We start from the raw sequence: 288,358 nt of genomic DNA on the forward strand, positions 1-288,358 counted from the left end.
GTTAAACAAAATAAAAGAAGAAGAGAAGAAACAAACATAAAAATCACCTTTTGGACACAGCAATGTCAGAAATAAAGTACTTATTTTATTTGCAGCAGTTATAATAATCAGTCAGTAATCAGGACCAATACAGGCTTACACCCCACCCAAACAAAGAGCCAGTAGAACTTGTGGCTCAAGAAAAAATTCAATTGGTAAAAGATCACATGAATGTCTCCATTTACAAAGTTCACTTAATCTCATTAACAATAAAAGGCTTTGATTTTTATTTTTCCATGAATTCTTTGACAGAAGCAAAAACTATAAGCAGATAAATATACATGGGGAGAAATGAACTCACAACTCCTGTTCATTTTCCCCTGCTACTTCCTGTGAATCTGAATCAGCTACGAGTGTACACTATACCGTCTGCTGAATGACTCAGTGCACAAGGCTTCTCCTCGGCTTGTCTAATACAGTGTAAACTTTTAACATGCACCCCAGCAGATGAAGCCTCTCCCAGAGTTCAGCCCACAAAGAGTCAAATCACAGGAAAGGTTGAGAACTCCACAGTGTATAAGACCTTATTGCATTGACACATTTGGCACAAGAGCAAACATCTCATAGTAAAAATAATCTTAATGTGGATACTGTCTATTTACGCCTCGCACACCTAGTGATCAAAATGGACAAGAAATGTCAGGACAAAAAAAAATAAAATCACACATTGTCTCATAGAAGTGGCAAAACAGAGCTACAAGTAAAATAAAGATGAAAGGAGTCATTACATAGATTTTGCTAAAGGCTCGGCCCTGACATGGTATATTCTGATTCCTGACCAGCTGACACTGACATGCAGCTCCTATCACTGAACCAAGCGCTGATATCAACTCAGACAGTATGATCATCGCTCATGACTTATAATGAAAATAATCAGGACTGCGTTTCCTTTGGAAGTCTGACACACTGGAATCCAAGCTGGTACGCGTTGTGTGTGTGTGTGTGTGTGAGTACGGGGTAAAACTACGGTTATTAGCCTACATGCCAATAGAGCCAGCTCTTTGCATATCAGTGTGAGCACAAACAGCTCAAAAATATATATATTTTCATCAAAACAGCGACAAAACACAGTTCTGTCAGGAAGTCGAGCATATGACAGGTATATAAATTCAGATTCTGATTGTAACAGCGACTGGCAGCAAGTGCTGAAAAACTCCAGATAAAAGAAAGCATGCATCTAATCCAAATGCACAACCACATTATTAAATCTCGAAACAGCCATATTGTTAGATTTTAATACAGCGATAGAGTCACAAGAGAAACAATGGTGAAACATGGAAACAATGCAGAACTGAAGCATTATTTATACTAAATCAAATTCTTCTGATTTAAATCTGCGGGATAACATACAGCAGTAGGATCAACTTTATTTTGGCTTGTTTTAAATCGCACCCTCGGTTCAAAATTAACCATAGTACACATATTCTTACTGACCTACTTTCATTATGAGTGGCAAACATTTAACTTTATTTGAATGTAAATGACACAACACACACTGTGCAGCGGGAAAGTAAAAACGGAGTTCCACGTTGCTTCAGGAAATGTTTCGTTAAAGTTAAAAGGGCACAAATGTGAATGTAATGTATGCTGAAACTGAGAAAACATTTTCATAGTACAACAGTAGAAAAATAAGGACTGGCTAATATTTTGCCGACTCCTGTAAAATGCACCTTAAGACGGTCTCATCAAGAGATCTGTGGTTGGAGTGTGCGATGAGTTTGAACTGTTTTTGTTTTTTTTAAGAAGAGACGAGGACTGAGGGGTTCAGTGTGTGTCTGTATCTGTGTACATTTCGAGTGTTTAATGGTTATTTTAAATGGCACCTCAAAAGCTAGAAAAATACATCTTTTTCATAGATTACACTCATTGGCCTAGCACAGGGTATTCAACACTCAACATATTTTAAAACTGCTTACATCAACTCTCCATGGTCCATGCAATCAAGCAGTTTCACATCTGCATAAAACCACCTTAAGGTGCAAGGTCTAGCCCTGCGATGGGGGAATAAAATCATTTACAAATCAGGGCTCCTAACTCGACCCTCACGTGATTATATATGTACACACGCACGAGGGGAAATTATTTTCTTTGCTGCACACAGGAAGAAAACGCTAAATAAAAATCTCTTTGGGCTCTGTTAAAAAGGTCTTTAGCAAAAGTGTGAAATGCCAAGCCTGAGAGGTTGGATATCCAGGGAAGTCCCTTCATCGTCAATAAAAGTCAGAGACATTCCTCACCCTTCTGATGTCATCCACCAGCACATCAACGCCCTCAGTCTTAAAAAAAAACACTTCACTGACTCATACATGCTAGACATGTGATGGCACACACATCCACACGTGCATTCAGACATGTAAATAACGTATAAGACGCGTGTACACACATTTGTACTCAAACACACAGTCTAACTGAAGAGTTTGATGAAGCAGCCTTGGCAGTAGGGCTTATCATTCTGCTCCTTGAAGGTGCCTTTGTTCAGCTGCTTCAGGCAGAAAGCGCACACAAAGTGCTCCGGGTGGAACTTCTTGCCCATGGCAGTGATGCAGCGGCCAGTGATGGGCTTCTGGCAGCCGGAGCACAGTGAGCCACGCCGCTCGTGGTAGTGCGCCTCGCAATACGGCTGGCCGTCGTGGTCAAAGAAGCTGCCGTTAATGAAAGGGGTGAAGCACTCCTGGAAAATCAGAAGTAAAGAGGGAGAATTTATGATAATGGGTCAACACAAATTGTTGAGGTTCATTACAGATGGAGTCGAGTGACTCACCCTGCAGACGAAGCACTCAGGGTGCCAGAGTGAGTTGAGAGCTGAGATGTAGTTCTCCAGGATGGCGCGGGCACAGCCACCACATTTTGGAGCAAACATGTCAAAGTAGTCCTTTCTGCAGAACGCCTTTCCATCCTTCTCATGGAAACCTAGAGGGCAGCAAAGATGCACAGTGACTCACTGTGTAAGCTTCTTTTGATAACAAAAATTCAACATTGCTTTTGTCCAAAACAAGACAGGTGTTGTGTTAGTAATTTATGAGCAGTTTGTACCCTCTGGTCCAAAAAAGGCTCCGCACTGGGCACAGAAGAAGTGCTCTGGATGCCAAGTCTTGTCCAAAGCAGTCACTACTTTCTGTGAAACAAAGGAGAGCCAAATGGTCAGTCATTCAATTTCTGCTTAAAGGTGTGGCCATAAACAATCGGGGAAAAGGTGGTTACTCATGTTGAATAATCATGTATGTTTGTCATTATGTGAGAAAGTCAGAGGCCAGGAGAGGGCAGGCAGAGTCCACAGAGGCAGTGTGGGAGGTGCTGGAATGCTACGACTGTTAGAACATGTTTTCCAGGACTGATAGCCTCATCGAGGGTCTGAGCAAAGACGGTGTCATATGCTAGTTTGTAAAGCCCCTTAAAGTAAATTGGGATTTGTGATTCTAGGATATAGAAATAAATGTGACTTGACACATGGTTTCAAAACACCTGCTCAGTTTCTGCAGTACGGCAAGAATGACTCACTGAACCACTGTTACGACCCCTCTACATGTGAGAACACATGGGATTCTTGGCTTTGCCACCAGGGGGTGCAGTGATGAAAGGGAGGGTTTTCTGTGGTGGGTGGGGGGCAAATTTAAACATTCATCATCTTTATGGATAGATACAGAGCAACTAAATTTAGCATATTACAACAGGGGGCAAAAATACAACATGTTAATGTGCATCAACAAAGTAAATCAGAAAATCAGGGCCACAATTTTTAAACAATTGAGCAATTCACAATCAAACACTATTCAATATAAACACGTATATCTATACAGTCTCCAACACAAAAAGTCTTTTATGGTTTTCTTTATTTAGAAATTTAAAGAGGATGCAACCTCACACATACCCCTGATAGACAGACAGAAAGAACAAACAAATGGACTTGGAAACCTTGGCAGTGACACATGTTGGTCTTTCCCAAGGTTATTGCCCACTGTCTAGTTCTTTCCCTACTTAAGGCACTGTGTGTGTGTGTGTGTGTGTGTGTGTGTGTGTGAGCTGAAAACCCCCATTGGGAGTGTGTCACTGAGGATAAGGCTGAGCGCTGACAAGTCAGAGGAGAGTCGGATGCATTGCGATGGATATATGACTTACTCTGTCCGCATGTACGAAGCAAATAGAAGTCCTTCAGTTCTACTGCCTCTTGGATTGTGTGTGCGTGTGTGTACCGCTCTAATCAGCTGTCAATGTTTGCTTGAGAAATAAATGCAATTTCCGACATGTAGTGATTTTTCCAGGAAGGCCTTAATCCATTAAGTTATGAATAAATAAATATCATTATCCAGCCCCCCATGGTACACATGCTAATGTATGTGTATATGTGTGTGCGTGTGCGTGTTAATGTATGCATTACTAACATCCAGTATGGGTCCATTACAGTAGTGGCATCGCGGTGAGAACAGGTTATGGTAGTCCTTCTCACAGTAAGGCTGCCCCTCCCGCTCAAAGAAGTTCCTGGAGCCTATCTCGTCCTGGCAGTGGGTGCACACAAAGTGCTCGGGGTGCCACGTTCTGCCCATGGCCGTCACCACCTGGTGTGGGGACACAGCACATTAAATTAAAATGAGCTTCTGAGGGGAAAAAAACTAGCTCAGCAGAGAAAATCAATGCAGCCTTGCATGCAAGAAGCAGAGGGGATACTGCAAAACAGCAGCAGGTGCAGCTGTCATACATTTTTTACAAATTTTAAACATTTATGTTTATATAGCCAAAATAACCCCTGTCCATTTAACAAAAAAAATATGTCTATGCTTCTTTAAAGTCTCAAAGTAAGAAACTTATATTCCTCCACTTAATGACTGGCCTGAGCCTTAAGACATCAGCACAGCCTGAGATATGATGAACAACTCCTTCAACCTGGGAAAATAAATCTGGAGTTCAATATTTCTTCCAACCACCACCATGATTCAGTGTTATCATTACCTGGCCTACGATGGGTTTCTTGCAGGCTCCACAGACGCCTTTAGCCACCGTCTGGACTCCGAGTCTGTTGAGGTCGGACTGCAGGCTGCCCAGCATGTTATCCAGTTTGTTGGCAGGTTTGGGAGGACCAGTGGGGGAAGTCTTTCCCTGGGACTGGATCTGATGGAGACGGAAGATAATAATGGTTTCACTATAGCATTCAGATGTATGACGAGTGGATAAAAATAACAGAAATCTGCTTCTGCTTAATAGCATTGCAGCAAATAAAATATTTATTAACTAGAATAAGCTGATGACATTCAGTCAGAGGTTAGAGTTTATAATGTCTTTGTTTGTGTGGGTCCAGTGACCACTGTTCTTTATCAAATCAGTGTTCGGTATATGTTCTTGTCATTTGGATGATCGTTTCTTTGTACTTACCTCCATTTCATGTTAAATTATTTAGTAAACCTAATATAATTCTCACATGTTACTTCCTTTTTAATTGTTCATTAAAATAGTCTTACCCTGAATTGCTGGTAGTACAACAAACTGGGGTGGGCGATCTAAGATCTAAAATGCGATCTTTTTCCTCAATTTTAAAATGTCTTGTAGACTTTAGCCAGACTTGACATACCTATAAATCTCTCAATTTACACCATTAAATCACAATATTGCATTAAAGGTAGTTCCATTCAGGCAAAAGCTCCTAATCAGCCTTGCTTCTAGGCTAGCTACGACTCATGTTTCATTATTTACAATACATCACCCAAGAAAGAATAATTTATCCATTCAATGCATAACTCAATTGGTTTGTTCACATTGCAAAGATATACTAGTCAGTGAGGATATGTGGAGGTCGGAAACAGAAGTTAAAAGGACATTTAATATCTCAACTTCTACGATTCGCCTGAAAAGTAGATTGTGGACCCATTCAAGATGAATCAGGGTCTGAAATCATCAGATCACCCACCCAAACATCAAGCAAGCGATCTGATATCTGAGGTGACATAGAGAGAAATTACTAAAACAAGCACTGGACATATTAACCAGGATAACATATGTTCTCATCAAAACTAATCCATCATCCTTTGATGATGACTCTCTAATATCAGAAGTGTGTGTGACTGTGTGTTTGGATCTGTCTGGCTACTGTAATGTAAGCAAACACAGACCTTCTCAGATGGTGGGGTTATTGGAGCTTCATGACTCTTACATTCCTCTGAGAGAGAAAATAGCATCTCTGCTCCACGTATTCTCTCACACACACGCACAAAAATGACCCAGCTTACCTTTGACCAAATAAAGTAGCCACTGGGCCTTTGACCTGAATGCAACCATTTTCTAGCCTTCATGTCAATCGTCTAGAAGTCTTCATCTAAACTGATTCAATAAAGACACTATGGATTCTAAAAGAGGTGACGGTACATGGCACTCAACTTCAACATGCTGGTATCTAACCTAGTGGGGCCTGTTGACGGAAGTCTTGTGGGAGATGCTATAACTGTGGTGGTAACTGTGCTGTCATGTGGCAGATTAGGTTTCAGTTGCACTGCGAGCCTTCCATTCCTGCGCATGGCAGGACAGTTAGTGTAACGGGAACACTGGGGGGTTACACTCCTCCTGGCCCTAAGCCCTTAAACTCTCCTCTCCACTCTGAACACACAGCCCTTGGCGCAGTCAGATGTCAGAATTAGAAATGGGGCTCAGTCTCGCCAGCCTGAATGTCAGCACCAGTCATAACCTGGACTGACTGGCTTTCAGACAAAGCTTTAAAAAGGTTAAAAAAAAAGGTGTTGCAACCGGGCGTGAAAGGACGCCCGAGGTCGAAAACAGAGCCGATGACCAGCCAAGTTATGTAGCTCACATACATACAGAGGTGCAGCTGCTTGGATTCGTACCAAATAACTCACACATGCACTCAAGGAAATAACTCTAAGTGTAAAAGAAAGTGGTTTGAGAGTATGAGGTGGTTTGAGAGTATGAGGTGAGAGATAGGGAGAGGTGAAGAGGAGAGGTGATCCGTGCCTGCATTGGAGGGAAGATGGGGTCGTACTCGGTCTGACAACCCACTGATACAAAGACCTTGAGAGGTGGAGGTGGTGTGATGGGCTTGGGAGGGGGGCTAGGTGATGGAGGCGGGGGTTGGACAGGTGGAGGTGTGGGCTCCCTGGGAGGAGGTGTGGGCTCCTTGGGGGGTGGAGGAGTAGGCTCCCTGGGGGGTGGAGGGGTAGGTTCTCTAGGAGGGGGAGGGGTTGGAGGGGGAGGAGGTAGTGGTGGAGGTGTCTGCTTGACTGGGGCTGGCTTTTTGGGTGCTGGGGGAGATTGCAGAGAGGGGAGGACTTTTCTCTGTGGGGCAGGAGATTCTGGAGGGAGGATGATCTGGGGGAAAGAAGGGAAAAAGGGAAAGAGCAAAGAGAGGAGAGCAAACAGATAATACACAAAAAGGGGTCAGAATGAAGAAAATGAAATGGTAATAGAAACAAAGTTGGCACCACAAACTGAACTGTTTACTGCCAAAGACTAATTATTGTTTTCTGGAAATGTGATGAATAATCATATATATTGAATTATTGCCAGTTAATGTCTTGACCATAAGGCAAACAAACAAAACCAAACCATCAGAGGGACAAATAATTCCTGACTCTTGGTCTGACTTGACCTTCCGTGTGCCTTTAATGTCTACCTTATCGACTGATGGATTCACCCCTTCCTCCCTTGTTCGCTGTGGGTTGGACATAACGATGACTCCCTCTGTCATCCAATCATCGGGCTGTTGTTTACGCCGGATGCTCCGCTCCGCTCGGCCAATTCCCAGTTTCCCCTGCAGCTCCTCAATGAGTCGGTCTTGTGAGTTGCTCTTGTGCACAATTATCGGCCCCATTTTACGTCGCAACATTCCCTCCCTGAACATTGGATGCACGTTGGAGGTCTCTTTGGTGCGGCGGATAACTGACTTGAGCTGAAGAGTAGATGATATGAGGAGGTGTGGGAAGCTGGGTTTGTGCCATTCACCGCAAAGTCCATGTCGGATCACAAACACAAGCAGGACAGGCCCGGCACAGGACGTCTCATTCAAGTGGCAAAAATGCTCAAGCACTGGCTCCAGAATATACCAAAGTGTTCTGGAGGTTTTGTCAGGCACTCCAATCAAATTTAGCTGCAGAAGCAAATCACAGCCTTCCATTCCATTCAAATTCATTCTCTACTGTCAAGTCTACTTGAAACTACTCAGGTATCTGTGGCACGGCATGCTGGACAGCTAAAGTCAAACAACACAGGTCTATCACAAAATGCTTGCACATAAGTCTGCAAAGCAAGGCCAAAGATCAGAGAAGCAAAGTTCTTGTATGTTTCTTAATCAAACGTTCTTGGTGCGTATGTGCATTAGCAAAAAAGAAAATATCCACCCTACTGTTTTTGCATTGACACATCAGTGATTGAAAACACATTTTTTGCATCATCCAATCGTTGCGTAAACATGACAGGCCGGGCCCTGTGACTAACACAGCAGCCTCAACTGAGGCAAGTGGAGACGTGCGGAAACATCCTCTCAGCAAAGCTTTCAACATCAGCCACAAATAGTCTCTACAGGGAGAATTCTCCCTCAAGCCATTTTGCAATTGCTATGCAATGACACCACATGCATCACACCACATGGATGGAGGAATTTTTCCTCATCAAAACACTTGTGTTGTTGTACTTTTGCACAGCTCCTTGTGTACTTGTAGGAGCTGCTCTCCCAAAATAAGCTTAGTCAGCAAGGAGAGAAACACTTTCCTTGAACAATTATCCGGCACTGCCATTCTACAATTATCGTCAGAGATAATCAATATCTTAGGCCACATGGCCGAGTAATATAAAGACCACATGGGGTACTAAAGCCTCTCAAGTTTTATGCCAGCAGCTTATTTTGGGAGAGTCAGGTTGAGCGTCCTACTTGGCCAGAAGCAGATAGTCTCTCCACAGCAGAGGGCTGCTGTGAGGGCAGGTCCAGGATTGCATCTGGTGTCCCGGGGCAGGTGGAGGGGGTGAAACACTCGTCCATCCAGCTGGACTCAGTCATAGGTGTCAGGGTTCCCTCTCGACTGAGATCGGGGTAAATTCCGTCCTCCTCCTCCTCCCAAGACCTGTAGTCATCTCCAGGCAAAATGAAGGCAGGTGGCTGGTTCTCACTCAGTTGGGTGGTGTCGGGGGATAAAAGTTTGTTTAAAGCATCATCCAATAAAGGCTCCCGACATGGCCATGTTAAATCCAGTATATCACCTCCCTGCCTTTCTGAAGGGGGGGGAGAGAGGCTTTTTGATGGTATAGCAGCAAGTTGAACTGGTGAAGCTCTGGGACTGCTGGTGCCCTGAACTGTGTACATTTTTCTGGTGACTAAAGCAGGGCTCTTGAGAAATGCAGTTTCAGTATTTGGAACCGTTATTGGACTTGAAAGACTTGGGAGTATTATTGGGCTAGTATTCTTTGGCAATGTTTCAGGACTAGAACACTTTGGTATACTAGCTGGACTAGAGATAATAGGTACTGTCACAGGACTTGAAAGTCTTGGAATTGAAACTGGACTAGCACACTTGGGAATTGTTTCTGGACTAGCACTGTTTGGGATGGTTATCGAACTCGACACAGCAGGGATTGGCACTGGACTTACACATTTTGGAACTGGACTTGAAAGCCTAGGAACTGTGACTGGACTAGCAGTCTTCACCTCTGGACTAGGACTTACAGGAACTGGACTGTCGTTTTTACGGATTGGGCTTGGACTCTTGTCAGACTGACTTAGACTGGACCATTTAAGATCAGGTGGACTCGAACTCTTGGCTCTAAGAATGGGACTACGATTCATAGACACTGTGACAGGACTAGGGCTCTTCGAAACAACTACTGGACTTGAACTCTTTCCAAGTGGACTTGAGACTTTACTGACTGACATATGTGTAGGATTGTTGCATTCAGTTTGACTAGGAGGATTTACAGTACTAGAGATACTGAGACTCTCCACATGAGAGATCTCAGAGATGACACTGCCACTGTCATCTATCTGTTTGATCTGGGAGTAATGAAGGCTCTTGGACGATGCAATCACTACACTGGAACCAGATGAAGCTGTAGGGGCTGAACTACCATCTTCATCTATATGAAGTTCCAGTGGAAGAGGGGTACAGGAGGGAGTAGTGAAACTAGAAGGTAGAAGAGTATCCACTGAACCATTAATAGGATTTATAGATGGGGTGGTTACTGCTTGTACAACTGGTGAACCAGCTACCAATGAAGGGTCTACTGCCTCCTGATTCACAGACAGCTGAGAGCCAGACTGAATAGGGTGCAATAATGTAAAGTTTGCAATGTCCAAACAAAGACAAGACATACACAGTAGTGGAGAAAAGAGAAAGAGAGTAGGGAAAACAGATTGAGAATGAAGGGAAGGAACTGAAAGTTGTCTCACACACAAAGCCAAGCAGGGGCAGAGCTCACTCAATTGCCTTAAGAAATCGTTCCTAAAATACCCTTATCTTAAAATAAACAAAATAAACTTGATCAGTATAATTGTTGCCCTCAGACATCCTGGGTCAGATAGAACCACTTAAAATCTCAAAAGTCACTAGAAACAGAACTGATCATTGTAATCTTCATCAAGATAATATTTATTGCTATGTGTTGATGGGCTTTAAGGGGAAATTGTATTGGATTACATTATGCAATATTGTCAACTTAAGTTGATTTTGCAACCCCACAACTTCCTCCACAAAATTCATACAAATAAAGCACAAAAAAAAAATCTAAAATGTCATCTGGTATAAGAATTTGATCATGTATGACACAAGTTTAATTATATACTATTTCAAAGTTGGTTAATTAGTGGTCAGTTTTAAAATATTTTTTGTTCTAACAAAAAAAGCCCAGTCCAAAATAAAGGCCAAAGTTAAAAAAACAGTTCTTTCTTTGTTGACGTCAAATCAATATCAATCATTTCAACATGCAAAGGCTTACAGTTGTCAGTGAAATCTATGATATTATCTATGATATAGTGGAAATATTGAAAAGACACTTACAACATGGCAATACATTTACCAGTCGTGCAAAACCCTAAACATCTGTAGCACAGTCTTAAGGAGTTGCACAATGGCAAATATAAACACCATTCATCAATTCCACAAAGTCTTATGACCCAACACCCACCCACTTGTGAGGCATACTCACATTGCTTTGGACTTTGAAGTCAGACAGGGAGGCCATTAGCTCATCCAGCTCTCGTGTGGCAGAGGAGGCAGACATTCTGGCTTGCTGCTGTGCTGGTGTTTCCTCTTGTCCATCTATTTGTTCATCTGACACAACCAAAGGTGTGGGACTGAAGAGGAAAAGGACGCAATCAAGTAAATTTTGGGTCTTTTTCACGTTAAACATTGATACCTACTTTAAATTTAACGATTCGTTGCTTACATAGGTGAGGGCACAGAACTTTCCAGCTCATCCAGAAGGCTCTCTACACTTGGTCGTACGTCCTCTATTCCTCGAGTTGCTGTACTGCGTTTGGGTTTCTCCATCACAGGTGGTGCAGTCTTGCCTGCAGTCGAGACTCCATTCTCCTGGATATTGTGGATGATGCTGCTGGCAGGCAGTGGGGGAGCTGCTTCTTCTATTACAGAGGAAAAATGCTAAATGAATTTCCTTCAGTGCATTAGCTTATTGTATTGTAAACACCAAAACACAGTGGAGAGAAGGAAGGGTCAATACCACAAAAACAAAAGTGCCAAATTTAGATAATGACATCTGAGAAACATTAGCATGTTATTTAAACTGCAAAGTAATCTCTTTAGTTACCTTCTGTGGCGAAGGCAGGGGTGCTTTGCTGGACAGCGTTAAGCTCCAGCAGCAGGCGGTCCAGCTCAGACAGGTTGCTGCCCAAAGATGAGTTCATGGCAACAGCTGATGACTCACTGCTCTTCTGCTTATTAGGGAAACTGTGCAGAGTAGAGACAAGAACCAATATTTAGCATCAACAGAGATGTGGACTGAGAGGGTGGCTGTATTTCCATACTGACATATTTTGGACAGTGTTTATGGCTCACTAATGAGTCAAATGCCAAAATGACAAAGACCTTGAGTTTAATGTCTGTGTTTGAGTCAGTAAAACATTATGTACCCACTTTTAATGTCTTCCTTGTAGTTGGTACAATATGGCTGAGATGTTTCACAACCATGGTGCAAAGCAAATTTATCTAGAGTCCCTTCACTTTTGAGGGTACAAGTTATTATGAGACCGTTTATAAACTGTTGATCCAACTAACACGATCCCAAGACCTACCTGTATACGTGGTCCTCTTCACCAATGGCTTGGGTTGGACTACCGCTATCTCTAGACCAGGGACTTCTCTGAGCTGAGCTGAAAGACTGCAGACAGGAAGTGAAGTTAATAAAGAGTTTTCAGAGGACCATTAACAAATAAAGCAACTAATTTGTTTTTTTTATAGCTAAATCAAACAAATTCTTAATTGAATTGCATGTGTGCATTTACCTCTGTTTCATCTAGTCCATTTTGCTCAGAGGGCGTGGGTGGGACTTGGGGTGGAGAGCAGCTGTCTTGCTGGGTCTGACCCCCGACAGGGAAGGAGTAGGCGGTCTCGTCAGACAGGAAGAGCGGACGCTTGGAAATGTGGGATGTTGTGGACTCAAGGTCCGCCAACAAAGCATCTACGGAAATACAAAACACAGATGTAACATCACGCTGAAGCTAATTATATTCTCAGACAGGATCGGGTGAAAGGAGAGCCTAAGTATACTGTAAGACAACAGGGTTTTTGTCAAATGGTATAGGTTTTTGCTATTACATTTTTAATGAAGTAGCGATTCTTTCTTCAGCTTTTTAGATATGTTCTGTGCACGTAAAAGATCTTGAAAGTTAAAAAGGTCCACATCAACAGACGGTCCTCTCTCAAAGAAAACACTGTTCCTGTAATGCCTCGTCAGTAGTCCTGCCTTTAATTCTGTGACTTTGTGACATCACACTACGACACAGTCACACATTTGCATAATTTATGCCTAGCAGCTAGTTTTGCATGTAGGAATTGATTCAGCACAGCTGCTCTGTTGTTAGCAGTGCCAGCTCAGGCATGTGTGAGCTGACCAATCAGAGCAGACTGGGTATATTGGAGGGCAGGGCTTAAACAGACAGGAGCTAAAACAGAGCATCCCTGACAGAGGGGGAATACAGTGCTGCAGTGCTGGACAATATGAGAAAACTCATGTGTCTTTTTGAGCATTTAAGAATGTAAACCTATTCTAGTAATAACCCAAAATAAAATGATGAGCCTGAAAATAAGCATAATATGTCTCCTTTAAATACTTCTCATTGTATTAGCCACTGTGGACAGCGTTGCAGATTAGTAAACAGTCTGCTTTAAGGCAATATTAGATTTACAGGATTTTTGTAAGTAACTTCATTTTTCAGGTATCTAATCCACTGCATTAACCTAAAACTGACCCTTTCCTTTAGTAACAATAATTGGTTTCTCATTGAAATTTCCAGAAAATGTATATCATGATATTAATCACCACTGCAAAAAAATACAGAAGAAACATCCAACTAATTCAACGTTAGGATTCTCTACTTTATATCTAGTATTTGGCAGTCAAAACTTGCAGCTGCAATCACACAGGATTAAAAAATTACAGCTTCTTTCGCAATCGGTGAAACACACATGTGTGCTGACTGACATCAGGGGTGGTGGAGTTGTAAAAGTTGAATCATGCAGACTGTAATAGCCACTCCTTCAGTTACTCATTGACCCTGGTCTGCCTGGAGTCTTGACATGTCTTAAAATGAAGAGTCACTGTCAAGTGTGCGACGGGGTCATCCATGCCCATATTTACCATCTTCACACCAACAGCTACCAGGTCTGCTTTAAGGGGTTATTTAGTACCTTGGGAGGAACACAGGCCAGGGAAACAACTACTAATTTAGGAGGCCTAACCAGTAGGTAGAAGGACACATAACATTATAGGGGATTTAATGAAGAGCGCAGACTGTATTACTGAATACTTGGGCTTATTTTAGCGTGCTCATTCACCACAGCAGTGTTTAGTTTCTCTTGCAGAATTTCACAAGTCCTAAAAAATAAAACCCTCAATTTAGTAATGTCTACTCTATTAGTACAAACTTACTGTTTCTAAATAGTTACAAATTTTCTATTATGCCGATATATTTAATGCTGTTAAGGACAATGATGTTGTCAATATGAAGTTTATAAACTTATATATAACCAACCAAATAGTTAGAAACAGCAAATGTACAGACCAATTCGATGAAGTTTAATTCCCCTGAAAACTAGTCAAACTGCACTAAACTGTGAAGTTTTTAACATTCTTTACCTTATACTGCAATATCGCCAGTATATAGCAATACATATGTACCAAAACCCAACTACAGCTGAGCTCCATCCTAAAATAAGCATTGGGGCAAGAAAGCCAAACTATAGCTAAAGTAACATGTATATGAGACATACCTTAGAAAAAGATAAGATGGCCCGAGGAAGTGAAGAGGAGATAATACAGAAAAAAGAAGAAGTCGAGGAGGAAGAGGGCAACCCAAACAGACTGTCTGCCAGGCAGGAACTGCCTTTCTTAACTCTACCATCAGTATAAGAGAACAAGAGACAAGGAGGAGGGGGAGAGTGGGTTGTAAGAGCAGAGGAGAGGGTCAGTATAGAGAGGAGAAGGAGGGGTTAAAATAAATGCCAGCGAGTAAGGTACCCCCCCTCCCATTGCTATGCCAGCTCCAACCTAGCTGCCTGAAAGCTATAGTAAGAGACACTACTCACGCAAATGACGACCCACGTTACAGCAGATGACGGCGTACACGCACCGACGTGAAATGAGGAAAGTTGAAAGCAAGCAGAGCTCTTATCAGTGGAGGCACGGCCCAACAAAGGGAGTGGTATCACAAAGGTATATTAAGGTATAATCAGCCCCTCCTTCACAGTGTCAGCACACACTCTGCTCAGGTTACTCATGACTCACTTTTACCACATTTTAATGCTACGTGATGCTACATTAAATTTAGTCTGCAAGTCCAATACAGATCAGATTATTAAAACATGTGATGTCACCATTCTGCACAACTAGTATCATTCGTACAGTACGTAACCTGGGCTGTAATGTTTTCCAGACTGAGAGGAGACACAGCAGAAGCAGAGCCAGATCCACTTGGCCCAACTTCGCATTAGCATGGTTAGCATGGTTAACATGCCAGTTGACTGGGTTTCACAGCGGAGACTCCGTTCCGGACACAGAAGCCCGAGCACATTCCACAGAGCTTCATTATGGATACAGCACAGCCCGCTGTTTACACTACTGCAGCCAGCTCTGTGCCTGGCAGCAGCAAAAACACACCCATACAAGTGAAGAGGCAGAGACAACGCAACTGTCAATATTTAGAGTTCACACCAAGTATGGCGTATGATAAAAACCAACCATTCAAAGATGTCCAACAGGCAGGTGCACTTGACACTGCAGTCTCAAGGCTCTGATACTGGTCCAAAAAAAGGGGGAAGTTAACAAATGTGTGAACTTGTGTGAGATTTTCCTGTGTTTAATATGTACAGGCTCTGACTTCTTCCTTCCAACATTTCCCACGATGCAGCAGATTTTCATTGCATTGACATCAACACTAAGAGACACGGATATACTTTTACAACTACAAATATACACATCAAGAGGTACAAACTGGATCAGACATCCATTTAGGATGAAATGAAAACAGGCCAAATCATAATTTAGATGCCATCACATATTTCTCTGAAATCCTCCATAAATAAAATGGAGGCATATCTGAAGGCTTCAGTAAATATGTGCTGCTGATGTCAGAACAAAGTTTTACTGCAGCTCAGGAGGAGGAGACCTCAGTCAACAGATGTTAGTCCAGATGGTTTACACAAGAGATGTTAATCAACTTAGCTCTCGAGCTGAACTGGCTTTAACCCTGTTAGAAAGATGCTGCTGTGCCAAAACAGAGCTATACTTAAACACTAACCTCCAAGCTATATGAAATGCATATTCTGTGGAGACCAACTGTCCGAGAGTGCTTGCATCAAAATTCAAGGCAAGTTAATTAACTATCAGCTGCTCATTTCTCTCACCAAAGTTGTTGGAATACATTCCTATAATTTAGAGGATATGAACAAAACATAAAAGACAGAAACTAGCAGCTTGAGGGCTGCCTTTGTTCACTGAAAACTGCGTGCTAGGCATGCTCTGGCCCATCCACAAACTACACAAACACACAGAGGTGTGTCAGCCTCCTCTGCCAAGGGAACATACCGTGACACAGACTCTAGTGCAGAGTACAGACTAGCTCCCCAGTGACCAAAAATGGAACTACAATAAAATGAGGAACTCATGAGTGACACCCAAGTGCTACATCTTTAAAAACGAGCCTCCTGAATCTTTCTTTGTAAGGAGAGGCATGAACTTTTGGAGATTTCAGCATATATTAGCATATTTTTTCACATGAGATAACACTTCTGTTTGATGTGCAAAGTAAAACCTTGAGAGACCCAAGTTCCTGAGAAGCAGGCAGCTGCAAGAGGGTCACAGATCTTCTCCTGCCTACCTAAAATAAGCTACATCCAGATCTGACAAACTGCCTATTTCAATTAAAACACAGTCCGGCATATTAATCAACCAGCATTCTGTTAGCTCCCATGTCCGCAAGATTAAATATGACATAGCAGGGCACAGCTGGGCTCAAACAATGAGGAATGGCGGTAGGAGCGTCGAGAGAGATAGTGAGTCAAACTGGGAAGTGTGTGTGAGTGTGTGTGTGTGTGTGCATGGCGCAGGAGGCAAATCCTCAGAGGCTAGAATGTGGGTTGACGCAGATTAAGGAGCCTCCCTTCCTCCCAGATGAATGGTGTGCATTTTAATTACACAAACGCTGCTCCGCATGGGGCTCATTACAGGAGAGAGAGAGGGAGAGAGATAAAAAAGGGGACTGGGAAGATTGTGGTGGCAGAGGAAGGGATGAAAAAGACAGGAAAATTAGAAATGAAAGGGAGGGGGAACGCAGGGGAAATGAGGGTATGGAGAGGAAGCCATTTGAGGAGTCAACAGCAAAAGGAAGGACAGATGTTTGCATTTAAATTGTGGCCTTTCATAGTCAAAATCAGCGTAAAAAGATATTTTAAAAACTGAGACAAAGCACTACTTTTACTCAGAGTTTTGGTCATTAAAAGTCCTGAACGTCAGCAGAGTGAAAACTCACATATCCCTGACAGGACATCCTGCCTGCTTGAGCTCTTATCAGTGCTGACCACTGCATGGAATGAATCAATGCTGTCCTACCTACTACCAACACATCTCTTGTTTATTTAGCCTTGCTCATAGCAGTTCATTTCAGGGAGTATGTCCTATCAAACGTAACAAAGCACGTCTTTTAACAACCTGCAGGGGGTGATGTCGAGTTGCGTGTGAGATCCGAGCACACCCCTGGCTTCTCTCTCCTAGGGGCTGGTGGGGGTATACAGAGCAGGCTTTATCTGCCAAGGTTCATAAATGCCGAGGCATTCGCTGAGATATGAGCTGACACCAAAGTGAAACTAACAGGATGAATATCAGCTGCAGGAATCTGTCTGTGCAGCAGGTTTACCTGTGTTCCCTGACCTCCTTTTCCGCATCTCCCTACTCTCATTCCTTTAATTTCTTTCCCTCTTGCCTATCTGATGTGTTGCAAGGTGCGCGCCGGTTGATATGAATTCCTGACATGCCGCAGCTCGTCTTCAAAATATGTGGGAAAGAGTGAGAGATGGAGAGAAATGTGAGGTGCACATGAGCTACAGAAGATAAGAGCAATGAGGAGGGACTAAAGACAAGATAGGACAGATGAAAGAAAAATAAATACCAGGTGTTAGACAAAGAAATCTGCATATAGTCTAGAGTTGCAACGATCGGTTGGTTAATTGATTAGTTGGTTGAAAGAAAATGAATCAGCATCTATTTTGATCAGCAGTTCAGTTAGATTTCAAGCAAAAATGTATTAGTTCCAGCTTTTTAGATGTGAGGATTTGCTGCTTTTCTTTGTCATGCATGACGGTAAAGGAAGAGACTTTAGGTTTTGGACTGTTGGTTGGACAAAAGAAGCAATTTGAGGACGTCTGGGAAATTGTGATGATCATTTTTCACAAATTTTTCACATTTAATGATTTAATTATTTTTTCACATTTAATGATTAATCATGAAAATAATCAATGAAGATCATTAGTTGTAGCCCTAACATAGTCGTTTTTGAGTATCAGGGAGTATCTGAATGTGATATTTGAAAAATAAAGATGTAAAAACAATCTGTAATATGAGGAACAACCTTCAGCTACTAGTCTGCGTGCGAGTGTGTGTTGACATGAAGTGACAGCCTTTCATGTTCTGTTTTGAGGGAGAGGTGGCCTGTGAATGTGACACAAGCTGACAGACCATCACGGAGATGATGAATCCCTCTCGTTGCTTCCACCAGAAGGAAAAGAAAAATCAGGACAAGATGGGCGCACACGCACATGCACATGCACATGCACTTACACTTTCCTCCCCTCTGGGCTCGTGTTAGACAGCAGAAGGCCTGTGCCTGTGTTCATTTGGAGCGCTTCAGCGGGCACGCAGAATTAAATCACACCGGAGACACACACACAGGTGCACCAGTAGAACAACAGCACTGCACACAGGTGCCTCTCAGCTAGGCTGCCTGCACATACCAGAGACGGACTGAGGCATCCAGGCTCACTATAAATACATTCCCGCCCGACCCTGACCTGTGGGAGCACAGACGCACAGTAGATGATGGATGGCTGGCCGGTCAAAGCAACAGTGGGACATTACAGACCACCCAACCAGCCTGTACTAAGAATTACATTACATTTAAGGTACAGATATTCCTAATGACTAATTTCCCTGACGTTTAAACTTAAAGTGTAAACAGTTTCAAAGTGGTATTATTGATGGCGCCGCTGTCTCAAAGACAACAAGATTGTTTCTGTTTTCCTCGGAGTCGCAATTACCAACAACACAGGACAAAACATGACCTTTAGTCATTTAGTCTATAATGGAGACAATGAAAGCAGATAGATAGAAATAGTGCCAGGCTGCCATTTGACTCAGAACAGTCAAAACTGATCCCACTTTAACATTTTCTGAAAAAATATTGCACATCTTAGCCATAATAGTTGACTGGCATTGTTTACATTAGTAACAAATGCTAAGTTTTAATAAGTAAATTAATAATACATAAAATAATAATAATGGTAATAATTTAACCTACTAATATTTCTGCTTCCAACTAGTGAGGGTAGCAACGTTTAATCGACTAGTTGACTAAACAGGCAAATCGCTTTACAGTACTCATACACCTCTGTCTCATACACTTATACTGGTATATGGAGATCCGAGTTGGAGTTTCCTTATGTTTAGATCAATGGAGTGCTACTGCCACAAATGCTATTAAAAGGGAAATGGCACTACAGCCCACACTTGCAATTAAGTCATAGAATACGACTGCTGACAAAGCAGCTTGTACACTCCACTCTAAACTATTCAATACAATTATAGCAAGCTGTTCAGACACATGCAATCCAAAACTTAATACAGCACTCAAGAAAAAAACATTGTAATGCGAAGTGACTGAATCCCCTGATGAAAGACGCTGCCCGTGGGATTGTGGATATGGTCACATTAGTATGACTTAAAGTACAGTGTGGCCTCACGCTGCCTCAGCATGACAATTTCTCATTAAGAAAAATGACACTTCTGTGCACGCAAGAAGTGCATGCAGAGCAAGCTGACACAAATTTTCAGCTCTATGACAGATGCTGCAACAACAAACTTTAACTACATGAAGCGAAGAGCCCTCCTGCTGGTTAACACAAACTCTGTGTATGAGCTCATCTTCCCCAGTTTGATTGCAGCCAGGAAACCTTGGTTGCGTACCATCTCTCACTCACCATGTTCCCTGACTGTATCTACACCACAGATAGCCTCTGAAAAAGGTAAACGGCAAGCGGCAGCTGTTTTAAGCAAAAAAAAGAAAAAAACATAGCTTATATCAACTGTATATTACCAGCCCAGTACCAAATGGCAGACAGACAAAGGTACTGACCACCTGGAGAGCCAGCTAGAGGTAGAGACCAAAAACAGAGCTATAAGAGAGTAAATATTTGACTTAAATTCGTCTGGTGGCCAGAAACATGACCGTGTTGCTATGTATATCTGCTGAATGTGTAAGTAGGCCACTGTTGGCTAGCAAGGCCGCTATATCAACTTGGAGGTGATAAATGTCAGTGCTGTGTTGACAGCTTGTTCTGCTGCCCACACATAGCCAAGAAATAATTTAAAGGAATAGTCTGCCCAGAGTTAGAGGATACCACTCTTATGTTTGCAGTGAGTGTGAAGTTTGAGCTAAGAGAGGATTAGCCTAGCTTAGCATAAAGACGGAAGACAGGAGCAAAAGCTAACAACGCTGTCTCTAAAGATGTGTTGTGTCTTATTTTTTTATTCTGTCTAAACAGAGCAAGGATAGCTGTTTTTCCCTAGTTTCCATCTTTAGGTTAAGCCAAGCCAGGCTAACCACCTCCTGGCTCAAGCTCCATACTTGACACATAGACATGAGAGGGGTATTGATCTTAATATCTTACTATGGGCGAGAAAATTAATAAACATATTTCCCCAAATGTTTTTCAAATAGCATCAATGCTTTTAACCGAACAACCACTTTAATACTCACATACTGAGAAGATTGCATTCACCCAATTCTTTTAAAATATACATATTACCAAACCGATTAGCCTACATGGCCCTTAATTCTTGCGTGGGTGTGACTGCCCCACACAAATGACAGTTAACTATTCACCAGCCTGACACCTCATCTCTGTTCATTTGCACTGAGAAACTAACACCTTTTAAGCCTGCTGACAAGTCTGCTTTCCTGTAAATGACTGCATCTGACCTCAACACATACGATAAAAAAGCTGCAGTCTACGATGTGTCAATAGGGAGGGGTCAGATATCCTTCTCTATCTTGTAGGTCTTACCAAGAAACACTGCTAAGCACAAAGGCGTACCATGTAATCAGGCATGAGAGAAAATAAGAGTAGGTCATGCACTATATTATTTTAAGTCATTTTAAATAGACGCTGTAACTCATGCAGATTACGAACATTATCTTTACCTCTCCACAGTCCATTTAATTGTTGGATTTTTCTGTTTTTCAACCATTCAGCATCTATTCATCTACTATATTCACAATATACGATGTAACCGTATCTTCTAAAGTAGTCTAACTTCACAACATCCACCGTGCATCTGTTATACGTCAAGCAGCGATGCCTTAAACTGGATGATGTGATTTTGTATCACTTCTTAATTAGTATTTGTATGTCTTCTTTAATAACCGCTTCTATTGTTCTGTCATGGCTTGTGAGTCGTGTTTGAGCTGTTTTCTAATCCTTGCTGCAGTGCCCACGGGGACAATAAACATCTACTGAACTGAATCACCACATTTGAGTGAAATCATTAATTAAAGGATTTCTGAATGTATGAATAATGCATGAACACGCTATAAGAACTGAGAAAAGTGAATTTGAAAGTGAGACAAGAGTATCTGTAACTCAAACAGCACCAGTCAAAAGATAAAAGACACTCTCCTCTCGCTGTCTCCCACCTACCTCCCCTCTCCTATTCCCCACAGTGAGAGGCTTACGGAGGAACAGAGAGGTAGTTTGTGGGCGCAAAAGCTTTCCTGTGGTTTACACGTTGCCCCTGTGGTTATTTTGAGCATCTGTGCGCTTGCAGCAGTGGTGAAAGCAGTACTGTGGGCGGATTTATTAAAGACGGTATGACCGATTGCTTATTTTGGAGTGTTTTGTTGGACTGCAAACAAAATCTAAATGTGTTTGGTACTTCACTTTTGACTGAAAATAACATCTAAACTAGAGCTACAATGAAAATTAATGGCCATTATAATCGATCAGTCATATTTTTCAAGCAAAAGAGTCAAACATTTGCTGGTTCCAGCTCCTTAATTGTAAGGATTTGCTGCTTTTCTTTGTCATTTATGATTGTAAGAGAGGACAAAAGAAGCAATTTAAAGACGTCACTTAGGGCTGAGGAGCATTTTGACCCTTTTTTTGACATTTTATAGACAAAAGGAGTAACTGATAACTCATTAAATATAATAATGCAAATAATCATGAGTTGCCGCCCTAATCTAAACCATACACACTATGGAGCCAAAAGGAAAAGAAAGGTTAAGCAAAAGTGGAAGGAAAACTATCCAGTGAAATATTGATGTTAAAATTCAAGACATTTTCCCATTCATCAGCAGTACTGTTAGACAGGAAATCCTTAGCATTTGTCCTGTGGGGCTGCCACTCCACTTGCTACGAGACAAATTCACTTTACTGGTGTGATTGAGGACAGCATGTCGCAACATGCTGCAACATACTGTCTGCACCAACCGGGGCCTCCTCTCTAGAAATCTTTTACTACCATTCTTACTTGTCAAGGCTCTATTTCCAAAGTCAAGAATCGATATTTGAGCTACTTTCCTTTGCATGCTTTAAACATTATTCAGCAAATGAAAGTGGCAAAAAAATAGACGGTTAGATGGATGGATGGACATTTTTCTGCCATTCCTTTAATCAGTTCTGCCTGGTTCTGTCTTTTCTGGGTTGAAGTAGGTCACAGCACCAGAAACAAGCTGCTCTTTGTCCCCCTCCGGCAGGACAAGGACAGAGGGAAGAGGATGGAGAGGAGGGTTTGTGAGGTCGGCAAAGCAGGCCAAATCATTCCACTGGAAAACAGTCAGCTCCGAGTGGGTGCCAGAACCCGCATATGTGTGTGTATGCATGTGTGTGTAAACTCTTGTTAAGCTCACACCCCTATAAACCTGTGGAGTAGTAATCCTGACCTAAGCATCACTGACGCTGTCATTAACCCGAGTGGGGTCTAGATCTGGCTCTCTGAATGATCCTCTTTAACAAGCCAGATGCTGATTGTAAATCCAGCTAAAGCACAAGCAATCTGAAACACACACACACGCATATACTAATGCTCATTTTCGCTCACATGCGCACACTCACTTGTTCTCCACCCCCTCCAACTTCTCAATGCATCAAAGACCTTCATTGTGGTGGCTTTATTTCCCCAAATAGGGCAGTACCAGCAGTGTGTCAGTGATTATTTAAACCTGCGCCAAGGCCAGAGGAAACCTGCTGGGCACAAACCCATTTCCTAATAAAACATCGATGTGTTATCTAAGCCTGCAGAAGAAATGACATTTAGGAGCCAATTAGAGGGAAGCCTGAAAACCCATGCAGGTGTATTTGAAAGGGCATCTGTCATTGAAAGAGCTCCATTTCATATGACAAATAAGCATTCATTGAGCTGCAGCACAGAGCCAATGTTTTTACAGCCTTTTCAAACACTGAAGTTGTTTCCCTTTTTGCGCTACCGAACATATTTTGCAATTACTGTGGCATCTTTATATTCTATGCTAAACTGTTATACCAACTGTTTTCCTATTACAGCTTGCATCAGAGGATCAGCAGCATCGTATCATGCGAGCTGTCAGTCACTGTCAGACTCAATCTCACAAAGTCAGCAGGGAAATCAGTTCATCAGAGGATATTGGAAGGCTGATAACAGCTTTAGGGATATGTGTATAGTATAAACTCCAAAGCAGCATTGGTTAATCAATTTATTTCAGCCATTTTCTAAGAAAAAGACAAAATAAGACATTTGATACCTCATACATAGGGATGGGCAACTAATCAAATTTTATTCTAAATTACAATTTTGGCTTCTAACCATGTGAAACAAGACAACTGAGATCAAATGTTTATTTTGCCACATTCGGTTTTGCAATGTCGCTCTTGTTTTGACTCTTGTTGTAAGTCCAGCGCTCCTATTTCATTTACAACAATGCACATTTACCCTTTTCTAAAAGCCCAAACTCACTGCCAGCCAGGCTGTATGTTTAGTTCAGCTCACTGCGGTCAAGTGAGCCATTGTTTGTGATTTTGATTTTGATGCAGGTCTATCTACGGCATTACAGTACCGGTGCTTGGGGGGGGGCGTAAAAAAGACGAGGCAATCCATTCACATTTTATACACCAATTAAAAGCGAGGTTATCAGACACATCATACAGTATATCCAATAAGTCTTTATATTCACTGTATTATATTATTGTTATAAAAATGTGTTTGTGTTTGTTTTCAGTTTAATTATATTTAAAGTTAAAATGTACATTTTTAAAAAGGTCCAATGTGTAGGATTAAGTGGCATCAAGCTTGAGGTCTCAGATTGCAACCAACTGAACACCCCTCGTCTCACTCTCCCCTACAGTGGCTGCAAACAATGTGAAAGGCCTTCACTAGAGCCAGTGTTTCATTTGTCTGTTTGGGGCTATCTCGAAACATGGCGGTGCAAAATGGTGGACTAATGAAACAATCATGTTAAATAATCATGATCTCAATATTCACCAAAACAAATGCAGCAGATCATTTTGCCCTACAAATACATGATACAAAATGCGTTGTAACTGAGTCTTATCTTCTCATTTTGCCTCATTTCTTCATTGATCAAATGTGAAACAGCGAAAAAACCTCAAGAAAGCAAAAGACCACAAGCAAACCAGTTCCTCCTGCTCACATTAAGGAAGTCACCAAAAATAGGACAGGATGAGGCACATTCACAAGTTAGTATGACTAGCATGATGTCTGCGACCTACAGTGGGCTATTGTGTTGGTTGACCAATACAACACTAGAAAGGTCACGCAGGGCACTTCCTGCCATGAAACATGTCTGGCTGGAGAAGAAACTGCCCAATAAAAAGGGGCTCATTGAGCTCAGCTGACAAAAAGCAGGACAGAGGAACATGACTGACATACGCAGTAACTACTTTGTATGACATGCTCGTCTATAATTAAAACTACACAGATCCTGACCACAGCAAGGTTTTGCTTGAATCCAAATGGGTCTAAATATGTTTTTTGGCTAGAAAGTCTATATCCACATAAACATCAGTTCCAGAGACCTACAGTAGCTGTTCGGATATCGACCCTGCAGGCTGTTGTCACGGAGCGCTAAACCCATGAGAGATGACATGACGGTTGGCTGAGTGTGGAGCTGTCGCTGCTTAGTCAGCTTCCCCTTCAGAGCTGTCTGTCCACACCGGCAGTCTGCGATCAGGAGCGTGTATGAATGTTCAGTGTGTCCGCATGTGTGTGTGCTTTATTTGTGTGCTTACACCATATGTTTCAAAGCCCTGCAGCACTTTCATTTTAAAGTCAAACAGATGGACAAACGCTGGAGGAGATACAGGGGATTCTCTCAAGCCTTTAGATGCTACATTGATTCTGTGTGTGAGTTATATGCATGTGTCGAACACAAGAGACTTATCATCCAGTGCAGGCCTGCCCCTTGTTGCATTAAGCCGGGGGGGTTACTGAAGATGTAATTTGCAACAACAGCTTGCCAGGTTTTTTGAGCTCGAGTGAAGAGGAAGTTAACTTGAGGGGGATTTTTGCAAATGGGAAGTTCTAAATCCAGACTGACTTTACACTTAACAGTACTCGAGTGATTCAGCATTACATTTCCATCTAGTTTGGGGACTTGCAAGAGTATGTAAGGCCGAGATGTCCTGACTTTTAGTCCCTAGTGTTGGTCAAGCTCCAAAAACACTGGATCCTACACTTCCCATAATGCATCTCAATAGAAAATTTTGTTCGAACCTCCCTGCCTAGAAAAATGGCCTGGTGTTTCAAAAATCTACACCCCCAGTTTGTAACTCAGACTTTCTGTTAAAATGTAAAACCTCAAGTCCTAGTTGAGATACCTTTTAAAGGAATAGTTCAGCACATTTTAGTACATACTCTTATTTGCTTGTCAGGCAAAAGGATTGATGCCACTCTTGTTGCTGTATGCCAAGTGTGTAGTTGGAGCCATCAGCCAGTTAGGTGCACAAGGTGCATCTAAAAGTAACAAAATCAACTATCTGCCACCTCTAAGGATCACTAGTTAACACTGGTTAAAGCAAAATAATTACATGTTTTGGACTATTTATTAGCTGGGAGATTTACTAGGCTGGCACATAACCTGGGTAGAATTTGTTACCTTTGGACACAGCCAGGCTAGCTATATCTACCTGTTTCCTCTTTTTATACTAAGCTAAGATAACTAGCTTCTACCTGTAGCTTCATACTTAGCATACAGATATGAGAGTGGTTTCAATTTTCTCATCTACTGTCCACCAAGACAGCAAATAAACACATTTCCTCAAATATCACACTATTTATTTAAAGGTGCAATATGTAAGAATTCTAGTTGAAAACATTCAAAAATGAAATAAAATTATCACCAGAATGGGAAAGAAAAAACAGTTTGACGGAATCTCAAAGACACCTATGTGTAATGTTGCATGTCTATTGAGGGTAGCATGCTAACCAGCTAGCCCCTAGGCAATTTGTATCACAAGTAGTGATAGTCCGATAATAAACAACACCAGCACTCCCCTGATGCAGGCAGAGTCGGCTAATACGACCACTAGCTGCAAATGTATTTGAGCTCACGAGCTAACAGCAGCTAAAATGAGCAGCAGTTAGCAGTTCCTCTGGTGATATGCCGCCCTCTTTTTGTTTGAATTCAACAGGTGGACAATTCTTACATATTGCACCTTTAAAGTTTCTCTATTTTAAAAGATCAAAGGGAAAACAGCATTTTTTTGGTCATATTAACAAAACGTAAGTCACATATGCAGTTTTTTCCTGATACTGAGTTCTCCTAAAACACATGTTTGTGACTCCTGAACACTGGCTTCCTTTGTAGATTCCTTCAAAACCAGAACTAGTTCGCTGGTTATTATGAATCAGGCACAACAGAGTTGGTGAGCCATAAGTACAGCATAATTTAAAGGAAGTGGAAGGTTGACTTATGTTGACAACAACAGTGACTGACGAGGCTCGAGTGCTAGTAGGCTCGGAGAAATTAGGTTATCATACAAACTGTGTCCCTGACAGAGTGAAAAAACTACCACTTAGGCATAAACGCCATCCATGTCACAGTCTGATATGGAGAATGTAGAGGAGTTGTCACACATCCACACGTGAGCGGTTTGATGTTTCTTTTGGTGTTTAAACAATGAACCAACCTAAATTTAGACTTGGGTGAGTATCTAGGCTACATCAGATCTCATTTGGAGTTGGTGAAAAACTACTCTGCCCACGCCCACTCCAGGAGTGACATTTCCATCGCTGCAGCTGCTACGTTCACAAGGCTCTGGGGAATCACTTCACTTCAAATGATGCCACTAAGGCGACAGTAAAACAAATCAGTGAATGGTTACTGTGTTTGCAGACATGAAAAGGAAATACTGAAAGGTACTGCGGCTCAAAGTCAGTAAAAGGAAGTAAACTTTGGAGGCTATTTGACATTCATGTCCTGTTGGTGCAGGCCCAGAGCGCTGAAGCAGGGAGCAACGCTTGGCAGCACTGATAGCTGAGGAGGGGAGGTCAATGAAAGTTTGCCTCAGAACATGCCACAGCATCTAAACTGCAAAGACCACATAAATAAAAGGAGGCACAAATGATATCAAATCCAAGCCTAGCATAAGAAAAGAAAGCTTTTTATATCCAATTTTCCAATTCTGACTTTCATTACTGACTGGAGTTAAAGACCTGATGATTGCCAGCGATCAAGCGTCACAATCAACTTTCATCCAAGTCTTCCGAAAAGGCTAATCTGCTCTCCTGCAAACTCAAGCCAGCTTTAAACTGTCAATAGATTGCAGCCTGCAGCTTCCTATGTGGTTCACCACAGGAATGGAGGGGAGTGGGGAGAGAGAGGGTGGGGCAGTGCAGTGTTTAAGGAGGATAAATTCTGGCTGAGGCCCAATCCCTGCATGTGGGCTGATCCGCACCGACGCCCTGCCTGTGAGCAGCGCTAGGCTGCGCCCAAGAAAGTGTCTGGAGATCGCAAACTGAGTGCGCAACCATGATTTTCGAATCACACCAATGGAGCTGTTAGAGAGAGCGCAACCCTGTTAGTTAGAGTCACTGCTTTGGGGCAATGTGGGAAGAAGGAGGATTGGAAGAAACAAACAATAAAAGTGAGGGAAAGGGTTAAAGAGAGGTGCCTTTCGGTAGGTGGAAGGTGCTGCTGGCTCAGCACTTGAGAAGAAGGAGTCCTCTGCTAAAAATGTGTGTAGGTTTTGTTGTCCTCTCTGGGGTCTGAGGTGGAGGACTCCCTGTACTGAATCACTTCAGCTCTTTGGGAGGAGCTTCAGTAGATCCACAGCTGCATTTGAACCATTTTAAAACTTTAACACATTCAATTCCCACCAGCAGATGAAGGAAAAATTCCCAGCCCATCAGCACCACCCATATGGACCGAGAAAACAACACTGAGCAAGTTTGTGTGCCACATTTTTACCCATCTCTGCTAAAACGATGACAGGATTTACAACCCTGTGACATGGTAATTACACTGGGTTGTGTAACACTCTTTTTTTAAGCAGCTACTTTAAGGAAAGCCCTTCACCCTTGTAAGCTGAGAGGGTATCCATAAATATTGACTGGATATTGTATGACCAATATTCTTGGTGCGGTATCACGCTCGCCACCAAGATGTCAACCAGAGAACTGGGTTTCTACCCACATGGAGATGTTTGATTCAGGTGTGGAGCCAACATGATTGCATCGACTAAGGAAATGCAAAACAGAGGCAGTCTGAGTCGTCCTGTCTGGAATGAGAATGAAAAGTTAACGTGCTGTAGAACAGAGCCGCATCTCTTATCTGAGCACAGGTCCGCCTATCTGGATGGCCTTTTGCAAGACATTTATCATCTTTGACTTTATGTATTCAAGTATTTTTTTTTAGCACCCAATGAACTTGACTCCTTCCGTGCATTACACGGACGTCCTGCTAAACTTAACCTTACAGTTGCCAGGGTAAAACTCAAACCCTCGTAACTATTGAGAGCTTTCCTTCTGCTTTTGGTTACGCTGCATGCTTTTACACCACCAAGGAGGATCTGCGTAGCTGTTTGAAACATGTTTCTTCATTCACGAGCAAGAATTTGAAAGTATTAACCAAAAAAATAATAGCAAGGGAGCAGTTATCTAGAGAGCCAGGTTGTGCTGAGCTCTACACATCCTCCCTGTCACCACAGCCTGCCCTCAGGCATTAGATTTTCTGCTGTCACCAAGCTTGTCATAATTCACTGAGTTAAGCTCATCTTTATGGGCAGGACGACAGCAAAGCTCTCCTGAATTCATCTGCAGCTGTATACGTGGGCAAACACAGCACTGGTGTGACAATCAGCTGAAACGAGGGCTGAATTGGCTGCCAGTGGCTTTAAATGGGGCTACAGAGGTTGGATGTTTTTGATCAGAGAAGCCAGCTGTTACCACCCCACCTGCAGTGGAGGCAGTTATGCAACCCTGACAAATCACCAGGAGGGAATCAATAGTGTCTCATCAGATGTCAAAGTAGCCGATCGGTGGTCAGATATACACGTTTCCAGCCTGTTTTGAGCATGAAAAAGTTGCAGGAGCCCTCTGTAGCCTGTATCGTGCGGAGTTAAGTGGGGAGATTATGGGGTGAAACTCGCCATCAAACGCTGCCAATACATCAGACACAGCTCGGTTTCCCCTCAAAGACGGGTTTTCCTCTACAAAGACCAGCTAACACACATGTTAATTAGGCTAATTATCGCAGCGAGTCTGGTGCCAGTGGTTCCTTGTGTCAGCACGCGGGGCCTTTCCGGGCAGTAACCTCGCGCTGGGCTCAGCTCGACCTGTGTAACTTAAGCTACCTGGACGGACCGCCGACCCAAACAGACAACTACGGTCAAAAAACCTCGTTGAAAACCTTTGTTTAGCTGAACAAACACCCAACTCTCGCATTGTGTGTTTGCGCTAACAGCTTACACACACACACACACGCTGTGTAAATGTTGCGTTCACGGCGAGCGAACTTACCTAAATCATCCATGTTGGCCGGAAATCGTTCCAAGGAACCGGACCGGTCCTCGTCTGTCGATCACAGCGGGACGAGAAGCAGCCGTTTCAGCCCCCAGTCGCCAAATCTCCGATCCCAGATCTCCCTGGCTGGACGTAGCGAAGTTTTCAAGTTCCCCTGCTGCTCGACGAGCCTCAAACACACTCACAAGCACACACATACCCTCCCTGCTGCCCCCCTGGAGTCTCCACCAGTCCACACATCCAGCCCCCTGCCTGCCCACCAGACCCTACACACAGGGACCGGCGGCATCTAGCGGCGGAGAGTGGTACTGCAGCACCACAGCTGGAATGTGCGGTTAATTAGTGATTTCAGAGAAGCACAAAGGAGCTGTAATGTTCACTACGTATGTATTATATATAACTTTCAAATTATCTTTATATTTTTATATTTTATTTACGTTTTTCATTCAATTAGTCCCTTATCTTTTGTCTCTTCCCTCCAGGGCATCAATAGTCCTATATAATCTTGTTGCAGCTAGACATTATCTACACCAAGACAATCTGAATGAATGATGTCAAACAAGAATTTTGCATCCAAATATTTAATACAACTCAGATTTTCTTTAAGAATTGACTTTTTACTATGAGAAACAATTGCAAATGGAATTAAAATAGCTTGACCTAATAATAAATAAAAAATTTAAAAGAAGAAGTGTTCTTTTGCTCTCACAGTTCAGGATTAATGAGTAAAAATGTAAATGTAATGTTAGAAATGGCTGGCACTTAAATAAGTAATCAGGTGTCTCTCTGCCTATTCTCAAAATTTCCAACAATCTTCAGATTAAAAAGATAAATAAAAATAGAAAATGAAACAATAGAAAAGAACAAATTGACTCTTTAGGCCCTTCGTCCACTGTGATTCATATCCCAGTGATATCAGAACATAACTGGCCTAGTAATGGCTGTACATTGAAATATAAAGAGCCAGGGCTTGCCTCACTGACCCCATATTCAGTACAAGTCTCTACTTCTCATGGAATAATAATCCATTACTTCTCACTGGTGGATATAGACTAAATGTCACTTAAGAACTGTATTAAATCTCAATATAAATCTATGTGAGAGAGTGTTAATTGCAACCTCAGCACACTGTACAATGCTTCTCCTGATCAATGATTGGTGTAATAGTCCTACAATTATCCTGCAGGGATTCAAAGTGTGTGTGCTCAGCAGCAGTGATATTGTCCTGACCGTATTGTGGCTTTACATAGGTTTTTATGTATTTCATGTCATCTCCTCAAGACTTCTCTGTCCTTTTGTCTTGCTGCACGAAGATTTATAGGTTTGCTTTCGATTAATTACTTGATATTTAATATTTATTAAGCCTGTAGAATTTATTTTTCATAAGGGCATGTTGTAGGATATCAGCATTATATCCCTTGTTGATTGGTTTTTCAAAGCCCATTTGATTTATTTCATCTTTCGTTTTCCTCACTGACCACTAGGGGGCGCTCTTGTACAAATGAATACAGACTTTCAGTGTCCGTGAGAGTTACCAATCAATATGCAATTTTTTTTTTATATTATATAGTCTTACATGACTTTAGTCTTTTATTTCGAAGCCTTTATGTTTCACAAATGTTCTGCTTGATTTTTATTCCAACATGATGTTGTTGATTTAAAGATATAATGTCTTAATTTATTACATTCAATTTTGATATTATTATTACTCGTATAAACCTCAAACAGTGAATAAACAAACTGCTTCATCAACTAATCACCAGTTATGCTGGATCGTATGTCTTTAGATCAAAATGGCAACAGACATGTTAAACGATCAATATAAGAAGCTGCAGGAGACAAATGACCAACATAAGAACCTCCTCAGCCAGCAGGAGGGTCATTTTGTCTCTCTGAATAAGGAGGTTAACTACTAGACTATAATTTGCCATATTCTATAACACTGAAGGCTCTTGACTAAAGATCAGAGCGATTTATAGTGTGTGTTTTTATTTTTGATCAGACACAGTATGGTCAGATATGTAGCCTACGGCAGCTAGTTTTAGCGTTCAACCAAATCATGCAACGTTATTATTTACTTAGTTAAAGGTGCGATATGTAAGAATTGGCCCACCTGTCAAATACATTCTCAAAACAAATTTGGGGTAACACATCACCGTAGTAACGGCCAACTGCTGCTAACTGAAGCTGCCCTTAGCTTGTTAGCTTTGTTAGCCGTGCAGCAAGTTGTTCACACTGGGAGCTTAGAGAACTGGGCAACGGTGGCATTTAAACCACTAGCACCGGAGCTTTTGATGGAGATGGGTGGGGGCTAGCTGGTTAGCATGCTAACATCAGTAGATATCTCTGCAACATATAGACGTCATAGCGTTAAAACAGTTATATCTCGACATTGAGATATTTGCTTATCACAGACATATCGGTATGGACTTATATGTTGTTCTATGTGCGTAAATATAAAAACTTCAAAAGTGACTGATGTATCAATATCAGAATTTCTTATTACCTAATAGCGGCATTGACACCAAAAATCCAGTATCAGTCTGGCTCTTATATTTACACATATTTGCTGAACAGGAGCTGTAGAGTAGGAGTTGTAGCTCCATTGTCAGGCACTGTGCATTAAAAGGGCTACAGTTTCTTCACTGTTCAAGCAATACGCATTTGAACATCTTTAACACCCTTTCAGCTAAAAGACAGCCCTTTAAACTCAATGTGTCTCTGTATAGTTACAGAGCGCATTGTATGTATTGTGTCTTCTTTCCTGTGTGGCTCCAGATAACTGTAGCACAGAGCGAGATTCAACGGTCCCAGGAGGCATCCTCAAACAATGAGGGAAACACAGGAAACCTATTGTCATCTTAAGAAACAAACTCAACCAGGTGCTAACGCTCACAAAACCACAAAATCTTGATTCTGACTTAGTTTTTTTACACACTGTGCTACTATGTTGAGCTTATTTAAATACAATCCCAATTTATAAGCACATGAATAATTTATGATTTCTTCATGTTATCATTATTTTTACTAGCCCTAATTTTAAACTACTATCTACCATCCCAACCCCTGAACAAGAACGTTATTGATTAAAAACAAGAACGTTATTGATTAAAAACAAGAACGTTATTGATTAAATACAAGGCCCACCCTGACTTTAACACAAATTTCAGTGCTCAGATCAACTCTAATTCTTCCCTTGTCCTCTATAGAACAATATTACGCTTGATGAGTTGATGTGCAGCAACATGGAGTACACTGTAAAGACATCGCTCACCTGCTGCAGAAGGGCATAGGATGCAATATGGAAGAGAAATGTAGCAGACAGATAATTGAAGTAGAAAACATCACAGAGACACTGGAGGAGAGCTTAACCCTCGCTCTCAACCAGAGGTACATTTTTCTTGTGTGCAGATGAAATGGTGTATTGGTAGAGATGAGTCATGATACATAATGTCTGTTTGTTATGCTACAGGTCAGAGGCCAAGAATATAATTCAGAGGGCGATGGAGAGCATCGAGGTTGAGACAGTTCACCAGGCAACAGATGAATCTGAAGACCATGAAGCCAAACTGTACACTTTCATGGAGAGGAAGGTCCAGGGAGTGATACCTGTAGGAGATGATGAAGACTCCAAGGAAAGAAGTATAATTTGCGTAAGGAATCGTGTATAACATAGCATCTTGATCAAGGCTTAAACAGACTTGGTCTCCATCTTGACCCCAAGCACATATTATAATTTCAAGTTTTTTAAAATCAAAATCTGACATGTTAATTACTTGTTGAAATTTCATTGGTCATTTCAAAACAGCGATGTGAGGACATAGTCAAGAAGCTGGAGATGTACGAGCAGGGCCACAGCACGCTGCTGAGATCACCAGAGAAAGAGACCTGAGTCAGATAGCCTGCATGTTTGCATCATACATCAACGAGCTGCAACATGAGCAAGAACTGCATGGGCAAGATGATATGAAGGCACGTTCATGTCCTGTCAACATGCTTGCAGACAGTTTAACCGAGTGTGTGTTTTGTTTATATTCATGGGTTTCTCCTACAGAGTGAAACGTTGTTCCTGGTGGAAGAGAAAAAAGGGCATGATGAGCAGAGTAAGAGCGAGCTTCAGGATCGAGAGGTGAGTCATTGTCTGACTTATACACATTATGCATTGCTGTAAATATAACTGCGTCCTGGTTTATCTTCTGACGCAGTGTTTGTTAATGTCTGTAGCTGACTAGGATTATAATTACATGTAATTATTGTATAATTTTAGGTAGCTCACAAGAAATAGACTCGGATCCAAGCTGTTTCCTAGCAACATGTTTTCAGGTACAAACCTTATACCTCCGTGATCTCAACTCTCATGGAACTAATAAACACCTTTGTTTGTTTGATAAGAAAATGTTTTGATATTATCCCATACACGTTAACGTTCACCAAACAATGACAATTCTGTCATCTACTCATTCTCACGATGATGGAAAGCGAGGTGAAGTTTCATAGTCCACAAAACATTTCTGGAGCTTCTGTTACAGACTGTGTGGTTGTTGTGAAACAGGGCTCAGCAGGTCTCCTTCACACGCAAGTCAAAATCCGTCTGATCAGACGGAGAATGGTGCTGTCACATCCTTCAGCTTCTCACTGCAGTCAAACAGCCTCCTGCATACTTCTGATGATGGCGATAAACAAGACATGACAGCATCACACCCTGGTTCTTTATTCTATGTCAGTGGTGCCCAGACTTTTCCCCTTGGAGGGCCAAAACTAAAATTTAATGGTGGACCGCAGGCCAAAAGCAAACACCAATCTTATTAAGATGCCAAATGGTACTTTATGGATGCCCTGAGAGGCAAGTGAGAAAAGCCAATCCTGGCAATCCATTTTCTAAGTCTGATCTAAAATGTTTTCTCTACTGTGTTCATAAATTAAGAAATACGTGAAAAAAAGCTTTGCCAGAGTTCCCTGAGTTGACTGACTTCCTGCACAGTGTCACTCTGCCTGCAATGCTCATAACAATAACACAAAAGAAATTCGATGATTAGGGATCTTACATATTTAAAGAGCATTTTACCTCACAAAAAGTAAAGCAGCATAAACAGCGATTCACATTATAAATGTCTTTTTTGACCTCATGGTGGGCCAACTTTAGGCAGCCCTGCTCTATGCAGTATGCAGTGATTTATTTATCCAAAAACTACATGCAGTTTTTATATTAAAGTCATTTTAATCAGATGAGTCAGCAGTTCTCCAACTTTTTCATATCAGGGACCCGAAATCTGACAAAAATTAGACCACAGATCTCCATCTGATAAGATTTTCTCCCAGGATCCCTCATCTTTTAGATGTTTTATTACAGAAAGTGAATGTGTGTTACTTATGGATGGAATTAAAGTGACAATAGTGTTATTCCCCTCAAGGACCACACTTTGAGAACCACTGGTATGAGTCATACTGAGACTGCCTGTGTCACATCTGAGAGCAAAAATGTTAAAACTGCATTAATTGTTTGGGGGTTTTTTTGCTCCCCGATATTCACCAGCTAGTTGTTGTTGCTGGACATGTACTGTTTGATGCCTGCTGCAGCTGGAAACAAGGTCAATGAAAAACCAAAAGAAAGAGTGAAAATGTTCGGTGATAATTCTCTGTGAGTTTGTCACAAAAGATCTCTTTCACTTACTCATTACAACTATTATATCACCCTTTTTTTACATAAAGAGAACTGATTAGTGCAGCTTTAAACAGGCAATAGACAAGTAAATGTTGATTTCACATTATAATGGATATAGAACAATAACACCATCAGCGCTTAGATTGGTTCCCTCCAAGTTTCCCTCCTTCAATAGCCACGGTTTGTTCCTAGAGACTGTTAAAACAGAACCCATGATGTGAGCTCACATGCCTGGGTTGATCCCAGCACTTATCCCTCACCATTCCCTACATTACTCCTCTCCAGAAGGCAATACTTTAGTCTGGGGTTGACAAGCCGACCCCCCCACCCTACCCTGGGCCCTCCAGCTGGAACACCCAGGGATTTTCTCACCCCGCCAAGGTCTGGCAAGCGGGGTAGACTAGGGTGGCGAGGATCACTCGGTGGCATCCTATTGTGTGCCTGTCACCCAAAGTCCACAGTATAACATTACCCTGCTCGCATCATCGCAGCACTAAAATAACAACAGGGCTTTATCTCACTTAAGTCCTCTGTTTCAGTAGCCAAACATTTTAATGCACCCACACAATACACGCAGGTGCACGCGCACACACACACACACACACAATCAGTGCCACACACATGTTTGGACTGATCTCTTGGGGATACAGAGGACCACCAACTGCACGTCCGCTATTGTCAAGTACACACATTCACTACCTAACATGGAGTTAAAAGACCAGCTGGTATAGCAGTGTTATGATGATGCCACTTACAGGAATATAACGTGTTTGCATTGTCTCTATACCGTTTTCTCCCCCTCAGCATCTTGATAAATGCTTCAGAACAATCAGAATAAGAGGCTGGCTATTGTCTTTCAAAACTTTTATTAGACGAACATGCACAGACCTAACAAATGGATATTTTCGATGAAAAGTAAAGGTGGTTTTGAGTGTATAAAATGATCAGGAAGAATAATTTAATTAGTCAGGAACATGATGTGGAAAAAGCTGAAAGGGAGCAAGACAGCTAGCTATGTGGATGCTGTTGATTTGTCCGTTTTTGGGGCCTGGAACAGAACATTTTGCCTTGATCCTCTTGTGCTCTTGAGAGAGTACCAAAATAAAGATGCGTAAATACACCACAGTCCATGTCTCCTTCCAGTGCAGTGGGGCAGCTTCAAGTCACATACGGGCAAAAAGACGGACTCTATTTGATGTTGACGAAAAAAAAGTTACTCCTGGTCCTTTTCCTCTCCGTGGGTGATGATGTGAACCAGGTTCTTGTAGTCCAGATTCCCTGCCACATCTGGGGGGAAGGCAGCGAACATCTGCTCCATCTAACCAACAAAAAGCAGATATTATCCATTTTAGCACAAAACACAGCTCAGTGTGCATGAAGAGGTGTGGCGATGATTCACTGAAGGGTTTTGTTTTCGTGGTGTGAAAATGTATTTGATGTGGATGTAGACAATTGTCATGATGACGTTCATCCTGCTGTGCTTTTTAGACTCATCGTCACACACAGAGCAATCTGACATAATAATGGTAATTGTTGTAAAAGGACGACAATGTACCTCTTCAGGGGAGAATCGGTCTGCTTGTGTCGTTAGCATCTGTGTCACGCTGAACAGGAAAAAGAGAAGAAGAAAAAAACAGCGATGATGAGACCTGCGTTCAAATTTTAATGGTGTTATTATTGTGGAGTCGAACAGGGATGAACGACTGCTTTGAGACTCAGATGCAGCAATAAATTGGGTGAAAGCTTAAATAACAGCCTTTGCAATACATTTTTATATTTTAAACTGATGTGGTGCGAGGAGTGGAGAGTCACTTACTAGTCCTTCCTCAGCACACCTTTCCCCTCAGGGTCGAAGACTTTAAACGCGTTGAGGATGGTCTCCTCTGGATCAGCACCTGGATACATTAAAACAGTCAGTACAGTTCCCCTGTAACAATCTGTAACACTGTAAAATTGGTGGAGTTACCCTTTAAATATTCTCTAGCTTGTGTGTCTTTACCTTTCAGCTTCTCACCGAACATGGTGAGGAAGACAGTGAAGTTGACTGGGCCAGGAGCCTCTTTGAGCATATCATCGATCTCCTCCTGTTTCACGTTGAGACGTCCTGCGGTGCCAAACATTGAACATGAACGTACAAGTAGATTCAGATTCAGACCTTGAGTTTTGTTAATTCTATGTAATGTTGTTCGTTAATGATTACTCTATAAAAAGTAATGTACTCACACCATCTTGTCAGACTGAATGTAGCTGATGTCAACATACCTAGAGCGGCAAAAGTGTCCCTCAGGTCGTTCTTGTCTATGAAGCCGTCTCTGTTCTGGTCCATGATAGTGAAGGCCTGAAGCAAGTACACATGTAAATGAGTCTCTCTGCCTTGAGAAGTGATGGTTGCAGGCAGATCGCAGCCTCATGCCTTTAGCCCACTTATCAGAAAGTAAAATCCCAGTCACACACTGACTTTCCTCCCTTGAATATTTTGTGTGCCATCTTTATAGGTGAACACTCTTAAGTATTTATAACCTGCGAGCCGCCCCTGGGGGTTTAGCTCGGCATCCAGGGCATGCCCAGCAGTTTATCTGCGGCCTAATCACTGATGACACAGTCTGGATGTCTGGGCACCATTGACTCTCATACCAGCATACCACGAGCCTCACTGCTGCCAAGCCGGGGGCAGGAAAATAGACAGGTGGACATACTACGACGATGAACAATGGAAATGGAAAGACAGAGGAGAGGATGTAAAAGAAGAAGAAGAAGAAATAGACAGCTCTGTGCGTGTTGCTGTGTGTTTTCAAGACAGAAAAGACTTGAAACGTTACGCTCGAAAAAGAGGGCTAACATGCATATTCATACACCATTTCCACAGTCCATCTCAGCCAAATGTAAATCAGCAAAATAAAGATTAGTTGAGCAGCTTTCACCTCTTTGAATTCTTGGATCTGAGCCTGCTCAAACATGGAGAACACATTGGAGTTGGCTCCCTCTGCTGTCCTCTTCTTGGCTTTCTTGGGGGCCTTTTGGCACAAAAAGAGGAGGAGAGATGAAGCGGACAATGTGCCTGTTGAGGTAAAGCTACAGATAGTGCACATCAGAGATTGTAGGGCTTAATAACAGAAAGTTGAGGTAAAAAGTGTTGGGCCAGTGTTTTAAAAAGTGCATAAGCTTCATTCAGTTTGATCTTCACAAGATCAAAATCTGCAGAAATGAGTCAGCAAATAAAACAGTGTACTTTCGATTTAAAAATAATCCGTGTTTGCTTTAAATGTCACATGCATTAAATGTAGCCTGTACATAGCGACACATTCAATGTGTGGTGAAAAGTTGGTAAAAATGACAACTTTTCAGCAGAGTCACCATCGAAAGTTTGCGTTATTTACTTAGTATTCATCTCATTAAGCCAATCATTCGTCACAGGAAAGTGGTTTTAAATGATTGCACTCATCCGTCTAAAATAAAGCCATCATCCTTGGAGCCAAAAAAGAAAGAAAAAAAAGAAAAAAAAAATCAGGTCCCACATCTGTCCTTGCACCTCAAATGACACACGCACACACTAACACACACACACACACTTACCATGGCTGAGCAGCTGGGAGGTCAGTCCAACAATGATGCCAGTGAACAATGGGGAGATTGTGGGTAGCCTTTTGTAGCCCCAACCCTCAGCTCCACTGGACGATATTTATAAACTATGTCCTCTTTAGGAAGTGACAGGTAAATGATGCTTCATACAGCACATACAGTACGCACACCCCTCTGTAGTAGCCACTCACCCCGTGTTGTCATGGCTGACATTGGACAAAGAGATTGGAATAACTGGTTTAGAATATCAAGCTCAGACTGAAGGTTAAAGCACTTAATCACTTTAAAACTGCCCTCTGTCCACAGACCACTGTCTTGACCGTGTAAACTGCAGACAACCGTGGCATCAACTCAGTGAATGTGATGTTAAATACGCAAGACAAAGGAGACAATGTGAAAGCTGCTGGGCTGGTTTCAAAGTCTGTTGTTTCTTCTTCTTATTTTGTCTAAATAACCTGGATGTTACTTCCACAACAGGTGGGAGAAAGTCTCAGATTTGCTCTGAATAAGGCAGAAATCTGGTTGTTCTCTTCCAGCTGACCATTTTTTCTGACCTTTTCTACTCCTACCTAGAGCAGCCTTTTAAAACTTTTTCTTTTAAAACAGAATTTCAGAAATCTGACCAGACTTTCAAAAATTGTGTGGGATTTGAATTGGGCGATCCAGCCCATTCTAAAAAGAATATTAAATGCAGTCTGAAGTGGACTGAAAACTGAGGCAATGTTGAGGCTAGCTGGAAGCTGAGAATTAGAACAAGCCTCCTGCAAGCCCGCCTACTGCATTAAATATAACTTAGACATTGTGATGCAACTGGTGTCGAAGAAGGTGAAATACATTTAACTTCTCTTTAATATAGAATACACACTTCAAAAAGGTCCTAATTCTGGCTATTTTACCATGTGTTTTATTAATCGTCACCATTCCTTCTTAAATAAAACTAACCAAAATGAATAAACACTGCAGAAAATAAGAACATTTTGGATATATAGGAGGCATATATATATAATGTTAATGTAGTTAACAGGTAGAAATATTTTACGACAAGACAGAGGTCCATCTGAAGAACTGGATCTCAAACTTTAAAAGATCTTTGACCAGCAAAAGTTTCAAAACCTGAGCTGTCAAAGTCTCTTTCCAAGGACTTGCATTGTGAGAGTGAACAGACCTATTTTCACTGACAAAATCTTTATGAACTTTAGATTTAATATTCTGATTTGTGTATCAATCATTTCTTGTCCTCGCTGGATACATGGCGCGATGAGAGAGCGTGAAAATCACCAGCCTGTTCAGCGTGTAATTTATTGACCTGTCAGGACTGTGTTACCGCCAACCTTTAGTCACATTTCTCACATGCTTCTTCACGTGGTTGGCTCCGGCTTACTTTTCCCAGACTTTGTCACAGTACAGTACGGCACAGCACACACTAGTTATCAGAGCTCATTTATTCATTAAAGGTAAATGCACTGGCTGACATTTACGCCAATGAAATATTTGACTGGATGCTTTCTCACCTACACTGGCTTCTCTTCTACTGGAGCCAGAGGATGAAAAAAGCAACCACAGCTCAGGTTGTTCACTCTGTCTGTGAAACAAATTAACATTGAGGAATCATTGATCGTTTAAATTCTTTCAATGGGCCGAGGGAGAAGTTGCATCAAAGGCATGTTTACACCTGGCATTAACACGTGCCATGGGTAATCCAATCACAAGTGAACAGTGCAGGCACACCTGTCCTCGCACTGCTGAATGCCCCCAAGACACATTGAGATCAGATTGTCAGGCCACATTTGGAGGTGGTCTGGGAGGCACATCGTCACATTGTTTTAGCAGTGTGCACGCACATTTGTCCACACTGACAGACTGTATGACATCCTCTGTGAAACAAGAAGCAGGCACAACCACAGGCAAAACGGATCCTCTTTCGATACGCCGTCTGATTTCCATTTGGTTCACTGTAACGCAGGTGGCAAAACGTATTCTCTTTGAAACTGGCCAAAACCGCAACTTAATGTTGTACTATTGAAATGTAAAATGGTACTGGTGCTGGTATCCCAAGCGAATTTAATTGACTGATTTCCTGCAGTTTTCCTGAGTTAAATTCTGCCCGCCGTGCTCAGATTATGGAAAAATTATAAAAAGCAGATGTGAAAAAACAGTTTGAACTGATTTCACTATTGAACTGGTGACAGTGACATCCCCAGACTCCCTTAAAAAATCAGTCCCATGTAAAAAACATTTTGTCAGTCTGCTGTGGCATTGCTGTAATGGCCTGCCTTCTACTCCATCTTAGGATGCCTCTGATCAACTTGCTTTAAAGAGCTTGTGAAACTAAGCTCAGCGTTGTCAACAGCAGTGGGTGCGACATTCTCAAGTGCAACAGTGCTGACACTGAACGTGTCCTTACAATGTGCTATGTCCCTCTGCACCATTAACAAGTCATCCGGTATCACTTGTGGCTCTCAGGTCAAGAAAAGTGACAGTCTGTGAAAATGAGGTGAATGGGCTGGGGTTAGGAGCGGGTGATCTATATAAAGAGAGGCGCTGAAAGCCTCCCTGTGCTCAGTCCACTCACTGTCACTTAAAACGCTGTTGATGAACTAACAGCAGATGTCAGCGGTGTCGTCTCACAGTGCAGTGTGTACACGGAGGTCAGAATTAGAAGAGTTATTGTTAACCTTAAGAGCAGATGCTATTGTTGAAAAGCTCTCTCCTTCTGCTCCTCTCAGATTCTGACCCGAGCAGCCGCTGCAGCTACTGTGACTGGAATGGCAGGCCATCGCCGCATTGGCTGAGCGCTGGGATCAGACACCTATAAATAGACTAACCTCTTCGAACACAATGGACGTGGACAAATGGTCGTTTCGCAGGCAGCCTCAAGTGTAAGTGGTGAGGAGACAGCACGAGGGAAAAGGGCTTCAAATCTGACCGCTTTTCTCTTCCGTGTCTGTAATTTATAAAAACTAAATGAAGGATGTTGGTCGTTCAGGCACACAAGCACAACATAAGGAGGTAAAAAGTAGAAATGAAAGACAATGGTTATAATATTTAATATTCTGTGACAAAATCTCTACAGGGAACGCTAATAAAACATTTGTTAGCAGACATCACTATCATATCCAGCGTTACGGCATTATGATTCAGGATCATGTGAAAAGAAATTCAAAAGAATAGAAAAATAAAAGTGATTGGGAAATCCTTGTTGTATAGAGTCCTATAAAGAGCAGTGGCAAACTTGTGCAATCTGTAGCATTGGGTGCTTTCTGTTGAACACTTGTGACCAATGAATCAGTCGCCTCTTCTTGGCTTTAATACATTCAGGAAGATTTTTATGTCTAAAAAGACCCAAAGTGGATTCAGATAGTCGAAGAAACATCTCGGTATTGAGTGCTTCATTGTTAACAGACACACTGGGCAAGTTAAGGTGTGTAAATATTCCAAAAACACTGCGAGAAATATTACATTTTAAAAAATGTAGAGCTGCTACTTATGATTTTTTTCATTATGGATTAATACGCCAATTATTTTCACATTAAGCTATTTATCGTTTAGTGAATAATTCTTTACACAGTTTCCAAGAGCCCAAAACCCAAAGACTCTTCCTTTACGATCATAAATGACAAAGAAAAGCAGTAAATTCTTACATTTAAGAAGCTGGAGCCAGCAAATGTTTGAGATTCATGCTTTGAATAGTTGGCAATTACTTTTCTTTCGTTCGACTAGAACCGACTGATCGTTGCAGCTCTTGTCAAGTGCAAGCACCTTGTTAACGAGGGCAAAAATGTGGACGGATTTTAGTGTCTTTCGAGGTTGGACTGTCTCTTTAACTTGCCAAGAGTGTCTTAGCATAAGAAAAGAATTATAATCATATGACTACTGTGCAAATAGGTAAGAGATAAAAGAAAGGAGATGTTATTCACGTGCTTCGTTGCTAAATCGCGGAATAAAAATATAAAATATAAATGAGGCAGAAGCAGAAGACAACACTCCGTTTCATTTCAGATATACATATCCATGCCATTTACGAATCAGGAGAAAAACAAAGATTATTTTCATCTTCACCTTGGAACAATTTCTGGTTATATACAATATAAGGGACATTGTACAAAAAGAAATGCTCAAATACTATGTTGTAAGCTTCAAACATGATCTTTTCCCCCCTCCTGTCATATAGTTCAGCACTGAGGTTTTGCCTTTGACAGATGGAAGTGCATACACGAGTTGGATCCAGATACAATCACTCACTTGTTTGGACATGTTAAAAGAATACTCATTGGACATTCAAGAGGACACGTAATCACTTTTTTTCTTTAACAAAAATAGACATGGCTTATCCAGCCTTGAAATTCCTTCTCAATATATATAAAATTATGTCTCGTCTATTTACAGTCAGATAGCGTTCTGAAGGATTAGAAAGTCCTGCTGAGGATTGTGGGTAGTGCAGTTTTTTTTTTGTGTCGACCTATCCGAGGGCGAACATCATCTGGTGTGTGGTTCTACAGGGCAGGGAGGCTTCATTTATTTAAATTTGATTTAAATTTGTTTGTGCTCCAGTCAAGTCCTGTCACCGTTAACTAACCACAGCCTCGACAGAAGACTGAAGTTAGCATAGAATGATTGTAATTAACTGATAATGATTGTGTGTTGACACGTCTGCGCCGGCTGGAGCCAGAAATGCTTTCAGATATCCTCTCCTGCCCTGATCTGTGGCTACTGTGGACAGAGTTGAGTGTGGGAAAAGGGCCAGATGTGTTACTACCGTTTTGTGTGAACCTCTGCCATTTGTAGTCAGTAGTGACTGACTTTGTAAGTATTTAGGCTTTGTAAGATTAAGTTGCTACGGCTGTGCTTATCTATCAAAGTCACTACTGTCTGGTGTTAACTGAAACTAGCAAAACCCACTGAGTCAGGCCTAAAGTTGAGAACATGAACCAGATTTTGTTTTTGAAGAAGAAATCAAATCGAATAATGGACCCCTTCGCATATATTCAATTATATCTCTATAAACCCTGCTCAAAAAGTTCTTAAATATGGCATTTTGTTGACCTTTATTGACTCGGGTCAGTTCATTGAGAAAAATAACCTGATTCTAATGACATCTATTTATTTCTCTCTCTTGTTCTCTCTCTGTTCTGACGGCAACAGATGTTTTCCTCTGTGGGTTTGTCAGCTTAGATGTGTGGCAGTGTTTCATCATGAGTTGGTGACATTCTCACTGGTTCTCTGCTCCCTTCTTTCCCTTTTCTTCCCAAGTTCTCTGTCTATGCTGGGTATGGATGGCTCTGCTGTCTGCTCAAACAGATGATTGGTCCCAAACCTGGAGGACAAAGGCAAAAACATAAAGGCAGGTTAATACATACACATACAGTATATGGACTAGCAGTTAGATTGTTATCAATATTATTATAAGAAAATTACAAGTCATTTAAGTTCACGTCTCTTTAAAGTGATAGTTCAGGTCCTTTGATGTAGGGTTATATGAGGTAGACAGCCCTTTCCTTTGGCACTACATTCCCTCAACCTTACAACGTCTGTATTCCTACGCACAAGCACAGCTGTGCCTGCCGCGCACTGTATTACGCCACAGATCAGCTGTTGGGTTGGACTGTCAGCTGCTGTCAGAGGCAATGTTAAGTGCCAAAAATGTTAAAAATATATCGTACACTTAAACACATATACATACATATATAAATACGCGCACGCACACACACGGACACACACTTTGAGATGGGCCTTCTTTGAGGTGGATAAAATACGTCTTAATGTTGGTACCATTTAGCAGTACAATGCTCTGCTTCCCTGTCGGTGTTACATGCTGCTTCTCCACACAGGGGGAGAGCTGGCGGTCATCTACTGCAGGTAATACACTGACTAGAGATAAGTACCTCATGCAGCCTCACATCAAAAGACCCAGACTATCAGTAGTGCATCATCTGCAGACAGGAACTGCAGAATAGTAAATAAAAGAAGAAGATTGACACACCTTGTTAACAGGGTTTATGGGCGTGCGACCAGAGCCAGTATGAAGCCTTTGGCGCTCTTCGTATCGCCCAGGCGACCTCTCCCTACGAACGTCCATCATCCTGCCAGGAGAGCGTTCCATTCGAGGGTCTGCCATGGCCCGGCCCGGGGAGCGCTCTAACCGAGGGTCAGCCATGGCCCTGCCTGGAGACCCCCCTATCCGACTCTCCAGCATCCTGCCGGGAGACTTCTCTCTCTCCAGAGGACGGCTGGGGGACTTGTCCCGTCGAAACTCTGTGCGAGCCTCTCGGTAGCGGTGAGGTGTGCCGGGATCTCCGTGAGTAAGGGGATTGGCTGCCAGCCTTTTAGAGATGTGCTCGTTGTAGGAAGGAGGGCCACGCTTGTTCGGGCTGTTAGGGAGGAACCGAGGCATAAAGACGGACAGGGAGCATTGGTCAAAGGAAAAGGTATTGTGTGTCTCGGGTCATGGGCTTTGCTTGGCACCGCCAGGTCAGTCAACAGATGTGGTGAGGATGAGGATGATGGTGATGGTGCATGATTGTGGCAGTAAGGACACCACTTACTGGCAGTGGCAGTGAGGATCACTTACTCAATCTGGTTTTCTAAATGAGAAATAGAGTCGGTGGCTGACAACAATAACTACAGAGCAAAGCTTTGACTGACTTGTAAGGCCAGTTCTCATTATTGGCTCAGTTGTTAGTGAGCTTCAAATTGTAACAGACGAGTCCCAGGACATAAAGGCAGGAAGTCAGTCTTTATTCAGCAATTTCCTTTCTACATTTGACAGGAGGCATTGTAATTTAAAAAAGACAAATGTTATGATTTGTTACAGATAAAAAATGAACTCCTCCTCCTGTAAAAAGCAAAATGAAGGTGTTACTGTCCTTTTTTATAATCAAATTAAACAGCAAGGCCAATATTTAACTATCACCGCCTGTGGATGCCAACCTGTGCCCAGCAGTGCCAGCAAGTCCCAATGACCCTTCAACAACACCAGTGTACATGAGATAAAGGAATGAGGTGTGCTTTTACTCTACAGTTTGTGACTAATGGTGAAGACCAAACCACAACAAAAATAAATCAATGAATAAGCAAATTCTCAGGAAAACTGCAAAACAAATCAAATTCCACTCTGCAGGACTTTCATCCGTTTCATTTCCCTTTGATAGACAAATAAAGGCACGGCATAATACATTAACCAGTATGTTGTAGTGCAGGTGTCATTTAAACCATATGTATTGTCCCAAAGTCCTGATTGGCAAATTAAATATAGAGCGAATACAGAGTTATTAGGGTTACAATTTATTTGTGCATTATGTTAATTTATTAATACATTCATTTATACTAATGTATCTGAGCCTCAAATGTGTTCACTAAATTGCCACACAAGATTGGACCTCCACATGCAGTAACATTATATAAAACAGGAAATGGGCATCGACAGTATTATATATATTATATATTTGGGTATTAACTCAGTGTAATTTTGTAAACTAGTTAACTTAGAGAATGGGAGGGAGGTGTGAGCTGAGGCATGATAATAAACGGTGTATGTCCTCACCTGCGTCCAGAGCCGTTGCGCTGCAGGTCTCCCATACCCTCTGTGCTCTGGACCAGGTTGCCTTTGCAGCAAATGACCCGCAGTTTGTTCTGGTAGGAAGAGGCCAGGTAGATGGCTCCAGAGGAGATGGCTGGGCCAAGGTAGCGTGGGTTTGGGATATCCAGGTGTGCATATGAGTGGGGCCTGGACAGAGATAACAACATTATACAGTGTATCCCTTGACAGAGATAAGAACATTAGAAACTGTATCCATTAGAACAGCAGTGACTGAAATAGATGATTCTTGTAAAGCTGGTTACTGAGCCCTGGCAGTAATGGGAAATTAACATTTCCATCACTACAATATGCAGTGATGCCAAGTGAAGATCCATAAAATGATGACTACAGGGAGAAAACTAATTAGTCTAAACCCTAAGTGATGCACTGGTACTGAAAAGGGAGCAGAAGGCAGTCTTACCCCAGAGCAGCATGTCCCTGAATTTCAATAACGTCCAGAGAGTTGAAGTAGGTCACAAACAGGTAGGGTTCTCTATAGGCTGAGATACAAAAAAATACACTTAACATCACATCATAAATCATGTATTGACCATGTAGGAAAGAAAGACATTTCGAGAGTGACACTAACCGAATGAAAGAGGCAGGCGGCTCCATTTGATATCATCAGTTCTACTCCTGCGGCCGTACGAATCCACAAACACACCAAACTCTGTAAGAAAAATTCCAGGTTTCAGACAAATCTGCCTATTTCTAGATGTTAAAAATGAAGCTGTGACGTAGGAAACAAAAAGCATGAGAGCAGTTATCGATACATCGATTTTCTCACACTAACAGTTACATTTTTGGCTCCTTTGCCGGTATAAGTATTGACAAGCTCAACTGCATATACACGTGTGCCCACACAGACAGATATAAATGTCTAACCATGGAAACAGAGCAGGTACTCGTCCTTCTGTGGAGACGTGGTGACTTGTATGATGGAGATGGGGAAGCTGTGTGAGGACGCGGCGAAGACGGCTGAAGCTAGCGTCACATCGTTTTTATCCAGGAACTCTGTGGAAAGAAATCATGTCAGCTTGTTCAGGTGTGAATGTTGAAACCTCACAGCGACACAACACATATTAGAGTCAAAGGTTTATACAGAGGGGCAATCATGGAAATCTCTTTTTAATCACAGCATAAATCAGAAAATAGTGTCAACAGCTATAAAAAAAACAACACTTTTTTTTGTAGAAAGGGAATAAATTGTTACTTAAAATCAGGTTATTCATGATATATTAACAAACCATATAAAACCTTCAGAATACAGATACAGGAATAAAACTGGAAGGTTTGGTGGATGTAAGTGCTGGAGATTTTGGCTCCGAGTATTAGAAAAACACATTTTCAGGAGTAGCCTTTAAATGTATGTGTTATTAAATACATTTTTAGACAAAAATGGTGGATGGGGAAAGTAAATCACCATGAAAGTTCCCCAGTTGATTACTGACATTAAGACAACTATTTTTGTACCACAAGTTTTCGGCTACTTCAAGTTTAAATATGCAAAGTAAGCCAACTAATTAAATATGCACTGATTTGCATAAATGTCCTGAAAACTAGTCTGACAAAAGATGTTATGGAAGCAAAAAAGCCCCAAATTGGCCAGTGCATGAAAAAACCTGCAGTGTCTCTCCAAATATCAATACAGGATTTGTGCTAGGACTTGGTTATATTCCCTTAAAATGATATTTCCAATTTTTTGTACTATATTGCCATTCGCAAATATAAATCTTGGTATTTTGAAATCTCCTCCAAAGCACTTCATAAATGCTAGGATTGGGCGTCAAAATCAAAAATCAAGATAATTATGCAAATATTGTAGGGATGATTAATTGGTACTTATCACAAAATAATGAGATTTTGGATAAATAATCATTAGTATTGTGGATAATAAAATATATAATTAGAAGTATTATGGAAAGCTCAGAAAATTACACCACTATACTGTAATGCTGCCTTTAAAAACAGGAAAAGACAACACTTATACCACATTATGATATCATGATATCTAAAATTTAAGGCAATATATGGTCTCATATGATAATAACAATATATCGATTTATCTTTATTATGCCCAGCCCTAACTTATACGTATAAATCACAATGGTGGGTGACCTACCTTCCAGCACATACTGCTTCATCTCAATCTCATAGAACTTGTTGGTGCCGATAATGATGCTGTAGCCAGTGAAGTGGATACAGCTGCAGGGCTCTGATGTCTCGATCTCCTGCAAAAACAAACAAAAGTTCAACACTTTTTACCAAGTCGTTACTCCCTGAAGCAGAACAGACACTGCCTTTCGTTTCCTGACATTAACATCTAACAACCTTTAAGGCCCACTCACCTTTCTGATGCAGAACTTGTTCAGGCTTTCATTAAGTCGCAGAATTGTAATCTTATTGGGCATAGCAGCACAGATACAGGTCCCATTATCAATCTGTAAAGAAAGATCAACACCGCAGTGCTATTAGTGTGGTGTTGAGCCCATTAACTCTGACTAAATAACAGCCTGACTAAAGGGAATTTCTCAGAATAACTAACAACAACAAGTTAATCCACCTTTCCAGAGGAGAAGAGGTGGCATCCCTTGACTGTCTCAAAGATGAAGGGGTTGAGGTCGGGCTGAGCCGGAAGATGGGACTGCGACAAAGACTGTTTCACTTTCTTGATCTCCACCAGACACAAGGCCCTGTCCTCTCCTGGATGACACAACAAACACACCACGTACAATCAAAAACACAAGCAATCTCCTGTTTACCTGAGTGACTTTGCACACTATTTATCCTCTACATCCTATTTTCAACAACAACTAATAGATCAGAGAGAAAAATACTAATATAGTATGGAAATACTAGCTTTCCCTGACAGAAAATAACAAAAAATGTCTGCCTCAATTACTGTAGGTATAAAAGGCTCCATTTAATATCATGGACTGACCAGTGATCATCAGCAGCTTATCGAGCTCCTTTAAGATCTGGATCTGGAAGACGGATGTCAGCCCGGGGATGTGGGTCAAAGAGTTCTTTATGACGTTCAGAGCATACAAACCCTCCTCAGAGCCGACCAACACGATCTGAGGGAAAGGTAGATCACAGACTGTGAGCATTGCTGGTTTACTTTATTTAAGTCATTACGTTCCTGTTGATGGTGCAGAGGTTTGGTCCATGTACCTGGTCAGTGAGAGGCAGGGTGCAGTTGATGTCCAAACGGTCGTCACCCTCCAGCTTCAGCAGAGAGTTTCCCAGAAGTTTCTATAGAGACAAAAAGCAGAAAGAGAGAGAGAGAGAGACATGGAGCAGAGGGAGGGGGCACGTTAGGCAGATCTTCCACAAATTAGCTGCTTTAGAGCAAGAAAAGATGACTCAGCAAGAATGAACAGCCAGAGACCTGTTACCAGCTCTGTTATCTGAATCAGTTAATTCATCCTTCACTCTTATTACTTATAATTCAAATGTAAGCTGAGGATGCCTGCATAAGTGAACTGACATCATTTCTCCAAAGACAAAACACAAAGACACTACTTTTAATATGGGACAAGTCTTGTCTGATATTTGTCAACAATACCCTAAAAACTGCTCTAAAAAGACCCAAGTTTCAAAGAAAAAATTATCATATTTTATGATTTTGCCAAGTATAAACATCATTATCTCCAATTCTTTTTCCTTCAAGTTTGGTATATCAAAAAATAACCCAAATATGTCAGACTTGTTTAATGTTGTCTGAACACAAACAGCCTTAAATAGAACTTCCCTACACACACACAGTACAATACACAATAAAATTAAAGTCAATATTTAAATCAAAATATCCAATCAAAGACAAAAGTAAACAAGACTGAGAATTGAGCGAGCATTTGATGCAAACTTTTAGTACTCCAGTACTCTAGTACTAGTTTCTGATAATCCGTGCTGCGGACACAATTTGGTCCGCATTTCTAAAACTATAATTATTGTCTGGGTGGCCATAGAAACAACAGCAGTCATGGAAAGTAGCAATATAATAAAGTGCCTTTTCAAATTGTTGTGGATTCAGTGTTTAAAGCTTTATGGATGCCGTTTCCCTCAGGCTTTACAGTATGAATTACCATATAATGCCAGACAGCTTATTATGATAAGTGCTGCAGTCTGACATGAACCAACTGAGTTGAAAAAGGGTGGGGCTAGAAATGCATACATTATGTGGCCAAAAGTATGCAGACACCAATATCCACATACTTTTCTTTTATGTACTTTTGTCCTGGGGCTGCTTTTCACGGTTTGGATACCTCAGTTTCAGCTAATGGAAACAATAATGCTCCAGATGATATTTTAAAGAATAATGTGATTCCAGCTTTGTGGCAACAGTTCAGAGAAGGCCTTTTGGATAACACTTAACGAGGCCATCACTTACAATACATTCACTGCTACCATCGCAGAGATGTGGTATCAAAGCACATACCGCTCGTTTCAAAGACAGCTTTTATCCTCAGGAACTAAGACTATTTTTCTGCAGCTTCTAACCCCCTGGGTTCTAGTTATTCAAGACTGCCTATTATTTTTTTATGCACGTCTTTATGCTGTAACATAGAGTGGTTCTAACTTTAATAGTGACTGTATACTGTGTATACTGTACTTTGTACATGTTGATTTGATTGCTTATGGAAATGACCTGTTGGCATTTTAATGCACATGACAATACATTCCTTGAATCCTGTCAAAATATGACAATGGTCCTTATCACAAAATTAGGACAAGAAATGGCTTTCCCAGTTACTCACTTTACTAAACTGGCCTGCAGAGTCCTGACATCAACCATATTAAACAACTTTGGGACGAATTAGAATTTGTGAAAAGCTTTCCAGAAATGTGGAGCCTATTAATGCCCATTTCTGGAAAATGGAAAAAAGATTATTTTCTTTTCTTTCTTTCTTTTTGTTTTGATATTCTAAAGATTTGGGGATTTGATGTTTAGCAGTCACATATGTTTATAATGTTAACGTGGGTATTCAAATACTTTTAGCCATGATATGTATTTTGCTGTAAGGCAAAAAGTTGCATGTTGAACATTTAAATGCATTAGGGATGGACCGATATGTATTTTCAGGGCCGATAATGATACAGATTATTAGTAAGTGTGCAGATAACAAATATTTTAGTGTCAAAATTTAGAATAATCAGTGATGGAATGTAACTTACAAAAATGTACTCCTATTACTATACTTATTATTTCAATTTTCTGCAACTTTATACTTCCACTCCACCACCTTTATTTGATATCTTTAGTTACTGGTTCAGATTATTCAGTGTTAATATGCTATTACTTGTAATGTGTAACCAATCAGATAGTGCTGTGGGCAGGACATTGAGTGAGAGCACAGAGTGGTGTCTATAACACCAATACCAATAATCTGAAAGATACTGAATATCACCCCTGGTAATCGGCCAGGCCAATAATCGGTCTATCCCTGAAATGTATATTTGAATAGGTGATAAAAATAACAAGGCAGGGGTAACACTTTTTGAAAATGCTGACACACAGTTTAGAGAAAATGTAGCACTATTTCCAAAGGTCATTTATCACAGAATGGGAAACTGCTCCTAAAGCAGCAGTAAACACACCAACACCACCAGCAGAAGCCTGCACACTGAAGTCAAGCTCAGGTTGTTAAAGGAGTGTGTACGTGTGTCTTTCATGTTTCAGTGATGACACAGCAGTGCATGGCTTTTGCAGAAGCATGCATGACATAGCATATGACACAAGGCCAGAGGTGCACAGCAGTGCCTATTCACATCCATGCACTATATAAGTTTATGAGTGTATGAGATAATGATGTGTGTGTTTGACACAGGGCAGTTCCTTTCTGTGGAACATACTGTGTAACTCAGCTTTGGACTGTGTTGACCTGCTCTGAACAGCACCAGTGTTGTATGCGTAGATGTGTACAGCTACTGCATGCTCAGCCGGTCGGTCGACTGAAGCCCAAGCGTTCGTGCAGCTACTTACTGTACCTGAACCAGAGGGGATAGGTTCTTCTGTCTTTTAGCAACACCTGCCTATAATATGATCCACACAACCGAGTTGAATGGAGATACAAACGCACAGTATAACCACATCAACAAAAATGATGACAACACACAAATAGGAGACGTGGATGTTGAGAACATGCAGAGAGAGAAAGAAGAGGGAGGGAGAGAAAAAGAAGTGAAGGCACTGGCTGATGTTTAATGGAGGCATTCAGTTTATTTTACCCAAACAATACAGCCACCCTTGGATAAAGTTACTATTAGAAATGTGCATAATAAGTGAGCGTGTCTCTTATAAAGGAGACACTGGGCTTTCTTTCTTACAAATCCATTCAAATTCTGAACCCTATCAGGACTGACATAAGCAGAAAAATGCAATACTTACAGCATCAGCATCCACTTTGTCTCTAGATCCACGACTGCCACCAACCACAGACTCCAGTACAGCCACCCAGCGCTGCTTGTCGGGGAAGCTGGGAGCCATGAAGTATAAGGACTGGCCAGGCCAGCAGGTGGTGTGGGGATGTGACTCCAGCTTCAGGACATACGGGATGTCTGTGTACGGACACAAAGAGATGGATTGGTTGGCAACTTGCTAACAGCTTAATTTCACAGCTGAACAGAAGTGTTGACATTTGGTTTTATTTTGAATATTTTGAAATTATATTTAGATGGGCTATGTGAATCTAATTTAAGACTTGGGGGGTGGATGATGCACTTAAACTCCTTCAATAGACAGAGTGTAGCAGGATTATTTGGTATTGATCCAGTACCTGACTTGGCAGTGTTGATGAGCTCAGAGGTTCCAACAGCTCCATGAACGGTCACCTCTCCATCAGGCAGACAGAGCTCGAACTCCTCCTCAGCTTTTATACAGTCTAGAAGACAGACACCACATTATTTTTTATATGTTGGATAGTGCTGCACTGATGTAGCCTTCGAACCAGACAATATGTCTGGCAGATTTCCCTGCTTCCTGGTTTGTGGCAGACCAGTCACAACCATTTATCCAAAGCGGGGCGGGTTCGATATGATAACTGACAGAGAAGCATCACTGGTCCAGATTTGAAAAGTCACTTGTTTTCCTACTCTGACTGGTTGTAGGTCTATCTAATTGCATTGAGTCTGTTTAGGCTCATGACACTCCAACCAAACTGTCAAACTAGGCTGTGCTAATAAAATATAAACAAAGATTCTGTTACTGCATTGCTTCAGATGTATCCAGAAACACGTTTTAATGCAATTTGAGAGAGTCAGTAATCAGGCGACCATTTTTACAATGCTCGAAAACCAACCAATCACTGCCCAACACTACGTCACATTTTTCATTACTCTGATTGGTTGTAGGTCTGTCCAATTGCGTCTAGAGGTATTTTGGTCTGCAACCTTTGATAATGCCCCTTGGCAATCGAAAATGAACTCAGAGGTTCCAGACTACAGGCTGGTATTGATCTATATGGGAATATAAATACCTACATGGTTACAAACTGTCTCATTAAGGAATCGATCAGTGATGTTTTATGTCAAGTTTAAAATGTATTTTTCTATTAAAAACTGAAGTACTGACCTTCTCTGGGCTCAGTTTCATAAATGAATACTTTGGTTCCATCCAGCACCACATATTTCCTCTCCCAGCCCTGTTGACCACGCTTGCCATGTCTGTGTGAGCAAGCACACAAATGCACACTACTGTCAAAGTTGTGAGAAAACATATGTAAGCGTGGTAGTAAGCCACGGAGGTCTGAGGTTACCTTGGCTGCTTCATCCATCCCTCCAAGCGAACATGCCCACTGGCCTCTTTAACCTGCAGGGCAGGAGAGTTTGCCTTTTCTCGACACAAAGCCTCTGAAAAGTGAGTGGCGTACTCAGCTGGCAGACCACAGGTGGCCGGAAGACATGGCGAGCACTTAGGGTGACACAGGGTGTGACACTCTATAACACAACAAGAGACAAGAGAGCGGGGGGATAAATGTTAGTGTGGGGTATGGTTAAGAGATTTTCAAAGACTCATTTTATCACAACAGACTCATGTAAACACAACAAAATATACAAATAGCGATCATAGTTTTTTGACCATGATCAATAACTGACAATGACAAAGCAACCGTTATTGTGCTTCATATTTCTCTTTTCTGGGAATCATGAAACTAGAGCTTTTAATTACAGCCAAAACAAGACAAATCTCATTCCACTATGTGACAGAGACTAATGCGAGGCTACAAGAACTATTTCTAGTTTGTTTGTTGAGTCAGGCCAATAAATGTGTCTTCTGAAATATCGTCACATTCAGCGACAGTGCAGGACACAAACCTAGACAAGTGGCAGCCTGTCGTCCAAAATGCACAGTGTCCAGGCAGACGGCACACTTGGCAGCCCGCATGTTGAGGCCCACAGTGAAACGATGAGGGATGTTGTGGTGCATTCTCTCTTTTACACGACGACCAAACTCTGCAATGCAAAAAGGGAAGAAGAGGTGCAGAGATAGTTACTGAAAGAGAAATATGACACCATAATATGTTGTTGTATCAGTTGAGAAGCATATGAGACTTGTTTTTTTCAAGCGGCATGGGGCAATTTGAGCAATGAGTGAATTCTTTTTGAGAGCAGATATTAGGCATATCAAGTATATTATAATAGTCAGTCAGAATCAGATTATGCATGCCAATGATCATGGGATGCATTAACATGTTTCTGGGTGAAAAGCTCCCTATCCAACCATATGCTATCTAAATCATGGTTCCAGAACAATGCTAAAATAAATAAAAAGTACATCACATTCAACTTGACCTTTCAGAACAAAGCCTTTGGTCAAGTTACAGTCAGCTTGACAGCAGGACAATAAGACGGATGGACAGTATGATATGAGCATGTGTGTGTGAACAGTATAACATGCATGTAGATGAGCTTATACATGTGAGAAGACACCGTGGTGACTGCTAACTTACTTTCAAAGGTGACCCTCCTCTTTTCTGTGAGGAGCAAGAGGAAAGAGACAGAAAGGAGAGAGCAGTCTAACAATAGCTATGTGAAAGTAAACGAACACGGAGAGTCAGGAGCCTGAATCATAAAGCAAGTTACACTCAGTCAGGCTTCCAAACATGTGTCCAGGGTGTATACAGGTATCAGACACGGAAATGTAATGTTTTTCAAGACCTGATCCAGATCATTTTAAATCAAATTTAAAACAGATTTTTGGACAAATTGTGTTTTTGGTGCAAGGGTATGTAGTATATATATCAGGTCCAATGCAGAAGTAGGCTTTATGCAGGAATATGGTTATTAGAGTGTGTTAGGTTAATTCTACATTTTGCCACCAGGTAAGTAAAAGTATAAAATATAAAGACAGTATAAGGTTCAGTGCTAGGTTCTACATCTAGATTTAGAAAGAGCTTAGCTCATTTTATTAAAATATATTAGTCATTTCAAATTAAAAGATGGATAAATGACATTAGATAATATTTTTATGCCAACTAAGACATCTGTTATGTGTGGCTCAGACTATAACAAATAAGGAAGCACATGCAAGGGATAAACTAAATAAAAGCTTTAAGATGAAAAATGTAGCTTCTTACAAAGAAATCGGCTAGGAAAGTATTCTTAGTTAACTCAGATAATGCCATAATATATACAGAAGATCAAAAGACTCGAAAGAAAAATGATGGGGACGTCACACCTCGTTATTTCAAATTTAAGACCATTTAATGACTTTTACAGCCTAATATTTATAGAATTGAATTTTAGACACTAAGACTTTTTCAGGGCCTGCAGACACTGATAAAATTGTGTTTTATTATACATTATGATATTATCCACTGAACCTGCTACTCAGCTATGATATATGCAGCAAGATTCAGTTTCCATGGTGATCAACCCCACAGAAAGGGTAATTTAGCTTTGTGATTGCAGAAAGCCTGGATTAAAACCAATGTTACCTGGATAATCCACTATTCTTACTTTGTGAGACAGGGCAAAGCAGGATTACAATGTTAGCTGGATAATGCACAGTGAATGAAAAAAGTGATTTTTGTTTAACTTCAGTCCATGTCCCTGGTTTGGAGCGAGTTCCAGGTTTAACATGTACTGAGCACAGTTATCCAACTTTATTCAACATCATAATCCTGGTTATGAGACAGGCCATAGAGAGAACACACACATAAACACACCACATAAACAAAATAAGTGAACAGAGAATCCATTTGTGTTGACACTGATAGCATAAGGGTGAACAACTCCTGCGAGGAAATCTGCGGCTGCAGAACAGGAGATCCTAGGGTCAAGTTCAGGCTCATGGGCTCCAGTGAGTTCACCTGTGTGTTTGTGTATGTGTGTGTGACTAACCTTCAGGTGTGGAAGTCTCCTTGGAGCGGGTCGAGGGGTTGAGCAGGCTGCTGGGGTTGGGCTGATGTTCTGGGGATTTGACAATGGCTGACATGAGGATCTGATGTCGAGCCTGGGCCGGTGTGGAAGGAGCCACGTGTTCCTGGGCTTTGAAATGAGCTGCTGCATCATCATAAACAAACAACCTAACATTAGATCAGTCATAGCTTTTAAGCTGGAAATATCTGGCTCCATTACAAAAACAGATTCTGAGATGAATCTCATAGGACCTGGCAGGTGTAGGTAATGGAGCAGGACGCTGCCATGGCAACTCTGCTAAAATATGACTAGGAACAGATAAGGGAGGAGGCACAAAACAGGATTTTCTGAACGGACTTAGGCGGCCATTTCTCATCTCAGATAGCAGAACTTGTATGCTGGTATTAGTTTCTATGACAAAATATGATTATCTGATTTAAATTAACACCTTTGACTCTGTGCCAACAATGATTGCAAACTGAGTCTTCAAAAAAGTCTGAGTCTACAAAACAGGAGGTTTTCCCCCTTTCTACGTTAGGATGATAATCAAGGGTCAGCTACAGAGTTTCATGTCTTGCTACCACGGAGTGCCATAAAATATAAAGCCACTGTCATATCTGGTGCAGTAACTGTGGTGCAGCATACTCAGACCTACCCTCTTCTCTGAGGGACCGTAGCTCTATTCTCATCTTCTGCAGAGCCTCCTCCAGCTCTGCACACCTTGAGCGCTCCTTCTCCAAAGCCATTTTCATGTCACCATACTGCAGGGGAACTGCTGGCTGGGCCTGTGGAACCAGAGCCCCGTTAGTCGTGGTGCCCACATCCTCCCTGCGCCGACCGAATATACCCTGTTAAGAAAGGGAAGATTTCACTATACAAGAATAATACAATATGTGTGATTATTTTTAGATAGAAGCTGTTTATCAATCTAATTTGGCTTATAGTCATCGTAAAACATATTCCCAGACCTTCTTTTTCTTTGTCGGCTGGTCCATTTTGGCCTGGAGGAAGTCAATGAGTTTGGTCTGCTGGGAGATTGTGCCCTCCATCTTCACCTTCTCATGGGAATATACAGCCTGCAGGAAGGAAAACAGATCTTCAGAGAAGGAAATACCTCCGACTACAACTTGAAAAGAATTCCCTTTGAGAACACATGAATTAGGAGTCCTATATTCTCTTGGTCCCCCCTGAGATTCCTTGTTACTTACCAACACCATTCACACTATTTTAATATCTAACTAGGACTCATTTTCTCCCTAGAGACTGCTGTATTTCATCGAATTGCTGAGGTATTACATTGCGCACCTGTATATTCTCCAGTTGGTACTCCAGATCTGTCCTCTCAGTCTTGAGCATGTCGGTCTGGTCCAGGGCGTCCTGCAGGCCTTGGGTCAGACGGAATATGTGGCTCTTCTGGAGGTCCATTTGTTGCTGGAGCTTCCCTTGCTGTGGGGACACCAGCATGCATTTAATCAGCCATTTTTCAGAAATATAATTCACTCAATTTAGAGAAAACTTTGGGGTTTCTTTTAACATCTGGCTTGGTTTTATGTTTGTGAATGACTGAGTCAAAGGGGACATGAATACAGGTGTATGTTTATGCGACCATATTTCATTTTCTACCTCTTCCATCAGCCTCTGTTTCAATTCTCTCTCCGTCTCCAGTTTCTGTTGTAAGCTGCGGGCGTTCATCTCCAGCATGGCATGTTTTTTCTCCAGATCATTGAGCTGTGAATAAATGTTAAATCTTCAAAACTTTAAGTGGAACACCACAACCACAAACAAATATTTGTTGTTTCACTTTAAGGGATTAAAGTTAGATCATAAGTTAGACACAGAAAAACACTTGTGACTCACAGTATCAGACAGACTTTCAGCCTTCAGTCTTTGCTCCTTCAAGGCCTGCTGTAAGGCCAGTATCTCAGCCTTGTGCTCTTTGACTGCCAGCTCCACTGCTTGGCGAGACTCACTGCTGCGCTGGTCTGCACGCAGCCTGTGACCAACACATTAACAAGTCTTACAATACCAATACATTTTAGTGCCTGAGGAACATCATAGTGCAATCATTCTTGTGTATACTGACACATTGTAAGTACATTTCACACCTGTTCTGCTTCTCATTGTCCAGCAGTCTCTGCAGGTCTCTGGTGCGTCTCTCGGCTTGGCTTTTTTCATCCTCCAGGGCTCCTCTCCAAGCCTCCCACTGCCTCTCCTTCTCCAGCAGCTCGTCGTTTAGGGACTCCAGCTCCACCACCTGCTCCTCCAGCATGCTGCATGTGGTCTTCAGTGTCTCTATGTTCTGGGAGGTTAAACAAAAGCGCAGATTGAAGAGAACACCTCTTACACTTTGAAACCAAGTGATTGTTGTCTCTCTTGCATTATTTCAGTGGTTGCACACCATCTTACCTGAAGCCTAGCTGAAAAATGTAAACTGTCTACAATCCATTTTTACTTTCCACTATATCTACCAATATGAGGTACTGTAGGTATACAGATAATTATATTCAAGAGCTTTGAAGTGTGAGTGTGTTACCTGTTTCTGGTTGTTGAGGTGCATCTCGCGGTCAGCCACCTCCCTCCTCAGCCTGTCCACTTCCTGGCTGAGCTGCATCTGGTCCTCCCTCTCGTCTGAGGCTTCATCAAGCTGTTTGGACAGGTAGAAGTTCTGGCGGTTCAGCTCAGCGTTCTCCTGACTCAGCTGTGTGAGCTGCTCCTCCAGGTCAGTGATCACCTGAGGCAAAACAAACAGGTAGAAAGGGGTGTGTGAGCCCTGAACTGATGAGATATTTTTTAGGTTCTGGACACAAAAGCAAGCAAAAAGAATCATACCAAGTAATAGCACAGCTGGGTTATTTAAAATTAGCAGCTTTACAATTACACTAATTAATGCGTACCCAGATAATAGACTTCCAAAATCCCATCAGTAAGAAACGTTTGTTTTCCATGTATGAATTAGGACAAGGATGTTTAATAAGGTGAGTCAAATATCAACTAGCACCTCTTAGGAGTTTAATCTGAAAGCTGATTGAACATTGTTTTCCAACTACGAATTATCCCTGTCATCTATTTGTTACAGTAAGTGTAAAAAATGTGTACAGGCTTCATTGACTCAAGTACTTGGGCAAAGCTGGAAAATGCCTTAGGAAAGCCAGCTTTTTCAAAGACTTGATTCAGTAAACTACATTGCTACATCATGAGCCTCAGAGTTGAACATGAATCACCATACATTTGAAGGTCTTTTGAAACCATTTGAAAATTGCTCTGCTGCTGCTGAAAGCAGAGACAAAGGGCCGTGGCAGCACTTACTGAGCAGCTGTCTCTCAAGGCATCAAACTTGCGCTGAATTTCATCTCTGTGATTCTGTGAGAAACAAGAACAAATGAAGAGCGAAAAATCGAACACATGCAACTGCTGTATTAAAAGGCATAATATGCAGGATTTGTTATTTGCTGTTTTTAAACACATAAGGGTTGCTTAGAAACAACCCAAAGCATTGGTATTTGACAACCTTGGAATGAGACTCATCGAGTATCTTTCTCCAGAATTTCTGATGCCCAGAAATGTCTAAAAGACAGCAAAATGAAAATACAGGCAGAGGGCAGGGTCGCTGCAGATACAGTCACCGCCACACACTTCTAGAGGGTCATAAGTGATGATTCAGAGGGATTATCTTTGCATGAGTTTTTTTTTTAGGAAACTCCTGCACAGCATACCCTTAAATTATCTAAAATTACCTTCCTTTGGACCGCATCCACCATAATGATCGCCCTCATCTAAAAATATTTATTTTGAACATATGTGCACCTGTATTTCTATGACTCACTCTGATTGCACACATATGTGATTACACGTGTTTGTCTCACCCTGAGGGCGGTGATCTCCTCCTCAGCCTCAGCAGTGGTCTCCTCCAGCTCTGTCTTTGCCTGCTGCAGCTGGCTCTCCAGGGCGAGACGTGCAGCCTGCAGGCTGCTAATCTGGGACTCGCGCTCCTGCAGGGAGAGGGTCAACTCTGACACCTGTCTCTTGATCTCCAGCTTCTCTTCTTCGTGCTCTAGGCCCATCTACAAGGAAACAGGAGCAGGGTAAATGCTGTGTGTATATTGCAGTGTAAATCAGACTTGAAACAGATTGTATTTGCATTTTAATTTTAACCTGCTTAGAGTGCCAGATGGTAGGCGTTTCAGGACATTAGGGTGATTCAGAAATTGGGAAAAAAAACTGGCTAAAAACATAGAGGACTGCTTTAAATCATTTGACCCACATCTCTCTGTTGTGCTAAAACTCTCTCCTATGATTGATATGAACTTGAGAATATCAGTTACATATATAACTACAAATAGGCTACCTTTGCTTTCATGTTAGAGCCTATTTCAAGACTTTTCAGGAACTTCTTTGATGCCATCTTGAATTTAAGACCAATTAAAAGAACAAAGTAACGAAGCAAGGCTGAAAAAGTATTACATTAATCTGAAATCATTCAAGCTGAATAGGCAGTATAAGAAAAGGGACAAAAGGAGAATAATTAGAGGATGTCAGGGGACACAAGTCTAACCAACAGATATAGAAACGCAGATGCAAACCCTGCTACTAAGTGGAAAAACTGTACAGCAAAAACTAAAAGTGCACTGTGAAAAATAAGACCTTGGGTAATTGGACTTAAACTGTCATACAAGTTAAGAACTAAAAATAAAAGTATTAAAGACATTCTCAAGCTTTTCAGGAGGAACACACACACTCTGAGCTGATAAAGTGAAAAAAAGTAAAGTAGAGTTGAGACACACTTTGCATTTAGCTTTTCCACAGGACTCTGACTGCCACAGATTGGAACTGTCTCATCTGAAAGTACATATTTGTGTGTGGGAGAGGGCAGTGTGTGTGTGTGTGTGTGTGTGTGTGTGTGTGTGTGTGTGTGTGTTTGTACGCAAGGTTACAGAAAGGCCAGCAATTAGTGCCAATCTGTGTATAACGTCTCAGTGGGGAAGAGAGTGTGGAGGTAGAGATATGACATCCAGTCAGCAGGCTGTCCACCAGTCACATCGGCAGACAGCACACCAGGAGGGTGAGAGCTCTCCAGTGGGAGAAAGAGGGCACTGCGGTTCTCAATTATGTCAAAACATCTTGTTTTTAGTTCACACTGGATGCACGTATTAGCTAATGGATTTTGTGGTGCATTTCACCAAGAGGTGGAGCAACATTATGTACTTTAAAAGCTCCAATTTAGTTTAATGCATTATCAAGTATTCACAGGTGAGTGTCAACCATCTAACAACCACTTTTCTTTTCTTCTTTAATTAACTTTAGAGGGATAGGTCACCCCAGGATCAAAATATTTGTCGTCTTACCTGTAGTGATATTTGTTCATCTAGTTTGTTTTGATGTGAGATATCAGCTGTAGAGATGTCTGCCTTCTCTTCAATATAATTGAACTAGATGGCAGCTTGTGCTGCTCAAGCTCCAAAAACATGCATTTGAAACACTCAACAGCAATGTCTCTTTCCAGAAATCATGACTCAGAAGATAATCCAGACCTTGTTGTGGGCAGCTTCACGTAGGAACTATTTCCTCTCTACCAAATTACACCGTTTCACTGTGCGTACATATACTTATGTGTACAGGCCCAATGGCAATTTTGTGGAGGTGCCATTACAGACCTACAGCATTTAATTAGCTGTTTATCTGAAAGGGATCTGAGTTCGCTAACTGATCAGCTGCCTTAATCCCTTTTGTGGATAGTAATAATGAAAGGCTACACTGTGAGCTGGTTAAAGTGAATTACTTAATCTTGAGCTAACAGATTAGGAGCCGTGTCTCTGCTTCCTGTTGCCTCACCTCCCGCAGCCGACTTTCAAGCTCCATCAGCCTGGTCCTCTTGGTCTGCTCCTGTTGACTCATCTTCTCCAGATGCTCCTCCAGTTTGGCATTCTGGGCCTCCAGCTTGCCCGCCTGAGACTCCAAATAGAACTTTTGCTGCCGAAGCTCTGAGATCATCTCCTCCTGGGCTTTCCTGACAAAAATACACACAAAGATGCCTATTTAGAAGCAGGCATCTTTCAAAACTGCTGCGCTATTCATTGCATTTATTCAACTTTTAAATGCTGAATAAGTGCTATGAAAACTGCTACAGTTTTTAGATTAGAGATTTAAAGAGAAAACAAATTAGTAATGTAAGCCAACAATTCAACTGATGAATTGCAGCGAATTCATTCATTCAGTAAACAAAAAGTAAGTTAAGTCAAGTGACAACATTTACTTTTTCCTAACATGAGTATGTTAAAATTAATTCAACTAATCTTAGCCTAGACATATACATGTTGAAGCTGCATTGTATGTATATATGCTGCATTGTATTGCAAGTCGGAAAACAATATTTCCAAGTACTTCCAACTTCAAATCAAAAAGCATCCTAGTGTATCTGCTCTGAAAAATAATAACGGCTGCTGCAAACTGGTATTTGAATGGCAAGTCTGCGAACTACACAAGCAACTACAGAAGGTGATATAACAGTTAAAGGCACTTAAAAAAAGACAGGAGGAGTCGGCTCCTAACACATACTCTCAAAGACTTCTATAGATCACAAATCAACTGAATGAAAGTGAAAATGACATCCACAAAGTTGCATCTACTGCATGTTTAACAAAACACTAAATAAACTAAAAGTGCTGCCATTTTTGCCCCCTTATTTACACATCCAGCAGTTGGAGCAACATTATCATTCATTTGGAGTCCTGTTTCAGGCCAACGGCAGAATGAAAGTCCAATATTCACCCTCATTCAGCTCTGTTTTGCTCTCTTACCAACCTCTCTAAACTCCTTTAGCTAGTTAGCCAGACGCTAACTGCGTCTGCTGTTCGGTGCTGAGCAGGTAGCGTAAGCGTACTGTGGGTTTTTAAAGCTTCTTTGCTGAAAAGAGCTGCTTGCTGCAACAGGAAACTATGCTATGTCAGCAAAGAGAGTCAAGCAAAACAGTAAAGTTACGGACGCCTAAATCTCAGAGTTGGTTCAGGCTATTATTCGTTTGATATTGGCACACTGTTTTCACATTCTCATTCGATTTTGTTGTTATATTATTAAAATTAAGCACCGATTATGACTGCTTTAACCTAAGGGATGGTAGAAAGTTTACACACAAGGGAAACAGATGAGCCATGGTGCACAAAGATTTACGTGCACACTAATGAAGCAATTGGAGGCTCGAGGAGACATTCAGTGTAGGTGGGGGGCTCTCATAAAAGCACAGTGTGGGCAAGAGGTCTAGTTAACTCACATATTCTTCTGGGTGTAGATGCTGCTGTTAGCAGCCAGCTTGTTAGCCTCTGACAGCTCAGCGATGCGCTGCTCCAGGTTCTTCATCTTGGAATCCATAGCATTAATTGTCTGCAAGGAGTCAAAACAACATGGTGGAAATCACATCTCAACAAACAGGCTCAGATATATAGATATATCCCCCTTTGACTGATATCCAAATCCTCATGAACCACGGTGCACAGCAGCAATTTTTTTTTCTCCATAGGAAACAGAATTTTGTGCTGTAGTGAAATCCTATTAGAGTCCATTAAGGTGTTGCCTGAATCTTCTACTGTCAATGTCAGATGACTGCCTCTAAAAGCTTCTTAACTGCCTAAATTCTACCACATTAACCAGATTAGGACTTGAGCCCAGGCTTTACAGTGCAACATCGAGTATACTGCAATTTAATCCAACTGTACATTCCAATACATTTGAACCACTATAACAAATTACTGTGTAAAGAAACAAGAAAACATTGATGGGTCTGGTTGTCAAATTCTGATAATTAATTCAGAGGAGAATGAAAAGGTAGGTAAACAACTTTAACCGAAACAGCATATAACAGTATATTGGACTTGTATAATATAATTAAAGGGGGAAAAGTTAAAATCAGACTATTATATACAATCTTGCTGTTTCTAATATTTCAAAGTGATTCGGTAAAACAATGAATGCCTGACTGGATATCTTTTTTTTTTTTTTTAAAGGCCTGTTCTGTTTCCTTACTGCTTTCTGTTCACTGATGAGTTTGCAGTTCTCCCTGGACTCCTCCTCCTGCTGGGCCCTTCTGGCCTCGAGGCTCTCCTTGTCGGCCAGGTCTTCCTTCATCTGAGCCTCTAGAACCTTTGGTCAGACAGAACCAGAAAATGTTACATTTGCTAATTTTAATTTGACAAATTCACACTTTGGTTAAAGTCTGTAATTTGCTATTTGATAAAGCGATCATTAAAAAAAAAAAAAAAAAAAAAAAAATCACACTGACATAGTTGTGAATGTACAATCTGGTTTGGAAGCAGTAATTAGCATGATGTAGAATTTCACTGTGAAACTTGACAGCTCTGACTCATATGACACCACAACACCAGCAGGACTGACAAAGAACTACTACACTTACTGTATATATGAACATTCTCAGATAGGCCTGTCATAATAAATATGCTATCTACTTATCCTACACATCTTATCGATATACAGTATGTGGATGACCTCATTATTGCCTGCAGTTTTTGTCACCAGAACCCTAGAGTTCAATTTGTCTATTCACTTTGGTTGTGTATTTTTATTTTATTATGTTTGATTTGTTTAGGCAATATTAATATTTTTTCACATGTCAGAAGTCTTAGAGGGCTATTCTTAGATGTATAGTTTTCAATAACTTGAAAATCTGATGGATGGCTCACCTTGATTTTGTCTTCAAAAAGCCTCTCCTTTTGAACCAGTTGGGTTTCCATCCTCTGGGCTGTCGACTGGGCATCCCGCAGGTTTTCCTCCAGTTCCTGTAGGGAATAACATTATAAATATAACCGGACATGTCTATAACCATGAATCCAAAAAAACACCCAAAATTTCTCACAATAATGTAAATGAAATCCAGTATAGCTTTATTTGTATGAAACATACAAACACACAAACTATCACTTATCACTAATTAATGTAGCCTCAAACCCTGGATTCACAAAAGACATGACATCCTAATCTACTGAAAAACAGCCTGAAAACTATTCTAATAGTTCTACTCTAACATCGAATACGCTTGAATCAAAAGAAAAGAAAAAACTTGCATGGAAAAGCTGGAAATCCAAAAGTCGGCTGTTGCGATGCCTGCTCATGCTGACGCTGGCAAGATTACGTGTATGTTAAAATTCATATATGTAAAGACTAGTAGCAATGTGTGAGGGCTAAGCCAGCAGGGAGCTCTCTAAAGAGAAGTGTGAGCGGTGTGTACATGTGCACTCTGAGATAACTGATGAGGATAGACTGGGAGAGAGCTGGATGAATGAGGAGGGGTGGTCAGGGGGGTGAAATTAGGGGCTGAGGGGGTCAGAGTATTAGCAAGCCTTATCTCTAGCTCTCTCACCAGGATCTTTTCAGCCATCTGCTGGATCTGCTGGGATTTGGTCTGAATGTCATCTTTCAGCTTATTCTCCCTTCGCTCGACCATCTCCAACCTTTTTACCTGGTTTTCCAGGGTCTTCCTGCCCTCCTGCTTACACAACAAAAACATTAATATAAGACTAACCACACAAAAAAGAGCGACTTGTATCTGGATATCATATTTAACCAACAAGGCAGCATTATTTAACATTCTTGCATGATTTATCACTGTGAGTTTACTCTGGTACCTCTGTCTCTCTCAGGCGACGTTTTAAAGTGTCACTAGAGTCGGTTTTGCCTCGCAAGCGCTCCAGGTCTCGTTCCAGACGCTCTTTGGCCTGCCGGACATTCTGCAGCAGCTCAGTGGCTTCTGTGCTCGCTTTCACCGCCTGGAGGAGGTCAGGAGGTCAAAGGCTGTAAGAGGCTCTCAAGACACATGTCTTGATATGCTTGGGCAATTCTTACCCACAGAGACACTGAACATAAAAGCTTCTCTAGGGAATAAACTGAGAACTACAGGAAGCTGCAGAGATTGTAAAACATGCTAAATTCTGTATATACATAAGCTCTATTGGTCTGCTTTTCAGACTATAAGGAGATATGACAAATACAAAGCATTCACTTTGCTTAAAGAACAAATAATAACCTGATCAACCTCTGAATAAATGTTTTCTTATAATGATGGTAACTAAGTCAATAATTAATTCACCTTGCACAGTTTGTCCTGAAGCTCCTGAATTTTCACCTGCTGCTCAGAATTGGTCTGAAAAAACAAAGCACAGTGAACTCAGTCAAGAAACTACAGCTCCAAGCATGCAGATTAATCTGAGAAGCCTGATTTTTTTACCTTCTCTAGTTTAGAGAGAAGCTCCTCCACATCGGCCTTGCCCTGCTCTTTAGCCTGAAAAATAATTGGCATGCAGTGGAGAGAATGATCAATAAAGTACAATCCAGTGGCAAAGGGGCAAGCACAGTAGCACTGGCAGCACCCTAACCCTCTTGTTCTTCCTGAATGATCCCCAACAGTATCCAGGCCAAGAAAGAGATGTAATCACCACAGCAGCATGCCCTGGTTCTGGGGTCTCCTCCCAGAACACGTAATGTGTCCAGAACACGTCCAACATGGGGGCATTTAGAGGGCTTCCAAACCATGTGACCAAACAATTTCAAGTGAGGTTGTTTGGGCCACAATTTGTGTAGACATTGACGTATACTGTTGACTGCAGTGTTCACAAATAGCATAAATAAATTACTTGGACTAAAGTTATTTTTGAGTTTTGAAGTATTTGTAAATCAGTGGCTTTGATATATTGCACATAAATAGATTATTTTTAGGCTGAGAATGAATATCAAATATTCTCAGGTCACTTTGAGGCACCAACAAGCACAATCATATTGTAGCATCAAATGTAATGTGTTTTGCAAGAAAACATTTGGCATTTACTGCAAGTCCATTATCTATTACATTACCTAAGTGGTCCGCAATTTGAGATTAAATTTTGCTGGGTTGATAGAATCCAGTTTTATCAAACACGGCAAAACAAACCAAAAAGGAAAGGGTAGCATAATTTGTATGATTGCAGATTGTTTGCTTGGCTCTTTTAAAACAAGGATAAGACTTAAATGACTGAGCGACAAAAAACAAAACACAAATCAACCTCTTCTCTCTCAGCATTAGGTATTTGTCCCATTGTGAGATAGTTTAATACAGAATACACATTTTATCTGTCTGCTTTTGATGTTTTGAGTTGGTACATTTACAGCTGCTCAAAGCATAGAGTGACTTGACAAATATCTGCATTGACATTGAATGACCAACGAGCATCTCTGGCGCAAACGTACCTTCTGGATTCTCTGCTGGTACTCCACAGCTTTCCTTTTGAGTTCCTCACTTGTATTCCTGGAGTCTCTAAGTTCGGCTTCGTAGAGGTCGCTGCGGCGTCGGGCAGCTGACAGGTCCTCCTCCAGCTGCCTGATGGTAACCTGCATCTCCTCCAGCTGGGCATGGTACTCCTAAGACAGCACAGTGATCATCGATATGGGAGAAAAACTGCTCTCTGAACATCAACTGTATCTTCATGAACATGTGACTGCTGATTGCATATAATTGACATTTTAAAACCTGCCAAAGGACTTTGAGCTGTGATCACACTCATTTTGTACAAGCTGGAGACAAATGACTATTGTCATCTAAGTGAGAAGAGCAGTTTTTATTTTCTTGGAAAACGTATTTTTCTTTCGCAGGAAAAGCAAACTGCTTTGTTTTCAAACATTTTTCGAGGACACAACAAGCCATGACATTTTAAAATGTTTTAACATATGCCAACTTTCAGAAGTGCAGTTTCTTTTTTTTAAATAGGTCTACCATTTTACGTTTGCTTTTTCTGCAAAAAACAAAACAAAAAAAACACTAGCAAGTTTTCTTGTGTACGTTTTGACAAGATACAACAGCAGTAGGAGTTTGGCACAGCTCGTACAGAGGAACAGAGCTCTTAGGACAGGCAACGATTGCTGCCAATGCTACACAGACAAAGATATACTTCACTGATGTGCTGACGCTATTTTTCGTGGTGCAGTTCTATAGAAACTGCAGTGCACTGCAGTAATGACTATTTATCACCGAAAGAGTCAAAACCTAAGATAACAACTCAAGGATTACCACTTCAAAGGTGTAGTTGGCAACTATGCACTACGTTGATTACAAGTGAAAGGAAAATAAATGCTTACGTCCATGAAAATCTTTGCAAAGACAACATGTTACACTGATGGTGCTCACTCTTTGATTCGTCACTTCCTGTTCGCTGATTTTAGACCAATGAACAATGAACTTGTTAATGAGGGATGATGTGTTGTATCTGTTACAGCCCAGATTTCATTTATGCTGATGAGTGTTTTTGTCTGTAAAAATATTTCCGAATTCAACGTTAATTTGTGTTTGGAATCAGAAATCTTGATTAAAAAAATGTAAGTGCTGTGTGTCTTTCCCCTGGGAGGAGGGTGGCTGAATCTCTTGAGTAATGTCTCCTGCACTTTTGTACCTTGCAGGGATGCCATCTGCAGGGACGACCTTTATGAGTGTGGAGGACAAGGGAGTCCTCAGTGGGGAAGCCCTGCCTGTGAAGCAGGGACACACCGAGTAACGTATAATCTCTGTCGCTTCTGCTACTTATTTATCAGCTATAATGGCGTAAACACAACGCTGCGGAAAGTGGAAGAATTTCCTAAAATAAAACCAGGCTTTGCAAATGCAATATAAAGGCATTTCCTCCCTTTCACTACATATTTTTTAACTATAAATACCTTGAAGTGTTTATAAAAAATCTCCAAATGCACCACATCATTATCGTGATGAGTGGGAGGAGACGAAGGATCATACCAATGAGAAGATTTACATACTTGCTCTTTAATTTCCTGCAGCTTGTTGCTCTGTTCGCGGATGTCGTGCAGCAGCTGCATGGCCTTGTCATCCTCTCTGGAGACCTCCACACGTGCCTCCTCCAAGCTTCGCTTCAAGCTCTGCAAACACATATGTGCACACAAACTCAAGGCTGCTGTTCGTTCAAATCAATACTGATTTTGGAGGTGTCGAGGACGGCGACAAAACCAATGTGAAAAACAACACATTCCTTTAAATTCTGCACACATGCAGACAGAGTTGTTATTATGACTCACACTGCACTCAGTAATGTAGGTGGCGAGGTCTTGCTCCAGGATGCTCCTCTGAGTCTCGGATGCCTTGAGCTCCACATCCTTCTGGTGCAGCACTGACTCCAGGTCAGTCATTTTACGCTGGAACCTGGAGATCTCCTGCTCCATCTGGTTCCAGAGAGCACACCACAGTTAGTTTATTTGCAAATGTACTGAAGTTAGACAACTTACAACAATATTTAGAGGTTTGTGTTACATCTCTTGCCTTAATGCAGCAGAAATGAAGAGACATAATCATCAGCCCCATATTCTGATGAATACCGATTTATTTGACCCCATTTTCACCCAAATCAGAAGGCTTCAAGAAAAAAAAATGTTGTAATGGTGTACACACAACATAATTAACTTGGCTTCTTACAGAAGCACCAGAAGCCTGCTTGATCCATGTTAAGCCACCCAGCCAGAATAAACTCAGGACGTCTGGTAATAAAACCCATGATGGAACCATCTTTTACTATGAACAAAGTTCTACAATATGGATATACAAAAATACAGTTTCAAAGTTTCCAGTCAACCATCAGTGGTCTTATTTTAAATCATGTCTGGATTGCTTGATTGCGCTGCATTTGCAATTGAAAATAAGAATAACGGGTTTGTCATAAAGGCTAGAAATGAATTACTGAAACATAAACAAAAGCACAAAAAAGGCAGAAAAGGTTCAGCCTCACCTTGTGACATTTGTCTTGAGTTTCTTGTAATTCTCTGCTTTTAAGGTGCAGCTTCTTTTCCATGGAGTTGGTCTTAGCAGGAGAGTTGAGGCCTGCAGAGACTGACCTGACAACACATATATATATAGAGAGAGATGTTAAGTTCTGTTTAAGCCAAACGCAAACAATACATGCCTCATTTGCATAGCAAACATCAAAGTAAACATGATGCACCCGATGTGTGAATACCACTGCTTCTCACTTAGTCTGTCTAGACAGGTATATCACCAAATTTAAGCAAATGTAGATTATAAAAGCATACATGAAGACATGTAAGAATGTAGAGAACACTCAAAAATATCGCAAATCATATCAGTTGAACATAAAGAGGGTATGTGAACGCTTCATCATGCCACATCATGTAACAGCGAGCCTTGACAGTATTGTAGTTGTAATTAAGCTGGCTGAAATGCAGACACAACACCCACACATCATAAATGAGCAACAGACACTGAGAGCATAAAAAAAAAGTATTGAATACAGTTTCCTTTTTAAAGAAAAGTCCTCTGAATAATATCTTGTCATAACAATAAGAATACTGACAACAATTTGGATAACATTCAACAGTATTGAGTATTTTTTGAAGTGAGAAAGAGCAGAGAATATTTTATTCATCGTGGTACATAAACAGACCACATGAGCAAAACAGCAGTGCAGACCTGGGAATAACTGCTGTTTGCCTGACAAAATAATGTGACAGGAGAATTTGGGCTATGCTTTTGCTTGGGGTTGGTCTGTAGTGAGTCTGTTGCACTCATTTTTCTTGTTTATGTAAGGTGATGTCCTATTTTGTTTCCATTCTTAGGGAATAATTGAGAGCACAAAGTCATTTTTCACCTTTCTCTTGACCGGAGAACAGACAGAAACAGAAGTCTTGTAAATAAATGAATGGCTCCGTATGAATGAGTTCACAAATACCGCAGTGGGATCTTTAATAAAGTTGACTCAGTCTGAGTCACAGTGTTAAAAATAATCACGAAAGCGAGCACTGCTCCCTTCGCCTCTGCATCGAAAACATCCCCCTGACATACACACGCACATTGACAGTATGGATATACAGTATATATGGAGATAGTGTAAAGAAACGCACACACATTTGGCTCATATCAATGACAAAACAGCAACACCCTGAAGAGTCTATTTCACAGGAATCTAAATGAAGAAGCAAATTTAGCTGAATCTGCCAATTAAAAATTAATGTTAGACATAAAAATTCATTAAGTTCTCCAGTGCTGAGTTGAACAGTTTTGGGGGGCTACTGTACAGATAATATGACAATTTAAATGTTCCCAGCTGAGGTTTTAATGCATTCAGTTGTATGATTTTTCCATTAATCTGTGTCTTTCTTAAAACTGTCAAAGACAGTGGTGAATTCAAACTCTGAGTATGGAGGGAGGATGGATCTCTTCCTCACCCTCTTCTACTGTTTCCCCTCACTCACTTTTTGTTATGCATGCTTTCAATTGAAAATCACGATGAATATAAATATTGTGTTGAATGTGGTCAGGGTAATATGTGTACTGTTCTAACAATCACAGGGCCAAAACACAAAATAAATATTTTTTATGAGAGAAAAAATGCCCGGCCAGTCTTCTCCTGACTGGGGAATGTGATAGTTGTCATGTCTTTGTACTGTGGAGGGAAAATAAATGAGTAGCCAGTGCAGACTGCATTATTGAAGAGAATCAAAGAGACGAGGGATTCAGGGAAAGGATGCAAGTTAAAGGCTCTGCAGCACTGATCAGGTAAAGAAACGGAACAGAACACATATATTCACATAATAATGCACACGCTGAAGAAAATGCAGACAAACACACAACAGAACAGACAACACAATGAATACAATGAGAACCTTCAGTCATTTTTGAGAAAGTGAAAATCACCACTCACTGTAATTTGTCATTTCAATCCTTTGCTTAAACCAGACCAAGAAAAAAACACCAAAAAACAATGTTGGAGGAACCAATAATCAAATCTCATCATGTCTGTTCAAATCAGAATCTGGAACACAGTGGCCCACATAGAGTTGATTAGTACACTTTAAGAAATGATTTCCAAAGAAGATGGGATAATCTGAACCCCAGATAACACAGTGAAAAATTAACAACTTTTTGTTCAAGCTTGTTTTAGTACAAAGTTACCTCTCTAATACATAGGCAGACCTTTTAATGTACCATCTAAGAAGTCACAGGTGACTGAAACATGCGTGCATGTGACCTTATTAATTATGCTTAATTAGGTTGTGTTGTCGAGTATAAACAATGCATCTGCTGTGGAGCAAAAACAGGCTACACAATTTTATTCAACAATTTGGTCATTTAGATTTGTTTTTTTGTGTTCAAATGGAGATTTTGGCAGTACATCCTCCAAAGACCACGACCGTCCTCAGCTGATTACCTGAACATTTGGTCATTAATCAATGAGATACCATGCCATGGTGCGATTCCGACCAGATGATGGCAACCAATGAAAAGCAAGTTCGTCACCTGAATTATTAGGAATCATCCTCTGGGGATCATGAATATCAATTATGTGTCCATCTGGCAGTATTCACTCATGGATAGTACTTGCCAAGACATCCTGCTCTTGACTGACTATCTAACTATAGATATACTCAAAAACAGAAACAAAAGCAAAAAGCTAACAAACAAAAATCTTTATGTCAATTGTTCAACATCAAATTCATCTAAAAGAGAATTTTTTGCAGACTATTGAGGAGACAAGAAAGCAGAAGTTTACGAGCCCTCATTCAAGCCACCTTGCAAAGATGTTTTTCTGACAGTAAACGGCAGACAGCTCCTTATAAATTTGAGGCAAGCTGTTAAGGGGATTTTGTTGTTGGGTTCTACAAATGAGGAATTAGACAGACAAGTTCACACAGAATGGAAACCTCCAAAACAAATGATTAGCAATTCATTGTCAGTGGCTCTGGGTTCATTCAGTTCCCTTTTTGGGGTTTGTAATGAAGAATGTGTACACGCATATGCATGCGCCCACGCACAGATTTGACACATTCTATGAGCTCTGAGCTCCTCTTAATCAAATGCAGCAAAAAGAAAATGACTGGCTCCAGTTAAAAACCATGAGCAGATGACTGATGGTGTAACAGCAAGGGACAGAGACATTAGAAGAGGAAGAAAAAAAGAGGAGGAGATGAGACGGGTAAAGATGGGGGTGGGGACTGGGAGAAAAAAACATCACGGTAGTAACCATAGAAATAGATTCTCTCCCCCAATCTGAGCTCTCATCCTTTTCCCTGTCTAATCTGCTAACGCTTTTTCTTCCCTTTCTGTTGCTGCTGCTGCTGCTGTCATGATCCGCAGTCTCCAGGACCATTAACCTGCGAGAGCACTGCCATGGGGCTATAAGAAATGAAACCCATCCTCTTGCATTATTATCAGAGGTTAAGAAGCCAAACACCATTAGGGATGATTACAGTCCCAAAACCCATGCTATAAAAGTCAGAAGCCCATTATGCTGCACAGTAACAGAGAAAAGCACAATAACAGCAGCAAGGGTGGGAGTGTGTCTATGTCTGGGGTTCCACCTCTCAGCAAACCCTCATTGACACACTCAGCCGCATACCAATCAGCGGCATGGCAAGATAATGCCAGCTCACATCCTCCGGTCCATTCATTTGATCTATCTATGCATCGGATCAACTGCGTGTGACCCCCCCCAAGAACATAATCAGGAACCAGAAGAAGGAGAGAGCAGCAGAGAACAGGGAGATCCCTCCCCTCCCTCACTCCTTGTCTGACACAGCATACGGCCAAACCCATTCTGGACCCAACAGGCACAACACTAATGACAGGGACACAACACCAACTGCCCGGGGCACCACACTAGGTCACTCGAAACAAGCTACCTGGAATATGTTGTCATGGTAATGAGGAGTCTGAAGGCAGAAAAGCAGCCAATGGTAGCATGGGGTGTTTAACCAACAAAGGTGTGTTAGAGAGATGTATGCAGGAGGTCTCTGCATTACAGAAGAAAAAAAAAGCCAAACAATGCCTAGTAAACAGGTAGCACTTACTCAGTTTTGGCCAATGTTGTCAACGCTCTGCTGAAGAACCAGCCTAGAAAGGGCAGATCCTGGCCCTGGAAGCCCGCTGGCAGAGCTCCTCGCTGGGCTGCTGAGGCTTGCCGGGGGGCTGCCTGCTCCGGCTCCTCAAAATTAGAGGTGTCATCTTCAGCGTGCAACGCAGGAACAAAAGGCGGGAGAACTGCAGGAGAAAGGATGAGAGGAGGAAGTAAGAGAGGACAAGGGGAAGAAAAGGAAGCAGTGGCTCTCAAAGTAGTAAAAATAAAATGGAAAAAATAAAAAAAAAACACAACAAGGAGAAAAGGGAGAGAAAGGAAGGGAGGAGGAACGGAGGAGAGTGGTGGGAGCCTAGAGTGCGGTAAGTCGCGCGTTGATGCACATGCTGCCTCTCTGTCCCTCCCTCCCTCCTTCTCTCTCTCTCTCATATACACATGCTCGCTCACTCTCCCTCACTGCAGCAGAGCAAGCTAATCAGCTGGAGCCAAAGCTGAAGCATAAAGCTCTATCTGTGTCCAATTATCAATAAATCAATTCTGTATTTTTAATACAAACGTTCGTGCCTGTGAGTCTCTTTTTTGTATTGCATTTATATTTATTACTCAAAGACAATGAATTAAAATAATTAACATTCAGGGGGGGAGGGGGGGAAATCAATAAATCTTCTCTTCAACAAACACAGGCACAAGAAAGCTCTGTATCATAGTCTGCTGATAACAGTGAGGATTTATTTGACTAAATATTCAGCGTTGATGGGGATATTACGAGTGGAAAACAGCTCAGAAGAACTGACCAGCATTACAATGTTTGATAATTGCTTCAGAATCACAGAAAGGACGGTTTATTCATCCAAAGACATGAAGTACTCTGCACAGCAAAAGAAACACTCACCACCCCTGCAGCTATACGTTTGAAATTACAGAGCCACTGTAGAGCTGCGGTTCTTTAATGTGACCGTGCTTCACTGAAAATGTCCATTAATGTGAATGTTAGTGGGGGTTTGTTTTCCCACAGCTGGTCAGGTGAAAATGTCAAACTCTTTGTCATTCAGTCTCGGATCTGATGGCAACAATGACGCTCAACAAACGCACGTGTATTTCCGCCACAGAGAGTGTGTCTGCTGTCGCTAGCGTAAAAAGATTTGTGCTGCGTCTGTTGAGAAGCAGATGAGTTGCAGATCTTTATTCTGTCTGCCGCGCTTCTTGTCTCTGCCTCCCTCCCATTCTCCTCCTCAGGAAAGAGCTGGCCTACTGCCAACGGCAGACAGAATCTCATTATTTTACTACCGACAACACCACTGGCAATGCAAATGCTGTTTTTAGTCCATGTGCAACTGCACGCACGCACGCAGTACACTTATGTGTATTATAAACAACATTAATATTTGACAGCTAGTCATACATCATCTGTCCAGTAATGTGATTACAGCGACACTGTGTCATTTCAAGGCAAATTGAGCATTTTCACAGGAAAGACAGCAGAACAGAGTCTCAAGGGAGAGGAAATCTCCTCACCTTGTCTTAAGTTGTTCCAGTCTACACTGGAGAAGAAAGAGTGACAGCGGAGTCCCTGGAAACCCAGTCGCTCTTTGGCTCCACACAGCAGTCTCTGCAGCAGGTCTACAAACTGCTTACTGGCCCGCGGCTCCTCCGGAAACTTAAGATAACGCTGGGGGCAAACAACATGAACAAGGATTCATTACATAATGAATATACTGATCAGATATTACTAAATCAGACTGTACATTTCCATTGAGAATACTGGGAATGTAAGTAGACAGTTCTTCATTCACATAGAAGTTACAGACCATTGCAGATCACAAGCTGTGATTAATGTCAGTACAGGTAGAGATCAGTACCTGAAAGTTTAGTATGTTGCTGATTGTCTTGGTGGAAGTGCCTTCAGAAAACGGTGACCTGGCATAAATCATCTCATACGCTATGACTCCAAGGGACCACCAGTCACACTCAATGCCGTAGGTGTTGTGAGAGCCCCCGCTCATGGCTGCCAGGACCTCAGGGGAGAGGAAGCCCTGGGTCCCAACAGGCACTGTGGGCGCTGCCACCTGGAACCACATCAATAAAACATGATGATGTCACCTTCAAGCATCCTGAAGTTAATACACAGAACAAACTCTGTAATCTACTTACTGTTTTGTTAGCAGTGAGCCTGGCAGCTGATCCAAAGTCTGCCAGCTTAATGTGACCAGTGCGATCGATGAGAACGTTCTCTGGTTTGACATCTCTGCAAGTGGATAGTTTAGAATGGATTTGATAGTGCTTTTACAGAGCTGTTTGTTGCCTGAGTACCGTTATGTGTCTGACGCTCTGATGATAACAGAATACATTTGTAAACTCCAGCAATGTTTTTGGTGTTACATAACATCACACACATTGCTCCAGGTTAAATTACAATGCTACATTTCTCATGTCTACTTAACTCTTGAGTTAAAGGTACACTATGTACACTTTTACAGGCCTATAAACAGAGATAGAGGCCTTGATGCAAAGAATTGCAGTTTTAAGAGCTAAGATGAGTTTTAGATGTACATATGTTTATATTTATGTTTGCAAACAGAGCAAAATAGGCTTATATTTTGAGTGGGTGGTGGAGTGAGAACAAAAAGACCACACTCCCCATCTAGAAGTCCTACAGTTCAATAATATTGGACTAAATAACCAAGATTGTTACCAAAAAAGTTAGATAGTGCACCTTTAAGAGTAATTGGCCTTCAAAGTGAAAGCAAAAATGCAAACGAAAGAAAGATCTACGAGTAGGCCCCTCACATTAATTACGTTATTGTACAAATATATATCTTACTGTATGTATCTTATCGACTTCTCAATGTGTGTACATGACTTTGATCATTTTTGCTGACTTAAAACAACAATAACATTGCCCAACAAAAAGTATATACCGTGACAGGGCTATGTAAGAGTACCAGGACTAACTTCAGATCTTCAGCCCTCCTTCTTTCATTGTGTTTTTCCTCAAAGCCTTGAAACATCAGTCCTTTATCTGTGGCTGATCTCTTACCTGTGGACATAGCCCAGCTGGTGGACGGCATGAATGGCCTCTACCAGCTCGGCCAAATAGAACTGAGCCATGGTCTCATCAAACTGATCCTCGTATCGGTTTAGCAAGGACATCAGGTCGCCGCCTGGCAAGTACTCCATTGCCTGAAGACACATTTGCATGCAGTCAGAAATTGACAGGGTAAAACTATGGCCAGCACTTGGAATTTGAATTAGATTAAGATGAACATGCTGTTGAAAGATTTATGAATGTCTATAAATAGGCCTATATTTAGAATGAAAACCAACGCAACAAGTGTAGGAGCACGTGTCTGAGCGTACATCAAAGCTCTATTCAGCTTAAGCTTATAGGGTGGTTCTCCTCATTATAGATTCTCGTTATGTAACACAGGATGTAACTATTGCAGATTTATCTGTGATACTGCAGTCAAAGGATTGGTCTTGAATGGCTAAAAATACACCAACAATAACTGCAATAGCCTTGTCTGAGACACAGGCAAAAACAAGGCATGTTTACAGTCAAAACAACATGCCACAACAACAAAAAACCAAGACACCCTAATAAGCATCTTAAAAGTTTGGAAAAACAAATCCACCTCGGTCATGTCTGACTCAAGTTCTCTTTTCTGCTCTCTGCATGCTGAGATGAAAGCCATTGGTCAGGCTGATTTGAGCTATATGGTGGCAGCCATAACAGGCGAGAGCCCCCGGTGCATGAATGGTCGGCGAGTCTGAATGAAGGGGAGCATTCTCCAGTGTTACCTAGCAACAGGGAGACTGGGTGCCTCTCTGACACACGGATAAAGATGGATGCTTTGTATTTTCCTCCATGCTCAGTTAGGGAGCAGGGTGAGACAGAGGGGGAGTGAAAAGAGAGGAGGAGGAAGAATGGAGACATGCATGCAGGGGGCATGATGGGAGGTATGAGGAGAGGGGGTGAGTGAAAGAAAAACAAAGGGCAGTATACAGTGTGCTTTTTTTAACACCCTAAGAAAGTCTAATAGGTCATCAGAGAAAACATGAGCCTTCAAGATGATTACAATGGACACTCTCTGTGAGGACAAAATTGACACTGTGTATAATGGCTGAAGATAAGATGTTTAGAGAGACACATTTTGGGAAACAACTACAGTCAAATGTGAAGATCACCTATTAATTCTTTATATCCACGACAAGTACATCCAGTGATCCAGAGGGTGTTTTACCGATTGCATTTGGAAACGGCTAGCTCTCTTGATTGTTGGATTTTTACCACTGTTTTTCAGTCTAAGTCTCTGGATTGTGGCATTGCGATTTTAGTTGCAGTAAGCTACTAAATCACAGCCAGGCTCAAAGACTGCACTCAGAACCTAAGAGGCCCCATTCGGAAGAGTTGCCAGCATTGAATAATGTTGTTAATCTGAACAAACCCCGGTGACGCATGGCTGTACTGGTGGCTAGCCTGCAAGCTAACATGATGCTAACATGATAACACAACTTTGAAGTAGCTGCAAGGTGAACCCCCCTTTGAAAGAGAATTACAATCCCCGGACTTCAAAGCATTTCTTCTACATATTAAGTTATTCCTCTCAATGCTCACTTCAGATTCCTTCCTATAACATCTCATGTGCTATTCTGACTGATCCACCTGTCCCATTAGTCACATTATGAAAAGCACAACTGTGAAAGAAAACGCAGAAATACAGCTGTCTTGCAGACTGCTTCATATAAAAATAGGCTATGTTGCACTATGAATAAAACAAGTAAAAAAAGAAAGAAAGGAAAACAAGACACTGGGTGTAGAAGCAGGCAACTTATACACATTAAAGATTTCATTTGAGCAATAGCTGGGCCCAGCGACCGCAGTTTTGGTGGATTTTTTTCACTTATGATGGAGATCAGTCTCGGCTTCTAGTTTTTGAGTACAGCAAGGGAAACCGACTATTGTTCTCTTTACCATGTAACTGTGGTTATGATGGCAACCACTGATAATCCTAAAATGCTGGTAAAATATATGAATCGTAGGTAGATCACAAAGCCAACATTGAGGAGTGTCATTTTACCCAAGTAACTGTCAACCAACACAAAGTACACACCAAAAAACATTCCCCTCCGAGGCTATTTGTCTTGAAACCACTATACAAAGATGAATTTTATTGTCTTCTGAGAGACACATAGGTTTGTTTGTCTCCTGCATTGTTATTATAATATAATCAAGTGTTACTCTATTTGAATTAGTTCAGGGTGCTTCTGACAGCTTCTACAACAATTGTTGTATGCCGCTGCTGCTACATAGATTTAAGCTCAGTTAAATAAAAGGAACTGAAGATTTCAAGTGAAAACTCCAACAACTCTAAGTTATCATTCAAAACAGCTGACTTTATAATATGTTACTCTCTGTGAAAGTCACCACACCTATAAAATAACATCATGAACATTAATTTAATCTGCCACAACAAACAATGTTAAACCATATTATCATAGATGGTGCTATTACGGGTGATTTGAATGACTCCAGATCTTTCAGAGAACATAAAAATCTGCAATTAAAACAGTTAACAGTTGTTGAGATGGGACCACAGTAACATCAAGTTATTTTCGGTTAGTATACTTCAGTTAAAAGACCAATAACTCCAGACATATGGAACAACATAAAGGCATGTATGACCCCAGTTTAAAAAATGCATTTTACTCCTACCAAGTACGACATAATGTGTACCATTTGCTTGGCACATGAACGCCCCATTACAACCCTTTGGCCGATGGCAATTTACAAAAGCTGCTTTAAAGCTCTCATATTGTAGAAAGTGAGATTTCCATCTCTTTTTAGATTATTAAGCAGGTCTATGTGCTACATAATTACTGTGAAAGTATCAAAATGTTCAATCCACGGAGACATGCACACAGCTGATTCAGAAGCTGCACCTAAAAATAATATGTCAGGACTTGTGTAAGGTTGTGATGTCACAACTATACAGTCACCACCCTCAGCCACACCCCAGCACAGATGTCACTCCAATAACACAACTGGAGTGGATGTGAAAACATGGTATACGTTTTCTGCTCAGGCCCATGAGAGCTGACCAATCAGAGCAGGCTTATTGGGAGGTGGGGGGCTTAAAGAGACAGGCACCAATACGGAGCATTCAGACAGAGGGTGAACAGACAGAGGTGCTGCAGCAATTGACTGTATCAGAAAAACAATGTGTTTTTTTTTTAACTCTAAAGCATGTAAACATTTTTGAGAAGACACCGAAATCAAAGTATGAACCTGAAAATGAGCATAATATGGGGAGATTCTTCTGTTGAGAACATATGTATGTAAAATAGTGATTTTTGTACATCCTCAAGATCAGAGAAAAATCCTGCAGCCTCACCAGGTAGACGTGTTCTTTATCCTGGAAGGCATGGAGAAGCTGTGGGAACCAGGGACTGCTGTTCAGAGCCAGGATCCTCCGCTCCTCTTCATGAAAAACCACCTGGAGAAGAATTGAAAAGGAATATGCATGAGTACGCAATAGCAATGCTGCAATTGTTACTATGATTAACATATCAGCCATATATCAGGCTACCATCTTAAGTGCTTCAATGGGGTTTAAATGTATTCTAAACTTTGAGGATTCTTTCAGTTGAACCATAGGATACCTTAATGCACATATTACACATGTTGATGATAACAATTGCTGCTTTCCTTTCCTGGTTTCAGTTCATGTTGCTAGTTTTAAAAGTGGATTGCCATTTAGAATTATGTTCTTACAAGTAAGTAGTTACAGGTGGCATGAGCAAACATTTCTTGTTCAGACAAGTTGTTCATTGTATTGCTCACTCCAGACTCATGTCGCAGCTCATGTACTATTCTGACTCAGATCTGCTCTATTAGTCACATGCCAGAGTGCACAGCTGTGAAATGATGTACCCACATTTGTTGCTGTATTTAACCCTACAGCACCCTCCAGTGGGCCTTTTACAGACTGCAACTTTGGGACAGCAAGTAGGTTAACACACAAAAATATGAATGCAAAAATGAAAATCACAACACTTGCATAGTACACTGTATCCTACAACTGAAGCTGTGCACATGTTTTTCTTCTTGACTACTTTCTTATTATTATTCATGTTTATTCTGTGATAAACAGCACAGTTTTGTAGTCAGTATTTGACAGTGCAATATTACATATATATTAAAAAGAAATCCTTAGTTCATTTGAATGTCCATGTCATGGTTATATGAAATGTGTCTAAAGTCATTACTGAACCTTCACAATTCACAAATCATAACTCCTGCAGCAACTGAGCTTGGCTTCAGCTTTTGACAGTGGTTGAAAGAAATGCTCTGAAAAAATAGGCCACCGGAGACATTTTGATTTGTCACAGCAGGAGAAGCACAGGTGTTACTAACAACATTAACAATGGCTTCATGTCCAAGTAAGCCTTGACAGTGTGACAGTGAGCCAGCATGCAGAGTACCAGGACCATGAAACTGAAGCCACTAAATTGAATTCAAAAGCCCTATAATCTATTATTTTCCCCTGTGTTTTTCCTACCGTCACATATAACAATGGCATCCATATAAAAGACCTATAATGTGGAAAAGCCACAACATTGATGAAAAAAGAATGGAAACAACCTTTCTAAAATGTATTTTCTATATTTTACTGTTACAGTATTTCGACTTACTGAAACCATATGAATCTTACATTTTCTTGAGTGCGTAACACTGTCTTGTTCATGACTTTCAGGGCACAAACATCCCCAGTGGCCTTCTCCCGGACCACTTGGACTTCGGCGAAGTGACCGCGACCCACCACTGCACGCACTTCAAAATCATTAAGACACGGCTGCAGATCCTGCAGCTCTGAGACCACTTCAGAAACTGTTTCAGAAGACACACACAACGACACACAGGTTTTACACCAATAGTCTCTGAGGAATGAGGTGAAACAACTGTGGATGGATGTGACAATCAAATATACCACAAATAACATATTCTATTAGAGATACACAGTTACATGCTGGTACAGATATTAAATAAATTGGCTGGTCCTGGTTGGTCTTGAAAACAACATGCCAATATTGGTTATATGGCCTGTATTTGCTAATTGTGGAATACAAATTTCAGTGATCTCTTTTTGGGATGATTTGACATTATGGTGTAAAAACTGCAAAGGAGAAACAGAATAAAAGCATCATGGCATGCAAAACAGCAACTGCCAGATGAAGGTTTAAAAACACAAATAGGTATGCCTTAAACTAACTAACTAATTACTGAAAAAAGTCAATTAATGTGGTGGGGAAAATATTGGACTGGCCACAAATATCAAACAAAGAAATCTTACACGTGTAAAATATATGCTTACACTTCTTGACAAAGTTTGCCACATGATGTATCTTCATAAGTTCTGGGGAGGTACACTCTTGGTACAGAAGCAGCAGAGCCTCCAGAAACTCTTCCCGACCTACAGTGCATCCTCCCTGCTGCCCACACAGGCTGACTCGGCCCTGAGGACAATACATAAACACAGGAAAAGGAAGTCAGCCACTGACAGTTACTGCGGCTGATTTCAAACTGTACAAAGTATTTGAGGCGATGCATATATACTGTTAGCAGAATCGGGACACCTAAGGGACACATTGCTTTACCTGAAACACCTGATTGAGTCGTGAGCTGCGGCTGGTGATGGGCTCCGCAGAGGAAGGCAGCATTTTCAGGCTTCCCTGACTCACATATTTGAACTTCAACATGGCTTCTTGACAACAGATAACCTGAGCAAATGAAACACAGTTGGTCTAAGTGAAAAGAAGTGTGTACTTAAATGTAATATGTTAGCGGGTTAGTGACATTTACGACGGTAGTATGAGGTACAAGCAAGACCAAGGAAATAATCTGTCAACAGATGTCAACAAAGCGTCCCGTTAGCATGCTAAGTTAACGTTGGCTAGCATTGGCTAACTTCGCTAACAGACAAAACGTTAATGCGACACGCATGAGTATCGTTCAGATATATTTACAGAGACAAAACAGTACGGTATAACATTACTCACCAGACTGCCATGCAGGTAACTATAGTTTCAATACACACAGATACATTGACGTGATAGAGAGCACACTGTTTTCCTCTCCGGCAACGTTGGTTCCGGTCAACTTTCAAATTTTGCGCGTTCTCTGCCCACCTCTCGAGCCTGCTGAATGAGGGCAGGGTTTGATTGGTTGGCTGGTATTTTCTGGGCGGGTCCAGCTATTGTTTTAAACCAATGACTGATGTTGAATTGACTGATGTTGAATGAAGGTGGCGTTTGATTGGTTGGCTGGTATTTTATGGGCGGGCGCAGCTGTTGTTTTAAACCAATGACTGACCTTGCACTGTCCCTGTTGCTCGCCTCAACAATGACAGACTCTCAGGAAACCCTCTTACAGAAGAAAGGTATTTTTGATATTTGAATATTATGACTAATTCTAATAATATGACAGATATAGCTGCTGATGATTTTAAATACCTTCTGTAACCAATGTTATATTGTAGGTGAAAAAAGGGGAAGGGTATTGTAATTTTTATTTTTCAGTATTCTATCTTTTCTGGGAGATCAGGGGAGGGTCTTTTAGTGTTTTCTCTTACTTAATAGTCTGTTTTAGTTCAGTCTCCCCTTGCAAGATGTATCATCTATAAAAGAGATCAAGTAGTTACATCAAGAAGATGACTTTACATGCGCCCACAGCTTAGTATGGGTCATAAAGGTGTGTTCTGCATGCAGAAGATCATACCATCTGTGTCAGAGCTTTTATTTTAAAACTCCTAAGACTACTTTGACCTAATTATTCAAACAAGGTTCAGTTAACACATTTTTAAAGCAGTAGGGGAACTTTAATTAAATTATGAATTGTGCAAACTGAAGTGTCCCATAACTGATGATGCCATGTGGGAATTGCCTTCTGTCAGTACTGTAATGCAAATCCACTTGAAATTGAAGTTATTCAAAAATTTGCAGCCAATATCTAACGCAGGACATCACTTTTTAATGAATCTAAATAGAAGATTCAGCCCCCCTCCCCTGTCCTACAATTTTTCTACTGTTCCTAAACTGACCATTAAGTCTAAAAAGGCCCCTTTAACTATAATTACCACACTCTTTTTAATGCTGTATCCCAATCTAAATGGTCACTATTACTCCTTCTTTGCCACACAAACCACCTTGCAATCTTTAGAATACACTCAACAAAGCACATCCCTAATATTCCTTTATGCACGTACAATAATTCACACATTACCAAAATCAGGACCAAAACCTTTATTTCCAACAGATTTACATGTTTATGTTTACATGATTATTGTCAGTTCCAGTTTTCCGAACTTGCTTAGTCAGATATTCTAGGCTAACAAGGGGCATAGTGGAGCGATCAGGGACTGGCAAGCTGCCTTCAGCTTGCCCCAGTTGGTGTAGGAGGTGCTGGAGGTGTGGGTTTTAAGGCTGGGGTTGAGTTTGAGATTTGGGGTTGGGAGCAGGATTAGGGTTGGGAGTAGGGTTGGGATTGGGAGTGGGATTGGGATTTGGATTGGGAGGTGTAGGGGCAGGGGCTGGAGCTGGGGCTGGGGCTGGGGCTGGGGCAGGGGCAGGGGCAGGGGCAGGAGCTGGGGCAATATAGCACCCTCTCTTGTGCCACTGCATGTCCCGCACACGTCGGACGGACTGGATCTGAGGTGCAGCGGCTCCCCAGTCGTTCCAGTGCTTGAATTCTCCCTGCTCAAACACATACTGGCGCCCTCTGTAGCCTGGATACATATATCCCACCCACCTTCAGAGGGGAGAGAAAGAGTAGTGTACATTATTTCTGGGATATGATAATGACATAGTAAGAATACACATTCTCCTTAAACAAAAAATCACTGGGGAGCTTGCAGCTTACGTTCCATTGATAACCTTAGCACTGGCCACACGGTCCTGGAAACCATAAGCCCACAGACTGGGGACATCATCGTCAACAATCTCCATCTTTCTACCTTCATAGCCTGCATTCTCAAACAGGTGGAGTTTATGATCGGCGCTGTCCTGCAGAGACAAACAACAGGTTTGAGCATGACAGTAAGTTACTCCTGCTAATGTTACCAGTAGTTTATGTAAAAAAGTACGTTTACTCAAGCACTGTTATTCAGTAAAAACTGAACTGAACTGTACTTGTAGCTAACTTAAGGATTTCCAATGTATGTTACTTTATACTTACACTGCATTAAGGGGCTAATATTGTACCTTTTTTCAATGCAACATTTGTCTGACAGCTTTAGTTACTTTTCAGATTTTCATATTCTTCCTGTCCAGTAAAAAAAAAAAACAACTATGTTGATTTTGAAAGCGACGAACTGAAGGATCAAGTGTTTCTTTATGGGTTGAGAAAATTCTCCTACTTCTGAAGATAAATAAACTATGAAAAAACCCTCTTGGATTGGGTCAAATAACGCATCGTCACAAGGAAAACTTGAAGATACCTGCTTCTCACAGTACAGTGACGCCACACACACACACACACACACACACACAGTATGATCTTACAAAATGCGATGCACTGCTGTGGATCAAACTACCAAACAGCACATAAAGAAGTTAAAATGAGCTCAACCATAAACATCTACAGCAGTAAAATGCAACATACACATTAACGTGTGAATAATAATGATTTAATGATATTATACAAAGTATAATATTATAGTAGTCAGTCTATATCATAAGTACATTTTGGTGATAATACTTACATACAGGTTTTAAATGCAGGACTTTTTCTTGTATTGGAGTAATTTCACAGTGTGGTTTTAGTACTTTTACTTAAGTAATGGACCTAAATACTTCTTCCATCACTGAATGTTGTACCGGTAATACTGACCACTTTCAGAGGCCTGAATGAGCAGAGGCTGTAGGAACTCTGGCAGTTGGTCCAGGTGCTCCACCGAGGATACTCTCCTTTCTCCAACACAAACTGCTCTCCTGCATAGCCAGGACGCTCAAACCCCACCCATCTGAGGGTACATGGAGAAAAGGCATAATGCATAAACATGCACATTCATCCTTAACAAAGTCAAACAACTAGAAGAGAAGATGCAGAGCAGTAAAAATAAAGGGATTACTCACGGTCCCGACTCAACAATGACTGAGCCGACTCTCTGTGTCTTCTCAAACGCATCTTTACATTCACCAGACAACTCCACCTTCTTTCCACGGAAGTTCTCATACTCAAAAACTGCCAACTGCAAGACAGGTGGAGAGCTGGATGACGTTTGATCTCCGCCATTGCAAAGAGTCACAATTCATTCCATTTCTGACTTATTTCAATACACACACACTTCTTCAATTGGGTACCTTATATGTGGCTCCAGCCCCTCCTTGGCCCTTCTCTGCAGGCAGCTGGTCTGGGGTTCCCTGCTGTTCTGTCATTTTCTTTCTACAAAGCACAGCAATCACTTAGTTTAGTGCCATAAGTGACAACATCAGAGACATTTTAACTCTTTAAAAGAAACCTTTCAAATAGGCTCACTGGTAGGATAAAAATGTCTTCTTTTCAACTGCTTGCAAATAATCTTGTTCACAAATCTAATATATCAGCGAAGCAGTTGCAGACTTTTACTTGTTTGTCACTCAAATCTTGTCAGTTGTATATGTAAGAATAACACATGACTAGTGCACAAAATGCTACTTAAGAAGCAAGCACTTGGATGCAGATAGAAGAGGGGACAGGGAGAGAGTAAAAGAGAAAGGCCTGTCGGAGAGAGGGATGATCTTCATCTTTTGTTTTACCTGGATGGCTTGTGCTTCACTGCACCACGTACAAGCCACGCTCTCCGTCTTTTCTCTTTCTTTTCTCTCTTTCCTGTCTGTCTCAGTGTGAGGGTGTGTGTGGGTGTGGAGGCCTGGCGAGCGGTCGGTTGAGGCCAGTGGGGGTATTTATGGTTTATTTCTGGCCACAGCAGCAAAAAGCCTGTTGATGCAGCAAGTCTGTCGCACCCATTGTGTCCATCACACTGCTTCTCAATAGGCTTGCCCCTCTGTCCCTGGCACACTGGCAAACGCTGCCCAGCTCTGCCCATGCTGCCATCCTGACCATGATCCTATAGTGGGCACACGCACTGACTGCCTGCCAAGAGAATGAACAGAGATCAGTCTCACTCAGCAGTATTGGCCCCACCCAGCTATCTTGCTCTCCAGCTTCCTGTCTTCTACCTGTTTCTTTACCTTTCTCCTCATCCAGCGTACCAACAGCTGCAGCCAACGTGGTTGCTTATAAAATATGAACGAGACTATGTTATTAATATTCCAAGCTGTGTCTTAAAACTGACCTTGTATGCTCAAACTCGCATGCATCATTATGTTCTAGTGCTGCCCACCTTTTGCACTATGGAGTGCAAGTTTACCATTAGGAAACACACACAATCAATTCCAGTTCATAGAAAAGCTTTTAATAAAATTCCCTCAATTTCCTCTTATCATACAGTAGGTTGATCATACATGATTACAGCATTGAAGACAATGAAAAAGGCACAGAAAAGAATCCAGAGCAGATGAATGGATTATTATTATTACTGGGTTACGTTTTTTCCAAAAATGCTGATCCTGATTCTGTTATAGTGTGCACAATAGTGCATCTTTAAGTTTCATGGAAGGTTATTTTAAAAGCAACAGTCTGCAGATATTGTCGTTATGTACGTTTTGCCGCCCCCCACAGTTTCTGAGTGCAACACCACTGTCATAAATACAAACAATTTCTCAAACAGTTTGTTAAACGTAACTCATTACGTCATAACAATGGTATGTGTTGAAAACTTGTATGTTGAAGTAAACATGTATGTAACGCTGTGATGCTACCCCTCTCACAGTGCAGAAACAAGTGATAGAGGAGCGGAGTGGCTGTGACAGAGACACCATTCACCCTGTTACAAGACACTGTACCATCAAAATGATTTTGAAGTATTTTAAGGTAGAAAAGTTACATAATGTTGCTTTAAAGAGATGACAGACAATCATCGTGTAACAAAAAGAAAAACTCCCCTGGCCATGTTAATACAGTTAGGTAGTCAATGATTCTATTGCTTAGACGAACTGTATGGACGGTGATTTGTTATAAATTTTCTTAAAGTGCTTAAAGGTTTACTTGAGACAGTTTGTGATTAGAAAGAAAATATAAAAGGCATTTTGTACAATTATAACTAAATACACACAAGGTGCCATCAATTATTTGTACTCAATATTTTCTGTACATACATGTGTGTTTGTGTGTGGGTACCCTGCTGAAGGCCTAGTGTCGTCCGTCCCTGTTAGTATATGACAGACACATTCAAACATAAGACAGTCGATGGCTTTGCTCTCAATTACACGGGGGTATTTCCCCTCCATTCAGCCTCCGTACAACAGTAGATCAAACATGTACTTGGCATTTAAACATCTTGGCACTCAGCCTTGGCAACACATTTCATTTACAAGTTACAAAAGTTCTTGATGGCCTCCGTGTGCAGGAAAAGTCTCATTTCCCCTCCTGCGTACCTCATTAGAGGTCCAAAATAAGGCACTCAGAGTTCAAAATGGAGCAATCATGGCAATGTATTGTCAGCAGCAGCTGAGATGGGTTGATTCTTGCTGAACAGCATCTGCACTGTGTCTCCTAAAGTAGAGAAAGAAAATTTTCATTGACTTTATGTAATACATTCAACCTTTATCACATCATATGCTGAATAGGTTTCGCTGCAAGTACTCTACACTCACACGAGAGCATTCCTTTTTAGCATGGGCGGCCCAAGTGGCACTCAAATCCACAACCTTGTTATATCGACTTACACTTAGTAATGTGTAAAGGTTATAGCAAAATAAAGCTGCAAGCAGCACAGACAAGTAAGAATAGGAAGCAAAGTCAACTTCATTCAGGTGCAATGAAGATGTTTTTACTTTCTGCACAGTTTTGATCCTGATAAGAGACTTTTTTGTGGCGTTGTGGCCGACTTCCTGTTTCTGTCTTTTCTGTCAGTCTGCATTCAGTAACATGAGTCTTCCTGACAGCACTGCTAGATAGTTATGCTTTTTTTTTTTCACTCCGGTCTCTCAGGATAATGATAAGGTCCCTGAATGTAACTGTGCACATAGGGATCTTTTTCTTCTTTTTAAACTATGCTTCACATAAGGCTCTACACTGTAGCTATTCTTTACGAGACAATACGTGCTCAATTTTTGCTCATACCGTATATCAACAGACCATTGCTCTTTACATGTGAAAAAAGTTCTGCTCCTCATCTCCTGAATATCACAAAGTAACCTGTTCTGCAAACTGAATGACCGTTCAAATAGAAGAAGGATTTCAACTCATTGGCTCATTATGTAGAAAAAAAGCCTTTGGTATTTTAATTATCACCTCATCCATGTCACTCACCTGTCTTCAGCTAAGCCTCGTTGTCATACTGACTCAGACGCTTCTTAGACTTCAGTTCTTTCAGCCAAGCAGGAGAGGAGGCGGCGCTGAACGACACACAGAATCACAGTTCAGAGGAGCGTCATATTTAAAGTGCAGTTTTTGTCTCACCATTTCTATGGTTGTTATATTCTTTTGAAGGGAGCTGTCATGCAATGTTCTTACCCTTCATCCTTGCCACCTATGGGTGGCAGCACAAGTGCAGCCCCTGCAAGATGAGCGGGAACACGGGGAGAGCGGGACAACTGCGAGGGAGACGGTGCTACATCCTCATTTCGACTTTCCGTCTCCTCTCTTCTCTTGTCTTCCTCTGGCTCCTCTCCTCCTCTGGTCCCTCCTCCACCTGTTCTCCTTTTTATCTGAGCCTGAGGGAGCAAGTTAAGTACATTTTATTTGATTCAAATGCCACCCATTTGTTTCACGTCATAAATTATAGAAACTGGAACTCTGAGAGCACTTACTATTAAGGCTGAAGGGCTCAAACCAGGAAAAATGGGGACTCTCTGGGAGGTGGGAGGAGGAGAACAGACCATCTTCGGTTTCGGCTGATCCTCCTCAGAGTCTGACTCCCTTTGCTTGGATAACGCCTCCTTTTCTTCTCCAAACAAAGAGTTAAACATGATCAGTCAGAACATGCAGCAGATCAACATTTACAGACTGTGTTTGATGGAGACACGTAGATTAAAAAACACAGATGCAGTCCTAACCTGTGGAGTCACATGTCCTCCAGTCTGGGCTTTTCTTCTGAGGCGAAACTAAACGTAGTGAGCGTGATGGACGTGATCGACTTCGCCTTCTACCAAGATCCGCCTTCGATCTCTGTGCGCTGGTGTCGAGGAGCGGAGCAGAGCTCTGTAGACAGAAACACACACTTGAGATAGAAGATCATCACATTACACGCAGATATAAATATGCAGAGGAGCATATTTTACCAGGAAGCTATGAAAAATAACAACTGAACTACATTACATTATGTTTGTGGTCAATGATACAGAGGTGACCTGTCACTATTCACAATAGTGGGAGGATTAGAAAGAAAGAATGGCTAACCTCAGGGAATGGAGCCGGTTCAGTTTCTTTGTGATAATCAGTGGTATCACTGTCTTCAGTGGAGCGTTCGGCATCTTGGTCAGGGAAGAGCTGTGGACTGAAGAGAAAGACAGACATTTTAAATCATCTGTGAACACGAACTGAAATGAGAAGGAAAAAAGGCTGTTTGGATGCTGTATTTTAATCCAACTCAGAACGCTCCACTCTGCTAGGTACTGTATTGTGCTTTATTAACCACAAGGGGGCACAGGAAACTTCACTCTTGAAAATACTTCAAAGTACTTGATATCCCATTTTACTGTGTAGCTACACCTGTTTATTCTGTCAGATTGTTTTTGTTTAAAAACACAAATTGCAAGCTGCATGTCTCATTTGGTTGGATTTAAAATGTTGTCTTTGCAAAGTCCAACTCACACTTGCAAAAAAACAAAAAAACAGCAAGCACCAACAATCATTACCATTAGTTCTACTACATGCTCCACTGACACATAAAAGGATAAGACACCAAAAGTAAACCAGGCCCTCCAATCTGCACCTTCTGGCTACTTACTTTAAGACTGTATGTTAAATAGCTATAGGGCTTCAATTTGCAGGTGCACTCAGTTTGAATCAAATCACCTCAGTGTGAAATGAAGACACACCTTTAAACCTGTTCGGTCCTGTAGGTCTCCACCAGTGTAGGTGGAGGAAATAACACCAACGGCAGTTTGTAGTTACAATGTGTATTTCGGTCTGCTCATTCATCATTCATGTATTCAGTTTGGTTGTTTGTTCATACATGTTCTAATGACGTGTTGCAGGACAGGAGTGCCTATTTGTAAACTCGGGGCAAGTCCATCTACCCTGACATCATGAGGGAGCAGTTGTCTGACGTCATACAACAGTAGCAGCCACCATGGGGAGGGTGTAGGGTGTGTTTGTAGTCAACAGTATTTACATAAGGCTGGTGAGTGGAACATTAAGATATGTTTCCAGGTATAAAAGTGAAGTAAAATAAAATGCATAATGACGTCTTCTAGGCTGCACTGCTAAGAGCTCAGTTGTGTGTATACTTGTCAAAGGAACATCAGTCTGTCACGGTTCAGCAGTGTTGTTATTTACTTCTGCCGTCGTGCACCTGGGACACTCGGAGGCCAGAAGGTGGAAATTTCAACTGGGAAATTCCGACCTCTGACTTTGACTGGACTGCAGCACAATTCAGCTGTCATTTCAGGCCCCGACAATCCAACCTCACCTTAGGCTGGGCTCAGACTAAAGAAGTTTTAAAATCCTAACCGCTTTTGCAATTGGGTTGCATCGCGCACATAAGGAGAAACTTTACATACAGGTATGTGCGTTTCTCTAATCTCAAACATGCATACACTGCAAGATTAGAAAATATTGGTGCATCTGACACTAGAGGATATTAACATTGTTGTGCCAGAGGAATCACTGCAGCACCTCATGTGATCTCAAGGGGAGACAAAAGTAAACAAATGGAGACTGGCGCAACAACTTGTTGTAGTAATGTAATGAAAACAAAAGCAGACAGCTTCACAGTCTGGATGAGAACATGTTTGGGGAGATGCGCTCAACATGAGGTCTCCTTTCTTCAGCGAGTACTAGAGGTGAGGTTTTAACTGTCAATCTTAACATTTGTCAACATAAGTATGCTAGCTAACGTTAGCCCCAAGGACTATAATGTTTACTGTTGCGTGGCAACTCCATTAGCTGCTCAGGGATGTCTCTCTAGTTGTTTTTACTGGTCCCACTCAGAAAGTACTGACAATCATTCACATCCAATTCAAATCCTAATAATCCATCATGTTTGATATTATCGGGGCGGCCCCTATGAGTCTATGAGCAGTTTGGGAGGTTTAAGACTGGATCTGTAAACTTCTCACATTACCAGATAATCTGGGCCAAATGTTGGTACCGAGGTCCGAGACCAGATTTCTCCTGTGATTGTTGGGACAGGAAAATTGGGATTAAATCAGCCTAAAGTTCCTATAGTCTGAGACTGGCCTTAGCTTTCCAGCGCTCTGATTATCGTTATCATTATCATTATTGATTTTTTACTGATCTAGTTTTTAACCCTGCTTACTTAGGATTCTGCCCAGCACGGCCCCTTCGTACTTTGACTGCTTATTTGTTTATATCCTCAGATTTTTCTGACTCTTTACATCCAGCGTTGCCATAGTGGGTGTTTTTCTTCGTCATTTATTGTATACATTACGGTCACTCGCCGTAAGACATCATTTATATTTATTCTGCAGAGAGGAAACATGAGTAACCATAATTTCCAACCACCCACTACTTACAAACACACAAGAGCTGTGGCATTTTTGCAAATCAGTATTTTCATTCCGACAGAAACCTCTATGCTTACATCACAACAAAATTTGCTTTACTTTCTTCTTCTCTCTCCCTCTCTCGCTCATTCTCTCCACCTTTATGTGTGTGTGTGTGTGTATGTGTGGGGACTTAAGGCTACTGTCAAGGCCTGTTACCATATTCGTGATACTTGAGCTGTCCCTTTATTTTTTCTTCATTTTCAAGGTGGAGGGCAGAAATGGAAAATAGGTTTATAGCTGCGTTGTATGGTGTAGCCTTCTATCTGTTTTCTAGTGAACATTTGAGTTGTTGTTTAATTATTATGTCATATTGAAAAGTTGTGATGAACCACAGTACTGTTGCTGCTGTTAATGGATTCATTTGTATTGTTTATTAGAGATAATATTTTATCAGTTTGGATGGATTTTGAGTAATAATCTGGCTGGAAAGCATCAAACCAATCTGGCAACCTTGCTCTTGGCTCTTTTTGTCTTTGAACTGTGACACTGCTGGGTTTTTATTGTTACAGTGAAACCTTTTTCCTACCTGTCAGTTTCAGGTGTCTCTTCACCGGCCTCAGTCTGGTGATCTGGCTCAGTGTCTATCAAAGCATCGGTGTCTTTGTCTTCAACGTTTATGGAATAGCTGTTAACCGGGTCCTGAGAGACAGAAGGACAGATAATAGATTAAATGGGGAATTGAACAAGAAAACATTTGATATTGTGGAACATAATTTGCTAAAATCAACCCAGATTTCATGTTGAGCATGCACAGATATCCACCAATCCCACTTTACTTATCTCTCTGTTGGCATAACTGTTTGATCACAGGAAATCAATGTGATGTAAACGTTCTTTTGATCTCCAAATCTGCACATTAGAACTTCACATTGTGGCTCTGCAGCAGTTAGAAAATGGGCCGTGTGCTGAGCCAAGATCACTAACTACAGAGGAAGAGAGGACTGAGGACCAGCCAAGCATGCATCTTTTAATGAGCCGGTCACAGAGGCTGGGCTGTCCTCAATAAACACCATGAGCATGTGTATGCACGCACACGCGCTGGCTTATACCCCTATATGCCTACACACCGACACGCCAAACACGCTCATGCTGTCACGCCCACATGCTGGAATGCATGGTTGCACGCACGCACACACACAGGTTGCACACAAAAGCAGCGTCTGTGCACTTCCTCACAAACATTCCTTTAATCTCACTTGTCTCGGGGCACACAGCAATGTTGTGTTGGCTGATATTGTCACCTGGCTACAAAACAACACTCGAGTAAACACCCCTGGCGTCGGTACGATTTCACACACATTTCATCTCGCAAGTCCGTTTATTACTCAGGACTCAGCTTCATTTGCACAATGCCTGTTATCTGGCCACATCACAGCAGGAATGAATAGGCTTCTAGTGATTTTCCTACAACCACAGACTGATTAGCTGCAGAGAAAAACAGAGTCTGTTGTAGCCGAGTCACAGTCAACAGGATCCAAATTCCAAAAAAAGCTTCTAGTGAATTCAAACAGGAATTTAATTAATTTTTTAATCATTTCCTCTTTGGCAGGAGTACCGTGTGAAAACAGTCGAGTGTATCTCAGTGTCATTTTCAGATTTGAAATACAACAGGCAATCCCCGTATTTGTTAGTCTATTTTTCAGAAATGAAAACTACAATGCCGCAAAAAAAAAATTTCAAAATCGCTGGAATAAAATGAAGGTTAATTCATTATCTACTCACCCCCATGCAGCTGTTAAGTCAGGTTAAGATGTCAATGTTGTCCTCTGCTGTCTCCAAGTGGTCAAAAATGGATTTTTACTGCTTTAAAAGTTCAACCAAAAATGAAGGTGTATTAATCATCTACTCACCTCATGCTGATGGAAAGTTGGGTGAATTTTGGTAGTCTACAAAACATTTCTGGAGATTTACTACAAAAGAACATTGCAGTATTCTCCAAAACAACTGAAGATGGGGAAACGTGACCTTGGATTACACAGGACGAGTTGTATGGAGCCATTTTAGATTTCCTTTACGATGTTTTTTGACAAATTGAAACGTCCCCAGCTGCTTCAGTTGTTTAGGAGAATGCTGCAATGTTGTTTTGCTGTGAAGCTCCAGAAATTTTTTGTGGACTATGAAAATTCACCCAACTTGCCATCAGCATGAGGTGAGTACATAATGAATACATTTTCATTTTAGGGTGAACTTTTAAGCAGTAAAAATCAATTTTTGACCACTTGGAGACAGCAGAGGACAACATTGACATCTTATCACCATATTAAGTGAACGTCGCAAACAGTTGCTATATGCACATCTTGCAGTCGATAGAGGGCAACATTAGCATTCATTCAGAATTCTGTTTCCGGACGACTGACAAATTTAAGTCCATTATTTAGCTCTGTTTTTTTCTTCCACCTACTTATTTGGCTTTTCAGCAACTAAATGCACCATTATGTTCCCCAGCTTACATTTAATGTTATCTGTGTGGCAACTGAAACTGGTGCAGAGCTCTTTTGCAAAAAACATCCATCTGCTGTGGCAGGAAACAAAGTTGAGAATGAAGCAAAACAGTAAAGTTAAGAGTCTAAAAACCAAAACAAAGAGCAGAAAGATGCTCAAATGTCTTGCAAAGCTGAGGAGAGCTGACAATTCCCTGTCTATTTAATCGCAACCATGATTCATGATCTGCTATCGTTTTTGTCATTTTGAGAATGCCCTACAGACAAAAGCCAAACTTGAAATATCCTATGAACTTTTCCATTTGCACCATTATAACACAAAATGGCATTACAGCTCTTCATCCACCATGTTTCATGTTGCATAATTTGCAATCTGTCACCCAAGGTCTTTCACGTGAAGTATTCGTTCAATAATCACAGCCATCAAGTTGGCTACATCACTCTATTGGTACGTTCACGCAACACAGATCTGGTAGTCAGAGCAGTTATCTGAAGTTTGAAAACAGAACTAGAGGACATTAAATACTGCAATCACTACAAGTCCTGAAAAACTGATTGTGGACGCCTTCGAATCCACAATCTAAAATCATCAAATCATCATCATCACCTGCCTGAAAATGTTAATGGGAAATGTCTGTTAGTGCAGCTTCAATCTACATGTGCACAGACCGATACAGAGTTACACAGAAACTCTATCGAGGCATGCTATTAGATACCTTGTTCTACAAGTAATAACTAAACATTTAGGAATGCTGTACAACTAGCAATTCAACAATAACCCCTATGAGTCAAGACATAAACAGATATTATTAGATATTGAAACCCACACGTGAAAACTGCAATAAACCTGTGTTTGTGTGAGTGTACCAGCACAGTATGCTCGGGGGGGGGTGGAGGGTGTGCAAGTCAAAACAGAGTCGGCTTTATTATAGTTTACCTGCACCGCATTTTTGTCACGGTCGATGGAATGTGTACGAGAGCTTGTTTACGGTGTGGTGGAGGGGATAACATCCTATAGATGCCACGGGAACAAATAACTTAGACTCTAATCTAGAATAATGGATGAAGACTGTCAACAAAACATAACCTCTAATAAAGGGAAGTGATGGATCATCAAATTATAAGTGGAAACAGCAAGCAGATTATATTCGCCTTAAAGGCCTGTGTGTCTTGTGTGCACACACACCCACATATATACACAGACACACACACACATTGACACTCACATGCAGGCAGCAGCCACAGTAAACACCTCAAAACTACCGAGACACACTGCAGCATGCATATGTCTCAGAAACGTAATGCAATTTGTTGTATCTCCAAAGCAGGTGATGATAAGATACACAGCCACGAATTAAAATGAACAAATCTGTATCTGTATGTATCTGCTTTTGTGCTGTTGGCGGCAGGATACTTCCTGTAGAACAAAAGGCAGACACAGATGCAGAGGACAGGGACATAAAGAGCCATATTGGGGTAAAAACTGTGTCACACTTTGTTATAGTCCTCTGCTTTATCTCTGACACACACCAAAGACACGGAGGGAAAGGGCATGAGTGTGCACTGATAAAACACTACATTTGGACAACTTTATCAGATAACTGTGTCCTTCCTGAAACAGACTGCAGATGCTGGCTACTTTCCCTTTCTTCACATTTGCATGTTATCTACATGGGTGTGGAAATATTAGACGAGGGAATGAGTTACTTTGGATACATGGAGCTTTGGTGCAAACTGTAAAGAGCAGCTAAACCCTTAGGTAGCTCTAAAAGCTGCTATATTCATTTATAATTGCACCAATGAGCTGGCCTAACCTTTTAAAGGCCCTGCGTGTGAAATACGATAGTCATTAAAAAATTCTATTCGGGAGAGGTGACCTGGATGTCATAAGAGCAGAGCATTCATTAGCATCTTCTGGGTTACAATCAGCTCTTACGGAGCAGCTTTGACTTGCTCTCCTCTGCACAGTCTGCCGACTCCTGATGGAGAAGCGACGCAGGGATCTCCTGCTACGTCGGGCGAAGCTCCGCAACGGTGACATGGCTCTCTGAAACCTTCCTCCTCCATCTCCATCTCCACCTTCTTCTTCTTCTTCCTCTTCTTCCTCTTTATCCTCCTCCTGCTTCTCTTCTGCCGTGCCCCACACCATCTCCAGAGCCCCTTGCAAGGAGCGCCGCACGCTGCCCACCCAGCCCGACACCTGCAGCTGGGCGGCTGACAGCTTTCCTCCAAAGTATTGCATGGTTGAAAAGTTCACACAGCTGGTCCCCTAGAGAAGCTGAGGTTCGGCTTTGTTAGAGATGAAGGGATTTCGTGGGCGAGTCAGAGAGCTGTGTCTGTGACCTCGCTTTCAGGAGGTAAAGAGAACACAAAGTGTCTTCGTAAAAAGGTTTCTGACGTCATACAAAACCAGATATAGTCCATCTTTCATCTGAGCAGGATCCATTCTCTCTCTCCATATTTTTATGGTTCAGGTCACACAAGCTTCCTGGAACAGCTTGTTATTTGCTTTCAGTAAAGAAGTAAATAGTCTGACCAGCCATGTGTTTGCACTGTGACAACACTGTTCCACTGCAGCATTCACTGTGATGGATGTGACATCCTACACAGCAGCGTCCCAAAGAAAGACTTTCCCCTCATCAACCATTTAAAAGACACTGACTAAAATCAAAAAGTTGAAAAAAAAGGGAAAAAATAGACACTTTTCCTGCACACAACAATTCTGACGATTACCTCTTGTCATGTGCACCCTCTGTCTTTCTTTTGCTGAGACTTGTTCTGCAGCAGTCAAGCCTCCTGTTTGCTTGTGCACCTACGTCCCCGTTCACTTCGCGACTCCATTTTCCATTCAGAGAAGAGAAAAAAAAGGAAAAGAAGCGTGGGAAATATGTGCCACTCCAAACATCCAAAGCCAGGTACGGGGAGGTAGATCACCCCTTTATCTCCTCTAGACCTGAGTGATTTCAGTCAAACGTCAAAACAAAGCAGAGGTCTGTGCTCGGATGTGGAAAATCCCAAAGGGAAGGAAGGTGCGGCAGGCTGGGCCAAGGTGCTTTCTGTACCTCCCTCCGCTGCTCTCTTCCCGTAGGTAAATGCAGGTGACTGAATGAAGCAGGTCTTTGTGACAGACGCAGAGCAGAAAACAGGAAGCGTTTGGGAGAGTTGAGAGAAAGTTTGAGCAACAGGGAGCACTGGATGACTGAAAGAATGGACAACTTTCTTCTCTGTGCCGTAGCCCATCCTTTTTTGTGTGTATGTGTGTCACAAAGTGTGTGTGTGTGTGCTGTGTGTGTGTGTAGGGGGGTAATGGGCACTCAAAAACGGGGTGGAGAGACTAAGTAGAGAGACAGAGACAGAAAGAGGGGCACCATGTATGGTCATTCTGACACGCTGCCCTGTTGACCAGATCCAAAAGAGGACATGATGACCACATAGCACCTAGGCTCTTCTCACTAGAAGATCCATCTGTCTGTCTGTCTCTGAGTCAGCAGCCTGAATGAGGGTAGCACGGTTGGCTGCACAGCTTGTGTTTGCCCAGTAAACATTTTCCTCATTCTGCTCTGTTAGAAATAAAAGCTTTTCTCTGACACACAATTGTGTGTTTGCTGTGCAGGTTTTCTTGCAGCACAGACATGGCTGCATGCTATTTATTAAACTATACTTTTTAGTGTTATTCTGGTGATATTATAACAGTGCAAGGTGCTCCACATGAGATAAACTTGTTGGTTTCGGCGATGCAGAATAAGGAAGTGCAGTTTTTAAGAGCAGCAGCGCCTCTCAGTGGTGAAAACAGAGCTGTACTCACATGATCTTGACTAGCAGGGCTTCAATACCAGTGGCCTTACAGCAGCGACGTACAAGGCTCCCGTACAGTAGTTCACTGGTTTTGTTGTTGGGTTGGTTTGTTTGCAGGAGCACGCCGACAGCAAACAGAAACACAATTTTGCAAAGACGCACACAGACATTCACAGAGTTCAGGGCTCCAGAGTTCAGTGTTTTTAAGTCTGCAAAAATGTTGCATGCTCAAACAGGTGCTGACCTGATGTGTCTTGACTGGCACTGTGCTGTCAGCTGTTCATCAATTACTCACTCTCTGCTGAGAATTGTTTGTTTTTGCTGCCTCGTCTCGTTTCAAAATAAAACGTGATGAAGTTTCATTGTCATTATCAGTTCTTACTGGTGCAAGGTGCTCATTTAGTTATATAATGTGTACTTTAAATTGTGTGTAGGCTTTTTTAAAGTGTGTAGTTCGGCTGTAATCTTCACCGTATGTTACCTACAATATGACGAGGCTAACACTGCTAAGGTGACTTTCCCAGCAGCTGACTATTACACTCCCAGCTGATGACGTTTATTTGTGGGTCCACCCAGGAGTGTGCTCACACACGGTTTGTTGACTGCAGCTGTACTACATCTTCAATGGGCCTTTGAATGTGAATCAACTGAAGCAAAAAATAAACTTTGTGTTAGAAGCAGCGCTTTAAGAAGTTAACACTTCTAGCTTCTTGTGTGAAACGCAGACTCACATCTTTACAGACTTCTTTTCAACTCTACTGATGAAAGCAGCCTTGAGCTGTTGGCCATTTCTAAGCAACTTAGTTTTCATATTCATATATATATATATATATATATATATATACATATACATATACATATATATATATATACACAATGAGATTTTGACTATACTTATTCTCTGTGAAGCTACTGGCAGCAAACAGCCTGCTGGTTCCAGCAAGACATGAGTGTGGTTTCACTTTCCTCATCTAACTCTCAACAAGAAACAGAATATGCGCAAACTATACCGGAAAACACCTGACAAATCACTGTACATCATCACACATTGATGAAATCCAAGTACACTTGACTTAACCACAGGCCTGGAATCAAACATTTTACCAAAACCCCTTACAAATCATCACCATTTTTCATCTGTGGGAGCTTTGTCTCAAATCTGAACTGCTCTATTACAAACAGGCTACAAACTCAACATGTGGTGTATTCCATGCTGCTTTCATTAGTTCAGTAAATTGTGGCCACTGCAGCTGACTATCCGAGTGGTAAACTGCAGTAATAGGAAATGCTTAACTTGTTTCATTACAACACCAGCAATACATCAAAAAACGTAGAGGGAGGAACCCTCGCAGAGGTGCCAATCGCTGCAAAACCACAGAGCACACAAACACTCACCCATACCCATAGCTGCTGGAGATACTCCATCCAAGATGCCCATGAGAAATAACCCATCAATCCTTCGTATGTCCATGCCATGTCGTTATCTTTTAAACTGTCTTTGACTTTAAAACTAAATATTTTCTTTATGCATAAATAAGAACAAAGGGAAAGTGAAAGAGACAGTTCAAGGAGGGAGGCACAGGAAGTCGTAACCTCACTTCCTGTTAGATTTCTTACTGTCCTTACCACACATTTGTACATGTTTGATGTACAGTTACTGTTCAGAGAATGCACTAGGCACTGGGAGTAAACTGAGTAAATTGACTGAAAGTACTGGACTACCCTTGCACAAATCTAAACATTTGTGCAACATGGAAAAGAAACTCACTCAGTTTCTCATCCCTGACATATCTTCTTCAGGGGCGGTAATTTGAGAGCACACACTTACCACTGCACACATTCACAGCTCTGTCTTTTTATCGTCACACCTCCTAAGTCAACACTTTCTCTAACACTTTCTACTGACGTTTTGTTTTAGTCTACGAAATAAGCTTTGAGCTGTGAGAAAAGGCGGAAACGACTCGCGATACGTGGCTAGTAGATGTAGATTTTCAGGCCATGCTTGTTTCATTGCTCAGCGTCGCACCCACACGCACACAGACACGCGAGTTCTTAAGCCGTGAGTGAATCAGGCTGAAGCAAGTATGGCAAGATTTTTTTTCCTCGTGATACAGGTATAACAATGTGTTGGTGCAGGTGAGGTGTGTGTGGCTGTCGGGCTGATATGATTCAGTGGAGAAAAAAACACATTTACATGTACACTCCTGTCTCTGCTCTAAACCTCGCCCTCATTCAACAATTAACCCTTTCATATAAATGTGCTGGTGTTGCACTGGAGCTGCAGCGAGAAAAAAAAATGTAACTGCCAACCACTTTGATAGTTGAGTCATTGTTTTGGTCGTTTTTCAGGTTTCAACTTTGCTGGTTCCAGCTTCTTATATGGAAGGATTTGCTGCTTTTCTTTGTAATTTATGATGAATAAATGAAGAGTTTGGGGGTTTTGGGCTGTTGGTTGGACAAAAGAAGCAATTTAAAGACGTCCCTTTGACCAAAACAACAAAGTCTATCAAGCATTGCTACAAATCAAGATGCATTTACCTCATCTTCTTCGTCATCTTCGCTGACTTCATCTTCCCGTGTCTTGTCCTCTGTCTCCCTCTCCTCCTCCTCTTCATCGACCTCCATGTCGATGAGCTGCTTCTCCTCTGGCCTCTGCTCCTCCTCCTCTTCCTCCAGACTTTCCTTGGCTATAAAAGGCTCTGGGCTGGCAGGTCTTTCCACCAGCGCCGGCACTTTATTTTCTAGAGGGCTCACATCCAGGGGCACCAGCAGTTCTACTTCCTCTTTATCCACAGGGTCAGCAGCCCGACTGTGGACGACAGGGCTGGTTTCTGCTTTCGCCTTTGAGCCCCATCTCCTTGGCTTGGCCGAAAAATCATCAAAATCCACCTCGATCACAGGCTTTCTGACGGAGAAGTCATCGTAAACAACTCTCATCTGACTCTCTGTGGGTTTGGAAGTGATTGCTGAGGGGGGAAGTGGTGATTGTGGCACATCTTCAGAGTCAAAGTTGATTAAATTTGGCTCTGCTTTGCCCACCGCGCTCCCTCCTTCCCTGTTGGTCAGCCCATCCCTTCTTCTCTCTTCCTCCATCCGCAGCCTTTCTTCCAGATCTTGCACTCGCTTTCTTTCCAATTCCAATTTTCTTTCCAGCTCCTGCACTCTTTCTGTCTCCATCTGTCTCTTCCTCTCCTCTTCCCGTCTCTCCTCCTCTTTCTGTCTCTCCATTTCCATTTGCCTCATTCTCTCCATCTCCTCTTCTTTTTCTTGCTGCTCTTTGAGCCTCCTAAGCCTCTCTCTCTCCTCCTCTTCCTCCCTCAATCTTTCTTGCTCCATCTCTCTCCTCCTTTCTTCCTCTTTTCTCTCCTCCTCTCTCTGTCTCTCCATTTCCATTTGCCTCATTCTCTCCATCTCTTCTTTTTCTTGCTGCTCTTTGAGCCTCCTAAGCCTCTCTCTCTCCTCCTCTTCCTCCCTCAATCTTTCTTGCTCCATCTGTCTCCTCCTCTCCTCTTCCCGTCTCTCCTCCTCTCTCTGTCTCTCCATTTCCATTTGCCTCATTCTCTCCATCTCCTCTTCTTTTTCTTGCTGCTCTTTGAGCCTCCTAAGCCTCTCTCTCTCCTCCGCTTCCTCCCTCAATCTTTCTTGCTCCATCTGTCTCCTCCTCTCCTCTTCCCGTCTCTCCTCCTCTTTCTGTCTCTCGATTTCTACTTGCCTCATTTTCTCCAACTCTTTTTCCTTTTCTTGCTGCTCTTTCAGCTTCTTCTGCCTCTCTCTCTCCTCCGCCTCCTCCCTCAATCTTTCTTGCTCCATCTCTCTCCTCCTTTCCTCCTCTTTTCTCTCCTCCTCTCTCTGTCTCTCCATTTCTATTTGCCGCCTTCTCTCCATCTCCTCTTCCTTTTCTTGCTGCTCTTTCAGCTTCCTTTGCCTCTCTTTCTCCTCCGCTTCCTCTCTTAACCTTTCTTTCTCCTCCTCCTGTCTGAGTATCTCCTCTTTCTGTCTCGCCCTCTCCCTGTCCTCCTCTCTCTTTCTCTGCCACATCAACTCCACCTCTTTCTCTCTCTCCATCTCTTCTTCTTCTCCTCCCGATCGCTCTGTCTTGTTCACCCATGCTTTTTCCCACTCCTCCTCTCTTTCTTTCTCTTTATTCATTTCCTCCTCTCTCAGTTTTCCCTCCAATCTGTGCTCATCGTGTTCCTGGATCGTTCTCTTGTCCTCCTCTCTCGGCCTCTCTCTTTCTCTTTCCTCCCTCAGCCTCTCCTTTTTCCTCTCCTCCTCCTCCATTCTCTCACGCTCACTCTCCTCCTGCTCGTGTTTAAGTCTCTCCTCCTTTTGTTTCGCCCTCTCCCTTTCCTCTTCTCTCTGTCTCTGCAACATCAGCTCCATCTTTCTTTCCCTCTCCATCTCTTCTTCTCTCAGCCTTTTCTTTTCCCTCTCCTCTTCCTTTAGCCTTTCTCTCTCATACTCCTCCTTCCTCTGTCTCTCCATTTCCTCTTCCTTCAGCCTCTCTCTTTCCCTTTTCACTTCTTCCCTCTGCCTTGCCTTTTCTTTCTCCCTTTCTTCTTCTTCTTCCATCTGTTTCCGCTCCTCCTCTAACTTCAGTCTCGCCTGTTCAATCTCCTCTGCTCTTCTTTTTCTTTCAAACTCCAGGTGCTTCAGTCGTTCTGCCTCTTTCTCTTGCGCCTCATCGTCCTTCTTCTGAAAAGCTTCTACTCTTTTGAAGACAGGCACTGAAACAGGGATGTCCTCCTCACTTTCAGCCTCAGAAGCTTCTTTTTCCTCGTCTTCGCTGGAATCAGACGGTTCGCCCAGGACCAACGGAGGACTACCGTCATCTCTCTCCACAACACCAAAGCGAACAGATCGGCGCTTGACGTTGTTCCTCTTTAGAGGGGCACTCTCACTTACGTCACCTTCATCAGTGGCAGTGTGGCTCTTAGATGGGCTGTGACTGCGTAGTTGGACATCACCCTCTGTTGATTTGTTCTGCATTTGCTCTCCTGATGTCTCTCTTGGACTTTCCGATGACTTATCTTCAACAAGAGCATCTTTAGGTGTTTCCTCTGGGGCCTCTGTGGGTTTTTCAGCGGGTGAAACCTTTGAAAGAAGATCTCCTGCCTGACTGGATGATGTTTCGGCTGCAGGAGGTTCAACAGGTGGTGTTTCTGGAGTTTTCTCTGCTGCTGCTGTTGAAGGCGCCGCTGGCTCGAAGCTGTGGAGAAAAAAGTGCAAGTTTGATGATCCTGCTTGTTTTAGTAGGCTAATAATGAAGCTACAACCAGCAGCCGATTAGCTCAGGCATGGAAACGGGGGGAATAGCTAGCATGGCTCCAGCAGAGACTCCGGACTTCATGTGCCAATTCTGAATTGTAAAGACTTTGAACAGGGCCATGAAAGCAGTTTCCCAATGTTTATGCTAATCTTTGCTTTTTGCTAGGCTATGCTAATCCCCTGCTGTCTCTAGCTTCATATACTGTACACCATACAAACCTCAGCCTTGTACCGATCTTCTCATCTAGCTCTCAGAAAGAGTATTTTGGTTTTGGAACGTTGGCTGGACATAAAAGCAAACTGAAGACGCAATTTTGGTATCTGGAAATTGTGCCAAGCATTTGAACACCTGTGGTTGTACCTGTGGTTGAACCTAGAAATTAAGGTTGTTTTGGTTTTGTTTGCCAGGTTTGAAGGAATGCATCTCTACATTTTAAAAATGTTAAACTTTCTCAGAGAGTATCTTTGTCACGCTGGGAAATCTACAGCACACACTGTTAAAAGTTTGGTAAGGAACTATTTCTTCGGGACTAAGTTCCTATTAAAAATGTTGATTGAGCAATCTCACTTCAACAGTGAGGACACTGTTTTTTTTTGCAACACAAATTGTGGCTTGCACACTAATGTAAAATGTGTTATTTGAGGACATAAATCTGGCCTCAATCTTGATATTTCAAGCAATGTTAATCATTACCACACACCACACAAAACACAGTAAGTAAGGAGACATAAAGGAAACGAAGACAGTGCTGGTGACACTCAAAAGTTCCTGCCAGCAGTTCTAAATTTGCATGAATCTCTCCATGATTGTTTCACAGGAACTGGCAGTGGAAGACAGTGGAGAAATCTTCCTTGTTCAAAGGAAACTAAGACAAAGAAAGCAACATAAAGCACCTATCCACTCTGCAGTGTGACTTCTCTGTTCACAAATGGAGTGCCAGTTTTACCCAAGGAGTACTTCTTATTATACTGAGCAGAAGAGTTCACATTAAAAGCATCAAGTGTGGACGTGAAAAGACTTCTGATCACAAGAGATGAATCTGAAATGAAAGTATAACCCTTGCCAATCATAGCAAGTTAATACGTGCCATTAACCTTGAAATAATACTGCTTGAATGCATTTCCCCTTTTATTCATGCCATTACACATCACCAAACACAAACAGAACGGGTGAAAAAGGCTCACTCACCTCTTAGTTTGGGGTACAACCTGAGGCTTCTTCTCAGTATTTGGACCCCCAGAGTTCATTTCCGTGGCCCAGTTCTTGATTCTCGCCTTCACCCCTCCTGTGCCATTTATCATTTCTGGCTCCTCTCTCTTTGTTGTGACCTCTGGCTTCGCTGACGAGTCAAACAGGCGACTGATTCTGCGTTTTATACTGCCCCCTCCGCCATTATCCTCCGTTAGTCCACCTTCAACACTCGCGCTGTTCGATGTTGCCCGGCTCTGCTCTGGAGCTGAAGGCTCTGGCTTGTTTGCATCATCTTTGGCGCTGGTTCTAGGGATGGTAATATTTGGCTGGGGGGGAACAGATAAGCCACCTGACTCAAACTTCGAGGTGAGCTCCGCAGGCAGGCGCTTCCTGGTGCTGTCCCGTCGAAATTTTGGATTATCTGTAGAGGAAATGTCACTCACTGGTTCTTCGGGCTTTCGGGCAACAGACGTCTGAGTTTCATCCTCCTTCTTTTTTCCATCTTCCTTTTCTGAGTTAGGCACAGTACCTGTGGGTGAAGCAGTTTGTTGCGCTGGATCTGACTTTCCCACATTGAAAACAGGTTTTCCTGCACTAGACTCAGGTTCTCCTACACTAGACTCAGGTTTACCTGCACTAGATTCGGGTTTACCTGCACTAGACTTAGGTTCTCCTACACTAGACTCAGGTTTACCTGCACTAGACTCAGGTTTTCCTGCACTAGACTCAGGTTCTCCTACACTAGACTCAGGTTTACCTGCACTAGATTCAGGTTTACCTGCACTAGACTCAGGTTCTCCTACACTAGACTCAGGTTTTCCTGCACTAGACTCAGGTTCTCCTACACTAGACTCAGGTTTACCTGCACTAGATTCAGGTTTACCTGCACTAGATTCAGGTTTTCCTACACTAGACTCAGGTTTACCTGCACTAGATTCAGGTTTACCTGCACTAGACTCAGGTTTACCTGCACTAGATTCAGGTTTTCCTGCACTAGACTCAGGTTTTCCTGCACTAAGATCAAGAATATCTTCTCCATGTGGACTTGCTTTGCTTTCCGTGGTTATTTTTGGTTGATCTTTGGTGAGCGCACTGACAGAGCTGGGTTTGGAATCAGAGGTTGTGGGTTTCTGAACAGGGGTGGGAAAAGTTGGTCTTCGGACGACCGGGGCCTCAGATTTTCCACTCGGCTGTGCTGTAGTCTTAGAGGTAGCAGTGACAGTCTTTGGGGCCTGAATGGAGCGAAAGGTGGTGTTCTTCTGTGGAGAGAAGGGCTTTGGAGCGAACCGAGGTTTGGTGCCCAGAGCTGGCTTGGGTTTTGTGATGCCACCAGCCTGGGAGGCCTCAACGGAGCTCTCCATATCTGAGTCACTGAAAGAAAAGAGGAAGTATTTAGATGCAGCAAACTACATTGTCACATTAAAAACACACTCTCAGGAGACACAGCCAGCTGCTTAAGTCATTCCTAAGACGACTTGATAAGACTCAGCAGCGCTGAGATGATTTTTGGGGAATTTGGCTAATATATTTATAACTAAAATGCAACATCTTTTGTTTTGCATTGCTTTTTTCATTGTATTTCATTTAAAACACAAGGGAGGAGCAGGAATTAGGGTGTGTGTGTGTGTGTGTGTGTGTGTGTGTGAGAGAGTGTGAGATGGAGAGAGACTGGTGTGGCGAGCCAACGCAAGGCTTTCGTCATCATAACAACACTGGATGGGGACAATTCAGCGCAGGGTCTCATTTACCTGTGTCTGCTCTCGCTCAAGAATCAGCAGGTGATTTTGTGTTGTAAATGGCAAAGACCTACTCTCTCTGATAGGAAAGGCTCACAACACAATTCACTCAGCTGAGATACTGCAAGGAAAGGGAAAGCCATGTATTGTGTATACAGCTCTTGACGTATGACTTTTTCCATTTAAAATAAAACAGCACAGTTATTTCTATAAATTGTCTATTTGTTACCAAAGGATTTATCAGCAATGCAGTTAAAAAAAAAAAAAAAGAAAGAAAGACTGGAACAAGAATGTTTTGTGGAGCATATTGATTTAAAAGGTGCTCCTAATTTCTGTGTTGGTTCTCCAGTTATAGTGGATAAAGTAAGTTCGGAGCCCTGGTCAGGCTGGATTTCTGAGTGCGCATTGCTTCTGCAGCACCCAGAGGGAAAGAGAAACACCAGAAACCATGAAAATACTTCCTGCTTGGATCACTTCCATTTTCTTACATAGTTTTCTCCCTGAATTTACTGATTAATCTACTTAAAAAATATGTTGAAAATGTCAGTTTATCCCTCAAGACCGACCTCTCACTCTCATTTAGTGAGTCTAAACAGAGAGAAATCGAACATATGATTGGTAAATAAAACATGCGCGTACACCTACAGTTTCTGTACTGTCCATCTAGTTGAAGGACAACCTATTTTTTTATGGGCTACTACAACATGGACCACATTTTATTGTTTAAAATAAGTCACATGTCCCTTTCAAGGTTGTACCTATCAAAAATCCATGCCATGTCTCACTAAGTAAAGGTTGTAAAACCCTTTGACAACTTTATTATCACTTCAAAGTGCACGCAGCAAGTTAACATCTGTGCTTGTAATGTGATTAGGTGACACCACTCTCTTCAACACAAGCTGATACGATGTACACTTAATAAAAGTCTTAGAACGTAAGTTTACATGCTGAAAAAAGTAAAGTGTTACTAAATGATAATGAAGTGTGATATCACACTGTTATGTGATTCTGACAGTGGAAACAAAGGGAGCGGTTTGGCAATCTGAAAACCTCTCTTCTTATGAAACACTACTATAGCAGGGATCAATACAGGCAGATAGGAGACATGTTGTCAGAGACTGAGGCAGGCCAGATGAGTCATCACACATCAGGTCTGCAGGGAGGACACAATCCCACCAGATCTCCTTCTCAACCAAAACCTTTGAAACATAAACAAGCTTCTTCTATGTCAGTAACGTCACGTGAGAACAACCGACGCTTACAAAACCACAAGCCAAAATTAAACAAGCCTCTGATAAAGACAACAGTAACATTTCCAAATTTGTCACACCGAATACCACAGGCCATTGTGTTCAGCGTTGTTTCATCTGGTTTGACCTGTAAGACTTTTGAACAAACCGGTAACTTAATGCCACCACAGTTTCAGTGTGTCAGCAAAAATTCTCACTGTGTCACTCTCACGTTATCAATCCACAGCTGGTTTTACATAAACACTTCTGGATCCACTTAGCTCCCCTTGCATGTGATGTGTTTTGTAATAATCTTCCCGCACAACTGCTCAGACAACACAACACCTCTCTGGGTGTGCATGATATTGTGTAATGGGATCAGATGGACGACTAAAGCCAGTGTGTCCACCACCCAGTGATGTCCAGCAATCTGTCCTGTTTGTATCCGTTTCTCAAACAGCTGAATTCCTCAGAAACAAACAGTGTCTCGCAGATAAAGCTGCAGCTGATTGATGGTGTCTGCTGCTTATTTAGGTCACATTAATAGACTGCAGGAGTGAGTGGAAATCATTCTGCAGCAGCACTCAGCAAGAGGGATTTTTTTGTTTCTTTATCTTTGTTTGCCTTCAGTGCCTGTTGCCCTGCCAAGGACAACAACACACGGTGCCTTTCGTTTACATGTCCACCGTATTGTTCATTTACTGCTCTGAGGGATGCTGTGATAAGCTAACCGCGTAGTTTTTGGAGGCAAAAATCGCGACGTAACGACATTAAACGGGTGAAATGACCGTCGTTTGTTTCAGTAGCTGGAAAATGTTTTATTGCTGGGTTGTTAATAAGTCACTAATAACACGCGTCAACGATGAACTCCCAGTCGTTGAACCAGCAGCGTGTCCCCTGCAGCTGGACAAAGGAGCAGTGAGGTAAATGAGCGTAACTTTAATTGAAGCTAGGCTGTCAGTGAGCGTCTCATCAGTGAGGATACAAGTACGCGGATACTCGCGGTCGACACAGAAATATTTACGTTACAGAAACAGTTCATAAACATGGTGCACCTGCTCTCAACATCAGCTTCATTCACTTTCCCACCGAGATATTTCAATTTCGTGAGCGGAATAAAGTTTTCTTTCTTTACCTTTTGTCCTTCACGCAGTCATACAGGTGGAGGAAGGAAGCGGGAAGAAGTCACAATAGAAAATTGTTCCTCAGTTTTCCGCGATCGTCTCGCCCGCTGAGCTGTTGTCACAGGGCTTTTATTTCCCAAGTCATTCACACCAGCGAGACGTCAGACTGCTCCTACACCCAGCAGACACTCCCTCCGGCCGCCACAGGTCGAGCTGCGGTGCCCGGAGACAAGTCACACACGGAGAGAGGCGAGCAGGCAGGAAGTGGCGTCATTTTACTTCAAAATAAAAGCGCAACAATCAGTGTCGAGCCTTGAGCTAATGTGTCATCAATGTTTCACTTTGAGCAGATCAGGGGGTTGTTCTTGATTCCTGTCTGAGGGTCAGGTTGTGAAATAAATAAAAAAGGGCACCAGCTGCATGCGACAGGGCACCAGCATGCATACAGCACACATTTATGGTGGAAAAAAGTTCCTGCGTTATGTTTTGTGCACTTATTTTTGCATATCAGCACGTTTTCTCCACTGGAACACCACCCTAGTGAGTAAGGCACTTATAGGGCATCCAAGGGCCCCCCACTCTTCCCCAAGAGGAAGTCCTAAATGTCAAGCGTCTGGTCATTTTGTGTCTTAAAACTGCAATCTGTAAATTCATACATGTTAAACTATATTCAAGATAACAGAGCAGTGTCTGCTGTGAAGCTTTTTGACTTTGCTTTTGCCTTTGACCTCTGACCAGGTGATATTAGCAAAGAAATTGCAGGGGAAATACAGCTTGTTTCTTGAGTCACTGTCTACTTCTAAGGATGCCTTTTAGTAAGCTTTCAGCGTGACATTTCAGCGGAAATTAATTTAAGCTGAGTATCCAGTAAATAAATGCCATGTAGGACAGAAAACTCAACAAATAAATTGAATGAATGGGCTGAAGTGACTCACAACGATTTGAGATCAAATCAGAAATACAGTTCTACATTGGGCTCTTTTACTTTGACATTTCTGACCGGAAATGCTCTGTAAATTCAGATTGATGAAGATTGACTGCAGTCCTCTGTTCAATTGACTGGACCAACAGGTTCTGACTGAGGCATGGAGCCACTTCACACACAGGGAGAAGGAATGAGACGCACATAGCTCTCACTGCTTGATGCAGAGTGCTGACGCTACCTGCGGCATCTTCACAGCAGGACGTGACCACCAGCTCTCACACAATAAACACTGCTTTGCATAACTCCTGGGACTTTACTGCGGTCATTTGCGTTTTCAGCGCATCAAAGCAGGAAACACCACACAGTGAAAGGAAATTATGTTTGTGCATCCAACACAGTCTATAAAAATGTAAGATTTGGTTATAAATTAAACTATAACCAACAATATAGGCTTTATAAGCATAGCTGGTTAATTAGTAGATTCGTGTGTTGGTTGATTGACAGAGAATTATTTTTAAATTGAAGTTATTTGGATAATCGTTTGAAAAGTCATTTGTGAATATTTGCTGCTTTTCCTTTCAACTATTGTTTTTGATTCATTTAGTAATAATTTTGAGTTTATTTTATTTTAAAGGGGCACTATGTATTTTTGGAGAAGACATTTACCCCACATTTTAATATAATAATAAAAACTCAGACATATTTGTTTTTTCCATAACTGAAGAAACAAGCTGTTCTCAGAGGAAAATAAGGTTCCCAGAACACTGTCTGAAGCTAGAAAGGTGGCAGGGTCCGCCACATATAAACAAAGAAAAACAGTATGACATTGTGTTGTCCTTTAAGGTCAGTTTGTCTATTCAGTTTATTCAGTCATGAAAATGAAGAGTTTGTTTATTTAGTTAGTTTTTTCCCCAAAACTACAAAGTGCACCTTTAACTGTCGGAGATGAAGATGTCTGGATAATTGCATTTTTTGCTATTGTTAGAACTGTTACAGACCAAATAATCAGTCAGTTACTGGAGAAAATAATCAGCAGTTTAATCCATGAAGAAAATAATCTTCAGGTGCAGTCCTGTACAAAATAGTTACATATTAGAGTCAACTCAACCAATTACAACAGTGAAATCCTGGACTTACGTGTAATAAGTCACAATTACCTAATGATATAATATGTAATAGTACACCATTTGCTTTAAATGTAACCCTTGAAGTACATTATACTCGCAGACTTTGACTTAAATAGCATTTTCAATGCAGGGCTTACAGAGAGTAACAGAGTATCTTTACAGTATGTTATTAATACTTTCACTTAAGCATCTGAATACTTCCCATACCAGTGGTTTCCAACATGCAGCATGCAGATGCTACTATAATTAACAACTGGGTTGGGTCTAATTTCCAATAATTTATGGCATTTTATCCCTGATTTAATATTCATTCTGTCCTTACTATGTGAAGAGCATATTACATGTAATTTCTTTATGTTGTACATTCATTTCTTGTGTGAGATGCTGTACAGATAAAGTTTTTATTATCAATATTACTATTATTATATTAAAATAATGCTTTTACATGCTAGTACTTAAGTGGCAATGATTCAACAATATGTTATTTTGGGCTACATTACACTTATTTACACTTCATAAATATTTATTGTAATCTATACGTCAGGACAGTATTTTTACTGCGTTTACCTTGAATAACATATCGTGTGTGTGTATTTTGTGCTTGTCTTGGCAACATTTATGTTTGATATTGTACATGGTCCCTCTACAAATAAAGATGAATGAATGAATGATATTGTGGTATTGCTAAAATAAATAATAAGAACTACAAAAGGCCAACATGTTTCATTATCATTACTATACTCCAGTCTTTATTATCATTAACAGCTGTAGTAGCAGTATTAGTACTACAGTAGTTTGAATACATTTGGATACAGTGTTTGTGAGTATTTCCAGGTGGTCCATCGCCCCCTGGTGGACGTCTCGAGGAACCACTCGACACCCTCCTCACAGGACGGGTTGTCATAGCAACTGTACAGCATGTGCTTACAAAAACAAGAGCTTGACCGCTCACCGACACTTCTGCCGACACTCGACATCCACGACGCCATCTTATTCCTCTAGCATTTATCAGAGGAGGAGACGGAGGAGAGCCGCCGGAACAGAGGGAAGCCGGAGAGCGTGAGAGACGATGAGCGGAGCCAAAGCCCGCAGCGACGCGCCTGTTGCTGAAAATGTCTCCGGCGGCGGGCACAGCACTGCGGCTCCTCCGCGGGACCGCAAGCCTGGCGGAGGGGTTCTGAAGAGGCTCAAGTCCCGGAGGAGCCAGGTGGACAGCAGGCCCGTCACGGAGGAAGACCTGCGGACACAGAGCGGCCACATCACGCCGGAGGATGTGCTCGGACTGCGGGTGGCCACGAGAGGTTTGAGGCTGTCTCCTTCACCGATAATGTCTCTTGTTTACGTGGACGTGGGATGCTTTGTGTGCTACCTGTGCTGCATTAAGTACGCTGTGTGAGCATGATGTCTTGGACAGAATACATTAGATGTACACATTACATAAAAGTAGAGCGGATGACGTCCAGTTTGAGCAGGATCACGTGACTGTCATTTGAAAATACAGACATGATATCACATTTGTGATAATGATCTTAAAATGATAAACATGTGACAACACAAACAGTTGTCAGACGTCATTAGACGACCTTTCACTCACGGAAATACAGTTTCTATTTTTAAGCAGCTAAATAAACACTGGGGATTTAATAATAGGAGGATCTCTGTGGTGTCTCTGTGACATCAAACTCTCAAAGATGTGAGATACAAATGACATCACAAGGCACTACTGTGAAACCACAGGCAGAGAAAACCCTCTGTGCGGTCTCAGTTGAATAGAAAAATACTGACAACATGGCAGATTCTCAGCAGAGCTGTAGCCTACATTAACAGCTGCCGAGGCAACATATGACATCTGAAAGGAAATTTCACCTGAGAGACTAGATTTGAATTTGTGAAGTCATAATCAGCGTTTGTTTGTCGCTAAAGCGTCATATTCTTGTTTTATATGTGCCTGTTGTCCTGTACAACTCCGTAATGTCACAGTAACCCAGCAATCATAAGAGCCTTATCTTATTTTATGGTTAGAAACAGAGCACATGTACAGTATGTGTGTATATGCATGTCTGTGAACAAGCAAAATATGTGTGTGTTAAATAAAGCACAGTGTTTTTGCAAGGCGCCTTCAAAGCAGCCTGTTTGTACATTACAGCTTCAACAATGAATCGATTAATCAGTTAGTTGTCAGCTATTGAATTAATCGGCAACTGTTTTAGTAATTGATTTAATGATTGTTTAAAAAAGAAAAAAATGTTTATGAGCTGTCTCTCTTTGTTGCAGGGTACCTCTGTAAACCTGAGGACAACATTTATAACATCGACTTTGTACGCTTTAAGATCAGAGACCTGGAAACCAGCACTGTCCTGTTTGAGATTGCCAAACCCCCACATACAGGTAATTTGCATCAGCCCACTCCTTGTACTGTTTGTTCTGTGAGGCAAATGGAGCAGCTGACTATAAAGTTTCTCGCTTGTAAGCACTTAAATATGACTGTACTGACCCTGCTGCCTTCTTGTTATTAGCTCAAAATGATTGCCTTAAGCACATTGTCAGGTTCCAGGTTTTGGTGTGAATTATTTCAAATATCTCGGTCCCATATTTTGCGCTTCAGAGGACGACGAGGAGAACAGAGAGGCGGACGCCAGCGCCGGTCGATTCGTACGGTACCAGTTCACTCCGGCCTTCCTGAGACTGAGGACCGTGGGAGCTACGTGAGTGACTCACACGACACACACACACCTAAGACACACTCACCTGTTCTGTATGCAAACAGTGAAAACAATTGCAGCATAGTTTCCTCCAGCTAGACACTAATTTAATCCAGAGCTGTGTGACAGTATAATTACACAAGAACCGATCTAACTGTGGCATCATCATCCTCCAATCAGGGTGGAATTCACAGTTGGAAACCGGCCTCTGAACAACTTTCGCATGATTGAGAGGCACTACTTCCGCGACACCTTGCTGAAGAGCTTCGACTTTGACTTTGGCTTCTGTATCCCAAACAGCCGAAACACCTGTGAGCACATCTACGAGTTCCCTCAGCTGTCTGAGAGCCTGGGTGAGTCATCTTCTCCATTATGAGGAAAACCTCAAAATTCCTTGAATAATAATAAGTCTATTTATACAGCACCTTTCAAAAGCAGGCGTCACAAAGTGCTTCACAGAAGAAAAAAAGAAGCTGAAAGCAAATTTGAGAGAGAGCAGCAGACACTAAAAGCAGACAGCCAGCTAAAAACAAGGAAAAATAAACAATATCAAATTAGACAAGGTCTTGAGTTGCTTTTAAAAAGTGTCAACAGTGTTCCAAAGCGTAGCAGCGACAACCTCAAACGCACAGTCTCCTCTAGTCTGGAGCCTGGAGCGAGGAACAATCAACAAACCCTCATCAGCACCTCAGAGTCCTGCTGCTGTTATATGGCTACAAGAGCTCTTTAATGTAGGCAGGTGCCTGAGCAAGCAAGGCTCGAAACGTAGTCACAAAAATCTTTAACTGGACCCTGAATTAGATGGGAAACACGATATATCCCATATTATGATAAGTATTTTCTATGTTATATGATGGATCTCAGCTTTTCCTGAATGTTGAACATCGAGCAGAAGACAGAATTTTTTTTAAAGGTGCAGTATGTAAGAACTGGCCATCTCACCTAAAAACAAATAGGGGCCAGCAAATCACTCGAGTAACTGCTAACTTCTGCTAACTATGGCTGTTAGCATAGTTACCTATGCATCTAGCAGTCCAGACTAGGAGATCAGGGCACTGGTGAAGTGTTGCAGTTAGGTAGGTTGCACTAAGGTAGGCCAGGGCTAGCTGGTTAGCATGATTTTATTTAATTATTGGATAAGATTCTTACATATTGCACCTTTAATGTAATCTGTACACCATGTAAATACCAACAGAACAGATCAGAGATTCCAACTAATAATACTTCCTTTGTTAGAATATTTATGACTCCTTCCTTGTCATGTGTCACTCTTGAACAAGAAGTGATAGTTGTAGAGTAGATGATCTGATTAGATTTTGAGCGTCTTGCTGTATACCTTTACACATCAAGAATTCGGGATGGGAGCAGTGTTTCCTCTGAATTAATTCAGGAGTGGTGGACCACCCCAGTCAGAACGTTACCTAGATTATAAACAACATTATTATCTAGACAACGAAACAAAAGCCAACACAAAAGAAGCATAAGGCTAAGTGCATGGAAATAGCCCTTTAATCATGATCTAATAATCCAAATATAAGCAATATTAGTGCTGAAATCACTTACAGCACTAGAACCAAAACTAAGAACAATGTGGAACAAATACTAAAAAGTACCATCTGCCACCATTGCCTCAAAATAATAATAATGGAACACTGTGGCGAGGATATAAGATTATTTCCTGGATCGGATAAAAACAGTTTGTCACGCTGAATTTTCTTCGTCAGGATCATCATGACTGTCATCACAAGTGGCTTGAAAAAGTTGTCGAGCTCGATAATGTACAATCGCATCATTCCAGACATTCCAAAGCCCTAAGCCTGTCACCACGGCTGACGGCCCGGCTTGCCCATCGTATCCCCCACAAAGAAATGTTCAATCTGCTGTGTGGAAATAAAGACAGGGAGACGAGGTTCCCACCATTTACGCAGGGGGACGTAATATTTTATGATGACCTTATTTAAGTTTCTTTGATTGTTTTGCACTAAAACGGATATTCGCTCAAACAGATGTATGTCCTCTAAAATAAAAATATTTGTTAACAAAATGTAGGATAAAGTGATTCCAGTATGTTTTAGTGCCCTTTTAAAAGCTTTAAGCATCTTCTGATGATTATCAGGATAATATCGTAATCCGCAATTATTTTGGTCAGGATAATCTTTATTATGCCCCATGCCTTTAATGAGAAAAGGTGTTTTTCTTGAAACTACTTTAATTCTGAAAGGATAGCTTCATTTTCTTTAAGTCTAAGTTAATACAATACATGCGATATGTCATTTGAAAGAGTTATGGGTCGCTGCAATCGTTCCTCTGCTCCACACTGGCCGTAAAGAGATCCCTTCCTAGTGCGATGACATGATAAAAACATGGGGAACAAAATCCAAAGTTCTGTGTAAAAATGAATTCTTAAGTTCATCTGAAGCGACACTGAGCAGTCTGAGCTCGCCAAATCAAGTGGGTATCTTTTTTTTTGCCAGTGTGCCAACCACCAAGAAGTACCCCTCTGCTGCACTTCAGCAAGGACACTTTGCCCGGGAGAAACAGAAACAGAAAACTTTGGTGGAGACCCAATTCATTTGGCTAACTTAGACTGCTGAAGCCTCATATTGGAACAGAACAAGGACTTTGGATTTGGTCTTGTATGTTTTACAGTCTAGCTGCTCCACTGCCAGCACAGTGTAGAGAGGAGGAACAATTACAATGAGCAATAACTCTTCTTAATCCACATAACGTGCTCGTCAGTAAAATATTAAGAGACATAAATAACCTCAGTCCTAGTTCATATAAAATAAACTTGTGTTATGTGACGAGATGTATGATCCCTAATTAAGATTTGCTCATGCATTCTTTTCCTCACTAACTACCCACCCAGCACCACAGATTGTGTTGTGACATTATTATTATAATTTGAGGGACATTAGTGCCACTTGTTTGCAATGTTGGCCTCAATCAAAGCTCCTCCGTGTTGGTGACAGAGCCACCTCAGCATTTTGACATTTCAAGAGCGTAATCAATAACAGCAACCCAGTCATTTTAGCTATTTGAAGCTTCGTTATTAGTTGCTTAGATATATAAAAAAAAAAAGGTAAACAAAAAATGTGTTGACGTGTGTCTGTGTTGTCTGTGTTTCAGTCCGTCAGATGGTGGAGTGTCCTTATGAGACCCGGTCAGACAGCTTCTATTTCGTCGAGAACAGACTGGTCATGCACAACAAGGCAGACTATGCTTACAACGGAGGACAGTGATATCTGCCTGCTCTAGCATGCAAACACACACACACGCACACGAACATGTGCATGCACACACGTACTCACATTTATAGATATACACACATGCATGCACATGGCTGAACAAACATACAGTACAGTTCATTCACTCGTACATGCACAAGCAGCAGCTACAGACAGTCGCCTCTTAGGTTTGTAAAGGTGAATTCGTCGGGATTTGTTTTCAAGGGGTGTGTTTGATATTGCAGGAGATCAATATCAGTCGTCAACAGGAAGCCTCTGTTAGAAAAAAGGCTCAAATCGGGTTCATTTATCCGTTCTTAATTAGGATCAGCTCTGTTTTAAACCAAGAGAGAGCTCATCACTCTAGTGACCATGTGACACGTGTCTCAAACAGACCAAACGGTTCTCAGATTGATGGTTAGTCTCCTCTTAGCAATTTTAAAAGTTTCCTACCACCCTTTCAGAGCACTCACACACACACACAGACACACACACACACTCAATCCCCGGGTGACACACATAGTGTTTACGCAGTGTTTGTCAGAAGCAGCTGTTCTCAGAGCTACCGCCTCCACAATCCACTCCAGACAATATCGGGGGAGAATGAGAGAAACCATCCACAAAAACACTCCTGTCAAACACACATGGTCACTCCTGAGATCCCCCTCCCCATCTCCCATCTCCCTCTCCTCTCTCACTCTCATACACGCACACACACACACACACACACACACACACACACACACATACACACACAGACAGACAGACGCATCCACAATAGTACTGTATAAGATTGAGATTATGACTATTTTCTTTGGTCTGATTAACAGTTTACTCTCGTTGAAGGCGACATGGAAATAAATCAGGTGACGATTAATTACAATGTTACTGTAACCTTGGGCTGCAACCAATCAAAAGAACCTCATTTAATGAACAAACTTGAGTGGAAAATACTTAGAGAGCGGCAGAAATGATCCAATATCATGATGCATGTGATGATACAAAAAAAGAGAAAAGACTTGTAAGAAATTATGTGGTATTCAGTGTGAAAAAAAAAAGAAAAAGAAGTGTTCCTGGTCCACTAAAAAGGCTAGACTATCTTCTTTTGAAAATCCACATCAAATGTTCTACTTCCCCATCTAAGTTTGATTTTTCTTTATCATGCACATCGTCTTAAAACATCAAAATCAAGTTGGAAAGTGTCCGGAATTGAGTGGTCTTTTCTTATAGCTAGATGGTGTACTTCTTCTTTGTACTTCTGTAAACTTTGGTGTTCAGGGTTTAAAGGTGGTGTTTGTAAAAATGAATATATATATAGTTTGTAAAAAGTGATCAAATAAAATAAATGTACAATTTTCAGATACAAAACGTGTGATGTTTGTTTCTTTTCTGAAGATGAGAAGGCCGAGAAGGACCAGAAGAAAAGTCCCGAAAGTGGCCACTAGGAGGAGTTATATTATAACTAGGTTATAAATGAGTGCCACTGCTTGATTGTGCAAAAGATCACAGCAGTGGTTTTTATTATTATGCTGAGATATGATGACATTCTTAAATGGTTTTTTGCTTAAAACTGCAGATGGGGTCATGATCTGGTCTTTTAATATTGGTTTATGGCTGTGGTTTCACTGCAGATGTGACATAACGCTGATAATATCGTTTTAATTCCACATCATTACTTTATCTACAGGCCACATGTGATGACCGAGATGAGCATGCAATACATTTTGAAATTTGTTAAGGATCGTTGCACTTTGATCATCCATTTTTGGAGTCTTGTGGGATTTAAACCACAATCTGAGCCTCTCTCTGTTTATTCTTTCTCAGGCTGTTCCTTCCTATCTCCATGTTCATCTCTTGAGCTCTCTCAGCCTCTCTCAGTTTCCAGCTCTCATGCCCCAAAATCTCACGGTCTTCTCTCCCTCGCCTCGCCTTTTTCTCTTCCTCTCTCCACACCTATGCAGCGCTCCCTCCCTCGCTCTGTTTTTCCCCTTTTCTTTCCTCCTCTCTCACCTGGTAACCAGACCTCTGGAGAGGAGTGTTGAGTTTCCACTTTCCCAGAGAAGAGGACAATCTGAGCCACACAAAGACCCACAATGGACCCCCTCTGCTCTCTCCTCCCTGCGCTCTGTCACTGCACAGCTGCACACACATACACACAGACACAGAAACATACACTGAATTATATAAGAACACACAGACCCTCTGCTTGCTATTCCTGTTTACCTCCTATTTCGGTTCCTTTTACATTTCTTTGTGTGAAGCTTTTCTTCATCTTTTCTCAAACAAGATCCTTTTATTATTTTACTTCTGCTTCAGTTCTGTCTCCTTATATATTTTGGTGCTCTCACTGACACTTTTAGTTGTATGCAGTTGAGTAGTATCAGTTATCACTTCCTCTTAACCATTATACACTCAAGAAAGCTGGATTATCTCTGTTACTGTGTAAATTTAATTACTTTAATGATGATTGTGATCTCTCAAAAACATTGCATGATTGGCTACTTTCTAAAACTGCTAATGGCCTGATGGGGTATCCAATAATGCAGCTATGGTGATGTCATGTGAACAGGAAGTGTTCAAAGGTTTGATGTGATTGCATGTGTTTCTTTAAAGCAGTAATACTATTTTTTTAGACACTAGAGCAGTAGAATTCTGTTGTAAACACAACATTGACATCGAAGGACGGTTGAATCTAGGTCAACTTGACTTGGTTGTAACCTCTGTGGGGTCGTTATCAAGGTCACCTCACACAGCTGAAGAAGGCCCGTGATTGAGAGGCAGAATGTTTGTGAGGTATCTACAACCCACCTTGATTCAACCCTCCTTGGATAACCCTGACCTGCATGACTGTTCACCAGCTAGTCGCTAAACGTATTTGTCCTCCATTCTGTGCTGGGCAGGAAGCGTACATAGGGTTTATAAGAGCTTTTTCATTTAAATGCACAGTATGGAATTTCTACCACTAGGGGTAGCTCAATGGCATTGTGAAGTAGCATGGGATCACAGCAGTTGTTGTATTTATTGTTAAAACCACATTAAGTAGGGCTGGGCGATGTCTACCAAGTCTGCATATGAAGAGGTCCACAGTGAATAATTGTGATAGACAATGACGTTGTTGACGATGACCTCTGCGTTATGAGGTAGCGCGGAGTTGCCCAAGGAGTTGCCATGAGGCAGGAGTTGCTCATTAGCACAGCACCTTAAGTCACCACTGTTTCCCATTGTCGCTCTGATGGCAACGTCCAAAACTGTCTCCCCTCACTATCGCAGGAAGTCAGATCAACTCTCATCCCTCTCGGCATGTGTCATTTACATCCCAGTGCTGGGTTTAAAAGTGTCTGCATCTCTGCAAAACATGTCCATATTTTAGCTGTGTTTAGCCTCAGAAAATAGACACAAAGTCTGCCAGCTAGCTATACCGAGGAAGCTCAGCTAAGAAAGTGCAAATACCAATGGGATGATTGACAGAAACACAATAACAGCGGCCCGCAGAAAAGAAACACACTCGGATGCCACAGATGTAACCGAGGGTCTTAGGTTCGCGTAACTGGTAAGGGGACCATGGAGTCGTAAGGTTATTGCATTGAGCAGGAAGATTGAGTGGATGGACACCGCAACCCTGAGGTAAAGTCATGTTTGCCGACTTCCTCCCTCTCTCTCTGATGTACCATCTGATGTTTCCCCAGAAGTTACAGCAACAGGTGACCAAATGAAACGTACTGTTACCTTAAGTAAAACTGGAATTTCTCTGGATTTGAACATTGTTGGAAAGATTTGGCACATTGCAAGTACACAGCTCAACAAAATATCTAACAAAGGTCAAGCTGGCTTTATGCGTTTTAATGCAGAAATGTTACATATTATGTCTTTAAAACGGCTGCCTACTACGAATTAAATGAATGACTTCAACATTCGGTAGAGTTGAGAGGAAATGACCTCTGTGTTTGGCACATTACATAAAGTAGTTTGGGTCCGTAGTGTATATAAAATGATTGTTTAGTGTAGCTGTAATGGTGACATTAGCACCTATACAAACACAAACTTTTGGTAGCTTACTACTTTTGCAGAAATTCAAATGGGTATTTTACCTAATTAATCATCAAAAGCTTCAAACCGCCTCCAGACATTGACAAAAAAAGCATATGCAAGTTTTGTCAAACCATGCCTTTTCACAAAAAGTCAAATATCCCTTTAAAAAGACATAAAGACGAATGGTGTGAAGATCCAATGTGTCAGTTGCTGATTAGAGCACAAAGCAGGGCACAATTTAACTGTGAGCTCATCAATCAATGACCGCAGCCTTCCATCAGGCTGCTGGGCCTGCACACTGCAGCACGCAAGTAAAGCAGCTGTACTGTACCGAACCACGTGTGGCTGTCATACAAGCCTCAATATATCCACTTTGGCTGTTTACAGTTGGCGTATGCATGCGCACACCATCACACATCCACAGTAATAAATACACACACTTTCCAACTTTCCAGGGATGATTTGTGTGTTCCCAGGCCTTCGTGGAATACATTTCAGCAGTCAGTCGTGCATCGACACGCACGCACCGGAAACAACTGGACAGGTGGGATAAATCAGCCTCCGTCACCCCCTCCCCCTGCACCATCACACACACACACACACACACACCTATCTTTGTAACTGGCTTTCCCATATATCCTGTTCAGTGAATCACACCACATTGAGATTAGGAGTGAGAAGCACTGGTTTATTGAGGTTCCCCTGAACACACACACACATACACTCACACACACATAGAGATCTGCACTCAGGCAGGGGGACAGGGGGGACAGTGATGTCCTATAAATAGCAGCTAGGAATGGCGTTGATAGGTCCTGTGAAAAGAAATGGAGGGGGGAGTGGAAAAAGGATTAAAAGAGATACAGGGACGCAGTGCAACTCTACTTGTTCGTGTGTGTGTGTGTGATAGAGTTTGTATGTGTGTGTGTGTGAGTGTCTAAGACTCTTTGAGGAGAGGTGGTGTGGATTTCTTGCTACCAACAAAACTCTCTCTCTTTGGACCACCCTCCCTTAAAAAAAAAAAAAGAAAAACACCACCCATCCACCCTCTCTCTTACACTTCCTCGTCCTCTCTCTTTTTTTTCTTTCTCACTTGTCTCACTCTCTCTTTCCTTTTTAATTTCTTTCTCTCCGTCCCGCTCCGAGGGCCCTGGTGTGAAATCCGTCATGTGTTAACACTGCATTACCCGCAGCTCATCTTCCGACAAAGAGATGATGAGTCACGGCACAGCCCCTCTCCTTTAGGTCGGCACGACGATGCTCTCCAAGACGGTCGTGACTCCATCTGTATGTGTCATGATGTCATTTCCAGCAATGGCTAAGTGACATCATCTCACCCCTTGAAAGGAGGTCAAGGCAGACGGTCCATGAAAAAAGAAAATAAAGGTGCACCATGTAGTTTTTGGGAGGAAATCTTATGCCTAGTCATTTGTTTTCATGACTGAATGAACTAAATAAACAAACCGACCTTAAAGGACAACACAATTTCATACTGTTTAACTTTGTTTATATGTGGCGGACCCTGCCACCTTTCAGCTTTAAACAGTCTTCTGGGGACCTTATTTTCCTCTGAGAACTGCTTGTTTATTCAGTTATGGAAAAGGTAAATATTTGCGAGTTTGTATTATTACATCATTATTATTGTAAATATTAAAATTCTGAGTTTGAAAACTACACAGTGCCCCTTTAACATCGTACTTTACCTTTTAAAAAACTCATAGTGTCACCAGAGAAAAACCCATGTGACAATTTTGAATGAACATCTCATTTTTGGTTTGAATGGATGCTGTAATTCAGTGTCATTCATTGCAAAGCTTTGTATATGTGACAATAGATAACAGATAATTACTTATCTGGGAGTTAATAATGTGCTCAGTACAGCAGTGATGGATAGACAGTCCTTTAACAAACTGTGATTCCCATACCAATTTCCATGCTGGCAAGGGCAGTATTGACAATCTGTCTTTAAGTGTTAGGTCTCTGCTGATTTGTAACCAGAAGCCTTTGTGCCGCCTCTGTGTGTGTGTGTGTGTGTGTGTGTGTGTGTGGGTGTGTTTCCCTGAGTTTGTTAGCCCAACAGTCTGTGTGGTATTACAGCGTAGATCTCCACTGCTGCTGCTTACACTCATACAGCAGACAGACAGAAATAGTCCTGTGTCATCAGGGTAAATAGGTTGTGGTAGGAAGCCCACAGCCGCCTTTGGAAGCCTCTCTGAGCCTCCCACCACCGTCAGTCCAGTTTGTTTTGTGTGCGTACGCGATTAATAAAAGGTTAACTCAGCCCTCAGTCAACTGCTGAAGAGGCTTGTAAATCTCCCCCACAATCTCTTCCTTCCTCTCCCTTTCTCTCCTCCCTTTGTCTCTCTCCCTTTGCCACACCTTCCCCTGGGGGATGGAGGGATTGTGATCGGAGAACGGAGGTGGAGCTCCTGGCTCAACCACAGGTGTGCTCGTTTCCTCCCTTCCCCTCTCTCATGTCATGATTTCTTTGGCTCGCCACCTGCCAGGTGGAAAAAACACCCACAGCAAATGGAGCGCTTTAAAATGGCCTCCTGGCTTCCGCTTTAAAAGACTTTTTTGATTGTACTGTGAGTCTTTATCCATCGACAAACATTCCATTCGAATCCTTTTTCATTATCCGTGGCCTGCATTTAATTCGGTGAGGTCTTCCTGGAACTACTTGTTGCTTGTTTACATTTTTGCATCTCATGCAAATGATGGTTTCGGGCTCTAAAAGGCACACAGCTGACAGAGCTACTAGCTTTTCAGATGGTCAAAAGTTGCCTCTTTTATCTCGACTCCCCTTCTAAACTCTCTTTCAAATGGCCTCAAGGGTGGTGGAGTGCAGGTCCCAGGCCCTTCGCAGCTCAAAGGTCGCTCACAGACAATGGGTTCCCACTCTGGGTCAGCTGTGGTCAAGGAAACAAAAGCTGTGAAGACCTGGAGTGGACAAACTATCGCAGTGTTTTAAGTTGTCAGAGTGACAAGAAGACAGAGGGAGGCCGACAGGAGAGAGCAAAGGAAGAAATAAAAAGTGCTATGTGAGCAAACTGAAATCCACTCTCAACCACCCACCCACCCTCACACACACACACATACACACACACACACACACAATTGTTTTGCTTTTATGTGTACTTTACCAGATTTTTAAAAAACCTGAAAAATAGCTGTTTAAGCCTCTGAAAGGTTTTTAAAAGCCAGACATCTCTACCTCTTTAGCTGTCTTCTTCACTCTCTTTAAACGAATAATAACTAGCTAAAAGTAACTTTCTTTGGTATTATAATCACAACTAAAGTCAAGTGTTTCTACTTTTATTCTCCCCGTATCTTTTCCCATCGCTCCAACTTGTTCCCTCCCTTCCCCCCACGCCGCTGTCTTTCTCCTCTCTTTTTTATTCAGTGCCATTGATCATGCATGCAGAAATTCAGCACGCCCAACCACGGCTCTAGCCAGGATAGGTTAGCTAGTGCAAGGCCCTGTCCTACATACTGTTCTCTCTCTATGGTCCAGCAGACCACAGTCACACCCTCCCCCTGATCTGTCTCCCCTCACTGACTCCCCCCCCCCACTGCCACACACACACACAAACACCCTGCGGCCCGTCTCAGAACCAGCACATGCACAGATCATCATGTGGTGCTGGGAATGTTAACTCATCCTTACCAAAAACTTTAAGTCAGGTGCACAACGAAAGGCTCATTTCTGTCTCTGATTAGTTCTCACAACTAACTTGTTTGACGCACATGCGGGTTATTTCATTAGAAGTAATCAGATTACATATACAAACTAAAGAAAACTATAAATCTCAGCATGATCTCATAAGTCAAAGAAACAGTGTCTGACTGTGTTGCATGCTGTGAAATATTGGTTTCCCTGTAAATCAATGTCACAATCTGATGAGTTGAACAAGTGCGTTTTATGTAACCGTAAAAGGCACTTGTTTTACTTTTGTGAGAGCACCTGAGGTATGTGACGAAACCTCTCAGCTGACCAGGCTTGCCCTGGCCGAGAAGGAGGCTGACTTAGAGGTAATGCCGCTAATCTTCCACTTAGCTGGTTAGAACGGCCTGTCACGTGGGCTGAAAGGGAGAGGAGAGGGAGTGGGTAAGATCAGGTTTAGATGAGGGTTGAACTGTGATCTGGCAAGAAGTGGATGGAGAATGTGGAGTGTTGATCACAGCTGTTTTGGATGTGATGGATTAGGGATGAGAGCTGGGCAACAGGAACAGGTGGGTTGAGGGTTGGACCAGGCAAAGATGATTGATGGATGGAGAGCGTTGCATTAGTCTTTAAAAGACGTTGAAGATGAGGGGTTAATGTTGATGATGATGGAAATGAATTCAGGAGGTGATTAAAAACAAGTTCAGATTAAATATGAATTAATACTTACAATAGATCTGGCCATGGGTGGGATGAGGGTTGGATAGAGCAAAGGTCTTGAACACGCATACTATGACATAAGAGCTCAAAACACATCATATGTGATAATATTACATCGTGTTTGAGCCATAGAATGTGACATTACACTAGGACATACAGATCACACCATATAACATTAGGGCTGGGCAATATAGCAATATTACGGTATATTGTTATCTTTATACAAGACTATATATCTTCTAAGACTGGATATCTTAACATCGTAATTTTAAAGGCTGAATTACAATGAGGTGATTCAATTTTCTGAACTTACCAGACTGTTCTACTTCTTCTAATACTTGTCTGTGCCAACTTAGTCATTATATCCACATTACTGATGATTATTCATCAAAAATCTCATTGGGTTAAATTTGGGTTAAGTACCAATAGTCATCCCTAACATCGTTACTGAGGTATATGGTCAGAAATATTGTGGTGTTTGATTATGCCACCCACCCTAGCATTTAGGAGATTTTAAAATATTGAGATATGTATAGTGTATTGCAATGTAGCCTAAAAATATGGCAATAATATTTAAAGGCCATATCGCCCAGTCCTATTTTACATCACATCACATCATAAGTAATAGGATGCATCATATATATGATATCACATACTGTATAAGACCCAAACACATTATAACATATAAGAAGACTTGATATTATATCATAAGAGAACACATTACACATATCAGATCATATCCCATTACATTATAATACATCATATACAATCACATATAAGTTCACATCACATCATAAGATATCATCATCACATTACATTATATAAGAATATATCACATCACACTGCATCATATAACATTACTTCACAATACATCAGTTAGGGTCAACATAAAATAACACAACATAACATACATAATATTAGGGAAGCCCTAAAGGGCCATGCATGCATACATTTTATTTCCTTGGTTTTCCCGTGATAACGAGTTAATTTCATTTGTTTTCTCGAGATCTTGAGTTATTATCTCGAAATAACAACTGCTGTTTTCCCGAGATAACGGGATAATTTTCTCGAGATCTTGAGAAAACAAAACCATAGTGTAGTATATTAAATCATTGCAGGACAACATCATTCAGTGTAGCAATGTCAGAGGAGCAGGAGCATATCGATCACCGCGTCACATATCTATTCAATCAAGGCCTGACACAGGCTGAAATAGCATTATGCCTTGCTATTACAGATAATATACACATTAGTGTGCGTAATCTAAAAAGACCATTAGCAAGGCTTCAGCTACATCGGCGGCGCAATCTAAGTGAGCCTGATGTCATCATTAACTACATAGCTGGCCAGCTATAATGACAAGATCTCAAATTAATTATATCGTTATCTTGGGAAAACAAAGTTTCGTTATCTCGAGATCTCAAGAAAATTATCCCGTTATCTCGAGAAAACGGCAGTTGTTATTTTGAGATAATAACTCGAGATCTCGAGAAAACAAATGAAATTAACTCGTTATCACTGGAAAACGGAGGAAATAAAATGTATGAATGCATGGCCCTTTAGGGCTTCCGTATAATATAACAACGTAACATAACATAACATAACATAACATAACATGATAATAACATAGCACAACATACACAATATAACTTAACATAATATGCATAATATGTAACATAACAATGTAACATAACATAACATGATAATAACATAACATAACAACATACATAACACAACATAACATAACATGATAATAACATACATAATATAATATAACATAACACAACAACACAACATAGCATAACATGATAATAACATAACATACATAACATAATATAACATATAATAACATAGCACAACATAACATAGACATGACATAACAACATAAGATAACAACAATAACAGAGGACATCTTAACCTCTATGCAATGTAAAATCATAGAATGACTTCATAACCAGCTAGCAGCTCCATGTAGCCTGAGTGTCTGTCTAAATGGAGAGGGAGCAATTACTGTTCTTGTCACAGACACCTCATTTCACCTGAGATCTAACCTGGCACTGCAGGAGAGCATTATTTTCCATCAAAGCTGCTCCTGTAGGCTATGGTTTTTATCTGTCTTCTGAACTGGCTCCCTTGTTCTTTTTTATTTTTTTTAAACATTTTTTTTTTTAATTTCCAGATATTTTCTGTCTTTTCAATATAATGGCACACAATATTGACTAGAGAGAGGGAGGAACAAATAGCCAGCCCTCTGTAGATCTCCAAACATTCAAAACGCTTTAATGGGCCATGCTGATGTGATCAACCAATGACAAGAACGGCGGGGAAACACTACAGAGAGAGCGCCACTGGCAGCATGAATAGAGGCAGGCAACGTGCAGCAGGCAGGGAGGAGGGAGGTCCGAGGCCCGGGTAGGCTACGGGAAAACGAGGTAGAGGCGGAGCCTCTCTCCGAGCGTGTGTGCATGCATGTGTGTGTGTGCGCGTTTCCTCGCTTACCCCTCCTCCTTTTCAACCACCCCACCCCCACCTCTCCCCCCACCCCCCACCTCCTCTCCCTCCCCTCCCTCCCTCCCTCCCTGCCTCGGCTGCCCGCCCCTGAGTCTGGAGAGCAGCAGCAGCAGCAGCAGCAGTGGAGCTTCACTGCCTCTCCTCGCCTCACAGTGCGGGAATATACCAGCGGAGAGCAGAATGGATACGGAAGGGAGCCAGAGCAGCCTGTCCTCCGGCACGGACAACTCCCCCCACGACCCCTGGTAACAGCCTCAGCCCGGCCGCCTGCCTTTTGCTCGCCTTCTCGGCCCGGTTTGAGTTCACCTTGGACTTTAGTTGAGTTCAGTGCGGGAGCGGAGCCGCGCCGAGACAAAAGACAAGCACGCTGTGTGTGTATGTGTGTGTGTGTCTGTATGTGTGGGATGGATCCACTCAGCAGAGGAGACACAGACGCGCCGCTGCTTTCCGCCTGTTTTTCTCTCCCCCTCCTCTCTCCCCCTCTTGTTTGTTTATTTATCTCGCTTTTCCTCCAGAAGGCCACATCGCAACTTCTCCTCCATCATCTGGAAAATCCTCTCCTTTTTTTTTTTCTCCCCTTCCTCTAGGGGATTATAACGGCCCGACTGGCCGATTGGTGACTTCGCAACATGGCCGATGCTTTTCTCCTTACTTTATTGATGCTATATTACACATGATTCTCCTCTCATTTACCCCCCCCTCCCTCCCCACCTCCTCCCCGATGTTATTCTGTGTGACTTACGGCTTGTATTTCTTCTCATTCAGCAAAATGTTCATCGGGGGTCTGAGTTGGCAGACAACACAAGGTGAGCTGTCCCGCACGCTACTTTAATAAGTCTGAATGAAAGCCTCCTGTTTCCCTCTCCGGCTCCATAATATATGCCATATTACCCGCGAGGCTTCCTGAAGTTTAAGGGGGGGAACACCGTAAATAGTTCAACCAAAAGCCTCCTATTCAATAAGGATCAGCTCTTAGGATTTAGACTTGCCGAGGCGCAGGGAGATTAACACGGGAAACGCGTGCACGTTCAACGACTTTGTCTGCCTCTGTGCGCACAGAAGGGCATTTAAAGCAAAAGTCATCGATTATCGAGCGTTGTAGCACAAGTTGGGCTCGCGTCGATGCCCGCGCTCGTGTGTGCGTGTGTTGTTTTCCTTATTGTCGCGCTCCGATGAATCCATTCATTTATTTTAAGAGCGCAGGCTGGTGCGTGAATACAGTTTGTTCTTGTTGCGACGGCCCGTGTTATTATCCCGCCGCCGCCGCCGCTGCCTCTGCTGCTGTGTCAAAACAGCAATCGTCACCAAGTGTAGCTTTGTTTGTGGTCCGCAGGGCCTAATGGGCCATTATGCTGAATGGCCAGATAGCCCCCGCGTACAATCTCTGGAGGACTGGAGGGACACAAACACAACGTGGTCCGCCCCGACCCCCATTGTCTCTCTCCAGCCACTGCCAGCAGCACATCACCTCCTCACCTACCTACCTACCTACCAACCGGGGCCTTGTAGGGAAAGTCACCCCTGCTTTGATATGTGTTTAACCACTGTTTCCCCTCCCCATTGCTGTCTCCCCGCAGAGGGCTTGAAGGAGTACTTCTGTAAATTTGGCGAGGTGAAGGAGTGTATGGTGATGCGGGATCCCGTTACCAAGCGGTCGAGGTAAGAAGGAGGCGTGTGCGCTCCGCCGTCCTATCACTGGATGCCTCACGCTCTGCCATGCTTTTTTCCATGAGACTTGTTTTTAAGGTGAAGTGAGTTTGCGTTTTGATTTTTTTTTTTTTTTTTTTTAATTACAACTTGTGTATGTTCTCGTCTCTTTTTCAGGGGGTTTGGGTTTGTAACATACGCAGAACAAGCCGGCGTGGAGAAGGTTTTGGCGCAAAACAGACACGAGTTGGACTCCAAAACGGTGAGTAGAGGAGCCGGACCCTGCCACTGACTTGTCTTGAGTAACTTTTCTCATTCTGTGTCGCATGTTTTTCCCCCCTTCAGTGCTTTTTTTTTTTTTTTTTTTTTTTGCCTCCAACCGTATGGCTTGTAAGGTTGGGGAGTGTTGCCCCCCTCCTCCGTCCTCCTCCTCCTCCTCCTCCTCTCTGCTCATTTCCCCCTCCAAATCCCGGTTCAGGGCGCCAACATGAAAGCGTTCTTTCTTGGTCTTCATTGCCATGGTTACCTGGGGACCTGAATGGGGTAGGAGCCCCTGCAAAAGCCCTCAAAGGGTTTATGCAGAGGGCTCGCAAGTTTGCTCTTCATAGAAAATAACTGCACCCTTTCTCTAATGGCAGCAGAGGAGCGGGGAGGAAAAGAAAGTTTGAGGGGAGGAAACAGTTGTGGCAGTGGTTCCCAAACTGGTGTCAGGGGGGGAAGCCTGTGAGGTCCAAAATGAGTCTGAATTTAAATATTGATGCTGTGGTTTGTTTTTACAACTACTGCGATCAGGGGCTTTCTCTGTGATTTCCCCTCCTACACTGCCGACACATGAAATTTCAAATGTGGGTAATTGGGACAAATCAGTCACCAAATAGAGGCCAGAGCTCACGTTATGCTCGCGTTCAGCTGCATGGGCTCCCTGCGGCTCGGCCGTTTAGTGGGATTCAAGGCTGCTGAGTCAGATTTAAATATCTATGAAGGTGTGAATGTCGCTGTCTTGGTCATGTAGATCGGCCGTAGAGATGGGCGACCGACTGGGTGTGTCTTCGTCAGTTGCTGGCATTTCCTAACCACACACATACATACATAGGCCTCCACACACACACACACACACACCCACACACCCACACAATAGGATCATTTGAGAGTGAAAATCGGTGGCACAGAAAGGCAGCCGAGCCCAGGGGTGGAGAAAGGTAGAGTTGGTTAGTTGTTGGAGCAAGCCTGTTGCCATGGGGGACGCGGGCCACAGGAGACAGTCCTGTAACTTGCACAGCCTGATGGGATTTATGTCTCCATAACAACTTCTCGGCTATTTTGCATTAACTTAAGACACCAGGCTCGGTTGGGTAGCAGAGCCCTAACACACACAGATAATGTTACGTCATGACAGACCTTTACACTTGGTTTGTGCGTCTTCTGTTGCAGCTTTAAAGATTTGGATCTTTCTGCACAGTTGCTTAATTTTTATTACAAAATAAGTACTGCTGTTGGTAATCTGTCAAGTTTTTTCAGTTAGCTTGAATGTGAGTTCTTAGAAAACTGTAAAGTGTTACTTGGTGAGTCATATTACCTATTAAAACTAGGTACAGCCAGAGCCTTTGAGAGCCAGACCATGTGTGTGTGCATGTGTGTGTGTGATGTGAACATTAGTTTGGAGGCAGAAGCCTTTGGAAGCTCAGCCTGGCAGGCCACTGGTGGTGGGGTTAGGCGTTGCCCTATTATAAACCAAAATACAGCACAAGGCTAAACAATAATAATTATAATGCCCCACTCAAATGCAGCTTTGGTTGCTCAGGTTGTTGTGGCAGCAGTCTGCAGGGGAAGCGCGCCGTGGTGCCATTTATCCAACCAGGCGGTTTAAACACGGGTATGGTTGCCATTTTGTCGTTCCATTTTGGAAACAGGAGCCCGAGATTGTTTTTTCCGTCTGCGTGCATTTGCAGACCTCTCAGGTTTGTGAGGGCTGTGTCGTTAAAGACAGCAGCAACTTTGACTGTGTTCCACGACGATACGTAAAATACCACTGGCGCAAAATGAGCGAGTGTTGTGCAGCAGCAAAACGGCTCATTTGGAGATCCAACCACTGTATTAGGCAACACAGTTTCCCATTTTGCGGGTTGTAAATAATTATAAAATCGAAGGTAGCTTTAAGCCAACCATGGGTCAAATTCCACAGTGTTGGACTGAATATTTGTAATAACTAGCAGAGGTGCAATCATTAGTGGATCAGTCAGTAGAAAGAAAAATGACTCGCTGTTTGTTTTGTTGATACAAAAATGTCAAACATTAGCTGTTGCCGCTTCTTAAATGTGAGGATTTGCTGCTTTGCTTTGTCATTTATGATAATAAATCTTTTCTTTGGGTTTTGGACTGTTGGTTGGACAAAAGAAGTCATCTGAAGACATTTTATACTAAACAATGCCTCGATTTATTGTGCTAGTAAACGGTTAGTTGCAGCCCTAAATTCTAGCGAAGCATTACGGTAGCAACCTCTGTCCAACATTTCCTAACACCTTTGAATTATTTCTGCTATTTATTTATTCTTCTGTGTTCTCACACCTGGCCTCTCCTCCACTCCCTCTCTCCACATTTAGAGGAGAATAACTATTGTTTGATCAGCATGTGAGATGTGAGAAAGACATTCCTCCTTCTGGAATGAGGAAGAATATTCAACACTCTGATTTTTTCCCCCCGTTTTATGCTGAGCCTTTGGTTTGTGACGCGATACAAGACCTGAAGCAGGAAGACGAGGAAGGTGAATGAAAGGGATGTGAGAGAGCAGCAGGGTGCTGGGTGAGGTCACACATGGTGAGAAGTGAACTGCATTTGGTGGTGCAAGGTCCACACTGCTGGTTACATGTGGTATTAAACATTTACAGTTCTGTCATGTTCTGTATTGTTTCATCCAGCCTTAGAGAGCAAAAAGCCACCGACTGAATACTGTCAGTACCTGTGTGGCTGTAAATGTAAATGCAACAAATGAGAGAGTTGTCTGTTGCTTTTAGAGGGAGCTCTGTTGAGGTTGTTGTTTTGGTTGGAGGTTAGATTTCCTGTCGGGCCGAGTTTGGCCTGAGGGCAGTGGCGTGCTGTTGTGTTTCCCTGGACAGAGAAGAAGGGCACAACTGGTATTTGTTTTCTCTGAGAGATCCTTTACTGGAACCAGTTACGGGAAGAAGAAGAAGAGATGAGGCCAGATATTCTCCAAAACCGCCTGTTATTCGCTCAGATTCGTGCAGGGTGATATCAGCTTTCAGATGAGACAAAGGGTTCATTTGTGTAGAGTGTGACATCAGATTTGTCAACACAAATTTGCGTCACAGAAACAGGTGAATAAGGTGATTATTGTGTATTTTTCTGGTCTGATGAGAAATAAACTTTAGCAATATTCAGAGTGCATCAGTGAGTGCTTAGGATTTATGCATTCAGGGGTGATGTGTAATGTTTTTAAGGGTCGTATCCCAAAATGACCCCCAAAAGTGTAACACAACAAATATCATTGCTTTTAAGGGGCACTATGTTGTTTTTGAGAAGAAATTCAAACTCAGAACTGAAATGTTTACGATATTATTGAGGCAATAATAGAAACTCTGTATTAAACTGAATAAACGAGGTGTTCACAGCGGAAAATAAGGTCCCCAGAACACCATTTGAAGCTAGAAAGGTGGCAGGGTCCGCCAGATATAAACAAAGTGAAACAGTATGAAATTGTGTTGTCCTTCAAGGTCAGTTTGATTATTACACTTTATTCAGTAATGAAAACAAAGACAGTTTGTTTATGTAGTTTGTTCGGGAATAAAAGAAAATCAGTCAATGTAGATCTTTCTCTTCTGATTAAAATGTCTTCCCTAAAACTACAGAGTGCACCTTTAAAAGATAAAGATGGAGGGAATGGCAAAAGTGAAAAATATACAGAAGATTCTTATTATCTTTTTGTTTTTTACACAAAGTAAACAGGTATGCCCTTTGCAAGTCTGTTTTAGTAGGTGGTAATTGCACGGCTGCCTGTGATTGTGCAGTCGTAGTCATCAGCAAGGTGCTAATGTAGCTGCTCTCTAACAACACATGTCAGCGGCAGCCTCTGTGGACCACTGGCACCACAGTCTGCCGTGCCCACTGGTCTAACTAACACCTGGTAAATGGAGAGTGGAGATGCTAGCACTGTAGCTCCTCGCTCATGACTGGAGATTAGCTGTTAATGCTGACGTGGACAAAACTGGAGAGAGGGGGGGTGTGGAGAAGGTGGAGGAGAGAGAGAGAGAGGGAGGCCCAGCTCCCGTGCTGTAATTAGTATAGATCTGAAAAGCAACTAATCGGATTGAAGGAAACAAACTGGATTGGGCTTCCGAGGTCCATGCGCTGAGGCCTCAGATCCGGGGATAAAGCCTGGACCTGCTCTGAAGGTGGATCCAGGGTTCTCTCCACATGCTACATGTGCACAACCCCACCCCGCTACCACTACCACCACACACACCCGCCCTGGCGAAGCGCCCTCGCAGGGTAACAGGGATAGGGGTGGGGTTGGGTTGGGGGGTTGGGGGGGGTCCTCATTAGTGAGCTTCGTTAACTAATTACTGTGCCATTGTTCAGCTGTGCAGATTGACCCTGCTGGCCTGAGCCCAAACCAAGTCTCTCCCTCTCACTCTGTGCATGCATTGACATGCCAGCTCCTTTTGTCTCCTCTTCTGTTTATAGCTTTTTGTTTAGCTTATATTGATTATATTGGCATAATGGGGCAGCCTGTGGTGCCTTTTTATCAGCGTGGGTGTTTGCCATTTTGTTGCAAGGATGTCTTGGCAGGTTGGCCAAAATGTGTCAGCTTTAATGTCTATATGCATGACGGGGATACACTTGTTGGATGAGGTGGATTAGGGTGAATATTTCATGTTTTCCTGCCTGTATATGTGTGTCACTTTGTATACATGTGTTGGTGTTTATGTTTGATGGTGCTCGTGAGTATATGTGCCTGTGGGGGTAGCACGGGAGCCCCAGTTCCTCTACGGGCCCATCTGTTTTGTACTCTTTGTCCTGTTAATTAATGAAATCAGAGGGGCTGCCTGCTGGGACGGCCCCGCTGCACTGCTACACTGGACAGGCCCACTTTCTCATGGGCTGCCTCTGTTTTCCAAATGAATGCCTTCTCTTTCTCCCTGTGCTTTCTCATTTTCACACTCCCTTTCCTCTCACCCCTCCATCTATTGATCTGACGTTCTATTTTTTTTTTTATTTTTGTTTTCCAGTTTGTAACACTGGTGGAAGCGCTGGGCCACGTGAGGTGACTATTGGTCGTAGATTAGTCTAGTCTTCAAAGCTGAACCACCTAAATCATATCGTAGGCTCTGCCGTCACTATGCTACATAGATATTGAGCGGAGGTTGGATGTCATGAAGCAGGATGTTAGTCAGACCATTTCACGAACACTCAGTCATAACTCTTCTGTGTCAGTCTGGGAAGAGCAACTTTTTGTCCTCCCTGAGACGTAGCATTTCCAGCACTGTTCGAGGCTGCTGATTGGGACTGCTATATTGCAGAGCCGCTTCTTAATGTCAAGCCTCCGAAGAGTTATTTCTGAGTGTTGCAAACGGTGACCTGGCTAAGTCATTTTACTTTTTGCTTTGTGGCCTATCTGTCTTCCTCGAGGCTAATCCGCCAGTCTGATAGATGCTTTAGTTTTTCATTTATTACAGCCTTCCTCTGAGTACAGCCAGATGTAGAAATTACATGTTAGATATATTCTGTTATTTCGCTGAAGTGGAATGATTTTTTAACAGCATGGCATGAATGTAGCCGTAGTAGCACTACTACAGATATTGCATTAGGCCTAACCTAGTCTAGTTGGTAACCTTCTGTATTTTAGGCTGTTTTTTCAGAGCTCTCGATCATCTGAAAGCTATGAAATAATTGGTGTTATGACAATATGTGAAATATGGGCGGGAAAATGATGATATATACCAACTTGTATATTTGTAACCCGACTTTTCTCTACTGTCTACCGGTGGGGCTGGGCAATATGACCAAAATCATGATATAGGTCATTTCATATGCAGATAATGATACATATCACGATAAAGCACATTTTCTGTTAATTCGATGAATAAATAGTCGGATTTATATAGTTTACAAATCGACTACACAGAAAAAAATTACTTCTTATTACACTTTAAAGGGGCACTATATAGTTTTGACGATGAAATTCAAACTCAGAATTTGAGGTCAGTTTGTTTATTCAGTTTATTCAAACATGGAAACAAAGAGGGTTTGTTTAGGCACAGAAAAAAATCAGCAAATGAATGAATTTTTCTCTTCTGATTAAAATTCCTTCCCCAAAACTACATAATGCACCTTTAAATTATATAACTGACCAATAAAAGGGGATTACTCTTTTATTTTGAAGCTAGAATTAAATTCGATTAAGTATGAAACAAAATACAAAATAAAAATGTAAGAAATAAAAATAAAAACCAGTCAAAGTACTGTTTTCTGGTCCGTTTTGGAAGTAGCTCCTCTTTTAGGTACAAGCTGCTTGTTTTATCTTTGCTGGTAAGATTCCTGGTTGGAACGATCCTGTTCTGTGTCAGGTTTCTCTTTCGTGTTGCCTTCATGCAAATTTCCTGCCCGCACCCGTGCTGTGCGGAAGAGCGCAGAGAATCGTCCAAATGAATCAAAAATGCAATAAAGATTGTGATAAGCGACACAATATAAACGATAGAGCACAGTGTTTTGTATAGTCACACGATATATATCGTCATATCGCACAGCCCAGGTATCCTTCACTGTAAACTCTCCAATTACACTGACGTTTAACACGATTGTAGGATCAAGACGATGACACAGCAAGATTCGTCAGGTGCTTAATTTACTGAATGAGCCAAAAAAACGAAGCGTCCAGTTAATAAACAGTATTTCAATTGAACTTCACATTTTCTGATAGCCCACACTGGATTTTTTAAAAAATGCCAGTGTTTCCAGCCGAGCCGTACAAAGACTGATTTTCAAAATCACCACATGCTGTTTAATAAATGAAAGGGCTGTTGGACATTAGTGTTTTTCAGCGTGTACTGATTGTTTTTGAGAATATTTCACCAACCACCTCACATTCTGTACACACTGGACGTGACTGCAGCCTCGTGTCAGATGTGAGGACTGGTTTCTGACTGCTGTCATTGTCAACTCCTGGTCTGTGTCTCTGCCACATAATGGCCTCGGGGCAGCACCTGCCCTCTAGTCTTGACTAAAGCAGTTAAAGGCAGGTGGGCCGACCTGAACACGAGAGGCCGTTTACCTCTCAGCACTTTCAGTTAGGAGGAAACAGTGGACACGTTGCCTGAATTTTCCACCACTTCACACCAGATTTTGTAAAGTCTTCAGAAAAATGTATGAAAAAAAACGTTCACATTATAATATGTTGTGATTCACAGGGCTGCACATGTCAAGTGCAATATCCAAACCGCAGAAGCAGCGTTTTTTTTTTGATAAATGTAAAATGTGTGAAAAAAACAGCATTATAATGAAGTGCCGTAGAGCTGCAGAGATGCCCTGACCCACTAAATGTTCTCCAGATGTAGGAAAACGTGTTTGTTTGTTACAGACCTCAACAAACACACATCATCATAATAGATTCTTTTCAATGACAGTGAAAATGGGGATGCAAAAATGATCATTCCCACTGAATCCTATCGTAAAAATAATCGCATTATGATTTTATTTCCCCTCGTGACTATCTACATTACTGCCTGTGGTAGTAGTCTTCTATTGTGGGTCTGTCATTGTGTTCTGCTTCAGAGGTCACTGCAGCTCTCCTTTTTATTACGTTTCTCCGCTTGTTGTATTTTTCTCATTAAATACATGGACAACAGGAATACAGGAGTGTTTCAGTAGTACAGATTCGCTAGTACTGCAAAGATTTAAACAGTGAGACATGCAGTATGTTGAAATGACTACAGCATTTGTGTCTTTTGCTCTCCTCAGCTGGTACAGTGTTGGTAACCCCACAGTATAAAGCCACATATCTGTAATGTAACATTAAGCACAGATCCGGTAAGAAATGCGGTGTTGTCATTGTTTGTGAGCGCGCTCTGTTGGCGCACTGCTGTTGCCGATAGTCGCCGGTGGCTTCGCGTGTCCTTGTCACCTTTGTCTTTTGTGCTCAGACCAGCTGGAGGTGACATGGCTCTCCTCGTCTTTGTGTCCCACTTCAAGGTGCAAAGTCCTTCTGCAATCCCTTCCAAGGACGCTGCAGCTGCATCTTAGTTACACAGCGCTGTGCTCTCGAAGCAGTGTTAAATCGGAGGTTCTTAAAGGTCCTCGTGGGATATTTCTGTCTGTAGATTTGTCATCAGAAGCAGGGCATTATCACAGGAAAGAGATGAAAGGATTGCTTGAATATTGGATGAACACCCTGCCCTGTATTGTGTGTATTATTCACATGATAAGTGCTTATTCCTGGCCATTTGATAGGCTCCTTTTAGTAGCCAATATCAATTCAATACCTCTGATAGCGGCCGTGTGAGACACAAGGGGTTTCGCTTCACACATCCAATTACTAGAACAAAGATGGAAGTCTAAGACCATAATACACCACAAGGTCCTGTGACCTAAAATCATCTCTCTCGTTGGCTTGAGTGAGAATAACACAAGATTCCTCGCAAATTTAAAATGCCAGGCCAGGCTTTGCATATTTAGCATTATTAAAGGCCAGCTCATTCAAAACTCATTTGCTTCTAATTTTATCTGTAACCTTGACCACTGCTGAGACATTCCACTTGGGAGAAATATGGATGCAGTCAAATCTGGCTAATCCAAAATGGAGGTTGTCTGGATTTGTGAGATTTAAAAAAAACATATATCCATCTGAAATGTATTCAGAATATTAAATGCTCATTTTGGATTCCAGACTGTCCTGCTCCGTCTAGTTCTGTAGCTAAGATGCATTTAGTTGTGTCAGTCTGTAAATGTACATATTCACGTCTCACTGTGTATTTTGTTCCCTGCCGCCTGTTTGTTTGGCTGGTGTGTTTGGATTTTTTGGGGCTTGCATAAACAAGGGTCTACTATACATACGCGCAGATTAGCATACGCTCTATTTTTGGACTTGCAGGCCTTCAGATTGGTTCAGACTTAGAGGCTCTGTGTTGTAACTTATTCTAGTTGGTTAACAGTGTGATAATTCATTGGCGCCCAGAGTGAAATTCAGTTTACACAAGCACAGGATCAGCTGCTGAACTACGTATCCGGACATGGTAGAGATTTGGTGTCTTTGCTCAAAGAAACTTACGCTGGGGGAGGGGAGGGGATTTTAAAGGTGGGTGTTCTGTGCAAGAAGAGGTCTACCTCCCGGTCCAGGAAGAGACGGATCCATAACCTGAACCCTAAAGTGCTATTTGTTACTATGCAACATATCAATTATGAAATATTTCCTTCCATAATTTGATGCATGCATTTCCAATTTGGCACCTTCGTTAAAGCCCAGTTTGTGATAAAGGGAAGGGTTACCACATCCATACTTTCCCACATTTTGCGCTTGATTTAAGGGGCTCAATGTAAAATTCTGCCTACTGAAGCCTGTGGACTATTTGTTTAAGTTGTTTGATGCTGCTGGACTTCTTTGTGAAGGACTCGGGTTGGATTTTTAATAATTTAAGTCGTTTTTCTTATTGTTCGTCTTTTGTTCTGCCTTGTCTCAGTGCCTCTCTCCACCCCGCTAACAGAGAGCAACAGTAGCTAATGTTATTTTAAAAATGGAGTCCGCTAACATCAACTTCAACAACACAGACGTTCCACAGAGCCTCTTTAAGGCTAGGAGGGGGAAAAGTATTATTTTTGGTTGGGTCTGAGTCTCCACACAATGAGAAGCAAACCAAGCTTCAACAAAAGCTCACTTCTAATAGAATCTTGAAATATCTGTAATAAAGTCGCGCCGGCCTATCACGATTTGCACAGTTCATCACAACTGCAATCAAATCCACAGTAGGATGTCTTTAAATGTGTACCTCATTTCCAGAAGAGAAATGTTTTTCCTCTACTGTTAACACTTCAAAACTCATCTCAACTCGTCTCTCCCCTACAGATCGACCCAAAGGTGGCGTTCCCCCGCCGGGCTCAGCCTAAGGTGAGTGCACCCTGAAGGGGTTAACAGCAGGGAGGAGTAGTGATGATGTCATCTGTCGCCTCTCATCGCTCAGCCCTGGTTGGCTGGGATTAGAGTCAGGCAATGACCAAAGAGGAGCGGCAATCCACTTGTCCATCTTGACACCGTGACCCCGTTCCCTGACCCCACCCAACCCCCCAACCCATCAGCAGCCAGCATCTTACACATGCACGCACACGCTCATTTATGTCCTGGCACACACATGAATGCCTATGCACAGTAGTCACCTGTATGCATGCACACACCTCCGAGGCCTAAATGTAGCAAACTTTCAGCCGAAGGGAAATCGGTTGAATGCTCAGAAGAGCTTTCAGAAAAGCTCTGAGATTAGATAAACACCAACAAACACAAGTCTCTTATCAACTGGCATCTACCCCCTGCCTAATGTGATTAGTGGTAAACGATGCCTTCTTCTTGTGCTGTGTTTCTAGCTGGTGACCAGGACAAAGAAGATCTTTGTCGGAGGACTGTCAGTCAATACCACCATTGAAGATGTGAAGCATTACTTCGACCAGTTTGGAAAGGTAAACTATACACAAATCTGGCATCTGTTTGTGTCCATCGGACCCTGTGATAAGCTCCTGTCTGTCAGATTCTCTAGTGCAGTGGTTCCCAATCTTTTGTGTCAGACCAACAGCCTGGTCAGATAAACTTAACCCTTCACCACCAGCCGCCCACAATCACTATACATATTTGTTCACATTGAATTGAGTTTAAACAGGATGTCATTTAACTAATAATGTTATAAAATCGGATATGATAGTGCATCTTACAACAATATATACAGTAATACAATATATATTTTGTTAAGTTTACATTTGTAATAGTGCGACTCTTGGAGTGGCAGAAGCTAGCAGACAAGATAATTACTTTTTGAAGTTTTATTTGAAGCTTCAACAGTGTGTTATCCATTAGCTGACTATTTAAAAAGTATATGAATAACTTTTTAACTATTTCAACTGTTCATCAATTACTATTAGCTATTTCAGTAGTTTATCCATTGCTATTAGCTGTTTCAGTTGGTCTTTTGGCTAACAATCACACAGTTCTTTAATTATTAGCTATTTCAACAATTTGTCCATTAGCTAACGTTACAACTGTTAAGTGCCTACTTTTAGCTAACTGTTTATTAGCTACACATTTGAACCATTTGGCCTGCTATTAACTATTTTAATCGTTTGGCGATAAGCTAACGGTTTCAACTGTTAAGTCATTACTTTTAGCAAACTATTTCAACTGTGTATCCATTACTCTTGGCTATGTCATTTAGCCTATCTACTAGTTAACTATTTCAACTGGTTATCTATAACTCTAGGCTATCTATGTTATTCATTACTTTTACCTAGTGTGCACTATTTCAGCCATTTTACTTTTAGCTAAGTCAACCAAATATCCATTAAATTTCAGCTAACTATTTAACCATTAACCACTACTTTAAGCTATCTATTTCAACATCTGTGTCCATTGCTATTAGCTATTTCAGTAATTTGTTATTAACTAAGTAGTCTATTTCAGTTTTATTGATAACTTTATAGCTATTCATCTATTAATTTAAGCTACTGTCAACTGTTTCACTTTGCTCCTCTACACTCTTGCTAGTTTTCACACACTCAGTGGCAACTTTTGGTGTTCAGGTGTTAAAGCCGACTCAATATGTGGACATATATTTTAAATCAAATCAAGATTTCTATTTTATCAAATTACTTGAGCTACTGCGCAATCTTTCCACTTACCCCCCAGCAACTGCAGAAGTACCCCCCGGGGTACAATTACCTCTGGATGGGAACCACTGCTCTAATGGACTCTGTGCCTTTGATAGATTATATTAATCTACTGGCCCTATCCCTTTGACATCTTTCAGCTTCAGCTTGTTTTTTCGCCTCTTGTTTTACTCCTTTCCCCATTTCATTTCACTTGAGGCACGACAAAATGTTCAGAAAGCGCTAAAAATTTCAGAAAAGAAGTTGTGAGAAGTGAGAGGAAGAACTAGAGGAAAGGAAAAGAAGATGCTGTGTGGTCACTGACGGCCCGCTCTGCCAGCCACAGTGTTAGTTTGTTAGTTTATCCCTTTTGTTAGCTGTTTTGCTCTTTTTCCAATCGCATCTTAGTGTTTTTGGCCTGCTACATTTGTCCTGCTCTGCTCCTTTGAATGAAATTTGGTGAAAGGCAAACACATGCTGTGGAGACAGATGAGTGGCTGGGGAGAGGGAGGACAAAAAAAAAAAAAAAAAAAACAGCGAGAGGAGGGGAGGAGGAGAGGGAGATGGCGGGGGACTGAAAGGGAAGAAGCAACCCCCCATGGAGAGAGAGGGAGGGGAACTCGGAAGGGTTGAAGGGCAGAGAAAAAGAGGAATGTTGAGATAGTGAGGAGGAAAAGTGACTGTGAAAGGGAAAAACAGCAATCTGATGGGCCATAAATGTATCAAAGAATCCACCATGCGTGAAATGTTTGGTTACTTTTTAGCTAACTACCACTTTGGGGGGTTTGGGAGTGTGTTTGAGTCGAGTTCAGGCTCCTCAGTATTAACTAATCAAATGCAACAGCTGCTCCTGTAACAGCCCCCCCCTCCTCCACCTTACCCAAAATCAGTACCTCAGACACCAACTCCCCTCCCATCCCACATACACACACCCTGCTCCAGTCCCTCTCAGCTTGTTGCCGTGGTGACCTGCTTTCGCCCATTGTCCCGCTGTAATCCAGTGTTTTTTTGTTTCCTTTAAAAAAAAAAAATGTGTAAGAAGTGTGCATTTGCATGAATGGAAAGAGGGGTGTGCGTATATGTGAGTGTGTGTGTGCGCGCATGAAAGTGTGACATCGCTGCGGAGGGAGGCGAGCTTGCATACATTTGCGCTGTAAGACTCACAGCCAGTGATCCAGTTGTCACAAACATTAAGTGTGTGTTTCTGGTGTTGGTGATCAGGAAAGAGTCTGAAAATGAACATGGCTTCAGGATGTCGGCCTAATGGGTTGGAAGAAATTAACAGCACGAACCTCCTTCTGCCTGATGTCTGGCTGCGTTTCCTCTCAGTTGGCCTCTGACTCATGTTTGGGCTATTAACATATCTTAGGTGCTGCTAGTTCAAATTTAAAATGACGCCTTCTAATTCTGGTGCCCGGATCCCGGTGGATTACGTGTGTGACCACCGCACAGTTCGGCTCGTTGTAAGGTGCATGTTGTGACATGTGTCACGCTTCCTCCTGACTGTGCTTCATAAAATGGCAGCTCTGTGCCGAATCAGTTCTCCCTGGTGATCACAGACACTCATATCTAAGACAACACTCCCTCCGCAGGATGAGGGAATATTTGGACTGTTTGGACACGTGAGACCAAAGCTGTATCAAGGATAGCGCCAATCCCACAGTGCATTCCTGCTGAGCGGGAGGTATTTCTTGTTTATTATCTGAGCCTGGTTACAAGGTGCAGGTTAGGATGGAGTAGGACTCAGTGTCCTGTTTATTTTCATACTGTGGCACCGCCTCGCATAGGAAAACACAGAATGCACTATGCATTTTCTGCAACTCTTTGATACATGCTGTTGTTTGTTTTTTTGGCGCCCGCCTCTGAAAGCACACCTATACAAACTTCATTAGAGCCGACTGAAATGGAGGCTCAGTTGACACGTCAGGTGTTTTGGAGCAAAGCGAGGAGTCAAAGGCAGATGTTAATGTGCGGTTTAACAAATCTGAGCTCCTAGTGCTTAAATGTCCCCGGGCCTATAAGACCACAGCAGCCATGTTTGTGTGAGCCTGAATCCTGGAGGTGGAGGTCTTGTAATCCCCCTCAACCTGAGCTGAGAGAACCTCCCTTCTTTTTTTTTTGTCGAGCAGGGAAATGTGTTGCATTTAGGTAATTTGATAATTGGAATTTCAGGCGTTTCTGTCATACAGTCAATTATGTTTAATCCACGTGAAATCCCTGTTTTCACGCTTTTTATCCCTCTCTCGCTGCGCTGCGCACTTAAAACTACCTTACATGAAGAACTACCACCTAAACCCCTCCTCCTTTAAACTCCTCTGGAATCAAAAGAGAGAGCAGGCCCGAGCAGAGGAAGGAGTGGATAAGATGAAAAATGCAGCATGGACAGGGCAGACGGGAAAAGTTGGGACTCCACTCACCCATGTGAGCTGGCGATTAGGAGGCTTGACTGAACACTTTGTCTGCTGGCCTGTTTAGAGAGAGATGGCCGGAGAGAGAGGAGAGAATGAAAGAGGGAGATGTGAGGAGACAGAAGGGGGAAAAAATGTGAATGCCACCTTTCATAATCTGGCAAATAGTGTAATGGACTTGTCAGCAAACGCTTGTTCTTCAGACAATAGCTGCACGCTTCACTAAAAACTGGATATTTTCGACGCTGCGCGCGGGGAAAAAAAAAGCTGCACATGATCTCAGGCGACCCTTGTTTTGGCGAATGTCAGAAACTTCATGAGAAAATGACCTTAACTTTTCTCCACTCTCTGCATGCGTGCGGACTGGTTAACAACTGAGCCGCTGCTAAGCCAATCTCAGACCCCCACAGCTATCCAATCAGATTGTCTTACAGCACCCTGGGCAGTGGACATCGGAGATCGTCTTCTTATTGGTTTTGGCAAGGGCAAGGGGCTGGTGTGCGACCACAGCATAAGCTCACACACGTGACAGAATACTTCTCAAGTCAGCACACCATTGTGTTCCAGCGGAGGACAATTAGATGAACCATATTAGCAGAGAATGTTATCTCCTTCCTGGCTTCAAATCTGGCTTCAGAGCAGCTCCCCGGCCTGGTAATGCTAACCACCGGTCATCCCTTCCAGAATAGACGTCGCTAATGCTAACAGGAGGGCTAGCTGTGCGTGTAACTCTACTCTTATGATAACATGTTGGCTTGCAGCTGTCTACTTACTGTCCTGTTCCCTGGCTCTCTCTGCTGTGTCATTGAGTTTGGACGACCGGAAGGGTGGAAGGCAGGCATGAGGGGAGAGGAGAGGAGGTGGGAGGAGGAGGAGGAGGAGGAGGAGGAGGGGGGTGTAAAAACTGAATGAAGGACAGAAAGGGGAGGGGGTGCTCTGTGTGTGTGTGAGCTATATGTTGATAAGGATGAGAGCTGAAAGGGTCAGCGAGGTGGTGGAAGCAACCTTGATCCTATCTTTATTCATCATTTGGGAGGGAAAATCTGAAAATGTGCCACTTTCAGAGGCACAGGCGCGATCTCAATCAGAGCAGAAGACGCTCTGGAGGTGTTTTTCATCTGAGGTAAAGGTTAGAAATCGGATGGCCTCGTCATCCAGAGGCCTCCGCCACTCAGGTTACACTGGTTTGAGTTTCAGTGCTCGGTGCCTCATGAAAATAGCCATGTGGTCATAATCCACATGTGTCGCCATGTGATGAAGGAAGGCCGCGTCGCAGGTTGTGTGTGAATGCTGCCACCGTGGTGGTTTTTGCAGGTAAAGGACAGAAAACACAGAATTTCCACAGTGATCCCAGGCCTCGGCTGCCCTCTCCTCATGCCGTCAGAGCTCCAGCCGAAGCTGCTAACTTTCCTGCCAGTGAAGGACAAGTGAGAGAGGGAGGGAGGGAGGATAGAGGGTGAAAAGGGGGAGGAGGAGGAGGAGGAGGAGGAGGAGGAGGAATATGAATAGGGCAGTGGAGTGAGTGCAAAAAGGAAAGTTGGAAAAAAAAGGAGAATAAAAGGAGAGCGTGTTGACAAAGACCCCAGTTCACTTTGTTCTACCCTCTCTGCTCTGAAACGTTGGTTGACAGAATTTCTATCCTCCGTCAAAACTTTGTTTCTCTATCACCCCCATTATTCGTCACTGTTTCCCTTTCTCTCCTCTTCTGTCACATGCTAACTCTCCCTCTCTCTTTTTCTCCCGTCTCTCCATTCTATTCATTGAAATTAGTCGAGGAGGGGTGTGTGTGGGGGGGGCAAGTTCTTCTAATTGAAATTCTTTACAGGGTCTCCATGGGAATAGTAAACTTTGTGGAGAGGGGAAAGAAAGACAGCGAGGGTGAACGAATGAAAGGGGAAAGAAAAGAGAGCGAGAGAGAGCAGTTTGTGAGAACTCGGGAGAAAGACAGACAGAGCAAAGAATGGGAAAGAATTTCCTCCAGCGCCTCGCGAACGGGAAGCGTTCACTCCTTTTTCACCTTGATAGATTGCATTTCATTTTATTTTTACACAGCGTCCACCCCCTCCCTCCCTCCCTCTCCCTCCCTCCCTCTCTGCCTTCCCCATCACTCTCTTCCTTTCTCCCCCTCTCATGCTTTTCTTTTTCTTTTCTCCTTCGTCACCTGTCACCCCTCCCTCCCTCTCTCCCCTCCGCCCTCTCCATCTGTTTTCCCCTCTTACTCCAGTGCTAAAGAGGGACAATGGCACCCCATGCTGTGTAATGATGTGTGTGTGTGTATGTCCAAGCTCATCCACTCTTTGCTTTGTTCTCGCAGGTCGACGATGCCATGCTAATGTTCGACAAAACAACCAACAGACACAGAGGTACGTAGCCAGACTCATGATTCGCACACGCATGTCATGTTAACGTGTGCCGACATATACCTACAGACACGTTCTCATAAGTGTAAGGGGGGATATCACACTCTTTTGTCTCTCCGCCGCTCCCTCTATCATCTATCTCTGTCCTCTCTCAGCTCGTTAGAAGTGCAGCGCCCGCTGAGGGTCGCGATACGGGGTCAGGTGGTTACAGGCCAGGGTGTAACTTAATGAGACAAGTGAGAGAAGAGGGAGAGGGAGAGGAGGAGGGCGGAGAGGGAGAGATTGGATGTGATAATTGGTGGTAGAAGACAGTAAATCTGGGCGCAGCTTTCGCTGAACCACACCCCAGAGCTGCTGCTCCTGGATGCCAACAGCTGATTGACAGGCGGGCCTGACGTAGGCAGCTCCTTGTGTTAGAAATGGCCGGCGATGGTCGTATTATAGCCACTCATAGGTGACCTGTTTTTAAAAAGTTTCTGGGATGTTGAATCAGGAAAATGTTTTTTGAAAATATACTCTTTGAAGAGAACTGTTGAAATGGAAAATTCTGTGTTTTTACAACCTTTTTTTAATATATAACTGACGAGAGCTTCATGTCTTTGTGACAGAGCGGTAGCGCAGAATGTAACTAGAATGGCACTCGGCAGAGCGAATACCTCGAATGCGAATAAAGGCCGAGGGCCAACAGTGCCCTTTATTCACTTCAGATTGTACTCTCTTAAAGATACCAGCCACCTAAATACGGCTGATTTATTGTCATTCAGATCCATGCATTATAATCTGACAAATTAACCAAAATGTTGAAAAACTCTCGCAATATTAAGGAAAGTGAGAAGTAATCCGGGTCTGCATCAAAAGTGAGCGGGGTCTCTTCTGGGCTGAGACCTATTCTCTGTCCAGTTTTCGTGGAAATCCGTCCAGTAGTTTTTGTGTGATCCTGCTGACAAACCAACCAACAAACAATCGGACACGGTGAAAACATAACCTCCTCGGGGGAGGGACAAACAGGGATGTCAAGTGTTGGAAAAAGAGTGTGTCTGTGTGTCTTCCAGGTTTTGGCTTTGTTACCTTTGAGAATGAAGACGTGGTGGAAAAAGTGTGCGAGATCCACTTCCATGAGATCAACAACAAAATGGTACGCGTGTCACACTAACAGAACTAAAACTCCTTTAAAGAATTACATCTCCAATGTATGTTTGGTTTATGTCACAAAGTTATTTTTTACTGAGCTTGTTAATGAACACTGGCCTCCTGTATCTTAGGTCGAGTGTAAGAAAGCCCAGCCCAAGGAGGTGATGACGCCGACAGGCTCAGCCAGAGGCCGCTCCAGAGTGATGCCTTACGGGATGGACGCCTTCATGCTGGGAATCGGCATGCTGGGTAAGATCCAGAATCAAATATATACACTTAACCAGAAACATGTGTGAATACGGTGTATGTACATATACACATGCCTAATCTAGCAGCCACTGAGGGGTCTCTTTAAAGGTTTACTCCATAAGCAGTGGGTGTTGTGCTTTAGAGCAGAAGCTTAACACAACATAAACACTGAGTGTAATGACAGTTTTATCAGATATGTTTTAGGTTAAGTGTGATAACTTTGAGGGCATTTTCACATGAAGAAGAATATTCTACATCTAACAATATTTCTCAATATCAGAAAACTTTGTTGGATATTTGAATGTTACATCCAGAAACTGAATATCCGTCACCAGCTCCACCTTTAGATCTCATTTAATCTCAGTCTAGTGCAGTTTAGTGCTCTTTATCTTTTTCTGCGATATAAAACTAAACACCCCCCATGTGAACTGTGTCTTCCACGGGTCCTTGCATGTAATATTTCTTGACTTTAAAATATTAAAGATAAAATAATCCTGTTGCCTCGAACTAAAGCTGGTGTCTTAATTTGGTTGATATTATTCTCTGAGCTGATTCTCACATGCAAACCTCCAGTGAATGAGGCTCTGATGTATCATAAATTTAGAGGTCACAGACTGAAGGGCGATACAGTTTTACACACTGGAGTAAAATCTCTCATTGAGAAAACAAACTGAGAGCGGCATGTGCCATTTATGGTCGTTTGGCTCCCTCTACTGGACATTTGAGTTTTACAGTATCGGTCGTCGGTTGCTCATTAGGCCTGGTTTAGTTGTAATTACTCGATGATGACCCAGACCCTTAAAGAAATACAGAACAAAATGTATTTATTGTGTAGAACGTAAACGCCCAAACAATCATCCATAATATGTGTTGAAACAGTTTAAGTTGTGGTGCAGATTAATCAACACTTCTCTAAATGTGCTACTCAAGTATATTTTATTTGAACCTTTTTAGAGTCAGGGCTGCAGACCAGACAAGCACCTGTCTGTTTGGCTCTCAGGCAGTAACAATGACGATGGTGTTTTTGTTGTACTGACTGTTCAGGCCTAAGTGTTGTGCAGGACGCTTGTGCCCAGCTCATCACAGAGTGACAAATACGACTAGTAATGACGTTGACATGAAGTGCTGCTGCCTCTGTAGTCGGACAGTTCCTGATATGCTGGAAATATGACAAGATGTGACCTCACATATTTTGAATACTTTGCATACTGGCTGCACCAGAGCAGATGGAAATATTTGAGTGGAGACTGGTTAGATAAGAACCTTTCCAGCAGGCAAACAATTAGAAAAATACTCAACACAATTTACCAGAGTGACAACTTTAAATTGCTTCTTTTGTCCAACCAACAGTTCAAAATGGCAAATGTGTGACTTTCTTGCATTAAAAAGACTGTAGTGATGAATTCATTAGCAGAATAGTTGGCAACTAACTTTCTTTTGATCGACTTATTGATTAATCAACATACTTTGAACTATTTAGGTTTTAGTTTGACATATTCATGTCTTCACATCTTTATTCAGCCAAGTTAACTGAACTGATTATTCTCTCTTTCTAACAGGCTACCCGGGCTTCCAGACTACTACCTACACCAGCCGCAGTTACTCCGGCATTGCTCCTGGTTACACTTACCAGTTCCCAGGTAAGCCCATGTACATCTCGGCGTTAGAGGGGTGAGAAGAACGGTTAGAGGGTGCAGTCTGTAGCATGTAGATGATGTACAAATGAAATGTATACAAACTACAAGAGCACATGCACACATATTCACACTTATTCTTAATTTGAGCAGAGTGGCTGCTTGTAGAGTTAAGACTGTGTTTCTAAAATGTCTTTGCAAAACCTCGTCCCTCTCTAAAATATCTCCTCACGTCTTGTCTTTTATTTGCCCGCGTTCCCTTTATATTCTTCTGTGTTTATTTATCTTCTTATGTAACCCCCTTTCATTTGCCCGTACCGCCCCTCCTTTTCCTTTTTGCTCTGACCTTCCTGTCTGTCCCCACAGTAGATTTTTTAACTTCCACGCTAGCCTTCTGCCGTGGCTAAATGTCTGTATATGTGGCTTTGTGGCGTGGCCGGTGGATGGTGACTGTACTTACAAAGCGCTCTCTCTTGACCTTCTCTGTTTCTAGAATTCCATTTAGAGAGGACCCCCCTCCTGACATCATCCCACCCCCCTGAGCTGGCAGGTCAGTGGCTCCTCACCTAGAGAACAAATATTAACTGTTCAGCAGCAGTGAGTGAAACTGCTGGCAAGAAAGCGCATTTCACTAAATGTAACCTGACTATTCCTTTGATGAGAATAGTCAGGTAGTTTACCGGAACAAGGGACCGTTTTACTGTGGTGGTAAAATGGGGGAAAAAATGACAACGAGCCCTGTATCTTCAAGTCAAATGTTGCTGTGAAAATGCATCTTTAGAGAGCGTGTGATCCTGGAGTCCTCCTGAACAGCGCTAAAACTGCTAGCAATGTTTTGTCTTGGAGATATTCGCAAAGCAACTGAGAGAACTTGGTGAAAATGAAAGAAAAATGCAGTTAAACAAACAATTAAGCAGGTTTTTACTGACTTCCCTCTAAATTCTCTCAGAGTTAGTGTTAAAAATGCTTTGTGAATTACTCTTGGACCAAAAATGTAGTGTAGAAATGTCAGACCTAAAGCTAAGGACTAATACTCTCCTTATTTTAAAGAGTTTCTCCCAGCTCCCTACTTAGGAGCTATTTTTAGCCTCAGGATGTTTAGTGAATACATCTCCAAGCAGCTCCTGCAGCTCTTTCTACGCTGCCATCTAGTGGCGCTGAGTTGTACTTGCATCTTTACTTGGAGACGTCATCCTCCACATTTTTACCATGAGCAATATTTTAGTCTAAATTCAGATTTTATTGGATGTTATAACACTGAGACAGTTGGTTTGGGATTTTGCGCCTTCCACCAGTTGGATTTAGATCGGATGGCAGGTGTCTGAGCAGATGTCAGGTCAGCTGACACTGAGCGGTGGATTGTTACTTATGATCTGATATGAGAGCGATCCACAATAACACCATGTTTGTAACCCTCAGCCATTCCCCTGACTGCATATGGACCAATGGCAGCAGCCGCAGCAGCAGCAGTAGTTAGAGGTACGTGTGCGTGTGAGAACAGGACCGCGTGTTCATAATTGTATGCTTGCCCGAGGTAGAATGTGTGAACAATGTCCTGCGTGGACAAATAAAGGAATATTTTTAGACGTGTGTGTGTGTGTGTTAGTGTGTGTGTGTGAAGCCTGCGAGTGTTGAAGCCTGACTCGTCTCCTCTCCTGTCTCACAGGCTCCACCCCTTCACGCACAGCTGGTTTCCTGGGAACCAGCAGCCCAGGACCAATGGCTGACCTGTATGCTGCAGCCAATCAGGACTCAGGAGTCAGCAGCTACATCAGCGCCGCTAGCCCCGCCCCTAGCACAGGGTTCGGCCACGGTCTAGGGGTAGGTCACACACGCACATACTTGAGTACATGCATGGATGCACATATTATCCACAGAGCTAACAGAGAGTGTGTCCTCTCTCGTGTCCTCAGGGTCCTCTGATTGCTACTGCGTTCACTAATGGCTACCACTGAGACAGCTCAGGTCACTGAAGACGGGAGGGCTTCTCCTCTGCTGACGAGCCAATCGAAATGCTGGCTGCCCACTGATGGCACAAACCTGATTGGCCGGCCACAGGCTCTACCGGGCTCTCCTGGCTCCCTGTGGCTCCACCCACCGACTGAATATCTTTTTAAATCCTGAACTCTGTTTTGCTGTACTAATCTCACTTCAAACATAACGTCCCCGTCTTCTCCTTTTTTGTCCTCATGTAGTCTAATAACTAGGTCCCCCTCCCTCCATCCGTTATCCTTTATTTCTCTTTTGAAGCTGAGACAAGAAAACTGCGAAAAACAAAAAAAAAATCTCTGAGGAAACACGTGTCATCTTTGACAAAGACACAGGACTATTTTGAGTTTTTTTTATTATTATTAATTTTATTTTATTTCAATGTGATATGTCGTTTCATCATGAAATCCTTCAAAGCTGTTACTGATGTGAACAGAGAGAGAAAAAGCCGTGCGAGATGGGTCTTTGTCCGAAAAACCATTTTTAACTAAGGAAGAACAAACACAACAAAGTCCGTTTTTTAACTCGAGCATCACGGAAACACGAAAAAAAGCTAAAATGTATATTTTGGTAGTCTTTAAAAACAAAACCTTTGTAATATTGTTATTAATATTGACATAATAATGATAATCTGTAAGGTATTTTATTCTGTAATTGGTTTTAAAGCAATGTTTTTATGTCTTCCTGTAAGATATTGTACATAATCGTTGGGGTGTGGGGGGGGTGGAGGGGTTACTGAACCGGCTGGCATGTCATTGGTTGGTTTGGAAAGGGTTAACAGCAATTTGACTGGATGTCATCTACTACTATGTGTGGTCATCTCACTACTTTGATCAGTATGCATATGGTATATGTGTACGTTGCTGGCCAGTCCGCTCCGGCGACGCTTCAGCGCAGAGCTGTCGTCGATAGCTGTCGAGAAATAAAACTTCCGGGAGTCCGTCTGGCGTACTCGTTCAGTTTAACAGTTTTGTTACGAAGTCGTCACTTTGCTTCTTGAAAAAGCAACTTTGACTCTACGATTTTAACACCACAATGAACCAGATTTCTTGCATCTTCATGAAAACCAGGTCAGATTTGAGACGATGGACTACGGAAGAATCACAACCTTAAACAGGAGAAATCAGGGGTTCGCGGGGTCGGGGGTTGACTTGACTTCCTCTTTTTTGAAAATATTATATATATTTTTTTGCGCGATTCACTTCTTAATGTTTTTTTTTTTTGTTTTGTTTTGTTTATTGTTTTCTTTTTTAAAAAGTTCTTTTATGCGGTGTTCTCCACCGTGAAAACAAAATGAAGGACATTCTCAGAGAAGCAATTGTAGAAAACATCACAATCATGTTCTGTCCTCTTATCACTATTGAAGGTGCATGTGATTGCGTCTGAGTGTGTGTGAGTGAGTGTTTGTACGCATACATCAAGGTGTAATATGGAACTACTTTCGGCAAACGAAGGAGCATTTCGATTGCCTGTGTTTTTGGTACTGAAAAAAAAAAAAAAAAACGATCGCCCTGTTCTATTTTGGCTCATCTGCTCCTCCACCCTGCCTCCCTCCCATTTCATATTTAGGTTGGATAAATTCGGGCTCCTCTGGAACCGACATATTATTGTTTATATACAGTTGCTGCTCCGTGTAGTGGTGAACAGAGGGGGTTTGGGCAGGGAACCAGAAATGGAACAGGGTCTCGCTCCCAGTCGGCTCTGATACAGGACCTCAGTACAGACGACACCGGCTGGCAGGAAAAGTCAAAAAGCTGGAACAAATTCAACGTTCGCAGAAACAAGAAGCCTGTTTGTTCAGCCTTCTTGCTGCAGCCTGTTTGATGTTAAGCACAGCAGAAAACTTCCTGACCCAGCTGGTAGCTCCTCTGTCGGACCGCCTGGGACACGACATAAAACTACTGCTGGACACCAACACTGTAACTTTTTAACTTACAATAAAGCAATAAGTTATTTTTTACCTTACAAATGAAAATAGTACTATTATTGGTAATAGCAGACGACGTGTGGATAATTCTGCGGCATTAAGACTTATTTTCAGAAAAAAAAAAAGAAACTATATTTTTCTGTTTTGAGATCTTGTTCCCCTTGTATATTTGATTTTACTGATGTCTTTTATTGTGTTGATGTAAGGAAAAGGGCCAATGCTTTGGATGGAGCTTGTAGCTCTACATGAGCTCAGTTAAAGTTAAGATTTGGGCTGTCCCCCGCCAAGCTTTACAGCAATGCTTTTCTTTTTTTCCTTGTTTTATTTTTCTGATAATTTCAATTTTAAAATCCTAATAAATTATTCTAAAGCATTCTGTTGTGATTGTTTTTCTTTATTTCACATGTTGACAGTCAGTGCAGGCACGCTGATGTCACACCAGTTGACCAGCATCAGCCTGAGGTGCAGAGCCCTTTTAACTTTTTTACTCATGCAAATACTTTATCAAATGGATTCCAACTTCAACTGGCCTAGGAGATTTGAACATGTCTCAATTTGGCAAAAAAAGAGTGGAAGTATCAAAAAGACGGCCCGCCCCAAGCAGATTACAATATTATATATAACAATATACAATTGCAGCAATGTAGCAACACGCAGCGCACATATGGTGGTTTTTATGCAAAGTTGTGAAGCAAAAATTTGACTTTATCTTTGAACTGAACTATTCTGACCTCAGCACTGCCTTCCCAATGCAGGTGGAGCTTAAGGCAGTGACAATTTGAATGCAAAAGTGGATCATATTACATGTATCTTTGAATTCACAGAGTTAAAACTACTCCCTGATCAGCTGCACTTGAGCAAAAATATCTCAAGTATGGTAGAAAAGTGTTAATGATTTGTGCAGCTTGCCATTCAATGTGCTGCTGTTTGTGTGTGGTCTGAGCCCACCAACACAGATGATTGGTCAAAAAACAACACATAAATAGACTAGACCAGTCTTCACCAGGGTTATTTTTCTTTTAACACAATGTTGCCACCAGAGCAATTTTGAGGGATGCAATAATCACATGAAAACTCTTTAACATAGAGGCTTTAAACACAAAAGAAACTTGTGACAGTTATATTGTGACCCCTCCTCCATTGTTTGGTCAACCCTGGTCGTGACCCCAGTCCTGACCCCAGTAGTTTTTCACATGGCCCACATGCCTGTGAAGCCTGTGCCTAAGATCAGGAGGCATTCTTTGTTTTTACAACTATATCTTGAACGTCATTTTAGCTTTTCACTCATTAAACTTCACATTTACCTCCTTAAATGAGACCTATCATGCTTTTTTTTTTTTTTTTTTTCCTGTCCTTCACTGTTTAATATGAGTTCTCGTGCAGGTAAAAGATCTTGAATGATGTTAGAAAGCCCAAAGTCCCCACCATAGGCAGCTCCTCTCTCCCACAGAAAGCACTGCTCCTGAAACGCCTCATCAGTCATCCCGCCTTTAATTCCGCGACTTTGTGACATCACACTACGTCAAACATTTGCATAATTTATGCCCAACGGCTAGTTTGGCAAGTAAGAATTAAGTGATAGGTCAGACGTGTTTGAACTGACCAATCAGAGGTAACTGGGTATTTGGGAGGGCGGGCCTTAAAGAGACAGGAGCTAACCTTCAGACAGAGGTGTGTCATTAAAGCATGTAAACCTATTCCAGTAGTAACCCCTACTAAAATGATGACCCTTAAATTGAGCATAATATGTCTCTTTTAAGGCAGCTTCCCACATAATACAGTAATATTAGTCTAAGTAAACATTTCTTGGTTTATTGTGTGGTTTGACCAAATTGAAATGTTTGATGTAAGATGTCTGTGTTGACAAATACCAGTATTTTTTTTTTAAAACCAAAGTGTGACAGTTTCAAACAAAAGAGAGGGGTGCATGGTACAGCTGAATCTCTGTCCCTCGTAAACTGTAGATGGTATACTGTGATTACAACATTCATACATGTTACACGGCACTGAACTGTTGACCCGGATTACTTTCACGATGCACCAGCATGTTGTGTGGTTCTGTGAGGTGCCAACAGTGGTAAACAGAGTCTGATTCCTCACACATCATCTGAGGGCAGTGTCCTGGACAGAGGCCAGCAGGGGTTACTGATCCTCTCCCACCTCTCTTCTGCTCCCTCTCCCCCCACAAACTTCATTTTTTTCCAGCTTTGAAAGAGGACAAGAACCAACACACAACATATCAGACGCATCAACCAGATCTTTGAACTTCTGGGTTCTGGTTCAAAGAGGGACTTCAACTCCTCGAGTTGGATTTCTGTCGCTTCAGGTTCTGCGCATTTGCAACTTGTCACCCTTTCTGATTTGGATGTTTTTCGGCCTCTGACTGTGTCTCATTGCTGTGAGGTAGAATGGCTCTTGGAGAGCTGAATCCACAAGTGAAAAGTTCCCTGAGTGAGAGCGTGTTTTTTGACCGCGGTTCTATAGAAGAACAGGAACCTCCGCCTCCACTGCGTAGCTACCTGTGTTTGACTATTTTCACCTGTTTTTGTCCTGCATACCCCGTCAACATTGTGGCCCTTGTCTTCTCTATCATGGTGAGCATGGAATATGTACATAACATCTCATGGTTTCCAGTACTGCTGTGTATGGTTCAGGAAAAAAATGTGTCGCAGAGAACAGAAATGTATTCAGTGTTCAGGGTGTTCAATGTGTTTCAGTCTCACAGTGTTCTGACGTGTCGTGGTGTGAGTCAGTGTGTTGGACACTGAGATGAAACCGAGTCACACACACCTGCTCTGCCCATCAAACAAACCTGCCTGACATTACGTTTTGGAAAATGAAACAAAATGTCCATGTTGCAAACTGACGATCTGAACATTAAGTCAGCCGGCGAACTACAAACCAGTCGGTAAACACTGTATTCTGTTACCAGACTGGTGATCTGTCTGCAGGCCTGGCAAGTGTTGGTCTGCCAACATTTTATAGAACAGAGTTTAACCGTTAAACCACGTGACCAGGTTGCTGCAGATGATTAAGTTTGGGTCAGTTTAAATTAGTTATCTGCAAATCTTGGAGTAAAAGCGTTTACTGGCTTTTTAAACGGATCAGCAGGTTTGTTAGTGTCACGATTCCTACAGTTAAATCCTTAATCCACGTGTAACTCTGACTCTTTATTCTCAGTCTAGGAACAGCTATTATCAAGGTGACTATGACGGGTCGATGCGGCTGGGGAAGAACGCTCTCTACGTTGCTGTTGCCTCCATCATCATCGGCCTTCTAATCATTGCTATCACCTTCATCGTTCATTATACCACTGTAAGACACACTCCATGTCATCTTTCACATGGTATAAGCTAGGCCAGTTTGTGAGCTTGAATTATTACTCCGATTAGATACAAGGCAGAATGTAAATTTATAAATAAGTTATTATTCAGTAAAAAGGTAACTCAGTGGCGCATGTATAAACTTAATTTAAAATTATTTATGAGTGATGTATTTTATCACTCTTTTTAATCACACAGGAACAATTACTTCCCTGCTGATGATCTCATCATTTGATCATTTGCAATGATGTGTGGGCTCAAGTATCAGTATGCAAACAGTGTTTAAGGGTGTTTCTACATCAGTTTGTGGATAACTGTAGATATGAAAATGGCAGTTTCATAGGCTAATTATTCACTAATTAATATTAATATAGAGCACTTTAAGGCTTTCTTAAGTCAGGCAGAATGTTTTGTGTCCAATCTGCGATGGTGACACATGACATCTCCTATGATGCCGCACGTAGATGGAAGAGAAAGTATGATTGTACATAAAATTATGAATGAATGAAAATATATGAAATATCCATTTACGAGTGCAACATCATGTGAGACAAAACATCTTATCAGTCCGTGCAAATGAAAGTAAATACATTTCTTTAATATTCTACCAGATGTGTCTCCTGTAGGTATCATTAATATATAGGTATGATTCATAAAAATGTTTCTTTACATTTTTTTAATGTGCTTCTGTCTGTGTTCCAGATGGACTTTTAGCGCTGTGGAAGTGGAGCGAGGCGGTAGAGAACAAACAAACAAACACTTGAACAGATAACTGATGATGATGATGTCTGAATGGGCTCGGGGTGGCTGGTTCATACTGCAAAGTCTGCCGCTGACTTTCCTTCTTATGTTCGTCGTTTCCTCTCATGTTTAACATTCTTCATATGGACAATCGAGGACTGTAAAATCTGGTGCATGTATACATTTCAGGGATTGATGTCGATAAAATGGCAGCTTCCTACAGCAAGTTTTTGTCAGGCTGTGGCCCTCATGTAATGAATGTATTTTCACTTTTTTGTTCAAAACTAAAATGATGACGATGACCTGCCTAGCTTCAGAAGACGACCTACTTCCTCCAGAAAGATAACACACTTGACAAGAGGGCTTGATATTGATCTTAAGAAAAGAAAATACTACTTTTATTTCCACAATTATGCTGATGTTCTGAACGTTTATATTCATCATTATTATAATGTGTCTGACTGACAGTGTTTCGATGCTTTTTATTGATAACAGCAGTGTCCTTTATTAACTTTAACATGTCTAGATTTTTCCTGCTGTACATCGAGCTTGTGTCTAAGAATTACTATAGAAACAAACCTGTCGTTGGTTCATTTTGTTTTCATTATTCCAGTTTTACTCTCAAGGGGCACTCAACCAATTTTACATGTGAATCTGTTCACTTGACGGTAGGAGTGCCACTCAGCCTGGGAACGCAGTTTTATGTCTTTTTGTGGCTTTGAAGTGAGCTTTTTAAAATGAGACTATTAACCCTTAAAATAGATAATAACACAGTGTTCCTCTCACAGATGAAAAGTTAAGCTCATGAGCAATAAAACTCACCCTTGTTCCATTCAATACAGTCAGGGGTTTTGCTGATACAGCTATACATGGCGTGGTATGACCAGTAGCTCGTGTTAGCCACTGTTAGCTAATGTTAGCGAACCTTGGTTAGACAGATTGATTTCACTGACTTTGTTACTCTTCTCTACTTGTGCTGCTGTTACAAAATGTTAAGCGTGTGTTGAATTGTCACTTGTGGCTGCAGTGACTACTGTCCAGCAGAAGGTACAAAGTCTCACTTTAAAGCGACATTATGCAAAACTTGCAATTTGTGCACAATGGCGCCCCCGACAGTTTCTGAGTGGAACACCATTGTTGTAACTACAAATCCCAGGTCTGGAACAGTTTGTCAGGTGTAAAGTAGGTGCTAACTACAAACAATACTCATTACTTCCTAACAATGTTATGTGTTAGAGACTTATTATATGTTGAAGTAAACATGTATGTAACGCTGCGATCCTACCGTCTTACTGAAGTTACACAGTGCAGAAGCCAGTAAAGGAGGGGAGAACCATCAACATGATTTTGAAGCTGCTATTTTAAGGTAAAATGTATCAACATATTAAAATGATTTCTGACCTTTCCTGGTAAGCACGGGGAATATTTCACAAGCGCAATTAATTTCATCTTGTTAATGACTAGTGTTTCCTGTGTGGATTGACATGCCATGCCAGAACAGCAGACTTTGGCATCAAAGCGATGATATCATAGTGAACAAAACCAAAAGATCACATTACATGTCTGTGAGATCCTCTACACCTGTTGCCTATTAGATCCTCACATCCCACCACTCCTTTTAATCTTTTAACCATGTTCACAATGAGTATTAAATGCATTATGATTATTAGAATTATTTAAAGAAACAGACTCAGGCCTATTTGAAATATTTCTTTTTCACTCGAGTTCCCCCTGAACCTGGAACTACAACCACCCAGGCTTGGAAAATATTCATGTAGTTGGATATGTCATAGTATATCCCCGACTAAATATAGAAGACTTCCCGACCCGGCATGTCATGTGGTCAAGCAGAACTGACCCTGTTGCGAGGTAACTGAAACATATGAAAAGTGTCATAAAAGGTGGGTGGAGATGAAGTGATGATTCAGAGGGGTTCAAGCAGGAGGGTCGTGATCCTGTGCGCCCATTTTAAACTCACCTCAGCTTTTCATTGTCGCTCTTGAGCAACACTTTCATGCTGTATTCAAACATTTATTTTCACAGCTCTCCGCGACGGAACAGTGACCTTCACATTATATTTACATGCTCTACACAAAGCAAAACAAAATGTACTGTTTGCCTTTTCCATCAAAGCAATCTTCTGTGTGCAGGTGCAGCCCAAAAAGCAGTGCCTCTGATGTAACAGGCTGTCTGCCAAGTTTCAGCAGTTATTCTATTGCGCTTGGACAAATGAGTCTTGGCAGTAATCTTGTACTATTAACTCCCATTACTTGAAAGAGAACTGCAACGTGTTTGTAGTGGCACCTCTTTGATGTGGCACCAAAGCAAAGCACAGGAGAACAAGATGAAAAATGAAATGAGTGCAGGGATTAGGCGACTTGAAAGCACTTAGCGCGATTATCTAGGGATAAAGGTAGACTTTGTGACAGGAAGCTGATTACCTTACCGTATAATGAAGCTTCTTTGTGTTGTAAATTCACACAATCGCAATTCATTAATATAGTTTTCATGCAACATTTTATGGTACATTAGAAAGATGCTGTTTTCCAGCTTTGTGAGACAGCTGCTTGTTTTCCCCTCCTGTGCCATAATAATGAATTACACTGTTTTCCAGCTTGCATTCACAGCGGCGGCTCACCTGAAGCTGTGCTGTTGCGTTGCTAGCCGCACTATAGCCGGAGAGCACTCCATGACTCACATGAAGTGCTCATAAATAGGCCACTCTAACCAGCTGCTTCCATTAGCAACAGATAGAGCCTCCATACCTACATATCCCATGACACATTCCTCCCAGGGAGCAGCAGTTTAATCCAGTTTGAATAAATGAAAGAGGATATCTGTGGGAACGATGCAGAGCAGGAAGGGTAAACATGCAATCAGGTACCTGAAGCCATCGCAACTCCACAAAGAATCCAGTTTCTATACCGACAAAATATGGCAACGAGCTATTTAAATGACTGAAGACACAGTATTGGACATACTGTCACCTTACAGAATTGCTAAGACAAATGTGTTACCAAACAGTTGCCTCTCTATACATTGAGCAGATACAGAACAACGCTAACATTTGGGGTCGTATTTGTGTCCACCTGACATTCTGTAGTCCAACATTTACTCTCCTTTTAGCTCTGTTTTTGGTCCCCTCCATCTCCTCCTTGTCCAAGTTTGTCGTTTGTTTTTGTGCCGGGAAGGAAGCACATGGTGGCAGAACATCCAGGGCTGGATGTATAAAGCGATGCGTGCGCCTTTTACCCCACATAAATTGATATTAATAAAGGAAGAATGTGTGTACCTCACGCATAGTTCAGACAGGGCGTGCACACATTTCCATGTGGGTGAAATGATGAGGTGGACATGAAATATAAGGTGAGAGCTGTAACCTTAGACTGAAACATGTTTGTTTAGGTTGTTTGCTCTTCAGTAAAAGGTAACTCAGAGGCACATTTATAAACTTCATTTAAAATCATTAATTCATTAATTTGATCACTCTTTTAATTTACACTGGAAATAACTTCCCTGCTGATGATCTTTTCATTTGATCATTTGCAGGGATGGTGTGGGCACAAGTATCAATATGCAAACAATGTTTAAGGGTGTTTCTACATCAGAAAATCAAGCTCACGAATGTGCGGCCGTTTCCACAAAGACTGAGATTTATAAAACAGAATCAGGCATACACAGCCTTATTGATCTAAGAAAACAATTAATAGGTATATTCAGTTTTAGTCAGGAATCTGCACACAGTTTTGTGCATCTCGGATTGTACCTGATGAGAGCTGTGGGAGGGAAACCAAAATAGCAAAACGACCTGCCAGACTGAGCTAAACAACACTAAAACATTGTTGATTAATCACTGAATCACCCAATTCACACGCACTTAGTTATGTGATCCAAAGTTAATAAACACATATTGATTATAGCTGCTTTAACCTCAAAAAGCTAGCTACAACACGGTCATACTCATTGTTTGTTGTCGTTGATGCAGTGGGTCAGTGAATATCTCTGACAGTCATTTGACAAACTGTCACCATCTATTTGCAGCCGTCTGCTGTTGAGACGCGTTTCGCTCTGTGCATAAATGCGTTCATAGTGTTTTGACACCCATGTCTACACCGATATTGCTTATGTCGACCCATATCTTTATCCACTTGAAGCGGCGCCCACCATTGATTGTTATGGACGCTAATAGCAGCGTGGCTGGATGGTTGTCAAGGGAGATCTAAATATTTTGTTACGTTATGTCCAATAATCTCGTTCATCTTGGTGTACTAAATCTAAATCAATCTTTTTTTATTTAAAAAAATAAAAATAAACTGAGGCCTACACACAGACAAAGGGACACTGTCCCGCTGAAGTGAGGCACAGACAGCGTGAGAAGGCGACTGTGTTCAAATCTTCTTAAACCTTGATTTCAACATATTTGTGGTTTGACACTGGTTCCAACATGGTGCAGAAATAAATAAAAAGGGGGCGGCTTGTATGCTTGTTCCAAATGTCTTCCAGTGGCAGCTATATTTGAACACTTGTGTGGCAATACTGACTGATCCATGTCCTGTTAGTCTAGGCCTGGAGTCTGGGGGAATAAAATATTTTAAAGTGACAGTTATGGTGAGGACCATGAAATTACTGAGCACACACTGAGCAACCAGACTGTTGATGACCAACAAGATTGTCATTTCTAAAATGGAAATGTTTTAATTAAAAGACTAATTGAGAAGTTACATATTCAGTGTATTTTTGTATTTTTTAATCAGATACACCGTTGGCATATTTTTTGTTAGTTTCTTTTCGTTAGCTTTTATATGATCTTGCCTTTTATAAAAATACATTACAACTGTTCACTTAAGAGTGACCTGTAAGAAATGACCCTTTCTGACCTGCTGCACTGTCCTCTGTATAACAGAAAAGGCCTTTGAAAACACGTGTGGTAGAAAAATTCTTTGCCACAAACTTGGTCATAGCTGTGGCTACGACACATATTAGTAAGTATGGATGATTCATCTTGTCGAGTATACTGTCATCACACAAATAATGGCTGTTACTACGCAGGCATGTATGAAGAGTACACTGGATATCACATCAATATACCAACATCACTCCTGCCTGCTACATCATCGACAGTTACACAGGATATGACTGAGCACACTGCACCCACTCTGAAAACAGTTTTTTGTGAATTACACGTCCTGCGGTTCCTTAGTTCCATTCTGAAACGTTATGCTTATCAGCTTCACATGTGTGGGTGTGTTTCAGCTGGAGGAGTCGTTCCGAGCGGCCACTGATATCTGCAGCACGGTGGTGTGTGGTGTGCTAGGGGAGATTACTAACACTGCAGTGAAGAGACACCCAGGCTTATCTGTGGGAAGCAAAGACGAACATAGATGAAGGGAAAATAACCGACTGTTTCGGTTGTATATTCATTGACAAGATGACGAGATGTGCTTATTGAAGGTTTACGTTTACATTTAGTCAGGCAGTGGGTTACTGAGCAGTCACAGGCCGGTGTGTTGTCTCCCAAAATATAAGAATGAATCTCTGGGATTTTTGGTAATAAAGAAATTCCTAATGATGCGACAGCTTAAATCAAATACATCACAGCTACCTGAACAAAGCTCCATGGATCACTGCTGCAGTCAGGATGATAAAAGGGAGGGAAGATAAATCCACTTTTTAATCCCAAAATCTTAAAACTAATCGCTGAGCTCTCCTCCAGTCAGTAAATGGCTCCAGATCAGAGCAGAATCTGACGTAACTCGGGGTGTTTATCCCTCCAGTGGGTCTGGCTCTACCCAGACACTTTTCTCCAAAGCTGGCTGGCTCTGAGCAGCTGCAGCAGCCATGCCCTCCCCACACAACACTCGGCAAATGTCTTTTGTTTTGACTGAGAGACCCCTAGTGGCAGAAAATACATACATTAAGTTATGTTGAAAACAAAATGAATCATGCTGGTGCCTCTAGATTTGCATTTGCTGAACTTCAAGTGACAAACCTCAATGCAACTGAAGTCTCAAATTATGTAATCTAAGGAGAGCAAGTTTTAAGATTGTCGCTCTGTGCGAACCGAACATTCATCCGCACATTTGTATTCACAGTAAAGTCCTTGATGATGAAACTTTAATCTTCAAAACATGTCAAACCGTCCGACATAGAGGAGTAGGTGCACTTCAAGAAAACAATAATAAGAGCCGATTTTTCCAACAGACCTCTGCTTGTATTGTTTTCAGTCTTCTGAAGAGTTTCAGCATCTGTCTGGCAGCAAAATCAGCATGAAGACAGATTTCCTCCCACATATTTTCCATGATTTTAATATTCATCCCACAGGTGCAGGGAATTTAGATTTATAGTGACCAGATGACAGATGAAAGTTTAAGAAGTCTTATTTTCTGCCGTCACAGCTGTGTGCGGCTTTTTCCCCTATCTTTTCCTGATCTTCTTCTGTCTTTGCTTCTGGGAAAACCTGCTTATAAAAATATGTCTGCCGTCACGTTTTGGGAGCTAACAGAGAGTTACAGTATGTCCTGCCTACGCGCTGCCAAGGTGCCAATCTGTTTTGCAACAGCTTCTCTCTCTCAAAGTCATAACTGACTTTGATCCCAGATCCTGGCATTTAGAGTGGTGTGTGTGAGACAGAGACAGCCGAGGAGAGAGTTTCACAGGAGACCAACATGTAGCCTTTTCTGGTAAATTCTGCTGTTTTTTGGTACAAAACAGTAGCCTGTGTTGTTTTGCCATTAATCACAGTTTATATTATAGTTTGTTATACGATTGATGCCTAACAGTCCTACCACTGAGAGGCTGAAGATTCTTGACTTTTCCTGTGAAGCCTGTTAGTCTACAAAGTTGTTCTCCAAAGTTATAACCTGGACCTGTCTACAATTTCCAGTAATAACATTTTTGGCCTGTAGAGGGGCCTCAAGCTAAATATTTTCCCCAGCACTGATCCTACCTTCCAGTAAGTAAAACAGTGAACAGATAAGGGAATACATATGCAGATTGTATATTCATGGTTTTAAATGTCATCATTAACAAAGCAGATGAGAAGCTGTAACAAATCAAATGAATGCAACACCTGTATTTGTATTGAACACAGAGCAAGCTACTTCTATACAGAGTCCAAAGACAGAAGCAGGTATCTTGGTGAGAAAACAACTTCTTTTAATCCCCGCTGCAGTTATTAAGGCTACATGTCTACATGACAACAATAATGAATTAAAAACTCCATCACTTTGTACTTAAAAGTGCATTATGTAGTTTTGGGGAAGACATTTTAATGAATCAGCGAAATACTGATTCTTTATGCCCAAACAAACTAAATAAAACAAACTTTTCGATTTCATGACTGAATAAACAAATTGACCTTAAAGGACAACACACTTTCATACTGTTTTACTTTGTTTACAAGTGGCGGACCCCGCCACCTTTCTTGCTTCAAATGGTGTTTTGGGGACCTTATTTTCCTCTGACAACAGAAAAGTTTTAATTTCTTCTTTAAAACTACATAGTGCCCCTTTAAGAAGTTTGCTAAAATAATTGTTTCTTGTGTTTGACAGTTGACTGTATATACTTAAGTCATAACTAATAACGTTAATAGCTAACTGGAATTGCTTCAACAAATCTTTTTCAATTTGAAAATAAATGAAACATTTCATATCAGTTGATGGAGTGTTTTAATTCGTTCTTTAATTCATCTTTTAATATTTTGTTTTGTCTTTGTCAGCCAGCCATAATGAAGCCGTGCTCTGAATATTACCGACGTCAGCCTCAGTAAACAGTATAATTAGAGTCTTACTTATTCCACCTGCGCCTGAAACATCTCTAATCCTGTTACTTTCTCAGTGAGTGCTGCACAAGATTAGATAAAACCATAATTAATCCTAAAAATAAATGTGGATTAAAACTACAACCAAAACTTTTCTCACTGAGATAAAAACACTTTTATTTGGCTTTTTGCACACCAGCCAGATGTAGGTAATGTCCTTACGCTGAGCACACACTGCGTTGTCATTTCCCCCCCTCAAATAACTGGGAAGTGGGAGCGACTCGATCCCATGAGAGACATCACTGTGACTGACAAAGAAGCATCATCAATCTGCTGCAGAAACCTCAGATGAAAACAAGCCTGAGTTTTCATTTGCAATGATCTCCTCGTGGAGCATTTCTGTGTGGGCAAACTGAACATTCCTCATATGATGCACAGCTAATTGTTTCACTCTCTGCCTGCTGCTTTTCATTCTTACAGACATCTCTGTGCTGAAATCCTATTGTAAGCAGTTCATCTAACGGAGTCGCTTACTGGAAACCATGACACAGTGATAAATTTGCAGCTTACTTAGATTTAAAACACTTGTATTATGTAATGACAGGTATTTTGGAGCATTCCGCAACTTTTCTAGTCTTTTTGTTGCCCCTGTCACAAATGCTTAGAAGTAAGTTGCTGGCATTGAATTCAGACTAAGAGATATTTAACAAAATACATGTCGTTGATGAAGTAAAACATTAAATAAACTCTTTGTGTAGTGTTTTCAATTGTGTATATGACGAAAAGAATAATCAAGTTATTACACTCTGTTTTATCTATGTTTTACAGTGCTCCAACTTATATAAACTCATAAAAATACTCCCTCCACTGTGTTTCAGGACTATCGGGTCGTGGAGCACTATCAAACCCTGAAGGGTGCGTCATTAGCAGAACCACAAAAGGAGGGGTGGTGCTGGAGAAAATGGGAGCATCATCAGGATGGAGGAGCGACCATTTGACTAGGACAAAGTTCCAATTTTGGAAACTGTTCAAACTTTGCCCTGGGTGAGCCGTATATAGACAATACAATCGACTTGACGGAGCCTTAATTTGGATGCCTCTCATAATAGCCGAGCGTGCCTCCCTCTGTTGTGCTGAACAGCTGAAATAATTTGTTTGGCTGTACTCTGCACTGCGTTGCGAGGCGGAAGTCATTGTTTTTGTCTGACAGGCGGCCGTGCTTGTTCTCCGTAACAACCTCCACCCCTCCCTCCACTCCTGTCTGCAGCCGCAGCAGCCCTGTGTAATTACATCCAACCCGTTCCCCTCTCCCCTACGCTTGATATCACTGCTGACATCCACTAGCACAGCCCCTCCTCGCTCTCTCTCTCTGTCTCTCTTCTACTTTAAAGCTCGCTCACAAGCCAGTGAGTGTGCAGTCCTGCCTCGTCTTCAGCTGTGTGTGTGCGTGGTGCAGCGGAGCAGATGGAGATGGAAAGGGAGAAGGGGGAGACAGAGGCAGCAGAGATGAGAGGAGGGGAAAAGAGCATGGTGGACAGCTGAGGAGGGGAACTGTTATCTATGTAACAGAGAACAGAGGACGACTGAAAGATACAGTGGGATATTTATTCAGAAGACAAACTGTTGGCTGCGGGGTAAGTGAGCAACTAGTACTTTGCTCTGGCATGTGACAACACACAAAATTCAAAAGTCTTAGCATCCTCGTGAGCCGAAGTTGACATTTTTTTTTCCCCACAGCACTGGAGGCAAACCGAGCCTCTTAAAATGGGACACAATTAGACACTAGAATTAAGCAGCGATCCGCACAGGAGATCTCTGGTTGTGACTGCTGCAGCCTCAGACTCTCAGGAGAAGTTTTGAAGTGTTTGTCATGAATAACAACCCTCCTTAACACTCCTGAGAGTGATGGAAGGGAGGCTCCTCTCCACCTGCGGTTTGACGGCTGCACCAAAGCCACATCAAACGCTCTCTGATCAAATCCACCCGTCACACTCTGTGGACAGCCGGGTCTCCTATTACAGCTATTGGGGGTATGAAATTGGCCGAGGCAGGGGGATCTGATGTACATGATCAGACTGATTGATAAACAGATGTGTGTGTGTGTGTGTGTGATAGTGCTGTCACTTACATGCAGATGTTTTGTATGTTGTCGTTTTTTGTAAGTAAAGCATTGTGGCGGGGCTTCTCAACACTTCTAGGAAGACCTGTTTTCCAGCAGAGCGTAACCCCGAGAGGGAAAGAGACAAACAGATAAAAAATCCACTGATAGGAAGAGAGAGATTCAAGTGAGTTATTTTGCTGGGGGGTTACATCCTCGTGATGCATACGCTTTTCTCATGGGAAGTGATGTTATTTACTACTTACTTGAGAATAGAGAGAGAAACTCCTGAATTGAGAACTAGGGCCACAATTCTTGAGCTTTAAAGGGGCACTGTGTAGTTTTGGAGAATAAATTCAAAGTCAGATTTTAATATTTACAATATTAATTAGGTGGTAATAAAAACTCAAACATGTTTATTTTCTCCATAAGTGAATAAACAAGCTGTTTAAGGTTAAAATAAGGTCCTCAGAACACTGTTTGAAGCTAGAAAGGTGGCAGGGTCTACCACATATAAACAAAGTAAGACAGTATGAAATTGTCCTTTAAGGTCAGTTTGTTAAGTCTGTTTATTCAGTCATGAAAACGAAGAGAGATTCTGTATTTAGTTTGATTAGGCATACAAAAATCAGTCTCTGAAGATTTTTCTTGTCTAATCAAAAATTCTTCCCCCCAAAAAAGTGCACCTTTTCTTTTTGCACCTTAAGGCAGATCCAAATTCAATTTGACAGCTCCCACTCTCTGCATGTTTTTACATTTCATATCAAAGGCTCAATACAAGCTGTTGCCCTGACTGACGCAATTCATAATTATAATTTACAGTGTTATTTGGACTTTTATCCAACATGACTTTATAAGGACACAAATTTTGATGTTCTGTCAGAGTGTCGCCTTTTCATGACATTCACGGGGGAAAGAAAACAAAATGAAATGACAGGTGTCGTCAATGTTTTGCGTCTTTGTTGCACAAAGACGACTATCAAAGGACCAGAACGCACATCACAATCGAATCTCAAATTAGTCAGATACTCTCACCTGAATTTCTTTAATCAATTCCCAGAATAAGTGATACTTTTTGTATTTCTGCTTTCTATTTCTCTGGATGAATTTTATGAATTCAGAAGGACTCAGTGAGCACTCTCCAGGTAAACACCATTCACCTAGTTCATTCACTGTAGCGTAAGTTCATTGTTAACTATTCACACTGCGAGTGCTATTCCCATGTAAATTTATGGATATGCTAATTTACCAAAATGGGAAAAATAATGGGAAGTGAATTTTCAATCTAGTTCCTGATATTGTGCAACCACATTAGCATGTGGGCCGTCTGCAGATGTTAATTTGAAGGATTATGAAGAAAGATGAGCACGTGGAGGTTGTGTGTAGAGCCGTATGAGAGCGCATGTGGAACTAAGGCAAGGCAGCATCTGAGTTGACACAGAGGTTGAGCTAATTTAGGTGAATCAAATCGCGCAGTGCAACGCACAGTTGCATTTTTTGGTGTGTAGTTAAAGGTTTGCAGATTCCCAGCAGTGCACGTTGGGATGGGATTAGGAGGAATCCATCATCACACCTTATCAGTGGGTTCCTTAGGAATTGGTTTTGGGCTCGCAACAATCACAGACGTTGATATCATCACTTTAAAAGTAGTGCATGCAGACAGCTGAGGTAATGGAGTGGAGAGTGAAGATAAGCAACTTTAAAGAGGGAAACACATTCTTGTGTGTGGCATGCAGAGTTGTACAGCCTTTGAGTGCTGACTGGCTATTTTACAGCAGCTTGATGCAAAATTTATTGAATCTAACCACAGCGGATCTGGTGCCTGGTGTTATCCAGCAATTACTTTTTTTCTAGGACAAGCTGTTGAAGTCTACCATATCTAAATCTCTCTGTCATAATGTCTGGTGGAAATGATTCTCTAAAAGCAAAATTTAAAGTGTACTAAGGTGGAGTAAGTGATTCTGAAGCAAGCTAGTTGATTGCTGTGTCTCATTCCCAGGAGGTCAAGGCATCAGCGGTCTCCCTCAATTGTTTTTACGCTCAGTAAACACAGATAATATTGGACCGGAATTTCTCCAGTGTGTTAGGGACATTGAAATCTTCCAGGACTCGTGAATGGGCGCCAAACCGAAAGTCTGTCTGCTGCACATAGTTCTGCTTTGAAACGGACATTAGTTCAATTACAAGCATATATGGATGGCTATATACTGGAAGGGAAGGCCGTCATGTTGCCTGCAGTGGAACGATGCTTGATTTGTGTTTGCTTGTGGTAATTGTATTGTACTTTCTCCTGATGTGCTCCTGACTGGTAATTTCTCCTGGTAATCTTCTGGTTTCATAGTGATACAAATCAAATAGGTGTCTCTCAGTTCTGTGTGGGATATCAGTACCTGGCAACCAAACCCAGAGGCCCTCTGCTCAGTTTGCCGCTGAATATGGATAAAACATGTCCCAAGAAGAATACGCTTCCAAATACCCCCAGTAAATCTCCTTTTTTTTCACAGCCTAATGTTGGCAGGTATACTAATCCCTCACAAAACAAATTAATCTAATTTCCAAAACCAAATGACACAAACCCTAGAAACAGTCTCTGATCACCGGGTCACACCAGCTCAGATGCAGCCATGTGAAAAGTTAAATGATGCAGCTATCTGTCTGCGCGCTGGATGAATGTTAATACGTTTACCGACTGACACAAAGCTTTTTCATCCGTCGCTCCACATACTCTGGCTTCCTAATTGTTCTATCTGTTCTTCTCTTACAGGCACTGGTAGTCATTTCCTGGAATGGTAAGCTGTGTTTTGATCGTCTACCTTGACGACTGTGAAATCTGCATTTCCAGAAAATGCTCATCTATATGGCGGAGTGGTGGCCTGTCACCTGACAGCAGCTAAAAAGAAAAACAGAGCCTTGAGGAGCAGACATTCATATCTGCAGCGGGAGGTACAGACAGGCTTCCCTGTTCTCGTCTGACATAAATATTCAGCAAAACGCAATGTGCGTCGCGCCAAGGAACACTCCCCTTTTACAGTCACAACGCATATATTGAGTTTTTTGCCTCACAGTACCTGAGACTATGTGATGGGAGTAAAGTAAGTCCATCTGTGGAAATGAGTAATAATAATCCTAATTCTTAAAATCAAGACTTGGATGATGCTCAGTGTCACTCATTCCCCATACTACATCATGGAACCAACTTAACTGGACACTGCAGTCCAGTTTAATGATGGAATCTGAGGAGAGCATGACAGGACTGTCCACAGCTGCATTGGTGGCCATCGCCTGCAACACGTTCGTCGCCATCCTCCTGCTCCTTCTCTGTCTGATCCTCTACCGAGCCTGCATGGTCCCCTCCAGCCCGGAGAGGCTGCCGGTGCTGGCAGCGCCGAGCGGAGGAGAAACTCAGCAGATGAACGAGCACAAGTACCTGTTGACCTCATGACTGCAGAAGGATGAGTGAAATGTAGCAACGGAGCGACAGGCTCCTCCACAGGAGAGGAGACCGAGGGAGCACTGGGACCAACTGCGAACAATAATCAGGCTCGTCCTTCATAGTTTTTAAAGTCAGCTGCCGATCTGATGGCACAAATGGCTTCGCCTCAAAAAGATAGCAAGGATAAATGGCGGTGGAGAGAGGGAACTATTTTTAAGCAGACATCAATTGTCAGATCTCGTCCTTGGTTTGACAAAGCGCATGGAGGGATGCAGACACACACGCAGCCTGATGAAAAAGGACCTCACGGATGGATTCAGGTTGCACAGAGACCGAGAGAATGGAGCGTTCAGTACACAAAGAGCGGTCGCTCTTGTTGGAGGTTTCTAAATATATCCTCCTATTTCATACTCTCTCCTGGAAAAAAAACAAAAAACAGAGTCTATTGCTGAGAACAGGGACTTGAGCCTGTGTGGAGTGTGTGTGTCATTGTCACTCATAAATACCAGCGATCTGTGAGGCATAACGCCTTGCTGAGAGTGTTATATAAGGACAAGAGAGGCTTAGTTGAGATTTGTGTCCTCTTCAACACGGCCGCTCACTGACATCTGCTTGTGGCCGTCCACGATGGCCCACTCACTTTGGACCGAATCACAGGACGCTCGCATACGGAGGGATTTTGTCGTATGGAATTCTACACGTCGCAAACAGAAACCGCCCACCTTTCCCCTCAAATTAATAAAGTATTTAACCTGTATCACTTGTGACTCAACAAGGCATGTTGTAGAGTCAAAATATTTTATGATGTGTATTTAAAACTTCATGATACATCCAGGTTTTTAGCTAAATGACAGGAAGTACCATAACAAGTGAATTTAATATTTTTGTGTTTAAAAAGAAGTTCCTCACCTGTAATATTGCACATTGAGGGTAAGAACGCCTGAGATGTAGTAAGCAAAGTCGGATGATTTAATATTCCACAGCTCTTATAAGATGTGTTGCGTTCAAACTCGTAGGCTTTTTCCCTTCTCTCAGAACCCTGAGAACACAATTGTCAATCGTGTTCTCCCAAACTGTGAAAAATGTTCACACCGACGATGACATGTCTGGTTCTCTCGTCTACGCTGAGTGAATCTACCCAGGTAGGGCAGTTTGACGCCATGATCATGACAACACCTTGCTGCACTCTCCTCCGTCCTTCTGTGTTTATTGTCGGATTGCAAAACAACATTAAAGATGCATTGCCACAGGTGCAAGCACTCTGGCTTGGTATTATCATCTCCATTTATCAGCCGTAATTTCACCATCAGCTGATAACAGCTAATATAAGTTTTGCAGTATCGGGCCGACAATTCTTCCAGACACAGCACCAGTTTACACCCAGATCGGCAAATTTTTCCGAATAATTCAAAATGTGCTGCAATCACAAAAATATTCTACAGAACAAGCGATGGCCCAAAAGAAACCATCATCTGACAACATTTGACAACGTTAAGACAAACTGTTGGAATTAAATACCAGAATCAACGAACAAGGGAAACCCATAGAAACCTCTATTCAATGCAGTCAATGCAGCACTGAGCCTAAGAAAAATTTCCCTAAGGGGACAATAAAGTATATTGTATTGTACTGTATTTCTCCACTGGCAATATCCTCAGTAGACCAGAATGCAGCCATGAAAAAAAAAAAGGTGACTTTCTGTCTTAAGAGGAAACCTCGAGACCAATAAGTTCATTCCCCCCAGGAGGTTGTTGGAATCAGTTTGGTAAAATATTGTATTAAAGAGGATGTCAACAACACAAAAAAAAGTGAGTATAAAATAAATCAACTAACAGCACCTCATCAACTAGCGCCTGGAACTCATATATTGACAAAACATAAAAGTAATAGTACACAAGGGTTTAATTTAAAATATTACAGTTGTGTCCTCTGCCATGCCGCTAACCTGCCACCAAACCCGAATCCAATAAATGCCGCTACAGAAATCTACAAAAATACAACATAAACAAATGTGAGAAACAGCCGAACAAACAGTTATTTGACCAACCCTGCAGTATGCTCCCCATTACCGCAGTAATGAACCAACTGTTGCAGCTGTATTCTCATTACCACCCCACGGCCACAATCATTTGTTACGCATTGTCTGTAAAAATGAGGTGATTGAGCGGCCCTCTCTCGCTAAACTCGTGGAGATGAAGCAATGAATCACACTTAAGGGAGAGACCGCTGCGTGTGTTTTCGCAGGAAGATGAGAAGAGAGAGAAAGGCAGAGAGCCCGGGACACCGAGGCAGCGTCTGAGTCCAGTTGAGCATCAGAGCACTGGGTGGTACTTCCCTGAAGGACAAGATCATTAAGACGGGGAGGGTAGGTGAAAAAGGAAAAATAAAGACGGACACCGCTATGAGTCAAATCAAAGTTCTCCACGTACATGGGATATTAACAGGCTCTTGTCTCATCCCTGGATGGGTGCCCAGGACGGCATGTGCCGGCCAAGATAAGTCGTCTGGATCTGGTCCATAAATGTTCAATCTATTACGCTAATTTATCTCCCCATTCACTTGCAGTACCTCTCCCCCTCACTTTCAGCTTAATCAACTTGTACAATACATACGCAATGGGTTTAATAAATCTCTGCAGAAGAGGTCACTTGAGTCAATGGAGTTCTAATGTTGCCTGTTTAATATGTATCAAGTACTGCAGTATAAATACATGCATTATTGATTAAAAATGAATAATTCATTAACAGCTTACGAGAGATCTGAAGAAAACATTTTTTAATAAACATATACAAACGGTTTTCTTGTTATGTTGATGTTGTTTACTGGTGCACACAGTGAGCAAAAAAGCTTTTCTGTTTTTTTTTTTCTGAATGAGAATTAAGGATTGTACCATGTTGTTGTATTGGGGAGACAAGCCACAGTGGCCGCCCTAAGCTGTGCTCTGCTCGGGTTCCCTCAGCAGGCTGAGGAGCTTCTCCATCTTGGCTACTTCCACCTCTGGACCCTTAGGCAGCTCCTGTCCCTTCTTGGCCTACGCACACAAACACACACATATAAAGAGAGAGAAAAAGGACTCAGAAATGACTTGACCTCATGCTGGGGGAGACCACAAAACCAGCAGGGAGGCATACAATAATCAGACAGAAATCTAAAGAGATGTAAGGTCAATAGTAGCAAAGTGGTTATAATACTAAATTATATAATACTTTCTTTCCACCCTTTTGTGAGATGTCCTTTGAAAACATGTAGATGCTGCCTGTGGGTGCCATTACAAAGGGCAAATTCAAAGATATCCTCCAAAGTTTGTGGTGTGTTGTAATTACTACTGGCACATTAAGTACTCCTGTGTGTAGAAAAGCAAAGCCACTTTAGAGCCACATCATACGGCTGAATGTTTGTCTTGTCTTGCTGCGGGAGCTCATTCCACCTCCGTTAAAGGATATTAAACAGGCCTGTTGTTATCCAGGCTCATTTACCATTGCCACAGGTTTTCCTCAACTGAGCTGGACTTTGATTAAAGGAGCTTGATAGAATCTTATAGTTCAACAAAGCTTCACTTGATTTTTATAGAGGGTTTCAAGTGCTGAAAAAAACTACATAAATGATTACATAATTATATAATTAAATGCTTAATGAGATGAATAAATATTTACCTGTTAATACATTTAGTTTCAGCCCTTAAACCCACAGATTCTAACCATTTTAATTAGGAATTAACACTTTTGGGAATTTAAGAGGCAACATGTAAATACAGTTTGTATCACTGTAATAATGCAACTGTAAAAATAAGACTTCCAATTTCAGGTAAACAATAGATAGTTCGTATTTTTATGTTTAGCGCATTTGAAGAGAGGCCTGTTACTAATAATGATTAGCATGATTAGAGTTTATCGGATTCTCAGGTTTAAGAAAAAGCCTAAATCATTCTGAAATTGCGTGAAATTCAGATAGCACCGTAGAAAAAACAAATAATTCTATTTATTTAAATATAATTGACTGTTCTGCTCTCATAAACATTCAACGAACTGACTCAAGGATGAAAAATGGAAGCAGTCCACAATTTATTTGTGCTTATAATACAGACCGCTGGAGAAATGGGTCGAGATGCTTCCTGTGTCGTCTACCATTGTTAGCGCAGGAAAAACACAGGTGTGACTAATAACATTAATGCCTGCTGTTGCATTCAAGAGCAGTATGTTTACACTGGAAAAATGTCAACATAAAGGATAAAAACACCAGTTTGATTGTGGTGTTAATGGATGTGGTCATGAGCCTTTATTTGCAATCTGTCTGTGGACCTTTCACCATATTCTGCAAGTGCAAAATTAGCACATAACGTACAGTTTTTTTTTTTTTTTTTTAATTCTACTAGTATGAAAACAATGAACAAATGAGAGGTGGGTCTCACTGACTCCTCCTTTGAAGCTTGGAACATGTATATCTATATTTTGGTGTAGCTATTTTGAACTGTGAAATGGATACAGCGAGCGGGGCTGATCCAGACGGACAGCTGTGTTCCCTAAACATATGAGCGTCAAAACTCTGTGCAACATAATATCTCTGCCATGATGAATGGCCCAATAAAGCACATGCGAGAAAGGCTGACTGGGCATACACTGGTGCTTCTAATGAATACAACTTCAGAATTTATCAGAATAATAAACATTCCTCATCTCTCAACATGTGTTCTGATATATTTTATAATTCTATTTTTCCTCGCTGGTTTGCTTACAGCAGCAGTAAAATCCCACTCTTGTTCTGCATACAGATACCTGCTTTGTATGCATCCCAGAATTTTGTGATTGGCATTCGGCATTAATATAAATGTAAATGTCTTCATAGATGTAAAATTCTGGGACACAGTAGTGATAATAGACAATCACAAAATATTGCATAAGGCTGCTTTTATAACGCAACAGCCACTTATGATTTGCGGGCAACACAGAATGAGGGCAGTGAAAAGAGAACAGATGAGATGAACACATTGATGCTGACGCAGCTGAACTGAACAGTGTGTTGAGTTGAACACAGGCAGGGTTCATTTAATGTTAGTGGTTATCTAAAGATGATGAGCGTTTGAGCGTGTTGTGTGCACTTTCAGACCAGATTCAACTAGCAAGTGATGATATACAAACCTTCTTAATCACAGTGATCTCTTGTTACATGGGACATGGACACTTGGGCTGACACAGACCCTACACGATATCACCACATACCCACAGGCCTGTACATTTCTGTGAGTACAGCATAACAGCACGCACACCTGACATTACCTCATTAGTGACCGTGGCCCTCGAGCTTACAGCTGGGAAGTAACTGCTCACTTCAGCAAAACAAGAGACCATTTTAGAACACACTTTGGAAGGTACATCCTAAAGTAAACTTCTGTTATCTTTTTCTGATAATTAAAAAGTATTTAAGGGAACACCGCAAGAAGCGAGAGGTCAAGCGGACTGAACTAGTATAATGAGAGTCAACGAGCCAAGTTCTGTTGCCAGCTTTACCCAACGCTCTTCAAATAAGTGAGTACAGCACACCTCTATTGTTAGTGTGCTAGGCCACTGTGCCAGTGCTTTGGGTATATTCATGAGCCACCATGCCCATTGTGCTCTTCTTAGAGGGCTTCTGTGCCAATTTTCTAAGACATATTATTGAAAATATTTGCAGTGGGTCTTTGTGCCTGATGCTTATTTGCCACACTGGGTTTCCAAAATGCTCTGAGCACTGTCAGTGGTGCTGAACTGTGCAATTATTTCCCAATTGTACGCTTTAGTGCTACAGTCTGAGGTCGCTAATGAGGTAGCACTGAATGTGTGTGTGTGTACTTTTTCTTATGCTGTACCCATCCAAACTGTATTTATGCGTGCGGTTGAAGGAAAACTGTTGATGTGTGTAGCACCCAGATGCGGCAACGTATAATACACAAAAACGTGTCGTGAGAATAAACTCGTATTGCTCGAGTCGTTAGCATTTCTTCTAGTTTACATGCATCAATTGTGAAGAACACAAAGGAGACTGGAGAGACTGCAGAGCTGACTGTAAATGGGCCCTGATTAAAGTGTTGTGACTCAGTGTGCCATTTGGTTTCCTCCTGTGTTTAGTAGGACCGCTGTGATTACTCCGCAGCTCATTAACCATTGTCATGAGTGGCAACAGAGCCTTCAGTGACTCATCAATTGTGAATGGGGCTAAAGTGGGATACAACTTGGCTTGAATACAGAATTACTTTAGCTTTGCTTTAAGTTTTTTGTCCCCATCGTGTCTTAACATTAATTGGCAGTTTGACAGTATGAGTGACAGGATGTGTAGGTAGAAACAGACAGGGAACACGTGAGACCAGGGTGGTCACAGTTATGTGATTTCCAGTAAAAGTTCAAATACATAACAATTCACATTCTGCTTCTCCTTCGAGTTATCTTTTTTAACAAGCTTATTCAATTATAAACAACACTGCTTCTCTGCGGCTAATTGCTAACTGGCCTAAATGAGCAAGGGAGAAAGAAATACAGGCCGATTAGTGATGCTGATAATGAGCTGCTGAAGGGGGGTGTTCTGGCCTCCATTCAATTGTAATTTGGCGAAATTAGCTCGAGGTCAGCACTCCGCGAAGAATTAATCATCTTATCTGCTTTTATTGATGTGGAACAAGTGGCAGTCGTAAATAATGCAAAAGGCCAGACATATATCCAGACTGTTTACAGATAAGATGGTATATAAGGTGAAAGAACACAACAGGCCATTCAAGTGCAATGATAACACTGCAGAACACACTCTTCTGTGCTGAAAGTGCTGTTGTGGACGAGGTCCATTTGTATGTGACATTACAGCCTGATTATAAAGACAAAGCAGTAAGAGCAGAAACATAAAATGCTGAAGCTGCAGAAAGGCAGGTTTATCTTCTTATTAGCAGGCTCAACATTGGCATTAGCTTTGGACTAAATTAGCTCAAATTAATTTAATGTAGTTAAATGTGAAAGTGAAGGTCGCTCTCTGGCAACTTGATAAGACTCTTACCTTAGGTTTCTGGCGGAGGTTAGGGGAGAGTTTGAAGCTGGTGACATATCCTCGGTCATCACCCACTATGATGATCGGGTGGATGGGATTAAACTCAATGTGAGTCAGCTTGGTCTTCTTTTTGGCCACTAGCTGCTGGCAGATGGCCTTATATTTGTTGATGCTGAGGTCAAAAACGTGAACCTGAAAAAGGTGAGTGATTGAAAAAGATTTAAGGTTTTGTTTATGATATGTTGTACAATTCTGACTCTGTAACTGAACTGACTGAATTCAGGACTCTGGCATCTGCTATATAAATACTGTGAAAGTGTCAAAACAGAAGTGCACACAGCCTTTGCTTCAAATAAGCACTGAGGACTTCGGTGAAGTTGTGATGTCACAACTGCACAGTCACCGCCCTCAGCCACGCCCCCAGCACAGCCATGGTTGCAAAAACACAGACAGAGCTTATTCTGAAATACAGTGGGTGGTGCTTGCTCAGGCTTGTGAGAGCTGACCAGTCAGAGCAGGCTGGGCTCTTTTGGAGGGGGGCCTTAAAGAGACAGGCACTGAAATCAGTGATCAGTGATCAGACTGCTGCACAATTGTCAGTATGAGAAACATAATGTGTTTTTTTAAATTGAAGCACGTCAACACTTTATAGTACACACCCAAAATAAAAGTATCAACCTGAAATGAGCATAAATAGAAAAACTAAATTACATTTGTTGTCTTTTCATATCTCATGCTTGTGTCTTCTTTAATGTGAGAGGGAGAATAGTGGAGCACAAGCCTCTGCAGGGATGCAAGCCGGACCATCTGCTGCAAGGAAGCGCGTTCCCAGTAATTCAATGAGTGTGCATTTCTGTCCCTATGTGCGAGTATATGTGTGTTTGTGTGTGTTTGGCAGCCCCAACACAAAATCATGGACATCGTCATCCAGAGGGAACCAGATCACAGATATTCTTCTGTCAGCCTAAGTGCATTTGGACAATCTGTCGACAACAAATGAGCCCACTTCAAAGCACAGCCCACTCCTTTTACCAGAGAGATGACTGTGATCGGGTCGCCAGGGTTCACACTGTCTGTGTGTACCATCACCACACAAAGCATCGCAGTCATCACTTGCAACGAATCATCATATTCTACCAGGGTATGACTTTCTGTGACCTCCATCACTACAGCCATTATCTGTAGTGTTTTCGCTTTTGATATATAAGCACTAATGTAACATTAGTCATGACTGATTGCAGTACACACTGACTATTTGCAATTCATGCATGAACTTGAGCACAGAGACATAATACTGTGTTAAAATGGTTGCTTATGATTTATCAAACTTAAAATGTATTACATATTTTAATTTCATTTATTTTAGTATATTTAACTAGCAACAGATAACTGAGACTTTTTTGCTTTAACTTATCATTCTGGAGTAAAAACTGATTGCAGTGTAATTCCCTATAAACCTCGCTTTCAATGTGCCATTTGACTCAATTTTTGCTGAAAAAATTGAGCACGTCTGTCATTCTGCAACCAAATCAGGAAGCTGCATTGTTTTCCCTTGTTGCTACTCCCAGGTAACAGTGGAACAACTGGAATAACTGTGGAAACTCTACATTGCTAAAGATAAAGAACCCTGCTCATGAAGGAGGCAAAAAAGGTTCAGAGGGAGACTGAAAGAAACCGAGGTAAAATGAGTGAACGGACAGGCATTCACTCAATGGAGAGCGCTCCAGTGTTGTGTCGAAGTCAGTCCCCCTGTGGATATGTGTTCCCTCTTACCACCAGGACTAGAAAATGGCATTCTTTCTACTACATTAGTAAGCAACAAAACCTGCCCACTTATTAATACAACTGGGTGTTTGACTCTGCTTACGATTGTTTTTTGGTTTTGACAGTAACTCTCTAGTCTATAAGCTAACTCTTTGTGGCAGCGGCACCAACAGTAATACCACAGGGGAATGTGAGGAGGGGTGAATTTGAAAGGTTGCCTTTTACTGCTTTAAATTAGTTAAATCATTTAGTCAGTTTTTATTGCTTCAGGTTGATGTCGTTAAAGTATCAGATCTAATAATCTAGCATGAGCTGATGCAGGTATACTACCTGCAATATGTGGCAGTCCATGTGCAGGAGGTTAAGGGAGCTGCGCAGAGAGCAAATATGGATTTGGAGACAAATCACGGGGGGAAGAGCCTGGACTCATTATTTCATCCTGACACTTTATTTCTTCAACAGTCGGCTCAGATGGAGAGGCAAGGACAGAGAGAACCAAGAGATATTTGTTTGCAGTGGCACAGGCTCAGTGTCATTCTTACACCTCAGCCGGCCAGGCAAGTCATTATCCTTATGAACACACGTACACATGCACATGCGCGCGCACACACACACACACACACACACACACACACACACACACACACACACACAGACTCACACGTGAGCCATTGTGTCTCTGACATTTCGCAGTGTGGCAGCAGCAGCAGCAGGCCAGGTTGTCATCAACAGTAAATACACGTCATGCAGCGCACAACTCATGCTGAGTCACTCAAGCTCTATCAGACACTTGTCAACAGAAAATGAAAAATGTACTGCAAAGAATCTGCTATCCTGTGGGAAGATTATGACGATTATTATCATGTACTGCGATAGAACCAGTGAATGTGGGAATTCTGACAATATTCTGTCATTCTTTAATACAACCAAATGTCAAGGAGAGTTAAGCCTGGCCTCGGACTTAATATCGTACGGTTATTTAATGGACCCAGTTAATTCTGCACACCCCGGGCTGACATTCACCTACCTTAAATTGTGGCAGTATAGTAAATTCTAGTATACCTATATATAATGGCTAGCTCCCGTCAACAAAATCTAAGCTATTTTCGCCTCAGCTCGTCCTTTAAAACCTGACTGGGATGATGGTTCAATTTTGAGATCTGCAGACTGAGAAAAAATGGACCAGGCACACTGACCTCGATCGACTTCAATTTATTATTCTTGTCGTTCCTGCCGCTTTGAAAGGGGAGGATATTGTGCCTGTAAAATGTATGCCAACTGATGAGATTTTAATGAGTTTTTTAATAGCTTCTGAAAACTGCTTTTGATCCACTTTGAGAGAATAAATTACCATCGTTACAAAAAGGACCGAGACTTGGTATGCTTTCTAACAAAGTCATTTAATTAAATGTTTTATTTCTGCAGATGATGTTTACAGTTAAACAAACTGCTGGTTTTATTCTGGGTTTAAACATCAGCAGTATGCATTGTAGGTTATTTATCTGCAATTTACGATAAAAGAAACATTTGATTTGTGAATTTCTGATATTTCCTCTCTTCCATATCCTACCAAGACTGATTTGTTTGGTTGAGACATAATTTACTTAACCTTGGATATGCTACAGTATGTATTGTGCCTGTGGCGACTGACTCCTGGCGTCGGAGAAGACGGGACACACATGCACACGCTATCACATAAGGTGTCTTTCAAATTGCTCAGCTCTCATTTCCTCTTTGTCACTCTCACTCGACTTCACTTGGCACACCGGACAGGAAATGTGTCAGACACAACACATTGGACTTTAGAGCGATGGCACAGACTGGTGCGAAGACAAACAGATGGGGACAGCTTGCAGCCATATTAAGAAAATATGTGGAAATAAGCAACAAGGCATCCACTGAAATTACTTCTGGCTGGAATCAATAACCACTGGCAGGGTAGGAAGCCGCCTTTGTGACAAGAAACTGTGTTTGATCAAACTCTATTGCCCGAGGTTCCACTGCACTAATCTGGGGCTTGATCAATAGCAATGGTTAAGTCAGCTAAGTGTGTAACTGTGTTATAAGGATCATAATGAAGAGGATGGCAGGTGGTAGATGGCACAGCTGTTTTTTGATAATTATCTTAGGCACACAGCAGATGTGAGGTGGAGATAATGCTAGCCTTCAGACAAAGCATCCTACAGTATATGAAGTCACATAGGTCTGAGACTAGTTGTATAGATGGTTTATATATCTTAGATTTCCTATGTAATTACATATTTGATAACTTTATGATCGTTAGTAATGTGTCCCTTCTTCAATCATAGTTAAAGGAAAACAACTTTTAAGTTCCATATGTACACCTAGCTTAAACCAATGCAGTTTGATACGACTAATAAATCCTACCTTCATGAAGGTTATATTGTTCAGTATTTATTGAGATCGTCTCAGAGAGGTGTTGATTCAGCTGCATTGGCATTTTGGAAGCTGTACTTTGTGGCGCTATTGACTTGTGTTGAATTATATCCTCTGTGTTCTTTCTATTATTTTGTCCACCCCATTTATCTAAATTATATTGCCCAGCTCTACATTCTGTATCAGATGTAGTCAGCGCAAAATCTGCTTTCCTCAACTATAAATGTAAAACACTTGAATGTACAATCAATAATGTGATATTCTTAATTACTCCAATCATAAACCATGCACTGTAGATTGATCCAGAGTCTTTTAAAGACCAAAACAAGCAAAAAAAACAAAGCATGATGAACTGTTAAACTCAAGTTCAAGTCAAGCTGTGGGCTGCAAAATGTAAATTTAGACAAACACTTACCGTTCCATCTGTTGTGACAGCTGCAAATACAGTGGAGGAGTATGGAGACCAGGCAACGTCACCAACAGCTGCATTCAGGTCAAAGGTGAACATCGGAGTGCTGGAAAAACACACGGACAGCCAAGGTCAGACAGGAAATCTGCATTTCTCATTATACTGCATAAAACGCAATGTGCCTCTGAAATAGAGTCATCCAGAGTTGGTGCTCTCTACAGAGTCTGGAGTCAGAGAAATACTTCAGTATAACTATCATATTCTGCATTATACATATGAAACAGCACATTTTGTTTCTATACAGACGGTACGTCTGTGGTTTCTTCTGACAAGTTTCAAGCAGTAGAACACCATCTTTAGACTGTCATCCATGGTAATCAGTTGCAATCTGTCTAGTCACTGATGCCTCATCAAAGCCTGGCAGAGGAAACGGGTGAAGATGAAACACAAGCCACCTGCACACTACTTCCTCCGATTGTTTACTTGTAAAAAACATAACTGGAAGCAGGATGAAGAATGAAAATTTTCCAAGAGCTGAAACCAGGCACATAAAGGTAATCTTCAAGGTAAGAATCAAGAAGGATAATTTAGGTGGATTTCTGGGGCTCTATTCGCAAAAACCAGAATGTAATATTCACAGTAGTGTTTCATTAGTGCATAATGACCTGATACTAAGAATTTTCTTTGGCCCTCTTTCATGGAGCCATGTTTCTACAGCAGCCTGCAACGGACAAACCCAACACTGGCTCTTGAGAGGGCCTTGTGTGTTTTTTACTTTTTTAGTGGCCATTATAGGAATGGTGACACAAGAGGTATTCAGTTGGTTGCAATGTGCAACCTGACCACTATATGCCACTAAATCCAACGCACACTTTGAGGAGAAAGTGTGTGTGTGTGTGTGAGCGAGACAGACCGGGTAACAAAACTTTCTTAGATGGAGACTTGAATGGGTACATGAAAGCAATCTGCACTTGCAGTCTCTGAGTAATGAGTAAAAGTGTTTGACTTACTAAGGGAGGAACTAATCAATACCCAAAGCCTTCTGGACACATTCTGCAAGTGAATTAGAGCTCACAGCTGTGAAGATGTTTACTACCAGCAAGCTCCAAAAAAACAAATGAAAAAGTAATAATGTTGGAATGTGTTATCAAGAATGCATTACAGAGATGTCGAGTTTTTACCGTGCAAAACTAACCCTCACAAATTGCATTAACCTTGGTAACAGACCAGAATGCACAATCATCCACACTTAGCACTCCTCATCTCATTTTTTGCAACAGCCTCCCTTATTGATTTTGTGCAGGATGTCCCCCAGATGACGGACAAACAAATGTGCTGCCATGCTGCTGTGCCTGTTTGATAGATAACATGCATTCTGGTAGGCATAGAATATGTCTGAAATTAGGTGCAAAAGGCTAATAAATCTTTAAACAGGGGGCTTTTTACAGCAGACTGACACTGCAAATACTGTAAATCGAGAGTCGGAGCTATTAGGATTCATAAATAATGTCCAAGTTTATCACCAGGCTGAGACGCAAATTTATAAAGCTAACTGACTGATTAATAGACTTAATGCACGTCTCTTCTATAAAGCCACAAACCCTTCAGTTCATTCAGAACTGGCTAACATCATCTGATAGTTTTACAGAATATACTAGCCTCAGCGTAAAGTCTTTTAGTGTAAAGCTTTCACACACTTCTGAACAGTTTGGCAAAGTGAAAAGTTGCTTGAGCCAGTCATCAGCCTCTCCCCGACACAATATGTCTTGTATCTATGGGATGTAATGGATCACTTTTGAAAACCCGGTCTCCCATAATGGGCAGATGATTACTATCATTATTCAGTCAAGCTGCCTGTGCTGACAAGAAGTGGGAGGCACTGCATGTTAGTCAAATCATTCTGGGTTCATGATGAGAATCAGAAGGTAATAAAGACTGAAGACAAACTTTAATACTAATGAAATATTACAGGAGTAATGATTATCTAGTCCCCTCTTCACTGAATGTACACAATTGATCACAGAACATAAGTGATGTTGCTATCTATAAAAATATACATACAGTATAAACTTGCAGTTGCTATGCTGTAGCTAAACAGAAATGTATTTATCTTCCATTTCCTTAAAACCTGAGAGAGTAGTGATGTTACTTGAATGATACTAAGACTAAAATATTAACCACACATTAATAACCAGTTCAATGACCCAAATTCGCAATCGCAATTCATTCTCCTTTTAATCCCAAATGAAGATGGTCAGTTCCATATGCACTGTAGTTCTTGTCACCTCTTCACTCCCACTGCCTTCCATGTGTCAGCTCTAACACATATGGAGTCATAAGCTCCTTTTCGCTCAACATTGAAGAGCTTCACAGGGAGACTGTGGCACTGAAAATTTCAAGCATTTCCCCAGAGATGTCACCCTCCTCTTCAAATGCACTCAAGCCAACCAGGAGGAGTCACTAGTGCAGCAACAAGCACACAATCCCTCAACAGCTTCCCACCAGCCCACACTGCCAGTTACGTTTGATGGGATGCCAGCAGTGTCGGAGGTGGGACCCTAGTTGCTGTGACAGCGGGCGAGTGCTGACACTCAATAATAATAATATCCCCATTACCTCCAAATGCCACAACATTTTCCCAACATGTACCACATTAGTTAAATTAGGTATACAACCTAATGTTAGTGAAAAAGTTGTTTAATGAGATATGAAAGCATCAAACATGCATCTTAGATGAATGAGATGTATGCACTTCTAACTAACATCACAACAAAAGAAAAATGTAATTATAGGTTTTAAGCCATTGGGATTGGTTGTATAGACAAAATGGAATAAGAATTTTGACAGCTGTGATGCAATATACAGTACAGTGTCTAGAGTGGTGTCATATCTACAGTAGCTGCAAGCTGTCTTACTTGATGGTATGGTCCCAGATCTTGACGGTCCAGTCTGAACTGCAAGAGATGAAGACCTTCGGGTGGAAGTGGTTCCACTTAACAGCATCCACTGCCATGCTGTGGGCAATATAGGTCTCCAGAAACTGGCTTGAGTAAGTCTTGGAGCACTGTGGAATAAAAGCAAAGTCTTGACTTAGACCAAAATGGATGATCTGTAAACGCAGGATTTCCAAAAGGTGCAATATGTAAGATGTTTAGTTAAAAACATTAAGAAATTAAAATTTAATGGCAAAATCTGAAGAAATAACAATTTTGAAATAATGATATCTATGTAATGCGTTGCAGAGATATCTACTGGTGTTAGCATGATAACCAGCTAGCCCCGTCATGTCCCAGTCTAAAGCTCTTGTGCTAGCAGTGGAAGGACAAACACTTCCTTGCCCAAAGCTCCAAGTCTGGACCGCTAGCTGCATGGCTAACTGAGCTAACTGGCTAACTGCAGCTCAGCTACCAGCAGCCAGCAGTTACTTTAGCGACATAGTGTCCCATAATTGTTTTGAGTATGACAGGTGGCCAATTCTTCCAAGGCAAATTTTCCTTAAGCAAACTGTTCACTTGAGGGCTTTAAAAACATCTCAAAAATATTCCTAAAATATTAATTGATAACTCAACAGCCCAGGAGGTACACATTAAAGTTCCCATGGTAACACCTTTCCTGCTCAGCTTAATCAAATCTTGACTGTTATCTGAATTGTTATTGTTGTTGGTTTTTGTACAGTAAGGTCTGGTTAGTAAGAATGCTGTTTGGCAATCAGACCAAAAACTAGCCTGAACTGGACATCACTATGACTTGACAAATGTCCCTCCAGCACTTCAGAAGACATTATTATTTTTTGTATATTTGTAAACACATTTTCCATGCAAGTCTTAGCAGAACTTAAAATACAGTATTTTCTCCAGAATGCTTTATGTATCTGGGCACATTTCATTTTGCATTGGCAGCTGAAAGGGTCTTGCTGTGACATTGCTGATTACAGAGAGGCTAGAAGTCTAATATGTGTGACAGTTTCGGACCAAAGAAGAGTATTCTGGTTCTCTGTAAATCAATGTTAAATTACGCTGTAAATTTCTAGTTAGTTTGCAATTGACAGAATTGGATTAAAAGTACCACCACAGCAGCAGAGTTAGATTTAAGTACTAAATTAACTGGACGAGCCAGGATAAAACAGCATGGCTTGTGGGGACAGCTGTTGCACTTCTAAGCACTGACAGTTTGATTGTTGCCCTGCAGCTAGGTGAAAGATTCTTAATCTGTCCTCTCCTGGGGTTTCTGGGCTGCTGAACCTTGAGGTGACAGACAGAACGTATTTCATCTCACAGTCTGGGTGGGTGTCTGCCTATATGTCTGCAAGGAAGGTGATGTGTGTCTCTATAAACACAGCATGCATCTAAGACACAACTATCATAGGAAGCAGATTCAGTCTGCTGCCTCATTTGCGACCTCAATCATGTTGCCAGGTAAAAAGCCACCAAGATGCAATCAGACATGTTTCAGACATGTCTCCTCACGATTAACTCCAGTGAGTAAGCTAATCAGGGATAAGCAAAGAGGTGAATTTCACAGTGAGGAATTTGAAGGTAGCAAACACAATTCATGTCTGACGTGAGGGGAAACTGACAGTGGTTTCACTGGCAACACAACAAGACAAGTGAAACTAATGAGCATTTTGAATTGAATACTGTGAATGTGATAATAATGAATAATGTGACCATTCACAATTAAACTTGTAGTGCTTTTTCTCCATCTAGATGTCATCCATCTATATTGTTTTGGCGTGAATTTGTGGGTTTCGGAGATATCGGCAGGAGAGATGTCTGCCCTCTCTCCAATTTAATGGGACTAGATGGATGAAAAAGTGAAGAGCCATGTTTTTCAGAAATCATGGCCTGGTTACTTAAGAAAATTCACAGACTTGCAGTTTCGTTCAGGAACTACTGTCTTTCTGTATTACTGCACAGAAGGAAGTTTGCATCTGCTCATGGATGCTAGCTAACTAAGCTAACTAAGCTATCTGACACTGCAGCCGAGGAGTACGGTATTAATGTTAACATCCTGAACAGTCACGAGCATGAGCCTCTCATTCATGACTAGATGCACGCTTCCTACTGTGTGGTAATGCCGAGCAGATCGGCAGAAAAAAAAATTAAACTTGCTACATGAAACTCTTCACAACGAGGTCTGTTGATTACCTTGAGTAATTGGGTCATGATTTCTTGAAAAAGACACCCTGTTGATGTTTTCAAATGCATTTTGGCACTCTGAGCACCGCAAGCTGAGCACCATCTCGTTCCAGGCAGACATCTCTACAGCCAGTATCTCCAAAACTCAACAGCTCACATCAGAACAATCTAGATGGATAGCACTACAGGTAAGAGGAAAAAAATATGTGTTTTAAATTGTTTTTGGATGACAGTGAAGTTCTTAAGCACTGGAGATCAGACTGTGTTGGGCTGCAGCAACACAGACAATACTGGCTTGCAATTTCAATCAGTTGAGATGTTGAGAATATTAAAAAGATAACATAAAGCAGCCTTGTCCTTTATTCCTTTATTTATTCTATAGTATTTATATGTTCTTGTAGCCAGGAATTAATCTCAACTCTCATCATCTCACTACCAAACGCTGCATTCTCTTTATGTTCACGTAAGAGAGTCTTCCCTGAAGCAGTAGGTTTAATATTATAAACATCTGCCAATTTCAATAAAGTGGGCATTTGTCCGTGAGCGGCACTTTTACTAAATCAATAGAATAAGGGCTGGTAACTGCAAATAAATGAGACGTTCATGAGTGTCTTTCTGCCTACGGTAACAAGAACATGAGGGAGAAAAGCAGAGAAAAGGTGGGAGGCCAACCAAAAACTACCAGCTGTCTGATGTGGACGGAGAGAGCCTCTGCTTAAGAAGACTCATTAAACCCTTAACGTCAAGCCTGAGGGGCTCCCAATGGGCTAAACAGACACACACAAGTGCACGTGCACAATTCTGCAGCCGCACACATACACCAGCAAACACATGCACATACTATTAATGGAAACTTTCTCGCTTCTGTACCCTTCAGAGTGCAAGCCCAGCAGGATATCTGAGTGCAGCACAAACAAAATGAGCTTACATTTTTCAGGGAGACAGTGTAAATCCCCAAGATGGTCCTAATGTCATTTAGAGGTGGTACAGAAAGAAAACACAATAAAGGGATGCAGCTTTGCTGAACAGCACCAGCAGAATTTTTGTTACAAATTTTCTTAAGCCGGTGAACTTTGGAAAACCAGACATATTTGTGAGAAGTTATATGGTATTTGTGAGTCATGTAAAAGATTGTTATTTTTTAGCCAGTTAGTAGTTACTAGTCACTCTAGTGGCCAGTCATCAAAAGTCAAAAAGTCAGGAGTTTGATATGAGAAGATGATAAGAAAGAAGGGACTCTATGGCCAGGTATTTGAAAATGGACATTTAAGTGGGTGCAGGAGCAACTAGTTCAGCACCACCTGCAACAGGGGTGTAGGGAATTAATTAAGATAAAGGCAAGACAGCTATTGAATCAGCAACGCAGCCACTAATAGATACCCCTTGCTTTAACTTCAACGTCCAGTTATTATCTTGTACGATAGAAAAGCCTAACACAGTGCATACTGTGACAGTCTTGAGATGGAAGTAGCTGCACAAGGGAGGAGAGACCCGGCCTGCAGCCTACCCTTTTAAGTATGCCTATATTTGGATTAAATAGTGTGTGGAGAGCTCTCCTGTTGTGCGCAAATGAAACACGCATTGCGTGTGTGCATTACGGCCATTCAGTCAGTTAGTTAGAAACCTGTATGCACCCCTCCCTCCATTTGGAGATAATCTTGGACACAAACGAGTAACGGCACGGCAGTAAGTCTAGCCGACCCAGCTAGGCAGTGATGGTGGTTGGACAACACACCCATTCACATAAAGTTACCATTCAAGCCAGTCGAGCCAGCTGCTGTAGTGTAGCCTAAGCAGATATAATGTAGATATAAAGCCGGGTCAAGCCGCAGAGTATCTGCTCTAGGATTTAAAGGCAGCTTAAAGGTACATTATGTCAAATCTAGAAAATGGTGTCGTCTGTCAGAGGGCCCAGTAGATTTATGACGTCACAGCTTGATACCCACTGCAGGGCCTAATGATGGGTCAAAAACATAATTTAACATGATCACTGGGCTTTTGGCACATTTCACTGTGTATTGATAACTGGCAATATGTTTAAATTTCCAGACTTGTTTTGTCCGTCTGACTTTCTTCTAGCTCTGTTGTCAGTGCTCATTCATATGCACGATGGGTAGCACCACTGTTGTGATGCATACCTGAAATCAAGTATTGCATTTAATTTCACACTGGCTCTGTTTTGAACTGATTCCTATAGCATTGTCAAGCAGGACAAGTCAATAGAGAATAGAGAATACAGAATACTACCAAAAAGTTATACAGTATATTGGCTCTAAGGGTTACAAGCTATGAATGAGGACAATGGCAAGTAAGGATACCTTTGTTCATTTGCCTAAAAATATATTTAAACGATAATATAGTGGACTAAAAACATTAATACATCGTGTATGTAGTACATAGTATGAAACTGGGACACATCTGTCTCATTATGGGATTATCTCAAGCAAGTTTGAAGTCTCAACTGAAATGATCTAATACCCATGGCTGCCTGTGTGTTTGAAAACCAATCTAAAATTTTATATAATAATACTAATTATACGCTATTTGCACTGAATGAATCGGTCCGTTAAAGATTGTAAATGAGGTGGAATAATACAGTGCCTTATTAACATAACCCTATAAAATACATTTAATAGGGTTATGTTTTAATCAGTTACACATACACTATATTTTAATGTATTACTCATGCCAATGTGCCATAGCTTGATGGTATTGTATCACAAGTTATGCTGTGATTCGCTTCCCCACTGGACATTTGGCTGCCTAAGTGAGCCATGTTAACAAGATGCTTAATTAATGTAACTGTAAAACTAGTGTAGTGGAATCATTGATACATACCTTGTGTATTTTCCCCTCCTCTGTGCCAACTAGGAAGAGATAGTCGATCTGTTTATGGAAGTCAAACGATGTTCCACAGGCTGTGGACAGGAGGGATTGAACTCATTAATTAGACACGCACTGTTACAGACACTGACCTGATGCACTGGACTGAGGCAAATCTGATCTGATATCAGATAATATTTAAAGTGATAGTTTAAAAATTAAAAACATACAGTACATTTTCATATACATGTGCAAGATGACATGCAGTGTAATGGAGCCCTTACCGATGCTGGGCTGCTGTAAACCCTCTGGCCCCTCAGAGACAGCACCATTCACTGACAGTCTGATAATGTCTGTAAAGACCAGCTCATTCTGCAAGCATGCAAACACACAGTGATGAAGTAATAGATACTAATAGATAAAAGACATGCAAATGAAAACAACCAAATAAATTGAAGATAATAATTGCAAATGTGAAGAAGCACACAGACAAACTCATCCAGAGGGCAAACAAAGAGCAACTAATTAGCGTCTTCCAACTTGCATCATATTTTCATTTTGCTGAGATAACATGAAAAGAGGAAAAACTGCCTCTAATTAGACCACATAAGAGTTACAGAGAAAGTAATGTAGTAGTAGTAAGTAGAATTCCTTAGCTAACCTTGACGAGTGTCCAGGACACAACTCGGCCATCAGATGACACAGAATAGAAATTGTGGTTATTGTCCATGTCATCGTTCTGCCAGCAAACCTGAATGAAAAAATACATTTATGTGACATTTCCTTTATTTTCTTGTACATTAAATTCTCTGTTAGGTTAGGGGGTGCATTCTACTCCTAATAAACTGGTTTGGGATGGCTCTCAAAAATGAAAGAGCTTCCATGTAAATGAAGACAAAGTAACAGTGCAAGGATTTAATGACAGGAACTAAATGGCCTGAACTCTCATCACCTCTACCATTGTCCCCTACTCTCACCTGCCAGACGGGGTCAGTGTGCTTGCCAGTCTTGGCTGTGCTCTTATACACGGGCTCCAGTCCCTCCTCCTGCAAGTTGTAGACAGCCACACAGCCGTCATAGAAGCCGACCACCACCAGGTAGGAATGCTGCTCATGTATGTCAAGGCACAAGATGCCAGAGGTGGTGGGGTAGGTGTACTCTGGGAAGGCAGACTTCTTCAATGAGTAGAAGACAAGCATGCCACGCCCCTGTTTACTGAAGTCGTCTGACAGGGAGAGAGAGAGAGAGGAGAGTGGACGATCAGGTCAAATACCAAATATGCTTTATAAAAAAGCAGCAATTAAAATTTTGATTAAATTGGTTTAACATACAGATGTATGGATCCCCATTTTTATTAGGTGTACTTACAGGATCCCATTCCTACAGCAAATAGGTCCTGATATTTCTTATTCCTGTTGAGGAGAGGTACATCAATCAGTCATTCTCCCTTCTTTTAACAGCAGAAGGGATAACATTGAAGAACAAACACAGGTAGTTGAGGTAAACAGTCGAAGACATTATCTTTAAAACACTAGATAGAGTGAGAGTTGCAGCTGCATATTTTTCCCCATAACAAAAACATAATTTGAAGGGAATATCAGCAGACATGATGATCAAACCTACCAGCAGAGGGCAGTGACAGACAGTCTTTTGGCTTTGTCATATTGGAACTTCCACAAAGGGAGAAGGGTGCCCTCCTCGTCCCTGAACTCATCAGACCCATCCTCAAAGTATTTGAAATCTGAAGAGGCATGAAAGGAGGTTAAGGAAGAGAGAGAGAAAGAAAAGAGGAGAAGAGAAGAGAAGAGAAGAGAAGAGAAGAGAAGAGAAGAGAAGAGAAGAGAAAGTGTAGCAACTTGAATATAAAGTGGGATTGTGGTTTAGTATTGTGTCACTTAACATACAGTATTTACTGGAGCATACCTTGTGCTACATCATCAAATGTATTCTGATTGACCATTCGTTCTAGGATCGTTGACTTCTTCAACAATTTTCCCACTTTGCTCATGTCATCCATCTATAGAGGATAAACGTTGTTACAGACTAACCATAAGGACTAGGCATGAGACAATATGAAAATTTCATGTCACAATTATCCTGTCAAACACAATTGTGATTGACGAAATTACTAAACAAACTGGAATCACTTTAATAAATAAATGGTAACCGCAGCTCTCTGTCATTTTTTCGTTTGGAATCTGTAGTATTTACAACCATCCAATTGAACTTGTTTTTTGGGAGGGATATTATGTGCAAGCCATGCCTTCAGCCATGGTGACAGGCTTTGGCAATTCAAAATAAATAAGAAAAAAACAATCTAGGACTGTATGTCACTGAGCTAGACAGCTTTTTCAAATCACTAATGTCGGATGGGTATTCAAGATTCTCTCGATTCACAATTATCCCCATAATGAAAATTCACCACAATTAACTTATTGTGAGCGTTTTATCATCCCATCCCTAATAACATTATGAGTATGATGATAGAGTATCACCATGTGTGCTGGGTAGCCATATTGTTAACTTTGAAGATACTATGATTTAACAGCCATTAATAATGTATGTATAGCAATGTATGCATAGTATGTATGGCGACAAGATTAATATGAGCTGTAACTGTGTTAAGATTCCAATACATACATAGAAACATGTTATATTAGGGCTGGAAAGTTCAAGTCTCAAGTTACCTGAGCCTCTGTCAGCATCGTCTTCTTCTTGCTTTTGTCACTATCTTTCTTTGATGGTGCCGCTTTCTGCTTCTCTTTATTCTTTTCTTGCTTCTGCAGCTCCTCCACATACGCGTCATAGATCTCCCACTGCAAAGAGAATTGAGTTATTCCAGTCAGCCCATGTGGGCATATATATTCACTGATGCTCAACTGTGTGAAAATGAGCCTTCCTTAAACATCTCTTTTAAACACATCAGGTTATCCAGTACCTGACTAGCAGTGGCAGAGAAGACGCTGCGTGGGGGAGGTTCAGTCTGGCAGCTTCTTTCCTACAGGAAAATAAACAATGACTCCAGAGAAACTCTTGAGGCTATGAATATTTTATTACACAAACAGCAATATTGTGTTTTTCAGACCCTCTAATATTAAAACTTTGCCTTTTTCCTAAATGTAGCTATCTCAACTACTATGTCAGTTGTGATAACTACAGTTGTGATGACAGGTGAGAGACTGGTTATCTTTCTTCCTACCCTTAGTGGGTTATTGAGAGTCTGGGAGGCCCTCTCACTGAAGTTGAACTGGTTAGTAAGTTTTGGCTCCTTCTTGTCAGTTTTGGAGACAACACTGTCTGGTCTGTCCTCTTCTCCAGCTTCCTCCACTTCCCCTCCATCCTCTACAGGTGTTGCCTGTGGAAAACCAACAGGGGGGAGTGTAAATGATTGACCTTGTTAGGACACAGGATCCTGTTCAGATTGGAGTATACTGTCCAGCACAAAGCATTGCTCTAATTTTAGTTCAACATATAAAATGTCATATAAAACATATTTTTACCGGGGTTTCTGGTTTCTCCTCATCAGGCTCTGCTCCAGCGTCGACTGTTGCAGTCTCTGTACACATGTGAAATATTACATCATGATTTGACTGTGTAGAAAATGAACTTGTCACTTTTGTCTTGAATTTGATGGCACATGTTGCAAGTGACACCTTGTGGCACCAACTATGCACTACACCAGCAAACACTTAATGTAACAAAAACACAATATGGAACATCATGAGCCTTGAATATGTATAGACACATAATATTACTGCAGCATGTTTCAGTACCTACCCTCAGACAGACCCTCCTTGGCCCTCAGTCTACGAGCCTCATCGGAGTCTTGATGCAGGAGGCTGCCCTCCAACACAAAGTGAACAGTCATCTGATCCACGACACTTGTAGACTTGAAGGAACGTTCCTGGAAAACACAAGAAGCTGTGATGTGAGGAACAGCGAGCAGAGAAACCTGTTTTCCTGTTTTGTTTAAAGGTATTAGGAAATTAGAAATATATGTTAATCAGCTATTTACATGGTCTTAAACATATTGACACAAAAAGGCACAATAACATTGGCATTGAATCGCTTACCGTCATCTTTTAAAGGTGAATACATATAAGGTAAGTAACAATCTGTGCCTTTTTCATGAAAAAAATCTTCAGTACAAGGTGGCTTCAGCACTGCAGTGATGACTGCATCTACAGTGAGTCATGTGAAGTTATAAGCCTTGATAACACTTTACCTTGAAGCTGTAGCGCACAATATTTTGGGGGGCATGTGGGTTGTTTGCAGTCAGGATCCTGGTGATTTCCTCTTTCAGCTCCTAATGGCAACATTATAGATGAAACAGTGATGATAACAGTACAGGTTACAAAGGCCTGCATAATTTTGCAGAGGTATTATTTGCAAAAACAATGATCAAAAAGAGGATAATGAACTTTTCTAGTTGGAAAAGAAGAATTATGCAACAGCAGCAAAGTCTGAGCCAATTCCCTCGACAAGCCCATATGGATGTCTCAAACTTGAGCGATGAAGATGCCCATCTGCTTACAGCTTCAGTGAGCTCCAGTTGATCTTGAGGCTTAGTAAGTGCTTTCCCATGAGACCAGTCATCCCACCCATCTCCCGCATCCACACCCTCGTCCTCATCCTGCAACGTTACATACAAAGAGAGATTTATGTCTTGGTTCAATTAAAAAGTACATCAAGTTGTAAAAGCACATGTGTTTCTCATAGAGCCAGATGCCAAAATTCAGAAGTGTTACTGGAATTCATGATTTTTTAAAAAGGTTTGTGAGTTGGAGGTTCACCCACCTTTTTCTTATTCGCAGCTTTAGCTGGCTTCGCACCAGGTGCCTTCTGAACAATCGAGCCCTGTGTGAAAACGAATGAAAAGTGTAAGCCCTGACATTAGCATAATGAAAACACTGTCAGTGCACTCAACGTCAACTGGTAGCTACTGCTTTAACTCTAATGCAGTTGTTGTAGCTAGCTTTATGACTTTGCTAACGTAAGCTGGTTAACGTTTAGGCTAGCCAAACTAAGTTGACCTTTTACCTTTCTCGCAAATGCTGCAACGTTATTGTTAGGCAGGGGCATTGTGAAATGAGTCCGGTTTGACAACAATTTCGGTATTTAGCCCTGTCAAAAACAGCACAGCACCGTTAAGTGATAAATAAACTTTTTAAATCGTCAAACGCATAGACGACTCGCTCCTCAGCAGCTGCCTGCTGCTGTATATGGGTTGCCAAGACAACCACCCGTCTCTGTCGGTCACTGAAGAGAGCAAAGATCATAATCAAGTCAAGATAGTTCCCATCACATGGCGCTCACATGGGTTGGGCTCACGTCTGTTTTTTTGTTTTCCAGTTTGTCATTACTGTATATTAGCAAACACACTTTAATTGAATCACATCATGAGGACATTTTATATGTTTTGAAAGCCACCGTCACTGTTGTTGAACGACAGCTTTCCTGCCCAAGGAAGCTAATTAAAACAGAAAGCTAGGAGGGAAAACGCTATGCTACATTGCATTGCTGAAGGCAGAAAGGGTGGCTATGTTTTTCCTGAAAATATTAAGACATAAACACATGAGGGCGGACACAAATATATGGAAGCAAGGGTGGGATAAAAAATAATTCAGTTTTTAAGTACAGGCTTGGATAAATACGTCAATCAAATATTTAAATTCACCGTCAGTACATGAATTTGCTTCACTACGCATTTCAATATGATCTCCTCTGTGATTGGACGGACTTGTCATGAATATTTAATAGACCCGGAAGTGGGGCGGTACTGCTGTTTTGCTGTCGAGTCACCTCTGTCAGGATGGAGGAAAACGAACTGCTATCATGCTGAAAAACGAAGGATCCCGACAATCGAGCATCATAAACCGGGACAGTTAAGACACAAGTCATCGTTTGTCTTCGCTCTGCTGCGTCGTTTCTGTAACGCTTTGCCAAAATGATGGAAGAGATCGACCGGTTCCAAGTACCTCCAGTCAACGGAGAGACACAGCCTTTGGTAAGAGAGGACAGAACAAAAACACATATTATGCAAATGGATCCTTTGTAGCAAACGACAACACTGTTTTATTTTTATTTCTTTATCTCGTGTTTGCGGGTTATCGCGACAGCTGTGTCACATAATCTGCGCGTGAGAGCTAGCCGATAGCAATCTACAGCTGCGGCACAAACTGGAGCTTTGGGATGGGGTGTAAATTGATTTTCTATAGATGAAAGGACAGGCAGCCAGCGGTGGATCTCCCTCTATAGAATGCTTACATTAATAATACATATCACGAGTAAATAATTAAACGAGCCTACACTTTCTCCTATCAAATGAATAAACTACGCACTTGACTAGAATCACGATTTCTGTTTAAATCCACGTCTGTATGCGCTTGTTTACATCAATAGCTGACACGGCCCACTGTTTTTACATCTCGTCATTTGGTGACGTGTTATTTGGGTCTGAATGGCAGTGTGAGCTGTGAGCTGTGAGCCTACATGTGAATAGGAGCTCTGTCCAAAACCGACACTGCAGACTGCAACCCTGATGAGGACTAGCCCGAGCAGGCCCATAGTAATAGTCTCTCCTCCTCCTCCCATGATTGATCACAGTGTCAGATCTGCTAGTGAAATTAGAATACAGTAGCCAATCATCATGACATTAATGTTTTCTGTGCTCTATTCTCCATCGCACTGTTTATGACATACATTTCTCTGTGTTATAATGCCATTATAATACAGGCCCAACCTGCACATGGGACGAGATCCAAAATGATAAGTCATGGCCACCAATAAGCAACCGATCCGCTTGCTCTTATTCCATACGTTTCCTCTGGAGGTGATAACACAGCTCATGACTATTGATTCTGATTTGCCGGCTTTCTTTCTCCACACTTCAAACAAAGCAGTCTCAAACAGCTGTCCCTTTTTTAAGTGTTTGCCTCTGGGGCTTTTTAGGCAAAAGCACAGCTCCAACTTCTTACGTTCATTATCACACCCGTGCTTCCCCGGGCCTGCTCCCCCTGAGGCTAAACTCCAGCAGAAATCACAGAAAGAACATACTTTCTCTGGTACAGAAAGTCTGCTTTATTATGCAGCAGCAATTGCCTCTCCCTATGAAGATTTGATGCTCTCATGTTTCATCCAGTGAGATTTTCCTTTATACTTCTGGATCAGAGATACTTGGGTTGTGTCTGCAGTGGTCAGCTTCGGTTCTAAAATTGTATATTTTATTCTTTATCACCTCGTGTAATTATCTTCCTCCTATCGTTTGCAGTTCCTGCCTCCCTCACTTTGTATTTATGCCATACCTGATTGTGTCAGGATCACAGTTGCTGTGGCGCACATGGCTGTGCATTTTAATGCTAATAACTTCATTGTGATTCCTAAACCGCATGAATGCACTCGGCACCTGCCTCCTTGTTCAGAATGAATTTCACACAAATTAAGCAGCTTTATGTAGACGTGTTTGTCTCTTATCAGTTGGATGTTTCAGGCTCTAGATTGAAATTTAAACATGTCAATTATTTCTAATTAACCTTCATATGAAGTTTGGGGCCTTTGAAGACGATTGCTTTTATGACAGATTGCCTCACAACATATTAGACTGCAGGCCAGCCCAGTTGCCATTGTCATAAGGATAGCATGCAACTGTTTTAATGGTCACCTGATGTATCAGTCCACACTGCTATTGGCCAGTGGGAGGCCATGATGTATAATCCCACCAATCGCTTGGTGTCTGTGCTGTGTCAGCAACCTTGTGGCTCTTCATCATCAGAGGCAGTAAAGGAGTCACTAACAGGAGGACAGGCTGATGAAACTAAGAGGTCATTTCATTTATATATGTGTGTGTGTACACATTTGTGTGTGTTTGTCTGTGTATGTGAGGGAGACCATGGGTGAGTGTAGGTGTACGTGAGTGCATGTTGAAGGTCAGGGCCACTGGCCATGTTTTACTTTAATACATCAAAATCAATGTGTCACCGCCAAGTGTCACAGGTCAGGTCTAGTCATTTGTTAGGGGCTGTCAGCACTCGTATATATTTACATGGAAATATAGGCCCACCTCAGATAGCTGTTGTTAACTGATGACTATTTTTATTATCAACTAATCTGCAGATTTTTATTTTACGACTGATCAATTAATCGTTTAGTCTATAAAATGTCAAACGATTTGAAAAATGCCAAAGTGATGTCTTCAGATTCCTTCTTCTGTACAACCAACAGTCCAAAACCCAAAGACCCATTATCAAAATAGTTGGCAATTTGAAAGTCTTATCAGCTAATCGACTAATGGTTGAAGCTCTAGTTGTGACTGACTACTCATCAAAGTAAGGGAATAATAATCTAGCAGGTCATATATACATTTTTTGTAATGTATTTAGGTGTGGGAACTTTTGCCAGCATTTCTTGGGGCCAAACTTTACACTGATAATAAAATGTCCTTTTCGTTAAAAGGAGTTTTAACTTGTTTATCGTGGGCTCCCCGCTACTAGCCATCAGTGAATATGCTGTCTTATGTTTGAGAAGTGGCAGCCGATTCTGTCATAGACAGCTTAATACAAAATCCCTTTCATTATTCACAGCCAGCTCTGCTGAAAAACGTTCAAAGGGATGTCTTTGACAGACAATATGTCCCTACTTCATCACAGTATCTTCCTGTAGCGGATGGGAAGTGTGAAAAACAAGAATGATAAACAAGAAAAAAATCCAACGGGTTAGCCCAGTGATCCAAGGGACGGGCCTGTCGCAGAACAGAGAGAGCTCATGTTTGTGCCTGTTACAGCGGGAATACCTCATCTGCACACTGTGCTGTCATTGCTCCTGCTAGTGTATGTAATGAATTCACTGTTGCAGCTGTCATTAATTATTCCAGCTGAGTGAACAGTGCTTCATCACCAGATGAGGATGAGACTGTTGGATCCATTGAATGTGTGTTCGGCCATATTGGACCACCGACATGAATGACAAATTAGTTGGGAAATGGAAAATGGTAACTTGTCTATCACAAGACAGAGTTAGCCTTCTGCTCTGATAGAAATAATAAACCAGGGCTGGGTGATAGAAATAAACTTAAAATATTTTTGCATTATTTTTAGGCTGTATCACGATACATGATATACACTATCTATATAAGCGTATCTTGATATTTTGAAATCTTGTCAAAAGCACTTCATAAATGCTACAGGATGACTGGGTGACAAAATCCTATAGCACAATGTTTTTGACCCAATACTTCGATATCCCGACAATATTGTAGGGTTGACTAATGATACCTTCACAAAATATTAATACAAGGAGATTTTCGATAGATAATCATCAGTCAAGTATGAGAACAAGCAGAACAGTCTTTTAAAGTGAAACTCTCGCCAAAAAGCAACCGAGGCTTTATTTATGATTGGGTATGAGTCAAACCTTCACGTACAAGCACACTCATGACCAAAGAGGCACTTTTAAGATTTACCGTAGTTTCGTTTTGGGGCAAGCTCATTTTGAACGGGAGTACATAGGGCATACCACGACGGCATCAAAATGTCTATTTTTAGACCACTAAGAAGGCTCCACACATCATGAAACTTTACTGGTAGCATCACCAGGGTCTCTACTCATGACACGAGCAGTAAGAACATTGTTTGTGTACACAAAGTGTGTGAAAAAGACGGTTTTGAACTACTTACGCTTAGCTACTGGGACTCCGGCGCGCCGCCGCCATTCCAGGCAAAAAGTGTCGATCTCCGAGTGCGGCCATCATGTTAGTCAAAAGCAACACTGACGTCCATGTTGTTGCTTTTGACTAACGACAGAACAACGAATTATCCGCGAATTCATCTGGAAATAAGCCCGAGGAGCGTCCCACCGTTACTCTCCGTCATGATGGCCGCACTCGGAGATCGACACTTTTTGCCTGGAATGGCGGCGGCGCGCCGGAGTCCCAGTAGCTAAGCGTAAGTAGTTCAAAACCGTCTTTTTCACACACTTTGTGTACACAAACAATGTTCTTACTGCTCGTGTCATGAGTAGAGACCCTGGTGATGCTACCAGTAAAGTTTCATGATGTGTGGAGCCTTCTTAGTGGTCTAAAAATAGACATTTTGATGCCGTCGTGGTATGCCCTATGTACTCCCGTTCAAAATGAGCTTGCCCCAAAACGAAACTACGGTAAATCTTAAAAGTGCCTCTTTGGTCATGAGTGTGCTTGTACGTGAAGGTTTGACTCATACCCAATCATAAATAAAGCCTCGGTTGCTTTTTGGCGAGAGTTTCACTTTAAGTTCGGTAAATCCCATCACTTTACTGTAATCGACCCTATTCACACGGCGGCCATTTTCCTGGCGGTGGGAAGCTTGAATTCTGGGATAATGCCTCATAATAATCTGACAAATCTTTATAATTTCATCACTTACCGGTTGAGTAGAAACTGAAATGTTATTAGACAATGAAAATCTGGGGGGAAATTGGGCCTTATTTTGACCCTAACTACTTATTTGATAACCCATTAGCTAACGTTAGCTTTCACCCACTTCCTAGCTAACGTCACCATTGGATTACACCCAGTGCGTTTCACTTCCAGGTGTAAATGAATGTGTACAAGATATATGGGTTGATATTTTAGAGCTAATTTATTTCCTATCGTATCGTGTAACACTATCAAACAGTAATGTTAGCTTTGGAGTGGTTGAATGCTAACATTAGCTGTCGTCTAACAGAAGCTGTTTAATGTTGAAGAATGGCACGATGACCCTCCAGATTTTCACTATCTATGGTCTTTTTCAGTTGCTGATCAATCTGGAAACAGTGAAATGATACTGATTTGTCAGATTCCCTACGTTTATCTGCAACACAGCAGTACTACAGTCGAACTTCCCACCTTGAGCGTGATGTCAAAAGAAAATGGCCGCTGGGTGAATATGGTTAGTGGAGCCTTTAAAACCAGGAAAAGACAAAACTTACACTATATCGTGATATATAACAATATCCTAAATCTAAGACAATGTTAAGTTGCATATCACGATAACGATATAATAATAATAATATATTGTGCAGTCCTGGATTTTGCTTGTAACAAGACATGCATCTAAACATGTTGTGCTTCACTCTGCTATTTTACCAAATAGTGTTGTTGGCAGCTTGTTTTTTAATGTGTGACATGAAAAGCGATATGCAAAATAAGCTCCGCACTGTCCCTGCTACATACTCATGAATTATTCATAAGCTCCTGTGAGATTGGATAAGCTCAATTGGTTTCCTGGAATTGGCCTAAATTCTTATAGTAGTTCACAATAATACCATGAAAGCGGTTCAATGAAAACAGATTCAGGCATACCTGTGTCTAGACCTATTTATTTTGTAATCCCTTCACGCAGCTTTTATCAAGTTTTAATGAAGTATAAACATGCCTAGGCCTGTTATATGTCTCATAGATATTCCACACCTTGATTCTCAGAATTATTTTACATTATTAAAAGATATTATTACAAGTAGCATCCTGTATCTCAGTGAAAAAAGAAGCTGCCTATTTGAACTTTCAGCTTTAGCTGTAAAGTTCAATGTTTCAGCTCCAGTTATTTAACTCTTTGGAGGATCCTTTTAAATATAGCAGCCATTTCTCCGCAGAGAATACAGAGTTATGGGAAGCCAAACTCCTGGTGGTCGCTTTCGTCCACATGTGGCCCGTGGAGTCCCTCAGAGTGCAACAAGGGGAGGCCTGTAGGATCAACATAATGTGGAGCTCTGTCAGCAGAAGCAGGCCAAGCGCGGGCCCAGCTCCCCACTCTCAATCTGGGGAAACCGTGGCTCCAACAGCAACCCCCTCTGTTCTCCCACGGCCTCCTCCCCATGCCGTCACTGCTCACACATAAAAGAGACAGAGCCGGTGACATAGGCAGCCTATTGATGCTGCAAAACCAGGCGGCTATAGTCGCACATACAGGCTTGGGAAATCTCGCCAGGGTATTGGACACAAGCAGGTTGTGAAAAAGAGCAGATTTTCCGGCCTGTGTTTGCCCGGTGATAGCTCAGTGGGTTGCTCTCGGTGCCGAGTTGATTGTGCCCTCAGGACTGCTTTTTTCCAGGTTCCCAATGGCAGTATAGTACAAGTTAATTTGGAAGTGTATTACCATAAAACAGCTTGGGTCCAAGTTTAATCCCTGTCAGCTAGTGAATTAGCAAACACTGCAGCAGTGACACAACAAGGATTATCTATGAAGAGACGGGATACGTATGAGATTGTACTAAAGTAATATCACATGCTGTGAATGTTGTTATTTGGTTGTATCAAAGCTAAAACGCTCTACACTGTGGCATTGTTTTCCTAGGACCCAGCAGCTTCCTCCACCTCCGAGGCGGACCCTGACACCAAGGGAGAGACTGTGGCCATGAACTACAAGCCCTCACCCCTGCAAGTCCAAATAGGTATCAACAATCAACACACTACATCAATACGTGTCATACTTCACTTCACCCTCTATTATTAAACTTTAACAGGAAGCAGAAGCACATAATGGAAAGCCCCTATGCATTTGATGCATTTAGCACGTACAATAAACGTGTCACAGGCGACCACAGTGGGCAGTGTTTACTGAACTCCACCATACAAGGTCAAGATCAGCAGAGTCTGTTCAGCATCAGTTCATAGCCAGCACGGTATGATATTCACTAGGGGTGTTGTACGTCAGTGAAATAATATTCTCCAGCATTGCAGTTTATCTCTACTGTCAGAGGTGTCGGAACATTTCTGAGCTGCCTCCTTTATTGTGCCGCCACAGCGCTGAGAAAGCCTTTGTCGCACTCAGGATTCCTCATTTTTATGTAGTCCTATCGGCTCCGTTTTTAAAAAGCCTGCTGGAAAATACTGTTTCCTGAAACTCAGCAGTCAATATATAAATAATGTTCAGTTTTTCCAAAGAATTACTTCCTCAAAAGCATATTTAAATAGAAACTAACGGTCTCAAGATGAACTCAGATCTCAGTAGCACCAGTGGTGGAGGAAGTACTCAGATCTTTCATTAAAGAAGTATTTCACCACTGAAAGGATGGCCCTTGCATAAAACTGATCGGTCTATGCCGAAGAAAGACAGAAATATATTTGAAAGTGGTGCTACATGTCGAGAGAGAACAGAGATAATGCTCAAAAAGCCGAAACTCAAGTACAAGTACCTCCAAATTTTACTGAAGTACAGTCCACTTTCCACCATCTGAGAAATCCAGAAGGTTTTCTTGCCATGTGTACGCTCTCAAAAATCACATTGCACCAAAATTACCGTGCATTGCCAGGAGACGAGTTTGCCTCCCTCTTCTTTTTTTCACCTTGTGTGTCATGTTTGTCATCACGACTGCATCTGAACTAAATTCTGAATTAGACACACTATTTTTTTTTTCCGGAGCTGAGAACAAAAGTTGCCAAGGAGTGAGACATCTCACTTCTTTCTCATCTCTGTTGAGAGTCGCACATGTGCAGTACTGATCAAGCAGCTGACAAGCACTGATGCCACTAACGGCGGATACTTCTTAATATATTTCATTACAGTCTCTTTTTCAAACTCAGCAACGACTTAAGGATGTTAAAGTGCTGCTTGAACAGAGACGGATGGAAAAGTATTAACAAGCCAACGGCATAAACTTCAACAGACGTCAAAGCATCGCGCCTGAAGAGAGGCAAATATTAGCGTGTTCACCTGGATGTTGTGTTTTCATCACAGCCGATCGAAGCCGGAGCCGATACATACCCGTGACTACTGCAGAGTCAGTTGCTGCGGGAGTAAATGCAGATTATATACACTGACATTGCAGACAAAAGCCAGATGTTAGCGGGTATTAATGTTTTTTTGTCCAGTGTGAAAGGGCCAAGAGATTAGCATTCGACTGTATAATCCCTATTGTAAGAAAACACCATATTTTCATGGTTTTTGTCCATGTATGTATTTGCTAATGAAGACTCACTGACTAAATGCTGCAACAACACAAGAATTTCCAACCATCACCACCATCAGAGGCCATATTTAAGTCACTTTCACTTCTATGCCGGCTGTATACTGTAAAGCACTGGTATAACAAATAACTAGAAGTCTTTTTTGAAGAAACAAAAACCTATAAATCTACAATTGGTGGTCATGACGTTGACATTTATTGATGCATTTATCGATGAGCTCACATCCTGTGTTTTCCCAGAGAAACAGAGGGACCTTGCCAGGAAGGGATCAGTGAAGAATGGCACCGTGGGAAGTCCTGTCAATCAACAACCCAAGAAGAATGCCAGGACAAGGTAACAGCTTCCACTGCCTGTTTGTTTCTCAGTTATGATGTCCAGCACAAGCACAGATGTTAAACTCTCCCTCGATTAGCATCTCGCGCAGTATGTCTCTGTAACCTCTACTCCACTTTCAATGTCGTCCCGCTACTGAATGCGTTCTTCACTGCCAGCCTGCTCGGGACGCCATCAGACTTCCTAATATTACAGCCACACAGACAACAAGGCTGTTTAGAGGAGAGGGAATTGGATGTTTTTGTGAGTGTGAATGCTGATAAAAGAGTCAGCGTGCTGAAACTAAAGCCAATGCAACCCACAGTATTGACAACTGGCTCATCTGTCTAATCCCACTCCCCAGTGGATTAGTGGAAATGTAAGAAAGGCTACCGACTGGTCTGGACCCCGAGTCTCTGAGGGGGGAAGATAATCTGGCAACGCCTGCAGTCTGACTGCTACAGATTAGCCCCAATTTTTGTTTTCTTTGTGGCCTGTAGGGAGAGCGCCATACTCGGGACAATCATCCTATTTTGTGTGAGGCTGTTTTACATCTCATTATTTCACTTCCTCCATGACGTAAAATGTTCTGAAATATGTTTGTGGGTGCTGAACACTTTTTCAAGTTTTGTCTCCTGTGTGTGTTTTCCTTGTGTTTTGTCTTGTTTTCTGTGCTCATCTTTAGGTTGGTGGTGCCAAACAAAGGCTACTCCTCTTTAGACCAGAGCCCAGATGAGAAGCCCCTTGTGGCACTGGACACTGACAGGTATGTACTATCTTCAGTTTCTTCATATGAAGTTCTATAGCGCTAAAATACGACACAGCTAGAAGAGCAAACATGACAGGCTGACCTAAAAGGAGCGAAAAAAAAGGGGAAAAAATGCTAACTTTTAGTTTTTGTAGGTCTCACTCTGTCATGATGGTACATTAATCCATAGAGTAACTTGAGAGAGTTCTTAACAGAAGGGATCCTAAAAAGGGGCAAAGCCTCTCCCAGGGCGCAGGATTAGAGGATATGGGGGTGAGGATTTGGACGGGGAAAAGCAGCTCAGAGGGCGTGCACGCTTCCACCCCGTACCAGCAGGTCTGTATTTGTCACAGATGAGTCCCCAGCCTTTGTGCCCTCTGTACGCCGCGACATGGGGGGAAAACACTCTCATGTGAAATGAGCACACTGGAAGCCAATCCGAGCTCATTGCATGTATTGCATCATACACACCCTCTGACAAGCTTTCTGACTCATGACAAAACACATGACGCTCTTTGTTCGTTGTCCACATTTTAGATTCACGTGCACAGCTTCAGCACACTGTCGCTCTGTTCTGTCTGTGTACAGTGTGTGAAAAGGCAGATTACTCATTTGGAGGGGGAAAAAAGCCTGTTAGCTTGCTAGCATTAGCATGATATTACCACTCCTTGGATCAGATTTTGTGTGGAAAAGGTTGTCAGCGTACCGTTTGTTATTTAATATGCGCTACAGTATGTCTGTTCATCCAGCCTCATTATTACAGGCAGTCGCAGCAGATTGTCTCTGTGGGTTAGAATATGAAATCAAATCAAATCCTTGGAAGTGTCACCACTTCATGTTTACTAATCTGTGACATCAAATAAGAGATACAACCTCTAACTAATACTGGAACTTTTTAAAATTGCATGAGGAGTATAGGCTGATACCATCAGAGTGACCGATGACTGCTGCTAACTGTATCGGCCATTAGCTCATTAGCTCGGTTACCCATTCATCTTGTCGTCCTATTAGCTGACTCTGCTTGTACTGGGAGCTCAGAGCACCAGAGAAGTCTATATGTTGTTTACTATCAATTATCACTAGCTGGTTAGCATGCTAACTTCAGTAGCTATCTCTGCAACACAGCATCATAACTGTAATGTCTTCAAATTCTTGTGATAATTTTACTTCATTGTTGAATGTGTTAAACTAAATATCCTTCATATTGCACCTTTACCTCGATGCATTCTGCACACTGGGACCACAGAGTTTGAAAGACGTGGGTGTTTACCAGGCAGGAAGCGTAGAACAAAAAAAATCTCAGGGGGCATTATGGGAAATGTAGGATCCAGCATTTTTTTTTTTTTTTTTTTTTTTTTTTTTACATTTGACCGTTGATCTAAAAGTCAGGATATTTCAGTTTTGGCATGTGCGCGATTAGTCTTCCAGTTGGTTGAACGTTGATAGCCTCACTAGTCTGCACCTGAAATAGTGGTCAGTTAAACTTATAATGGTTATTATATTATTTTATAAATGTACATATTCAATGAGCACTGAAATGTCATGTCCTCATGATGAGCATCCGTTGCTTATGTTAGCAACGCTGGCTAACTGTTGTGTCACAGATGTTTTATGTAAAGATATCAAACACATATTTCAGAGTTTGTATTATCGCCTCATTAAGATTGCAAATGTTAACTTTCTGAGTTCAAATTTCTTTCCTAAAACTACATAGTGCACCTTTAAACTTTTCTTAAACATCTGGGATATTAGTCGTTCGGAACATCCCCACACAAACTCAAACCCATTTCTAAAAGTGTGCAGACAACAGTACATTGCTCATCCACCGTCTGTTACTTTTACTTCGACCCTCCCCGTTTGAGACTGTCGTGTCTAACTGCTGATGTCTTCTGTCTTTCAGTGACGATGACTTCGACATGTCCAGATACTCCTCATCAGGATACTCCTCAGCCGAGGTGAGATGTCTGAGGGACCAGGTATCTATACACACATTATACTGTTTCACAGCGTCATTTGGTGAATCCACAATCATCACCACCCGAACACCCAGTTCCATTGTCACACCACCCGCACCAGGTATATGTCCACCCATTCACAGTCACAGTCTTGTGTAAATATTTATCCATAATTCTCATCCAAATTCCTGTTCCTTCCTTCCTCTTAGAGTTTGTTTTTGCTTCTTACCTCACTCCATCTCCACCAATAACCTGACTGTACTCCATTTTCCTGTTTTTTTTGTTTCTGTAAAATTTGATTGATTTGGATCACCATGTTCTTGAACACTTTTAATAATATTTTTAGATCCAACGTAATAACTAATTTAACTAACAAGGTCGTTTCTAGCTCAAGAGTTTGTCGAAATTGTCCTGAAGCTCCTGCTTCTGCTGATGCTGATCTCCTCTCCTTTGCTGCTACAGCAGATCAACCAGGACCTGAACATCCAGCTCCTGAAGGACGGGTACCGGCTCGATGAGATCCCGGATGACGAGGACCTGGATCTGATCCCCCCAAAAGCGGTCAACCCCACCTGCATGTGCTGCCAGGCTGCTCCCTCCACGGCCTGTCAAATCCAGTAGCACCATTTACCCCCCACCCCCCAAAAAAATCTCCTGCCTGCCACCTGCACTGAGGCCAACCACCGACCAGAGTGGCAGCAGGGAGGAAGAACTATCGGCTGGCAATGGCACAAAGGGAAAACAAGGGTTTCTAAATGCTAAAATAAGTAATGGAGATGGGTCAAGTCTTGAGAAAAGAGTCAATATGTACAGTATCCGTGCACGTTCCTCCTATGGTAGGATCTGTGCATCTTACTTCTGCATTGTTGGTTTAGCGAAGGACTCGACTGATGGCAGAAACATTACCTCTGAGGAAAACATGTTACTTTTGCTTCTCCTTCATTTGACTTCCATCTCATGCTTGTGGATATTTTTGGTTTACAAGGACCGTGAAGGATTGTGCGACATGGTGGAAGAGCAGAAACGGAACGATTCAACCAAAACACCTGAAATGGTGACAAGGGGACATTACCGTGACATCAGTGCATCATCCGTGGAGTCTTCTTCTGCTGGTGTGTCATTGATGGTCGATGGACGAGAGGAGATTGGAGGTTTTATAGTGGCCATGTGTTTTCTCTCTCTCATTTCTTTCAGCCGGTCTGCTTCATCTTCCTGTGTATACGTGTCAAACATGAAAAAGACGTGTGTGTGTCTAAATATGTCCACGAGAGTAGTGCTCAACCATCCAGCTGCTGATAAAACACTAATGCTTACACTAAGATCTCATGTCCAAGATTTCCTTTTATTTAAAGTTTGTCTGTTACACCAAGGTTGTACTGCTCGATTGTTTCACGTTCAGTTAAAAGAAGCTGAAAACAAATAGTTTTGCATGTTGCCTGTTAACACTGTGTCCTGATGACCAGCCTGTGCAGATAATTTCTCAGTTTTTACTGACCCCTGATCACATCCTTGTGCCGATGAGACATTATGTGAGGCGTGCTTTGAACAACATCAAGTTAGTCACATTTAGGTTCACCTGCTGTAATATCAGTAGATATAGAGAAACAGTTCATGAGTTGGTGTGTAATTCTTTGTTTTTGTCCCCGACATGAGTGGATGTTTAAGTGGATCTCGAAGGCGGTCACCACCAGTGAATGTGGCTACAAAAGAATACATGAATTGATAAACGGCGTTGAATACGTGCAGATACATAGAAAGTTGTGCACTTTTGGTTCTGAAGAATGTCTGTAAAGTGATTCCATATCGCCTGGATGGAAATGAAAGGGGATTTCTTTTTTTTCTTTTTTTTAATACAAACCGAGGTAAGTGTAAAAAGCTTTCCTTTCTTTTAGGTTTAGTTGTAAGTGTGTTTGTTTTGTATGGCTGTACATTTGTGCATATTCCCCTTGAGTTTTAATATAGCCAATTTGTCTGATTTTGGGACGAGAACTGTATATGTAGCACCGGACACAGCTGTGTATTGTCACTGCTTCATGCCAATGGATGTTTTTCCATGATGTTAAAAAGGAAATAGTGATCGCTGTAACTGAAAGAATACTGTTTATTTGTCATGTTTACATCACTCTGAAGACCTCTGTAGAGCTCTACAGACATAAAAAGTCACCTGCAAGTGCAACCCAACCACCAGAATAAATGTTGGCAGTGTACGTTTCTGCAAACTATGGAAACTATTAAAATACCTGCTTTGTTCAACCCAAACAAAGCTGGAAATTATCCCAATGTCCCCTTTAAAAATATCCAGCAATGTCACACTTAGAAATGTTGAAACGCAGCCTCGAACGGCCGTTACTGGCTTTGCAGCCTTCTCGCCACTAAGTCCACTGTCGTTACCTCCACCTCCCAATGTGAAAGTCAGTGAACATGATGTGATATGGTATGCAGCTGATGACTTGTACAAATGTGAATCAGTGGTTTGCAGAAACGTTAACTGCCAACGTTTTATCCTTGTGACTGGGCTGGAATGTGAATCTGCTCCGCAACAAATGACAGTGGAAGATCAGGCTGAGTTTCCCAAAAACACAGTAACAACGAGAGTTTGTAAAATGTAAAATACTCACTGATCGTGCATATTTTGACTAGTATGACACCTGAAAAGCATTCTTCATTCTTTAAAATAACTTTAAACTTGATCCCGCTCACTGGTGGAGCAGGCGGGGCGACATCCTGAGTCCGCCACTGATCCTGAAGCATGTGTGCGTTTTACACTCTCATGGTAACATTCAGAATATTCTGTTGACTTTTGTACACAGGATTTCAGATAAAGATGTGAAGTCACTTCTGAAATACTCTGTGCACCGACTCTCAACAGTCTCTTTTTGATTATCTCTGTGGATATGTCGCAGTGTTTTGGGGAAACTTTGCGTTTATCTTTCGTTACTGATGCGCTTCTTATTTTGTTGAGCTTTTGCATTTTTATGAAAATCCATACAGCAAAACTTATGTAAGTCACTGAATGGTGATACAGTGTGAAATGTAAGACTTCAAATGACTGCATCTCTTGAGAGTCTTCTTGTTCAGAGAGCGTGTGGTAAAGAAAGGACATGTTTGTGTCGTATGTGGAGAGTAAATGGAACTAAAACCTACTGGGAAAGAGAAAGCAAGATGTTATTTCTGACTATTAACTTCTCTCGTCACTGATATATCTGATATAACCTCAATGTTTCTACAGCATTTGAGTCACACGAGTAAACAAGCTTAAAAAAAAAAAACATTTCATTTGCAAATACGGTGCCATGTGTGTAGATAATTAAATGACTTGCATTAGGTAGAACGAAGGAGGTCAGGTAATATGTCACTGATACCTGTAGCTGTGTTCAGTTAACATTAACACTGAGGGACTGACTGTGTGATAGACTGGTGCTGATTTCTTTTCTTTTTTTATTTCTATCATTAACATCCTAATAGATTCACACACAGGTCCTATTGAGTGCACTACTTCTGGCCAATGTCGTCTCACTTGGGGAGTCTAAAGTAATGCATTGTAACAGATAAGCTATTTATTTGCAGTTGTGCGTTTTTTTAATTTATTTTTCAAGAATGGGAAGTAATTCATCTGCAGACGGATGCTTTTTATTTGTCAGGTGCTTATTATGATGATTGTGAACTGGTTCCATTTAGATTTTAACAGTGTTCAAAGTTCCGTGTATAGTGCAACATATCAAAAAATAAATATTAGATATCTCAAGTTTGACTGTGCCACGTCTTTCTATCATTTTTAAAGGTGCAATGTGTAAGAATTTCAGATATTGATGTTGTGTCATAGAAGTCTGTGTTATGTGTTACAGAGATGAAGAATCTCCTGAAGTCAGCATGCTGGCCTGTAAGTCTCTTTCTCCCCGCGGTCCAAAGCTTCTGTGCTCAGCAGTGTATACCGACACTCCCCTAGTAGCCTGGTTAGCTGCACGGCTAACTGAGCTAACAAGCTAACTGTAGCTACAGTCAAGGATGTATAAACAGAGTACAGTTAGCAGCAGTTAGCAGTCACTCTGGTGATGTGCTGCTCCTAGTTGTTGAGAATATGAATGCAATTCTTACGTATTGCACCTTTAATAATACCTTTTACAGACATTTCTTTAAAACAGTACCTTACATGTTTCAGACACAATGATTAGAGGCATGAAGGCTCTGTAAAGCCTCAGTCTCTCCAAACTGTCGTCTCTGCAGGAGACGAAGCAAATAGCTGCTGTATGAAACAGTTTGCCTGCCTCCCACACAGTCTCTGCTGGAGATGTGTGATTACCTACTGGAGTAAATGAGTGTAACACTGCAGCCAGGAAAGAGAGGATGGGGAGGAGGAGGGATGGCTAGATAGAGGGATAGATGGATAGATGATAGATAGAGGAGTAGTGAGTGTGAGGGGTGGGGGGTTGGGTATTTGTGATTAGCCTTGAGTTGATCCCTTGGGAGCAGATGGTGAATGGTGGCTTACCTACAGAAGAAGCCTTAGTTTGTGTCCACGCTGCAAGGAGTAGCAGTGAAGTTGAGGAAGACGTAGTAAGAAGAGCTCATGAGACAAGACTCCTAGGAGAGAGGTGAGGAAAACTTCCATGCCCAGTATGATACTAGTAGACTGCCTGGCCTTGTACGAAGTGATTGTAACATCAGTCTTCCTTTGTAGAGTGAAACTATAGCAAAAGCGAGGCAGGACGTGACATCATGTCGCCGAGAGACGTGAGTGTAGCCGCCGTTCTGCTGCTGCTCTGCGTCCAGAGTCTGCACGGCTCTGCTCTTCCTGCTGTGTCCTCCTATGAGTTCACTGCCTACAGGATGCAGCAGTACAACTTGGTACAACAGAAGCATGGTAAGTTCAGAGCAACCCAGTTGCCAGAATAAATATTGGCAAAGTATGTTTCTGCAGATAAGATAGAATCTATATTTCTTTATGTTGCAACTTTACGTTTCTTATGTTATAACAATGCTCGTCTGGTTAGGTTTAGGCACAAAACCCACTTGGTTAGGGTGAGGAAAACATCATGATATCGCTTAAAGAGGTGTTTTGTCAACACAAACACAGCTGGAATTTATATCCAGTGGTTTCAAACTTACAAATGTTGAAACACAGACTCGAACTGTGGTCACTGGCTTTACTGCCCCCTTTAACTCCCGACATGAAAGTCTTGTTATGTAAGACATGTAATGTGACTGTGATCTGAGATATTTTTGTGGAAATGTCAAAAACGGTACGTCGCCTATGACACATAAAAATTTGAATGTATCTGTGGTTTGCAGAAATGTAAACTGGGCTGGTTAAGAGAGCTAATCCTCACCTCTAGTGGTGGGAAGTAAATACCAGTACTCAAGCTCTGTACTTGGGTACAGTTTTGTGGTAGTTTACTTGAATATAATGGTACTTTTTACTCAACTATGTTTATCTGACAGCTTATAGTTACCACTTATAGACTATAGATCCACATTTTACACCCAACAACAAACAATAATCTTATAAATCATAATGTATTATTAAAGATCAAACTAGTATCCGAACCTTTTTGGCTTGTGACCCCTCGTTCCAAAGCCGTGTATAGTTGGGGTGTTAAAGAGAGATTTTCCCTCTAACTTCTCTGGTTCCTTTAAATAACTGTGTAAGGCCCAAATAGATAAAATTATCCAATATTTCCCAAAAAGCAAAGGTCAGAGGAAGGTCTGAAAAATTAATATAAATTTGTGGCGCATAACTTTAATTGCAATTTTTTAATGTCATAGATATCAGCCGAAGTCCCTTTTTCTGCTGACCGAGCACTTTTACTTTCAAAACTTAAATTTAATTTAGCTGATAATGCTTCTATACTTTTACATAAGTAGGACTCTGAATACAAGACTTCTCATTGGTTCTATTTACCCTGTTGTATTGGTACTTTCACTAAGGATCCCTGCTCATCTCACATATAATTGAGTGCTTTTGAGGTGTAAATCTTCTAAAACTGTAGATGTCAGCCCTGTCTTCAGGGACAGATCCATCAACATGAAGAGCTGATTCTAGCAAAGGATTGTGAGAGGTTTTTAGTACTGCTACATTTGGTAATTAGTGATTCAAGAAGACACAAATAAAAGGTTAAAATTACCATACTGTATCACAACTGTAACACATATTACACTTTGTATTTGATTCATTCAGAGTGCAAAATATTGTACATACGCCTATGGTAGGGTTGGATAATTACTGATGCACTTACATGTAACATCTATGCTATATGTTAAATCTTGATTTAAAAAAAAAAAAAATTCTAATATTTCTAATCTAGCAGTCAGATAAGAGTAGTGGAGCAAAAATGACGTTATTTCAATCTAGTGTTGAAAAGTTTCATCATGAAGTTTGAGTGTATTTTTGTGTCTGCTCAGGTTGCCGTGGAGCCATTGTGGTGGCCGAGGCGCGCTCAGCTGATGAGCCGGTGCTGACCCGCCGCTGTGTCATCATGAAGGTGCTGGACTTCACCACTGAGAAATACCTCGAGGCCCAGAGGCAAAACGCTGCTGCTGTTCTGATCCTGCTGCCCAAAAATATCACTAGTGTCCCCCATGACACCTTACAGGTAACAAGTCATCAGACATTGTGCTCCAGGACCTGCTGCAAGGCAACAAGGAAAAAATGACATCAGACACTATTAAGAGTTTCTGAATATAATCTTATCCAAGTGCTCCAGAGTATTATGTAACAGCTTGTGTTATGAGAAAAAGAATATTAATGATTTGTGCCTTGTGACATGATATCTCTTTTTCCCTCTCAGTCCTTCATGGTGGGTGAGAGCGAAGCCTTGCTGAAGGAGACTCTCATGCCGGTGTACGTGGCGCCTGAGGATGAGCAGCTGCTTTACATGTATGAGGAGGTTAAGCAAGCTGCAGCCACCAGGACCTCATCTATATTCATCAGAGGTGAGAGGAACAAGATGAAACATGGATCTACATTTACATTAAAAACAACAGCATGTTTACTTTGTACGCTTTCACTGTTGGCAGTCCTTCGAAGCATGGTCACAGCTACGGCCTTTCAGATCCTAGTGAGCAACAATGTCCCTATTAAAGCCATCACTGACAACACCATAGTCGCACTGGAGGTGAGATTTTGTATTTCAGACAAACCTGATTACTTTGGCTCCTCAGTCCTGCACTATATAACCGCTGATGTTTATTTCAGGGAGTGCTCCCTGGTGCAGGAGAGGATGTGCCCACTATTGTCATCACTGCCCACTATGATTCCTATGGGCTGGCACCGGTGAGCTACATAAAACTGATGAAACGCTTCATGAAACATGTGTTAGCCACAGGTTCCAAAGCTCCACCACGCGGAGACAAAAATTACAGCCTCTGCACTCTGGCACTGAGGCCTGGATCTTGGCACAGGCATTCTGGGTACATTTCTAGGGCCTCTTTGCCACTAGGGGGCCCAGAGAGAGGGGCAAGGAACATCAACTACCTACATTAAATAATGTTTCACATATTTTATAGACATGAAATTCTAAAACAAAACAAAAAATCCCTGACTTAAAACTTTATTTCAATGTTTATATATTTATTCATTTTTTAAAACATAAAAGCGTTAAGGTGCATGAAAAAGTCAGCGTTGTTTTACCTTATTTATCATTTATTTAATTGTATTTATATTTAAAACCTGAATAAGTAAAGACATTAAAATGTAACATGCATATAAACTAAATATATATAATGTAGGGCTTTACTTTTCTTAGAGAACGGTTACTAATCAATGACATATGAATACAACAATAGTAAGTGATATGCTAGTATCAGCCAAACCACATTTTTAAATAATAGACTAAATAATAATTATATTTTTTTGCTTATTTACTAGATATCAAAATGTGTGTGTGGGGGGGGGCAAAAATACAGTCTGCCCAGTGAATTCTATCCATTTGATCCGGCCCTGCTTGCACTATAATACTATATTCATGCATGTTTTTTGTGTGTGTGTGTGTGTGTGTGTGTGTGTGTGTCACAGTGGTTATCGTATGGGGCAGACTCTAATGGCAGTGGGGTCACCATCCTGCTGGAGCTGGCACGTCTCTTCCAGAAGCTTTTTAGCAGCCCAAGCACCAGACCACCGTGAGTTATAATTCCCACATAGAGGGACTTTTTAACATAACCAAACGGATGCTATTTGGTCATGTATCCAAAGCAGCCAGTAATGCTGAAATGTAAGTAACTATGACAACATGCAATTTTATTATGAGTGAAGAAAATAATAGTCAGAAAATAACAATCCTAACCTAGTCCCATGATCAAGACATCTGTAGACAATCACCATCTGTTTAGGAGGATACTGTTAGATAAACAAATGCCTGCTTATCTCGTTATCTTCAGACTGACTCAATTTTTTTTGTACAAATTATATTATAGAATTGGGTTTATCATGAATAAAATATTTGATGTGAGATTTCCTTTTGGTCTTTTAGATATAATTTAATGTTCTCCTTAACCGGAGGAGGAAAATACAATTTCCTTGGCACAAAGAGATGGATTGAAGAGAATCTGGACCATGCTGGTGAGTTTTTCTTCAAGCGTTTGGGATTTGGGGCCTATCCTGTGCCAAACATGTTAAGTAATGCTGCAGTGCTAACATATCTGTATATGAGCAGCCCAGTTTGATGCATTTCATCCAAACTTTTCCTCTCCAGAGTCCAGCCTTCTCCACGACAATGTGGCATTTGTTCTGTGTTTGGACACACTGGCCAACAGTGATGAGCTGTACATGCACGTGTCCCGCCCTCCTAAACCTGACACTCCCATACATGCTTTCATTCAGCAGCTGGAGGAGGTAACAAGCTCTACTGCCAGTTGCAAAATATGGAGTAGATTTATGTCAGTCCTTATGAATTTAAATTTGTGATTCCTCCTCCAGGTGGTTACCTCCAGATTTCCCTGGGTGAGGGTGGGACTGGTCCATAAGAAGATCAATCTTGTGGAGTCCACAGTAGCCTGGGAGCATGAGCGCTACAGCCTGCGCAGGATACCCAGTTTCACTCTGTCTCACCTGGAAGACCCCAAATCTGAGCTCCGTGGCTCCATGCTGGACACCATGTAGGCTCTCAATTCTGTTCATTCTTTATTCTTTATTAGATCCACATTAGCTTCCACAAAGTGATCACTAGTCTTCCTGGGGTCCTAATTTACAAAATAACCACAAAAAAAGCTACTTAAAATTGCACAGAAACATTCATTGAAATAAATTGTACTATACTACATTTATTGTGTGATCGACTACATGACTATGTCCTCAAAGGCTTTGTTAACAATGCGATGATATGAGATGGTAGTGGTGGCAGTGAACTGAGTGGTTGAGCAGGTTGACTACCATTCACAAGGTTGCCAGTTTGATCCCCAGAACAAGTGCACAAGCTTCAGCCATCACACTGAAGCAATCACATTGTAATTTTGTTAGGAATTACACAATCAAGTGAAACAGAGCTGCTGTGACTCAGCAGGTAGAGCAGTTGTTTACCAATAGGAGGGTTGGTGGTTCGATCCCTCGCCTCTGCAGTTGACATGTCCACACCCCAAATCCTGGTGGCTCTTCCACTGGTGTGTGAGTGTGTGTATGAATGGTTATTGCTCCTGATGGTAGCCTCTGTCACCAGTGTATGAATGTGTGTGATTGCTAACCTGTGCTTTGAGTGGTTGGTAAGACTACAGAAGCTCTGTATAAATACAGTCAATTTACCATCCTGTCTTTGTATCTTCTCACAGGTCACAAGTGGACTTCAGGAAACTAAAGCGCAATGGCGTCATCATAGCCGAAGCACTGGCACGTTACATGTACAATCTCTCTGACAAGGTAGCGAAATGCATGGAAACAGAGTGCATGTGTCCCAATACTGAAACTGTGGTTCTCATCATTTATTTATTTATTTTTTCATCGGCATTTTAACGTGTGTCTCATCTTTTTTAACCTTCTACAAGGGCACGCCAAAGGATGTGCAGGTCTTTAAGGGCCAGATGGTAAGTTTCCAGTTATTTTGATCAATATGCAAAGATAAATGCTGACCTCTGGTGTTACTTTACAGGAATTGCAGAATGTGTTTGTGTCTGGAGGCCTGGGTCTTAGTAATAACCTTAGCTTGTTAATTTGATTCATTTGAATACTGGGAGCATTTGATAAAATCATTTGTTTGAGTGTATTTGGGGTTTAAAATGTTGATACAATTACATTTTTATTTTAGTTTTGGCACATGAAACGTTTCCTGCATTCTCCTTTCTTAAATCCACGTCTTAACCCTGATGCAGGACTTTCATGACGGCCGCATGTCCAGTCTGATGTCCTTCCTCACGTCAGTCCCTCGGGCCACCCAGCTGCTGGATAAGGAGCCCAGTCACATCCTGCTGGTCAACTCGCTGGAGCACGAGTTCAAACGTTACCTGCAGCAGGTTCACAGACATGCTTTCCGACAGGACAAGAGGTAACACATCGTGATAGAAGCCTCTCCTATGTCCTCAGTTGTCTTGTAGGAAAGAAATACAACAATTAATCATCTATATTTCTTCATACAGGGACCCTGATATTACCTTTTTTGATCAAATGAACCAACCCATAGTGATGTACAGGTAAATATCTGTGTTCTTATGCAGTTTGTGCATGTGGTAAATTTCAATAGACACTTGGACAATGACACTTTTTATTCCAGAGTGAAGCCTGCAGCCTTTGATCTGTTCCTTGGCGGCTGCATCGCTGGTTATCTGGGGATTGTTTACTATGCCATTCAGGTTTGTTAATGCTCCTTTTATACTCCATTCATATTGTATTGCATTACCTTGGATGCTGTCGAATACTTTCAAAGCGCTGGCAGGTTGATGTATCGGGTTTGTTTTCTTACAGTATCTGTTTGCTCTGTCTTCCAGAATTTCGGCTATCTCTACACAAAGCTCAAAGCAGCAGTGAAATCCAAGCACCAGTAAATAAGACTGTGCACACCGAGTGTATGATGACAAGGGCTTTGAAGTCTGCACTGCACATGATGGACTTCTGCTACACAGCCTGCGCAGAACATGAAAGCGGTGCAACAAGAATCTGCCCAGACTGCTCATGTGCACGTCTTATACAGTGTGTATTTGCTGTGAAATGTATATTGTTTAAAAGATTTTTGTACCTTTCATTATTCATAAATCCACTGTACTGTAAATGAAACAAATAAAAAGAGACGTTCGGGATTTTCCTCGCATCAAAGTGTGCTGCAGAAGGGACCACGAGCTAGAGATAGGATTTGATTTGAGCAGCCGTGAAGGACGTTCCTGCCACATCGTTGCTATGATTCCCCGTGTCCTCTGCTCTGCATCTGTTGACATGGATTTGACTGGGCTTAACATGGCTGTCAAACAAGGCCCAGCCACTGCAGCGAGATGAACAGCCAGTTCCTGTCACAGATAACTCAGAGGGAGCAGTGGAGACACAAAGGCACCCTACAGCGCTTGGTGAATTATTGATGCTCGTGTGGCATGCTGACAGTGAGTGGAGGTGACCCTGGGTGGTGGTGGTGGTGGTGGGAGATTCTTAGAAATCTCTCTTCTGGTTTGCTCCAGTTCTGCGGATCTGATAAGACTGATTCTGTTTTAACTGCAAGGCGGCTAAACAGCTGGGAGCTGAGCGTTAGTGTTTTGAGATCAGTGCTGAATGGTTTGCGAGAGCCCCTGTGAGGGGAAGTAGGTCATGGACAGTGACCCCAGGTATGTGTGTCTCTGCAGGGGGCCTGGGGCTTAGGAGGATTAGTGGCTGAGTGCTCAGGTAGCAACAAAGAGTTGTTCTGGTTCAGCAAGGATGCTCTTCACCTGTCTCTGCCTCCAACATAGCAGATTCATCACAATAGCTACACGTTTTTACAACATTTTTACCATCTTTTTACCTACGAAGTAGGATCCACGCAGGATTCATATTAACTGATGCATGCATAATATAAATACTATGTTGTGATGCACTAAACAATGTGAGAGTGATATATACAAGCGACGTAGGTGGCAACATAGCAACAAATTCAAGCAGAAAAAAACACATATTTGGCATTTGTGCTGACAAAAGTGGAAGTTAAACATATACACGTGTGAGGGGAAGGGAGGAGCCAGCAGGTGACATGGGAGGAGAAGGATGTTCATGACTTTCAGACGGACAGGAGGAGAGCAGTGGAAAATAAGTAAGACAGTCAGTGAAGATGGCTCCCCAGCTCTACATCACTGCGTACAAAGAGCAGTTTGCATCCCCCGGCAGGACCAAACGAGAACCACTTCGACCCACCTCTGCCAACCGCAGGAACAACCCCCAGCCCCGGCCGGTAAGAGGCACAACCAAGGACGATGTATTTATCTATGATTGTTAAAAAAAAATGTTGATATGTGATATAATTTAGCAGATAATGTCTCCAAACTAATGTAACATAGCATTGCATTTCTGGTGGTGCAATTAAGGTCAAGCAAGACTAAACGGGTCACTTATTATTGGCACTCTCTTTATTGCTCTTTATACAGCCAGAGTAAGGTGTCTTACACTAATTGGCGACTGGTTGTTTACATTTCCCTGCGCTCATTGAAAGCTGTATCCCATCTATTATTCAGTACCTCCTTCATGCCTATTTATTTATCCTGACACGCAGTAAACAGAGCTAGGAGGAGAGTACAGTCACTCTACTGTAAAGAAAAGAACAACTTAACGACTGCACATTAAGGTCTCATTTTGTTCACAGTGTTCAGTGTGTTTTAATGATTACAGATAAGAAAGCCACGCAGGAGAAATCCAAATGATTCATTAAATGAGAATAATGAAAAAAAAGAAAAAAAATTATAAATAAAAATTACCATATTAGACCAATTCAAATGTCTCTGTACACAGTACATGTAAAGATGGTCCATCAGATAATGAGGAGGAGAGGTTATCTGTGACACTGCTATCCAGTTTCTTCCCCATATCTTCTTCTTCTTGTATTTCTAACTGTACGCAGTGTTGTAAAAAGTACCCAAAAGTCATACTTGAGTAGAAGTAAACATATTGTGTCAAAATATTATTTTGGTAAAAGTGGAAATCACCCATAAGTACTTGTAAAAGTGTTACAGTATCTGATATTGAATGTACTTAAGTACAGTGATGGAATGTAGCTAAGTGCATTTACTCAAGTTCTGTACTCAAGTAAAGAACATGTACTTCAAAATAACACTTAAGTACAGTATTTGATTAAATGTACTTAGTTACTTTACATCACTGCCTACACTGTACATGCCTGTCTTTCCCACACCTCTGCAGGACTTTCTGTTCCCCCGGAGTCTCCAGCCCAACTTCAGGTCGCACCGCACACTACCACCCCCCTCAACCCCTGTGGACGCTGGCCGCCCTCTCTTCCCCCCTGTCAGACATTTGTCATTCCACAGTCCAGTCATGACTTATCCTGACAACCACCTGAATACAGTGGACACGGACAAACTAAACCACATGCCTCCTGTCAACCCCTCCACGGCACAGGCCCTGCCCTCTGCTGACGGCATGCAGAAACTACAGCTGACTGAGCCGCCTGTGGGCCCTGGATTTACGCTCCACCCGGCTTTGAAGAACCCAGCAAGGTAGCAGTTGATCAGTTTAATCTTTGGTACAAAGATAACACTAAATACTCATTGATTCTAATTGATTTTCTTTGCATTAGAGTGGATTATCAGAGGAATATTTATCCATTCTCAGCACAGCAACTCAGGTGAGAGAACGACCTCTGACCTCCTCTCATAGCCTTTAAACCTGAAAACTCGATAAATTGATGAACATTATTGGGTGATATCTGAATCCCGTTACTGTGTGAAAAAAGTGAAACTGGAAATTGTGTTTGACAGGCAACATTCAGCCATTCAGCTTCGGACAAGACCCCAAACCAGCAACCCTCAACGCCACTTTCAACGGACACAATTCTGGAGGTCGAGTTCCAATAGCAGCCTGGATTATAGGTGCGTATTTCATTTTAAACATTGTGTTGATGGAAAGATTTCCTAGTGCTATAAATAATGACCACTTTTGCTCTGATGATCTCTCAACAGCGGGTGCTACAGCTGCTTCCACGTGGTGAAGCCCTACCAGGCTGGCCACTACATCATACACCCGGAGTTTGTGTCTGAGTGCCTTCGTTAGGACTATTAGAGCACAGGCTTCCAGTGTGGGGATTGGGGACCTACAGAGGTCTTTGACGGGCTCTGGAGGCTCCCCAGCAAAATGAGGGATCATTAACTTCACTATTGTTTAATTCTCTACAAATTAACCCAGTGAGACAAGGTGCAAGAATGAATAATGTGACTGCTGGCTGCACTCTCACCACCATTATCTCCCTACATACAGCATGGACACTTACAATTCAGTACTGAATAAGCAGCAAAGATCTTCTCCCCACAAGGGGGCTTGTCGTGATCAAATTGAATTAGGCGCTGTGGGCCTAACGCGTGTCAGTCAATGACACTAAAGGAACAGTTCACCCAAAAAAATAAAAATGTAGTTGTTATCTAAATAAAAATAATGAGATGGGGATACTCCATAGAATGAAGGGAGGATTCTATTTTATTTTATTTTGTTCTATGATGTGATGTATAGTGTCTTATCTCCCATACTACAGACTCCGGTGCAGTAGGTGGCAGTATGCACTTTATAAGTCATGGTTAAATAGACAAAGAAAAAGAAGAACTGAAAAAAACAAACAAACAAAAATAAATCGGCTCCATACAGCTCATTCTGCGTAATCCAAATCTCTGCAAGCCCAGATATCCCAAATTGATTTGAAAACATATTATTTACTTTTGAAATTTGAAATTTTCACTGTAGCTGCTATGCTATAAAAGCGATTGCATGCACTCTGTCTGAACTGGGTGCACAAACTCATCAAGTGACTGACGTCAAGGTTGTAAGTAACGTTTTTTTCAGAACAATTAGGGATCTCTTGGCTTCTGGAGGCTTTGATTACACTGGACAAGCTGCATGGAGCCACTTTTTATTTTTTTTTATTTTAATGCTTTAAAACAAGTCCCCATCCACTTCAGTTGTTTTGTAGCACGCTGGAATTCTGTTTAGTTGTGAAACTCCAAAATATCATATGGACATCAAAAACATACCTAATTTTTAATCGTCATGGAGATGAGTAGATAATGACTGAATAATCACTTTTGAGTGAACTTATCCTTTAAAATGATACCCCACAACATGTGATATTCTTTATTACATGTTTGAAGCTTTAAATACAGAAATGGCACTGAGAAAAATGAAACATTACTTATTGACTTATCATGTTGTCCAGATGATATCCAGATAGCAAAATTGTTGCAAACACCTTCATCCAGCCCACATACCCTGTGTAATGATGGCACTTGGGCGGTCCACTCCTGTTCGCCAGATCTGAGTTACAAGCAGGCCATAGCATGGCCAAATGTCAGCCAAGAGCAGCAGTTCCAGTTTATTCTGTTTGCTCTTGGCTGACATCTGGCCATGCTATGGCCTGCTTGTGACTCAGATCTGGTGTGGGCCAGATCTGGGCAGCACCAGTTTTGCTTTCTGGGTACTGCCCTCCCAGCCATCCGTGAAGACGGATCCCTCTTTGAATTACCTCTTCCAAGGTTTCTTCCCTCTTTTTTTCTTGTCTTCTTAGAGAGCGTGGGCTGGATATGCAATGTCTCAAAGGACCTGTAAACTCCTCTGAGACATTGTCTGTAATTTAGGGAAAAAACTCCTCCTTCAGTTTCCCTCATCCTCATATTACCCCACTCTTCAAAACTTAAAAAGATAAATAAATAAAAATAGAAAATAAAAGAATAACAGTTGTATCCAAATCTTTATTTGTTCAGATATTATTGATTTTCTCTACAGTGAATAATACATTTACAACAAAAACAATTAGCATAACAGAGACAGTGCTGGATAAAAGAAGTATCTACAGTTGTTTTTGCAGTGGTTTGACATCTGCTGGTGTGGTTTGAAATTTTTAATCTTGTTTAAAAAATATATTTTTCCTTAATAGTCAGTACCTGGCATTTATCTTACTTGTGGGTCTAATAATGACTTGTTGAGCAACAACAGTAACATATTTTAACTCATATTGTAAAACGTTTTATTACAGTAAAACAAAAGGTTTTGTGGCCAATTGTTAGAAATAAACTGTATGAAAGTCAGAATGGAAACTATGATCGTGTATGATTACTGCAACAGAATAATTTGAAATACAGTAGCTGGATTATAATTTTAGTGTTGTACACAGGTTGTTGGATAAACTGCTGGTTTGATTAATGACTAATAAATGAATAAGCTCATTTTACCAATGAAGATGGCATGAGTGGCACCAAGACAACCTCTTCTCCTACAATCAAGTGAGCTAATTTCATGCAGCTTCATTCGGATGCCTCATTTCAGACCAGTATCATGTTCCACGATATCCCTGCAAAGCTCTGACAAGATGAATAGGCTGTCATTTACTTTTTCTTGTCCTGTGTAGTGACAGTTTAGTACCACGCTGTAGCAACTGTGTCCTGTTCCTTGCTCAGCTTTGCCATCTACAACATCACAAAAATGGTGATTATTATAAGTGCTTAGTAGTGACACCTACCATACATTAGACACAATAAACAACCAGTGCTAATAAAGTCATAATATTGCGTAGAAATACCAAAATATATTTTTTTCTAAACGTGCAATTTCTTTTTAATTATTGTCCTGCTCCTTTAAAAAAATGTTTTCAACCTGTGTGATTTGCTCAAATCATGTAAAAACAACAACAACAACAACAACAACAACAACAACAACTGTGGGCTAATTTGTGCTGAGTGAGAACATACCGACAGGACTACATTTCCCATGCTACCGTGGGCGTTGCCAAGACGGAAACGCAACAAGATGCCTTGATGGTCTTTTTCTGTGAACTGTGCAAAACAAGTTGAGGCTGGAGCTGCAGAGGGGGGCTGCTGACGGTAGGTAAACACTACTTTATAAACGAGCAGCTGGAAGTAAAACAGGACTAATACAAAAGATATTTAAACGCCATTTTAGTTGCACTCGTTCCGTTACTTTTCCTTCGTTAACTTTCGAGCACAGCCCACCACGACGCGCCACGACGGGGTCTTTCTGTGCATGAGACGTGTGTAGGAGTTGTGGGTGCATTAGCTAAGAAGACATTTCTCGTCTGTGCTATTAGGCTGTTAGCTCAAAAAACACCCCTCGCATGCATTGTAGGTTTGCATTTAATGGAAAAAAAAACAAAAAAAAAACGCACGTAGAAAGCTCAGCTCGTAATCAGTCAAACAAAAATAGACACGTCCACAGTGAAGGTCGCCACTGTTTATATCTGCCTAACTTCTGCTAGGAAGCTACTTTAACATTCAAGTATCGAGTTACTCAATTCCCAGTTTTTTTTTTTTTTTTTTTTTTAAGGTAGTGAGTCTTTCCCAGACTTGTTTGACTGCATCAGCACTCCTGTGTTTGTTTTCCCCTCCTGTCAGATCAGATAGGGAATAGGCTGAAGTGGCAGATATGAAGCCCCGTGATCACACCCAAAACAGAGAAATGCACCAGTCTGAGCTTTTTCTGCCTTTCTCACACACTTTCAGTGAGAAAATCATGTTTGTGTTAGAGAAAAGCCACTAGATGTGTGAAAAACTTGCACACAGACACATTTATTTAGTGCTGGAATGAAAAGTCAGTCATCAGTTAGTTAAGTGATTATTTTATTCATTTGATAATTGATTGTCGTTTGTATCAATTATTTCTTCCTCTGGTTCCAAATGTGAATAATTGCTCTAGAGCTGCGATGATAAATGGATTAATACTGAGTACAGTCAGTGGGCGATTTGACGAGGGGGTGAGGTGGGATGCCAAAATGACCTTGTTAACCTGCCACCCCCCCTCTCCATTCCCCAGTAGCAGAGAGAGTGCAGGGGCAGATGGGTTGTGTATTTGTTTGCCTAGTCTGCCTGAGTAATTGATCGTTTTCCTCAGGTTTGTGCGAGTTGGAATCTATGGCCCGGACGATGGCTCTGAAACCAAAAGAACCAAAAGTTTGCTAGTCATGGGTGAATGAACTGAAACAGGTCCGCCCCCATGTTAAACATTAATAAAGTGCATACTGAGTACAACACAGTGGAACATGTTGTCTGCTTTTAACACATCATTCTGTTCAACCCGGGGACTATCTAAAGATCTATGCCTGACAGGATTTAGCTAATTAGACCCTGACTGCTAGGAATTAACCTAACATACATGTGTTGATAGTGGGGGGAAAACAGAAGCCACACAAGCACGGCGAGAATATGCAAACTTTTTTCCCTAGCCGGGAATCAAATGTTGATAGGTACTATGGACAAAAAGATTGAGTGAGAAAATTAAGTATTTATTTATGAGTATATGTGACAGGGAAAATACATGTAGGCATTGTTACATCTAATTCAAATGCAACCGATGCAGTGTACATTGGGCTTTAGCTGTGGCTAATTTGCAATCCTTGGTTAGGCTTTCGAGGCACAACACTCAAATACTTGACATAAAAACTAACAATAAAGCAGACAATGCACTTTTCTAAAAAAAAAAAAATTCTATATATGAAAAGACATACATTTTATAGAATAGGCCTAATATATAGTTAGTCTTCCCATGACTTTCGGGGTCAATTTTTCCCCAAGTCCAGCAGCCTGAGAGGATCTCTAAGGAACAAACGGTTAGTTCTCTGTTAATTAATGGTGGGCTTATGTTATCACTCCTGTTGTTGGGGGAAATCTATACAAAGGGTGGTTGAACACAGAATTAGTCAATTAGATTGCTAATTAATAGCAAGCATGTTTTATTATCGACCCTGGCTGCCATGGCAGACCACGAGGGTCAATTGCAGTGAGGACCAGTCAGCAGACAGGGAATCTGCAGTAGACTGAACTCCCCTCGTACAGCTGTGCACTTTAATCTAATCTATTCTGAAGAGCTAAAGCCACAATAACGAACATCAACTAGTTAATTACCCATAAGAGTTTTTGCTGTATCCCTGCTGCAGTAGAAATGAACGTCTGTCTCTCTGTTTTTGTTGGATATGTTGCCAGGATTGATAAAATGTCTGATTTTTGGCGAGAACGAACCAGGTTACGTCCAGGTTTAGTTAGACCGGCTTGATGGAGCACAAAGTTTATTATTCTTTCCTCTCCTTCCCGGCACTGGCAGAGCTTTAAGGCCAAAATCCCCTTTTTCTGCTTCTCTACTTCCTTACATACTAATGAGTTTTCTTTCAATCGAACTCATATGTTAGAATTACTGCTGGGAACATCCACTTTATCCTCTTATGGGTAATTGGCAGCAGATTTGTTTTGTTAAATCTCAGACACATCTTTAAAGTTTACTTCCTGACAGCGTAATACCTCTAAGTGCTGTGAAATCACTTTGTGCAGCAATGCAGATCATGTAAGACAATTCTAGAAATGTAATGGAGGCTTTGAACTGACAGGGAAACAAGATAGACTGAGAAGCAGGTTGACATCTCATCTGTTGGTCTGACTGGGACTGTTTATTTGAATGTCTCTGATAGTTAGGTGGTTTTAAAGCTGATATTTCTTGGCTGACCAGAACTAGTAACCAATATTAGGTGAACGTACTATATAAAGGCTCTTTTTGTAGCAATTATTTTATTTTTAACACAATTTTCCGTAAAACAATGTTTATATAGGAAGAGCAAATATTGCATATAAGACCTCAACACTGACATTTTAATGTTGATTATCTCTCTCTCAATACAGGTAAGACAAACTAACATAACGACACAGGTTTCCCTGGAAAACATTTCAATGACCCGTAGAACAGCAACTCTCAGATTTGCCCACTGAACAGCACAAGTCATGTACCAAGTTGTACCGGGAGGAGCGGGAGGGACAATCACAGATGTTATCCCCAAGCAGAAACACAGCAAGGACACTCGACCCTTAGTCGGCGCTGGAGTGATTGGCCTGGTGCTGGTGATTGCGGCAGTGACTGCGTGGTGTTACTACATAGCCTCCCTGCGCAAAGCTGAGCTGCTTAAGACTCAGTTGCTGGATCTGAATAAAGATGGCTACATTATCCGCAACCAGGGAGGGTCTATTGTTTTCAGAATGGATTTCAGGTTGGTATTTACAACGGTCTTTGAAATTTGATGTTCTGTAATGAAAAATATTTTAGAAAAGTAAAATGTCAATACACACATGTAATTTCAGTTATTTCACTGATACAATACAAATTCGAGGTGTGTGTTGAGAGAGATTGCTTGAAAATATATTAATATATTCAAATCTTGGCAGGTCAGGTACGCTGGATTTGGATTCATGCTCCAAAGAGGGGGAGATGCTGAGCTGTGAAAGCACCACAGACAGAAAACTGAACTTCTTCATCGAGACAGTACGACCCAAGGACACGGTACAATGCTACCGTGTGCGTTGGGAGGAGCTTGTTCCTGACATTCCTGTTGAGCATGCCATGACATACAAGTTTGCACACTGGTATGGTGGTGCAGTGTCAGCAATTCAGCACTGGCCTATTTCTATTTCTGGCCAACAGGCTCCCAAACCCTTTGTTACTAGTGACATCTACAAAAACCGCAATGAATTTGGTGGAATTTTGGAGAGTTACTGGCTTTCATCCAACGCTACGGCAATCAAGATCAACAATTCTGTGCCCTTCCACCTGGGCTGGAATGACACAGAGAAGACCATGTCCTTCCAGGCACGATACAACGACAGTCCCTTCAAGCCAAACCCAGGAGAGATACCATGTGCTGAACTTAGCTACAGAGTATGCGTGGGCTCGGATGTTACATCCATTCACAAGTACATGGTCCGTAGATACTTCAACAAACCAAACAAAGTGCCTGCCAAAGTCATGTTTCGCCATCCTATATGGTCGACGTGGGCGCTACATAAGACTGACATTGACCAAGAGAAACTCTTGGCGTACGCTGCCAACATCCGCAAGTACAGCTTTAACTGTAGCCATCTGGAACTAGACGATCGCTACACCAGCCGCTACGGAGAATTTGAGTTTGACCAGACAAAGTTCCCCAATGCCTCGGACATGTTCCAAAAGCTGAAATCAGATGGAGTTCTGGTGTCACTATGGATTCACCCATTTGTTAACTACGACTCGAAAAACTTCCATACTTGTGTAGAGAGGGGGCTGTTTGTGCGGGAACCAACTGGCGAGTTGCCAGCCTTGGTGCGCTGGTGGAATGGCATCGGCGGCATTTTGGACTTTACAAATCCAGAAGCCCGTGATTGGTTTTCTCATGAGCTACGTTCACTGCGATCCAGGTATGGGGTGTCATCTTTTAAATTTGACGCAGGGGAGACCAACTACTTACCATGGAAATTTAGTACCAGAACTCCCATTCGGGACCCAAGTTTCTTCACAAGACGTTACACGGAAATGGCTATTCCTTATAATGACAGAGCTGAGCTGCGCAGCGGCTACCAGTCCCAGAACATATCCTGCTTCTTCAGACCAATTGACAGAGACTCTGTGTGGGGATATGAGTTGGGTCTCAAGTCTCTTATCCCCACAGTGCTCACCATCAGCATTCTTGGCTATCAATTTATTCTACCAGACATGATCGGAGGGAATGCCTATCTGAACCGCACAGATGGGAATCGTGTATTACCCAATCGAGAACTCTATATCCGCTGGCTTGAGCTGTCAGCCTTCATGCCCTCCATGCAGTTTTCTATTCCGCCATGGGAATACGACAACGAGGTGGTTGAAATTGCTCGGAAATACACAGCCCTCCATGAGAGTATTGTGGCGCCACGGGTCCTGGAGCTGGCTGGTGAGGTGCTGGACACCGGGGATCCAATCATACGGCCCCTGTGGTGGATTGCCACAGGTGATGAGACGGCCTATAAAATCGACTCCCAGTTCCTGATTGGGGATGACCTCATGGTAGCCCCAGTTTTAGAGCCTGGAAAGCAAGAGCGTGACATCTACCTCCCCGCCGGCCGTTGGAAAAGTTACAAGGGGGAGAGATTTGATATCAAGGAGCCACTACACCTCACAGACTATCCTGTGGATCTGGATGAGATTGCTTACTTTGTTTGGGTGTAGCAAGAAAGGAATGTTGAGCCAAACAGACTTGATTAGCCTATGATCCAATTTGCTTGTAAGACAAGCTTAGCAAATTTAGCTTTTATGGTTGACATTGTATGAAAATGGAAAAGCATTTGTGCAACAAAGTTTTAACACTACGTGACATGCTCAAAACCTCATGAATGTTTTATTTCATTTAAACTAATTAATGCTTTTGCGTTGTTCGTGGTTTAAGTGTTCTTTACAATGTAACTGTTGCTCACTGGCAGCTACTCTCGCCATAAGTGATAATCATGAGTTAACAAAATGGTAAAATATAATATGACAGTAGCACAAGTAGAGAAAAGTCGTAAAGTCGAGAAACTGACTTAATAGTGTCAGTTAACCAATTACTTAAAGTTTGCTAACATTAGCTAGTATTCACCACCATAAGCTACCAAGTAAGGCTGTGCAAAACCCCAGTATGTAAAAAAGTGAATGAGGATATGCTTTTAATGCATATGAATTCAGATTTTCATTTATATAAGGAAGGATGTGTTACTCAATCTTTCAAAAGTAAGTCTTACTTTTTTGTCATTTGTCATAAAGGGAATGTGCAAACTGTGAACTGAGTAAGGCATAATTGCCATTGTGTGCCATAAAGTTGTTATAATCATTGATTGTCACTGCACTTTTAACTTAAATTAAAGCCAAACAGATTGTGTTATGGGAGAACAACTGAAGGGGTGTCATTTTTGTCATTAAGAAGGGAGTAGGCCACATAACACTTTCTTCATTGATGAAAAAACATCTCAGTTTGACTGAGATATCCTACTTTCCTTTGACACTAATGACTCCTCTGCTTGTCTGCTACCAGATACTTTTCAGGAAGTCAGGTTTTATGCTTCACTTAACGGGATGAATGCTTGAAGCTTAATCATTACAAACGGCATGTGCTCTCATTTGTGTAACAGTGTCATGTAACTACTCTTAGCCCAGTAGAACATGCCTTTTATTAGGCACTAAATATTTTATGCTCCTCCTCAGGTAACAGCTTTTTCTGGCTGTAGTGTTTTTTTTTTTAAGTGTCTGGTAATTGCCTTTATTGTGCTTTGCTGACCTCCGAATGCAGCTAAACAGCTATCGCTATAATGTATAATACATTGACTTCCACATCTAAAATAACAAGTCTCTTTGGAAGATTTTCTGATGTTTGTAATTCTGAAACACTATTACTTAATACCTGCCTGGTTTGTAGTGTGGAAGTCTATAGATGCAATGAATTTAGCAGCAGTCAATGATCAAATGAATTGACTACAGGGTTCTTTGTCACCTTGTGTTTTGTTAATGTGAATATTTTGAAACTGCAGTGATGTCTCCCAGTGCCATATGTTAATAATTACTGCGACATACTTTGTGTGATATGCTGTTATGCTATATTCATTATTGTTACACTGTTGCATATTGTACATTCATTATGCAATATTATTGTTATTTTCACCCTTAATGGGGTAATTTAACCTTTATGTGCAATGACATGGTCAACATAACAAAAGTTTTCCTTTAAGAATACAAATGTATTCCTTTAAAGGGTAACTCCCCCAGTTATTCTCCTTAAAGGGGCAATACATTAGAATTTTAGTGAGAAACTCAATTATCAACAGAATGTGAATAAATAGCAGTTTTGACATTATGATGTGTATGTGTGGTGTCGCATAGATCACTACAGAAGTTAGCATGCTAAGCAGCTAGCCCCGTCCTGTCCTGATCCATAGCTCCTGTGCTAGCAGTGTAAACACGAACACTTCCCTCCCAGCCTGAGCCAGTAGCTACATGGCTTACTAAGCTAACTAGCTAAGAGCAGCTAGAGTTAGCAGCAATTAGCAGTTACTCCAGTGATCTACTGCCTGTACCCTATTTGTTTTGAGTATGAATATGACAATCGGCCAATTGTTACACATATGCACCTTTTTAAAGTTTGCAGGTCTTGGGGAGGACTAATGCATATATGGGAAAAAGTAGTAAAAGTAAAAACCAGCAGTAGCAGTAAAGTAGTATACATTTGTGTGGCTCCAGAGGAAGCTGCATGTAATCTGATAAATTGCCTCCAGTCAATGGTAAAGTTGCATTGTGTGTTATATAGGCACCAGGGTTTGAAAAGCAGTCCATTGGTTTAGCATAGCACTCCTCTAACACCGTTTGACTCACTACTGACAGTTTATAAACAAATGATCAAAATCCATAATGTAGAACCACAAAAATCGTATTTGTTATTCCACACATTCTTCTTCCTTTTCAAAAGCCTGGCACCTACATTACCCACAGGGCAACTTGGCCACTTTGTGACATCGTTGGAGGCAATTTTTCAGATTACACAAAATACTTTATGCTACTATTATCACATACACACTGGTACGCCTCAAGACCTGTAAACAAACTTTAATGTGTTAAATTGGTGGAGTTACCCTTTAAGTAACTTCTCACAAAGGAACACCAATAAAGAATAATATTGGTAACATGGTTCAGCAAATTCTTATGGTGCAATTTTCTCATTTGGAGGTAATTAAATGGTGCCTGCCTTTCAGCCATTATGTGGGCCTGTGCTGACTTTCACTTGTGGCTCACGGGTTGACCTCAGTGGGTTTTGTTTGTGCCTTTTGACATAGTTTCATCGTAACATCACTGCCTATTCATAGCAGTTCTCACTCAGCATCTGGGCCAGGCCAACCTCTGAGGCTATTTCTGTCCCAGCCAGTCTTGGTTTATGACAACATTGAGACGCCTTGTCTCGGACTGAATGTTTCTTTGCTTTTTGGCTCTTTTGACCCACTGTGTGCTGTTATTTGCTTCGAGTTATTGTAACGGAACATTGGCAACATTTGCATGTTACTTAAGGGCAGAACTAATTTCCACAAGAGTGCATAATTGATGTAATCTTTTGTGAATGTATTAAAAGATACAAGTTTGACTTTTGCTGTTTGTTGTTGTGTGCTTAACTTGCATGGAGTACACATGAATCTTTTTTTTAAAAGATGACATTTTACATTGTGCTACCACGACTACCAATACCAGATGACTGATTTAAAATCCTCCCGGAGTGGTCAATATATGCCCGACTACTTTTTTACACACACCTACAAATCAAATAGAAGAAGAAATGACACATGGACGTGACATTCAGGTCAGTAAGCTGACCGTGCAACCAGCGAGCCAATAACAACCTGTAACCTCTTATGAGTCTGCAACACATGAAAACTGATATGCCTATCAATTCACTATTGAAAGAGACACCCTTGAGGGACTTTTCCAACTTTTGGCGGCCACCTCATCATGGGGCAATAATGACAAGGTGATGAAACAATTGTGCAGGTTATTTGGAGGCGGTGTTCAGATCAATAAATCATCTGGTGGTTCATGATGTGAGGCCAGGGAGCAAGTGATATAAAAATGTACAACCAGACACCAAGAATGAAAACGATAAACAGCAGCAGAACAGTATTTAGTAAAATTACAGCATTAAGTATGATTGTTGTTTTTGAGTTCAAACAGCCTGGCTGGACCACTTCTTGCAGCTATGGTCGATCTTTCACGTGTTTGGGGAATTTATTCCATTTCACAGCAGCGGGATATGCTTCAGAACTACTTTGCTTTATTTGCCAATGCCTCATCTTTCTTCAACATTGATCTAGACTCGCAGCCTGTGCGGGGAGGACATACATTCATTGATTAGCTGTCTGTGTGTTGCAGCGATCAATATTATTTGTCAGTTTGCTTTCTGCAATCATATTGTTTGGTTCTGCCCATATTTTCATGGACTGGACGTTTCATTTATGCAGAAGCTTTAAGGGGAACTTTCTATAGGAAGGGTTGAAAAAGAGAAGATTAGAAAAAAGGACCATTTTATGTTAAAACAGTTGGGCCTGTAGTAATTATATTTGTGCCTAGCTCAGTGTGTGGAGGCGCATGCTTTACCCTTTTCACTATCTTATGAATTTGTTGATTTAAATGAAGGAGACAATGCAGATTTACCTGTTGTTGATGGCAGGTAACGGTATGAAACTATAATACAGAGCAGTTAGAATAAAGATAAAAGAGAATTTAGATATTGCAATCTAAACACTGACATTAAATCCGTGGCTGTTCTGGCAATGTGGTGCTGCAGACGTCCAGAAGGGTGCAGTGTAGCTTCATTGATAATTCCACTCTCTGACATGTCAGTGGACCATGGTCCAGATGTTACTGTATGCAGACAAACACACACACACGCGCACACACCAAGCAGGACACAAAACTGGCAGAGCACTCCCCCCCTTCCTTCCCCACCTGTGAGCCCACCTGTGTGTCCATCTGCAGAGGAGAGACGCCAGTTGTTCTGGTTAGGAGCCAGTGTGTCTCAAGTACCGTCCCATATCCTCCTTCTATGAGCCTGTCTGCTGTCTGTCCTCCCCAGTAAGGCAAATATATATATTACACAAAGAAAGAGAAGTGGTGCTCAGGACAAAAACCATAAAAACACTGCTGACTCAGAAAGCACATGTTAAAATAAATACATCTTTTGCACCAGCTTACTTAATGAGCACGCTTAAAAATGAGTGTGAAATATAAGTATTTGTATGCTGTATTGTAGTGTATGTTTCTGTGGGTTACAGTGCCATTACATCAATGTATGTTGTAATTTGTGCAGCCAAGCTCAGTTGGACTTGAATTAACAATCACTACAAGCTAATTAATGGAAAGTATATTGCACTTTTATACCCACATAAAAAATAAATCACTAAAATAATTCTAGATGAACATTACAACTACTGAATCCATCATCGAAATTGCTGTTTGATCACAATTATAGACCGAAATGAACAAGAGACAAACAATGATGAATAAGCTTCAGTTTTATTAAAAAAGCTTTCCGGCTTCTTGGAGTTAAGTGTGGAATGAGCGTTTATTGTAGGGGACCACAGGGGAAATAAAACCCCATGGCCGTCTCTTGTGTGAAGCGAGAATCTTTGTCCTTAACCCAAGATTTTCACTCCGTAACTAGAATGACCTCGCATCTGGTGCTGCCACGGCTTGTCTGACAGGAATATGTCTGTCCTCGCTAGGTAACAAATGAACCCAACACCCCAGAGACCGGTCTCGCATCTGTTTATCTTTTTCACCTGTCGGTTCGCTGCACTGCATCAGGCTTACACTCCTCTGCAGCCTTTGTGGGTTTCAGAGCATGCCTCTGGCATTACAGGGGCAGAGATAGTCAGTGTTGGCTGGTGGCACTGTTTGTTAACTTTATGACTGGACATGATGGCATCGTGGGTCCAATTAAATATTTGTTTTCTTATTGTGTTTTTGTCCACCAATACTAAAACTTTGATTAAGTTATCAGTGGATTGACAGAAACATATTTTCACAAATGGTTAAAGGTGCACTATGTAACCTGTTGAGATTATCCTCAAAACAAATAGGTGGCAGCATATCAGCTATCAACTGCTGCTAACTGTAGCTGCCATTAGCTATTTAGCTCAGGTAGCCGTGCAGCTAGCAGTCCAAACTGGGAGCTCGGAGAACTCGGGGGAACTTAAATGTTCACATTACACAAGTTCACAATAGGAGCTTTAGACCGGGATAGGTCAGGCTAGCTGGTTAGCATGCTAATGTAAGTACACATCTTTGTAACACAATACAGATGTAAATTCTTATATATTGCAGCTTTAATTTTTCAAAAGATTGCTAAAGATTCTCATGTTCACTGACTAAATGTGGTGATTTGCTGCTTTCTCTTTCTTTTCTAAACTGAACAACTTTGTTTTTTAGACTTATTTTCTGACAAAATAAGCAAACTGATGACCAACACCTTGAGCTTTAGGTAATTATCATGGAGATTTTTCACTGTTTTCTTAATGAAAAATCGATTAATCAAGAAAATAACTGGCAAATGATTTGATAGTGAAAACCATTAGTTTGAGCCATTGATAGTTGTAGCCCTCCTCTCCTTTTGTTGCAGTGTTTTTTTGGGCAATAACAATAAAACCCTGTTGAATCTTGAGTCCGTGCAGATAGTAGATGTGGTATAGAGCTAAGGCAAATAGTGACAGATATGCATACAAAAAATTAAGGACTTAGGTGAGGACAACAGGCAGGGCACTTCCTCTGTGCCTTGGTGGGGGTGAGAGGTTGAACGAAATGTCAGGCGCTGAGGAACAGATGCATAATTGAAACATTGCGTTGCCGCTGCAGCCGTGCACAAGGTTGTTTGATTGATACCGTTTTAGAACACTCCTGTCCCCTTGTGCTCATGGGGTTTACCTGGGGAGAAACCAGGGGAGGGGGAAAGGTGCTTAGGTGGCTCATCTGGGTTTTGGAGGAAAATTGGTGCCATCCATCAAACACTGCATTTAACAAACGCTAACGCAGGCCTGGCCAACAAAGGATTCGTATATAAGGCAGCGAACCGGGAAACATGTGAGGTGCAGGGACTGCTGAGGGTCTATCAATCAACCAGTCAGCTCCTTTATTTAACAAGCGAGGGCCACAGACCCCGAGGGCCACACTCCATATTCTGGCTGGTTGGGCTCGCAGTCTTCTCCTGTAAAAGGAAGAAAAAAGAGGAAGAGAGGGATGAAGGGAGGAAGGAAAAGAGGGGCATGAAGGGATTGGGGTTGGGGGGTGATGGAGGTGCAGAAGGGTTTGGCCCGTGTCCCCTGGCGAGCCGGTGCGCTTCATCTTCTCAGTGCAAGGGCCTGGAACTGCCGCTTGATGGGATTTTCAGCCCTGTGGCCTCCGCTGTCCCAGCATCCATCTGGAGGGCTGCCGTGTGCACAGCGGAGAGCCAGCCACTCAGCGACACAGCCATAAAGAACAACCCGTGGGCCAGCCAATGCCACTGATCTGAGGCTCGCAGCTCTGTTCAGTGGACAGGCCAACACTCAGTGGCACACATTCCTGTCAGGGACACAGGCTGATCCCTAAGCTACTGTGTGCTCAGTGGAACAGAAGACACGCTCTGTGAGGCAGCCCGCATCCAACCACTGACTCCTTCAAAGCTTAGAAAATTGGAATGGAACAAGGACTTCACTATTCAGCATCCTTAATGGTGTGGAGAGGACTATCTCCCCTCTCTCATTTGTTCTGTCTCCGTGTGTGTCACAGCAAGGGAATATACACTTAGACTTATATTGGCATTGTGTGACAAGATTTTACAGTGCGTTCATTATCTGATCAAGGTTAGACGCAGACGTTATAGTAGCACCTTTGAGATGATGCAAACGTTCATGCAGTGGTCACACAGATTCATTATTGGAATAAGTCTGTTGGAAGGTCCTTGCCTGAAACTGCTGCCTCCTTTGCATGCTCAATAAGAGTCCATTTTTTACAGAGAAGTTCAATTTAATACCACAACGCACAGCATCCAGAACAATAATATCAGCGATATATAATTGAAAATCAAGACCAAATATGCAAAGACAATCATTACTGCCTCTCATTATTGGATCCAATTTATGTATGCCCCAGGGGACAGAGTAGCAAATAATGGATTTGTACTGTGGAGCGCCGAGATACTGTATGCGCCGTGTTGGTGGCGAACGTGCACGAGATCCGGTCCGATATAACTGACACGGGTGTGGAAAGTTTGGATTGAAAATGTTTTTGTTTCTCCTCAGGGCTACGCGGCATCATTAGCATATTTTTCCCCCCCTCCTGACGACTGTAAATTTAGTGAATGTAGCCCTGTGGTGGGTAAGGTGGGCAGACGGCAGACTGTATAAATAAACAGAGTCTGTCTGAGGGCAGCACTGTGGCCCCCACCTGCCCACCATCAATCAATATTACAGCGGCCACTGGCAGCCCAATCGCCCTTTTATAGGCCTGTGAAATGATCAAACATCTGCTCATAACCATGCTTCATATATAGATGGATCATACATACACAATATCAAATTCTGCATGATATCAGGCTGCACAACAGGACATAACAATGACCATACAGTGCATTTATCCAAAGGTGTGCACAGCCATAGATTGAGGTGTAAGAGGCCTTGAGGTTGACTTCATCAGCAACAGAGTCACTTTTTAAGGCTTTGGGTCAATAAAGCCAAAATTTACGTTGCATAAAGCCGTCCGTCTTGTTTTTCTGTGCCCAAAGACTTGGTTGAGAAAGCACAACTCTGCCTCAACTATCTCGTTGTTTACTGTTTAAAAGTCGGCCATGTTGATGGAAGCTCAGTGAACATGATAAAAGTTGAGGCCAGTAACTAGTTTGGCAGCTGTAGTAGACAAAGGTTGCGGGGGCCCGGTCCATGGAGAGGGGGAATGAATCCAACTGGTCCAAGGTTAATGGTGGCTCGGAACAAAATGGATTCAGTGCCAGGGGCGTGCTGACAGGTGATTTGACATGAGTGAAGGTGGGCCATCAATCTCACGTTGGCCCCTATGACCCTCCCCCGCCCAGCTGTAGCAGCTAGGGGGCGCCAGGTGTCATGGTGCCCTGACCTGTACAGGCCTCCAGATAGCCCACCTGCTGTCTGCCTAAAGCTCCCCCTACGGCTAGAAGAGACTCCCATCACTTCACGCTCGGCTGGCATAATGAAACTGTGATTGGAAGATAGTGAACTGTGACAGGCGGTAGTGGACTCAAAGTCTTCAAGCCAAATTCAGAACCACTCGCTCCAGGTTTCCTTTCACAGCTCGCTCTTCTCTTGAACCGGTCTGACAATTTAATGGTGCAAAAATGATAATCTGCCAGCCTGTCTTTAATATGCTTTCATACTCTGTGTGGCTATTGTCTCGTGTACTGCGGTATAAAGGGATTCTGTAACTCATCCAACCTGATGGATAAAGTATGCTGAGGCAAAAACTACTTTGTGTGGTGTCATTATGTGCATGTGTGTACGCGCCCTGCACCCCCTCCACAGCCTCCCTCCCCCAGGGAGGCTCAGCTTCACGTTTAAACCTGACATAAATTCCCTGTCACAAATCCCCGGGGCAGCCAGGCTTGTAGGCAGAAAAGCAAATATTTCCGTTCCTGATCATGGCCAATCCCTTTTAACATCCCCACCCACTGACCACCCTCCTCCTCCTCCCCCTCCTCCTCCCACCCTCCTCTGAACCTACCCTAGCACCGCAAGCCAGCCATTTGTCACAAAGTAATTATAGAATTATCGATTGGCAAGCAATTAACACCTTTCTTCTCTTTTTCCACCCTCCTCCTTGCCCCACCCAACATCCACCCCCCACCCTCCACCCCATCCTTTAATTTGAACTCGGAGAGAGAAAGAATAAGTAAGGGGGGGAGGGGAGTGGCGGGGAAAAAAAGCCGTGGGAGCAACACATTTAATCCTGCTGGCATTTCCTAGTTCTCCTCAAATTAATAGGGCGACAGGGACAAAACGGCTTTTCTCCTTCCTCCTCTGTTTCCTCCGTTATTTCTCTCCTTGTCTCGCCTGCTGATCTATCTTTAACAGACAGGGAGCTGCTGCTTAGAGTACAGCCAAACACTCTATTGGAGCTGGGATGAATGAATACGCCATTAAAGCTCATTTCAAAAAGAACACCTTGCATGCTTCATAACATCTGATAGCTCGAAACAATGTTGTTGAACCCTCGAAGAGAAAAAGACCTCACCAGAGCAGACTATTCTTTATTTTCTTTTCATATTTTTACTTTTACCTCCCTCTTCCTGTCCCGCTTTTCCAGCTGCCAATGGTAGTAGTGGTCCAGATGGACGTGCAAGGGAACAGTGCGAGAACCTCCGGCTGGCAGGTGTCTGCGTCAGGATGGATGTCATGGAACATCACCGTAGCAACATATGGATAGGGACAGGGGAGTTGATTCCCCTTCTGGCAAGTTCGATAACACATCTTCTCTGCCTCCCCGTGTCTCTCACTCTCCTCACTTTCATATTCCGCTTGTCATGTCCACTAAATGGGATTTGATGTCATTGAGATTCTTCCTTTTTTTTTTTGCAGTTTATTTCTTGTTTTTAATGCGGGGGTTATTTTGTCGCATCTGAAATGGAGCATAATGTGTATTCTTAAACGATGGATCAGACCCCGAAGTGGGTCACGGCTCTACTTTTAGTGTCGTCCCACAAAGTAAAAGTACCAATAAATATTAATGAGCCTGTATCCTAGGATGAGAGAAAGAGAGACGAAAAATTTCTAATTTGGGTTCTGCGCTGAAAAAGAACCCCTCAGTTACAGGATTTAATTTTCCTCTGCTTTCTCAAGTCGGGGGGGCAAAGCTACTCCTAAATTGCAATTCATGTCATCACACCGCGCTGTATTGTTTTTTCTTTTTCCCTGTGGAGACAAGATGAGATAGAGCTGCTGGTGCTGTTGTCACCGATCACATCAATTGTGGCAAAATCGGTTACGTTGATCAAAAAAACAGAGCAGATTTTCTCACCGACATGACATTAATATGAGCTGCTTAATGAGGACTGCATTTTATTTTGGTAAGAAGCTAAATTATGCGTATATGATCAGGGGGTTTCTCAGTTTATATTTATAGGGACTATATAATGAATGCAAGATCACAGTCACAGAAAACATTTGCTTTAATATCTGAATATTCCGACGCGCATCAAAACAAAAACCAAATATTATTCGCAAATGCAACACACTCGATTTCACCCAAGGCTCTCTTCCTCCTCGAATGCAGCTAACCTAATGTGAGTGGCATTCATTTGACAGCAATTTAGGAACAATTTGAAGCCATTGAGGGACCTTTCTCTTTCATGCTGTAGTGTTGATCGATAATTCCCCTCAGGATGTTATTCAAACACACATACAGCAATATTCCTTCCTGAAAAACACTGTGATATTGACCCGTTTTTCCTGCCCCGCAGCCCTTCTTATTTTCTCAAAGAAGGGCTAACCCAGGAGACAGACATTGTTGTGGCCCTCTGTTCTGTGCAGGTTTTCCGGCTTTAATGGCTCAAACTCCAAGGCTCTCTGTCGCAGTTTCTCCGTCACACTCCTGCAATAAATTCTGTGTGGTTGACATTTAGGAGAGTTTTAAAGGAAAAGTACAATTTAATAATAGGTGTTTTATCTGAGCTTGTTAGTCCACCTGCAATTTGTTTTTAGGGGACTTATCAGTGTTGCTACACTCTGAGTTTCACTGGTGAGAGTAACAAGACTTTTAGTTACTCTAGCATTTCATCCATGGTGACGAATGGTATAATCTGCACTGGTGTAAAAGCTTTAAAGCTTCACTACTCAATATTTTATGGAAATGAAAGAAATGGGAATAAAGAGATTAAATATGAAAGCTTGCAGAGACAACACCCCACAGACAGTTATCACAGCTGCTCTCAGTGGTGTGAAGCTTTTTAGCATTTTAGCTGATTGTTTTGGTTTTATGGCACAGGGCTTTAATGTTTTGATTCAGTCTCACTGCCCCCATCACCCTTATTTCCAGCTGCAGTAGACAGTATATTTTAGTTATGAAAACCCCCCCTCAAAAACAAAACCCCTTATCTAGCACCAAATATCCCACAGACAAAGTTAACGACTAGCTGGTGAACATAGTGGAGCATTGAGCAGCCGGATAATTCTCTACAGGATTCGGTGGAGAGCAGAACCAAACTGAAAGGAGAGAGAATATTGGATTTGCATTAAAGACTTTGCCTGAAACATGAATCCAAATAAATGCTTATTCTGCAACATTTTCAGATAAAAGAAATTCAAGGAAATTTAAATAAAAAAATTTGGGGTTTTCAGCTCCAAAGCTATATTTAATAAGCTCTGTGGAACTTCATTTTTTATGCAGGACCAAATAACTTTTAGATGTGATAGACCTACATTAATACTACACATGAATCAAACTTTGTTTTCAGGGAAGTGAAAATTAATTTTTGGAAATGACAACACAAGATTAACACATTTTTTCATTCTGGTAAGATATGACATGGTCTCTCGGATGTTCAGGACAAATTTCGACCCAATCCAGTGAAAAATAAGCAATTGCCAAGGCTTACAGTACACATACAAAGAGCCATAAAAATGCTGAGATTTAGCTCTAACAGACAAACTTCAAAAATTCATTACTTAAAAATGATTTGGCGTATTGGATTTTACAAGGTCCCGTGAATTTAATAGACGTTTCAACATGATTTTGTTTTTGTTAAAGAAAATCCATGACATTAACCTGGAGGCCTGAGGTGAGTTTGTATGAAATTACCCAATTGTGACCACTACAAAGACAATGAAAAACTCCCAGCATGAAGGAGGGGAAACAGGTGATTACAACAGCTGAAACAAATTCAAATTAAACACAATAATGTTGATTCTGTTCCATTCAACTGTAAGGGCATGGTTCACCCCAACCATCATTAATGTTATTTATTACACCTGTGCTTCTGTTGTGTTGTTTGTCACCTGTTGACTGGGCAGTAAGTGTTATCTTCACTCACCCTTTAGCTCTGATCTGATTCATCAACTCCAGGAAAAAATATCTAGAGACCACCAGGCTTTACTCATTACCTTTTTTAAAATCAAAAGTCTGTTTGGGTACTAACAGCCAGCAGCAAAAAATCTGTAGGATTCACAAGTAAGATAAAGAGAGCACTCAAACACTTGCATTTTTTAAAAAATGTAGGAAAAATCTTTTTAAGTGCTCGTCCTGGCTATTTTTAAATGTTGTACTTTCTTCAGTCGTCTGTTTACTTTGGCTCCTGCCCATTCAAGATGGACAGGGAGTGTACAAATGGCTTGTGTGAGCTTGCAGGTATTAGTGATGAACAGATCAATACCAAAAGTATTGATCGTGTAATACCGGTGTCATTTAGAAAACTATTGATTTTCAAAAGAGTGGGATCGATATGAGCAGTATAAAAAATGCAGTCTCCCTCCTCCTTTTTTTTTTTTTTTCGCACAAAAGCACTGATCCTATTTCTAGTTCCACTTACTGCTAAATTGTTACCAAATCACATAATTACCTCTGGTCAAAGAAAAAAAATAGCTGTTGTCGTGCATTGTATAACTACCCACCATGCCCTGCTTTACCAAATTGCCTTCCGCTAAATGGATCGATACGGTCCCCAGCCCTCAGTGATAGTCCTAATACAAAAATGTTGTTTGAAATATATCAGAATAAATCTAGAGTTTGAGCACACTCGCCCGCAAGAAGGAGAAACATTGAGGCCTCATTGATCCGAACCCATTTTACACGGATGCCTCGTCCAAGCATTTAAAACCTCTGCGCTCCATTCACACTCTGATGTCACATGGAAGTTGTCGAGGCTACATGATAATTGTTCTCACGTGGCACCCATGTGAGACGTGATAGTCATTCTGTTTCTGCTTGACGGTGCAGGCTTTGAGTTACTAATTTATCATGTGGATGGTGGGAATCAAACAGAAGGTACAGGCTCTCAATTTCACCCCCCCTCCCCACACACACACACTTTCTTTAGGGAGACAACACAGCCTAGAAATACCTGTTTGTTTTTTGACATGCCCTCTGTTGTAAGATTGATGTTATCATTCTCTGAGTTGATGTGTTTTGTGAAAGCCACTATCTTGCAGCTTCTTTCTTTCACTCAGGTATCAGACACATATCTGAACCAGTGGCTTCAAAGTGGTAGGATTCTGGGGGATCTATCGGCAGAAATGGACTGTAATACTCATAATTATGATTTCAGTGGTGTTAAAAAAAGAATTGTGGTGTTTTTGTAACCTACGAATGAGCCTATTTTATCTACAGAGGAAGCAGGTCGTCCTCCGCAGGGTTTACCATGTTTCTACAGTAGCTTAGAATGGACAAACCAAACACTGGCTCTACAGAGGGCCTTTTACGGTGAGGCGAGGGCTATTTTGTTGGTTGCAATCTGTAACATTCACCACTAAATGTCACCAAACCTTTAAATGAGTATTGACAAGACCTACACTGGTGACATTTGTTTTCGGATCAAAACCACATATTAGTGGTGTTGTCCATTAGCACTCCTAGGCTGACAGTGATTACCCACTGATGATTGAGCTTTGTGGTTCCAGTGTAACAAAACCGATTCACAGTGGTGACGATGGTACTAGCAGCTCTCTGGCATCACAGGGAGTCCAAATAAAGTAAATGTTCAAAAATGTTTCTTCATCTGACTGCGATGTACTGTTTTATGTCTTATGTTACATGTCTTATGTTGATTTTTCCAAGTTTAAAGTGAGACTAAGTACCCTATGAAATAGAAAACAAAAACATTTACTTCTGTTAAAACCAATGAGTGGAAGGGCCCAGAAGCACCACACAGACTCTGGTGATAAATTAGACCAGGGTTTATTGTAAAGGCAAATCAAGATGAATATGATGAGGTGGAATGAGAGGCGCGGAAGTGGACCTGGAGTGCAGAAGATATTCAAATACTGAAAATGAAGAAACACACAACTAAAAAAACCTAAGCAAAAAAGGAGGAGGCCTGAACATCTGCACCACGCAGGCAGACTGAACGATCTGGTGACGAGTGAGAAACCAGGCTTTAAACGCAGGCTGATGAGCTGATGAGGAACAGGTGAGCTGACTGCAGCGGGCTGGAGGAGTAGAGTGGATCGCTACGCCCAGAGACACTCATCACAGACTAAAGAGGCACAAATACTGCAACAATAAATAAATATAGCTAATTATTACTTGTGGCTGCAGTGGCTGCTGTCCAGCGAAAGTTACATAGTTTAGCTTTAACACTGCTGACCTCTCTATGAGACAGTGACAAAGCTCGAACCAAAAACAGCTCAGTAGCAATTAGCTGCATTGTGAGGGTTAAGTATCAGCATGTCGTTGTTACTGTGTGGGCTTTGTGTAATGACTTGTTGATTTGTTTTACATAATGAACAAATGGAAAACACTGGATTGACCAGACAGGGTTGGTTAAAATATCATTCATCCTCTTTACTTCAGTATAATGACTTAATGAGTGAGTGTCTTTTGAATTTGTTTAACGAGGAAAAGATAAGGCCGGTGGAGCAACAGGCCGGATGGGAAGCGCTGGACGGGAAATAGAGTTGTGGGACTGTCGGGTGGAAAGGGGGCGAGCTGGCAGACGGAATGGAGGATCACAGCGCTGGTCTTGTTCCCAGTCGGGCCAGGACCTGTGAGCACAAGGTGGACACCCCTCATCAGCCCCCATTCCCCACCCCTACACTTGCCTTCCAGGCTCTCATTTTCCACATGATTAGCTTGCCACCTGTCCTCCGGCTGGCCCTTGCCCTCCGGGCCGCGCGCGTCACGGCACCATTTAGCGCTGGCAAGATTTTCAGCGAGACATGCTTCATCACTGTGGGCCTGATGGAGAGAAGGTCTCGAAAAATTACGCAGGAATTTATGAAACCTATGCTTCGTTAAAAGTAATGTGGAAAGTTCTGTTGGAAAAGTCCAAACTTTTAAATCAGATGATTGATTTTGTTTCAGTCACAGGCTTTGTTTATTCACACATTATCTCTACAGGTCCCACAGGTTTATAGATTTACAATCAACCATCAACGTCTGCAGAAATCAAAAGAGTGAAAAAAGGACTCTGCAGCGCACCGATGATCTCAGTAACACCTTAACATGACGCTCCCTCTGTTTCAGATGACAGTCATGTCAGTGTAGTTCTTTTAAGAATCAGCGGAAGGCACTGTTTACTACAGAATACCTGCTCCACAGCTCCACAGCTGAGCTGACTGCTGAAACAGTCACAGCTCACAACGCTTCCACCCAGATGACAAATGTGGATGGATTCATTGGCTTTTGGTGAAAATCACGAGATCACAAGACTAACACATGAAGATATAAACGTTTGAAGATTTTATTGACCCCTTTTGTAAAAGAACTCTAACCCAGTGACAGCCTTCAAAATGGTTTAATTGTTTCTGACATTAAATCAACAATTCTCATTATCTGAGACGTGAAATCAATCTACGTCTTAATCTTAAAACCGCCGCTCGGAGCTCGTCTCGCAGTGCGACACACACTCGAATCCAGATTATGTTAAAGGTGTGTTTCTCGTGCAACCTGACAGAGGCTGATTTTTATTCCTCTCCTCTGAATACATTTTCTACCTGTTTGAACCTGTTGTGTGATGCACAGTGGCACGGCGCGACACACCGTGTTATCCCTTGGTAATTCAGCCCGCTGGTAATGCATTTATGCTCCGTCAGAGCAAAGGATTGGCCCTGACCCATGCTAGCCTCGCCTCTGATGTTGGTGGCTTTCGACAGCAGGGACAGAGAGAGGGTTACTAAAGAGGGATGGAGGTCAACAGTGTGAGAAGAGAAACCTCCTCCACTTAAAATTATGACAAGCCAGTGCATTAATAAATCGTGGAGCTCCCTGTTAGTTTTCAGGCGCACATGATCAAATATAGCCGAGTGTAATTTCATCGCCACAGTTTGAGTTAAGTGTGAACTTCATGAATATTTCAAGAGGATATTTGTAGCATCCTTCCTCTGAGAGAAAAAAAAATGGCACGATTTTAAATGATTCATATTCATAATATAAAATTTAACGAATCTAGAAATCTTTGAGAGGAAGGTGACATCAACCCAGTCAATCTGTACGGCGTGAGAAGAAGCATTAAAATGCATTTATGTACTCTTTCAACTGATGGTGAAGCTGCGTGTGACGGCAGAAGACTGACGCAAATCACACAAGTTTTTGTTTCGAGGACTTTAAGGTCATACCACTGAGCCTGCGGTTCTCATGTACTTTGCCAATTAGAGTCTCCACGGTTGGAGACACGACACGAATTCTCACATCAGACCATTCGATGCAGATCCAGGCTTAATTGAACACAGGTGAGAGTTTAGCAGCGGGGAGAACGAGGACGAGAGAGAGGGAGAGAGAGAGAAGGGAGGTGGAGGAGGAGGAGGAGGAGGGCGTCAGACAGAGTAAAGTTTTTCAAGTCTTTGTCCCTCCTCAATTTGCATGCCTAATGAAGCTGAGCAGGAGTTAATAGCGGGTGTAATGACTTCTGACTGGCTGGGCTGCGGGCTGCCGGGACAGGAGAGGCTCCGAATGGCTAACTGTGGAGCAAGGTGGGCACAGGCAGGTAGGGAAACACTCTGTGGTTGACAGAGCAGACAGAGGGAAGCTTGACTCAGTACTTAAGGAACTTTACTCAGCAATTCACGCGTGTGTTGATGCACATATGTTTTCTGTCAAAGATTACAATAGCATTATTGTCTCAGGAGCAGGAATGGTAGATTGTTACAGGGCAGACAGTAAATAAAGTTTATGTAGCGACGTTCTAGATCAGATGTCATTAAGTGTTTCATGGTGCAGTAAAGGACAAAAGCACCAGATGTAAAATAGACACAGTCGGACAGCTCTTTGCCAGCGCAGACGTGGGAGACAAACTAATCTTCTGGGCGTACGGAGCATGATCAAGAAAAAAACAGGATCAATAATGCACTGCGACAAATGAGTAAGGGGGTCGGCCTGCCAGGTGCGTAGCTGGTTTTATGAAATATTTTGATGAAAGACATATGAAGCACTACTCTCTTACACAGCTAGCATGCTACCAATGTTAGCTAAATGTGTCCCCAAACCTTTCACAAAGAATTTTTTTTATAAATTGAGCAATATTAGCCTACATTCATCAATCAGTCAGCTAATTACTTGATTATCTGACCAAATCTCCAACTTTATCTGTTATTATAATCAGCCCATGCTGAATCCCCTGACATCGGCTAGTCGTAGCTCCAGTTTGTACCCCTCGTACATAGCTGCTTGTGTTAGCATTGGCATCAACAACGGCAGAAAAGCAACAACGCACATGGACAGGATTGACCAGGTCAGTCTGTCCTGGGACCAACAGACCCCTCTTACACTTAAAATGATATGCTGGGGGGGCCTTTGGAGATTATCTTGCTCTGGGCACAACCAAGACTATCTACGGCCCTGTCCTTTTGTGTCTTTTCTCCCCATTGCTTGTAATTTATTTTATGTAAACGCTACCCTGCATTTTAATTTATCCATAATTTATCCTACCTTAATTTTAATCTACTATAGCATGGATTTTTATTATGTATGCGTTATAAACACTACGTATGCAGTTATTTTAAAATGTCTACTGAGAATCTTTAACATTTGAAAAAAGCTCTTCTTATGTGGATCTTATATCATCTGTTCCTCCCAGCCCACATGGACACATTTCCCTCCTCACCACGCCGTAATGTGGAATCTGTTGAACGACAGTTGTGCGATGATGAAACATAAAAACATTTCGAGCGCGCTGGAAAGCTTCTACAGCCTGATGTTTCTCTCTCCATCGCCTAGTTTCAACCAAAGATGACATGAAAAATGAATGTTGCTGACACTAGATGGCAAACCAGACATATCTTTTTAGTGAGATTACAGCAGTAGTTAAAGAAGTCATCGTGGCAAGAATTTCGGATGCTTTGTATGAAGTATGAAGAGCTTGTTCATCTCCTATTCAAACAAGAACATAATAGAGGTTCTTATGAAAAAGCCCAGAACATCTAACAGTTACAAACGCTCCTCGGAGGCAAAATATTAGGAAATAAAATAAAATAGGCTCAAATCTGCCAGTTCAGACAGCGAATACTTCCACAGCTGCCTCTATCTTTTTTTCCTTCTTCTTCGTTTGCATCTTCAAGCTGATGTGTTTTCCTGCTTTTTTGGCGCCTCTCACAGAGAATTCAGGTTGGCACCGTCACCCGCACCGGCCACGGTGTGCCAACACTTGTGCTGGCCGTAGGACACACACACAAACACATGCGCACCCATACGCACACTCAGTCCTGATGGCCACAGATGTAGCAGTGACCAGCCCATCTCCACCAGGTGTTGCTTTATAGCTGTGTCACTTTGAGCCTGACTCCATCTGCCACACTCAGCAGGCGAAAAGACAAAAAAAACAAAAACAAACTCTTTTTCACAGCGTGTACACACACACAAATACATACAGACGTTGATGTGCTCACATCAGATTATGCGCATTCTAAGGTTTGGTATCATCTGTTTATCTTATCACATCACATGTGTTTACACATTCAGATTTTTGCTCTAAATTCATCTATTTTTATTTATATGGTGGTTCCTCTGTTGTCTTTCATGCTCGCTCTGGTTCAATTTATTTTCTTTTAAATGTTCTTTACGCGACATTATAGCTCAAAAAGGATCCTCAGCCCTTTGAACACACATCAGTCTTTGTTGTGTGATTGGTGGTTGATCTATTTTGACCATAAACCCTCCTTGGTGAAGCAGCCACCGATCCATCTGTCACTTTTATTAAGCTTCAGCACTGATCTCACATGAATTGTTAGGTCACATAACTTTACAATTGACAGATTTCATTAAAAACACGGCAGCTCTCAGACACTTTCACAAAAAAATAAATAAAAAATAATAATTTAAAGATGCAAGATACCACAAGTTCTCTGATGCACGTCGTCTGTTTTATAATCATAATTGTATAATCATAATTAATCGCGCTCTCCAGTATCACAATAATGTTGTTTACTTCCAAAACCGAACCTCGGATCTGAGTCACATGCATCCCATCCTAATAGCATTGTTTGGGCTCAGCGATCCGTCATCCCACCAACAGGTAATACGATAGTGGAGGAAACAGGCAGCACAATTAGATTTGTGTTGAACAGTGGGGCGTGTTTTTCTCCACCGCATGCTTGAATTTTTAATAACGCTTCTATTTTGGCAAACACCTGCCAGCGTTCCAGAGTCTGCGAAAGAGCAAAAGGTCGACCCCGAAAAGTGATCAAGAGATGGAGATGCTCATCACTGGCTCATGCATATTTATACTTTATTTAATTATATGTAATGAGAGAGGGTGTATTTGATCTGCACTGTGCTCTTAATCAAGAGCTGGGGATGATTTTCTAGTCTACCAAAGGCAGACATCTTCCAAGCGCTTATGGTAATTTGATATTTGAGATGTTGGCTCGGGGCTTATGTGGGACTAACTGCACAGATTCCTTACAAATAACCTTATAAATATAATGAAGCTCCAGCGACTTGCTAGTTTTCGACATACGTTCTGTTACTGTATGTGTGTGAGAATTATCTTTAATTGTCTTTTGCATTGAAAAAAGATTTGGTGCATGAAATAGTCTACAATCAGGTTTGTGATCTTTTAATTAAATTCTAACTAACGCAAACTTAATGTCTTAAAAGTATATATATAATTGTTTGAATTGTATTTACAGCAGCGATAAAAGATAGAAAAGTGGACACAAAAGTGCCATAAACCAGCTGAAAGGTCTGCAGGAACTGGAATAAAGTATATAATAAAAAACATATATAATCTAGTTGAACAGTTTCCATTTATTCTGTGAAACAGCTCCACGTCTACACTGTAAAATCTGACAGAGTGACTTTACTTTTCAAAATCGAGGAACCCGATTACCTCAAAATTACCAAGTAAAGTAGACTAATAATTTTAAGTTGTTAAAACTTCTTACTGTAGCTCGTAAACTTAAATTTTAATATTCTACTTTACTCCGCGATTCTGAGGTAATCTGTTTCCTGACTTTTTGAAACTATCGACTTTTAAAATTTGCAGTGCACAAAGTCCTGTGCATGATTCCAGATGATGAAACCTACAGACTTTGGTGACCTTCAGAATGTTCACCTAGCTTCATATCAGGTCAGAATTAATACTAATACTAATAAGTAATACTAATAATACTAAACTAATGACAGTCAGTTTCTATTGCATTCTGTCTCTAGTGCTAGCTGGTTCATTTTAGCATGTTACCAGGCTAAATCAAGATGGAAACCTGGTAAATACTACCAGCCAAACCACATGACAGCATTGCCATTGCATGTTAGCATTTAGCTCAAAGCAAAGATATGTCTGAATTCAGCCTCATAGAGATGCTAAAAGGCAGAAAACCTGATCATCCTGCCTTGACTGTTAAACAGACGGTAAGCGAACAAGCTCAGTATCATACCATCATCAACCACACTTGTTGATCTATCACTACATAGCTTTTTCCTCTTGGGAATATGCACGCAGAGGAAAATAGACTGTAGATCGCACAATGCAAGTGAATGATCATGACAGTGTTGTAGTCTGTAAGATAAACTACTTACGTTTTGTGCGCTTTGTGAGAATACTACAAGAATTAAGTTTTACTTGCAAAAGCTACAACAGACACAAACTGCTAGATTATATGTATATATATATAATCACAAAATTGTGGTATTACCATGTTCCCCAGTCACATAACATGAGTCAAGTCTGACGTGTGACTTCTGACATTGAAACCCTCCCAAACCTCAGAGACCAAAAGCTGAGTTTCAATTTGTCAATCCTTCATGATTGTGTTTCACTCGCAAGTTACAAAACAGAAGCAGTGTTCGTGTTTTATACCTTTTTCCACCAAAGACATGTTTCCAATACAATGTAGCTGAACTCAAGCTGACCACAGCTGCTGTGCTCCGAAGAAGGAAACTTTTAAGTTTAACCAGCCATCTCTGTAACCCACAGAGGGCAAGTCTTTGATACTTAAAGGATAGACTGTCCTGTTGAGTGGAGCGTTGCTGAGCATCTGAGATTTGTGCCGACATCGACAGCAAGAGACGAGGCATATTGTGACTCAGTGAAACGAAAAGCAGGACTCTGCCTGAATGGTAGGTCGGACACACAGTCATCGTATTCAACCGTTCATTTAATGCACCTGCAATTATTGCTCATGTTTTGTTACTTATATGCATTTTTAAAAAAATCAATTAGGCCTAAATTGACTGAAGATGACTGGAGATGATTGCTTTCCTCTGTTTGAGTTTCTATGGTTAACAGCCTTTTATTTATAATTTTTCTGATTACTGGGTAATCTAACTACCGTTCCTCACCGTGCTGTCATGTGAGAATCTAACACCTCCATTATGTTCACGTTGCATCGTTTCCATTAAGGTCCGCCTCCACTCACAAATGTGTTTTTCTTCTTGTTCCTGCAGTTGAATGTTTGAGCTTCGTTGTGCACAGTGATGGGATGTTATTTATTAAATTTACTCAAGTAAGAATTTTTTAGGGACTTGTACTTTTCTGCTTTGTTACTCCACTACAGTTATGTGATAACTGTAGTTACAAGTTACTTTTCAGATTACATAAATTACAAAAACAAACAAAGAAAACACATTCTGATTATGAAAAAAATGCTAAATATCAGATTTGATCTTCATCGGTCGACCCACAGTGTACAGTATCTACATACATAAATAAAGTAAGAATATTTGTCATTTTTACTTTTACTTGTACTTCTTAGACGTAAGAAAATTTTTTGCCAGAAAATTATTTTTTAATACTCCAATATTAAATACATTTAATATTGGAGACTTTCACTCAGTACTATACTTTTATTACTCAAGTACGACTTTTGGGTACTTTATACAACGATTATGTGGAATGAAGGCTAAAGGCTGTTCTCTCTGATCACTGAAAATCTGATTTTAAGCAGCAGCTACGAGCAAGATTTGTGACACTGAGCACTTCACAGTGAAGAAACGGACATCTTGTGTCCACCAGTTCAAGTTGAACACTTCTGATTTGTTTTAATGAGGGAGAAGAAGTACAGCTCTCATCTTCAGGATTTTAATAGACTAATTAAACTTTTTGTGGACAAAAATATATCAGACACAAGTTATTTGTCAAAGAAGAGTATTTTACGTGCATCTTAAAACATCTCTTGAGGGGATCTTTAACTGAAATCATTGCTGATTTTCTTGAAAAGTTGACATCATGGGGAAAAGTTTTGAACCTGACAGCAGCATCATATTTATTCCAGACAAGCTGCCGTTGCTCTTTCTGTAAACATAAACCGCATCACCCCCTGTGCCTCGGAGGCTTGTTCTGAGAAACGTCCTTGTGGGTACCAGGTGTTTAGAACAGCAAGTACAAAAGCTTTCATTAGCCGGGTAAAGGCAGGATGCCTATTGTTTTAACCAAAGATAGAAAAATCTATATCAAAACATGCTGATTATTGGTTTACTTGATGGCTCATCTGGCATTTGAGCTGTTTGGCACATCAGAAAAAAGAGGGAGGACATGTGCCTGTCCCATCTGTGGCAGCCACTTCCTCTCTCCTCCACTCTTTTATCTCCTACCTGCTCCCACTGTTAGAAGTGTTCCTTAATCTAGCCTTGCTTGCAACCTGTCTCTGTCTCTTTCTTCCCCAGCATCTGTCCACGTGTCCGTCTGCCAGCCCTATACCTCCCGCTCTCACCCTACCCCCCCGTCCTCCGTCATGAGGAGATGAATGGTGCTCTGTCACTCGCCAGGCTCTTCAGAGGGCCGGTGCTCCGTATGAGGAAAGTGCCAGTCATTAACAGGAGGGGGAGGAGGGAGCGAGGCAGGATGAAAAATGAGTTCATTTACGGGCAAGTCCTGTGAGCCGCGTAACGTCAGCAGCAGCAGCAAGCCCCCCTGCACCTTCTCCTCCCTTCTTCCTCCCATCACTTTCTGTAGGTGCCCAGTGGGTGTGTTTGTGTGCGTGTGTGTGTGTGTGTGTGTGTGTGTGTGTGTGTGTGTGTGTGTGTGTGTGTGTGTGTATGTGTGTGGGGGGTGAGGAGGAAGGAAGAGGTGGAGGAAGGGGGGTGAAGTTACTCAGCAGTTTTTTTCCCCAGCCCTGTAAAAAAGGTGGCCTCTGCCTGTGAGAAGAAGCAGACACAAGATTAAGGACGGTAAGTTGGAGTGGGAAGAGTCCAAGCGCGGAGGAAACGAGGGGAAGCATTAGCAGGTGGGGGATTAGAAGCAGGCTCATTATTCAGACTGGAAGGGCCAGGATGAATTTTAGCCAAAGATTAACGCCTCTGGTCACAGCTAAGTACTGCATAAAATCTAAAACGCTAGGTCAAACTGTCTTAAGTAGAGGTTCAGTTACTTTCACCTGCTGGAAGAAAAGTTATGGGCCAAAGTAATAGATTCAGTTATCACGTCATATAAAACACATGATTTGAGCTGATATATCCGCCTCTATGTTGCAAATTGTACAATAAGTAATGCAACAGGTATTTGGGAGGCTAGTTTTCACAACACAACTGAACTGTGTGCGGTAATGAATGGTGACTTGGAAACAGCTTATCCAAAGCTTCTGTGTTCAGTGACAGCGATTCAGTGCTCACTTAGACCATAAGGACCCTCCGCATTTAAAGGAAAACAGTATATTAAATCAAGCGACTTCCCCCCAACCCCCCCATACATATGTTGCCATTTTTATTTTTTTCGCCACTGCCCCTCAAACACCCCGAGTCCGCCACTGCGCCAAAACAAATACGCTTCAGTTTTAATCAGTGCAGCTGTCTACACCTACACTTGAAACTTTATGTACATAATTGTGTCAAGAAGCTTTTTTTTTCTAGGCTCTTTCAAAGTCTGTTTTTCTCCCAACTTTCACGGTGTACTGTTGCTGTATAGATTTCGTGGTGGGATGTGGGTTTTATCAAAACGTCTGTGATCCAACACAGAAGAAGAAGATTAAGAGACTGACTGACCGCAGCTGTGATGTTGTGCTGTATGTGCTGTGCAGCGATGCAGGAAAGATCTTCACAATGCAGTCTGTTTAACAGTTTAGAAGCACATTTATAATGGGGAAATGTATTTTTTTACCAACTTTGTTTTTACCAAAGTGTATATTACTCTATTCTAACTGTATGAATCAACAGTTCAACCTGCACCCTCACTATGAAGTGAATGAAGTGGGCCTTTAGGCCTGTTAGTATGTCCGAATAATGACTCACTCTATCTAATGTCTCATAAGTGTCGTATCTACACACCTCTCATACACCTACACTACATAACTGTAGCCTCAGACTAAGTTAAAAAACATAGTCCTGGGTATCTGAACCATTGCAACCAGCCCACATGCAGATACCCACCTCACACTTTACAATGTTTGACATAAATCTGTGATTTTGAGCCTGGATAGAACCAATATTGCCTCATATTTACCCCGTAACTTGTAATTTTGTTATTTCCACCAGGCAACTGAAGGCAGCATGTGTTAATTTGTTGGGGTGACTCTGACAATTTATGCGAGGCAGAAGCAGTCTGTCACTGTCAGCCCAGCATATGAAAGGTAGGGCGTGCCTTCATGGGCTCGTCGTAAACTCGCAACTTGCGGAGTCATAATTATGACTGGCCGTGCATCCGAGTGCCTAAGGCCGACATAAACAAGGAAGATGGACGCAGGTGTTGTGTTTTTGTGGAGATGGGCACTGGACTTTGTGCTTCAGCGACAGACAGAGGAATAGTGACATTAATATGTACAGCTGTAAGGCCACGTTAGTGTCATTTCTCTCTTTTGCTGTGTAAAATCACCAAGAAGAGGGCAGCTTTGTAGAAATAAATGCCATGACGACTTTACAACGGAGGGCAGTGTAACAGCCTGTGGTTTTATGATCGCCAGCTCTGCAACCCAGGTAGCATGAAAAATGTCATGGATGTAATTACTAGCAATGCTATTACTGATGTGATCGTGTGCATAACCCTTACGAATAGCTTTCCTGCATGCTGCGAACACATAAAGAACGTAGTAAAGTGAAGTTGGCAGGTCAGAAAGATAAACTTCTGACATGTATTGAATTAAAACAAGGTGAAGAGGCCACAGCCATGCTAGCAGCTCTATGCTACAGTATGAACAGCGGTGTTCGCAGCTAAATGCTACCGTCAGCATGCCAGCATGCTCACAGTGACAAGCTAAGATGCTGAAGTTTTGCCATGCATCTAATAACAATGAGGCTGATTCTTCTTCAGTCCTATGGAAGCTGCTCAGTGGCACATGAAACCAAAAAAGTGTGACTTCCTGGATCTAAATTATCAGGATCTGCTGCATAGCTCATGGATGTGCACATCAAGTCCCCGGGAACATTGCCAGACTTTGAAGCCAAACCGAGTAACTGCAACGTCACGTGATTCACCGGGGCCCAAAATGACTTTTCCCGTAAACTTACATTCTGAAAGAAGCCGTTGTAAAATGTTGCATAAAGTGTTTTCACAACCCCTGCAAAATGACTCGTTTGACTTTCATCATTCGAGCCATTTGGTCTAATATAATTTCTAGAAGAGCCGTAGGATTTTTCATTTTATTGCTATTCTAGTTAGCTACACAGGAAGTTAGCCGGCTCAGTCGGTGGAAGTCTCTAGTGCATTTGCTAATCACTAAACACAATAAGCCATGTACAGCTGAAGCCAATGGCAATGTTATTGGTTTTGCAGGTACTGTATGCATCATAACCCAAAATATTGGACAAGCTAAAAGTTTGACCTGAATATGACTTGAGATAAAAAAAAAAAATCCGGAGATGACCAGAATGAGTAGGAATCATCCTCCGGGGATCATGAATGTTTGAAGAAAAGGATTTGCCAATCAATCCCATAGTTGCTGAGATATTTCAGCCTGGACCAAAATAGTGGACCACCGACTGACATTGGTGCTGCTAGCCACTGGCTCCCTTAACATATAATTTATAGACACTCCAGCTTGCGTACTTTCACCTTGCAAACTGTGCTTATGGCAGACATACTGTACAGCACAACAAAACAAATGAACCACCCACTGGGTATTTGCCTGCTGTAGTGGCACTGAACTGTAGCTGACCCTCTGCTTTGAAGCACCTAGTAGGAGAGAGCATAAAGAGAATTTCTCAACTGGGATCCCTAAAGTGTCACATCATTATTTCTTGTAGAAGTTCCAGTCTTTACTGCATGCTCCCTCTCTGACCTCTGCTCCACTGGTCACTGGCCGGAGTAGTTTGTTACACAACATTCAAATCAAATTCTCTTTTCTTTGGTCTGAACCTAAAGGTAGAATCATCTAATTTTCTTTGTGAAGTTTATAAGTGTGGGATTTTAATTCCTAGGTCTGCCCGGGCAGCTGTTGAACATAAGGAGCACTTCTGCATCATTTCAACACATCAATTTGACTTCTCTTAGGGTTTGATGTTGGCCAAATTTATGTTGTGCAGAAACAGGCAAAAAGAGATGAATGGAGAGCGACTTATTACACTCAGAGAAATGAAGGGCCTTTTCAGTAAAGCCGCTGAGATGAGAACACATTGCAGGTGTGTTGTGCTTTGTGTGTGGTGGTGTTCCTCCGTAATTTAATTTCATACATCATAAATGCCACTTTGACACTTAGTCAGGCGTGTGGCGACATGAAAGCGGAGGCCATAAATTAAATCAAAGCTATTTCCTCTTTTCTCTCCGTCCAACTTCTTCCTGATTTACTTTGCTTGGCTGGAGAAGGCCGAGGTGTTGGAGCGCTGATTAATGTTTCCCTTTGAGTGCTGAGCACCGTCATGGTACTTCGTATTAGTTAGAGCTCACACACGTGTCTGCGTGTGGTCAGACGGACTGGCAGACGAGGACAGAGACTGACTGAAGCTAGGGAAACAAAGAAGATCAAATCATACCTCTGCCTTAAAACTGCATTTACAAAAAGCCTCCCTGTGTCAACCTAGCCCTGTACAAGCCTGAATAATGCACTTCTCTCACAAAATTCTGTTTCATTCCCATGTCTCCCTACATCAAATGTAAATGCAATACAAAGTTTGGCGCACTGGGACTTGTGGATACTGAGAATACTCTATCTCTGCATCTCCTTTCATCAGCGTCATGCTGCTGTGATACACAAGCCATTGCACTTCAATGGGCTACACTACTGTGAATGATTGTGAATGCTTCATGTTGCTTGACTAATAGCACTAAGCTTTTTGACAATGGTCCTAAGTGCATCATAGATCTTCAGTTTATCACCCCTGTGTTCAGAATGAATTTTTGCCACTCACAAGCCAATACTCCTCCTCTGCAGGAACAGTGAACCTGTGTTTATGAGTGAATTTCCCCCCAGGGCTCTGCCATTAGGTGCTGCTGATTTCCTCCAGCACTGTTTAATTTCAGGCTCCAATTGGAAGTACACATTAAAAGTTAATGGGTAAGGTGGCTATTGATTTTAAGATAAATAACACACATAACAATACAGGCCAGCTTTTTGATTTTCATTTACCTTTTCATTACTTCATACCCCTCTCTCTTCGTTCATGGCAGCCTTTCTCATCAGATAGCTCGTCTCCTTGCAAATGTTCTCTTCCTTTTTTTTTTTTGTCACACCGATCACACCTCGCCCCGTATCTGCACAATTGTCTAGTTTCTCTCTCTGCTTATTTCACTGGTGTATCAGCAAGATAGACCCGCTGTGAAGAAAATCTGCCCCAGAGCATTGAGGCCACATGTGCGTCGCGGACGCTGCAGCTGCGTCTCGGCTCGCGCTGCTGGCTGCTCCCTGCCTGTACCCAGTGGTCTGTCAGGCGGCGAAGCAGGGGAAACGGTGGGATAAATGATTATTTATGATCTGCCACCTCCCATCCTCTCAGCTATCCCCAGGCCCCATTTATTACAGCTGCAGGCTGCCACTGTGCGGCAGAAAACATGCACACACACACAAATGCTAAATACTGTAACGTGTGTGCACACATGCACTGTGCTCAAGCAAACAAACACACACACACATCTCATTCTCTCCAGTTAAAAGCAACATATCTCCTGCACAGTTTGCTACCATGTCGAAGTGGGAGCCAACCAAACTTTACCCCATCCGAGAAGCAAAGACATCATCCCTTTTCGCCGCTTTAAAAATCTGATGTTACACTTCTCACGTTCCCCGCTTTGCAATAAGTGGCACATGGCTGACGAGTCTCTGTGGTATTTGTCTCTCCCTCTCCATGCATCATGTTTTTCATTGTGCCAAACTTCCAGCAGCTGGACCTAATAAATCCTGGGAAAACCCAGAGAGCTCAAGGTAGCTTAAATAATTGATCAGACTGAGCATGCAGCCTGGCAGCCAGCTTGCCTAATATACAAGGAAATCACAATAAGATAGAGAACACTATACGTCTGTGTTTGCTTGTGTGTTTGTGCACGAGCTCGTGCTCATTCTTTGTGAAGCCTCACCACAAAATCAATAACGTAGGTGGATTTTTGTAATACAAATTTTAAAGCAACATGTACGCATGAAAGCACAGCCAAACACATACAAAGTAGAGCAACCGCGCTCTTTGTTTTCTCTGCCTTAGAACTCACGCACAACCAAGGCATGCAAACACACACGTACACACACATATACACACACACACACACACTCACAATTGCTTCTCTCTACAATGATTTTCCCTCCTCTCTTTTATGGAAAAACGAGCGAGGGAAGGCAAGGCAGTCCCTGAGAGGAGCTTTGACGTGTCAGTGTATCGGGCTGTGAGACCACCAGAACACAGACTATTTCATGTTTTAAAAGCTCCGCGTGACGTCTTGTCTATAAAGAAGAGAGTTAAGGTGTGCTTTAAATGGCATATACATCACATACATCAAGAACTTGTTAAGAGAATGTATATACGTTTAAGTCCCAGGGCTAAAGTGATATGTTACAGCAAGTCCATTTAGCTGAAAATACATTGTTGCACACTGGACACTGTAATTGTCCACTGGGCATTGAAGACCATAGTCTGTTGAGCCTATAGGTGGAACCTTACCATGATAACTCACATTAACTGTCCACAGCAGACCATTTAACAGGGGAAGGGAGAGAGGAGACTCGGAGCGTGCTGTGTACGGATGATGAATCAATATATTGGATGATAATATATGAAGGGGAGGAGATGTGCACAAAAATGACGCTCCATTAGGGGGCCATCAGCAGAGTCTTACTCTGGGAGGAGAAATTGGGAAGCGTTCGTCGAAGTCTGTGGATTGATGGTTGCTCTATACAAGCCCCCTGACTCACCTGCTGCCTCCTTATTGCTCCTCAGAGTAAACCTCCTCAGGTGCTCGACAAAGTTAATCTTCGGGGTTTGATTAAAAGACAGAGTGGAGCCTTCTTTTTAAAATACTTGTTATTGACTGAGAGGAATGGTGTTATCATTAACATCTTCTCGTGCGGCGGTGACAACTAGTGTTAGAAAGGCACTCACTAGAGCACATACCTCCACTGAGGCCCATCACATCAATAAACTCCCTGAGAAATTAACCAAAAAATATTGAAATAAGCTCCATCTTGCAAATTCCTGGATCCGTCCCTTTATCCGGATCGGCACCAAAAGTTAATGGGGTCTATTCTGGGCCGAGACACTTCCTCCATACAAGTTTCATGGAAATCAGTTCAGTAGTTTTTGTGTAATCCTGCTGACAAACCAACCAACTAACCAAGTAATGGACACGGATGAACATAACATCTGTAACATCCTTTGCAGAATAAATGTGGACAGAGCTTTCTAATCTGAAAATGGTGTCAGTGAAGAAGTGCCTTAAACTTGCATTCTTTCTAACAACCAGCGGCAACTCAAAAATAATTTTGATTGTATTTAAGCTTATGAGAAAATGACCCCACATCTTACTTGATTATTTACCTTAGTAAACAGTTTCCTAATGAGTTTGTGATCTCAAATCTTTAGTTTTAAGTTTTCCTCAACCCAGCTTGATGTTTGTTTTCGTAAATTATGGTCTCATTTAAATAGACAATACAGCAGGGTACTCTTTAGGGCATTGCTACATGGTAATTGACAAGTTGCTACGACGGGGTGTCCTTGGGTTTTCAGTCAGATCCAATTACGGTTATCTCCACAGCTCCACCCTCTTGTTCAAATATGGTCACTTCTTGCCCCAGAGGAACAAGATAGCTAACAATGTAATGCCAAATTCAAGGCCTCACAATGGTAGTACACACGCTGAGCTTACAAGTACTGCCAGTGAATGAAGTAGTGTGCCCTTTGTGTAGAAATGTTAAAAGTTTTAGTCGACAACATTCAAATATGAACAGATTATAAACAAGTGTGAGGAAATAACTGATGTCAAGATGTCTGTGGATTGTTGCAGAGATATCTACTGTAGATAGCATGCTAACCAGCTAGCCCCCATCACAGTCCAAAGCTAACTGAGCTAACTACCTGATGACAGTTACAGTTTACAGAAGTTAGCGGTTACTCTGTGATATGCTGCCCCCTACTTGATGGAGTATGAATTAGACAGGTGGCCAATTCTTACACGCTGCACCTTTAATGCTTGTGTTTATTTTAAAGCAACAGTTTGACATTTTGAGGAATAATCTTATTAGCTTTATTGCCAAAAGACTAAAAACAGGCGTCAACAACCAGCCTGGATTTAGTTTCCATTGGACAGAGTCATTCACATTTCCAGAATGCTAAGGTAACTGGCTACTCCCTGTCTCCTGTTTTGAAGGAAACATAATGCTGTCCAAATTATTATTATTATTATTTTTAACATAATGAAGAAATGTTAATCTGTGTACCTGGGAAGTCACAAAAATGAAAACATTCATTATTAAGAACATCAACTTCAGCATTATTAAACCTCTGTATGGTTCTGTTGGGACACTGGCAGCACATGGTTATGGTAAAGATCATGTCCTGCCACAATCCTTACCTAACCTTAACCATCGTGCTTGTGTGGACCAAACGTAATTGTGAAAACTATTTAGTAGTATATACATTTCTAGCAGACACAGGGTTGCTAACCGGTTGATGACACAGTTAATTCAGGGGAACATACTTGTCCCATCCGCTCTGTGTCATGGCTGGCTGGAGATCACAGTGCCTCTCCTTTGTGGAGTGGTTTATAATCCAACAGAGCGGGATCATATAAAATTGGATGGTGTGACACAGCTGTGATGAGTTTCCTCCACTTTGGACTCTCCGTGTCACATTTTCCTCAAAGGTTAGCACTGCCGAGACGGCTCGCACCTGGTCAATGACATGAATTTGTGTGTCAGAATTGAACTATACGTGACCGCTCCTCACACATGCCCTCCTTAAACGAATCCACTTCCACTGATTTTGGTATTCTGTCACAAACACCGGTGTGACCGGGCTCTTAAACAGTCGTACGGCGGATCGTTCCTCAATCAAAGTGACGCTATAAGAAAGCCGACATAATTGCCCATTTATGATATGCCTGGAATTTAACCACACGTCCTCCCTCCTGTTGAGAACACCTGGCAGTGAGCGATACAGTAAAGCAATAGGCTGCAGGAGAAAAGCCTCATTGTCACCTTTTCTTGTTTATATCCTCTTTCCCACCAGGACGACCCATCAATAATTACACGCAAACTCCCTCTGGCTTAAAATCTTTCTCGCCCTCTCCTTCCTCTCTCACTTTCCGTCTCTCCTTTGATTTTCTCTCCTCTGCATGTCAACACAGTCAGGTCCCTTGGCACCGACAGAGCTATCCGCTGTCGCATCCTCCCTCCCTCTGCCCTGTCCCATTACAATGACAATAACAGATAAGAATATTTATTATGTTGGCTCACCACTCCCCGTTCCTCCAAACATCTCTCAGGGGAGCGGCTCCTCACTATCACCCTCAAAAGCCTCATTCAGTTAACAGAAAAAAACACATCCACTCCTGGCCTTGATGCTTTCCTTTATCAGTCCAATGAAAGGAGAGCCGGAGCATGAAGGCGTCTCATCTCCTCTGCTCCTTTTCTTCTCTCTCAACTCTCCCTCCCCACTTTTAATTTTCATCTCTCTTTTCCTACTCATTTCAGAAAAAAAAAGGGGGAAGGAGAAGACGGGGGAGGGGTAGGGGAGGGTGAGCAAATGAGAGTGGGACGCTGGCTTGTGATAACTGCCATGCAGAATGGACATCTCCCTTGTTTATTGGCTTTTGAAATTCAATCCATTGTCTGGGACGGGAAGTGATAAAGGGAGTGGAAATACAGACGCTCTTATCATGCCAGCTCAGTGAAAGGAACTTTTTTCCCTCCTCCAGATGCCTCCGTTTGTTGTGGGGTACGTTTGTTGTGCGCGCATCGCCACATCCGAATAATGGTTTCTGAAAAATGCATTCATTCAGCTGATTATTTGGACCCGGCTATGCCACTTACTATTGTGCTGCAGCGTTGTGTGTAGTCATCACATTTGGAGGAGGCACACAATTGAGAGTGGTCACACTTGTCTCATAGGCTTTTCCCTGGACGTGTCATATTTAAAGGTTGAAAATGCTCTTGTTCCAAAGATACAGGCTATGTCGAGCAGTCCGTGAGCATTGCGGCCACTGTGTTGACCACACTGACCTTTCAGCAGCTTTCATAGTCTTTCATTATAACCTTGGACTAAATATCTGTTCTTATCCACATGCAAATAGTCGCTCCCGAAGCACAATAGGAAATTAGCAATATCATCTTGTGCGAAATATGACAAATCTGTGTAATAACACTCATTCAGAGGTGAGAAGTCACAACAAAGCCCCACTAAGGCTGCAGAGATTCACCAGTTCCCACCACCAGGATTAATGTGTTACTAAGACACGGCTGCTGCTTGAACGTGACAAAGCCAGCCATTCTGTATATTGTTGTAGTGATGTCATTTGTTTAGTCTGCTGCCGAGTTCAAAGCCGGTCTTTGTCTGCGTTGCCAGCCTGGTGAGGGTTAATGACACAAGCCTGTTAGCGCCGGTTACCTCTAAGTAAACAAACCTCTTTGTGCTCGTCTGCTGTATGTTTGCTGTGAGGAATGTGAGAGAATGCAACTGAGAACAGGTTTAGGATGTTATTTATTTTTATTGTAGTTTCATATTTTGTGTGGCAATATGTAAAAATGGTGACCAACATGTGAAATATACCGTTCGACATGTGAAAAATCACAATGTCACATTAGATTAAGTTGCTAGACTAAATGAAGCTGTGATTTTTACACGTGTAAAGAAAATAATGTCACATCTGAACTGGATCACTTCACAAGCGAGTCTGTTTTTCCACATATGAATGCAAATTTCCACATGTTGCATTTACATTTTCACATGTGAATTACATCTGTCCATATGTGAGTCACTTTTTTCCAACGTGGATTAGAATTCGAAGAAGAAACAAAATGCCGCACAAGAAAGCGAAAGTGAAATTTGCTCCTTTACATGTGAGTTTCACAGCTAAAATTTTAACGTGAAAATAAAAACGTCACATCTGCATTGGACATTCCACATGTGGATGGAGGTATCCAAGCTAGCTTACAGCTAGCCAGTCTGGTAGCATGTTTACTGCTGGGTAACCGTTGGCTGCTTGAGCTACTATCACAATGTTATGTAAAAGAGAACAATATGTTTCATGAATCTTTATTAAAAAATATAAGGAATGGGATCATTACAGTAGGTATTGAATTCAAAAAGTAAGTTTTGATGTCTATTACAATGGAATTTGATCTTCACACAGACATCCTGAACAGAGTTGGTGGATGTCTTGCCGAGCGACGCTGACCCAATAATAAAAATATCCGAAGGAAAATGATGTCATTATAAAGCTGGAATACAGAAACCGTGACAGGGTCCTTGAATGTGGTTTTCAAATGTATAGCTGATATAATGTCATATTTCGCTAAGTTTGTTTCTCTCATGATCAGTGCTTTAACATTTGTCATTTTTTTGCATGGTTTGAATGACTCTTTGTCGAAAGTAAACAGAGGGCAGAAGAGAAAACTGCAGTTGATTACCAAGCTTATCTGTGTTTTAAGTAATTTTCAGAGAACAGTTGTGTCTGTGTTTCTTTACTGTTTACCGTCTTCTACAACGCCAGCAGACAAGCTGGTCCTCATGTTGCAGGTCTTGGCGGTCTGTCTTAATCATGGAGGCGAAACATTAACAATTAACATGAACTGTTTGAGAGATACATTTACATTGACTGATTTCAACTTCCTTTTTTCCAACAGTGACTCTACATTCATCTAAATGTGGATACCACTCTACTCTCTTATATAGCAATTGATTCATTTCTTATTCGATTGATTGAGAAATCCCTCCGTGTACCGAGCAACATAAATTAATTAGATGAGAAATGGAACTTCTGATGTATTATACAATTAAATCATATGATATTACGTCATATGTATATTGCATTCAACAGTTTTAAATCAAACTGTACTGAGTCTAAAAAATAAAAGGTATAGTTGAACATTCACAACGTCCTGAAACATATCTACTATAGTTTGACATAATACAGTTGCATGCAGCGATGAATATTTAACCAATCACCTGTGGGGATTAGACACAAAAGAACAATACACAATACAATATTCATGAATACTTTTAAATAGACACTGTGCATGTGTGTTATGTGAGTGAGAGCATTCAGTTTGTACAGCGCTGAAGGAAGCGAGAAGTGTGTAGAGTGTAAAACTGCCAAAAAAGACAGTCATCAAGAGAGCTCCCAACAGTTTAAATCAAACGGGATTTAAAGAATTACTAAAGGCTTAGGTTTATTACCCAGCAGCCTCCTCGGTTCTTTTAGAAGACAATAGTGAAATTATGTTTTTCCCCTTCCCAGTGGCTTTTTATTCCCGTCGATGAGAGGTTTGTAAATGTTTAGCTCTGATTCATAATTTAGCATTTAGCGGTGTGTTCGGCCCAGCTGGCACTGTCAGTCTTCTACATGATCATTAAATTTAGTTCTAGGTGAAAAATCGTTTACCTGTTGGACTACTGGTCCACTAGTCTCTAGACAACATGACAAAAACAAAAAAAACATGACTTCTCAGGCCACACTGGATCAAGTGATGTGACAAAACAAAAATTGTATCATTTTCTTTAAGCCTCTCTCCATCGCCTGGTTACCTGCTATTCCTCCCATGTCTGCTGTGGGGCTCTGTCGCACAGGAAATCACACCACACTCTCTCTCTCCCTCTCTCCCTCTCTGCCTCTCACCTTCCCTCCCTCGTACTCTTCCTCTCTATTTTCCACTCCCCATTTCCTCTGTCATCCATCCCTCTGATCCTTTCTCGGCCAACGGGGACACTTTTAGCTTCTTTTTCTTTCACGCGAGTCCTTGACATGTCACACTTTGTGTTGCTCAAAGATCAGACTGGACTGGACATCAGACTATGAAATATGATATGTGACGGTGTTAATGTGAGACATTTTCCAGCTTTAAATCATCTTAAACTGTGTTTTTTTGACACTCTCATGGCTGAAAATGTATTTTTCTGTTATTATTTTTTAAAAACAAATCTAACATTAATAATACTAATAAACTCGATTGCACTCGTCCAAACATTTAGCTGCCACACCAAACAGCAAAACACAGTATATAAGAGGGCTGATGGATTTTTTAATTGGATGATTAAGAGGAGATTTGTACCAAAATCCCTGGACAACCTTCGTGGGCACAAGGTGTAGCGTCACGCTACCATAGAGAACAGTGTTAAGAAGACTTAAGTATTAATTACCCTATTAACTACATAGGATTCACTGTCTATATTGGGTCAGCCTCTTGTGTTGAAGCAGGCTGTGGAATTAACAGAGGGCTGCATTAATCCCCTCTTATTTTCCACATCAGCACTGGCGCATCTGAAAAACATGGTCCATTCAGACGTTAATTACATAAAGTTCAGCGATGTGTGTGTGCGCAGGCGCGTGTGTGTGTGTGCGGGGGAGGCCATTTGTTTTCGAGACGACATCAGCGGTGAAACACATTAATCAATTAGTCTTAGGTGATAAACACACGAAGCGCGCCATCACGTTTCACATGGGATTCCTGGGTTTCAAGGTTGCTGCCGTCCACTGACAAGTGCGCGCTCTGTACACACACAAACACGCGCTGTAGTGTACATCAAGACACACACTCCCACACCCACACCCACACACAGATCTAATTAAAACCATTGTTGTGAATAGATCTGATTCCATTTCAGTGTGGTTAACAGTCCTTCATGGATAAGTAATGAGCTGCTGCCGACGGAGGGAGAGCACTTCAACCCTTTAACTCCTAAGCTCTGCTGCTGGACTGCAGCAAGTTACTCTGATGATTGGTACTGTACCGCTCTGTGGCAGCAGGAGTGAGTGTGACGGTAATGAATTGAAATTTGGTATACAGTTGGGTGGGGGCATGACACTCAGTATTACATTAACGAGCTGCGTGCCAAAGTACAATTTAAATTTCAGTCTTTACTTTGATTATCATCCATATACATCCACCGGCCCCGACACCAGGGTAAAATGTAGGCAGTTAAGGTTTCTGCAAACCACTGATTTGCACATATCACAGGATACAACACTGACATTTCTGCAATATGTGTCATATCGGGTTCACAGTTCATGTCCTCACTTTCATATTGGCAGGTGGAGAGGAGGATGGTGGAGATAAGCAAGAAGTCTGCCAAGATTCTTGCCAAAATTTCTAAGTGTGATACCACCAGACCTCGGGACATCTCCAGTCGTGTTTGTAGCAACCAAAACAGGTATTTTAAGCTAAAACATGATCTTTTCCTCACCCTCACCAAGTGGTTTTTGTGCCTTAACCTGACCAGAGCACAAGCTCCAGAGCTGTGTCACTAAATTGGATGAAGAAACCTGAAGCTGCAATACAAAGAACTGAAGTTTCAGCATATCTGTGGTTATCAGAAACCAACATTTATTCTGGTGATTGAGTTGCATATACAGACCGGAGTGGAACTTTACACTTATATTAGAAACCATCCTCTCAGTTGACAAGATGGTAGAAAGTTGATTTTCTCTGTTCCTACTGACATTTATCGAGCCAAAGACTGACTCAAAAGCCAACAGAGCCATTATTGACCGGCTCATCCCAATTCTGAAGGACAGAGTCGATGCAACTGCCGGTTTTGGGTGTAACAAAAAACTAATATAACGAGAACTTTGACAAACTGCAGAAATTATAATTGTAATGAGAAACGAAGAATAATTATAACTTAAGCTGCATAGATGCAGTCCAAGTACCTCATAGGAATTAATACAATGTGGACAAAAAATACACAATGAGAATCAGTCAAATGTTCGACTGTAACACTATAAAACATAAAGCTGATATATGATGGTGAGGTTACACAAGGAAAATGACTGGATGATGCGGTGTCAAAGGTCTTTTGTGGTCAAACTCTTCACTGTAAATCTCTTTAAGACTTTCAAGGTAGCTCAATATAATTGCAGTTATCTAAGCAATTTATAGTAAAACATATCCCAGCATTTTAACATCATCCTGACTTTAAAATCATCTAACTTTGCTCATGTTCCTCAGCCAGGCAGACAAACGACTGCAGCTTCTCTCTTCCTACTGTCAAGCCAAAAAATATGAGTAATGTGATGAGTGACTATTATGCAGTGTTGTAGAAAGTACCCAAAAGTCATATAGTAAAAGTCTTAAAGTATCTGATATTAAATGTAATTAAGTATTAAAAGTAATGTTTTGCCAAAAAATTTACTTAAGAATCAACAGTACATGAAAAAGTCAATAATATGTGTAATCTGCAAAGTTACTTGTATCTAAAATGATCAAATACATGTAGTGAGTAAAAAGCACAATATTTGTACAAAGCACAATTCTAGTGGAGTGGAAGTATAAAGTAGCAGAATATTGAAATACTCCAGTACAAATACCTCACAATTGTACCTGAGTACAGTACTTTAGTAAATTTACTTAGCTACATTCCATCACTGCTATTATGTGTCACTGAAAAGTCATTGAAGTTTCGAGGTAATAAACCTGTAATGCTGTGTTTTTCAAACCTGGTCCTGGGGCCTCCTGCCCTGCATGTTTTAGCTACATCCCTGCTGCTAAACACCCAATTGAAACGAACGGGTCGTTGATGATGAGCTGATCATTTGAATCAGGTGTGTCGGAGCAGGGAAGGAACTAAAACATGCAGGGAAGACGGCCCCTCGGACAGGTACTTTAACCATCATTAATGTTATTTGTAACACCTGTGCTTTTCCTTCTACAACAGATCAAAATGTCCGCTGTGAAACCTGCAGTGATGTGAGTCGTCCCTCAGATGAAACAAAACCAACACAAGGTTGAGAGAGATGTCAGTCAAGCACAGTTTATAGGCGCCCACACTGCTGAGTAACGTTTGAGTGAGGTAACATGAGTAAAAACACCTGTGTGGCTGGACCATGTAGGTGGAGGTGCAGCAAAGAAGTCAAGTGTATAATGTGTGGCCCCTTTTGACCATTACACAGGTGTGAAAACTGATAAGTGTTTGCTGAGATTCTGCAGCCTCTTCTTTTTTAAATCAGCGTGCATGAGTTGAAGAATGACAGGACTGTAAAATAAGACAATAAGAAAGAAAACAGAGGGAGAGGGAGTGACTGAGTGCGCCCCATTAGGGAAGAAGAGCATCTTCTTATTGGTCTCAGCGACCCTGGGGACGGACCCTGCCCGGACTGATTTGAGTGAATTTTCTGCCGAGCTATCGACAGCAGAGCGGTCGGAAAATAGGAAAATAAAGCAGGACAATCTCCTCCTGTCTATCTGTCCGTCTGTTGGTGGAGATAAAAAAAAATGTGTGACTCTGGCTGTGTGTGTGTGTGTGTGTGTGCAGTGCCTCTTCCTTTAACATATTTTCCTCTCTGTGCCTGTCGGAGCAGCGGGGCCACTTTGATCAGAGTGTTATCTGCACCGCTGCGGCCTAATCCGTGTATTTGCTCCGAGTCTTAGCTGGATCACCGCGCTCAAATCAAAGCACTACAGAGTCAGACCAGGAGAGAACGGAGACATGCGGGAACACACACTTTCAAACACTCACAGCCATACTGTATGCACACACACCCTCAAACACACTCTAAAAAATCCAGAGGGCCACAAGCCGCCTCGTGTGGTCATCAGACTCAGACGCGAACACGTCTAAACACGGGAAAATCATGATTAAAAGTCACTTTTTACAATGAGAGCTCACCTGCTGCAAGAGTTAAGCTTTAACTGCATAACTGATTTCACTGCGGCATTTCTGAAGCTGTTGTTTACCACACAAGGTTGTATCGGGAGACACTGTTTTGTCTCCCTCAAATTACAAACTTCTGCTAATTACAACATAACAGCCTACGCTACATTATAAGACAATCAAAAGGTGATTTTCTGTAGCTCCTCACACTCAACAGATCCCGGCAATTTCTACTCTTTGCATCCTAATGGCACTCGAAAGTCATTAAACCACCTCCCACTTAACAGTCCTGCGGATTATTTAGCTATGAAATAATAAAGGAGCTAAATATCTGGTGCCCTGCGAGGATTTAATGAGTGTTATTTTGAATGCTCAAGTTGTGTTTTTGACCATTTCACACTTGTATCCATCTGACTGTTGACTATTTCACAGCCTCGGTGTTCATTTCTTTCTTTGAGTCGGCATCAGCCGGTTCTACAACCTTGAATTAATCTCAAATTTAGCCATCAGGCTCGTGATAATCGTCTACATACAGGCAAAATAAAGGAAACAAAAAGGGTACAGCATTCCTGCGTGATGAATTAAAGAGTGACGACTAAAACAAACTCATTTGGCAAATAGTCTCTAAATGGTGTCGACGTGTGGCAGCTGAGATTATTATATCAAACAAATAAGCAAAATCATTTCTGGAATGCCCTCCATTTGGTAGATAATCCCCATACCCTTCTATGTGACCTCCCAAAGGAAGCAATACACACAGGGAGATAGAAAAACAAAGCAGAGAGGGAGAAAGCAGAGCCGGTGAGATAATGAAATAACTTATGGAGATGTGCTTCCCTCTTGGGGAGAGAGAGAGCTACGGAGAGAGAGAGGTAATTGCTCCGGGCTCACACTACCTTGATTTCAGGTCGGACTGAGGGCAAGAGGATGTTTTAAAGGACCTCCTCCTGTTGGACACAGGTTAGTGAAATTATAGACAAGATGGAGGCCATTACTCCCAGGATGCAAGGGTGAAGTCAGGGATTTTCTGCTCCAGTTAAATATTCAATTTGTGTCCGCTTCTTTCGTCTAATTACGAGTTAAATCTTATGTGGTTGAGGGATCCAACCAGGCCCACTCGAACTTCTCGGAGGAAAGCTGGCAAAATTGACAATTAACTGCAAAGTTCTCGAACACCATGAAGTCGGATCGAAAACACTGAGGGCCAGAAAACTCTGCACGTTGTCGATTACTTTACTTGCAACGATTCAGTGCTCAGGCATTTATTAAAGGTAAAATGTATCTTAACAATCTAGGATTCTACTGTACAGTGAGGGTCTGAGGTGCAAATCTTCAATGAAATAGGAACCAATTATCAACAGCATGCAGATGTTTCTGGTTGTTTCAGATTCACACAGGTCACAACAAATGCTCCACATGAATGTTTTCTAAACATCATAAATAACTTTTTTCTGATCCATCACTGCTATAGTAAAAATATAAGTTTGGTCTTATCCTAATTATTCTTATAGTCAACAATTTCCATGCTTTCTGACTTCCAAACCCTTTTTACCTTTACTTTGAAGTTAATAATGTCAAATTTGGGGTCAGCATACGTCTTATTAAGTGCACCGGCACGGGCCATGTGTTTTTATGATGCATGTTTGAATGGGGACTCATATATTTTATAAGCAAATATTTATAATTAGTAACAAGATACTTTTTGATGATTTTGTGCCCGTCTCTGATTGTTGGTTACTACACTTAAATTGGGTTAAATCCTTAATGGCGATAAATTGATGAATGATGAATGATTAATCATAAAAATCCATAATTCTTGTTTAATTTTGCTTAACAAAAAAAAAGCTCAGTTATCTCCCAAAAAAGCTGAGGTGTGTAGTTTTTAGTGATCGTTACTCAAACATGAGTAAATAGAAAATTTGTGGGGGACTACTTTCAGCTGCGGATTAATACACATTTAGTGCTCTGATGGGTTTTTAAGCCAGTAGCATGGTACAGTATATGTGAGATTAAATCAAAATAAACTACAATGTTCATCAAAATGAAACAACAAGGACAATGGAGCTCTATGGCTTCACAGATAAAAACTTTTTACTAGGTTCAATTAATTAATGACATGCAGCAATGTGCCACAGCGCGGATTTGAACCCTGGGCCGCTCCAGCGAGGACAGGCGCTCTGTGCACGGGTCACACCCTCTACCAACTGAGCTACTGGGGCGTCCCTTTGGTCTTTCAATGGGATTTGTTGATATTAAGAAAAGCATAAAATATCACCAGACCTGTACCTTAAGTTAAAGATTGTGGGCATGGTTAAAAGAAAATACTGCAAAATGTTGGTAGGAAACATCAGGCAAACTGCGGCGTCAAAGTCACATGTTGTGTTTGAACATCCATCCAACATTGTTATGCTATTTTTTGTTATGTTCTTGACAGAAAAGAGTGAAACTTCACGAGGTTACAGGACGTTCTTGTCAGAAAAACGTCAACACACTTCATGTGAACGTTTGTCGGCCAATTCACTCTAAATGAATACAGTGATTGAATCCTCATAATAATTCCGGTCACACCTGTTGGTGGAAATCCCAAGTGCTTCCCGGTGATGATGAGAGCAACGCTGAGGCAAACTTTGATGCTGAGCTTTCTGATCCCCGTGAGACTTCCATGTTAATAAATGAGATCTCCTGCAAAGCAATACTGCTTTAACCCTATGTATTATGTATGAGGCAGAGGAGAAGAGCACTAAAAAGGAAGAATCATCTAGGCACACATAAGTGCCAGAATCCAATCTCAGCTCCATTAGTGCAGGACAAATCCTATACAGTGAGAAGGGGTCTCCATATGTTTCCATGAGGGAGCTCAGGAAGCCATTATGGAAATGAAAGAGGACAAATCACACGATACAGATCACTGGGTAAAGCAGGAACAAAATCATGGTGCAGTATCCTTTGGATGGGTAGGCTCAACAAAAGAGGGGCTGAAACCTGCACGGTCCCCTCTGCAGACTTTTAATAAACTCTCACAGCGAGGACGACAGTCGGAGAATTCCATTAGTTCACATTTGTGTCATCTTGTATCTACAAATTATGCTGTTGTGTTGTTCTGCAGATCAGAGATTACAGCTCCGTACTTACTTTTTCATCGCGCTGGCGTCTTCCACATGTCATACTAAGGTGTGGCGTCTTATTTGATCACGTGTCAACACATTATCACCATCTCTCCATCTCGGCAAAAACACAAAACTTATTCGAAGTATGCTCCGAGTCACAACTACTGCAGAAGGTTATGGTGGAAGACAATTTGTCTGTGTTTTCCAGTGAGTTAGCATCCCCTCCGAGCGTATGCTCCATCACTGTAGATACAGATCCTTACAAACAATCTCCCAAATGCTAATTGAGGTAATTAAAGCCGCAGCATCCAGAGGAAACAGGTGCAGGTGGTAGGCATTATTCATGTCCCCCTTGCCCTTGGAGGTAACCCTCTCAATCTACCGAGGTAAACAAGACAGACAAGGGTGCAGTTTTCACTGTTTTCTTTGTTAAGGTGAGCACACAAGCAGCTATATTTCCCACTGGTGTTAGAGTGTCATTGTTACTGTGTATGACAACAACAGATAAGTAATCTTCCCACCTCAATGCCAATATCTTTTCAAACGCACACATTTTCCTGCAGCTCTATCTGTAACTTCATCAACACTGACGTTCTGAAGGGAATGTACTTTCTGTGGTCGCTCCACTGTCGCCATGACGAGCCTCTAAATACGAACACTGGCAGCGGGCACATTCAGTTCCCAAGGAAACGCAATTATATAATTGAGTAAATGACAAGTTGCTCCTTTAAGACTCAGATACTTTCTTTGAAAAGAAACGGGAGAGCTAATTTTCATGGCCATCATTACTATCCCCCCCCTTCCTCCCCGCCTCAAGAACGTCCTTCTATTTGTCTTTTCTTTTTTTTTTTTTTTTTCAGGAAATGCAAATGCCCTCGTCCTAAATGTCAGCGTTAGGTAGTGACGGCGGTGGGGGTCTGACATCATTACAGAGGCCTTGTTTATATCAGACAGTGATTAGATTAATACTCATTAGAGAATATTTGTGTCTGTACCCTTCCTGTCCCCCCCCCTCACCCCCACCCCCTCAGGCAACCAGGCAACAGGAACCATGGCAATTAAAAATGGGAAGCTGTCATCCTCCATCAGCCGGCCGGTGTGGTGGCCCTTGAAGAAAACACACACACCGACACACACACTATGCTTGGTAATATACACATGAGGGGAATAGAAACTGATCAAACAGATATTAGATTAAACACAAAGTCACCAGGTTCTTCTCTCACTACTATCTGTTTCTTAACACCGTTTTGCAAAGATGATATTGCATTACATTATCAGAAATTGCTACAAGACCTTACAGGAGTCTAGACTCCTGAATAATTGTAATAATCATGCTTGTTACAATTTCATCAGCCTGCTGTTGTAGGCAGTAATAGAGAATTCATCAAGCATTTATTTCCTTTCTGTGCCAGTTTTCTCCATGCAGAGATTTGTTTCCTTGGCATGAAGAGGCCTTTCATTTCCTGCATTCACACCCTTTTCCCCAAATCCATATCGCTCTAATTTCAACTAAGATACAAAAATGGAAGCTAATTTAAATTTTGTCACAGTTCCCTTTTTGCTTTTGGGGGTGTTATTTATTTATTTTTTTTCTTGTTAGATCTTCATGGTGAAATGCCAAGCAAATAAATGAGACGCACGGTTTCGAAATAAACAATCCCGCTCAGATGTAATCTCTGTGTTGGTGTGTCTCCTAATCTCTGAATGCCGCCGCATGTCAAGTTTACTATGCGCCTTCAAAAGTGCCTCGAGTATGTAAATGGATCAAGAAGCTATGCATGCTCTATATGTGCATTTGATCCTCATTACGTCCTGTTTTCCATCTCCTGAGACGCTCGCCAAAAAATAATGATCTTGATGACCGCAGCATAATTAGGGCTCGGAAAGTCACCATTGCCTCCGCGACACCATTGCTAACTCTATCATTATAATTGAATATATTCAAGCCACTTTTTGAGTCATTTTAGCCGGCGTTTGGTGCTCCATTAGCTATGGGTTATGATCATTACGATAAAAGGAGGTTACTTTAACATGGCCGTGTTCTGAGTGTTTGGCCTAAAGGGACGAACTTCAGAGAAATTGTCGCTCACTCAGAGACTAAGGAAAACTTTACGCTCGGTCTGAGGCGACTTTAATTATGCCCGTCGTAAAGCCCCCACTTCCCTTTGCTGCGGAGGAGATGAAGCTCTGATCTCATCTGTCTGGAAAAAAAGGTTCCTCAGATGTTTGTCATGAGATGGCTGCTGGCTGCCGCCGCTGCTTTCTGCGAGCGTGTGAATCAGCTGGTCTCTGTCTGTCTCGTTTTGTCTGTCAGTCTCCCCGCGCCGCCTAATTATCCAAGGTGCCGGCGTCTCTGTTGTGCATCCCCCTCCGTTTTCTGCTTTCCCCTCCCTGTCTTCACGGCCCGCCTCCTCTGCAAAACTTCTGAAACATCCGGGCTGAGAAAAAACTGTGGAGGTGCTGCAGTGAGATGAGGAAAATGACGGTGAAAGGGGAAGGAAATGGGCACGTTAATGTTGCAGGTGTTCAAATATGGGTGCATTTTCAATTTCAACAAAAAAAGACCAAACATGAGCAGTTTCCTTCACGTTATATCCAAAGTGACATTTTAAGAACTCACAATGACAGTTTCACTTGATGATACAGTTATGTGTTGGTATGGCTTAATGTAAATCAAACTTCAAAAACTTTAAAGCCATTTTAAAAAAGGCCTGAACAGCGTAATTTTCTTGAGTTGTTGCTCGTAATGAGAGAAATGACTTTTGGCTTTCATCAGAGGGGATTGTGCAGCCATTCGGTGTAACAGCTTAGTTTATAAGTGTGCCGAAGTTTTTATTGTTGTTGTACGGCAAAGTGCTGCCATTAGTGCCTCTCGGATCAATATGCTCTTAACACAATGTCCATATTTACCTGAGTGTGGGGGGCTTTAAGAGAGGTGTTATTGAAGCAATAACGGTCAAAAAGACACTTGTGACCAACTGCATGTCTCTTTTGAAACTACGATCAAATCATCCATAAAATTGGCTCGGTCACGATGATGTGTCATTGTGACCTCTAACCAGGCAATTTCAGACACATGAATAATTAAAGGGAAATTAAGCTCAACATGAGGAGGGAGCTCTACTTAGAGCATTATATAGATACACTGCACACTGACAGCTATGTTCAAACGGATTTTGAAATGAGTTGAAGCTCTTTTTATCAAACCTTTGTCCTCCCACTTCATTTGTGGCTGGCAGTCTTAAGGCAGTGATTCCCTCGTTCCAAGAGTGAATTAGGTTGAAAGTCCAAGAGGCTCAGGTTGTTGTCAATAGTCATTAGAGCTGGCCGCTGGCCCTGGGTTAAGACCTGTCCCACTTTGCTGTCAGGGTCAATACCGCATGGACGCATGTGTCCACATCACTTCTTCTGCGGCTCAAAATTGCCATAGCTTCTGGTAAAAAAATCTTCCTCGGTGACCAGGCTCATGGTCAAAGCAGCTAACAATAATGCGGACGGCTTTGTTGTTACATTGTTTACTATGTGACATTTATGAAGAGCTATCTGCTGGCACAGGCAATGTCAGTAAAAGCTTGGAGTGTCGGGGTATTATTGTCGAGGCACACAGTGTGGAAAAGTAGTAACAAAAAGGCAGAATGACAAAAAATAGACATTTTTAGACATGCCAGCAGCATAGTGTGGCAATGTCGGCCTGCTGGTCGGTCGATTTGTGGAGCAATCTGGTTGCTTAAAGGTGCAGTGTGTAGGATTTAGTGGCATCGAGCAGTGAAGTTGCAGATTGCAACCAACTGAATACACCTCATCTTGCCTTCCCATATAGGTGCTACAAAATGTGAAAGCCCCTCTCTAGAGTCAGTGTTTGGTTTGTCCATCCTGGGCTACTGTAGAAACATGGCGTTCCAACATGGTGGACTCCTGAAGAGGACCTGCTCCCTCTGCAGATATAAAAGTCTCAATCTAAGGTAACAAAAACACAATAATTCTTATTTTCTGGGGAGTACACATTAATGAAAACATAATAATGAATGTTGCATTCAATTTCTGCCCCTTTGACTTTTCAGAACATTTACATTTTAATTTTTCAAATACTTCATGACCATGAAAAAGACTGTTGCTATTCCCAACAGCCTCAGCTGCACTTTGTATTGTGTTCGTTAGCAAATGTTAGCGTGCTAGCATGCAAATGAAGACAAGCTTTCAGCTCAAAGTACACCTTGCTGAACCGCTAGCATGGCTGTAGGCTCTTGTTTTGCTAAAAGTGAGAGTGCAGACCGTAGAGACATACAGTAGGAGCCTTATCGTACATTCAAAGGATGAAGTTCTCTTGCATTTAGCACAAGGTGCAATTATTTTGGTTTGTTGGTAGAGACAACACACAGGCCTTTTCCACAAGTCTCAAAAACCTTTCATTTTATATTGATTGTGTATGAAGTCCAGATTCCAAGACCCTGCAGATATGTTGGCTTTTCATTTATTTGTTATTCACATGATTTAAAGATAAGATGTAAGATCTATAGTCCTTGCAGGCAATATCATGTAAAGCAACAGTCAGTCAGTCATAATTTACTCATCCCCATGCTGATGTAAAGTTGGGTGAAGTTTCGTAGTCCACAAAACTTTTCTGGGGCTTAACAGCAAAACAGTGTTGCAGCATTCTTTACGTTAAAAACTACCCATAAATAAGACATAAAATGGCTTCATACAGCTCGTCCAGCGTAATCCAAAGCCCCAAATTTGATTTGACAAGACCATGACACCCTCAAACTCGTATACCCACTTCAGATGGGGTGCACTCTAATGCTTTTAGCTCATTACCTACACTGAAGATTTTTGCTTGACAAAGGTGTAAATAACATCTTTTATAAATCCAGTTGGGATCTCAGGGTGTCTGGAGACCTCGATTAAGCTGGACAAGCTATTTTTTCCTGTTTTAAAAAATGTTCCGAGCTCCTTACTTATCTGTTGTGGACTACAAAACTTCACTTTCCATTGGCAGGAGGGTAGTAGAGTAGATAATTACTGAATTTACATTGGGTGAACGGTTCCTTTAAGTCCCTGATAAAGTTACTGCAGTGTAGAAGGGAAAGTTTAGAGGGCAAATGTGAACTGGACTCGTCTTATCAGACCTGCAGACATAAGGCAGTGATAGGGATCTTGGTGCTCTGAGGTGGGTCTACTGGGCATAACAAGACCTTCCTCCTGCTTCAGCAGATATAATTAGCTTTGGGTTGGGGATGAACCGCCAAACCGTGTTCTTTAAAGGTTTTTTCTTTCCGTGTCCTTCCCCTTCTCTTCCTGCCGCCCCCTTTCTCCTCCACTTTTTCCTCTGAATTGCTGCCAAGCTCTGTTTGCCTCTGTAATTAGGAGCCAGAGCGTGCCTTCACGACTCCATTATGAAAACAGCAAACGGTCCAGTGGTTTATTGATAAAGCATTACACTCTTGCTGCAATACTGTATGGAGATGTACAGGGAGCCTGCAGCCTTTTCAGGTGGACCACACGGTACAGGCTGCCCCACTGCCAGATGAAATATCATAATGATATAATGGCGCTATCACACACCCCATATAATACAAGACTGAAATGATGGAATACAGCACGGCAGCTGCATTAGTGAAATTTAATGCAAAAAAACAACAGCAACAACAACATGAGCTGCGCCGTGCTCTGTCAAATGGAGAAAATGACCAGAGAGAAAAAAAAAAAAAAATACAGCCAATCTAATCTGCAGCAGAAAGAGACAGTTGAAGAGGTAATTTCGCTCGGCAATATGCGAGGACAGCTATTTAAATGTGTTGTTGGCGCTCCAATCAGGCTTCCCAGGGTGCCGTGATATTTAAAAGTGACACGGGTGACCCTCCACATTTGCGAGGTGTCATCATGCATCAATCGGCAAGGTGTATATCAAAGCTGCCCGTAATGGTGTGTGCATTGGGATTTATATTTCCAATTAAATCTGCAAATTATATGATTATCCGCTGCACCGTGCCGAGGCCATTTTGGAAACGGATTGTGCTGTTCATTTTGTTTTTCTACAAAGATAATAGTGCCAGTGGCAAACCTGCTTGTGCGTGAGAATATTAATGTCCGTGGCCTTGTCACACGGCTAAACGTGTGTTTGCTGGGCAGCTCGCACACACAAGAACGTATACACCGGCCGTCATACTCCTGCGGAAACACAGAGATGACTTGACAGCTTTTTTTTTTTTTCTCTTTTTCTGTCAATTAACCTTGTATAGACTATGTAAGTCCTTATTAGTTGAGTTCCAGCACCTGCTGCTGACTTTAATTGCCTGTGAAAATGATATCAGAGCGAGGATCTGCCTGATAAACCAACATGTCGATCTGTCAGACGTACAGAGCACCGAGGCCTCTCTGACGGCCAATACTGGTCTCAGAAACAATCACATGTGCATGTAGACACACACACACACACACACACACACACACACACACACACCAACACTCATTGGATGTGAATTATTGATTTGAACATGTCAGCTAAGAGACAGCGCAGACCGCCACTGTGGGAAAAGGAAGGATATTTTGCTATTGCTTTGCTATGCTTGACTGCCAAGACCTTGTTCACCAGAAAGTTTCAACTTTCCGAGTGTTTACAGAGCGATGCCTAACAATGCCCAAAGACAGAGAGAGGAACCGCAAGAGTTTAAGGATGCCGGGAGAGTTGTGCAGTCATGAAGGAGGAAGGATATTGAAAGACACAGGAGGCTGCGAGAGTTGGAAAAGAAAGAGAGAGCGAGAGAAACGGAGACTAGAGAGGAAAGTTAGAAGGAGAGAGAAAGAGTGAAAAACTTTCCCTCACAGGCTATTTGTATATGCATCTCTGGGGTCCCATTTTAGCTTCCAATATGTTATCCTGAGTAAAATGCAGTGGGAGTATTAACTGAGTTGCCATTGCCTTCTCTTCTTTTATTACTTTTCAGCGTTGCATCATAAGAGAAGAAATGTTTCTGGCTATAATTTGGTAAGGCTGAGAAATGTTCTAAAAGCAAAATTTAGCACAAACCTTTTAAGACACGCGTTCCATTTGACTATTTCATTCCAAAATGCAATATTCACTATCTGTGAAAAATGGGAAACGTATTAAGTGAATGCTGGCCGGAGTTAACCTTGTTGTGGCCAACAATTCTGGATACAAGGATATGAGACCTTTAATGGTGAAATGGACTTGTTTTGGAAGATAGACTTATCAGTGTTTTTTAAATAATGGCAGCTGAATTCTCGCTGCAGAAATTTGGAAATATGCAGAGAATCATTTTGGAGTAAATAAATTGATTTGTTGTCTGAAACTGAGGCCAACAATAAAGTCTCTCAAATCGCAGACTTCATGGTAATGTGGCTGGTTAACAAATGTACAATCTAGCCTGTGTGCCAATGGAAATCATTTAAATGAATGTTTCTTCAAACTAGCAAAAAATTGACTTGTAGCTCCTTGCAGGCAGCTGAAACTCAACACCAACATAATATAACTTTTTTTTTTAAAGATCCAGTGTGTAGGATTTAGAGGGATCTATTGGCTAAATGGAATATAATATTCTTAGTTTTGTTTTCATTAGTATATAATTACCTGTAAAAAGAATCATGTTATTTGTTATCTTAGATTGAGCTTTTTATATCTACAGAGGGAGTCCGCCATGTTTCTACAGTAGCCCAAAAGTGGCACACCAAACACAGAGAGGGCCAATTGCATTTTTGCGGCGATGTTATTGTAGATGTTATAAAAATGTATTGAAAATGAACCATGAACAATTTAAAAATATCTACATTTATATATAATACGCTGTAACTTTTGATATAAGACTGTCACTCATCAATTAAATATATTTAAGTTTAAAATAAAGTATCAACTCATAGGAGATTAGAGATTTGCCTCCATCTTTCAATCATTCACCACGCCCATCAGTTAGAACACCCACCACTCACAGTATGGGATGATGAGATGAGGTGTACTCAGTTGGTTGCAATCTGCAACCTCACCTCTAGATGCCACGTAATCCTATACACTGGACCTTTAATTTGATACGGCAAACTTTTTAGTATTCACTGGTTAGGTGGTATGCTCACAAGCCGAATGCTTACAAGCACAGATAAGTAGCGACATTAGCATTAACATTTAGCAAAATTAATCTCCAAGGTTCTCTCCTCTTCTACTCCTTTAGCTCAGTTCTGGACTACATCAACCAAAGGTCTGCTGCTTGGTGCTGGGCAGGATGCATTTATCATAGATGTGTTGCTGAACCAAAATAGTAAAGTTACGGTATATTATTAATATAAAAATATTGATATGAGCAGATTTAATCTAACCAACCACATGCTGTTGCTTTATCTTTATGCTGTTAGTGTATTTGATTGAACTTAAGTAAAAGTTTGTTTACCGCTGCCCACTGTATATTTTATGGAGTTGAATCTCTTCATCAGTCAACGCATGGATGCACACAGAATCCAAAGGGCGCTTATTGAAGCCTCGCTGATGAGACGCTGAAGCGAAAAAGCCTCGTTCAGAACTTTTTTTGGAGAGCATTTCAACACACCTCTTGTTTATGCAACAGAAGTGATTTATCAAGTAGAAGATTTGAATGCGCAAGTGACTAAATGAGAGAATGGAGGAGAGAAACAGCTTGCCATCCTTCATGATGATAATCTCCTCCGTGCTAATGCACATCTCAATATCCCAGGCAACACAAGTCAGATTGTAGTTTCTGACAAGTATGGATTGCGTAACAGCATCTGGCTAATCCTCAGCCTACAGGCGCAGGAGCATATCCCCCCCTCTAATTAGATTTATTTGCTGCTTTCATGGGACTCGTCTTTACCATTACCATTAGGTTCTCTGGTGGAAGATGTCATTAAAATTCTCTCCCAAGTTCGGCGGATTCCTGTTGATTTCCATGGACACGAGAGGATGGGTGAGAAGGAGGAGGAGAAGATGATATGGTGTATCGTTGATATGTTCCCTCGCTAAACAAGGCCCTTCATTTAAGTGACCTGTGTTGCTGTGATACACTTATAAGTAGATGGTACAATACGTTGCTATTCTTGGATCAGTATAATGGCAGGATAAGGCAGGTACAGTACATTGTGTAGGTGTAAGCACGGTGACATGTTTTTCATTGCTTTGGCTTTACTCCAACGCCGGATTTGAAATGAAACAATGACTTTAAGGTTAAAGTGCTGACTTTCAGCTTTAAAGGTGTTCGAGGGTGTCCACATCTATATTTTTGCGGGAGCAGTGCAGCCCTTTTTGCCCTTTGGGGAATATGTATAAAAAGGGCCACCGTTTCTACATGATTCATCAGATGTGGATGTAAACACCACTGAATTAAAGCTGATGGTCAGGACTTTAACCTCACAGCCATTGTTTCATTTTAAATCCGATGTGCTGGAGTTCACAGCCAAAACAATACTGTTCTGACCCGTACAGACTGTGCACTGTGTATTATCATTACTTGATCCTAACTAAATTGGAGTATATGGTACAGCAGTTTATTGGCACTTTGGGATAGAAAGTCACTTTCCAAGGTCAGCATAGTTAGAGTGGAAATTACAAGGCACACAGCACATGCTGCACAGAAAGAGATCAATTATTCGTACACACACTGCAATTAAGGGTGAAACCGTTTTGGCTGAGGCCCGTTACTGTAGCTTCCTGTCCATGTTTTACAGTGATTTTTAATTCAAACCCACAGCACCAGCCGACACAGACCTGCACAAACTATAGTGATTTGTTCCCTTCTATTAAAAAACTTTTCTCCAATTACTAAATCTTGCTTATTACATCTGTCTCTCCAAATGAATAGCTTTAGTCACTTGAGCAGAAGAAACCAAAGTTGAAAAAAAAAAAACAAGGAAAAATAGTTTGACATTTTGGTAAATTTGTTTATGCTGAGCGTTAGAGAAGATCGATATGAGTCTTAAATAACAAAGTGGTATCCGTCTTCTCATCTAATTCTTGGCAAGAAAGTTTGTTTCTAAAAATGTCAAACACGTCCTTTAAACTTTGTTGTGGCAATGTTAGTCAGTTAGGGAGGAGCATCCGGTGTTAGCTGCAGGCTAATGACTAAATGAATTCCCTCAAATGAATGAGGAAGTTTAGTTCACATTCCATTTCCTTCGTCTCTTTGGTACTCTCTTTCTCTCTTTCGACAGTTTCAGGACTTCTTGTGTCCCCATTATGAAGATTAAGTATATTCTAAAAGTAAAACACTCTGTTCCCATTATTCTACGCTATACTCCGAATTTTATAAAGAAAGATTTGTTCCACGTTTTCCCGAGATGTTTCTGGAGCTTTCTCGCCAAAGCCCACATTTAATATTCATCACATCTGTCTTAAAAAAGTCGTCAGGTGCCTATACATGAATTGAAACAGGTTTTCATTTCTATCATCCCTGTAACACTGCCCATTAAGAGATCACTTTATAATGCAAGTGATGGGGGACAAAATTAACTTTGGAATATATCCATGATTTGATTAACTCACACTGCTAAAGTATTATTATTATTAAAATATGAGCTTCAGACATGATTTTATCTCAGCTGCAGCTGTGAGTCACAAAATCACTTTTATTGCGTTCGCTCTTGCTGGTCCTACCATCTAAATCACACCTGTAGCTTTAGTAGCTCCTCAGGAGCCTGATGGGTTGACACGCTGTGTGTTCGGCCACAAGCGCATAACTGGAAATACCTTCACATATAAATACCGTAACTTGGTTTTCATGACGCACATGCACACTCAAAGGTGCAATCTTATTTATTTATTGATGTTTTGGGTGTTCAACCCTTGTGGTGGTGTACGAGCCACGTGATCGACGCACATGCTCCACACAGATATGGCAAGCACTTTCCGAGCATGTTCGTTTTTGAGCCCAGAGTGAGTTCGCTGTGTTCAGGAAGCCGAGGCGATGTCAGGTACGTGAAGTCGAAACGATTTTACTTCAGCGCTGAGAGCAGAGAGTACATACTATTCAAACAAATTCTAATACCTTTTCTTGCAAAGGAAACATCTTTGGAAAGTGTTTTGCAGAAATATAGTGCAGTGGACCTCGCAATTAGAGCTAACCCTGACAAGTTGTGCTCAGCCCTGCTGTGAGTGAAAGGCAGTTTTAGCCTTGTACTGACCTTCTAGTCTTGAATAGGGATTAGTCTGTATGGAGTCTGGCTAGATATGCGCTCGATCTGTCAAGGCAGAGCATATCTAGCTTATGTCTCATGCAGCGCATGTCCTCCCAATGCATTAAACAGTCCTCTCTTGTTTTGAATTTGTAGAATTGGAAAGTAAACTCGTAATATCTGAGGTCATTTTAGGCAAAGCCGGAGTAATTTTTTTCTTTATCTGAATCTCTCCCGTAGATTATCTAACTGTCCCAACTCACAGCTGAACAGGAGGGCTCAGATTGTGCAAATTGATAAAACTCAAGGGAGGAGAGGTTCGGAGTGAGAAATGTAGGGGGCAGTGGGTGCGCTAGCGACTTGATAGATTCAATTTTATGGCTAAGAGGAATTTGAAAATTCATCACATATGGGGTAGAGATCACGACAAGCCAGCCTTCTGCACCTTTCTCTTCTGATTCCAAGTAGAAAAAAAAACGAGGCACGACCCCACCCGTCTCGGAAAGCCTGTAGTTACAGGAGAAATAAGCACATTTACGGCAACACATTTCACACGTTTGGTCGTGGCGTTAAAGGATTAGGATCTGTAGGTGAACTAACTGACTGGATTAGTGCTCTTGCTGCAGGTGCCTGCTTTTGACTTCTAATCTGGAGGCATTGTGAAAAAGGGAGCAGAATGGTACACAAAAACAGGGCAAAGCAGCCGTGCCTCAGATCCCATCACTGCGCTGTGATACAAAACAAGACTTTGTATGATTAAGCAGTCATGGAGCATGCTGTTGTATCTCTCCTACACTCTGCCAGCAATAAATAGACCACCAGGGCTATAGTTATTACCAACAAAGCATGTAATGTAGCATATGAAGAGGGCGCAGGGCCCATATGTATCGACGGCCAGCCACTACAATATGATTCTGTGCTCTATGTGTCTGTGTGAGGATGATTGTTTACTGAAGGGTAAACACCATTTCAGCAAGAAGAAGCTGATGAGAATGTCATCCAACGATCCTCCACCCGACTATATTTCACTCCATCTCCATCTCAACCTGTTGGCGAGACTTCTCTCCCCTTGCCCACGTAGCCATGGAGACGTGGTGTGTGTAATTAAAAATATCCTCCCTCCTCTGGCTATTCACTTACTGCTGTCAATTAGCAGCTGTTGGATCTGGCTGGATTGATGTTGGGTGTTGCACGCTGCAACCTGGTGCTTCACATGTTTGCTTTCGTGTGTGTTTATGCACAGTGTCTGAAGAAGAGTGTGAGCGGCACGGAGGCAATATTGTTACTGTGTGCTATTTGTGGGTTTATATACTTAGAAATCTGCATAACTGACCTTACAGAGTAAGCTGCTTTGTTTGAATGTTTGTATTCTTTTAAGTTTTACATCTTTTTGAGTATTTATTCTCCACTTGCACAATGTGGTGTGACTTATATCTGCTTTACAAACTGCACGTCCTTTTGCGCCAACTCTGCAGTGTACGTCCATAATTATCTCAGTTTGTATATATTGTTAATATTGTACCATTTGTTTTTTTTGTAAAGCATTTGTACCATTTTTGATTATTAATCAGTGTTTTTCACTAGCACGGTTAGCCTGTCAGCTAGCCCAGCTGCCACCCTAAAAAGTTCTGCATATACACAGAATGGGAGAACTGCTCACCCTACTCTCTGATTTACCTCCCTGAGCTTTGTTTTCTTTCACAAAATGCTGTACGTCAGTCACTTTCATTTTCTAGCAGCTCCTCCAAGCATCGAGCGTAAAAACGAGCCATAGCAATCTAACGTTAGCATGTGGCTAACTAACGTCGCCAACGGTTATCTATCTAAAGGATCAAAAATGATAAGTACACTTAATACAAAAACAATCTGTAAACTATTAAGACATAAAACGCAAATTGTGAAAAGTGAAGTACTTTAAGTCACGGATGAAAAAGCACTGAGATATCTCTCGACGTACACTGAAGATAGACAGATAACTGTCAGTGACGTTGGCTAGCCACATGCTAACGTTAGGCCGCTATGGCTCGTTCTTACACTCTGTGCCTGGAGGAGCTGCCAAAAATTAAAGTTAGATTTAAATCACAAATCAGAGAAAGGGTGAATGGTTGTACTATTATTGTTGAGCTTTCCAGGAAGCCAGCTAGGCTAGCTGACAGGCTAACCTCGCTAGTTAAAAACACCTACAAAACGCTCAAAAATGCTGAAACAGCTGTGTTTTTACCATCTTTGATCATTTCATAGGTGTTTAACTTTCACTTTTGGTCGCTCTCGAGTATAAAACCGAGCCATAGTGACCTAACATTAGCGAGTGGCTAGCTAACGTTGGTAACGGTTGTCTATATTCTCTAAAGGAGAAAAATGTTAAAAACACTATATACAAAAACAAATGTAAAACTATTTGGAATAAATACAAAGCGAACTGTGAAGTGAAGTACTTTAATTAAGTTTGGGATGAAAAAGCACTGAGATAACTAGATGTATATTGTAGTGTTAGCACTGGCGGCAAATGGCCTGCAGTCTGTAAAGCAGATTTACTGTACGTCACACTACATTGTGCCAGTGGAGAATTCATCAGTCCAAATTGTCCTGTTTTCCATCCATGGGCTGTGCAGCGTGCTTCCCCTGCTTCGTTAAGGCAATGTAAATGAGCAAGCACTTGCTCAGATTGCTCCCCGGTGTATTCTCCCTCCCTTGTGATGAAGAATGAATCAGTCCATCGCAGGAACTTTGCCTGCATTTATTATACATTATCACCTGGATCAGGGATATCATTTTTCACTGTCACAGCTTTTCTCTCTTTATGTTTAACAATTCTCTTTCTCTTTAAACAACCTTCCCGTTCTGATTGACGCAGCTGCTTGTTCTCCAAGTCAGCTTGGATTTCACATTCTGTATATGTATGTTTTAGTCCTGTCTGTAAATCTCTCAAAACTGCTTTCTGTGATAGTCAGCGAGGTGCACTCGGGGACAGAAAGCCTGTCAGAGTCAAAACGTTTTGGTGTGTGCTAATCGCTGTGGGAGTTCCGTACGTCAATCGCAGCACCCCTGACGCTATTGTCGGTGTGTCTAATTAACACTCCTGTGTGGTGCTGATGCTCCACACTACCTGTGCTGAGACACCTGTCCTGTGACAAACCTAGCGTACAGGAGCGGCTGATTGTCAACAACATTTTTCGACAGGACGGCGCTTTAAAAAACACTAACGCTCAACACTTGTTTTGCTCATGTGCGGATAAGAGGCAGCAGGTGTTTTCGGGGAGCCTCAGCAGGTATGACACAGTCGTGCCCAGGGGGTGCTGCTGGTGTTGATGGGTCCACATGCATAATACTACGCAGAGACAGATGGATGAGAGTATGATAAAGCCCGGCGGATGACAGGAATGAAATTGGTAATGTCTTGCGATTGAATGTATTTTCTTTCAAAAATGTTGCTTCCCTTCTGCCGAAAGAACATAATGACGCTTTCTTGCCAAGAGGTTTGTCAGGGAAGATGCTTGTGAATTTGCATTTATATTTTACAGCAAGACTTATCATAATCATCACGCTGCTGAGCAAGATTAACCAGAGGAGCACAATGAAGGGAGGAGGGCAAAGATGTTCTGCATGTGTGCTCATGTAAATAGCCGGGAATGTTATCAGTTCCACAGTGTTTTTAATCGTGCTTTTTAATCGCACTTTGTGTGTGTGCGTGTGTGTAGATGTGTGTGTCTGTGATTGTGCATGCTTGTGTGCTCTCACCAGTCATGCCAGCTTGCTCTGACCCCGGTGACCCAGTGTCCCTGGCTCAGTTCCAGGTAGCCTGCAGTCCCATCCTCTCTGCCTGCATATATAGTCTCACACACTCACAAACACCACGAGTCAATGCTCAGCGACGGCCACTTTTTCTGCCGGCCGAAAATTAAATTGAGGCGTACCGGCTCC

General features: G+C 41.8%; 12 protein-coding genes and 1 long non-coding RNA gene across 23 annotated transcripts; 7 read left to right on the forward strand and 6 right to left on the reverse strand.

Moving 5' to 3' along the window:
* Nucleotides 1-1,388: 1,388 nt before the first annotated feature.
* On the reverse strand, nucleotides 1,389-30,218 carry LOC311255131 (paxillin-like). 2 transcript variants are annotated; one of them, XM_084349346.1, is made up of 14 exons: nucleotides 29,977-30,218; nucleotides 12,482-12,657; nucleotides 12,272-12,357; nucleotides 11,788-11,927; nucleotides 11,407-11,602; nucleotides 11,167-11,314; nucleotides 8,903-10,279; nucleotides 7,649-7,924; nucleotides 6,991-7,344; nucleotides 4,984-5,142; nucleotides 4,419-4,592; nucleotides 3,073-3,154; nucleotides 2,801-2,949; nucleotides 1,389-2,710 (listed from the first exon to the last, which is right to left on the reverse strand). In XM_084349346.1, exons 1-14 carry the CDS (start codon nucleotides 29,987-29,989, stop codon nucleotides 2,444-2,446), a joined length of 3,597 nt encoding a protein of 1,198 aa, XP_084205472.1. In that variant the 5' UTR covers nucleotides 29,990-30,218; the 3' UTR covers nucleotides 1,389-2,443. The 2 variants fall into 2 exon arrangements, with proteins under 2 accessions (XP_084205472.1, XP_084205473.1); XM_084349347.1 differs by lacking the exons at nucleotides 6,991-7,344; nucleotides 7,649-7,924; nucleotides 8,903-10,279 and having other exon boundaries at nucleotides 29,977-30,209.
* A 6,282-nt stretch (nucleotides 30,219-36,500) lies between these two features.
* On the reverse strand, nucleotides 36,501-39,250 carry myl2a (myosin, light chain 2a, regulatory, cardiac, slow). The gene is made up of 7 exons (XM_084348224.1): nucleotides 39,215-39,250; nucleotides 38,563-38,655; nucleotides 37,904-37,979; nucleotides 37,641-37,745; nucleotides 37,458-37,536; nucleotides 37,197-37,245; nucleotides 36,501-36,959 (listed from the first exon to the last, which is right to left on the reverse strand). Exons 1-7 carry the CDS (start codon nucleotides 39,215-39,217, stop codon nucleotides 36,855-36,857), a joined length of 510 nt encoding a protein of 169 aa, XP_084204350.1. The 5' UTR covers nucleotides 39,218-39,250; the 3' UTR covers nucleotides 36,501-36,854.
* Nucleotides 39,251-42,248: 2,998 nt separating this feature from the next.
* cita (citron rho-interacting serine/threonine kinase a) lies at nucleotides 42,249-84,159 on the reverse strand. 8 transcript variants are annotated; one of them, XM_084347917.1, is made up of 50 exons: nucleotides 84,053-84,159; nucleotides 83,651-83,773; nucleotides 83,368-83,509; nucleotides 82,708-82,883; nucleotides 81,388-81,489; nucleotides 78,033-78,175; nucleotides 77,147-77,240; nucleotides 76,855-77,061; nucleotides 76,511-76,664; nucleotides 74,991-75,180; nucleotides 70,916-71,021; nucleotides 70,212-70,355; nucleotides 69,936-70,055; nucleotides 68,382-68,552; nucleotides 67,387-67,440; nucleotides 67,249-67,302; nucleotides 66,788-66,928; nucleotides 66,523-66,648; nucleotides 65,846-65,941; nucleotides 65,172-65,288; nucleotides 64,423-64,532; nucleotides 62,988-63,162; nucleotides 61,022-61,219; nucleotides 60,465-60,518; nucleotides 59,692-59,889; nucleotides 59,264-59,457; nucleotides 59,016-59,151; nucleotides 58,782-58,886; nucleotides 58,464-58,604; nucleotides 58,127-58,234; nucleotides 57,814-58,006; nucleotides 57,141-57,302; nucleotides 55,748-55,771; nucleotides 55,113-55,250; nucleotides 54,554-54,734; nucleotides 54,370-54,461; nucleotides 53,576-53,680; nucleotides 53,188-53,357; nucleotides 52,788-52,832; nucleotides 49,971-50,051; nucleotides 49,738-49,873; nucleotides 49,360-49,499; nucleotides 49,145-49,237; nucleotides 48,919-49,027; nucleotides 47,682-47,810; nucleotides 47,386-47,466; nucleotides 47,218-47,296; nucleotides 46,761-46,943; nucleotides 45,201-45,588; nucleotides 42,249-44,534 (listed from the first exon to the last, which is right to left on the reverse strand). In XM_084347917.1, exons 2-50 carry the CDS (start codon nucleotides 83,750-83,752, stop codon nucleotides 44,511-44,513), a joined length of 6,411 nt encoding a protein of 2,136 aa, XP_084204043.1. In that variant the 5' UTR covers nucleotides 83,753-83,773; nucleotides 84,053-84,159; the 3' UTR covers nucleotides 42,249-44,510. The 8 variants fall into 8 exon arrangements, with proteins under 8 accessions (XP_084204043.1, XP_084204042.1, XP_084204045.1 ...); XM_084347916.1 differs by having other exon boundaries at nucleotides 66,523-66,651; XM_084347919.1 differs by lacking the exon at nucleotides 55,748-55,771.
* Nucleotides 84,160-85,468: 1,309 nt separating this feature from the next.
* Nucleotides 85,469-87,863, reverse strand: LOC311253803 (beta-crystallin B3-like; the record flags this gene model as incomplete). The annotated part of the gene is made up of 6 exons (XM_084347739.1): nucleotides 87,788-87,863; nucleotides 87,353-87,434; nucleotides 87,125-87,240; nucleotides 86,880-87,012; nucleotides 85,911-86,053; nucleotides 85,469-85,799 (listed from the first exon to the last, which is right to left on the reverse strand). Exons 2-6 carry the CDS (start codon nucleotides 87,425-87,427, stop codon nucleotides 85,469-85,471), a joined length of 798 nt encoding a protein of 265 aa, XP_084203865.1. The 5' UTR covers nucleotides 87,428-87,434; nucleotides 87,788-87,863.
* Nucleotides 87,864-88,436: 573 nt separating this feature from the next.
* Nucleotides 88,437-110,802, reverse strand: tnks1bp1 (tankyrase 1 binding protein 1). The gene is made up of 10 exons (XM_084349416.1): nucleotides 110,623-110,802; nucleotides 106,520-107,893; nucleotides 102,601-105,271; nucleotides 94,353-94,465; nucleotides 91,494-91,590; nucleotides 91,151-91,295; nucleotides 90,905-91,038; nucleotides 90,609-90,808; nucleotides 90,405-90,490; nucleotides 88,437-89,645 (listed from the first exon to the last, which is right to left on the reverse strand). The coding sequence occupies exons 2-9, from the start codon at nucleotides 107,881-107,883 to the stop codon at nucleotides 90,415-90,417; spliced, it is 4,800 nt and encodes a 1,599-aa protein (XP_084205542.1). The 5' UTR covers nucleotides 107,884-107,893; nucleotides 110,623-110,802; the 3' UTR covers nucleotides 88,437-89,645; nucleotides 90,405-90,414.
* A 2,747-nt stretch (nucleotides 110,803-113,549) lies between these two features.
* Nucleotides 113,550-119,469, forward strand: LOC311255442 (protein unc-119 homolog B-like). The gene is made up of 5 exons (XM_084349920.1): nucleotides 113,550-113,964; nucleotides 114,938-115,051; nucleotides 115,269-115,368; nucleotides 115,546-115,718; nucleotides 118,495-119,469. Exons 1-5 carry the CDS (start codon nucleotides 113,733-113,735, stop codon nucleotides 118,605-118,607), a joined length of 732 nt encoding a protein of 243 aa, XP_084206046.1. The 5' UTR covers nucleotides 113,550-113,732; the 3' UTR covers nucleotides 118,608-119,469.
* A 10,139-nt stretch (nucleotides 119,470-129,608) lies between these two features.
* On the forward strand, nucleotides 129,609-155,084 carry LOC311255190 (RNA-binding protein Musashi homolog 1-like). Its single transcript, XM_084349464.1, has 14 exons — nucleotides 129,609-129,761; nucleotides 130,282-130,322; nucleotides 131,094-131,175; nucleotides 131,341-131,425; nucleotides 141,233-141,274; nucleotides 141,745-141,837; nucleotides 147,736-147,784; nucleotides 148,834-148,916; nucleotides 149,044-149,161; nucleotides 150,721-150,801; nucleotides 151,289-151,345; nucleotides 152,215-152,274; nucleotides 152,462-152,616; nucleotides 152,709-155,084. Exons 1-14 carry the CDS (start codon nucleotides 129,697-129,699, stop codon nucleotides 152,748-152,750), a joined length of 1,053 nt encoding a protein of 350 aa, XP_084205590.1. The 5' UTR covers nucleotides 129,609-129,696; the 3' UTR covers nucleotides 152,751-155,084.
* Nucleotides 155,085-156,924: 1,840 nt separating this feature from the next.
* LOC311254329 (transmembrane protein 233) lies at nucleotides 156,925-160,289 on the forward strand. The gene is made up of 3 exons (XM_084348041.1): nucleotides 156,925-157,305; nucleotides 157,892-158,026; nucleotides 158,737-160,289. The coding sequence occupies exons 1-3, from the start codon at nucleotides 157,120-157,122 to the stop codon at nucleotides 158,746-158,748; spliced, it is 333 nt and encodes a 110-aa protein (XP_084204167.1). The 5' UTR covers nucleotides 156,925-157,119; the 3' UTR covers nucleotides 158,749-160,289.
* A 7,574-nt stretch (nucleotides 160,290-167,863) lies between these two features.
* On the forward strand, nucleotides 167,864-173,329 carry LOC311254271. Its single transcript, XR_014622226.1, has 2 exons — nucleotides 167,864-168,168; nucleotides 171,397-173,329. It is a non-coding gene; the product is annotated as an uncharacterized lncRNA (long non-coding RNA).
* A 1,496-nt stretch (nucleotides 173,330-174,825) lies between these two features.
* dnai1.2 (dynein, axonemal, intermediate chain 1, paralog 2) lies at nucleotides 174,826-196,834 on the reverse strand. Of its 2 annotated transcripts, XM_084347950.1 has the most exons (20): nucleotides 196,642-196,833; nucleotides 196,399-196,458; nucleotides 196,136-196,234; nucleotides 195,827-195,907; nucleotides 195,379-195,505; nucleotides 195,102-195,157; nucleotides 194,801-194,956; nucleotides 194,540-194,599; nucleotides 194,289-194,417; nucleotides 193,525-193,618; nucleotides 193,225-193,342; nucleotides 192,970-193,013; nucleotides 192,579-192,826; nucleotides 192,263-192,352; nucleotides 191,886-191,973; nucleotides 191,617-191,696; nucleotides 186,556-186,704; nucleotides 183,647-183,746; nucleotides 179,080-179,262; nucleotides 174,826-175,096 (listed from the first exon to the last, which is right to left on the reverse strand). In XM_084347950.1, exons 1-20 carry the CDS (start codon nucleotides 196,681-196,683, stop codon nucleotides 174,995-174,997), a joined length of 2,106 nt encoding a protein of 701 aa, XP_084204076.1. In that variant the 5' UTR covers nucleotides 196,684-196,833; the 3' UTR covers nucleotides 174,826-174,994. The 2 variants fall into 2 exon arrangements, with proteins under 2 accessions (XP_084204076.1, XP_084204077.1); XM_084347951.1 differs by lacking the exons at nucleotides 196,136-196,234; nucleotides 196,399-196,458 and having other exon boundaries at nucleotides 196,642-196,834.
* A 514-nt stretch (nucleotides 196,835-197,348) lies between these two features.
* Nucleotides 197,349-212,282, forward strand: fam219aa (family with sequence similarity 219 member Aa). 2 transcript variants are annotated; one of them, XM_084348175.1, is made up of 6 exons: nucleotides 197,349-197,608; nucleotides 203,910-204,006; nucleotides 205,762-205,855; nucleotides 206,520-206,600; nucleotides 208,483-208,558; nucleotides 209,000-212,282. In XM_084348175.1, the coding sequence occupies exons 1-6, from the start codon at nucleotides 197,549-197,551 to the stop codon at nucleotides 209,156-209,158; spliced, it is 567 nt and encodes a 188-aa protein (XP_084204301.1). In that variant the 5' UTR covers nucleotides 197,349-197,548; the 3' UTR covers nucleotides 209,159-212,282. The 2 variants fall into 2 exon arrangements, with proteins under 2 accessions (XP_084204301.1, XP_084204302.1); XM_084348176.1 differs by having other exon boundaries at nucleotides 197,351-197,608; nucleotides 208,483-208,537.
* A 762-nt stretch (nucleotides 212,283-213,044) lies between these two features.
* On the forward strand, nucleotides 213,045-219,609 carry LOC311254664 (BOS complex subunit ncln). Its single transcript, XM_084348541.1, has 16 exons — nucleotides 213,045-213,129; nucleotides 213,216-213,398; nucleotides 214,937-215,127; nucleotides 215,323-215,467; nucleotides 215,552-215,649; nucleotides 215,730-215,807; nucleotides 216,549-216,652; nucleotides 217,003-217,091; nucleotides 217,225-217,364; nucleotides 217,449-217,627; nucleotides 218,294-218,381; nucleotides 218,507-218,545; nucleotides 218,831-219,003; nucleotides 219,095-219,148; nucleotides 219,229-219,307; nucleotides 219,443-219,609. The coding sequence occupies exons 2-16, from the start codon at nucleotides 213,254-213,256 to the stop codon at nucleotides 219,497-219,499; spliced, it is 1,659 nt and encodes a 552-aa protein (XP_084204667.1). The 5' UTR covers nucleotides 213,045-213,129; nucleotides 213,216-213,253; the 3' UTR covers nucleotides 219,500-219,609.
* A 5,812-nt stretch (nucleotides 219,610-225,421) lies between these two features.
* On the forward strand, nucleotides 225,422-233,564 carry myorg (myogenesis regulating glycosidase). The gene is made up of 3 exons (XM_084349994.1): nucleotides 225,422-225,502; nucleotides 228,302-228,663; nucleotides 228,839-233,564. The coding sequence occupies exons 2-3, from the start codon at nucleotides 228,401-228,403 to the stop codon at nucleotides 230,628-230,630; spliced, it is 2,055 nt and encodes a 684-aa protein (XP_084206120.1). The 5' UTR covers nucleotides 225,422-225,502; nucleotides 228,302-228,400; the 3' UTR covers nucleotides 230,631-233,564.
* Nucleotides 233,565-288,358: the final 54,794 nt, after the last annotated feature.

Source organism: Pagrus pagrus, assembly GCF_965226575.1.
Source record: "Pagrus pagrus genome assembly, chromosome: 3".
Lineage (NCBI taxonomy): Eukaryota > Metazoa > Chordata > Actinopteri > Spariformes > Sparidae > Pagrus > Pagrus pagrus.

Bases quoted from the DNA above. Each gene is read 5' to 3' on its own strand.
- myl2a (XM_084348224.1), bottom strand. The intron at 37,746-37,903 runs GTATGTTGACAT...TTGGCACCGCAG, and splicing joins GGACACTTTTGCCGCTCTAG to GACGTCTCAACGTGAAACAG. The intron at 37,537-37,640 runs GTAAAGACACAC...TAATGTATCCAG, and splicing joins GTTCGGTGAGAAGCTGAAAG to GTGCTGATCCAGAGGAGACC.
- cita (XM_084347916.1), bottom strand. From the start codon at position 83,752: ATGTTGAAGTTCAAATATGTGAGTCAGGGAAGCCTGAAAATGCTGCCT. The intron at 70,056-70,211 runs GTGAGTCATAAT...ATGTGTTTGCAG, and splicing joins CCTACATTACTGAGTGCAGT to AGCTTGAAGCGAAGCTTGGA. The intron at 44,535-45,200 runs GTGTGTCAATCT...TTTGTCCTCCAG, and splicing joins CCATAAACCCTGTTAACAAG to GTTTGGGACCAATCATCTGT.
- tnks1bp1 (XM_084349416.1), bottom strand. From the start codon at position 107,883: ATGGAGAGCTCCGTTGAGGCCTCCCAGGCTGGTGGCATCACAAAACCC. The intron at 94,466-102,600 runs GTAAATGCATCT...TCTGTCTCTCAG, and splicing joins AAGATGACGAAGAAGATGAG to GACCCGGTTAACAGCTATTC. The intron at 91,039-91,150 runs GTTAGGACTGCA...TGTTTGGAGAAG, and splicing joins GAGGACATGTGACTCCACAG to AAAAGGAGGCGTTATCCAAG.
- LOC311255442 (XM_084349920.1), top strand. From the start codon at position 113,733: ATGAGCGGAGCCAAAGCCCGCAGCGACGCGCCTGTTGCTGAAAATGTC. The intron at 115,052-115,268 runs GTAATTTGCATC...TTTGCGCTTCAG, and splicing joins TGCCAAACCCCCACATACAG to AGGACGACGAGGAGAACAGA. The intron at 115,369-115,545 runs GTGAGTGACTCA...TCCTCCAATCAG, and splicing joins CTGAGGACCGTGGGAGCTAC to GGTGGAATTCACAGTTGGAA.
- myorg (XM_084349994.1), top strand. From the start codon at position 228,401: ATGTACCAAGTTGTACCGGGAGGAGCGGGAGGGACAATCACAGATGTT. The intron at 228,664-228,838 runs GTTGGTATTTAC...AAATCTTGGCAG, and splicing joins GTTTTCAGAATGGATTTCAG to GTCAGGTACGCTGGATTTGG.
- dnai1.2 (XM_084347950.1), bottom strand. From the start codon at position 196,683: ATGCCCCTGCCTAACAATAACGTTGCAGCATTTGCGAGAAAG. The intron at 195,158-195,378 runs GTAGGTACTGAA...ACATGTGTACAG, and splicing joins CAAGGAGGGTCTGTCTGAGG to AGACTGCAACAGTCGACGCT. The intron at 194,418-194,539 runs GTACTGGATAAC...TTCTCTTTGCAG, and splicing joins TCTCTGCCACTGCTAGTCAG to TGGGAGATCTATGACGCGTA.
- LOC311254664 (XM_084348541.1), top strand. From the start codon at position 213,254: ATGTCGCCGAGAGACGTGAGTGTAGCCGCCGTTCTGCTGCTGCTCTGC. The intron at 215,650-215,729 runs GTGAGATTTTGT...TGTTTATTTCAG, and splicing joins ACACCATAGTCGCACTGGAG to GGAGTGCTCCCTGGTGCAGG. The intron at 217,092-217,224 runs GTGAGTTTTTCT...TTTCCTCTCCAG, and splicing joins AGAGAATCTGGACCATGCTG to AGTCCAGCCTTCTCCACGAC.
- fam219aa (XM_084348175.1), top strand. From the start codon at position 197,549: ATGATGGAAGAGATCGACCGGTTCCAAGTACCTCCAGTCAACGGAGAG. The intron at 204,007-205,761 runs GTATCAACAATC...GTGTTTTCCCAG, and splicing joins ACCCCTGCAAGTCCAAATAG to AGAAACAGAGGGACCTTGCC. The intron at 205,856-206,519 runs GTAACAGCTTCC...GCTCATCTTTAG, and splicing joins AAGAAGAATGCCAGGACAAG to GTTGGTGGTGCCAAACAAAG.
- LOC311255190 (XM_084349464.1), top strand. From the start codon at position 129,697: ATGGATACGGAAGGGAGCCAGAGCAGCCTGTCCTCCGGCACGGACAAC. The intron at 147,785-148,833 runs GTACGTAGCCAG...TGTGTCTTCCAG, and splicing joins AACAACCAACAGACACAGAG to GTTTTGGCTTTGTTACCTTT. The intron at 150,802-151,288 runs GTAAGCCCATGT...CTCTGTTTCTAG, and splicing joins TTACACTTACCAGTTCCCAG to AATTCCATTTAGAGAGGACC.
- LOC311254329 (XM_084348041.1), top strand. From the start codon at position 157,120: ATGGCTCTTGGAGAGCTGAATCCACAAGTGAAAAGTTCCCTGAGTGAG. The intron at 157,306-157,891 runs GTGAGCATGGAA...CTTTATTCTCAG, and splicing joins CCCTTGTCTTCTCTATCATG to TCTAGGAACAGCTATTATCA.
- LOC311255131 (XM_084349346.1), bottom strand. The intron at 11,928-12,271 runs GTAGGTCTTGGG...TACTCTGCACAG, and splicing joins GAAGAGGACCACGTATACAG to TTTCCCTAATAAGCAGAAGA. The intron at 7,925-8,902 runs GTAGGACGCTCA...TCTACTCTTCAG, and splicing joins GACTATCTGCTTCTGGCCAA to CTCAAGTCAGTTATCCGCCG.